This window comes from Phyllobates terribilis, unplaced genomic scaffold (assembly GCF_046119375.1).
Source record: "Phyllobates terribilis strain yellow unplaced genomic scaffold, ASM4611937v1 Scaffold_4__5_contigs__length_816908805, whole genome shotgun sequence".
Lineage (NCBI taxonomy): Eukaryota > Metazoa > Chordata > Amphibia > Anura > Dendrobatidae > Phyllobates > Phyllobates terribilis.
This window is the reverse complement of record NW_027362764.1, coordinates 77,109,393-77,397,750: the sequence shown is the minus strand read 5'-3', so window position 1 is coordinate 77,397,750 and position 288,358 is coordinate 77,109,393. Positions and strand designations below refer to the sequence as shown.

The window sequence follows — 288,358 nt, the reverse complement described above, 5'->3', positions numbered from 1 at the left end:
AGAAGGGTAGCTGTGTCTGTCAGCATAGTGTCCAGAGCATGGAACAGATACCAGGAGATGTGGAGGGAGCCATAGGAGGGCAACAACCCAGCAGCAGGACCGCCACCTGCAAGAAGGAACAGGAGGAGCACTGCCAGAGCCCTGCAAAATGACCTCCAGCAGACCACAAATGTGCATGTGTCTGCACAAACGGTTAGAAACCGACTCCATGAGGGTGGTATGAGGGCCCGACATCCACAGATGGGGGTTGTGCTCACAGCCCAACACCGTGCAGGACGCTTGGCATTTGCCACAGAACACCAGGATTGACAAAGTCGCCACTGGCGCCCTGTGCTCTTCACAGATGAAAGCAGGTTCACACTGAGCACTGGTGTGGGGTGGCATTTCTTTGGAGGGCTTCAAAGCCCTCCATGTTCTCGCCAGAGGTAGCCTGACTGCCATTAGGTACCGAGGTGAGATCCTCAGACCCCTTGTGAGACCATATGCTGGTGCGGTTGTCCCTGGGTTCCTCCTAATGCAGGACAATGCCAGACCTCATGTGGCTGGAGTGTGTCAGCAGTTCCTGCAAGATGAAGGCATTGAAGCTATGGACTGGCCCGCCCGTTCCCCACACCTGAATCCGATTGAGCACATCTGGGACATCATGTCTCGCTCCATCCACCAATGTCACACCACAGACTGTCCAGGAGTTGGCGGATGCTTTAGTCCCGGTCTGGGAGGAGATCCCACAGGAGACCATCCGCAACCTCATCAGGAGCATGCCCAGGCGTTGTAGGGAGGTCATACAGGCACGTGGAGGCCACACACAATACTGAACCTCATTTTGACTTGTTTTAAGGACATTACATGAAAGTTGGATCAGCCTGTAGTGTGTTTTTCCACTTTAATTTTGGGGGTGACTCCAAATCCAGGCCTCCAATGGTTAATAAATTTGATTTCCATTGATGATTTTTGTGTGATTTTGTTGTCAGCACATTCAACTTTGTACAAAACAAAGTATTCAATGAAAATATTTCATTCATTCAGATCTAGGATGTGTTATTTGAGTGTTCCCTTTATTTTTTTGAGCAGTGTAGTTTAACATTTTTATTTTACCAGTAAAATATAAAAACCCTGCAAGCCAAGTCATATTGACAGCACAATGAACTCCGAACTCCAAAGCCTAAAAATAATGGTGGTAGTGTTTTTTCACCATAATTCCACAGACCTCATTTTTTCCCCAGTTTTTCAGTAAATTATATGGTAAAATGAATGGTGTGATACAAAACTTCAACTTGTCCCACTAAAAAACAAGACCACATATGGCCAAGTCAATAAAAAAATAAAGAATTTATGGCTTTTGAAAAAAGGGGAGGAAACAACGAAAGTGCAAAAACAGAAGAGCGCCAAACCATGAAGGGATTTTATCAGACTTAAACTGGCTGTCTGGTTAAAAAAAGTTATTATTACCTATCGGCAGGATAAGCAACAACTTACTGATGGTGGGAATCCAAGGCTATTGGAAAAAGCTTAGCGCAGCGCTCGGCAGCCCCATAGAGAATGAATGGAGCAACGGTTCTGCTCCATTTTAACAGTGATAAAAGTTCCTTGTTCTGCCAATTGATACCAGTCCCAGCTGTTGGACTACCACTGATCAACAAGTTACCACCTATCCAGACAACCCCTTTATACATTGTCACCTATGCATAATATATCTGATTGGAGGGGGTCAAATCTCCGACACCCTCACAAATTGCCTGAACGAAGGGTCACATTGTTAATAAAGACACAGCGCTACACATACAGGTGTGGCTGTACGAGGTACTGCAGCTCAGTCTCATTCATTATTCATATCCTGAATATAGAGCAGTAATATGTAATTTCCCCATTAAGATATAAAAATGTACTTTATCTGGATAGCTTTCATATTCCAACATGGACTGTGTATTGCTGCCCGTTTTATACCCCGCAGGATTACACAAACATGTTTTTCTTGTGTTAGATAGATCGCATAAATATTTTGTTTTTATTTTTGTTATCTTGTCAGTAAAAACTCTGCAGATGCTTTTCAGCCAGAAAGGAAATCAGTCCCGGAGGAATGTCATTATTTCGCTTCCATAACATTCCAGTGTCTTGAAGCCAGACTATTGTCCTAGAATGTCAGACTGTAGCAAATGTGCTTGTCCTGGGTCCAAAAAACTTATGAAAGTGACTTACAAGAGGAGTCTGCAGCTCATACATCCACATCACGGATCACCGAATCCTTCCATTGTAGAAGAGGAATAAACCAAATATTCCAAAGTAACTTTTCCAAAGTTGTTATTTCCAATGCTGTATCAATCCTATAAGATTTGGCCCCGAAACAATTGTTTGGGCTCATGAATGTGGTTGTAATATGCAAAACCCAAGCTGTACAGAACTGTAATGAGACACCCATGGATTTCTATATTTTATATGGACTGTATGTTACAGGGTTTTACAAAATTAAAAACATCTGCCTATGCACAATGTACACAGGAAGCTGCCAATCAGTGGTGTGGGCGTGATTATACAAAGCTCAGCATTCAGAGAACTGCTAGGACTGCAGCAGAGAAAACTGAGATTGTATCAAAATGACTGCAAGCAGCCCAGTAAGTGACACATCGCTCTAATCAGGGTCTCTGCCTCTACATCATGCTGCAACTTAGATTACATAAAAAAAAAACTGGTGACAGGTACCATTTAATCTGCTGAGGAGCAACCGCACATCTGTTGAAAAAATTAGATTGTTTTCCTTGAATTTTTGCAGCTAGTAAAATACACATCAGATCTGCTGAAGCAAATCTGTGATGTGTGAACAGACCATTATATAGTATTTTGCTGTGAAGCTTGTAACCACAATCTATACAGTGTGTAACGGGTCTGGGAGGTGGAACCACAGAGCAACTATACAAAGGGGCAGTCCTTGTAAGGAAGCAGGTGACACCCAGGGAAGGCGGGCAGGCAGTCACGGCTAGTGACGGGGACAGTCTCTGGGAAAGAGGGCAGGAGATCACGGCCAGTGACGGGGACAGTCTCTGGGTAAGAGGGCAGGAGGTCACGGCAAGTGACGGGGGCAGTCTCTAGACAGGCGGGTGGTCACGGCAAGTGATGGCTAAGCCTCCAGGTAGGCTAGCAGGCAGGTAGCGGGTGGACGCTCCCAGGTGAGCGGGCGAGAGTCTCTGGACAAGCGGGTTGTCACAGCAAGTGACCGCTGAGCCTCCAGGTAGGCAAACAGGCAGGTAACAGGTGGACGCTCCCAGGTGAGCGGGCAAGAGTCTCTGGACGGGCAGGTGGTCACAGCACGTGACGGCAGAGCCTCCAGGTAGGCTAGCGGGCAGGTAGCAGGTGAGCGCTCCCAGGTGAGCGGGTAAGATTCTCTGGACAGGCAGGTGGTCACAGCACGTGATGGCAGAGCCTCCAGGTAGGCTAGCAGGCAGGTAGCAGATGAGCGCTCCCAGGAAAGCGGGCAGACGGATCCATAGACAGGCTGGCAGGGCTGGTAGGCAGACTGTCGGACCGCAGGAATAACAGCAGATAGACACGAGTCAGGCAGGTATCTGGCAGGAAACTGGCAGGTAACTGGTAACGGGACCTGAGGGCTGAAGCAGAGTGATGAACTATGCTACAACATTGCTCAGGCTCCTCCATTTTGGAGGAGGTGCCTTATATATGGTGAGATCCTCCGGCCATTGGCCGGGGACTCCTTAGGACAGCGCGCGCGGCCCCTTTAAGAGAGGGGGAGCGCACGCGCCCTAAGCACAGTGACCGGGAAGCAGCGCGCGCTGCCAGCAGAGCGGGAGGAGGACGCCGGGCACGGAGCAGAGAGGTGAGGGGAACAGCTTCCCTGCCTAGCAGGAGGCAGGGACGCCGACGCTGCACAGTGCGCATGCAATAAAAACAAATATCTCAATCTTAAACATACACTGTATAAACAATATCAAAGGAATCCAGCTAACTTACAGCAGAACTCCGGGCAGGTCAATTATTACAGAAGTTGTCAACTACTTGAACAACCCCTTCTCATACCTACATTTGGCCCCCATAAAATAAAAAAGCTTATACTCACCTCCCATGCCAGCGCTTTTCCAGTGGTGTCAGCACTCGTGTTCCCGGGGCCCCCATGTGGTTGTTATGACACGTGAGTCTGGCACCCAATCAGTGCAGTCGTCACTGTCTGCACCTTCGGACAAAATGAACATCAATAGTAAGTCGGCTGCAGCTGATCTCTCACTTCCTTTTGATGTTCGATTAAACATATCATCTGTAAAAAAGCTGAAGTTGAAAAGATGATCTCTTCTACAAATGGAAAATGATCCTAAACACACGTCAAAATCCACAATAGACGACCTCAAAAGGCGCAGGATGAAGGTTTTACAAGGGACCTCACAGTCCTTTAATCTGAACATCATTGAAAATTTGTGACTAGACCTCAAAATAACAGTGCATGCAAGATGACCCAGGAATCTCACAGAACTGGAAGAATTTTCCAAGGAGGAGTGGAAAATTCCTCAAACAAGAATTGAAAGACTCTTGGTGCAATAAAAAGCTTTTACAAGCTGTTATACTTTCAAAAGGGGTGCTACTAGATAAAATGCAGGGTGCCCAAACTTTTGCATCAGCTCATTTTCTTTTTTGCAATTTTTTTTGTCAATATTTTTTTTTGCCTAAAATACAAAGGAAATGTATCATCTTTATCCGCTTAGTAACGGAGCCAATTTTGACCTTAATGATCAAGCCAAATTTTATAATTCTGTCCAGTGTCACTTTATGAGGTAATAAATCTGGGATGCTTCAACGGATCCCACTGATTCTGAGATTGTTTTTCATGACATATTGTACTTCATGATAGTGGTAAAATTTCTTCGATATGACTTGCGTCTATTTGTGAAAAAAATGGAAATTCAGAGAAAATTTAAAAAATTTAGCAATTTTCAAACTTTAAATTCTAATGCCCTTAAATCAGAGAGTTATGTCACACAAAATAGTTAATAAATAAAATTTCCCACATGTCTACTTTACATCAGCACAATTTTTTAAACACATTTTTTTTTGTTAGGAAGTTTTAAGGGTTAAAAGTTGACCAGCAATTTCTCATTTTTCCAACAAAATTTACAAAATTATTTTTTTAGGGACCACATCACATTTGAAGTGATTTTGAGGGGTCTTTATGACAGAAAATACCCAAAAGTGACACCATTCTAAAAACTGCACCCCTCAAGGTGCTCAAAACCACATTCATGAAGTTTATTAAACCTTCAGGTGCTTCACAGGAACTGAAGCAACGTGGAAGGAAAAACTTAACATTTAACTTTTTTTCAAAATTGTTTTACTTCAGACCTAATTTTTTTTTATCTTCATCAGGGTAACAGGATAAAATGGACCACAAAATTTGTTGTGCAATTTCTCCTGAGCATGCTGATACCCCATGTGAGGGAAAACCACTTTTTACGTACATGGTAGGGCTCAGAAGTGAAGGAGCAATGTTTAACTTTTTGGCTGGTATCGAGAACAGGCGCCATGTCGGGTTTGGAGAACCCCTGATGTGCCTAAACAGTGGAAACCCCCCACAAGTGACACCATTTTGGAAACTAACCCCCTTGAGGATTTTATTCATGGGTATAGTGAGCCTTTTGAACCCACAGGTACGACACAGAATTTGATAAAATAAGGTCGTCATATTGAAAAAGTTCATTTTTTTCACAAAAATGTTGCTTTAGCCCCAAATTTCTCCCGTTTGCCAAAGGTAACACCAAAAAGTGGACCCCACAATTTCTTACCCACTTTCTTACAAGTGTGGCGATACCCCACATGTAGTCAAAAACTTCTGTTTGGACAAACAGCAGAGCTCGAAGCGGAAGGAGCAAAGCAGGGTGTACGCCTGCATCGTGCTAAATGTTCTGCAGGCTATTAGTATTTTCCACATGCTTGTCTAACAAAAAAGACTAAACCTAATCTAACACTATTATTATTCTTTTATATACTGTATATATATATATATATTTGTTTTACTTTTGAAAAAACAGTAAGGCTGTGTGCCCACTATGCGTTTTTTAAGCGTTTCCGCAGCAGCAATTCCGCTGCAGAAACGCTTAAAAAATGCTTGGTAGAAGGTCTGCCATGTTCCACAATGATAATCCCCATGTGCTGTGCACATGCTGTGGAAATTTCAGCTGTGAATTATCATTGCGGAAAAATCTGCAGCACTACCAATTATTTTGCGGAAGCGCAGCGTTTTCGCCGCCATTGACTTGCATTGGAACGCATGGAATCTGCATCACTGCATCTGCAGATGCGGAATCAATGCGTTTCAGTGTGCGGATGGTACCCGGGTGTGGAGGAGAGGAGACTCTCCTCCGGACCTGGGTACCATAGAACCTGTGAAAAAAACAATAAAATAAAAAATATACATTATACTTACGTTCTGATGGCCCCCGGTGTCCTTGTCTCTGCTTGCCGGCAGCTCGCGATGGTCTGAAAAGGACCTGCCATGACATCATTTAGTTATGTGACGGGTTACGCGAATGCTGACGTCGGCAGGTCCTTTAGTCTACCGCGAGCTGCCGGCAAGCCAGGACGCATCGGATAAAGACTCCGAGGGCCATCAGAAGGTAAGTATATATTTATTTTTTACCATTCTTTCGGTCACACTATATAAATCCATGCCGGCTGCATGGATTTATATAGTGTGACCAAGTTGTCAAGCACTTTCCAAGAGATCCTAAAATCGCTTGGAAAGAGCTTGTCAACCCGCATGCGGAAAGGCATGTGAAGAACGCTTCACTTCCGCTTGTCCCTGGCAAGAAAAACGCATGTACAATCCGCATGTACAATCCGCATGTACAATCCGCATGTACAATCCGCATTCGTTTTTTCTGCCAGGGAGATGCAGAAACGCTCAGGAAAAATCCGGAGCATTTCTGCATTGTGGGCACATAGCCTAAATCTAAACCTAACAAGCCTAACCCTAACCCTAATAAGCCTAACCCTAGTGTGACAATACAGCATACAATATTGATAAAATTTGTTAACCCAAGTGAAATACATTATTGTGTTTTATTAGAGATTGCTGGCTGTGTTTTACTAATGTTCTGCTTGCTTGTCACTTTATGTACAATAATTTAACTTGAAAAGTGTCCAGCATTCCACTAATCTCATTAGTATCTCAGGAGCCTCTAACCAGGGGCGGACCTACCGCCCGTGCAGCCGGTTCATTGAACGGGGGCCCCCAAGGGAGAGGGGGCCCCTCCAGCCTCCAGCAGGGCCGCCATCAGGGCATGACTGCCCTGACTCCAGCATGGGGCCCGGGCTGTCGGGGCCCCCTCGGAGCCCCGTTGGGGCCCCCCTCTTGTGCGTCTCCTCATGGGGCCCCCCCGCAGGACCCCCCACCGTCACATGACCGGAGATGTCCCTGCGCTCAGCATGGGCCCCCGGCCCCATGCTGCGCGCAGGGACATCTCCGGTCATGTGACGGCGCCGGCACAATACTTACCCCTCCCCGTGCCTCCGCAGCGTCTTCCGCGTCATCTGACTGTGACGTCTCAGGTCAGAGGGCGCGGTGATATGTTTACACCGCGCGCGATCTCTCCTGAGCTGTCACAGCGCGAAGACGCGGGCGATGCTGGAGTCCGGATCAGCATCAGGTGAGAAGTGAGGTGAGTATTTGATTTTTTTTTTTATGTATGGGGGCATGGGGCATTACATGCTGGGGAGAGAGTGGGCGTGACATCCTGCATGGGGCATTATATGGGGGGGGTGACATACCGCATGGGGCATTATATGGGGGGGTGACATACTGCATGGGGCATTATAAGTGGGGAAGGGGGGAAAGTGACGTCCTGCAATGGGCATTATAAGGGAGGGGGTGTGACATCCTGCATGGGGCATTATAAGGGAGGGGGTGTGACATCCTGCATGGGGCATTATATGCTGGGGGGAGAGTGGGCGTGACATCCTGCATGGGGCATTATATGCTGGGGGGAGAGTGGGCGTGACATCCTGCATGAGGCATTATATGGGGGTGGGTGACATACCGCATGGGGCATTATATGGGGGGGTGACATACTGCATGGGGCATTATAAGAGGGGAAGGGGGGAAAGTGACGTCCTGCATGGGTCATTATAAGGGAGGGGGTGTGACATCCTGCATGGGGCATTATAAGAGGGGGAGGGGGGAATTGACATCCTGCATGGGGCTTTATAAGGGGGAGGGGAGAATTGACATCCTGCATGGGGCATTATTTGGGGGTGGAGGGGGGTGACATCCTGCATGGGGCTTTATATGGGGGAGGGGGGAATTGACATCCTGCATGGGGCATTATTTGGGGGTGGGGGATGTGTGACATCCTGCATGGGGCTTATAAGAGGGAAAGTGGGGAAGTGACATCCTGCATGGGGCATTATAAGAGGGGAAGGGGGGAAGTGACATCCTGCATGGGGCATTATAAGAGGAGGAGGGGGGAATTGACATCCTGCATGGGGCATTATAAGGAGGGTGGGTGTGTGACATACTGCATGGGGCATTATAAGGAGGGGGTGTGTGACCTCCTGCATGGGGCATTATAAGGGAGGGGGTGGTCTGACATACTGCATGGGGCATTGAAAAGGGGGGAAGTGACATCCTGCAAGGGGCATTATATGGGGGGGAGAGGTGACATCCTGCATGGGGCATTTTATGGGGGGTAGAGGTGACATCCTGCATAGGGCATTAAAAGGGGGGTGTCATCCTGCATGGGGCATTATAAGGGGGGAACAGCCTGCATGGAGCGTTACATGGGGGCCAATATTCTGTATGGAGTCTTATATGGGGGACAGTATCCTGTATGGAGCGTTATATGGGAACCAGTATCCTGTATGGAGCATTATATGGGGACCAATATCCTGTATGGAGCATTATAAGGGGGTCAGTATCCTGTATGGAGCATTATATGGTGCCCATAATACTGTATGGAGGACTATACTGTCCGGTCTGCACTGTGCACTGTGAGGATTCGCCGGTTTCGGAGCTATTGTAGAATTTACAATAGATATCGCTCGTGTAATGGGGCATTATAAGGGGGGAACAGCCTGCATGGAGTGTTATATGGGGGCCAATATTCTGTATGGAGCGTTATATGGGGGTCAGTATTCTGTATGGAGCATTATATGGGGGACAGTATTCTGTATGGAGCTTTATATGGGGGCCAGTATTCTGTATGCAGTGTTATATGGGGACCAGTATCCTGTATGGAGCGTTATATGGGGACCAGTATCCTGTATGGAGCATTATATGGGGACCAGTATCCTGTATGGAACATTATAAGGGGGTCAGTATCCTGTATGGAGCATTATATGGTGCCCATAATACTGTATGGAGGACTATACTGTCCGGTCTGCACTGTGCGCTGTGAGGATTCGCCGGTTTCTGAGCTATTGTGGAATTTACAATAGATATTGCTCATGTAATGTAAGAAGTGAAATCTTTGCATTGTACTATATATATATATTTCTCTGTGGTATCTGTGCATCATGAATCATGGTATGTGTTAAAGGGGCCCACTGAAACTCTGTCGCCCAGGGCCCACAAAAACCTGGAGCCGGCCCTGGGGGTAAGTATAACAGGTTTTATTTTTTTTAAATACAATTAATTAACTAGGAGTGGGGGGAATCAGAGATGCACGGGGGGATGAGAGATGCATGGGGGGGGCCCTTCATGCCCCCTATGAAGGGCAGGGGGGGCCCCCAAAAAAATTCTTGCACAGGGGCCCACTACAGTCTGTGTCCGCCCCTGCCTCTAACCATTGTTCAAAAAATAGTCTAGGCCCATTGTGTAAGTGTTGAAAGAAGATCCGGTGGATCCTTCACCACAGGGAGTCTCACATGTAGACCCAGGTGATGAGGTCGACCTGAGAAAGAAACCTCCACTAATGCACAGTTAGCTTTGGGGGAGGGTGAGAGCGGTTCTGCCATTCAGGGGGCTGAGCCCAGCGAAGCAGAAAAGACATGTTTTTGACTTGGGACAGTCAGACTTGGGACAGAGAATCAAGGAGCATCAAAAAGACTTTACAAGGAGAATGAGAGACATCCTTCAGGAAAGTAGATGGATAGCATGGCACCCAAAGAGACACAGATTTGTATTCTATATGATTCTAGTCTAAGGGCATCGGCCCTGACTGGAAAGGTAAGGATCTGCTTCATTTGACCATCAGGGAGACATGGATACATTTTGGGTAGACCAGGGTTGGGACGAAGAAGTCACATGGCCCCATTAATGTGTTGTTTGGGGTTGCCAGGAGGGACCCACCGGTCACCTGCAACCCACGGAGACATTCGGAGAAGCAAGATTGGGTCATCTGGCTCCATGGAAATTCTCGGAGAGGCCAGGTTGGGAATCTCGGGTCTCCTGGCCTTACACCTTAATGGACTGCTAGCTTCCTAAGCTTGCCGCTACCTCCTCTCTGTGGGGGCCCGCCAGAAGCGTGGGGGCTACTGGTTGAAGTAGTCGGCCCTGGAAGTCTCCAAAGTCGCAGCTGTTCTATCCCAGGTGGGTGGAGAAGGAAGGGTGAGACTGTGTAATGTTGTACCCTCTTGGGTATTTTCTGGGACTGTTCTATGTGTTTATTGTCCACATTTCATTACAAAATTACATTTTGGTGACAGCGGTGGGATACTATTCAGCCCAGCAGAGCTGGGGGAGCTGCAGAGGACTGGTGTTAGCACACACCATTCAAAGGGTTCCACAACCAGAGAGGCATGTAGACAGACCCAGCCGACTGTAGGTGAGGCATACACAGCGGGTTTTGGATGCTACCATGTCCAACCCCACCAGCCCAGCCTTGGGAGGAAGACTGGAGAGGATATACAGCAGCAACAAGAAACAACAACTACAGGAGCTGTACCAGCTTCAACGCATTGAATACCAGGCCACCGACACTCATCGGATTTAATTCAGGAACCACAGGATGCAGAGGACGGGATGTGTGGACCCAATGGATACCAGTCTGTTTTCATCAATTACGTGTGGAGTTTATTTGCAAGGAAGACATGAAATATACTCTGAGGAAACTGGATGATACAAAGTTTTGCTCTCATGAAGGTGAAACTGACTCGCCCAGGGGGATATGGGGGACTCGGTACCTGGGCCTTGACGTTCTGTGGGGTGTCAAGGCAGTCGGCTCCCTGGCCCGTACCCTGGGGTCACTCTTTAAAAGGGGGTTTTGTTAACAATTTTGTCTCATGACGCCACCTGTGGCTCCTGGTAATGGGTACCAGCGCTGCTGCAGACCTCCGGGGGTGATGGGATGGCAGCTGGGATGTTTCTGCTCCCCACAGGCGGAGCGGGCCCCCGGGGCAGGTCAGGTTTGATGAAAGGGATGCAGGTGAGAGGTGGCCCGGTCGGGTCAGGGAGAATGACGGACACGCACACAGGGGGTTCGCTTCAGTACCTTTACTGGTGTAGATGGCAGATACGGTCCAGGGTACTTCATAGGAAGGGTGCACTTCTGGACTCTCCCCAGTGAGCGGGTATAAGGCCTCCTGATCCTTTCTTCCTCTCGCTCTGAAGCTTCTGACCAGCCTGAAACTAGGCCTAGCTTCTGCACTCTTTCACTCTCCTAACCTGTATGCTTGGTGGTAGAACCTTTCTCCGGCTACCACTATCCCTGGACACTGGGGCCTTCGTGGTTCCTAGTTCTGTAAAATGATGGTAGCTTCAGGTTGACCAGAGGTCTAGAATCCTCCTGGTATGCCGGTTGTCCCTACTAGGTGTGGAGGACCCTGTATGCGCGGACCCGGTGTCCGGCTTGTGTCCTGGGGTGAGCTTCAGATGCTCCTCTGCCCCCTTAACTCCTCTCTCCTCTCTCCTTGCCTCGGCCACACTCGGGGCCCCCAACACAGCAGCTCACGTGCAGCTTCTTCACTGGTCTCAGTGCCAGAACACTCTGCTTACCTAACCCCACCCTACTGTATATATATCCCTAACAGGGCTCCCTCTGGTGGTATGAGGTGGAAGGGTGGAGGTGTCTGTTATGTAATGAGGGCCTCTTGTGGAGAAGTCTGTCCATGCACCCTTTTGGGTCCTGTGGTACCTGTAATAGCAGGGTGCCACAAAACCTCTTACATTCGTGTCTGTGCTTAAAGACATGCTGATGGACTGTCTCCAATAAGTGGAGAAGGACTATTGGATCCTATCATGTCTGGCTAATTAAGATTGGGGGAGCAATGTGACGATACAGCGTACAAACTTAATTAGCCAGACGATTAGATAGATAGGGTCTATCACAGTAATCAAAAGCCATAAGTCAATAAGAAAAGTCTCAACGGTTGCCGGGTGCAGGGAGGCAGATCTTGGTGGGCGCACTGCACCATTTTCGGTAGATCACAGATCTGGTACCATGGGGGGCTCGGGGATCCCATTTCTTCTCTGATATGTTAGATTATATCAGAGGAGAGAGAAATTAATTTTAAATCAGACTTTTTTTTAATGTGATCGCTGTTATTCGGTGAATAACTGCGATCACATGAAAGGGGACTGTAAAAACAGGCCCTAATCAGGTTCTCCAGGGTCTCAGCTACCCCCAGTAGCTGAGACCCCAGAGATTTTCTGGGGGGGCGCTATACCCTTATTTCTCAGTGCCGTTAAAAGACGGCGCTCAGGAATAAGTACCCTTAACTGCCGCCGTTAAACGGCGTATCGGCGCTCGTTAAGGAGTTAACCTTAGGCCTTTTAGAGATCATTTCATCTTCAACTTGCTCAACTGTTCACAATATCAGTAATTTTGACCAGGGGTGCCCAAACTTTTACATGCCACTATAGATCAACAAGGAGTTTTCCCAGTAGCGGACAACCCCTTTAAGGTTGTGTGCCTACAATGCAGATTTAATGCATTTCCGCGTGGCGGCATTTTTGCTGCGGAAACGCATTAAAATCGCTTGTTAAGATGTCTGCCATGTTTCCCAATGATAACTCGCATGTGCTGTACACATGCTGCGGAAATTTCCGCTGCGTATTATCATTGTGGAAAAATCCACAGCACAACCAATTCGGGCGTGATTTTGAGGCAAAATCGCGCCCGTTGACTTGCATTGAACCGCATAACATCCGCATGTATACATGAGGATATTATGCGGTTCAATGCGCGGATGGTACCCGGGTCGGGAGAAGAGGAGCCTCTTATCCGACCCGGGTACCTCATACCTGCAAGTTAAAAAGGAATTATAAAGTAAAAAATAAAAAAAAATATTCATACTCACCTCTCCGACGGCCCCCGGTCTCCTCCTGGCGGCGATCCTCTCTCCTCGGCGGCCCGCGGTATACTGTCAGGACCTGCGGTGACGTCATTTAGTCAGCTGATGGTCAAAATCCCTTTTCTAAGTGATGCTCAAAATCGCTTGGAAAACCGCTTGAAAAAAACGCTGTAGCATCGGCGTCTCTGTCCCCTGCCAGGCAGAGACGCCGTCCCCCTTACCGCCACGGCCCTGCTCCGGCGTCTTCCGGCTTCCCTGCTGCTGCTGCGGCTGGTGCACGCAGCTTTCCTGGCACTGTGCTTAGGGCATGCGCGCGCGCTCCCTCCCTCTTAAAGGGGCCGCGCGCGCCATACTAAAAAGTCCCCGGCCAATGGCCGGAGGACTTTCTCTATAAAAGGCACCTCCTCCAATATGGAGGTGCCCATGCAAGGTTCTTGCTCTGTGATACTTACTTTGCTTCAGCCCTCAGGTCCTCTGCAAGTCAGTCCTGTCCACCAGTCTGATCTTCAGTCCAGTCCGCCTGTCTGACTACTTTCTAGCCCGACAGTCTACCTACAGTCCAGTCCGCCAGTCTGTCTATGGGCTCTGCCCGCCTGCTTACCTGGAAGCACCCGCCTGTTACCTGCTGTGCCCGCCAGTCTGCTTACCTGGAAGCACCTGCCTGTTACCTGCTGTGCCTGCTTGCCTGCTTACCTGGAAGCACCTGCCTGTTATCTGTTGTGTCCGCCAGCTTGCCTACCCGGAGTACCCATCTGGCTATCAGCCGAATCAGCTTGTCTGTCTACCTAGACCACCTGTCAGCCTGCCTGCCGTGCTCATCCGCTGTACCGGTCTGTTCCTGCCTTCTGACCCATGGGAGTCACCTGCTCTCATACAAGGTCGGTCCCAGAGTGGCACCTGGTCCCTCTGCTTGGTCCCTCCCTGGTTTACGGAGTCGACTGAGCCGCCGTGCGACCTTGGTCAGGCCGAGTAGATACTTAGTCACACCCCTCTGGTCCCTCCTTGCACCGCAGCACAGAGGTTCCAACACCCGGATCCGTAACAGTTTGCACGGGCCATGGAACCCGGTGGCCCCCAGGCTCCTTCGCTCTCTGACCTATACCAGGAGGTTTCTCGTCAGAGATCCCAACAGGAAACTATCGTGACCTACCTGCGGTCTGTCAACTCCCGCCTGGACACGCTGCCCACTCCATCTGTGTCCGTCTCGAGTCGATCATCACCCGCTCCGGTGGCGCCTCAGCCTACTAGTGCCATGGCAATCAGCTCTGGACCCAGGCTCTCTGCGCCTCCACGTTTTGTTGGTGACCCCGTCTTATGTCGGGGTTTTCTAAACCAATGCACGCTGCACTTTGAACTCTTGGCACATCAGTTTCCCTCTGACCAGGCCAAGGTGGCATTCATCATGTCTCACCTCTCCGGGGAAGCATTGGCATGGCTAAACCCTCTATGGGAGAGAGGGGATCCCCTGGTGTCTGATCTTCCGGCTTTCCTCACTGCCTTCTGGAAGGTCTTCGATGAGCCCGGACGAAAGACTCCTACTGCCTTCTCACTGCTCCATCTCTGCCAAGGGAGTCTTACCGTGGGCCAGTATGCCATACAGTTCCGTACCCTCGCATCTGAGCTTGCCTGGAACAACGAGGCCCGGGTGTCCACCTTCTGGGAGGGTCTTTCTCAGACGGATCAAGGATGAACTAGCCGGTCGTGACATCCCTTCCACCCTGGACGACCTGGTGTCACTAGCTACCCGGATTGACATCCATTTTTTGGAACGAGCTAAGGAGACTTCCCGGGAGAGAAGATTTCCGCGTCCCGCTCATGTATTTCAAAAGTCTGTCTCCCAACCAGCAATTCCCCGGGCACGCTGCCTGAACCCATGGAAATTGACTAAACCAAGATGGTCAAGTTTCGCCAGGAGACGCGCCAATCCGAAGGGAGTTGCTTCTACTGTGGCAGTAAGGAGCATCTGATCCGTTCCTGCGCGGTGAAGCCGGGAAACTCCCGTTTCTAGGATCGCTCGGAGAGGTCGTCCTAGGCAAGAGTAAAACCTCTCCGTCCTTGACTCTATCCGTTTCTATTTCCAGTGGTGAGACCCGCTTCTTTGAGACCGCCCACCTGTATTCTGTAGCCGCTGGGAATCTCATTTCTCAGGCCCTTGTGGAGCAGTTTCAGATTCCTACCAAACGTCTGGCTGAACCATTGGCAGTCGCTTCCGTGGATGGGAGACTTCTTCCGGAGACCATCTTGCTCGTCACAGAGCCTGTTACCCTACAGGTGGGAATGCTGCACTCAGAGAGGATCTCCTTTCATGTGCTATCCGGTCTCTCTCACTCCCTTTTGCAAGGTCTACCCTGGCTACAAAGACATGAACCAGTCCTGAATTGGCGATCTGGTGAGGTGCTCCATTGGGGGCAGGATTGCCTTGAGACCTGCCTGGTTCTGGTTCGTCCAGCTCGACCCCGTCTACTACGGCTAATCTACCTGGTCTGCCGGCACCCTACTGGTCCTATGCGGACGTCTTCGACAAGAAGGAGGCTGAAACACTACCACCTCTTAGGCCGTATGATTGCCCAATCGACCTGGTACCCGGTGCTTCTCCTCCCCGCGGGCGTATCTACCCCTTATCGCTGGCTGAGACCCGGGCTATGTCTGAGTACATTGAGGAGAATCTTACTAGGGGATTCATTCAGAAGTCTACTTCCCCGGCTGGAGCAGGATTCTTCTTCGTTAATAAGAAAGACGGCTCGCTACGGCCGTGTATCAATAACAGGGGTCTTAACCAGATTACCATCAAGAATAAGTACCCCCTGCCTCTCATCTCGGAGCTGTTCGACCGCCTTAAAGGCGTGAGGATCTTCACCAAGCTTGATCTTCTCGGGGCGTACAATTTGGTCCGCATCCGCCAGGGAGACAAGTGGAAGACGGCATTCAACACCCGGGACGGTCACTATGAATACCGCGTGATGCCCTTTGGTCTCTGTAATGCCCCAGCCGTCTTCCAGGAGCTGGTTAACGACATCTTTCGTGATCTCCTATATTCTTGCGTGGTGGTGTACCTGGACGATATCTTGGTCTTCTCTCCGGATCTGGCCACGCACCGGAGGAATGTTCGTCAGGTTCTGCTAAGGCTCCACAAAATTTGAGGAATGTCTCTTCGAGCAGACTTCCCTTCCATTTCTGGGATATATTATCTCCGAGACTGGTCTTCGGATGGACCCTGAGAAGGTTTCTGCCGTCTTAAAATGGCCCCGACCGGAGGGGTTGAAGGCGATTCAGCAATTCCTGGGCTACACAAATTATTACCGCCTCTTCATCCCTCATTTCTCCTCCCGGACCGCTCGCATCTCCGCGCTCACCCGTAAGGGAGCAAATCCCAAGGAATGGGCTTCCGAAGCGGAGGAGGCCTTTGTCTCCCTAAAACATGCTTTCTCCTCCGCCCCTGTGCTGCACCGTTCGAATTGCAACATGCAGTTCTTCCTGGAGGTTGATGCTTCCTCCTCCAGAGCCGGAGCGGTGCTCACCCAGAAATCCCCGTCCGGGAGAATGGTAACCTGCGGCTTCTTCTCCAAGCTCTTCTCCTCGTCCGAGCGCAACTACTCCATAGGAGATCGTGAGCTGCTTGCCATCAAATTGGCGCTGGAGGAGTGGCGCTACCTGCTGGAAGGGGCTCTGCACCCGGTTATCATCTACACAGACCACAAAAACCTGGCCTATTTACAAAATGCTCAAAGACTCAATCCACGTCAGGCCCAGTGGTCTCTGTCTTTGCCCAATTCTACATCACCGCCCTGCGGACAAGAACATTAAAGTCGACACTCTATCCCGCTCATTCCTGTCCTCCGACCAAGAGGAGCCTCTGCATATCATCGACCCCTCCAGAGTAATGACTGTGGCCCCGTTTGACCTGTCTCATCTTCCACCCGGTAAGACTTTTGTAGCAATTTAGGATCGTAAGAAGGTTCTTCTCTGGGGTCATTCGTCCAAACTAGCCGGCCATGCTGGCCAGAAGAAGACCTTCCTGCTCATCGCCCGGCATTACTGGTGGCCTTTTCTACGCAAGGATGTTGCGGATTTTGTTACGGCTTGTTCCTCCTGTGCCCATAGCAAAGTTCGCAGGCATCTTCCCGACGGCCGTCTCCTGCCTCTACTCCTACCTTCCGCCCCGTGGCAACACATTGCTATGGACTTTATTACGGATCTCCCTGTTTCTGCCGGTTGTACTGTCATTTGAGTGGTCACTGACCGCTTTTCTAAAATGGCCCACTTCATCCCTCTGCCTGGTCTCCCGTCTGCATCCGTGCTGGCTAAGGACTTCATCCATCACATCTTTCGTCTCCTCGGCCTACCTCTCCACATTGTGTCTGATCGCGGGGTCCAGTTCACTTCACGCTTCTGAAGAGCTACGTGTAAGCTGTTGGATGTCACCCTGGATTTCTCCTCTGCTTATCATCCTCAGTCCAATGGTCAAGTGGAACGTATCAACCAGGTCCTTACCAGCTTTCTCCGGCATTTTGTCACTGCTCACCATAACGATTGGGTTGAGCTTCTACCTTGGGCCCAGTTCTCCTATAACAACCATGAGAGTGAGTCTTCTTCCAAATTCCCGTTCTTTGTGGTCTACGGTCAACACCCCCGGATTCCGTTTCCCGTCTCCGCTTCTGTGGACAATCCTGCCGCAGAGTCTTTTGTCAGAGAATTTTCTACTGGGAAGACACTAGATCTGCACTTCTTCAGTCCTCTGAGCGGATGAAGAGACACGCCGATAAGAGACGTCTGGATCCGCCTCAATTCCGTCCGGGAGACAGGGTTTGGCTCTCCTCCAAACATGTTCGGCTCAAAATACCATCGTATAAGTTGGGTCCGCGGTTCATCAGCCCGTTTGAGGTTCTCAATCAAATCAATCCCGGGGCGTACAAGCTAAAACTCCCAGCCACCTTACGGATTCCCAACCCCTTCCATGTATCTCTCTTCAAACCAGTTGTTCTTAATTCTTTTTCTGACGATCCAGATACCACTCCAGCCCCAGTCTAGGCTGAGGACGTCTATGAGGTAGAGAACGTTTTGGCCACCAAAAGGGTAAGAGGAATAAACTTTTTTCTAGTGGATTGGAAGGGGTTTGGCCCAGAGGAGAGGTCTTGGGAAGCCAGGGAGAACATCCATGCCCCTGTTCTTCTTAAAGAATTTCTTGCAGGCCTAAAAAAGAGGGGGCGTAAAGGGGCGGGGTACCGTAGCATTGGCGTCTCTGCCCCCTGCCAGGCAGAGACGCCGTCCCCCTTACCGCCGCGGCCCTGCTCCGGCATCTTCCGGCCTCCCTGCTGCTGCTGGTGCACGCAGCTTCCCTGGCACTGTGCTTAGGGCGTGCGCGCTCCCTCCCTCTTAAAGGGGCCGCGCGCGCCGTCCTAAAAAGTCCCCGGCTAATGGCCAGAAGACTTTCTCTATAAAAGGCACCTCCTCCAATATGGAGTTGCCCTTGCAAGGTTGTTGCTCTCTGATACTTACTTTGCTTCAGCCCTCAGGTCCTCTGCAAGTCAGTCCTATCCGCCAGTCTGATCTTCAGTCCAGTCCGCCAGTCTGAATACTTTCCAGCCCGACAGTGTACCTACAGTCCAGTCCGCCAGTCTGTCTATGGGCTCTGCCCGTCTGCTTACCTGGAAGCACCCGCCTGTTACCTGCCGTGCCCGCCAGCCTGCTTACCTGGAAGCACCTGCCTGTTACCTGCCGTGCCCGCCAGTCTGCTTACCTGGAAGCACCTGCCTGTTACCAGCTGTCCCCGCTTGCCTGCTTACCTGGAAGCACCAGCCTGTTACCTGTTGTGTCCGCCAGCTTGCCTACCCGGAGCACCCGTCTGGCTATCAGCCGAATCAGTCTGTCTGTCTACCTAGACCACCCGTCAGCCTGCCTGCCGTGCTCATCCGCTGTACCGGTCTGTTCCTGCCTTCTGACCCGTGGGAGTCACCTGCTCTCATACAAGTTCGGTCCCAGAGTGGCACTTGGTCCCCCTGCTCGGTCCCTCCCTGGTTCACGGAGTCGACTGAGCCGCCGTGCGACCTTGGTCAGGCCGAGTAGATACTTAGTCACGCCCCTCTGGTCCCTCCTTGCACCGCAGCACAGAGGTTCCACCACCCGGATCCATAACAAACGCATGCTTAAACGCATGTAAAAACGCTTGAAAAACGCTGAAAAAACGCATGTAAAATCCACATGTGTTTTTTCTGCCAAGGAGATGCAGAAATGCTCAGGAAATTTCTGCTTCAAATCTGCATCGTGGGCACATACCATAAGTGTGTTTAGGACTATATATACTGGTCAATCTGTAGTACAGAGCACTGTAGAGAAATAGAATAGCATTTAGAGCTATTGGTCTGACTTAAGGGGTTTTAGACGACCCCAGATTACCTTTGCAGCTTAGGCTTTTATTGATATCTGCAGCACATAAGAGGCTCTGTTCAGATATTGCTGCTATTTTCCCCTTTAAAATTACAAATGCCGAAATGTAACTTAACAGAACCCATTGTAAGTCATTAGAGCCCATCAAGTGGTGCTGGTGTCCACCTTACGACAAATCCAGCACTGGAAGATAAGAAGAATTTTCTGTATATTCTTAGGATGCAAGTGTCAAACAGTTTTTAATTGTAATACATAGTTGATGCAAGAAGTTAGCAAGGCTCATATCTTAACTGACAATTAATGCAGTCAAGACGGCTCAACTCACCCGGGTCTTATTCAATATTGTCACTAAGTAGACAAGGAGAATGGTGGATAAAAGTAGAAGTAGTGCTGAACGCACTGTGAATAGAGGCTCAGACCAAAAACACAGTGAGTGCTCTCAGCGTTTCTGGCCTCTATGCATCACAATGAATGACCCACTGACACTTTGCATCTTAAAAGAGCAGTGAAGAGAAGCCACAATGCAAAGGTGAGCATACCCTTAAAATATTACACACTTAAAGGGGTTATCTATTACTTATATAGAGGCTGTTCACACTGCTGTTCACCTCGTCTATCTGATATAATACTGGAGGTACCAGGAGTGCAGAGGTAAGAAGAGGCTGCTCACACTTCTGTCCTCCCTGTCTATCTGTTCTAATACTGGAGATACCAGACGTGCTGAGGTAAGAAGAGGCTGCTCACAATTCTGTCTACCTTGTCTATCTGATCTAATACTGGAGATACAAGGAGTGCAGAGGAAATAATTGGCTGCTCTCACTTCTGTCCTCCTTGTCTATCTGATCTAATACTGGAGATACCAGGAGTGCTGAGGTAAGAGGAGGCTGCTCAAACTGCTATCCACTCAGTCTATCTGATCTAATATTGGAGATAGCTGGAGTGCTGAGGTAAGAGGAGGCTGCTCACACTGCTATCCATGCTGTCTATGTGATCTAATACTGGAGATACAAGGGTACTGAGTTATAAAAGGTTGCTTTTTCCACCCAAACAAAAGCATGAACACAGGTCTTAGGTATTCATAATACTGGAACCTGTATTAACCTTTGGATATAACAGATCTTCCATGACGAGGGAAACCCTTATCATTTCCTTTACTAATTTGATTTTAACTCAATCAATAATAGTTTCCTGTTTTATTACATGTTATATCTTGGGTTTACACTTGAATCAATATGACTGTAAATCAATTATACTTCTACAATAGACTGATCGTTTTATTGTATGGTTGTGAAAACATTGAGCTGTTTAGCTCCCATTCTAAACAGTATCTGTAAAGCTGGCCATATGTAAGGTGCCCCAGTGAGGTAGTCGTGGGCGAGCTGTAGCCTGTGCTCGCTTTGGCACCCTACAGACAGAGTTTGTCCTCCCTTGGTGCGCTGCGGTTTATGTGGTGCTTTCCACTTACTTCTGACCAGCCAGTCTTTTCTGACTCCAGGAATTTCTTTTCTGGAACCCCGGCTGCAATGAATTCAGAGGACACGAGGTTCGTAACAACAACTGGAACTTTACTTAGTAACTGGCAGTATTTACAGTTTTACAGGCAGGTATAAAGGATAAGGCCCAATGGATTGTCATCTTTCCTACAGGTACTTGATACAACTTCAGCCCTGGATCCCTATTTAGGAGAAGCATCTCTGTTGCTTTGTTCTCTAGCCCTAGAAAATCCTCCTCACCAAAGACAGTATATCCGGATACTAATTCTCCACACGTCCTAAACTTGAGTCCTAACTTCTTCTGCAGGCCCGCAGACAGAATGTGCCCCTAGGTCCTCGACGACTCTCTCGAGGTTCCAGGCCAGCTAAGGGGACTCTTGTGGAGGGATTCTTCCATCTGATGATCCACTGTCCGGGATACTATGCCCACGTCTAACCTAGCAGCCAGAATAGAGCCTGTCAGCTCTTTGAAGTACTGCACACAACTCACTGTGCTCACTTCCTGTACTAGACAATAGCACTGAGTTCCCCCTCCCTCAACTGGGCCAGCTGTCACAGTTAACCCCACCTGAACTAAACTGCAACCCCATAGGGTTCTAACTTTGGGAACATGCTTTTAACCCCTTTTCAGTGTCAGGGGGAACTACCTCCTTCACCACTACTACACATACACACATATTCATACTTTTCATTTCTCCAGGAACATTCAGAAGGGCTCCTGGGAAAAGAGGAGCTCTTCTGAACTTTCAGATGATCTTGCTGGCCCTGCAAAACCTCCCTTATTCCTCTAATTCCAGATAGCTTCTTGCTCACTGGTAAGGTACAAGAGGGGGTGGAAGCTAAGAGGCAAATGACCATGGAGGAAACGTGGCCTTGTAAACTGGGGATGGCACCATCAAAAATGCCAACTGAACATCCTAAAGGATCTTCTAAGTTGGGAAGTATGCATTAAACATAGACAAATGTGTATGGAGGTGTCCTGACTTTTCTTTAGCTGCAGAAGGCAGAGTAAAGAAGGATGGGGTATGTTGAAATTCAATATGCCCAATTCCCTGATCTTAGTAGTGTTATTGCATCATATTTAATGAGTAATATTGCAAAGTGTTCTTAAAAGCAAGCATCTCTGCAATTTATCTCTTCTGAAAAATTCTATCTATGCTCAAGAATGGAGGGATTTATAATTTTACAGTTTACTGCTCATTGCCTAGGCTACCAGCCACCGCTGCAGTCTATCAGATTTGATGAGTCTCCTAGGCAAGAAGTACAGCACTTACAAGCTCTTATTCTATACAAGCTTTTCAACTGCTGCCTCTGCTGGTAGCATGGGAAAGCACACATTGCGGCTCAGCCATGCCCATGGTCTGAACCTTCAGTCATCAGGATCACACTGACCACCAGCAAGCAGGAAGCCAGGATGCTAGGGAGCAGTGCGCTTCTGAAGATAGGAATGAGACAACCCCTTTAAGGAAATAAGCCTCTGTCAGGGGTCTTGGTTAATGGCATATCCTTTCTCAACATTGCAAACACATCCATGCTTAGTCCAACTGGATGTGCATGGGTATGGACAGGTTGAGGCAGGAACAAAAACAAAGTGGTCAACTGATCGGGTCACCTGATGACTATGTAAAGTTAAAGACCATTTTTAACTCCATTCTTGTGTTAGATATGAGATAGATAGGTATGAGATAGATAGATAGATAGATAGATAGATGATAGATAGATAGATAGATAGACAGATAGATTATAGATAGATAGATAGATAATAGATAGCTAGATAGATAGATAGATAGATAGATAGATAGATAGATAGATAGATAGATAGATAGATACGAAAATTAGAAAAAACAGGCAGCACTCCAAAACTTAAAGTGAAAAAACCGTGGCTATACTGATCCATTAGCAGGAACGTTTTGGCAGATTTCTCTGTCCTTCTTAAGCCTTTTCATTGATTAGATAGATAGATAGAACAGATATTAAATAATGATGTTGTAATGTGTTGGGAAAAGTTAATAAATAGAAGGACGTCATCACCAGTTCACTCTTTTCATACACTGGTGACCGTCTCACAATCTACTGATACAATGTGTGATGTACTGTATCTTACTGACCCCCTTTATTAATGTACTAAGAGCAGAATTATAAGCCATGAGGGCTTCATGTGGGTCACTATTTTTTCTTATCAGCTTTAGGATCCAAGACATTTACATGCATGTGCTTGACGGCTGGATAACAGATTTAGGGATGGTTATGGAAAGCCAGAATGGATGATTGAGATACTCCCTCCTTCTGCCACTCCTGAGTCTACATTCTTCCCTCATTCCTCATACTGGGGTGTAGAAAATGTGACAGCTGACTGTAAGGAGTTAAACGTATAAAAAATAATGAGCAATTTGCAGAAATGTGGGATTCATATGCTGGTAAAAACTAACTTTTAGGTTGAAAAGTTAAACTTTATGACTAAATGTGAAAATACTGTAAAATGAAGCTTTGCTTTGGAATAACTTTATCCCGTTAAACACTGGGTGATATTTGCTTTCTGCACTTTTGATTTTATCTCCCTTTCATGCAAGAGCCATAACTTTTTCCATCACATAGTCAAATGAGGGTTTGTTTCTTTTTGCAGGAAAGTTGGGGTGAGGTGAATTTGTTTTACATCTTTTAATGTTTCCTTAAGGGATTTGAACCTGTAATCTCTTGATCGCTTGCACAATACACTGTAATACTAAGGTATTGCAATGTATTGTAAAATTACAGGTCTCCTATGAAGCACAGCCATGGACCAGGCTTCATAGGAGTAATACCATAGCAGACACAGAGGCCTTCAGAAGGCTCCTGGCTGCCATGAAAATTCATTGGCACCTCACAATCGCCTTGCACAGGGGCCCGATGGGCTCCGGAGTGACAGCCACTATGTTGGATGCCTTTTAAATGCTGCTGTTAAGCTTGACAGCAGCATTTAAGGGGTTAAACTATTGCAATGGGAGCTAGCTCCAATGACAGCAATTATTCTCAGGAGCACGAGCATCTCCAAGTCCAGGGAGGTGAGAACAATAAAAAAAATTGATGCTTACCTCCTGCACTGGCACCCTACCTTCGTACTCAGTATTGGGCGAGGGGAAGTGCTGACTATGGAGAAGCAATGCCAGAAGTTTTACCCTAGAGACAATTAAAACAATGGTGCAAATTATTATTAGGGTTGTCGAGTATTGAAAAAAAAACCTTATTAATGGGCCCAAGGAGGTGAGAAAATAAAAGACAATTGATACTTAACTTCTGGAACGGCATTGCTCCTCCGAAGCCAGCGCTGGGTCCCCTGTCAATGCTGATTATAAAGGAGTGGTGGCATTCCGGGAGGTGGGTATAATTTTTTTTCAGTTTTCTCGCCCCCATTGGCCCAATAGTGGACAACCCTTTTAGTAAATCTGCACTTTTTTGGTCCCTAGGATAAAGCTTTTAGCTTTTGCTCTTCTGTTGTCAGCGCTGCTTTCCCCAACCAATCGTGACTATGGAGGAATGATGTTAATTCGAGAAAGGAGTACCAATTTTTTTCTAGTTTTCTCACCTCCCTGGGCCCATTAATAAGGGTCTGTGAAGTAGTGGACAACCCATTAAAAAAATTGCACCATTGTTCATTAATTGTCTTTAGGATAAAGTTTCCAGCAATGAAATATCACAGGTTCTGAAAATCTGCAACTTTTAAGGAAATTATAAAGGGGTTGTTATGTTAGCTACCTGGACAATTCCTTTATAAATTAAGTAGTCCCCCTTTTGAAATAAAAAAATATATATTCACCTCCTGTACAGCTGCCGTTCCAGCGATATCGGCACCAGGGTTTGCATTCCATGTGAACCCTGCGGCAAATCATCAGCCGCCACTGGGTTACTGCACTCTCACTTCCCTGCCCTGGGACAAATTTTGGACAAATGATAGAAATTGAAGGGCAGCAGCCCAATATTAGCTGCTGATTGGTTTCAGGGATCGCATGGCATAAAAATACCTAATGAGCTGCAGGAGATCTGACGCCAGCATCACTGGAAAGGCGCTGGTGTGGGAGGTGAGTATCTGTTATTTTTATTTCACAAGTGGGACTACTTCATTTAAAAATGGCTTGTACAAGTAGTGGACAACCCCTTTAATTTCCTTTTGCATGCATGTGTGGCACCCCAGAGGGTCTGGTTCCCACAGTGGTAGTAATACCATGTCTGGGAGCAAAACAGGAGTTTCCTGGTCAGGAACACATTACGTGCAACACCTCCTGCCCCAGACCAGAAAGGGGAGGATCCTGCCCTATATAACTGGATCTGGAGGCGGGGTTAGTCAGTCTGAGTCGGAGTCTAGAGCACAGTGTGTGGAGTCAAGTAGGACACGGAGGAGTAAAGAGCCAGGGACTGGAGCTGGAGTTAGCTCATCCTGGATAGTATCCACAGAGGACCGGACGCCGGAGTCCGAGGCTGTGGGGATTGCATACCCAGCAGCAGATACCGCAGGGCAGGAGATTGCAGGTCTCCTGGCCCAACAGAAGCCCGGAGGCTCAGCCACATGAAAGGACCCGTACCGCCACAGAGGAGCGAGGAATACACAAGGTCCGAGTCGCCAGCCATACGGGTGAGTGTAGCACGTTACACTCAGGGACGTGGGCTACAACACGACTATAAGCGGGATAGCCAAAGAGTATAGTCAGAACGGCAGGCCTACAACTTCACCTGGCCAGGAGGACTCTAGGATTGTTCCCAGACTGATCAGGCCCTCATCACTAGCCGGTACTCCCGATGGGGCCCATATAATTGCCAACAGTAAAGACCCTGGGACTGCACTGCAAAGACTCCGTGTTGTCATTACTGATACCTTGCATTACCACCACCATCATCTATACACGCTGCCCTGGAGCTACACTCTTCCTGTGGGGAGTTATATCACCTTGCTGCACATACCACCAGCTTCAGCGGACTGCTCCGCAGCAGCGGTTCCCAATAACCGCATTCCACAGGTGGCGTAGTCGGACTATACATAACAGATACACATAAACTACCCTTAGATTGACCACCTGGGTCACGGACCGGGTCACCGCCACGGTGACTACAACCCCCAGCATCTACAGGCCCGGCTCTGGGTACCCCACGGCCCAGGGGGCGCGTCAACTTTGGCGTAGTCGGCAGGATCTCGTGCCCGCTACCACCAGGTACTGCGCGCCTTAACAGACTGTGTCGCATACCGTGGCGAAGATTTCCCGCCATTTGTCGCCGTTTTCCTGCTGTTGTCTGCCATTTTCGAGTTGCCGCGCGAGAAGAAGAGGGGCGTGATCGCTGGAAACGCGCAAAGTCCAAAGCCCCGCCAGACGCACTGACGCAGCGCCAGGTCCTGGAAGGAGCCACAGCGAACGCTGACGTCAGACGCATGCGACGCCAGGTCCTCGACAGAGACTATCGCCTGCGGAACTGCGGCCTACGGAAGAAAAGAGAAGGAAGGTAGGCCACGGTTCACTAGGGGGGAGGAAGACGCCCGATATGGAGGGAACTTCAACCACCGGCACGGCTGCTGCCGCGGTAATGCCATTCTCCATGCCATATATACCGGGGGCGGCGTGGTTGCCCCAGTACTCAGGAGAGTCGCACACCCTGAGTGACTTCAAGGAGAGACTGAGCAGTTTATTTAAAGTATACCCCCTGTCCGAGGAGCAGAAAGTGAGCATCCTCGTAGGCCAGTTGATTGATGCAGCCCAGAGAGAAGTAAAATCCTGGTCAGCCAGAGAAAAAGGGACTGTAAAAGAGATACTGGCTGTAGCGTCGGCGTCCCTGCCTCCTGCTAGGCAGGGACGCTGTTCCCCTCACCTCTCCACTCCATGCCCGGCGTCCTCCTTCCGCTCTGCTGGCAGCGCGCGCTGCTTCCCAGCCACTGTGCTTAGGGCGCGCGCGCGCTCGCTCCCCCTCTCTTAAAGGGGCCGCGCGCGCCGTCCTAAGGAGTCCCTTGCCAGATTCCTGCCTGTTACCTGCCAGTCACCTGCCAGATTCCTGCTTGATACCTGCCTGATATCCGTTTACTTGCTTGCAAGCCTGCGGTCCGACGGTCTGCCTTCCGACACCTGTCAGTCTGTCTATGGACCAGCCTGCCTGCTCACCTGGGAGCGCTCACCTGCTACCTGCCTGCTAGCCTACCTGGAGGCTCCGCCGTCACTTGCCGTGACCACCTGCCTGTCCAGAGACTCTTGCCTGCTCACCTGGGAGCGCTCACCTGCTACCTGTCTGCTAGCCTACCTGGAGGCTCTGCCGTCACTTGCCGTGACCACCTGCCTGTCCAGAGACTCTTGCCCGCTCACCTGGGAGCGCTCACCTGCTACCTGCCTGCTAGCCTACCTGGAGGCTCTGCCGTCACTTGCCGTGACCACCTACCTGTCCAGATACTCTCGCTTGCTCACCTGGGAGCGCTCACCTGCTACCTGTCTGTTAGCCTACCTGGAGGCTCTGCCGTCACTTGCCGTGACCACCTGCCCGTCCAGAGACTCTTGCCCGCTCACCTGGGAGCGCCCACCAGCCACCTGCCTGCTGTCCTTCTACCCAGAGACTGTCCCTGTCACTTGCCGTGAGTACCCGTCCTTCTACTCAGAGACTGTCCCTGTCACTTGCCGTGACTACCTGCCCTTCTACCCAGAGACTGTCCCTGTCACTTGCCGTGACTACCTGCCCTTCTACCCAGAGACTGTCCCTGTCACTTGCCGTGACTACCTGCCCGTCTTCCCTGGGAGCCACCCGCTTCCTTACAAGGACCGCCCCCTTGTATAGTTGCTCAGAGGTTCTGCCTCCCAGACCCGTTACAGTTTGCTCGGGCCATGGAACCCGGTGGCACCCAAGCTCCCTCGCTCTCGGACCTATGTCATGAACTGTCCCGTCAGAGGTCCCAACAGGAGTCCATCCTGAGTCATCTGCGGAATGTGAACTCTCGCCTGGACACTCTGACTGCTCCACCAGCAACCACCGCTAGTGTCATGACTCGCAGCCCGGCAGTGCCGCTGCCCACCAATACCATGGCTTCCTGCCCCGGACCCCGGCTTTCTGCACCTCCACGCTTCGGAGGCGACCCCGCTCAAGCTCGGGGCTTCATAAACCAGTGCACCCTGCAGTTTGAACTCCTGTCCCACCAGTTTATCTCCGACCGGGCCAAAGTAGCCTTCATCATGTCCCATCTCACGGGGGAGGCACTGGCTTGGCTAAATCCTCTATGGGAGAGAGGAGACCCCCTGGTGTCCAACCTGCCAGCCTTTCTCACGGCTTTCCGGAAAGTCTTCAATGAACCCGGACGGAAGACCTCATCCACATCATCTCTGCTACGCCTCCATCAAGGAAATCTCACCGTGGGCCAATATGCCATACGGTTCCGTACCCTTACTTCGGAGCTGGCCTGGGATAACGACGCCCTGGTGTCTGTCTTTTGGGAGGGTCTGTCCGGCCGTATTAAAGATGAACTCGCCGGTCGGGACATACCTACCACTCTCGACGACTTAATAACTCTTGCCACCCGGATTGACATCCGGTTCCAGGAACGCGCCAAAGAGGTCACCCGTGAGAGGAGGTTTCCACGTCTAGCCTCTACCTTTCAGAAACCCGTCACTTCTCCCGCTACTCCCCAGGCGCACTCACCCGAGCCTATGCAGGTCGACCAGACCAAGATGGTCAAAACCCGTCAAGAGCTACGCCGTGCCGAGGGGAGCTGCTTCTACTGTGGCAGTAAGGAGCACCGGATCCGTTCCTGCCCGGAGAGGTCGGGAAACGCCTGTGTCTAGGATCGCTCAGAGAGGTCGTCCTAGACAAGAGTAAACCCTCTCCATCTCTGTTGCTGTCGGTCTCTATCATCTGTGGGGAGAACCGTTATTTTGAACTAGCCCAACTTGACTCTGGAGCTGCCGGAAATCTCATTTCTCAGTCTCTGGTAGAGAGATACCGCATTCCCACCAAACCTCTAGCTGTACCCTTATCTGTCGCTGCCGTGGATGGGGGCCTCTTACCACATCCCATCCAACTCATCACCGAATCCATAACCCTGCAGGTGGGAATGCTGCACTCTGAGAGCATCTTCTTTCATGTTCTGCCTGGACTCTCTCACGCTCTCTTACTAGGCCTACCTTGGCTTCAGAGACATGCACCCGTGCTTGATTGGCAGACCAGAGAAGTCCTTCGCTCGGGACAGGACTGCCATAAGACTTGTTTAGTTCCCGTCCATCCTGTCCGTCCTTCTCCTACTGCAGCCAATCTACCTGATCTTCCGTCTCCATGGCCTGCCCCTCCACATCGTGTCGGATCGTGGGGTTCAGTTCACCTCACGCTTCTGGAGAGCCACATGTAAGCTGCTAGGCGTCACCCTGGACTTCTCCTCCGCATAGCATCCACAGTCCAATGGTCAAGTGGAGCGGATCAATCAGATCCTGACCAGTTACCTCCGGCACTTCGCTAATGCCCACCATTCAGACTGGGTGGATCTCCTGCCATGGGCCGAATTCTCTTACAATAATCACGAGAGCGAATCTTCCTCCAAATCCCCGTTTTTTGTAGTCTTCGGTCAGCATCCTCGGATCCCATTTCCCGTCTCCACCTCGGTGGACAATCCGGCTGCGGAATCTCTCGTTAGCAAATTTTCCTCCATTTGGGAGAGTACCCGATCCGCACTCCTTCAGTCGTCCGAGCGGATGAAAAAACACGCTGACAAAAAACGCCTGGATCCTCCACAATTCCGTCCTGGAGATAAAGTCTGGCTCTCGTTCAAGTATGTCCGGCTCAAGATTCCTTCCTACAAGTTAGGGCCTCGGTTCATCGGCCCACTAGAAGTTATCAAACAAATCAACCCAGTGGCCTATAAATTGAAACTCCCGGCCAACTTGCGGATCCCTAACTCCTTCCATGTATCTCTCCTCACACCCGTGGAACTTAACTCTTTTTCCAAGTCTACAGGTACGCCTCCTGCTCCGGTTTCTGCTGAAAACGAGATTGAGGTAGAGAACATTCTGGCCACCAAAAGGGTAAGAGGAAAAACCTTTTTTCTGGTAGATTGGAAGGGCTTTGGTCCTGAGGAGAGAACGTGGGAGCCCCGGGAGAACATCCATGCCCCTCTCATCCTTGATAATTTTCTGTCTGGCCTAAAAAAGGGGGGGCCTAAAGGGGGGGGTACTGTAGCGTCGGCGTCCCTGCCTCCTGCTAGGCAGGGACGCTGTTCCCCTCACCACTCCACTCCGTGCCCGGCGTCCTCCTCCCGCTCTTCTGGCAGCGCGCGCTGCTTCCCGGCCACTGTGCTTAGGGCGCGCGCGCGCTCCCCCTCTCTTAAAGGGGCCGCGCGCGCCGTCCTAAGGAGTCCCCGGCCAATGGCCGGAGGACCTCACCATATATAAGGCACCTCCTCCAAAATGGAGGTGCTCGAGCAATGTTGTTGCAAAGCCTTCACTCTGCTTCAGCCCTCAGGTCCCGTTACCAGTTACCTGCCAGTCACCTGCCAGATTCCTGCCTGTTACCTGCCAGTCACCTGCCAGATTCCTGCTTGATACCTGCCTGATATCCGTTTACCTGCTTGCAAGCCTGCGGTCCGACGGTCTGCCTTCCGACACCTGTCAGTCTGTCTATGGACCAGCCTGCCCGCTCACCTGGGAGCGCTCACCTGCTACCTGCCTGCTAGCCTACCTGGAGGCTCCGCCGTCACTTGCCGTGACCACCTGCCTGTTCAGAGACTCTTGCCTGCTCACCTGGGAGCGCTCACCTGCTACCTGTCTGCTAGCCTACCTGGAGGCTCTGCCGTCACTTGCCGTGACCACCTGCCCGTCCAGAGACTCTTGCCCACTCACCTGGGAGCGCTCACCTGCTACCTGCCTGCTAGCCTACCTGGAGGCTCTGCCGTCACTTGCCGTGACCACCTGCCTGTCCAGAGACTCTCGCCTGCTCACCTGGGAGCGCTCACCTGCTACCTGTCTGTTAGCCTACCTGGAGGCTCTGCCGTCACTTGCCGTGACCACCTGCCCGTCCACAGACTCTTGCCCACTCACCTGGGAGCGCCCACCAGCCACCTGCCTGCTGTCCTTCTACCCAGAGACTGTCCCTGTCACTTGCCGTGAGTACCCGTCCTTCTACTCAGAGACTGTCCCTGTCACTTGCCGTGACTACCTGCCCTTCTACCCAGAGACTGTCCCTGTCACTTGCCGTGGCTACCTGCCCTTCTACCCAGAGACTGTCCCTGTCACTTGCCATGACTACCTGCCCGTCTTCCCTGGGAGCCACCCGCTTCCTTACAAGCAACTTGTATAGTTGCTCAGAGGTTCCGCCTCCCAGACCCGTTACACTGGCCCGCCTAAAGGACACCTTTGACACCCATACTACGGCAGAGATAAAGATGAAGTTTTATAGGTGCAAACAACGGGCACAGGACAGTGTACGGGACTATGCTTTAAACCTGCAGGAGGCGCTGAGGGCCATCAAACAGGTAGACCCTGACAGTGTGCGTGATGAAAACAGACTGTTAACTGAGCAATTTATTGAGGGTTTACTGTCCAGCACCCACCAAACCCAGCTGCGCATAATGGCTCTGCAAAACCCTGACTTGGACTTTGCTCAATTTAAGGACAGGGCCATCCGGGTGCTACGGGAACCAGCACCAGGTAGCGCTACAGCACACCGGCGCCTAGCTATCACCTACCAGCAGTAGGTGGCACCCTTTTCCCCGGAGCCTGTAGGAGCTGATGCACAGACTCTGGACAATGCCCCGTCTACAGACTTGCACCATCAGGTCCAAGAGTTAACTAAAAGTGTAGCTGCGCTAACCAAAACTGTCCAGTCCTTGCAGGTGTATCCCAAAGGAAAGATCCAGCTGGCTTCCAGTCCGGAGGATGTCCCGTAGTGCCGACAGAAGAGGATTCCACCATCCAGAGGGAGGAACAGCGACCGCTACGACCAGGACAGACAACACATCTGCTGCCGCTGCAACCAGCCAGGACATTATGCAAGGTACTGTCATTTAAACGAGCAAAACCTGGGGCAGAGGGCCAACCCCCAGGCGTAAGACCACCAGGCCCATCAAGCTGGCGAGACAAATATGTGGGAGGACGACCAGTCCTACCTATCGTGCTGGACGGCTTTCCAATGAGCGCGTTGCTGGACACTGGGTCCCAGGTGACCACCATCCCCTACATTCTTTTCAAACGGTACTGGACTGATTCGGACATTACCTGTCGTCCAGACGAACATTTGAGTATTTATGCTAGTAATGGTCAACCCGTACCTCAGGTGGGGTACAAAGAAGGTTGGCAAAGTTGAACTGCCAGCACAAGGACTGATTATTGTCGACATTGATCGCCGAGAAAGTCATCCCATGATAACCTTAGGCACTAATGTCATTGAAAATTGTCTTGCAGAAATAATTGTCTTGTTACAGCAGGTTGCGGAGACCGCCAGTTCCAGACAGCAGCGGGTTCTATAAAGAGAGATCAGAGCCCTGATGAAAAGACAACAGGTAGAACTGTCTGGTGGTGAAATTGGCAGTGTCAGGATGAGTGGCCCATTCCCTATTTCCATGCCCCCAAGAAGTGAAATGCTGATATGGTGCCGGGCAGCAATCGGTCTCCGGGGTAGAGATTACCAGGCCCTGGTAGAGCCCGGCTACTCTGACAGTAGGCCCACCATTTTGACAGCCAGGGGGGTGGTTGATGTCCGCCATGGGAGAGTGCTAGTCCGCATCCTGAACATTGGGGAAAAAGAAGTCCATTTGCCCCGGTATGCCACCCTAGCCAAGCTATTCACCGTCAATCAAAATGCTATAAAAACAGTGGAACCCTTACCTCCATCCAACCAGGCGGAGGATAATGGTTCCGAGGGACAGATGGAGGACTGGTGTCAGAAGCTGCATGTGGGCACTGACTCCACCCCTCAACACCAAAAACAAGGAGTATACCGGGTGGTCCAAGAGTATGAAAGGGTCTTCAGTAAACACCCACTTGACTTCGGGCAGGTAAAGGGAGTTCAACACCATATCCCCACTGGAGACCATCCACCCATTAAAGAAAGGTACCGGCCTGTACCGCCAGCACACTACCATATGTCAAAGGGATGTTGCGAGAGATGAAGGAGGCTGGGGTAATAAGAGACAGTTGTAGCCCCTGGGCAGCTCCATTAGTTCTTGTAAAGAAAAAGGATGGCACAATGAGAATGTGTGTAGACTACAGGCAAATTAACCGCATAACACATAAAGATGCATACCCGCTACCCAGGATAGAGGAGTCACTGGCTGCGTTAAAATCTGCTAATTATTTCTCTACTTTGGATCTTACTAGTGGGTATTGGCAGGTTCCTGTAACAGAGGCGGATAAGGAAAAGACCGCATTCACCACCCCGATGGGCCTCAGCGAGTTCAACTGCATGCCATTCGGGCTCTGCAACGCCCCAGGAACCTTCCAGTGGTTGATGGAGTGCTGTCTAGGCATAAGAATTTAGAGACAGTCCTGCTGTACCTGGATGATGTCATTGTACACTCCAAGACATATGAGGATCATCTGAAGCACCTGGCCGTCTAAGTGCCACCTGCTGAAGCCCAAAGAACAGTACTTAGGACATGTGGTGAGCGCTGACGGTGTAGCACCAGACCCCGACAAGATCACTGTAATCAAGGACTGGCCGAGACCTTCCACCATCAAAGAAGTGCGGCAGTTCCTCTGGTTGGTAGGCTACTACCGAAGGTTTATACCAGGCTTCACCAAGATGGCGGCACCCATGCAGGACCTCCTGATAGGCCAGTCCAGGAAGGCCAAGAACCAGAAACCACCATTCAAATGGGACAAGCTGGAAGATGAGTCCTTCACCAGGTTGAAGATGACCCTAACAGGAGACGAGGTCCTGGCCTACCCTGATTATGGCCAACCCTTCATCCTTCACACGGACGCGAGCAACGTGGGACTAGGAGCGGTGCTGTCCCAGATCCAGCAAGGCAGAGAAAGGGTGATAGCCTACGCCAGCAGGAAGCTCCGGCCCACAGAAAGAAACCCAGAAAATTACAGCTCCTTTAAGTTGGAGTTCCTTGCCATCGTCTGGGCTGTGACTGAACGCTTCAAACATTATCTCGCCTAGTCCAAATTCACTGTGTACACGGATAATAACCCGCTGACACACCTGGACACTGCAAAACTTGGTGCCCTGGAACAAAGATGGATGGCCCGACTGTCTAATTACGAATTCACCATCAAGTACCGGGCTGGGCACAAGAATGCAAATGCAGATGCGCTGTCCAGAATGCCTAACTTGCCAGATGGGGGAGAAGACCCAGAGGAGCTGGAAGAGATATAAATCCCTGCGTTACACCGCCATGGGATAAAGCAGTGCTCCCATTGTGTGAAGAACAGGTGCTCTGCCAACAGAGAAGTCACGTTCAATCCATTGCCCCATCATGGATGGGCAGAGACACAAGATAGTGACCCAGCTGTCCGCCTAGTCAAAGAGTTGCTGACACAAGCGGACTCATACCCTGATTCAGATGCTCCAGAAGAGACCAAACAGCTGTGGAAAGAAAAGAGCAAGCTGTTCATCTATGAAGGGAAGCTGTGTCGAAGAACTGTCAACTCCCGGACACATGAGCTGGTCTGGCAGGTGGTAGTCCCGAGGTGAGATGCGTCTATGGTCCTGGAAGCGTACCACGATGGAGCGGGACATTTTGGATGGAAGAAGCTGGAAGTCCTGCTACGTGAACGGTTCTATTGGGTTGGCATGAGGAAAGCAGTCGAGAGATGGAGTCGAGAATGCGGACCATGTAACCTGAGAAGAAAAGACCGTGACAGCCAGAGGGCTCGCCTGCAGCCCATCATCACCAAGCAGCCACTCTAACTGGTAGCCCTGGACCATGTGAAGCTATCCCCGAGCAGGTCAGGCTATGTCTATGCTCTCACCATCGTAGACCACTACTCCTGGTTCCTGGTAGTAGTGCCAGTCAAGGACCAAACGGCTCAGATAGCAGCCAGAGCTTTCCAACAGCACTTCTGCTGCCCGCATGGTTACCCAGAACGTGTGCTAACTGACCAAGGTCCGGCCTTCGAAGCAGAAGTATTCCAGGAATTCTGCAACCTGTACGGCTGCAAGAAGATCCGTACAACGCCTTATCATCCCCAGACCAACGAGATGTGTGAAAAGATGAATCAGGTGGTGATAGACCTACTGAAGACGTTGCCCCTGGAAGAACGCAGCCTGTGGCCAGAAAAGTTGCCGGACCTGGTGGATCTCTACATTCACATCCCAGTGAATTCCACTAACTGCACACCTGCTTACCTGATGAGAGCAAGACCTGGTAAGCTGCCCATCAATCTGAATATGGGAGTTCTGACACCAGAGGACGCCTCACTAGATGCGGATTGGGATACTGAGCGGCAACAGCAATACCGTAAGGTAAAGGAAAGTGTTGAAAGAAGTCTGTCCTAAGCAAGAGAAAGGCAAGAGAGGACTTACAATCAACATGCACCTGCTGCCCCCTTGTCACCTGGAGAGCAAGTCCTAAAGAGAAAAAGGCGGCTCCATAAATTGGATGACCAGTGGGAAAAAGAGCCGTACACCATTCTACCATCAAGGCATGATAACACCAAGGTGTACCTCATAAGTAAGGATGGAGGAGAAACGACAGCAACAGTTTCCAGAGACCACCTGAAGAAATGTCCCGAGCAGCTACAGCATGCTGAAGAAGGCCAAGATATCCCTCAACCCGCAGAGGAGGTGGAAGAAATGGTCAGCACAGTACTCGGAGAATTTCCCCGGTCGTGGACACAAGTGAATAATGCCATTGTTGTGTCAGTCCTTACATTTCTCCAACCAGCCCCTCAGGGAGCTGTAGAAGTCCCAGTAAAGTTGAAAGAACCATTGGCCCCAGAGACAGAAGATTCCTCATCAGCAGACCAGGAGAATCTACCCTCTGCTAGTAGTGAACCTGTCGTACCCACGGTAAGCCAAAGGATCCGTAGGAATCTGCCCAACCTGCCAGAGACACCTCCAAACACCTGTAGTGTGGTGAACATTGAACCCACCACACCAGGGGTAAATACAGGGGACCAAGGTAGAACATGGATGGACAGTGTGTTACGTAGATCTACCAGAAGCACCAGAGGTCAAATCCCTGCTCGCTGGAGGATTTAGGTGTAACCTATAACTGTAGTATTGCAAATGTTGAAATGTTTTATATGTGTGCACTAATTATGTTTTTCCAGTTACTCGACAGGGTTCAAAGACTTTCAGGTTATGGACAGTGAGTAACCAAAAACTTACCCTGTAAATAGTTGCACCTATAAAGTGCCCCCTTTGCAACAGACCACGGAACAAAAACCTGTCTGGCGTGGCCCCACTTGTGGTCCAATGGGACTGCCTAAGCCTTGCAGCCATGCCCAAGGCCAACTTTGGGGTTTGTTTTGGACAGGTCCCCCATTCTACAACTGCACCTTGTTGGGTGAAATGGACACCTGGTTGCGGATGATACCGTGACCTATAAGGACTGTAATGCCTGTAAATATGTTCATGTATTGTTATTGCTATTGTTTATTGTTATCTGTTATACTTTTGCAAAATATGCTCTGTCCCGGAGTACTGAAATTTACTAGGGGGGAATGTGGAACCCCAGAGGGTCTGGTTGCCACAGTGGTAGTAATACCATGTCTGAGAGCAAAACATGAGTTTCCTGGTCAGGAACACATTACATGCAACACCTCCTGCCCCAGACCAGAAAGGGGAGGATCCTGCCCTTTATAACTGGATCTGGAGGCGGGGTTAGTCAGTCTGAGTCGGAGTCTAGAGCACAGTGTGTGGAGTCAAGTAGGACACGGAGGAGTAAAGAGCCAGGGACTAGAGCTGGAGTTAGCTCGTCCTGGATAGTATCCACAGAGGACCGGAAGCCGGAGTCCGAGGCTGTGGGGATTACATACCCAGCAGCAGATACCGCAGGGCAGGAGATTGCTGGTCTCCTGGCCCAACAGAAGCCCGGAGGCTCAGCCACACCAAAGGACCTGTACCGCCACAGAGGAGCGAGGAATACACAAGGTCCGAGTCGCCAGCCATACGGGTGAGCGCAGCACGTTACACTCAGGAATGTGGGCTACAACACGACTATAAGCGGGATAGCCAAAGAGTATAGTCAGAACAGCAGGCCTACAACTTCACCTGGCCAGGAGGACTCTAGGATTGTTCCCAGACTGATCAGGCCCTCATCACTAGCCAGTACTCCCGTTGGGGCCCATATAATTGACAACAGTAAAGACCCTGGGACTGCACTGCAAAGACTCCGTGTTGTCATTACTGATACCTTGCACTACCACCACCATCACCTATACACGCTGCCCTGGAGCTACACTCTTCTTGTGGGGAGTTACATCACCTTGCTGCACATACCACTAGCTTCAGTGGACTGCTCCGCAGCGGCGGTTCCCAATAAGGTGGCGTAGTCGGACTATACATAACAGATATACATAAACTACCCTTAGATTGACCACCTGGGTCACGGACCGGGTCACCGCCACGGTGACTACAACCCCTGGCATCTACAGGCCTGGCTCCGGGTACCCCACGACCCAGGGGGCACGTCACATGATTTTACAGACAGGTAGATGTGATTAGGACAGCCTGTAGACCTGAGTACATTCACAAGACTACAGGCTCTCAACAGCAGCTGATAATCTGCAAAAAGTTAATAATAATAGAAAAGGAATTGCTATTTATCCAATCCCCCAATAAACTACGGTAGGTCCCCAAAAGGTAAATCTGCCAATAATTCTGTAATCTCAGAAATTCATCATCCATGTGTGGGAGCAGCAGTATGTGCCTGATTTATTGTATTTACCAACACTGACGGCAATGAAGGAAATTACAAACTTTATATGGTGAGTGTCGTCGTCTTCTAATATTTATATGATCAGTAAACACTAATTACTCTCCTGCCCAATCTTGTCTAACAATAAAATATATTGTCCTGGATTAGAACAGCCCGTAAAGAGAAAGGTACCATGGTGACAGCTAACATTTCCAAAAAGATATTGTGCAACAATAGAAATTCTGCAAGAGACGGGAATAAATGTTGACAATTACCGGTAGTTCTTCAGGAAACTGAACATTTGTGATTTCTTTCACAGGTATATGTTGTATGTAAGGATAATGCTCATCATTACAAAGCAGGAAATTAGGACATTTATATGATAATATGCTTTAATTCATTAAATGCAATTAAGAGCCTCTATGCCCAAAATGTTTTCTTTACGTTTGAGATTTATGGTCTGCAATCTGCAGAAATACTATTTACATTAGATACAATTATAGAGTTACATACTTACATTAACTTGGTTGTTTAAGCTGAGACCTCAACCAATCAGCTGAAGAGGCCACTCATACTGCTGTTAACATAGTCTGGCTGAATGAATATTGGAGATACCAGGAGTGCTGTGGTAAGAAGAGGCTGCTCACACTGCTGTCCACCCTGTTGAATATTGGAGATACCAGGAGTGCTGTGGTAAGAAGAGGCTGCTCACACTGCTGTCCACCCTGTCTAATACTGGAAATACCAGGGGTGTTGAGGAAAGAAGGGATGCTCACACTGTTGTCCACCCTGTTTCTTTTATTGAATACTAGAGATACCAGGGTTGCCGAGGTAAGAAAAGATCGCTCACACTGCTGTCCACCCTGTCTATCTTATAAAATACTGGAGATATCAGGGTTACTTACATAAGAAGAGGCTGCTAACACTTCCGTCCACCCTGTCTATTTCATTTGATCACAGGTGCTGAGGTAAGAAGAGGCTGCTCACACTGCTGTAGTCCTTGTCTATCTGATCTAATACTGGAGTTACCAGGGGTGCTGAGGTAAGAAGAGGCTGCTCACACTGCTGTAGCCCTTGTCTATGATCTAATACTGGAGATCCTGGGGTGTTGAGGTAAGAAGAGGCTGCTCACACTGCTGTCCACCCTGTCTATCTAATCTAATACTTGAGATACCAGGAGTGCTGAGGTAAGAAGAGGCTGCTCACACTGCTGTCTACCCTGTCTATCTAATCTAATACTTGAAATACCAGGGTTGCTGAGGTAAGAAGAGGCTGCTCACACTGCCGTACTCCTTGTCTATTTTATATAACACTGGAGATACCAGAGATGCTAAGGTAAAAAGAATCTGCTCACACGCTGTCCACCTGATAAAATACTGGAGGTACCAGGAGTGCTGAGTTAAGAAGAGGCTGCTAACACTGCTGTACACACTGTCTTTCTGAATGCTGAGCAATAGAGGTTCAATTGCACATGCTCAGACACCTGTCCTATTATTATTCTAGGGCAGATTTTTCTCAGTGTAAGTCGGCATACAACTTAGTACGCTATAGTAAATACCTTCCTAGACAAAACTAAAGTGATTTCCTAATTAAAGAGGCACTTACACTAAATCTTTTATTGCTTAAATGTAATGAAAGCCTTTGGAGCCACGTTCTGACGCTCTATAGACTGTAGTGAAGCGGTGTTCACACTGTGCAGTAATGAGGCAGTGACCCAAGGAAAGTTCAATGTAAATGGCTTTATTTGCAAAAACTCTAAATTTAAATGCAAATTCGGATCACAGCCGGGTGGTCCAAACAGTCCGTATAAACTGGTTGCCGTGGGCGACGGCAGCGCCGTTTTGCACAGAGATGCGCCAGTTACGTTGCCTTCACAGGCCTCTGTTATGGCTTCACACAGGCTTGCAGTGCACAGAGCCTCCTGCTCTGCAGCTAGCAACAAACCACTGACACACCAAAACCTTTGCTGAAGTTTAAATGTGAATCCCGGACATGAGCCAGTTGTAAGACCCGGGCTGGAGGGAGTGACCCGCCCCACTACCATCCTGTAGATCGCTCAAAAATAAAAGCCCAGGTCAAGTTTTCTTAAATCCGACTTGGTCAAATAGCTTGACCCAGTCCAAACACTTTTATTTTTTACTGCAAGCACAGCTGTGTCTGTGATAGCAACGCACTCAAGAGGGTTCAATTTGCCTCTATGCGCATCCTAGGAGATACATACCGTCCCTCGCATATATTAGCGACATCTGTCTTACACATACTGTACATTATACTTCAGTGTGATCCAATCAATAGGAATAAAAGTCACGTAACCTAGAAGTGGAACGGAGCAGCACTGGAAACAGGTTTAGGTAATAAAAAGCTTTGTAGAAGTGCTTCTTTAAAGGTATTTACTTATTCATAATGCTATTTTTTTCCATTCTCCTATAACTGCTTTAATGGGGTCCAGTTTTTTCACGAAAGTCTACAGTCACTCCATGTGACTGCAGACTTGTGAGTCCTCACAGTGTGGACAGCACTTCTACTTTCCTTGAGCCTCTACTTTGGTCTATTCATCTTTTCCCAATGTAGAAAGTACATGTTATAAACATTTCCAGACTGATATACACATTAAGGCCAGGGTCCCACTAGCATATGGCATCCTGCTGCGAGCGGGAGCCGAATGTCAGTGCTCCGTGCTGCGATCCTCTCGCACTGCACTCGGGTGTTATACAAGTGCAGTGCGATGTTTCACACGCACCCATAGATTATATGGATGCGTGCGATCCGAATGCAGCATGCTGTGATTTTTTTCCAGCCCAATCGCAATCCGATCGGCACTGGAAAAAAAATGCCACTGAGCACACACTCATGGGATTAAATTGGTCCGAATGCAATCCGATTTTTTATCGGATTGCATTCGTCCGATTTAATTCCAAGTTAGAGCGAGCCCTAAAGGTGGTGTTCCATCAGAAACAACTCCTTTAATCTGTGAGTCACCATCAATCAGTGGCCTCTGCTGGGGAAATGTGGTGTCACAGCATGTGGTAGCCATATACAGTGGGTACGGAAAGTATTCAGACCCCTTTAAATTTTTCACTCTTTTTCATTGCAGCCATTTGGTAAATTCTAAAAAGTTCATTTTTTTTCTCTTTAAAGTACACTCTGCACCCCATCTTGACTTAAAAAAACAGAAATGTAGAAATTTTTGCAAAGTTATTAAAAATGGAAAACTGAAATATCACATGGTCATAAGTATTCAGACCCTTTGCTCCGTATTCAGTAGAAGCACCCTTTTGAGCTAGTACAGCAATGAGTCTTCTTGGGAATGATGCAACAAGTTTTTCACACCTGGATTTGGGGATCCTCTGCCATTCTTCCTTGCAGATCCTCTCCAGTTCCGTCAGGTTTTATGGTGAACATTGGTGGACAGCCATTTTCAGGTCTCTCCAGAGATGCTCAATTGGGTTTAGGTCAGGGCTCTGGCTGGGCCAGTCAAGAATGGTCACAGAGTTGTTCTGAAGCCACTCCTTAGTCATTTTAGCTGTGTGCTTAGGGTAATTGTTTTGTTGGAAGGTGAACCTTTGGCCAAGTCTGAGGTCCAGAGCACTCTGGAAGAGGTTTTCATCCAGGATTTCTCTGTACTTGGCCGCATTCATGTTTCCTTCAATTGCAACCAGTCGTCCTGTCCCTGCAGCTGAAAAACACCCCCATAGCATGATGCTGCCACCACCATGTTTCACTGCTGGGATTGTATTGGACAAGTGATGAGCAGTGCCTGGTTTTCTCCACACATACCGCTTAGAATTATCACCAAAAAGTTCTATCTTCGTCTCATCAGACGAGAGAATCTTATTTCTCATAGTCTGGGAGTCCTTCATGTGTTTTTGAGCAAACTCTTTGTGGGCTTTCATATGTCTTGCACTGAGGAGAGGCTTCCGTCGGGCAACTCTGCCATAAAGGCCCGACTGGTGGAGGGCTGCAGTGATACTTGACTTTGTGGAACTTTCTCCCATCTCTCTACTGCATCTCTAGAGCTCAGCCACAGTGATCTTGGGGTTCTTCTTTACCTCTCTCACCAAGGCTCTTCTCCCTCGATTGCTCAGTTTGGCTGGACGGCCAAGATCTAGGAAGACTTCTGGTGGTCCCAAACTTCTTCCATTGAAGGATTATGGAGGCCACTGTGCTCTTAGGAACCTTGACTAATGCAGAAATTCTTTTGTAACCTTGGCCAGATCTGTGCCTTGCCACAATTCTGTCTCTGAGCTCCTTGGGCAGTTCCTTTGAGCTCATGATTCTCATTTGGTCTGACATGCACTGTGAGCTGTGAGGTCTTATATAGACAGGTGTGTGCCTTTCCAAATCAAGTCCTATCAGTTTAATTAAACACAGCTGGACTCCAATGAAGGAGTAGAACCATGTCAAGGAGGATCAAAGGAAATGGACAGCTTGTGACTGAAATATGAGAGTCTGAGCAAAGGGTCTGAATACTTATGACCATGTGATATTTCAGTTTTTCTTTTTTAATAAATTTGCAAAAATTTCTACATTTCTGTATTTTTTTCAGTCAAGATGGGGTGCAGAGTGTACTTTAATGAGAAAAAAATGAACTTTTTAGAATTTACCAAATGGCTGCAATGAAACAAAGAGTGAAAAATTTAAAGGAGTCTGAATACTTTCCGTACCCACTGTATATGAATGGCTTTGATTCTTGGTTGGATTGTCAGGCGAACCATAGTTGGGAACCACTGATACATATCTCTGGTTCAGGGGTGGACACAGACTGTAGTGGGCCCCTGTGCAAGAATTTTTTTGGGGGCCCCCTCCTGCCCTTCATAGGGGGCATGAAGGGCCCCCCCCCGTGCATCTCTCATCCCCCCGTGCATCTCTGATTCCCCCCACTCCTAGTTAATTAATTGTATTTAAAAAAAATAAAACCTGTTATACTTACCCCCAGGGCCGGCTCCAGGTTTTTGTGGGCCCTGGGCGACAGAGTTTCAGTGGGCCCCTTTAACACATACCATGATTCATGATGCACAGATACCACAGAGAAATATATATATATATAGTACAATGCAAAGATTTCACTTCTTACATTACATGAGCAATATCTAAATTCCACAATAGCTCAGAAACCGGCGAATCCTCACAGCGCACAGTGCAGACCGGACAGTATAGTCCTCCATACAGTATTATGGGCACCATATAATGCTCCATACAGGATACTGACCCCCTTATAATGTTCCATACAGGATACTGGTCCCCATATAATGCTCCATACAGGATACTGGTCCCCATATAACGCTACATACAGGATACTGGTCCCCATATAACACTGCATACAGAATACTGGCCCCCATATAAAGCTCCACAGAATACTGTCCCCCATATAATGCTCCATACAGAATACTGACCCCCATATAACGCTCCATACAGAATATTGGCCCCCATATAACACTCCATGCAGGCTGTTCCCCCCTTATAATGCCCCATTACACGAGCGATATCTATTGTAAATTCTACAATAGCTCCGAAACCGGCGAATCCTCACAGTGCACAGTGCAGACCGGACAGTATAGTCCTCCATACAGTATTATGGGCACCATATAATGCTCCATACAGGATACTGACCCCCTTATAATGCTCCATACAGGATATTGGTCCCCATATAATGCTCCATACAGGATACTGGTTCCCATATAACGCTCCATACAGGATACTGTCCCCCATATAAGACTCCATACAGAATATTGGCCCCCATGTAACGCTCCATGCAGGCTGTTCCCCCCTTATAATGCCCCATGCAGGATGACACCCCCCTTTTAATGCCCTATGCAGGATGTCACCTCTACCCCCCATAAAATGCCCCATGCAGGATGTCACCTCCCCCCCCCCATATAATGCCCCTTGCAGGATGTCACTTCCCCCCTTTTCAATGCCCCATGCAGTATGTCAGACCACCCCCTCCCTTATAATGCCCCATGCAGGAGGTCACACACCCCCTCCTTATAATGCCCCATGCAGTATGTCACACACCCACCCTCCTTATAATGCCCCATGCAGGATGTCAATTCCCCCCTCCTCCTCTTATAATGCCCCATGCAGGATGTCACTTCCCCCCTTCCCCTCTTATAATGCCCCATGCAGGATGTCACTTCCCCACTTTCCCTCTTATAAGCCCCATGCAGGATGTCACACATCCCCCACCCCCAAATAATGCCCCATGCAGGATGTCAATTCCCCCCTCCCCCATATAAAGCCCCATGCAGGATGTCACCGCCCTCCACCCCCAAATAATGCCCCATGCAGGATGTCAATTCTCCCCTCCCCCTTATAAAGCCCCATGCAGGATGTCAATTCCCCCCTCCCCCTCTTATAATGCCCCATGCAGGATGTCACACCCCCTCCCTTATAATGACCCATGCAGGACGTCACTTTCCCCCCTTCCCCTCTTATAATGCCCCATGCAGTATGTCACCCCCCCATATAATGCCCCATGCGGTATGTCACCCACCCCCATATAATGCCTCATGCAGGATGTCACGCCCACTCTCCCCCCAGCATATAATGCCCCATGCAGGATGTCACGCCCACTCTCCCCCCAGCATATAATGCCCCATGCAGGATGTCACACCCCCTCCCTTATAATGCCCCATGCAGGATGTCACACCCCCTCCCTTATAATGCCCCATGCAGGATGTCACACCCCCTCCCTTATAATGCCCATTGCAGGACGTCACTTTCCCCCCTTCCCCACTTATAATGCCCCATGCAGTATGTCACCCCCCCATATAATGCCCCATGCGGTATGTCACCCCCCCCCCATATAATGCCCCATGCAGGATGTCACGCCCACTCTCTCCCCAGCATGTAATGCCCCATGCCCCCATACATAAAAAAAAAAATCAAATACTCACCTCACTTCTCACCTGATGCTGATCCGGACTCCAGCATCGCGCTGTGACAGCTCAGGAGAGATCGCGCACGGTGTAAACATATCACCGCGCCCTCTGACCTGAGACGTCACAGTCAGATGACGCGGAAGACGCTGCGGAGGCACGGGGAGGGGTAAGTATTGTGCCGGCGCCGTCACATGACCGGAGATGTCCCTGCGCGCAGCATGGGGCCGGGGGCCCATGCTGAGCGCAGGGACATCTCCGGTCATGTGACGGCAGGGGGTCCTGCGGGGGGCCCCCATGAGGAGACGCACAAGAGGGGGGCCCCAACGGGGCTCCGAGGGGGCCCCGACAGCCCGGGCCCCATGCTGGAGTCAGGGCAGTCATGCCCTGATGGCGGCCCTGCTGGAGGCTGGAGGGGCCCCCTCTCCCTTGGGGGCCCCCGTTCAATGAACCGGCTGCACGGGCGGTAGGTCCGCCCCTGCTCTGGTTCACGGAGGTATTTCACAATTGTGAGACATCGCTTGTTTTTGCTGAGATTTTTGGTAGCAAAAATTCCGATTTGACTGCAATGTGTTTTATATCAATGTGATACATCTCTGATCGCTAAGAGTCCGAAGAGTCCCAGATCTACATTGTCAGAGGAATTTAACCTGTAAATCAGAACAGATGATGTTTTTTGATCTTTAAGATTTGCCAGAAATGTGCATCTACCTGGGGAAATGTGAAAAGTGTAGGCGCATCCTGACGGCTCCGTCTCATCAGCAGACACGGCGTCTTAAACTCTTCCAGTCGGCGGTTGATCTAAATAGCAGGATGACTCATTTTAACTAAAAATTAAATGATGTGAAATTCCATGTTCCCGTCTAATTAGCGAGCACCATTTCACCACATTTCTCTTCACTCCTTTCTGCCAACAGCTGAATATTTCCACTCATCAAAATAATGCGAGCAACAAAATATTCTAAATTCCACATGACACAATTATGGAGATACTGTGGATCAAGTAACCAGGTATGGAAGAAATGCCTTCAAGGTTTGATATCACAAGTATAGTGATAATTAGGAAGAATGTCAGAGTGATGTGGAGGAATATTCAGTAACTACTCCTTAGACTCTGGTCTTCAGAGAACTACAAACTATTGTGGTAGGTAATTTGCTTAGGATTTCGCTGCCATGAACTGTTCAGGCCCTAGTGCACACAGAGACATATGTGCAGAGCATGTCCCTAAAGTTTTGTATTACAGAGCCGCAGCCACTCTCTAAAGTTATCTCCCCGAAGGAACCAATAGAATATGGCACCTGTTTCGCCGCATTGCCTTCATCTGGGGTTTTGGCGCACTGCATGTTGGGCTGGCATCATTCCAGCAGAAGATTCTATATGGGTATGTTTCCCTTAGCTGATTGAGGCTTACATTATGTATTACCTGGTACTATATATTCTCAGATCTACATTGACATATTGCTTGTGTTGTCCTCCCCTGCTGTCTATGACGCTTTTAGTGTTGGACTCATATTTTATTTTCGTATATATTCCCCATAAGTTTAGATTTTTATATATATAGTTCTAAACGTGGACTTATGACCACCTTTTCTTCTTTGTTCTTTCTTTTATTTTTCCATTCCACGTTTTTTGACCACCTACAAGAGATGGGTTGTCCTAAGCTTCGTCAAAGGATGTCCTCCTGTCCTGTGACCTTCTAGTTGGGTTATGGTTTGGAAATATGTTGGGGTCTCTTTAAACATTCAGAGGGCTTTGCCATTGACTGCATCTGTTTGCATTTTCCATGCAGCATAGGGGACAGAAGATGATGTGATTCCAGACTGGATACAGCTCTCTGTAGCTCTGAGGAGCAGGAAAAAAATAACTGAGGGAGCAGAGTAAGATACCTCGATCAGGTGGACCTTGGAGGTCTTGGATGCCCATTTAAGCCTTGATTGAAAATGTACAAGTCATTATAGCAATGTAATCCACTAATAATCACAATGTCTTCACAGCCCCAGCATTACTGAAGACCTGTTATTCCACTGCTTCTTGTTAGTTATTCATTGATCGTCCAACTCCAGGTTCACTGAGGAGACTTGTAAGAAACTTTATAAATAAGAATCTAAGTTCCACGTTTACTTGCCTGGGAGGCAATTATATAACCAGCATTCCAGCCTCGTACTAAACGTCGAATACTTAAAGACAAACTATGCTTTTTTCTTACTATAAAGCCGGATTCACACATCAGATTTTTTTCTTTTATGCAACTTTTATCCATTTTTCGTTAACATGTCAGCTTTTACCATCCGTTTGTCATCCGTTTTTCTAATATGACAAAAAAAAGTGATGGAGGCTTCCCAAGTTTCTTTGAGCTAAGGTTATGGGCACAGGGAGTTTTTCCATGAGTTTTTGGGGCAGAAACTGAGCAGAAACTTTCCATATCTTCCTCTAAATGTCAAAACTCCTTAAAAACTTTCAGTTTCTGCTCCGAAAACTCAGTAAAAAGACTCCGTGTGCGCATAGCCTAACAGTCAGTGAAAAACGGACAACACAGATGACATCCATGTGCTGTCTGTAACGGGTCTGGGAGGCGGAACCTCTGAGCAACTATACAAGGGGGCGGTCCTTGTAAGGAAGCGGGTGGCTCCCAGGGAAGACGGGCAGGTAGACAAGGCAAGTGACAGGGACAGTCTCTGGGTAGAAGGGCAGGAAGTCACGGCAAGTGACAGGGACAGTCTGTGGGTAGAAGGGCAGGTAGTCACGGCAAGTGACAGGGACAGTCTCTGGGTAGAAGGGCAGGTAGTCACGGCAAGTGACAGGGACAGTCTCTGGGCAGACTAGCAGACAGGTAGCAGGTGGACGCTCCCAGGTGAGCGGGCAAGAGTCTCTGGACGGGCAGGTGGTCACGGCAAGTGACGGCAGAGCCTCCAGGTAGGCTAGCTGGCAGGTAGCAGGTGAGCGCTCCCAGGTGAGCGGGCAAGAGTCTCTGGACAGGCAGGGGGTCACGGCAGGTGACGGCAGAGCCTCCAGGTAGGCTAGCTGGCAGGTAGCAGGTGAGCGCTCCCAGGTGAGCGGGCAAGAGTCTCTGGACAGGCAGGTGGTCACGGCAAGTGACGGCAGAGCCTCCAGGTAGGCTAGAAGGCAGGTAGCAGGTGAGCGCTCCCAGGTGAGCGGGCAAGAGTCTCTGGACAGGCAGGTGGTCACGGCAAGTGACGGCAGAGCCTCCAGGTAGGCTAGCAGGCAGGTAGCAGGTGAGCGCTCCCAGGTGAGCGGGCAGGCTGGTCCATAGACAGACTGACAGGTGTCGGAAGGCAGACCGTCGGACCGCAGGCTTGCAAGCAGGTAAGCGGATATCAGGCAGGTATCCAGCAGGAATCTGGCAAGTGACTGGCAGGTAACAGGTAGGAATCTGGCAGGTGACTGGCAGGTAACAAGCAGGAATCTGACAGGTGACTGGCAGGTAACTGGAGGGCTGAAGCAGAGTGAAGGCTTGCAACAACATTGCTCGGGCACCTCGAATTTGGAGGAGGTGCCTTATATAAGGTGAGGTCCTCCGGCCATTGGCCGGGGACTCCTTAGGACGGCGCGCGCGGCCCCTTTAAGAGAGGGGGAGCGCGCGCGCCCTAAGCACAGTGGCCGGGAAGCAGCGCGCGCTGCCAGCAGAGCGGGAGGAGGACGCCGGGCACGGAGCGGAGAGGTGAGGGGAACAGCGTCCCTGCCTAGCAGGAGGCAGGGACGCCGACGCTACACTGTCCATCCACTTAAAATGTGCAAGTTTGATCCACATATTGGATTAAAATTTGGTATGACTCCATTTTTATTTAACGGACTGATGTTCCATAAAAAAAGATCATATAAAAGTGCCCATAGACTGTAAAGAGTACATGTCCTATAAAAAAGGAAAAAACATCTTTGTGAAAATCAGATGTGAGAATTGCACCTAACAAAAACACATAATAAAAAATTAGCAAGTACCATAATGACAAAAAAGAAGTTGCATATTAAAGAAGAATGGTGCATAGCAAATGTTTGCCAATAATCAAAAAAGGGGTCAAAATTGAGCTATAGGCTGGTAAGTTAACCTCAGTGTGGGCAAAATATTTGATGAGATGCTAATGTGGAGTTTGTTGAAAAATAACTTCATAGTTTAGCATCAATTTGAGTTTATGAGGAATTATTCATGTCAAACTATTCTGATTAGCTTCTATGAGGAGGTACAGTAACTTTCAGATTAGACTAGCGTAAGAATGTGAGTGTTGCCTATCTTGACTTTTTAAGGGCATTTGATATTGTGCCACGTAACAGTTGGATTAGCTATAAGAAACACATTTGTTATTAATGGCAAAAACATGGACAGTATTGGGCCCTCTTCTTTTTAATATATTTAATATTGAACTGGTTGAGGGCATTCTTAGTAGATAGTCAATACTTGAAGATGAAACTAAGCTCTGCAAAGTAACATAGTAACATAGTTTTTAAGGTTGAAGGAAGACAAAGTCCATCTAGTTCAACACATAGTCTAACATGTTGATCCAGAGGAAGGCTAAAAAAAAACCATGTGGCAACACTAAGCTTCACATTGGGGAAAAAAATTCCTTCCTGTCTCCATACGGCAATCAGACTAGTTCCCTGGCTCAACGCCCTATCAAGGAATCTAGTATATATAGCCTGTAATATTATACTTTTCAAGAAAGGCATCCATGCCCTTGTTAAATTTTAGTAGTGAATCGCTCATTACAACATCATGCGGCAGAGAGTTCCATAGTCTCACTGCTCTTACAGTAAAGAATCTGCGTCTGTGATTATGATTAAACCTTCTTTCCTCCAGACGTAGAAGATGCCCCCTTGTCCCTGTCTGAGGCCTCAGAGTAAAAAGATCAGTAGAAAGGTCTTTGTACTGTCCCCTCATATACTTGTACATAGTAATAAGATCACCCCTAAGCCTTAGTTTTTCCAAACTAAATAACCCCAAGTGTAATAACCTGTCTTGGTATTGCAGACCCTCCAGTCCTCCAATAACCTTGGTTGCTCTTCTCTGCACCCACTCTAGTTCAGATATGTCTTTCTTATACACCGGAGACCAGAACTGTACACAGTATTCTAAGTGTAGTCGCACTAGTGACTTGTATAGAGGTAAAATTATCTTCTCCTCATGAGCATCTATGCCTCTTTTAATGTATCCCATTATTTTATTTGCCTTTGCAGCAGCTGCTTGACACTGGCCACAATTAAGCATATAAGTATACATTTTACCCATTACCTTTCATTTATCTCCATTAAAGCTCATTTGCCATTTATTAGCCCAAGCTTCTAGTTTACATAGATCCTCCTGTAATATAAAATTGTCCACCTCTGTATTGATTACCCTGCAGAGTTTAGTGTCATCTGCAAATATTGAAATACTACTCTGTATGCCCCCTACAAGGTCATTAATAAATATGTTAAAAAGAAGCTGGCCCAATACTGACCCCTGTGGTACCCCACTGTTAACTGAGACCCAGTCTGAGTGTTTTCCATTAATAACCACCCTTTGTTTCCTATCACTGAGCCAGTTTTTAACCCACATACATATATTTTCCCTTAGCCCCATTGTTCTCATTTTATGTATCAACCTTTTGTGTGGAACCGTATCAAAAGCTTTTGAAAAGTCCATATACACAACATCCACTGCATTTCCTTGGTCCAGTCCGGAACTTACCTCTTCATAATAGCTGATCAGATTAGTTTGACAGGAACGGTCCCTCGTAAACCCATGTTGATATTGGGTCATGAGATTATTTTTCTTCAGATACTCTAGTATAGCATCTCTTAGGAAACCCTCCAGGATTTTACTCACAGTAGAGGTTAACCTTACTGGCCTATAATTTCCAAGTTCATTTTTGTTCCCTTTTTGAATATTGGCACCACATTTGCTATACGCCAGTCCTGTGGTACAGACCCTGTTATTATGGAATCTTAAAAGATTGTGTATCCCATCCGGGCCCGGGGATTTGTCAACTTTAGTGATCTTTAGACGCCGCTGTACTTCCTGCTGGGATAAGCAAGTGACATTTAGGCTATGTGCCCACATAGCAGATTTGATGTAGAGCGTTTTTGCCTCTCTCTAGCAGAAGAAAACGCATGAAGATTTACATGCGTTTTTTCTGCCAGAGAGAAGCGTTTTTTCAGTGTTTTTACCTGTGTTTTCGCATGCGTTTTTTCAAGCAGTTTTCCAAGCGATTTTGAGCATCACTTGGAAAAGTGCTTGACAAGTTGGCCACACACTATAAATCCATGCAACCGGCATGGATTTATAAAGTGTGAACAACTGATGCTTTAAATGCAGCATCTATGGTAAAAAAAAAGAGAATTAAAACGTTAAAAATAAAAAAAAACCTGTATACTCACCTCTCCGGTCTCCTCCAGTCTGCTCCCGGCGACGTCCTCTCTCATCGGCGTCCCGCAGTGTACTGTCAGGACCTGCGGTGACGTCATTTAGTCAGCTGATGGTCACGCGACCATCACCTGACCGCCGACGTCAGCGGTCGCGTGACCATCAGGTGACTAAATGACGTCACCGCAGGTCCTGACAGTACACCGCGGGACGCCAAGGAGAGAGGACGTGGCCGGGAGCAGACCGGGGGCCGCCGGAGAGGTGAGTATACAGGTTTTGTTTATTTTTAACTTTTTTATTTCTTTTTTTCACCGCGTGGTAGCCGGGATGAAGAGGAGTTGTAGTCTCCTCTTCATCCTGGGTACCACACGCTCCGCGATTACGCTGCAAATTCGCGGCCATAGAATTTAATTGAAACGCAGCAAATCCACATATACTTGCGGGTTTGCTCCATTTCAATGTTCCTCAATGGCCGCGAATTTGCAGCATAATCGTGGTAGAAATGGTCATGCTGCGTTTTGCAATGCAATGCGAATTCGGTGTGCAAATTAGCGCATCATGTTCACAGCACATCCGAATTCACATTGCTTTGCATGGCAGACAGTTTTACAAGCGTTTTCGCAGCCGTAAAAACGCTACGTGGGCACTTAACCTTAATGGAGAATTTTTGTCAGCACTAATCATGTTTTCTGTCATGCGATTTTCTTGTGTAAATACTGTTGAAAAAAAATCATTTAGCATATTGGCTTTTTCCTCATCCTCATCCACCATTTTACCCAGAATATTTTTAACCCCTTTACCCCCGAGGGTGGTTTGCACATTAATGACCAGGCCAATTTTTACAATTCTGACCACTGTCACTTTATGAGGTAATTACTCTGGAACGCTTCAACGGATCCCCCTGATTCTGAGATTGTTTTTTGTGACATATTGTACTTCATGATAGTGGTAAAAGTTCTTCGATATCACTTGCGTTTATTTGTGAAAAAATCGGAAATTTGGTGAAAATTTCGAAAATTTTGCAATTTTCCAAATTTAAATTTTTATGCCCTTAAATCATAGAGATATGTTACACAAAATAGTTAATAAATAACATTTCCCACATGTCTACTTTACATTAGCACAATTTTGGAACAAAAATTTTTTTTTAGTAGGGAGCTATAAGGGTTAAAAGTTGACCAGTGATTTCTCATTTTAACAACAAAATTTACAAAACCACTTTTTTTTAGAGACCACATCACATTTGACGGGATTTTGAGGGGCCTTTATGACAGAAATACCCAAAAGTGACACCATTCTAAAAACTGCACCCCTCAAGGTGCTCAAAACCACATTCAAGAAGTTTATTAACCCTTCAGGTGCTTCACAAGAATTTTTGGAATGTGGAAGAAAAAAATTAAAATTTAACTTTTTTCACAAAAATGTTACTTTAGACCCAAATTTTTTTATTTTCACAGGGGTAACAGGAAAAAAATGGACCCGAAAATTTGTTGTGAAATTTCCCCTGAGCACGCAGATACCCCATATGTGAGGAAAAACCACTGTTTGGGCACACGGCAGGGTTTGGAACGGAAGGAGCGCCATTTGACTTTTTGAATGTAAAATTTGCTTGCATAATTAGCGGACGCCATGTTGCGGTTGGGGAGCCCCTGATGTGCCTAAACAGTGGAAACCCCACACAAGTGACCCCATTTAGGAAACTAGACCCCTTAGGGAACTTATCTAGATGTGTGGTGAGCACCTTGAACCCCCGGGTGCTTCACAGAAGTTTATAAAATTGAGCCGTAAAAATAAAATTTTCACATTTTTCCAACAAAAAAGTTTTTCAGCCCCCAATTTTGCATTTTCATAAGGGTAACAGGAGAAATTGCACCATGCAATTTGTTGTGCAATTTCTCCTGAGTAAGCCGATACCCCATATGTGGGGGAAAACCACTGTTTGGGCGCACGGCAGGGTTCGGAAGGGAAGGAGCGCCATTTGACTTTTTGAATGTAAAATTTGCTTGAATAATTAGCGGACGCCATGTTGCGTTTGAGGAGCCCCTGATGTGCCTAAACAGTGGAAGCCCCCCACAAGTGACACCATTTTGGAAACTAGACCCCTTAGGGAACTTATCTAGATGTGTGGTGAGCACCCTGAACCCCCAGGTGCTTCACAGAAGTTTATAACATTGAACCGTAAAAATAACATTTTCACATTTTTCCAACAAAAATGTTTTTCAGCCCCCAATTTTGCATTTTCACAAGGGTAACAGGTTGCGTTTGGGGAGTCCCTGATGTGCCTAAATAGTGGAAACCACCCCACCCTCTCCCCAGTGACTCCATTTTGGAAGCTACACCCCTCCAGGATTTTATCAAGGGGTATAGTGAACATTTTGAACCCAGAGGTACGACACAGAATTTGATAACATTAGGTTATCATATTGAAGAATTTGTCATTAGTCTTGAGTGCAAGTGCTCGCTATTTGAGTTTGCATCAGGTACTAGGGTATGCACCAAGTATCGCGGGTGCTCAAGTGACATGCTTGAGTCCCTGCCTCACATGTTTTTTTTATTAGACACCCAAAAAAAAACATGCAGGGATCGCTCGAGCATGGCAGGCAATCCCCGCAAGTTTTTTTTTGCTGTATAACAGCTGCAAAACATTTGTGGAGGAGACTCGAGCATGTCACTCGAGCACCCGCCATACTCGGTGCATACCCAAGCACCCGATGCAAACTCAAGTAGCGAGTACTTGCGCTCACTAGTCGCCATATCGTCATTTTTTTTTTTTCTTTACTTCTGAAAAATCCCAACCCCAACCCGAACCTTAGCCTAACCCTAACCATAGCCAAAGCCTAGCCCAACCCTAACCCCAACCCTAGCCCAACCCTAACCCTAGCCCAACCCTAACCCTAACCCCAACCCTAGCCCAACGTTAACCCTAACCCTAGCACAACCCTAACCCTAAAGTTTATTTTTTACGCCATTCCTCGTGTGGTATAAGTGATTAGACGACATTATTCTTCGGGTCGGTGCAATTACAGCGATGCCAGATTCATATCGGGTTTTTATGATTGACAGATGTCACACACTAAAAGACAAATTTTTTTGCAGATTAGTTTTTACATCGCCATATTTTGAGAGCTATAATTTTTCCATATTTTGCCCGACAGAGTCATGTGATGGCTTGTTTTTTGCGGGACAAGTTGACGTTTTTATCTGTATCATTTTTGGGCAAATGATATTTTTTGATCGCTTTCTATTCCGATTTTTGGGAGGCAAAATAAACAAAAGCCAACAATTCAGGAATTGTTTTTTTTGTTTTTTTTTTATGCCGTTCTGCGTGTGGTAAAATTGATAAGGTAGCTTTATTCTTCGGGTCAGTACGTTTACAGCGGTACCGCATTTTTTTTTTATATATATATTTTGGCGCTTTTACACAATATAAACTATTTTATATAAAAAAGAATTGTTTTTGCATCGCTTTATTCTGAGAGCTATAACTTTTTTATTTTTCTGTTGTTGGAGCTGTATTGCAGCGGGACAAGATGACGTTTTCAGCGGTAACATTTTTATTTACACTCTTTTTGATCGCGTTGTATTCCATTTTTTGTTTGGCGGTATGATGATAAAACATCGTTTTATGTTTCTTTTTTTACCGTGTTCACTAAAGGGGTTAACTAGTGGGACAGTTTTATAGGTCAGGTCGTTCCGGACGCGGCGATACCAAATATGTGTACTTTTATTGGTTTATTTTATTTTTTTTCATACGATTATTTATTTATGCTTACAATATATATATTTTTTTATTATTATTTTTTTAAAAAATTTTAAAAATATTTTTACAATTTTTTTTTTTTTTTTTTTCACTTTCTGACATTTTTATTACTTGTTCACATTGTCCCACTATGGGACTTTCACTTTTTGCAGCCTGATCGCCTGCATAGCATAGAGAGCAGCAGCTCCCTATGCCATACAGCCTGTCAGCGCTGCACAGGGAGAAGTTACTTTACTTGTGCACTGCGCATGACCAAAGCAACTTCCTGCCTCCTGGTGACCCGGATGTTGTCATGATGACGTCGGGTCACCATGGCAACATCTGGGACAGGATTCAGACGCCGCTGGACGCCGTGCAGAGAAGGTAAGTATCACGCTTACCTCCTCTTGCCACCGGAATGCTGCGATTGATTTCGATCGCAGCATTTCGGGGGTTAATGTGCCGGGAGCGGTGCGGGACCGCACAGTGCACATAGCACCGGGTGTCAGCTGTAACAATCAGCTGACACCCGGCAGCGATCTCGTCCGCACCAATTGTGTGCGGGCAAAATCGCCAGGGCGTATTAATACGTATCAAGCCCATAAGGTCCATGGCACAGATACGTACTAATACGCCCTGGGTCAGAAAGAGGTTAAGGGGGCCAACACTATCATTTTTTAGTTTCTTACTATTTATGTAGTTAAAGAATACTCTGTCTGGCAATGACTCTCTGTGTCTCAATCTTTGATGCCTTGATTTGGGTTTTACAGAATTTATTTAATTTTCTGTATTTAGTTAATGCCTCATCACTACCTACTTGCTTTAGTTCTCTAAATGCTTTCTTTTTGTCACTTATTTCGCCCCTTACAGCTCTATTTAGTCACAGTGGTTTCCTCCTATTTCTAGCATGTTTATTCCCATAGGGTATATATTGTGCACAGGTCCTATTCAGGATGCTAATAAATGTCTCCCATTTGATTTGTGTAGTTTTATGTCTCAGGATATCGTTCTAGTTTATCTCAACCGTTTGAAATTTGCTTTCCTGAAGTTTAGTGTCCTTGTAATGACCGGAGGTCCGAGAGAGATCCAGTGAGTCACAAACTGAGACAGAGACAGAAATAAACAACACTTTCTTTACTAAAACAGGGATTAGACTAAAATTCAGTATTGCATGAATCAGTCTCAAATTCTACCTGGGACACTGTCTCTACTAAATACACACAATCAGCAAAAGCTGAAATCAATGTGCCAATCTCAAGGTTTCCAGTTTATGTGAATTATTCTAAAGATCTGGAACAATTTTACCTAAACACTGTGCCAATCTAGTGAGGGTGTTCTATAGGGACCCCTGAGATGGCACACTGAGTTAAATACTACCAGTATTAACAATAACAATGCATGAAACTATACCAATTGCTCTTATTCCCCTAGTATAGGGATACCCGGGTATCCTAAAGTTATGGTACTGTTAACCTCAGATGTAGTCTATCACAGGCCTGTGAATCGCGGTGGCTGCAGCTAGTCCAGGGAAAACTTTGGCGCCAAACAAAAGCAACGTTCACAAAAACAGCAAAGGTTCCTTGTCTTGTCGGCCGATGCCGAGCCCACACGCCGGGGACTTTAGTCCTGTAGCCTCAGGCTAAGATCTCATCACAAGGCTTGTCAGTATCCTCTCAATGTGAATGGCACCGGACCCCTTCTCTCCTATCGCAGTCACTCACTGTTTTCCGGACCACCGACCACGCGCTCCGTCACAGAGATGATATCCGCAGTCTCTTTCCCTTCTCACTCGACGGTTGGCTCCTTCAGCACAAAGTCTCTAGTCCACTCAGCATGGACTTCCACAAAACTCCAAAGAGCTGCACAGCTTTCCCCAGCTCAGCACTTGTTCTTAAGCAGGGACACAGCTTCACCAGGGCCAGGGGTTATCAACCCCCACAAGAAAGCTTGTAAAGAGAGAGTCTTATTGCAGTTCAGTCCTTGCAGTTCTCCTCAGACGCCCTGTCCAGCTTCTCACACAGCAGACACCCTCAGAACACACAGGGTTTCCTGCTCTGCCCCTGCTCTGAGCTCAGCCAGGCAAAACTCACAGGGTCCTAATGCTCTCCTGCTGCTATCACAGTTCACACTCTCACATCCTTGTAACCCCTCTACTACACATCTTATTAAACGATACATGAAAACTTATTATTTTGTGATCACTATTACCCAAGTGACCCCCAACTCATATATTTGATATGCGGTCTGGCATGTTGGTTAATATTAGGTCCAGCAGTGCCCCCCTTCTTGTTGGGTCCTGAACCAGTTGTGAAAGGTACTTGTCTCTCATAGTTGTCAAAAACCTATTACCTTTGCTGGAACTACAGGTTTCTGTCCCCCAATGTATTTCAGGGTAGTTGAAGTCTCCCATAATAATGACTTCTCCTTGAGTCGCTGCTTCATCTATTTGCTTTATGAGGATATTCTCTGCTGCTTCCATTATTTTTGGAGACTTATAACAAACCCCTATCAGTAATTTATTATTTTTCCCCCTCCCCTTATCTCCACCCACAGGGACTCACTAGATTCACATATATTCTCAAGCAAGATGGGTTTTAAGGATGATTTTACATATAAACACACTTCCCCCTCGCTTGTTTGTACGGTCATTCCTGAACAGACTATAGCCCTGTAAATTAACTGCCCAGTCATGGCTCTTGTCCAGCCATGTCTCAGATATCCCTACCATGTCATAATTATTTTTACTTTATTGACTGTTCTAACCCCAACCCCAATTTCTTTATTTGTGCCCAGGTCACTATCTGCACTATCTTCCCCACCTATAAAATGAATACCCTCCCCCCCAAACCCTATTTTAAACACTCCTCCAACCTTATAACCATTTTCTCCCCATTGAGGTGCAGTCCGTCCCTAGCGTAGAACCTGTAGCCAACTGAGAAGTCGGCCCAGTTCTCCAGGAACCCAAACCCCTCCTTCCTACACCAGTTCCTGAGCCACTTATTTATCTCCCTAATCTCCCGTTGCCTCTCTGGCGTGACACGTGGTACCGGTAGTATTTCAGAGAATATCACCTTGGAGGTTCTTGCTTTAAGCTTGCAGTCTAATTCCCTGAAATCATCTTTAAGGACCTTCCACCTACCTCTAACTTTGTCATTTGTGCCAATGTGCACCATGACCGCTGGGTCCTCACCAGCCCCTCCCAGTAATCTATCAACCCGATCAGCGATGTGCTGGACTCGAGCGCCAGGTAGGCAGCACACTGTTCGACGATCCCTGTCTTTGTGACAGATTGCCCTATCTGTTCCCCTAATAATTTAGTCCCCCACTACCAGCACCTGCCTGGCCTGCCCTGCTCTCCTATTTCCCCCCTTACTGGAGCTGAGACTCCTCCGGCTTTCAGAGGACATGCCTTACTGCAGCAGTGCTACCCCTGTACCGACACCCCCTCATCTGCCAACTTTGCAAACATATTGGGGTGTGCAAGATCAGGACTAGCCTCCTTGGCACTCTTCCCTCTACCCCCCCTTCTAACTGTCACCCAGCTAGATGCCTCACTGTCCTGCAACTCCATACTACCACCCTCCCCCACATCTACCCCAGTGAGCAGCTGCTCAGTGAGCAGCAGACTCCTTTCCATATTGTCAATGGATCTCAGTGTTGCCAGCTGCTCATTTAGATCCAGTATGAATACAACAGGAGAAACAGAGTTTATATAGGCATAAAACCAGTATAGCTTTATTAGATACAAGATAATAAAAAAGCCACAACAGTGGTGACACAAAGTAAATAACAGATTACAAAATACAGTACATGGTAACATATGTAGAGAGTATATGTGGGAAAAAACCCCTCCCCAAAATAAAGGGAGAGTGGTAAGCAGAGAACATATAGAATATACCATAAGTAAAGAGTATCCGCACAAGTGTGCAGGTATGCATCAAATGTCGAGGAGAATTCAAATACCGCTTACCAGTCACTAATAAGGGAGGGCCAGCAAAAGAAAGGTGACAGGTAGACCAGGAACAGGATAAACTCAAGGCACCAAGTGACCAAAAGGGAGGCTCGACGCGCGTTTCGCCCCGATGCTATGGGCTTTCTCAAGAGGCATAAGCTTCTAAAGGACAGGGACCTTTTTAAAGTCTTTTCACACGGTCACCTGACCGCGATACTAGTCACGTGACCGGAAGTGAATAAGTGACCGAAGCTCATCGGCGCATGCGCTAGGCGCCGGAAACTGTTGGTGCGGGCAGAATCCGTCACCTGGTAACACGCACGCCGGAAACACATGGTATGTGCACCGGAAGTGCGCGACCAGGAGAAAGACGGCCATGCCCGGGCCGAGAGCAGCGTGCCCAGAGCGCATGCGCACCGCATCGTGTGTCACCTAGCAACATAATAGCCAATAGCAGAGGCCGGCATCCAAAAAAGTAACAAAGGGTCAAGCAATCATTAGTCCTGCAATGCATTATATATATATAAGACTAAATGGACGATAATACAAGTCACGACAGTATAACATCAAATGTGTAGAGATGTCCATGTATATATTACGCGGGGCCGGTCTCATTAAATCCAGTGATGTTAATCAGCGCATAAAATAGGATGTGGTTCCGTTCTCATGCTATATATGGACCAAAGAAAAAAGGAGCCAAGAGGAAAAAGAAAGAAAAATATTGATTAAAAGGTAAGAAGCAAATATTGAAAATACCAGATAAATATTAAAAACAAAAATAACCAAAAGGGCTAAAATTGGTTATATAACATCTAAGGCGGAGAACGATATAACAGGCGAGGCCCATGTCACAGGAAGGGGGCAAAGCTAAGTGCCTCATTAAGGCCCCGAGGAGACATGGTATTCAGACATACGATCCATTTTACTTCCTTTTGACCAAGAGCCTTAGTCCAGTCACCTCCACGGGAGCCAAGGTGTAAAATATCAATTCCACGCACCTTCAAAGATTTTGGATCGCAGTTATGTTAGCGTTGAAAGTGACGTGGGATAGTTTTTAGCTCCCGTGGGTCGGCCACCGTTCTGGCTGCGCTAATGTCGCGCACATGCTCCCGTATCCTCACTCTTAGCTCTCTCGTGGTCAAACTGATGTAAATTAAATCACAGGCACAGGTTGCGCAATAAATCACATGGGTTGAACTACAGGATATATAATTACGAATTTGGTATTCACGAGAGCCGTCGGATGAGGAAAAGGAGACAGAGCGCACGGCATTGGCGCATGCCAGACAGTGGCCGCAAGGAAAAAAGCCAATCCTTGGTCCTCGGGACCCAAAAGGGTTGGTAAGTGGGGGAACATAGTGACTCCGTGTCAACATGTCACCCAGGTTATTGGCTTTCCTGGGTGTCATGAGTGGATAGTCCCCCACATATTCTCGTAGGGAGGGCTCCACACCAAGAACACCCCAATGCTTGGAGAGGATCCGCCGCATCTCCCCCCACTCATGATTAAAGGTGGAGATGTAGCGGATCCTTCCCGTGTCTTTCTTCCCATCGGAAGCTGTTGAATATAACAATTGATTGCGGGGAGTACCCCTTGCCCTTCTATAGCCACGGCGGATGCACCTGTTGCTGTATCCCCGGTCCTGGAAGTGTCGGATGAGATCCGCCGACTGAATCTCAAATTGAGACTCAGATGAACATATACGTCTCATCCTCAGGAATTGTCCGACCGGGATGGCACCAATGGTAGAAGTAGAATGAGCAGAGGAAGCATGAATGAGGGAATTTGTAGCTGTAGATTTACGAAAAATATTTGTCTGTATACAGCCCCCTTCATCAATTTCCAAATTAATGTCCAAAAAGGACATTTTGGACTGATGATAGGTATATGTAAGCTTGATCCCCCATTCATTCTGGTTCAGTGTGCTCATAAATGCCTCGAGCTCCCGCACTGAGCCCTGCCACATCAAAAAGATGTCGTCTATATATTTCAGCCACGTCACGGCCAGGTTACTACCCTGGACGCCCCCATCGCCAAAGATCTCTCTCTCCCAGGCACCCAGGAAGAGGTTGGCGTATGAGGGCGCACAGGCCGCACCCATGGCCGTGCCGCGCTTCTGCAGATAAACTGCATCCTTAAAAAGAAAATAATTGTGATGCAGGACAAAGTGCAGGAGCTCGAGCAAAAAATCACCAGAGGGGCAGTCCAGGTCGGACCCCCGGAGGAAGAGGCGTACAGCCTCCAGGCCGAGTTGGTGTTGGATGCAGGTATATAGGCTTTCTACATCCGCCGTGACTAGGAGGGTCTGCTTGTCCACAAGGACCCCATCGACCCGTCTTAGGACCTCCGATGTGTCTTTGATATAGGAGGGTAAAGTTTCTACTAGTGGGCGAAGATGGTTGTCAATGTAAGTACAGATAGGGCCCACCAGACCACCAATACCAGACACGATCGGACGTCCCGGGGGGCAGAGGGGGTCCTTGTGGATCTTGGGAAGAAGATAAAATGTAGCAGTACGGGGGCAACGCACAGTCAGTGCCTCCACCGTTTTTTTGTCAATGATATTTTTCTCACAGGCCCGGGCTAGAACGCCCTGGAGAATGGAGGAGAAGGAGGCAGTAGGAATAGATGGTAACTTAGAGTAGGTGTTACAGTCCCGTAATTGTCTCAAAGCTTCTTTTTCGTATTTGGGGCAGGGCCAGATTACAATGTTCCCACCCTTGTCAGCTGGTTTAATTACAACGTCCGTCAATGTTTGGAGTTGACGGATCGCGTGCCGCTGTGAATGTGTCAAATTGTCAAATCTTTTGCGGGTGGACAGACATTGTAGATCTTCTGTCACTAGCCGCACAAAGATATCGACGGCTTGGCTTATTGACAAGGGGGGGAACCTTGCAGATCTGGGCATCACTCTCTCTAATGACCCACCTCTTTGTGAGTTCTCCTGCTCCAATAGTAATTCCTCGAGGACCTATACTGCCTCCCTCTCCGCCACCGTCACAGGGTCTCCATCACCACCGGGCCTGGAATGTAATTTTTTCAAGATTAATTTACGGGCAAAGAGGTGGAGGTCCTTGAGTGCAGTAAAGAAATTAAACGAATTCGTGGGTGCAAATGATAAACCCAACTCTAGGACCTCCACCTGTGCCCTAGTTAGAACGTGTGTGGATAAATTTTTTTTATTATCTTGTATCTAATAAAGCTATACTGGTTTTATGCCTATATAAACTCTGTTTCTCCTGTTATATTCATATTTAATATTGAGTAGGCTTGTGGCCATTAGAAGCTATGTATTTTCTAGTTGTCTTTCCGCCATGACTTTAAGGCTATGTGCCCACGATGCAGAAATGAAGCAGAAAATTTCTGCAGCATTTCTGCATCTCCCTGGCAGAAAAAAACGCATGCAGATTGTGCATGCGTTTTTCCAGCAGAATACATGCGGATCCACATGCGGATTCACATGCGTTTCCGCATGCAGATTGACAAGCGCTTTCCATGCGATAGCATCACTTGGAAAGTGCTTGACAACTAGGTTACACTGTATAAATCCATGCAAACGGCATGGATTTATACAGTGTGAACCGTAAAAATTAAAACAAATAAAGCTATACTCACCCCCGAGGCCCCGGCGTGGCTGCAGCGCTGCTTCCTGGCTGGTTCCCGGCTGCCGGCATATCGTGAGACAGAGCGGTGAAGGGCCTGCGGTCACATGACTGTGACGTCACCGCAGGTCCTCAAGCGATGCCGGCATTCAGAGAGAAGACGCCGGACAGGTGAATATAACTTTATTTGTTATTTTATTCTTTTTTTACAGGTACAATGGTACCCAGGTCTGGATGAGAGTCTCCTCTCCTCCAGAACTGGGTACCATCCGCACATAGAGACGCATAGAAGCCGCTTGTAAAAATGTACAGTCGCGGTTTCTATGCGTCTCAATGCAAGTCAATGGCGGGAGTTCCGCTGTGCTTCCGCAAAATTAAATGACATGCTGCGGATTTTTGTACGCAGCATAAACGCTGCGGAAAAATCCGCAGCATGTGCATAGAACATGCGGAATCCCCTTGGGGACCATGGGGTGCGGATTACCTAGCGTTTCACAAGCGTTTATGCTGCGGAAATTCCGCAGCATAAACGCTTGAAAAATGCTACGTGGGCACTCAGCCTAAAAGATGAAGGCCGTTCTGTGTATATTCATTTAGATCCAGTACCTGGGCTTCCAAACGCACAACGTGCACACATCTCGCACAGCAGTATGCACCCACGACCGGATGTTCAAGGATTGCATACATGTGGCAAGATGTACACTGGATAGCATTGTCAATAATGGAGCTCATTTCCTAATGCGGATTGCACTAGACAGAAATGTTAAGTAAAAAGAAATGTAAAGAATTAATACAGTAATTCAGTCCAAATTCCTCCCTTCCAAACTCCCTGAATCCAAAGTCACTGAATCACAAGTCACACACTTACTTCCGTTCGCACTTACGCTCCAGTCACACTCAGCTCGTTCACACTCGCTAAGGAAGAAGATTTAAAGAGTTTTTTTTTCCCTTTAGCAGCAATCCAACCTACAGCTCAATGCACTTCCAAAGAAAGGAGGCAAAGGAGGCAAATTTAATAACAGTGTTTTAGGAAATCTGAAGGCAGGGCCGGCGTCAGTACCCGGCGCACCCGGGCAAGTGCTGGGGCCTTGAGCAAGCGGGGGGCCCACTAGCGGTCGGGCACCCCACCGGGCTATGGGCAGAGGAGAGCGGTGCCAGCGCCCGCCCTTCTCCCCCGCTTGCTCAGGGCCCCGGCAGCCGGATACTTACCTCTCCCCGTGCCTCCGCAGATCCCCTGTCTTCCTGCTGTGCGCTCCCTGTGACGTCTCAGGTCAGAGGGTGCAGTGACATCTTTCCACCGCGCCCTCTCCTGAGCCATCACAGGCAGCCCAGAGCAAGAAGACGCCGGCGACGCTGGAGTCCGGACCTGAGCAGCGGCATCAGGTGAGGAGGAGTGAGGTGAGTATTTGATTATTATTTTTTTTTAATGTATGGAGGCCTGCGGCATTATATGGGGGGGGTTACATCCTGCATGGGGCATTATATGGGGGGGTGACATCCTGCATGGGGCATTATAAAGAGGGGGGGTGACATCCTGCATGGGGCATTATCTGGAGGGGGGAGGGACATCCTGCATGAGGCATTATATGGGGGGGAAAGGGACATCCTGCATGGGGTATTATACTGGGGGGAACAAGTGACATCCTGCATGGGGCATTATATGGAGGGGAACAAGTGACATCCTGCATGGGGCATTATATGGGGGGGACATCATTCATGGGGCATTATATGGGGGGGAGAAGTGTCATCCTGCATGGGGCATTATATGGGGGGTGACATCCTGCATGGGGCATGATAGGGGGGGTGACATCCTGCATGGGGCATTATAAGAGGGGGGAGCCTGCATGGGGCATTATAAGGGGGGAACAGCCTGCATGAGGCATTATGGGGGGGAACAGCCTGCATGGAGCATTATGTGGGGGCCAGTATCCTGTATGGAGCGTTATAAGGGGGCCAGTATCCTGTACGGAGAGTTATTTGGGGGCCAGTATCCTGTATGGAGCGTTATATGGGGGCCAGTATTCTGTATGGAGCGTTATATGGGGGCCAGTATTCCATATGGAGCATTATATGGGGGCCAGTATTCCGTATGGAGCGTTATATGGGGGCCAGTATTCCGTATGGAGTATTTTATGCGGGCCAGTATACTGTGTGGAGCGATTCGCCGGTTTCTGAGCTATTGTGGAATTTACAATAGAAATCACTTATGTAATGTAAGAAATAAGTGAAATCTTTGACCTTGTACTATATCTATATTTCTCTGCGGTATCTGTGCATCATGAATCGTGGTATGTGTTAAAGGGGCCCACTGAGACTCTTTCGCCCGGGGCCCAGAAAAACCTGGAGCCGGCCCTGGCTGGAGGCTTGGGCCAAAAAATGGCAATTGAAGTTTTACATTAATAAATGTAAAGCCGTTCACTTGGGCAGAGGAAAAAAAATGTACAATTATGTAGGAACTTTAAAAATCTTGGGTAAAACTGTCACTGAAAAAGGCTCGGGCGTATGGGTGGACAGCAAACTCAAGTTTGGTGGCCCGTGCCAGGCAGCTGCTACCAAGGCAAAAAAAAAAATCACATTTAGAGTACTGTCAGTTTTCAGCTCCAGTATATAAGAAGGACATAGCTGAAATAAAACGGGTGTTGAGAAGAGCGACCAAAGTTATTATGGGAATGGGTGAACTGCAATACCAAGACAGGTTATCAAACTTGTGGTTATTTAGTTTGGTAAAACGGAGGCTTAGGGGCTATCTTATTACAATGTACAAATATATGGGGGGACAGTACTGAGATCTTTCTAATGATCTTTTTACACATATGATTGCAACTGAGACTAGAGGTCATCCTCTATGTCTAAAGCCCTCGTCTCACATAGCGAGATCGCTGCTGAGTCACGGTTTTGGTGACGCAACAGCGACCTCACCAGCGATGTCGCTATGTGTGACACTTTGCAGCGATCAGGCCCCTGCTGTGAGGTCGCTGATCGCTGCAAAATGTCCTGGACCATTTTTTGGTCTTTGCCCTCCCGCTGGTCAGCACACAGCACTGTGTGTGACCAGCGGGACCAGCGATCAGGCTGGTAACCATGATAAACAGCGGGTTACTAGGGGCACACGCGCACTTAGTAACCCGCTGTTTATCATGGTTACCACTCTGCTACAGTGAGCGGTAACCTCCCGCTCACCGTAGCAAAGTGGTAACCATGATAAACAGCGGGTTACTAGGTGCGCGTGTGCCCCTAGTAACCCGCTGTTTATCATGGTTACCAGCCTGCTCCTGCTTCAGCCGGCTGGTAACCAGAAGCAGGACATCGTGGAAAGATTCTTTCCACGATGTCGGTGCTCCCCTGATCGCTGGTGAGCCTGCCTGTTTGACAGCTCACCAGCGACCACATAGCGACGCAGCAACGATCCCTGACAGGTCGTATCGTTGTCGGGATCGCTGTAGCATCGCTAAGTGTGACGGGGCCTTAAAGGAAAGAAGTCTTAATCACAGAAAGTGATTCTTTACTGTAAGAGCAGTGAGACTATGGATTCTTTATTGTAAGAGCAGTGAGACTATGGATTCTTTACTGTACGAGCAGTGAGACTATGGATTCTTTACTGTAAGAGCAGTGAGACTATGAAGCTCTCTGACACATGATGTTGTGATGTTGTAATGCTCAATTCACTGCAAAAGTTCAAGGAGGGCATGGATGACTTTCTTGATATATATATATATTATTATTTATTACAGGTTATGGGCACTAGATTCTGCTATGGTGTATTGATCCAGAGAACTAGTCTGATTGCCGTATATGGGGTCAGGAAGGAATTTTTCCTCTAATATGGAGCAATTAGCGTCTTTCTCACGGGGTTTTTGTCTTCTACTAGATCAACATGTTAGGCTATAGGTTGAGCTTGATGGATTTATATCTACCCTCAACCTTAAAACTCTGAAACATAACATAGCATCTACCCGTCTATTCATATCATTGTGTATAGACAGTGTACAGCAATACAGAGAGTCCTTATGGTTCCATACTACCACGCTTTAATCATTTTGGCCCCAATTCATAAATTGCAGTTTCCCAAGTCATTTTTCTGTCGTATTTCTGTTTTTGCTTGTGGACTTTGCACTAAATTCATCAAAATGGTGCACAATTTCTGATAAATTTAGCATAACTTGAAAAATGTTTTCTGTGCTTTTTAGGCTATGTTCACACATCTTGTTTTTTTCAGCGTTTTTTGAATGCTTTTTTATGCAAATTTTCAGCTTCCTTTTACAGTACCAGCAAAGTGTATGAGATTCCAAAAAATCTCATGCACACAGATTGTTTTTTTTTTTTTGTTCAGGATTTTGTGCTTTGCATGGTTTTTTTTTTTGCAAAATAGAGCATGTCACTTCTTTCAGCGTTTTTACACCCATTGGAAGTAATGGATGGTGAAAAAAACGCTGAAAAAACGCAGGTGTCGGATTTTTCTGCGTTTTTTACGCCAATACCAGAATGAAATCATTTTTTTTCACTGACCTTTACGTACATGCATAAAGAGACAAAAGGACAGTGAAAAAAACGCAGCAAAAACCAAGAAAAAAAGCAAGAAAAATCCTGAACAAACCTCCTGGCAAGAGATCAGGTTTTGCTTCAGAAAAAAACCCGCAATGTGTGAACATAGCCTTAGAGTAAAATGTTGCATGCTGGTCTTCAACAAAATTGACAGACACAAAACATGAATTAGCCAAAAAAGAAAGGAAAATGAACATGGTGTCCAAATTGTCAAGCAAACCCAAAAATGACGACTGAATAAATGTGTAAAAATGGAGCAAAAAAGGTTAGAATACAAAAAAGCAAAAAGAATGGATCTTTTTGTGCCTCCGCATGATGCCTCTGTACCAAGATTGGACATATATTTGTAACCCATCTAGCTGCACATGGACCCTGATGGCCAAAGGGCCTAAGATCATAAGTTCCTAGTACTAGATTACATGTAATGGTACATTTGCCTGAACAAATTTTCCCATTCCCATTCTCAGATTGCCAAAGAAAATCCTGTGTATCTTTCACATGTGAACATGCCCTAAGGGCAGCCAGTGCCAATTATTCCCATGGAATAAATACATAAGCCAACATGGACAATGAACAATCTTTACTAATTGGCTGTAGGAGATCAGAGGGGCCACATTGAGTTCCGCAGAGCGTCCCACTGATTCCCCCTATATAAAGCAGTAATCTAAATGTAATTCTTAGAAAGAAAACCCCTGTAATACAGCATTTGATAAAGAAAACCATGTTTCTGCTGAGCTCTGTATAACTCTGACACAATATACCTCCATACGAAACCCCAGCCATACAGCAGGACATGACCATGTGCATGAGCACTTATTATTGTTGTCTATAGGGGGCAGTGTTGCAAAAAATAGTGGTTATTAGACCACGTTCACATGTTCAGTATTTGGTCAGTATTTTACATCAGTATTTGTAAGCCAAAACCAGGAGTGAGTGAAAAATACAGAAGTGATGACGTGTTTCTATTATACTTTTCCACTGATTGTTCCACTCATGGTTTTGGCTTACAAATGATGGAAAATACTGACCAAATACTGAATGTGTGAACGTGGCCTTACTCTGAGCAACTGCAACCTTAGTTTATCTAAACAAAATGCATTATTCAACCAGGAACAACCCTATCATAGATTTTTGGAGACACTGTTCCTACCTTTGACCTAAGTCCATCTTTGCTCATTTTTGATCAGATAAGTAGATTTTAGGAAGTAATTTTCTAGTTCCTATGTGCATTTTGGACCTACTGTAACTTGTGCATATTTTAACAATTGGATACCAGTGGCATAGCTAGAATCCGGTCCTGTCTTGTATCCAGAAGCCGCACTGTCTGCACCAGCACGAATATCCAGTCCTGCCTAGGACTCCGAACTTGAACCAGCATCCCTGACCCTTGGACTCAGCTGCTACTGCTCCAGACACTGCCCTGGAGTGGTACCTCACTATCAAAGGCTCCAGTGAAAACCAGGTAGCCACTTAGTTACGCCCCCCAGGGTAAGCCCAGCCCGTGAGTCCACGATTCCCCATCCTGGGTCCCTTCCCAGTATAATGTCCCCCATCCTGGGCCCCTTCTTGGTATAATGTCCCTCACCCTAGGCCACTTTCTGGTATAATGTCCCCCATCCTGGGCCCCTTCTTGGTATAATGTCCCTCACCCTAGGCCACTTTCTGGTATAATGTCCCCCATCCTGGGCCACTTCCTGGTATAATGTCCCCCATCCTGGGCCACTTCCTGGTATAATGTTCCTCATCCTGGGCCACTTCCTGGTATAATATCCCCCATCCTGGCCCACTTCCTGGTATAAAATCCTCCATCTTGGTTGCCCATCCTGGGTCCTTTCCAGTAATAATGTCCCCCTCCTGGCCCCCCATACTGAGCCCCATCCTATAGCAATCTTCCCCTTCCTGGCCTTTTCCTGTAATACTTCCCCCCGTCCATCCTTGGCCCTATCCTATAACTATGCCCCCCATCCTGGGCCCCTTCCTGGTATAATGTCCCCCCATCATAGACCCCTTCTAGTAATAATGTCCTTTTTTCTTAAAAAGAAACAAACGATTATTCTTATTTTCCCCCACTCCCATGTTGAGTGGTGTCCTCTTCTATAGCTGGCCCAGAATCTGGCAGCTGATTTAGCGTGCCAGCTTTATGGCGTGCCGGCGTGACTTCACTGTCATGGGCCGTCCGTGATGGGCAAGTTGACATCAGCTGCCGGCATCTGATTGGCAGGCTGAATATATTGAAGTGCAGGGAACCGGCCAGTCTCTGCGCCGCAATACATTTCAACTGAATGCCGGTCCGAGGATGAACATCCAGGTGAAATAGGAACTGGCGTCGGCTGACCCCCCTCCTGCACGGGCCCGGTAACAATCGCACCCTCTGCAACTGTTAAGCCCCCGTTGACTACACTTTATTAAGAATGTATTAATTCTGATGATTTTTGTTTTTATGTATTAATCCAAAAATAACATTATTATCTTTATATTATATTATTACAGGAGAGCAGAGTATCCCAGTGCTATGCCAGGTATGCTATAGATATGATATAGTCTCAGATGCACTTTAAAGGGATTGTCTGCAATAGATAACCCCTTATCCATATGTACTTTTATAGCATATAGAATGTAGTATATGGTGTCATAGTTATTACATTGGCTTCTGCAGGATGACAACTTTGGTTACACATTTTTGAGTATTTTCACACCACCTTTTGCTTGATTTAATTTTAGATTACCGTAATTTTTAGCACCGAAATTTTTGAAACATGTGTTCATTTCCAGCCAAATCCCTTTAATAAAAGTCACACTTTTTCTGTTAAGCCACACTTTTTATTGGAGGCATAGTGCAAAAAAGTGTCTAACATACATAATAAATAACACTACATTTCACAATTTGTGCCAAAAGATTAAAAATTTGGTGATTTTACTGCCAAAGAAGAGGCTCGCAATAAATTTACTCATTGTCAGATTGATACACTCAAATTGATACAGATACAGTTACAGATAGATTCAGATTGATACACATATCAAAATTGTTGGTACCCCTCGTTTATTGAAAGAAAAACCCAAACCCACAATGGTCACAGAAATAACTTGAATCTGACAAAAGTAATAATAAATTAAAAATCTATGAAAATGAACAAATGAAAGTCAGACATTGCTTTCCAACCCTGCTTCCACAGAATTAAAAAAAAATTAAACTCATGAAATAGGCCTGGACAGAAATGATGGTACCCCTGAAAATAATGTGACAAAAGGGACATGTTAAATCAAGTTGTGTCCACTAATTAGCATCACAGGTGTCTACAATCTTGTAATCAGTCAGTGGGCCTGTATATAGAGCTACAGATACTCACTGTGCTGTTTGGTGACATGGTGTGTACCACACTCAACATGGACCAGCGGAAGCAAAGGAAAGAGTTGTCTCAGGAGATTAGAAAAGAAATTATAGACAAGCATGTTAAAGGTAAAGGTTATAAGACCATCTTCAAGCAGCTTGATGTTCCTGTGACTACAGTTGCACATATTATTCAATAATTTAAGATCCATGTTACTGTAGCCAACCTCCCTGGAAATGGCCGCAGGAGGAAAACTGATGATAAATCAAAGAGACAGATAATACGAATGGTAACAAAAGAGCCCAGGATAACTTCTAAAGAGATTAAAGGTGAACTTCAAGCTCAAGGAACATCAGTGTCAGATCGCACCATCCGTCATTGTTTGATCCAAAGTGACCAAGGAGAACACCATTGTTGAAAAAAAAATCATAAAAAAGGCAGACTGGAATTTGCCAAACTACATGTTGACTGTTACGCTCGCGCCCGGACTGACTGGCGTGAGCGTGATTAGTGATCCCACTGTACCATGAACCGAGGAGTGCCAGGAGGGGCATAACTAAGTATCAACCCGATCCGACCAAGGTCGCACGGCGGCTCAGTTGACTCCGTGAACCAAGGAGGAACCGAGCAGAGGGACCAGGTGCTACTCCGGGTCAGACCCCGGTCACAGCTGTTGACCAACCCCGGGGAATGCAGGAACAGGCAGGTTAGACTGACATGTAGACTGGTGGGTACTGGCAAACACGGCTGGTATGCAGACAGGTGGATATTGACAGGCACAGCTGGTATACAGACAGGTGGGCACTGGCAGAAACGGCTTGTGTGCAGACAGGTGGGCACAGGCAGGCACGGCTGACATGCAGAGAGGCAGGTACTGGCAGGTAGAAACGCAGGCAGGATAGGGACCTGTACAGACTGGGACACAGGAACGGAGCCGCAGGTGCGGTAGACGAGCAGAGCAGAGCAAAACCCGCAGATGCGGTAGACAAGCTGAGCAGAGCAAAACCCGCAGATGCGGTAGACGAGCTGAGCAGAGCAAAACCCGCAGATGCGGTAGACAAGCAGAGCAGAGCAAAACTCGCAGATGCGGTAGACAAGCAGAGCAGAGCAAAACCCACAGATGCGGTAGACAAGCTGAGCAGAACAAAACCCGCAGATGCGGTAGACAAGCAGAGCCGAGCAAAACCCGCAGATGCGGTAGACAAGCAGAGCCGAGCAAAACCCGCAGATGTGGTAGACAAGCAGAGCAGAGCAAAACCCGCAGATGCGGTAGACAAGCTGAGCAGAGCAAAACCCGCAGATGCGGTAGACAAGCTGAGCAGAGCAAAACCCGCAGATGCAGTAGACAAGCAGAGCAGAGCAAAACCCGCAGATGCGGTAGACAAGCAGAGCAGAGCAAAACCTGCAGATACGGTAGACAAGCAGAGCAGAGCAAAACCCACAGATGCGGTAGACAAGCAGAGCAGAGCAAAACCCGCAGATGCGGTAGACAAGCAGAGCAGAGCAAAACCTGCAGATGCGGTAGAACAAGCAGAGCGGAGCAAAACCGCAGGTGCGGCAAACAAGCGAAGCAGAGCGGAATCGCCGGAGCGGTGAACAAGCAGAGCAGAAGGTGAAGGCAGACAGGACAGGGCTCTGTTCACATGGAACAGACTGGAAAATACAGGAAGATGGTTAAAACACAGGAGGTAGATACGGAGAAAGGGAAAGGGGACAAGCAGAACCAGATACACACAAGGTACTTACAATAAAGTAGCGAGCGGACACAAAACTCACAAACAGAAGTACAGAAACAACGAGTTGGAGTTAGGTGCAAGTTCAGACACTGCAGGCAAAGGGAAGGTACGGACATAGAGAGAAACAAGTAACGGGCTAGGACACTGTTCAGACAGGAATTGAACCGGGAATAAGATACAGGAACGAGCCTGGGAACTCAGCCCCCAGGGTGGCAGAAGCAGACTAGAAGTCAGAGATACAGGTAGCGGCCCTGGGTACTCGGCCCCCAGGGTGGCGGAAACAGACTAGAAGTCACAGGTACAGGAAAAGGCCCTGGGTACTCAGCCCCCAGGGTGGCGGACAGACTAGAGTCAGGACAGGACCTGGCACCTCAGTTGAAAAAGACAAACTGAGTGAAAGTGTTTCTCAGGCACCTCCTACTGGGTGGAGGGGGTTTAAGTATCCAGTGACTCACAGCAATAGGCTGGGGACGCATTAGGACAGTGCACACGGTAGCTATAAGAAACAAGCAGAAAGCCGCGCCGACGCCCTAAGCAATCAGACAAGAGACATAGACACAGCAGGAACTGAAACAAAGAGTGCAGCATGGAGTGACAGGTAAGATTGCGGTCTTGCATGGTGGGAGGTGGTGCACCATGCAAGCACGCCGCCAGGAATGTTACATTGACAAGCCACAAAACTTCTGGGAGAATGTCCCATGGACAGATGAGACAAAAATGGAAGTTTTTGGCAAGGCACATCAGCTCTATGTTCACAGACATAAAAATGAAGCATATCAAGAGAAGAACACTGTCCCTAGTGTGAAACATGGAGGAGGTTCTGTTATGTTCTGGGGCAGCTTTGCTGCATCTGGCACAGGGTGTCTTGAATCTGGGCAGGGTACAATGAAATCTCAAGACTATCAAGGGATTCTAGAGAGAAATGTGCTGCCCAGTGTCAGAAAGCTTGGTCTCAGTCACAGGTCATGGGTCTTGCAACAGGATAATGACCCAAAACACACAGCTAAAAACACCCAAGAATGGCTAAGAGGAAAACATTGGACTATTCTGAAGTGGCCTTCTATGAGTCCTGACCTAAATCCTATTGAGCATCTTTGGAAAGAGCTGAAACATGCCGTCTGGAAAAGGCAACCTTCAACCACGAGACAACTGGAGCAGTTTGCTCATGAGGAGTGGGCCAAAATACCTGTTGAGAGGCACAGGAGTCTCATTGACAGTTACAGGAATCGTTTGATTGCAGTGATTGCCTCAAAAGGTTGTTAAAAAATATGTTAAGTTACGAGAACCATAATTTCTGTCCAGGCCTATTTCATGAGTTTAATTTTTTTTTAATTCTGTGGAAGCAGAAAAGCAATGTCTGACTTTCATTTGTTCATAGATTTTTAATTTATTATTACTTTTGTCAAATTCAAGTTATTTCTGTGACAATTGGGGTTTTTTCTTTCATTAAACGAGGGGTACCAACAATTTTGACCACATATGTATATTCTTACCCCTTATACAAGACTTACAGGCTGGGTATCTAAAAACAACAACTTAATTTCCAAAGATAAAAATTAACTTTTAAATCCAGAAGAACTCCTAACTCCAACCATCAGGGCACAATATTTCCAATTGGATAATAAAATCAGTCACATATCTAATCATCTGATAAACAATATTTCAGATGAATTGAACAGAACTTCTGGCCTTTAGATATCAAAAATGTAGTCAGTTGCCAAAAAAATTTACATTGCAAATATATTTACATTTTTCAGACTGATGAAAATCAAATAAACATAAAATAAAACTGTCATAGATTTAGCATAAATAATGCTGCTATCATGTGAATTTTTTTTTATCCCCCCTATAGACTAGTTTTCTCCTATAACATACTGCGAGGTCGAATGACTTCTCACAAAATTACCACTCAAGTCTGTAATAATTAGCTTAGGGGGTCTCATTGTCAAGACAAATAGAAAAATAGAAGTAAGTCAGTACAATGTGTGTGCAGCACTACGAAATCAGGTGGCACCACATACGGTAATAATAAAAAAAAGTGTTAATGCCATAATATATATATGGTCGGCTTTTTATTGAGACTTTTTTTTAATAATTGGTAAAGCAACACAATGCATCAATTCTGTTGCCTTGAACCCTGGTCATGTCCAATGTCCTAAAAGCCAGACGAGTAACTGGAGGGAAAGCCGTGCTATACAATCTTCCAGCCATGTTCATAGACTCTATTCAGTGGCAGAGCAGCATTTGGTGGGGTATTGTTCTTATGCCCCCCTTAGTGCTGGAGGGTCTTGTATGAGGCACTCTGTTAATCCGCTCTGTGTTATGGGAGGCTGCGGTGCATTGATATGTTAATGCAGAATTTCTAATTCAGTCGTACATGCACTTATGATGAATTGACCGGTTAGCAGCACCGTCTTGTCTCATCTGGTCTGTTCCAGGAGTTGTTCTGCTCTGGTTTTATTGCTACATTTTTTTTTCTTATCTCCTAAGATTCTTCTTTTTTTTTTTTTGCTGAAATTTTTTTTTTTTCATTTATTTATTATTTTTTATTTATTTATTATTAATTTTTTGTAGCCTTTTATAGATATATGACAGTCACAAAAATGATTCAATGTACTAAGTAATAATCAAAATACAAAGTTTATTAGAAAAATCAGATGTGAGGGGAAAGGGGAGGGTACATGCACAGATAACAAGATGGGCGCACATCACATTCAGGTATGTGGCAATTGATTATATATATCTTTCTCATATATCCCAGCAGGGGGTATGTAGGACTCAATAAAAGAACTGCCCAACCCCGATCTACCTAAAGTGCAGTGTTCAAATACATGTCCCAGGTTATCAGTATAGTAGTATCCATAATTATAAGACATATTATAACTCAGAACATTGACTTAATATACACAATTACCTGGGGACAAGTGACACGTATGTCCGGCACTTGAACGGACATGTGTCCACCCTGACGCGCGATTCGGCAGATATATAGACATAAAAATAGGGCTCATATTTTTCAATGTTTTCTGCTAAACAGCACCTTAAAATTTACAGCATGTACCTAATTTAAAGAGTTAGTCCCCCAAAAAACAAGTTATCTTTTACCTATAAGGTAGGGAATAACTTGTTGATCACAAGGGGGTCCAAGTGCTGGGTTCACCAGCAATTCTGAGATCGGGGGTTCTGGAACCCTAAGAACCGGACTCTGTAGTCCTGTCTTGAATGGAGTGTATGGGCGCATGTACGACCTGCACTCCATTCACTGCCTATAGGACTGCTGAGCACAAAGAAGGATATTTCTGGAAATCCTATAGTCAGTGAATGGAGTGGAGATTGAGCATGCACATTTCCGCTTTACTCAAGACAAGTCTGCAGAGCACCAATCTTAGGGTTCCAGCGCTCCAATCTCAGGATTGCTGGTGGTCCCAGCAGATGGACCCCCAGCAATCAGTACGTTATCCCCCTATATTATCGGGAGAGGATAATTTATTTTTTTTGGGGGGATAACCCCTTGCGTGAGATAGTTTAAGCATTTACATTCCCCAGACAGCCCTCAAATTGCAAATTGGGGGGCTAAATTTTAGAAGGTGATACATGTAATTAATATGGGGCACATTTATTTAAGATTGACATTTCATATGGCAAGTCCCAATCCCTAACTTGTTAAAATGCAGCAAATTTATTGAGGTGCACACCTTTGAAAGTGTACCTGTCACCTGAAAAAAACGCTATTAACCTGCAGATATGGGGTTAATGTGCCGGTTAATAGCTTCCTGAACCTGCCCAGCGCCGGCACATAGAGCCCCACTGCTTGGAGGAAATTAACTTTATTTCTCCCGGCAGAGTTCGGTTCCAGTCAAAGGAGGCGACACCGGCACGGGATCAGTCACTGCTCTGTGTATAGAGAGCGGAAGCAGTAATCGCACCCCCCACAGTGACTGACAGCCAGCAATGAGCCGGCTGTCAATCAGTGACAGGGGCGCAGTTACAGACGCCGATTTTTCTATACACTTATTGGTGACTGAACCCGGGCCGGCGTCGCCTCCTATGACTGGAACCCAAACTCAGCAGTGAAGAATAAAGTTAATTTCCTTATGGCAGTGGTGGTCTAAGTGTCGGCGCCAGGCATGTCCCTATTTGTAAAAAGTACAAGAAACTTTCCCCCATTTTGAGCTAGGCATTTCATCTATGTAGCTTCCCGTGGGCAAGTGTCTGAATAGTCGAGCTTGGATCCTGCTCTGCCCTAATTTACATTGAGGTCGTCTGACACAATGTGAGGTTTTAATACTAGAGAAAGGATAGGACTGTCTTGATTGGGTTCACCTTGTCGTGGTGGGATGGCTTTTATTCTTTTTTTTAATCAAAACCGTGTTAACTAAGTACCTTATTTTTATAGCCCCCTTATCCTCAATGAGTATATATTTTTTTTATTCCTGTGAACATAATGTGGTAATTTGCTCATTCTGTAGTTACGAAGACAAATGCCATACAGAAGAAAGTGTGGCAGCGCCTTCTGGCACAAAATGATAACTCAGATCAGGGAAGAATCGTTCGGAAATGTGCTGTGAAAATCATTATCAGGTGACAGTGAATGACACGGTTTTATTTTTAAACTAACCACACACAAATTTCAGGAAAAGTGCTAAAAAGATCTATTTTTGGGACTAACTTGACTTCCTTGGCAGCTTCTTACTGAGTCAGGGACAGGGACAGCTCCAGGAGCACAGTCTGTAGAGCATGACCCAGCGGGGGGGATCTGTCGGGCTGAAAAGTGAAAGTTATTTGTTCTCATTAATCCACAGACAATTTCTGATTTTCAAAGAAAGGAAAGAAAGATCAGTCCTGGGAAACAGAAAGGTGGAGTAAAAGCCATAGCTTCTTTATTCCTGAATCTGACTTTGTTAATGCAAATTTATAACATTACAAGTTCACAGCTTAGGTTCTTTTTGATTTTTTTTTCGCCAGAAATGTAAAAAAAAGAAGAAATAATTAATAAATGTTATTAAAAAAAAATTGAAAAAAGAATAATACAATAGTATTTAATGCAATTATATATTGTATTTCTTTTTTTTAAATACAAAGCATTTTGTTCAGTGCAGAAGTTAATAAAGTTGTCCCTGTAGTACCCCATGATAGACAGATAGATAGATAGATAGATAGATAGATAGATAGATGGATATGGGACAGATAGAGATAGATAGATAGATAGATAGATAGATAGATAGATAGATAGATAGATAGATAGATAGATAGATAGATAGATACAGTTGTGCTCAAAAGGCTTACATACCCCGGCAGAATTTTTCCTTTCTTGGCCTTGTTTCAGAGAATATGAATGATAACAAAAAGATGTTTTCTCCACTCATGGTTATTGGTTGAGTGAAGCCATTTATTGTCAAACTACTGTGTTTTTTCTTTTTAAATCCTAATGACAACCAAAAACATCCAAATGATCCTGATCAAAAGTTAACATACCCTGGTGATTTTGGCCTGATTACATGCACAGAATTTGACACAAATGGGTTTGAATGGCTCTTAAAGGTAACATACTCACCTGTGACCTGTTTGTTGTAATCAGTGTGTGTGCATAAAAGCTGAGTGAGTTTCTGGGATCCAGACAGACTCTTGCATCTTTCATCCAGCCACTGACGTTTCTGGATTGTGAGTCATGGGGAAAGCAAAAGAATTGTCAGTGGATCTACGGGAAAAGGTAGTTGAACTGTATAACACAGGAAAGGGATACAAAAAAATATCCAAGGAATTGATAGTGGCAGTCAGCAGCGTTCAAACTGTGATTAACAAATGGAAAATCAGGGGCTCTGTAAAAACCAAACCACGGTCAGGTAGACCAACAAAGATTTCAGCCACAACTGCCAGGAAAATTGTTTGGGATGCAAAGAAAAACCCAGAAATAACATCAACTGAAATTCAGGACTCTCTGAAAACTAGTGGTGTGGCTGTTTCAAGCTGCACAATAAGGAGGCACTTGAAGGAAAATGGGCTGCATGGTCGAGTCGACAGAAGAAAGCCATTACTGCGCAAATGCCACAAAGTATCTCACCTACAGTATGCCAAACAGCACAGAGACAAGACTCAAAACTTCTGTAACAAGGTAATTTGGAGTGATGAGACAAAAATTGAACTTTTTGGCCACAACCATAAACGTTACATTTGGAGAAAGGTCAACAAGGCCTATGATGAAAAGAACACCATTCCTATAGTAAAGCACGTGGGTGGATCGCTGATGTTTTGGGGATGTGTGAGCTACAAAAGGAACACAGGAAACTTGGTAGAAGTTGAAGGAAAGATGAATGCAGCACATTATCAGCAAATATCGGAGACAAATTTGCACTCATCAGCCCGGAAGCTGCGCATAGGACGTACTTGGACGTTCCAACATGACAACGATCCAAAACACAAGGCCAAATCGACCTGTCATTGGCTACAGCAGAACAAAGTGAAGGTTCTGGAGTGGCCATCTCAGTCTCCTCACCTTAATATCATTGAGCCACTCTGGGGAGATCTCAAGCACACAGTTCATGCTAGACAGCCCAGGAATTTACAGGAACTGGAGGCTTTTTGCCAAAAAGAATGGGCAGCTTTACCATCTGAGAAAATAAAGAACCTCATCCACAACTATCACAAAAGACTTCAAGCTGTCATTGATGTTAAAGGGGGAAATACCCTGTTATTAAGAACTGGGGTATGTGAACTTTTGATCAGGGTCATTTGGATGTTTTTGGTTGTCATTAAGATTTAAAAAGAGAAAACACAGTAGTTTGACAATAAATGGCTTCACCCAACCAATAACCATAAGTGGAGAAAAAGTTTTTTTATTACCATTCATATTCTCTGAAACAAGGCCAAGAAAGCAAAAATTCGGCCGGGGTATGTAAACTTTTGAGCACAACTGTAGATGGATACAGTGATGAGCAAAAGGGTAACAATGTTTTGAACTTTTGACTTTCAGGCTCCATATCTCACCATCCACTACTGCTTTGAACGTGATACTACCATCATTTTATAGACAATCATCTTGGCTATCTCATACATAAATTTGACTTGCAACTATTTAGAATATGATTAGTTATGCAGATTGTTACTGTTTTGCTCCTGGTGGTGGAAAAATCTTTTTATTCTTGCATACTACAAATTACAACCTGTTCTCACATTCCCTAATAGCTCAGTGTGTTATTATGTTGGTCCCCAAGCGAAAGGTCACTGGTTTGAATCGAGGAGCAGCCATGAAGATTTCCCCAGAAAAGAGAAATAGCATCATCCAGCTCATCGATAGCGGTCTCTCGGTCAAGAAAATTGCCAAACTGCATCATGTGAGTGCCATGACAGTGGGAAGAATACGAAATGAAGTCCGTCCATCAATTCAAAAGCGAAAAGGTGGACATTCAGGCAAAATATCGGAGAAAACAAGTTGGCTCATCACATTGTCTATCAGTTCCGGCGCAACAAGATGGTGACTTGTGTGCTTTGTAATAGTGAGATCACAGATGTCCATACAAGAACTGTGCATTGCACGTTACACAAGTCTGGAATGGTGGCCCGAAGAAAGGTGAAGAAGCCTCAACGTCAATATCGTCATAAGAAGCTTCAGATCGAGTTTGCAAAAATGTACGAAAAATGGACAGCAGTAGATTGGAAAAGGGTGATTTGGCGCGATGAGACCAAAGTCAATAGACTAAGTTCTGATGGGTACAAATGGGTCTGGAAGAAACAAGGGAAAAAGGACTAACGGATTAAGAAATTGAAGGAACTGTCAAGTTCGGTGGAGCAAGCCTGATGACATGAGGTTGTTTCACAGCCAAAGACGTTGGATACTTGACCAGGATCGATGGTGGTCTCAATGCTAAGCTATATTTGAGTATCTTACAAGATGATTTATTTCGTACACTCAAGCACTATAGGTATGAAAAGGACGATCTAGAATTCCAGCAGGACAACGACCAGAAGCATACGTCGAGATTGGTGAAGAAATGGTTCAATGTCAATGAAGTAGAGGTGCTGGATTGGCCCCAACAGTCCCCAGACCTCAACCCAATCAAACACTTGTGGGTAGAGTTGAAGAAAAAACTGTATACATACCAAAGCTAGTGACCAGTATGCAACAACTTTGGGAACGTGTAGAAGAGACCTGGGATCAGATTTCAGTCAAGACATGCTTGAATCTGATGGAGAGCATGCCCAGAAGGATTCAGGCAGTGTTGAAAGCCAAAGGTGGATTTACGAAATACTAACAAAATAATAAAAATTTAAATTTAGATGTTTAGGAGCAAAACAGTAACAATGCAGTGACATGATGAGAATCTGCATAAATAATCATATGCTAAATAGATGCAAGTTGAATTTATGTATGAGATCGCCAAGATGCTTGTCTATCAAATGATGGTATCTCACGTTCTAAGCAGAATTGGATGGTGAGATATGGAGCCTGAAAGTAAAAAGTTCAAAACATTGTTACCCTTTTGCTCGTCAATGTAGATATATATGGAATAGATAGATATGGAATAGACAGACAGATAGACATATCTGAATGAAAGATGATGTAACATATGTTGGAATTAGCATATTATTTAGATTCACAAATGTTTTGAGATTTGAACCCTGCTTTATTCATGTATGCAATGACTAAGGACGTAACAGTCTGAAACGCGTATGCGATTACTCAATGTCTGGAGTTTTTATGGATTTGCAATAAAGAAGAATTTTTTTACGAGGACCCAGTGCTGGATGTACTTTTCTCTGCTTTATTCTTCTCCACAGCTTTATCCCTGACATGTCTGGTGTGTTCCTTGGTTTTCATGATGGTATTTGATCCCTAATGTTCTTAAACAAACCTCTGAGGCCTTCACAGAACAGCTGTAGTTATACTGAGAATAAATTACACACAGGTGGACTCAATGTACTAATTATGTGACTTCTGTAGGCAATTGGTCACTAAGGATTTTATTTAGATGTAACAGACTACAGGAGGCCGAATACAAATGCACGCCACAATTTTCAGCTTTATATTTTTAAAGTAATTAGAAAACCATGTATCATTTCCTTTACACTTCACAAGCACTTGCTACTTAGTGTTGGTAAATCACATAAAATCCAAACAAAATTCATTTAAGTTTGTCGGTGTAATGTGAAAAAATGTGGAAAAGTTCAAGGGGTATGAATACATTTTCAAGGCACTGTATGAATAGCTAGATATGAGATAGAAAAATAAAAGCAGCACTTTTCATGCAAAGTTTGCTGCAAAGCCCCCAAAGGTTATATCACCAAAACGTCTTGTTTATAAATCTAAAAAAATGGGGGCAGCATGCCAACATCAGATGATGAGAAAACGGATTTTAAGCAGCCCATGATGATGATCAGAATAGGCTAATTGAAATCTGTTTTTTTATCATCTGATGTTGCAGTGCCGCCCCCATTTTTTGGAGTTTTTAGATAGATAGATGATAGATAGATAGACAAATAGATAGATAGATAGATAGATAATAGATGGATAGATAGATAGATAGATAAATATGGGATAGATAGAGAGATAGATAGACAGATAGATAGATAATAGATAGATAGATATGGGATAGATAGATGGATAGATAGATATTAGATAGATAGATAGATAGATAGGAGAGATAGATAGAGGGATAGATAGATATTAGATAGATAGATAGATAGGAGAGATTCTTATTATCGGGCACACAACATCATGCACTGGAAATATACTGTAAGAAGAGTCCCATAAAACGTTAATATTTAATGAGCAGACAGATGCGGCGCTCGCCCATGTCCCAGCAGGGGGTGCAGCATTAGCCGCCATGTGCTCACTTTACATGAGCTTCTCTGCTTACAAAGTTCCAGACTGGATTCAGGGAGTGAGGAGAAAGTGGCCGGATAGAAGTAACGGACATATAGCATCACTGGCACAGAGAAGCTGCCATGACTTGTGAGATGAATGATGGCGCAGATTACAGGCAGACTTGTCCCGGCCACATGTGCTCAGGCTCGGGGTGAGCGGAGGGGGAATAAACACTCGGGGGAGACGCCTCTCGTGCACCTGCTCCAGCCACAGCTGAGACAGAAATGGTCCCGGCACAGCGGGCATCCCAGACACACATTACATCAGAACGTGATACGGGGGCAGCCATTGTCTGCGAGGACAGGACCGAGAAAACTGCAATGTCGGATCACTCGGCTGCACAGGGAGGTGGCAGCACTTTGTAAGGGAAATTTAGACGTACACAAAAAAGTATCGTATATGGATTTTCCAGAAAAATATGGCCATATAACTGCAAAGCTCTCCGTACACAGCACTATTATTTATACCTGTAATATTTACTGGACCACAGTGTTTTATATACAGAAGTCATTATGACAAATGTCGCCAAAAAGTAAAAGTTCCCTTTATATATCCATCATACAATCCGGATATACATCTATATGGGATATATAGGTAATCCTGCAAGGTGATATGCCGCTCAGTGGTTAAGATGGATTCATCTAAGGCTTTGTTCACATGTCCGTTCTTCAGACATTCATTTTGTCCATAGACAAACAGAATACAGTGGCTTGCGTAAGTATTCACCTATTTACCTATTTTGCTACATTAGCTGCACACTCCATATAGGTGGCCTTTATGGAAGAGTGGTCAGAAAAAAGCCTTTACTTACAAAAATTGTAAGGCTCATTTTGAGTTTGTCAGAAGACATGTGGGAGACTCCCCAAATGTATGGAGGAAGGTGCTGTGGTCAGATGAGGCAAAAATTGAACTTTTTGGCCACCAAGGTAAACGCTGTGTCTGGTGCCAAACCAACACAGCTCATCATCACTCCAAGAACACCATCCCCACAGTGAAACATAATGGTGGCAGTACCATACTGTGGGGATGTTTTTCGGCACAATGACAGGGAAAATGGTCCGAGTCGAGGGGAAGATGGATGGGGCCAAATAAAGGGATATTCTTGAGCAAAACCTGTTTCAGTCTGTCAGTGATTTGAGACTGGGATGGAGGTTCACCTTCCAATAAGACAATGATCCAAAGCATACTGCTAAAGCAACACTTGAGTTGTTTAAGTGGAAACGTGTAAATGTTTTGGAGTGACCTATTCAAAGCCCAGAACTTAATCCAATTGAGAATCTGTGGTCAGAATTGAAGATTGCTCTTCACCAGAGGAAACCTTATAACTTGTAGGAGCTGGAGCAGTTTTGCCTTGAGGAATGGACAAAAATCCCAGTGGAAAGATGTGGAAAGCTCATAGAGGCTTAGCCAAAGTGACTTGCAGCTGTAATTGCCGCAAAAGGAGGCTCTACAAAGTACTGACTTTAGGGGGGTGAATAGTTATGCACATTGAAGTTTTCAGTTATTTTGTCCTATTTGTTGTTTGTTTCATAATAAAAAGAAAACCGAATGTTCACAGTTGTAGACATGTTCTTTACACGAACTGATGCAAACCCTCAAAAAAAAACCTGTGAAATTCCAGGCTGTGAAGGAGCAAAACAACAAAAATGCCAAGGGGGTGAATACTTTCACAAGTCACTGTATGTGATCTGCATCAGTAATGCAAATGGTAGCAGAGGGGAGCCATAGATTATAACAAGGTCTGTCTGAGTTTCTTTATTTTAACAATGGCAGAAAAAGTGCCACACACAGGACTTTTTTCCATTGTAAAAATTGGACATCAAAAAGGCGCCATAATAATCGATGGGGACCTTCTGTTTGTGTTTGCAGAGTCCTGTTGCATTTAGTTTATTAAATATCCCCCAAATTCCAAAACAATGGGATGAAAGGTGCCATCAGTGACTATGACAACCCTTCATCAACTTTTGATAAGTACCCATTGACTATGTTCACATGTTGCGTTTTTTCCATAGGCAGGTTTTGCTGCGTTTTTACTTCTTTTTTGCTGCTGTTTTTGGTGCGGATTATATGTGTCATTTGTCTAAAGTACATGTTTAATAAACTTAGGTTTTTTTTCATCAGAAAAAAAAGAGCAAAAATGCATGGTTGTGTTTTTTGCAGTGGTTTTGCACTTACTCATGGCTTTCTATAGTTTAAAAACAAGCTGCAAAAACGCTGAAAGAATTGTAGTTTTCAAGAAAGCAGCAGCTTTCCATTTTTGCCTCCTATTTTACATAATGCATCTAGTAGTGCGGGGCTAGGTAAAATAGGAGGCAGGTCAGTGAAGGCATAGTGAGCTGTCATAAGAGCATACAGATGAATGTGTAAGCAAAGCACCAGATAGAGCGCCCCCCACAGGCCACCCCAGTGTACGAGCATGTCATTACCTCCAAAATGAAAGTAAAGATTACACAAGAACCACATGATGGATTTCATGAGCCAAGTTATCATATTAATCAGTGTACTGTCGCCCACCTGACAGTGTATGTGGTTTACGGAGCACAATCCCGCTGCCAGGTGCGCTTTAAATTGCATTTTATTGCATGAAATAATTATTTGATCACCTACCAACCAGCAAGAATTCTGGCTCTCACAGACCTGTTAGTTTCTCTTTAAGAAGCCCTCCTACTCTGCACTCATTACCTGTATTAATTGCACCTGTTTGAACTTGTTACCTGTATAAAAGACACCTGTCCACACAATCAATCACATGCCAACCTCTCCACCAAGGCCAAGACCAAATAGCTGTCTAAGGACACCAGGGACAAAATTGTAGACCTGCAAAAGGCTAGGATGGGCTACAGGACAATAGGCAAGCAACTTGGTGAGAAGGCAACAACTGTTGGCACAATTATTAAAAAATGGAAGAAATACAAGATGACTGTCAATCTTCCTTGGTCTGAGGCTCCATGCAAGATCTTGTCTCATGGGGTAAGGATAATTCTGAGAAAGGTCAGGAATCAGCCCAGTACTACACGGGAGGACCTGGTCAATGACCTGAAGAGAGCTGGGACCACAGTCTCAAACATTACCGTTAGTAACACACTACGCCATCATGGATTAAAATCCTGCAGGGCTTGCAAGGTCCTCCTGCTCACGCCAGCACATGTCCAGGCCCATTCAAAATTTACCAATAACTATCTGAATGATCCAGAGGAGGCATGGGAAAACGTCATGTGGTCAGATGAGACCAAAACAGAACTTTATGGTATCAGCTCCACTCACCAAGTTTGGAGGAAGAAGAAGGATGAGTACAACCCCAAGAATACCGTCCCAACTGTGAAGCATGGTGGGGGAAAAATCATACTTTGGGGGTGCTTTTCTGCAAAGGGGACAGGACGACTGCACCGTATTGAAGGGAGGATGGATGGGGTCATGTATCGCGTGATTTTAGCCAACAACCTCCTTCCCTCAGTAAGAGCATTGAAGATGTGTCCTGGCTGGGTCTTCCAGCATGACAATGACCTTAAACACACAGGGCAACTAAAGCGTGGCTCTGTAAGAAGCATTTCAAGGTCCTGGAGTGGCCTAGCCAGTCTCCAGACCTGAACCCAATAGAAAATCTTTGGAGGAAGCTGAAACTCAATGTTGCTCCATTACAGCCCCGAAACCGGAAAGATCTGGAAAAGATCTGTATGGAGGAGTGGGCCAAAATCCCTGCTGCAGTATGTTCAAACTTGGTCAAGAGCTACAGGAAACGTCTGACCTGTGTAATTTCAAACAAAGTTTCTGTACCAAATATTAAGTTCTGTTTTTCTATTGTATCAAATACTTATTTCCTGCAATAAAATGCAAATTAATTATGTAAAAATCATACAATGTGATTTTCTGGATTTTTTTAGATTCTATCTCTCACAGGTAAAGTGTACCTACAATAAAAATTACAGCCCTCTCCATTCTTTGTAGGTGGGAAAACTTGCAAAATCAGCAGTGTATCAAATACTTATTTTTCCCACTGTACAGGTGCTTCTCACAAAATTACAATATCATCAAAAAGTTAATTTATTTCAGTTCTTCAATACAAAAAGTGAAACTCATATATTATATAGAGTCATTGTAGCGTCGGCGTCCCTGCCTTCTGCTAGGCAGGGACGCTGTTCCCCTCACCTCTCTGCTCCGAGCCCGGCGTCCCCCTCCCGCTCTGATGGCAGCGCGCGCTCCTTCCCGGCCACTGTGCTTAGGGCGCGCGTGCGCTCGCTCCCTCCCTCTTAAAGGGGCCGCGCGCGCCGTCCTAAGGAGTCCCCGGCCAATGGCCGGAGGACTTCACCATATATAAGGCACCTCCTCCAAAATGGAGGTGCCCGAGCAATGTTGTTGCACTGTTCACTACTCTGCTTCAGCCCTCAGGTCCCGTTGCCAGTTACCTGCCAGTTACCTGCCTGATTCCTGCCAGAGTCCTGCCAGTTTGCTGTCTGTTTCCTGCCTGATATTCCTGCTACCTGCTTGCTAGCCTGAGGTCCGACGGTCTGCCTTCCTACTCCTGTCAGTCTGTCTATGGACCAGCTTGCCCGCTCACCTGGGAGCGCTCCTCTGCTACCTGCCTGCTAGCCTGCCTGGAGGCTCCGCCGTCACGTGCTGTGACCACCTGCTATTCCAGAGACTCTTGCCCGCTCACCTGGGAGCGCTCCTCTGCTACCTGCCTGCTAGCCTACCTGGAGGCTCCGCCGTCACGTGCTGTGACCACCTGCTATTCCAGAGACTCTTGCCCGCTCACCTGGGAGCGCTCCTCCGCTACCTGCCTGCTTGCCTACCTGGAGGCTCCGCCGTCACGTGCTGTGACCACCTGCTATTCCAGAGACTCCTGCCCGCTCACCTGGGAGCGCTCCTCCGCTACCTGCCTGCCTGCCTACCTGGAGGCTCTGCCGTCACGTGCTGTGACCACCTGCTTTTCCAGAGACTCTCGCATGCTCACCTGGGAGCACTCATCTGTCATCCGCCTGCTAGCCTACCTGGAGGCTCAGCCGTCACAGGTCGTACCTACCCTATACTCAGAGACTGTCCCGGTCACTTGCTGTGACCTCCTGCCCGTTCACCCAGAGACTGCCCCGGTCACTTGCTGTGACCTCCAGCCCGTTCACCCAGAGACTGCCCCGGTCACTTGCCGTGACCTCCTGCCCGTTCACCCAGAGACTGTCCCGGTCACCTGCTGTGACTGCCTACCCGTCTTCCCTGGTCGCCACCCGCTCCCTTACAAGGACCGCCCCCTTGTATAGTAGCTCAGAGGTTCCGCCTACCAGACCCGTTACAGTTTGCTCGGGCCATGGAACCCGGTGGCACCCAAGCTCCCTCGCTCTCGGACCTCTGTCATGAACTGTCCCGTCAGAGGTCCCAACAGGAGTCCATCCTGGGTCACCTGCGGAATGTCAATTCTCGCCTGGACACTCTGACTGCTCCACCAGCAACCACCGCCAGTGCCATGACTCGCAACCCGGCAGCTCCGCTGCCCACCAATACCATGGTATCCTACCCCGGACCCCGGCTTTCTGCACCTCCTCGCTTCGGAGGCGACTCCGCCCAGGCTCGGGGCTTCATAAATCAGTGCACCCTGCACTTTGAACTCCTGTCCCACCAGTTTAACTCCGACCGGGCCAAAATTGCCTTCATCATGTCCCATCTCACCGGGGAGGCCCTGGCCTGGCTAAATCCTCTATGGGAGAGAGGAGACCCCCTGGTGTCCGACTTGCCTGCCTTTCTCATGGCTTTCCGGAAAGTCTTCGACGAACCCGGACGGAAGACCTCATCCGCATCATCTCTGCTACGCCTCCGTCAGGGAAGTCTCACCGTGGGCCAATATGCCATACGGTTCCGTACCCTTGCCTCGGAGCTGGCCTGGGATAACGACGCTCTGGTATCCGTCTTCTGGGAGGGTCTGTCCGGCCGTATTAAAGATGAACTTGCCGGTCGGGACATTCCTACCACTCTCGATGACCTAATAACTCTTGCCACCCGGATTGACCTACGGTTCCAGGAGCGTGCCAAAGAGGTCACCCGTGAGAGGAGGTTTCCACGTCTAGCTCCTACTTTTCAGAAATCCGTCTCTCCCCAGGTACACTCTCCTGAGCCTATGCAGGTCGACCAGACCAAGATGGTCAAAACCCGTCAGGACTTACGCCGTGCCGAAGGGAGCTGCTTCTACTGTGGCAGTAAGGAGCACCAGATCCGTACCTGCCCGGAGAGGTCGGGAAACGCCTGTGTCTAGGTTCGCTCAGAGAGGTCAACCTAGACAAGAATAAATCCTCTCCATCTCTGCTACTGTCAGTCTCTATTATCTGCGGGGAGAATCGTTATTTCGAACTAGCCCAACTTGACTCTGGAGCGGTCGGGAATCTTATCTCACAGTCCCTGGTAGAAAAATACCGCATTCCCACCAAACCTCTGGCTGTACCATTATCTGTCGCTGCTGTGGATGGGGGCCTCTTACCACGTCCCATCCAACTCATCACCGAATCCGTAACTCTGCAGGTGGGAATGCTGCATTCTGAGAGCATCTCTTTTCATGTTCTGCCTGGACTCTCTCACGCCCTCTTACTAGGTCTACCTTGGCTCCAGAGACATGCACCCGTGCTTGACTGGCAGACCGGAGAAGTCCTTCGCTGGGAACAGGACTGTCATAAGACTTGTTTGGTTCCTGTTCATCCCGTCCGTCCTTCTCCTACCCCAACTAATCTACCTGGACTTCCGATTCCCTATTGGTCATTTGCTGATGTCTTTAATAAAAAGGAGGCAGAGACATTACCCCCTCATAGACCATACGACTGTCCTATCGACCTGTTACCCGGTACTACTCCTCCCCGTGGGCGTATTTACCCATTGTCCGCTGCTGAGACCCGGTCGATGTCCGAATATATTGAGGAGAATTTGGCCAGGGGATTCATCCGGAAATCTACCTCCCCGGCGGGAGCAGGCTTCTTCTTCGTAAAAAAGAAGGACGGCTCTCTCCGTCCCTGTATAGACTATAGAGGCCTTAACCAGATCACGGTGAAGAATAAGTACCCCCTTCCGCTCATTCCAGAATTATTTGATCGCCTGAGGGGGGCTAGAGTCTTCACCAAACTGGACCTCCGTGGGGCGTACAACCTGGTCCGTATCCGTCAAGGGGATGAATGGAAGACTGCATTCAACACCCGGGACGGCCACTATGAATATCTGGTAATGCCCTTTGGTCTCTGTAACGCTCCTGCCGTCTTTCAAGAGTTGGTCAATGACATCTTCCGGGACCTTCTCTACTCCTGCGTTGTGGTGTACCTGGACAACATCTTGGTCTTCTCTCCGGATCTCCAGACTCACCGGAGGGACGTTCGTCAGGTCCTGCTCAGGCTCAGGCAGAACTACCTCTTCGCTAAATATGAGAAGTGCCTCTTTGAGCAGACCTCGCTTCCGTTTTTGGGCTACATTATTTCTCAGACCGGCCTACGAATGGATCCAGAGAAACTGTCTGCCATCGAGAAATGGCCCCGACCGGAGGGGTTGAAGGCCATTCAGCGGTTCCTGGGCTTCGCCAACTACTACCGCCTCTTCATACCGCACTTCTCTTCCCGGACTGCCCCAATTTCCGCGCTCACCCGTAAGGGTACTAATCCCAAAGAGTGGCCGCCCGAAGCAGAGGAGGCTTTTCTTTCCTTAAAACAGGCCTTCTCTTCCGCCCCGGTGCTGCATCGTCCGGACGGCAACAAGCAGTTCTTTCTGGAGGTTGACGCCTCCTCCTCTGGAGCCGGAGCTGTACTTACTCAAAAATCTTCTTCCGGGAGGATGGTAACTTGCGGCTTCTTCTCCAAACTCTTCTCCTCTTCTGAACGCAATTATTCCATAGGAGACCGAGAGTTATTGGCCATCAAGCTGGCATTGGAGGAGTGGCGTTACCTACTCGAGGGGGCTCTTCATCCGGTAATAATTTACACTGACCACAAGAACTTGGCTTATCTCCAGCATGCCCAGAGACTTAATCCGCGCCAAGCCCGGTGGTCCTTGTTTTTTGCTCGCTTTGATTTTGTTCTACATTTTCGCCCGGCTGACAAGAACATCAAAGCAGACGCCTTGTCCCGATCCTTTCTGGTATCTGATCTCGAGGAAGAACCTAAACATATCATCGATCCCGCCAGAGTAATGCAGGTGGCTCCCGTGAGTCTAAATCGTCTCCCTCCCGGTAAGACGTTCGTATCGGTACCTGATCGGGAGAAGATCCTACACTGGGGTCATTCGTCTAAACTAGCTGGCCACGCCGGTCAGAAAAAGACCCTCCAGCTTATTTCCCGGCACTACTGGTGGCCTAACCTGCGCAAGGATGTAATAGACTTTGTTTCTGCCTGTGTGTGCTGTGCCCGCAACAAAGTTCCGAGACACCTGCCAGCCGGTCGCCTCCTTCCTCTGCCAGTACCTGCTGCCCCCTGGCATCATATAGCGATGGACTTCATAACTGATCTTCCCGTCTCTGCCGGTTGTACGGTCATTTGGGTGGTCGCTGACCGCTTTTCCAAGATGGCTCACTTCATTCCCCTGCCAGGCCTCCCGTCTGCACCCGAGCTGGCTAAAGACTTTATCCGCCACATCTTCCGTCTTCATGGCCTGCCCCGTCACATCGTGTCGGATCGTGGGGTACAGTTCACTTCTCGTTTCTGGAGAGCCACTTGTAAATTGCTAGACGTCACCCTGGACTTCTCCTCCGCTTACCACCCACAGTCTAATGGTCAAGTGGAGCGGATCAATCAGATCCTGACCAGTTACCTCCGGCACTTCGTTAATGCCCACCATTCTGACTGGGTGGATCTCCTGCCATGGGCCGAATTCTCGTACAACAATCACGAGAGCGAATCTTCCTCCAAATCCCCGTTTTTTGTAGTCTTCGGTCAGCATCCTCGGATCCCGTTTCCCGTCTCCACCTCGGTGGACAATCCGGCTGCGGAATCTCTTGTTAACAAATTTTCCTCCACATGGGAGAGTACCCGGTCCGCACTCCTTCTGTCATCCGAGCGTATGAAAAGACATGCTGACAAAAAACGCCTGGATCCTCCTCAATTCCGTCCAGGGGATAAGGTCTGGCTCTCGTCCAAGTATGTCCGGCTCAAGATTCCTTCCTATAAGTTAGGGCCTCGGTTCATCGGTCCTCTGGAGGTCATCAGTCAGATCAACCCGGTGGCCTATAAATTGAAACTCCCGGCCAACTTGCGGATCCCTAACTCCTTCCATGTATCTCTCCTCAAACCCGTGGTACTTAACTCTTTTTCCAAGTCTACAGGCACGCCTCCTGCTCCGGTTTCCGCTGAAAACGAATTTGAGGTAGAGAACATTCTGGCCACCAAAAGGGTAAGAGGGAAGACCTTTTTTCTAGTAGATTGGAAGGGGTTTGGTCCTGAAGAGAGAACGTGGGAGCCCCGGGAGAACATCCATGCCCCTCGCATCCTTGCTAAATTTCTGTCTGGCCTAAAAAAGGGGGGGCCTAAAGGGGGGGGTACTGTAGCGTCGGCGTCCCTGCCTTCTGCTAGGCAGGGACGCTGTTCCCCTCACCTCTCTGCTCCGAGCCCGGCGTCCCCCTCCCGCTCTGCTGGCAGCGCGCGCTCCTTCCCGGCCACTGTGCTTAGGGCGCGCGCGCTCCCTCCCTCTTAAAGGGGCCGCGCGCGCCGTCCTAAGGAGTCCCCGGCCAATGGCCGGAGGACTTCACCATATATAAGGCACGTCCTCCAAAATGGAGGTGCCCGAGCAATGTTGTTGCACTGTTCACTACTCTGCTTCAGCCCTCAGGTCCCGTTGCCAGTTACCTGCCAGTTACCTGCCTGATTCCTGCCAGTTTGCTGTCTGTTTCCTGCCTGATATTCCTGCTACCTGCTTGCTAGCCTGAGGTCCGACGGTCTGCCTTCCTACTCCTGTCAGTCTGTCTATGGACCAGCTTGCCCGCTCACCTGGGAGCGCTCCTCTGCTACCTGCCTGCTAGCCTGCCTGGAGGCTCCGCCGTCACGTGCTGTGACCACCTGCTATTCCAGAGACTCTTGCCCGCTCACCTGGGAGCGCTCCTCTGCTACCTGCCTGCTAGCCTACCTGGAGGCTCCGCCGTCATGTGCTGTGACCACCTGCTATTCCAGAGACTCTTGCCCTCTCACCTGGGAGCGCTCCTCCGCTACCTGCCTGCTTGCCTACCTGGAGGCTCCGCCGTCACGTGCTGTGACCACCTGCTATTCCAGAGACTCCTGCCCGCTCACCTGGGAGCGCTCCTCCGCTACCTGCCTGCCTGCCTACCTGGAGGCTCTGCCGTCACGTGCTGTGACCACCTGCTTTTCCAGAGACTCTCGCCTGCTCACCTGGGAGCACTCATCTGTCATCCGCCTGCTAGCCTACCTGGAGGCTCAGCCGTCACAGGTCGTACCTACCCTATACTCAGAGACTGTCCCGGTCACTTGCTGTGACCTCCTGCCCGTTCACCCAGAGACTGCCCCGGTCACTTGCTGTGACCTCCAGCCCGTTCACCCAGAGACTGCCCCAGTCACTTGCTGTGACCTCCTGCCCGTTTACCCAGAGACTGTCCCGGTCACTTGCCGTGACCTCCTGCCCGTTCACCCAGAGACTGTCCCGGTCACCTGCTGTGACTGCCTACCCGTCTTCCCTGGTCGCCACCCGCTCCCTTACAAGGACCGCCCCCTTGTATAGTAGCTCAGAGGTTCCGCCTACCAGACCCGTTACAGTCATTACAAACAGAGTGATCTATTTCAAGTCTTTGATGATTATGGCTTACAGCCAATGAAAACACAACAATCATTATCTCAGTAAATTAGAATAATTAACAACAGACACTTGCAAAGGCTTCCTAAGCGAAGTTTCCACAATCAGTGATGGTTTGAGGAGCCATGTCATCTGCTGGTGTAGGTCCACTGTGTTTTATCAAGACCAAAGTCAGCGCAGCCGTCTACCAGGACATTTTAGAGCACTTCATGCTTCCCTCTGCCGACAAGCTTTTTGGAGATGGAAATTTCATTCTCCAGCAGGACTTGGCACCTGTCCACACTGCCAAAAGTACCAATACCTGGTTTACAAACAACAGCATCACTGTGCTTGATCGGCAGCAAACTCGCCTGACCTTAACTCCATAGAGGATCTATTATAGAGAATCTATGGGGTATTATCAAGAGGAAGATGAGAGACACCAGACCCAACAATGCAGACGAGCTGAAGGCTGCTATCAAAGCCACCTGGGCTTCCATTAGGGTATGTGCACACGATGCAGAAATGCTCAGGATTTTTTCCTGAGCGTTTCTGCATCTCTCTGGCAGGAAAAAACGCATGCGGATTGTACATGCGGTTTCCTGCCAGGGACATGCGGAAATGAAGCGGTCTTCACTTTCATTTCCGCATGCGGGTTGACAAGCGCTTCCCAAGCGATTTTAGCATCACTTGGAAAGTGCTTGTCAACTTTACACTATATAAATCCATGCAACCGGCATGGATTTATATAGTGTGTATGTCAAAAAATAAAAAATAAATCTATACTTTACCCTCCGATGGCCCCCGGTGTCCGGCTTCATCGGTCCCGGCTGCCGGCAGTGAAGACTTTAGGACCTTCCGACGTCAGCGTCACGTGACCCGTCACATGACTCTGACGTCAGCGAAGGTCCTTCATTCAACCGTGAAGTGCCCGGGAAGCCAGCAGGACACAGCGCGGGCCGTCAGAAGGTGAGAATATATATATTTTTTATTTTATTCTTTTTTTTTTAATGGTACCTGGGTCTGGATGAGAGTCCTCTCCTCCACACCCGGGTACCATCCGCACATTAGACCGCATGAAAAGCGCATCAACATATACAGTGATGCGTAATCCATGCGGTCTAATGCAAGTCAATGGCGGCAAAAGAGCAGCGTTTCCGCAAAATTAATTGACATGCTGCGGATTTTTGACCGCAGCGTTTACGCTGCGGAAAAATCCGCATCATGGGCACAGCACATGCGGATTTCCATTGGGGAACATTGCTGCCCTTCTACCATGCGTTTTTCATGCGTTTCCGCAACTGCAAAAACGCCGCGGAAACGCATGAAAAACGCATCGTGTGAACTCAGCCTAACACCTCAGCAGTGCCACAGGCTGATCGCCTCCATGCCACACCACATTGATGCAGTAATTGATGCAAAAGGAGCCCCGACCAAGTACTGAGTGCATTTACTGAACATACATATCAGTAGGCCAACATTTCAGATTTTAATAACATTTTTAAAGCTGTTGTTATAAAGTATTCTAATTTACTGAGATAATGACGTTTGTGTTTTCATTGGCTATAAGCCATAATGATCAACATTAATAGAAATAAACACTTGAAATAGATCACTCTGTTTGTAATGACTCTATATAATATAGGAGTTTCACTTTTTGTATTGAAGAACTGAAATAAATTAACTTTTTGCTGATATTCTAATTTAGTGAGATGCACCTGTATGTCACTTCTTTGATGCAGATTCCTTCTGGAATCCGTTCCAAGCCTGACACTGTCAAGTCAGAAGGCTGCAAAAAAAAGTGTGGAAAAATAAACTTTTACAAAAACCTGTACAAGGCTGTGTGTATACTGAGTTTTTCAGGGAATATTTGGAGCAGAAGCTTTCCAAATCTCAAAACTCCTCAAAAACTTTGGGCCCCGATTCATCAACACTGGCATTGTCCATGGCGGAGCAGGGAGAAACTGGCATGAAGTCACCAAAAGTCGTAAAATTTTGTCACGATGTTAAGTTGTGCCTAAATATTGTAACTTTTTAAAGCTTTTATGCCAGAATTCTGGAGTGAAAGCTTTGATGTATCGGGCCCTTTGAGTTTCTGCTCCAAAAACTTAGCAAAAAGACTCCATACCCTTGCAGTATGTTAGAATGATTTTTTTTTTTTTTTTGGCATGGATTTTACTTCAGAATCATCAAATAATAGATTACTTATTTAATAGGAATATGTTATCAGGTTTTTGATATATAATCTAAGAGCAGCATTATGTAGGGGCAGAGACCCTAATTGTAGTGAAATGTCACCTCCTGGGTGAAGCAGTTGTGATAGAATCACAGTTTTTCTCTGTTGCAGATTTAGCAGAGCTCGGAATGGTGAGCCCTGTATAACCCCACCCCCACCACTGATTGGCTGCTGTGTACCCTGTGCATAGGCAGAAAGCTGCTAATTAGTTAGTGGGGGCGTGGTTGGACCAGGAGGCACAAGACACCTAGTCCTGAAGTGATAATCTCCTGCTGATAAAACACTGATTTTACAGAAATATCAAAAAAGGCGGGTAAGTGACACATCACTGGAATCAGGGTCTCTGCCCCTACATCATGCTGCTCTCAGATTCCCTTTAATGTATATTTGTAAGTTGCATCTATTTTTACTTTGAACAGAATTTATGAGAAAGGACTGATGTAATAGTGCGGTATACATCATGAGTGGGCTCCGGAGCTGAACTCGCTCCACAAACAGGTAACATCTGCCACCAATAGTGGAGACTGGATCACTGCAGCTTAACCCCTTAAACGCCATTGTTAATCTCTGCGGTCAGCATTTGAGTGGCGCGATCCCTCTCTGGGAGATCATTTCAGGCACCAAGAGACAGTCACACAAGGCCAAGGAGGAAAACTAAGCATAAGAGTCTGCAAAAATAGGAGAGGAATGCGATAAGTTACTTTACTATTTTAGTAAAGTAACTTAACTTAAAATATTAAAAATGGAAAAAAAAAATAGTAAAGACTAAATTAAACTTTTTTTTATTTTAACAAGATTCTAAATTTTAAGGCAGAAAAAAAAATAGAGGAGGAAGCTCAAAATAACCTGAGGGATCAGATCACAGGGTCGTTTTTACTAAACGAAGAACATAAAAAAAAAAAAAATATATATATATATATATATATATATATATATATATATATATATATATATATATATATATATATATATATTATATTTTTTTTTTTTTTTACTGCAAATTGGAATCTTTCCCAATTGGAAAAATAAAAGTTCTGTCTCTTGGAAGAAGAGAAGGAAAAAAAAAAAACACGGCGAAAATTGGCTTCGTCCAACTTCAAGGACAAGTGTACAGCCACCTGCCTGCTGCAGAGGACGATCCAGGCAGCACGGACCACTCCCGTCCTCAGCTCCTTCTATAACTGCCCTCAACAGCCCCCGACCCACTTTTTATGCATTCAGGTGGGTGACGTCACTGACACTGCCCCCTTTCCCTTAACCTCTTTACTGCTGGCGCCGACCATAGAGACATTTACTTGTGAAGCCGCTTTTTAAAACGATCACTCACGTCCCCGAAAAGGTTAACAGAGTAGGCGGGGCAGGTGACACCGATGTCGCCTCCTGATTGGTGTTAGTGCTGCAGACCCCGCCCACCCCCGCCGCTCTCAGCGCCTCTCGCTCACACACACTCTGTACACGGGGAGCGGGTGACACGATGTCCGCTCCGCTCCTCCGGACGCACGACCTGCCGCGGCTGCTTGTGTCCCGGTGACCGCTCCGCTTTGTCCATGTCACTGCGCTCCTTCCTTCCCTCCAATGTGGACTCCTTCGCTTCTCCTTTGTAATTCGCACGGGGAATCATGGCGAGCCGCCGGACTGCTCCACCTGAGGGAGACGGCGAGAAGCAGCAGCAGCAGGCGCTCATTAGTCCGGGCACTGAGGAGGTGAGAAGCTGTGGTGCATGCTGGGAGTTGTAGTTCTCCAGCAGTCCCCCATCTATGGTGTCCTGGAGGGATCATCCCCAGTGTGGCCTCCCTGCCAGCAGCCAGAATACCCCACATTGTCTCTGCCCCCCCCCCCACCCAGGACTCTGCTCCACCCAGGACTCTGCTCCACCCCTTTAATTCTCTTTTTATTCCTGCTTAGTAGCCGGTGCACTCAGACAAGTGTGTGACCCAGGAGCCTCCGCCATCAGTGGACTGGCTGCTGCAGAACCTCTTGGAGAGGTGGTCCGCTCAGGCTGCTGGGTCGTATCTGATGGTTTTTTGTGTGTGGCCACAGGTAGCCAGAAATCCAGACTCTCTGGTTGTCTTTACAGATCGCAGTTTAAATCGCCGGTGAACAGCGAGGTTTTTATTTTTTTGGGCACAAATTTGAGCGGCCGAGAGACCGAGCTAATATTTTGGTGGCCCCTAAGTCGCCGAGAAGTCTTTGTTTAGGTCACCCCATTTTTTTTCAGTGCAAAAATAAGATATAAATATGGGGCCTCTATTATGGGAATTGGTCCCGAGCCCCAGACAGGTCTGGACTGTGGTCGGACGTCCTGCGGTTTTATGGAGTCACCACCGCAATGTGTGAACACAGCCTAGCACGTATTTATAGGCCTGTGCTTATTTTCGCGTTGCAGAGGATATGGATAAACCTGGAGATCTGTGCGGCCCGACCCGGTGACCGGATGTGGTACACGGTGGTGTCACCCAACCAGTGACTGGTGGTGACCAATCCCTAACCCAATGATGGATCTGTTATGGTGGGCAGATCGTGAGCGCTAGTAAATATGGTGACCGCTGTGTCATTACAGGTGATTTGGTTCTTAGAGGGGTTGTACACTTATAGGGTATTTTCCCCCTATAAACAGCGCCACTCTTGTACATAGGCTGTGTCTGATATTGCAGCTTTTCCATATTCATCTTTTTGGAGCTGTAATGCAATACCAGACACAGCCTGTGTACAAGAGTGGCGCTGTTTGTGGGTGGATTTTATTTTCTGGCTGGATGAGAGGGTCTTTAGATACTGTGCTGTAACTGATTATTGGGTTAGATATTCTTTATCACTGCACTGTATATATGCTCTTTCCTGATGGTCTAATGTAAGTTTTATTATTGGGTTATATTATCCCTTTAAGGAATGTTCAGATCTGCACACATGGTGACTGGCTGCTGCAGAACCTCTTGGAAGGATTTGGTCACTGTGTGGTTTCCTGCCTTGTGGTTACCATGGAGCCGTCTTCCTTGGGGTTCTCCTCCCTGTAATCATGGCCCCTGGGGGACATGATGTGTGAGATCTTGTGGAGACAGGTTGTTACTTGGTGTCTGGATGTTGCCAGCTGCTGCAGAGCGGTTTACATGGGATCCTGAGCTCTCGCCATATGTTACATTGTGGCGGCGCAGCCCTCTCTGCTGGGAACTGGGCAGAGTGTACAGAACAGAGCCTTGTAGGAAAGTCCTGGGCACCGTACCCATGTGTCACTACAGGCTGCCACCACCCTGAATCTTAGTAGTCAGCAGCGGCGGTGTGGTGCTGGGCACTCTCTGGTGCACAACAATGCAGATCAGAGGTGGCAAAGCAAGTCTGCCATATAAATAAAAGGGTTAGATCGCTCTGGAGGGATGTGTGAGCTGAGATCACCCGACTGCATCACCTGGTTTGGGGGATTGACCTTTCCTCTAGGTAAATTGTGGAGGGGTCGTGCGTTTTCAGTAACTGTCAGATGAGTGCTGGTTTGGCCGCCAGCTATTCTTCCTGACCACTTATTCTACGCTTGCCCTTACTACAGCTCACAGCTATTCTTCCCAGGACCCCCGTACACGTGCACACTAGGTTCAGCTAGCCACTTTTTGTCCAACTCTCTTCACCGTACATGCGCACTCAGATTGACTGGCAGCTATTCCCTCTGACCCCTCCATACATGCACACACTTGGTTTGCTGGATAGCTATTCCTTCTGACCCCCAATACACATGCAGGCTCAGTTCAGCTATTCTTCCTGATCCCATCCACAAGACACATGCACGCTCAGTTTGGCTATTCTTCCTGACCCCGTCCTCCTTTCCTTTCCACCATACACATGCATTCTCAGTTGGGCTATTCTTCCTGATCGCCTCCCTTTTCCACCATACACTTGCACTCTCAGTTCAGCTATTCTTCCTGACCCCATCCTCACCCATCCACAAGACACATGCATGCTCAGTTTGGCTATTCTTCCTGACCCCCGTCCTCCTTTCCTTTCCACCATACACATGCATTCTCAGTTGGGCTATTCTTCCTGATCGCCTCCCTTTTCCACCATACACTTGCACTCTCAGTTCAGCTATACTTCCTGACCCCATCCTCACCCATCCACAAGACACATGCACGCTCAGTTTGGCTAGTCTTCCTGACCCCGTCCTCCTTTCCCTTCCACCATACACATGCATGCTCAGTTGGGCTATTCTTCCTGACCCCCGTCCTCCTTTCCCTTCCACCATACACATGCATTCTCAGTTGGGCTATTCTTCCTGATCGCCTCCCTTTTCCACCATACACTTGCACTCTCAGTTCAGCTATTCTTCCTGACCCCATCCTCACCCATCCACAAGACACATGCACGCTCAGTTTGGCTATTCTTCCTGACCCCGTCCTCCTTTCCACCATACACATGCATTCTCAGTTGGGCTATTCTTCCTGGTCGCCTCCCTTTTCCACCATACACTTGCACTCTCAGTTCAGCTATTCTTCCTGACCCCATCCTCACCCATCCACAAGACACATGCATGCTCAGTTTGGCTATTCTTCCTGACCCCTGTCCTCCTTTCCTTTCCACCATACACATGCATTCTCAGTTGGGCTATTCTTCCTGATCGCCTCCCTTTTCCACCATACACTTGCACTCTCAGTTCAGCTATTCTTCTTGACCCGCATCCTCCTCCTTGCCCTTCCACCATACATATGCACTCTCAGTTCAGCTATTCTTCTTGACCCCCATCCTCCTCCTTCCACCATGCACGCTCAGTTCAGCTATTCTTCTTGACCCCCATCCTCCTCCTTACTCCTCCACAATACACATGCACGCTCAGCTATTCTTCCTGACCCTGTCCTCCTCCTTACCCTTCCACCATGCATATACACGCTCAGTTCAGCTATTCTTCCTGACCCCCCCCCTCCCCTATACATATGACACTCCATTTGAGTTTTCTCCTGAACCCAACATATACTGACCTATTTCTTAACCCCCCCATCCCAGTATACATTGACGCACAGTCCAGCTCTCAACTATTTTTTGTTCCCCTCCCCCTCCCCATACCTGTGCATTCTCAGCTTGACTGACAGCTATTCTTCCTGACCTCTCCATACACATGCATTGGAGCAGCTGATATTTACTTCCCACCTGTGCACGCTTAGTTCGACTGGCGGTTACACCTTTCAATACCCCATACACTAGCACAATCAGTTTAGCCTAGCGCCCATGTTTTTTTCAATGGGAGAGAACAGACACTTGAAAAATAAGTTCCATCACATTAGAACAAGGAATAGGGCCTGTTAAAATTCAACATGCCCCATCCCTCCCATATGCCCTTCTGCTGCCAAAATCGATATGGTGGATGTAATTTTTCATGTATGTGGCAATCTTGATTGTTCCCACTATGGTTTTGGGTATCGTGGCTAGAAATTGCTGCTCTTATGCCAAGGTCAGACATGGATTTCAGAAACCCAGGTCTGCCGGAACAAGAACTGTTTTTCTGCTGTAGTTAATAGAAGGGCACCCCAGGTGGGGGAGCAGCCTGTGTCACATGCATATGCCCCAGTAAGCCATGTAGAGCAGTTGTATTGATGTCAGTGCCAGTATTTGTAGAAGTATGTGCCCTCTTCCTGTGCTACGAGGATGTGCACTGATGGCTGTCAGGAGTGATTTGTGGAGGCATCAGTGAATTTACACACCTATCACTCGGTGGCGGCAGCTGCGCATCGTACAGCAGGTGAGGACTGCCTGCAGCGCTGCTGTCACTCGCTTGGCCCCTATCCCCTTCTTATCACTCTGCTCTACCGCATATCATTTGTGATCATCACGTCCCCGGGCGGCTGCAGCAGCGTTGGGAATGGAGCAGGTTAAATGCTTTACGCTTGACATAATAATCTGCCTCGCATTTCTGGTGAACTCCCTTCTGCAGCATTAACGCCAGTTTACGGATAAACCTTTTCTTTCATTAAGAAATTCAGCAAGTGCACGACTCTGCTTCCTGCAGCTCGGGCTGAACCCCGCAAAGGAAAATCCCTATATGAATATATAATATATCCTGTGATTTATTTTATTTTTCCTTCATTCTTTCCAGCATCGGCGTAGGGTGTGTCATTTTGGCGTATTTAACACCTCCAGTAGGAAGCTATGAGGAACGCTGAAATATAAGATCACACTGAAGTGAGAGGCGGCCTGATCTCTGTTCTGGTTATGTAAGAAGTGGCCGCTCTGTCATCACCGGCTTCTGGATATCTTATATCTGGTGGACTGTATATAGAAGTTTGTGTGAGATTAGGAAACTGTTTCTCTTATCCCCAGAAACAGCGCCACTCTTGTGTGTAGGTTCGGTCTGGTATTGCGGATGTTTGTTTGATGCCTATTGGCGGCAGAAATAATACCAAGTTGTTACTTAAAGGGTCATTTCCAAAATAAAATACCCATAGGATAGTGGGATGACTTGCTTATCCCAAGAACAGAACTCCTCAGGCCCTGTCTTGAATGGAGCTGTGGTGCCCTTTTTCGGACCCCATTTTATTCATGGTCCATTGGACTGTTGGACTAAGCCAATTGCTGCGCTAGGCCTTTTCCTTTAGTAGCTTTGAGTGAATGTAGCAGATACAGAGTAGATGTACCTCCTGCGTTCAGGACTGGCTGCAGCGCCCATCGCGGTTCCTGAGTTCCGATCTCACTAATGGTTCCTGAAGTCCAGACCCCAGCGATTAGCGCTTTTCCCCTTATTTTCTGGATAGGGAATAACCTGTATCTCTGGGGGAAAACCCCTTTAACAGGGCTTCTATTGGATTTATGGGGTCCCAACTTAGGTGCATTCTACCACCTTTTGGGGATGGCTGAGTTTGAGGATAGACCGAGGGGCCCTGTGTTCCTATATGAAAGTCAATGTTGAGAGATTTGTAAGTCTAAAGCTATGTTCACACTTGTTGGGTTTTTCAGCGTTTTTTTGCTGCAGATTTTTATGTAAATTTTCAGCTGCATTTTGCAGTACCAGCAAAGTCTGAGAAACCAGAATTCTCTGTTCACACATCTTGTGGTTTTATTTTTTTTTTTTGCATATTTTGTGCCTTGGTTGGGTTTATGGAAAATAGAGCATGTCACTTCTTTCAGCATTTTTTCACCCATAGGAATTAATGGGTGGTGAAAAAACGCATAAAAGCACCAAAAAACGCTGCAGCGTTTTTTCAGCGTTTTTGATGGCAAAATAGAATGGTGTTCTTTTTTTCACACAACTTTTATGTACATGCATAAATAGAGACAGACGGACAGTGAAAAAACGCATCAAAAAACGCAGCAAAACCTGCGTTAGTGACGCAGCTGATTTCCTGCCAGAGATGAGTTTTCTGCAGATTTGTGACGTAAAAAACCCCTAACATGTGTGAACATAGCCTTAGGGCGCAGGTAGGCGGATGTAGAAATCAAACTGCAGTGGGAACAAATTGCAAGCTTACGAGACTGCTCAGCTCTCTTCATCAGGCTTAGAATACATTACATGCCTGATGAAGAGACCGGAGTAGTCTCAAAAGCTTGCAATTTGTTCCCATCTTTACATGTTACAAAGATAGATAGATATATATATATTTTTTTTATTTATTTTTTTCCCTCAAGAAAGAAGAAACTCTAACTCTGCTATTAGGCAAGCGGACCTTTGTAGCAGGCAGCAGTGAGGGTCTCCAGCAGTGAGGGGGGGGGGAGGGGGGTCTCCACAGGTCCATTCTCCAAAATGCCAAAAGGGTTGAAATGTACTTTTGTAGAAAGGGAGAGGTTGGCACGAGTGGCTGGCAGGAGCGTCCAAAGGTTGGCTGTCTGCGGAAGAAGCCGCTGGAGGTAGGACTAGGCTGAGTCAGATAAGAATTTGTATTTGCGGTCAGTCCGCAGCGGTCAGGCCCATGTTCACATTTCTAATAACAACCAGACCTCAGCCAAATCCAGACCTGGAAGTCGTCTGCATCATGGAGAATCTGGTTTGGGCCTTTTCCCAGTTGACTATAAAGTACCTCGTGCCCATGGACTGGCGTCCGGCTCCCGTCTAAATGTCACATTGCAGTAGTAAAAGTATTAATTATGGTCCCGCAGAATAGGTGATAATGGGCACGTGTGGTGTCCATGAAAAAGGGTGCAACATGGATGTGTGAATTTGGCCTTGCTCTGTTAAACGGGTTCTCCAGTTTAGTAAATGCTTTTTTTATATAATCTATTAGGTGATTCTAGTTGGACCTCATTCACACGTCTGTTTAAACACTTATGTGAAAAATGCTACCAGGGCAATCAGTGTTTTCCATTCATGTTTCTGTTTTTACCATCAGTCATCAGTGTTTTTTACAGATGGATAAAATAAATGACAAGTTTTCTCCTTGGACGGGCAGTGTAATGCTCACTTACTCCTGTGGTGGCGCTGTAGAGAAAGAGAACACTTGTTCGGTCTAATGTGTATAGCCAGCATAACGCTTCAGCCGATCATTCAGCCGACAGCCGTCTCATCCTCTTCTCCATGCACAGGATCATCTGCTCGGCCGAGCGAGTCACCGACTGACACATTAGCGGGTGGATCATCTCTGGGAGAGCATTGTGATCAGCAGTCCGATCACACGTGGGGTCAACCTCTCTCCCAGCCATAAGTCGGCCTGTGGATTTGTAGTGCCCATAAATTGGCTTTGGGAGTGCGTGCCATCCACGTGCCTAGAAAGGTGTATGATGGCATGTGGGAGTTTTGTAGGAACTCTGTTGTATGGCTGCCCACTCTTCTGGCTTCCTGCGCCGGCCCCCCGCTTCCTGCGCCGGCCCCCCGCTTCCTGCGCCTGACTGGAGCAAAACAGTGTTTGTCGTGGATTAAGAAAAACCAAAACTGCTTTCTAAAACAGTGCCACTCCTGTATATAGGCTGGGTGTGGTGTTGCAGCAGGGCTCCATTTTTTGTTGGTGCTTTTTCTAGAAAGCAGACATGTTTTTCTAGTGCTGTTTAACCCTTTCTATGATGTGGTTGGTAATGGTGACCAGTTTGCTGGCCCTCGCCCTCTGATTGCTGCGCTTTCACTAGAAATCTGCCCACAGACGGCAGCTTATTATTTTACTGGCCGGTACAGGGCGTGCCGCCTTATCCAGTGGTGATCAGATGTGCGGCTCGCCGGTGCTGGATGTGTCAGGGTGAGGTGAGGAGGGTTGAGGTTACTGTAACAGATCTGGATTATTATCCTGGCTGATCCTTGTGGCGGTGATTCCCTGCGGATTTACAGCTACTGGAACCTGCAGCCGTTCCTGAAACGTCATCCTGCTGTTTTCTGGGGAGGAACCCCCCCCATCTGTACATTGATCTCATTAGACACAGGCTGATGCTAGGAGTTGTAGTCATTGACCCACATGCCTGTCCTGAAATTAAAATGGCCTTAATTACATTATCGTCTTTTGCAATTACTGCTCCCCCCTGGGCTGTTACTCTGCTTTCCTGGAGTCCTGAATGGCAGCCCCTTACCATCGGCATCTGTGGGTGGGTTTATTTTTTTTCTTTACCATGACATTGTCTGGATCTGGGAGCTGCGGTCTTCTGGAGAAATTGGTGATACTGGCAGAGAAATGCAGTCTCAGGGCTGTCCAGTTGCCTGGGCTGCCGCACGGCGTCCTGAGATGCCCCTGCAGAGTTACTGTCTGACACCGGCCAGGGCAGCCGTCTCGTGCTCCATCTCATCGCCGGCTGCGTCATTTGGGGGAATGCAGCAACTGATTTTTGCCCTTATTGGGTCAAAAAAGGTTGGACATATTGAAATTGGACTGAGGACCCTTTTGATCTTGGGTGGGGGGGTATAATCTGCTGGCAAAATTGTCTGAAGGCCGCTCTCCCCATCAGAAACACATGAGCACTTAGTATACCGGGGACTCTGGAGAATGTGCGGGATTATTGCACTGCTGCCCGATGTCGCTCTTCAGGCTCCATGTGTGAGGTCCATAAAGCATTTCTCTGTCTTGGTTGTTTCTTCCTCCTTGCGGCTCGTGCCGGCTTTCTTGCCTTTGGTTCCTGGGGCTGCGTCCTCCCAGTCCAGAGGTCAGCGGTGATTCAGTACTTCTGTCATCTTGTCCTTTGTTGCTTTGCTGTCTGTTTAGTTATTGGAAATGTTTAATGGAAAAAGACGTCTGTCTCTAGGCCGGTGACGGCACCCGTATAACCGTCAGATCTGAGATGTTTTGTAGCGTAAGGCTTCATTCAGACTTCAGTCATTTTTCTGGTGCGGAAAAAAAATGGTCCAATTTTCATCAGTGTCTGGTCAGTTTTTACCATCAGAGTTTCATCAGTGACTTTCTTGTATAAAGCAATAAAGTTACAAAGTTTCTCCTATATAGTCATTGTTAATGACTGACTGTACACTGATGCCAACCGTGTGCGCTTTGTGACTTCCATGGACCCGTAGACTTGGATGGGTAATCTGCATCCATGACTGGTCCACATACAGACAAGTTTCTGTGATTTATTTATTTTGTTTGCAGACATGGTCCACAACAAATACATGGACATGTGAACAGCACCATAGATTTTATTTGTGAAAAGACGGGTAGAACACATGTGAGAAATGGACGTCTCAATGAGGCCTTAAAGGGGTTGTCTGGTCTTAAGCTACAAGTCTGCAGGCACTCTGTTACTGTGCGCTCTGAAGATTCTCCAGTGCTGGCGTGGAGAGCGGGTGGTCATGTGACTGCAAGTATGTGATTTGTATACTTCCGGCCACATTCATACTAGACTGTATCCAGCCTCACTTAATAAATTTGCATTGAGTGAAGTGGTGCCCTTCTAGTCGGCACATGACCTCATGTATGCAAATCACATACTTGCTGTCACTCACCCGATGCCGGCAACGGAGAACTCTCGCAGTGCGCGATATGAGGATTCACAAGTCTGCAGTTACATAGTGACTGCAGACTTGCAGCTCAAAGGGTACCTGTCATTAGAAAAAATGATGTTTAATAGCATTACTACCCTGCCCAGTGCCTGTGGGGAGAAAATTAACTTTATTCTCCCCCCAGCGTTCAGCTAAGTGCTGGCTCCAAGTGGGTTAGTAACACTATTGACCTGTAGATTTACCCCAAATCTGCAGGTTAACGGCATTTTTTCTGGTGACAGGTTCCCTTTAAGACCGGAAAATCCCTTTTTAAGGGTCAGTTTACGCGAACTGATCAGCGACACGATACGAATGCCAATCTGTAAACTTACCGATCGGTGGTCCTTTGCCTGTTTTTCCATAGAGAGAAAAAAGCAAACTATGCTCTGAGCGATCTTTACTAGACTGCTCAGTGCACATAGGCTTCCATAGTTCTCGGCTGTGAGTCCTGATTTTTTTTTTAATTTTTTTTTTATGCCGCATAAAAGATCGTTTTGCACGTTCGTTGTGTCATCGTCGGCCTCTGTACATGGCAAGATAATCGTGAAACAAGCTTTTTTTTTTTTTTAACCAGGCTTTTTCATGGTTATCTTGCAGTGTAAATGCCTCTTAAGGATTATTCCTAAATCACAATATAGTCTTATAATGTGTGTATTTATTTTTAAGTCTGACCCCGTAATGCACATATCACCCCTTTAGGGATGCTGTTCCAGGCTCTAATTAACCTCCAGTTGGCATTGGACGCTCTACTTCCAGCATAGCTCTTCTGTGCCTCCAGCATGCATGACTGAGTGTATGATACTTTTAGAATACACTGGTCCTGTACACTATTCCGCCAGTGCAACTTTATCTTCTGCCATGTAGGACAATATACCTGCATGTGCGTCTTGAACATCGTTGATCTGTTAGCTGTTTTTCAGCAGAAATCAACAGAGCAGAGCAGTACTCTACTCTGCCTGCACAATGTTATTGTGAAAGTACAGCAGGGCTGAGCTGTGTATGATGCTTCTTATTGAGATTTTCCGGAGAGCCCATTTCACTGTGATCTGTGTGTAGGTGAGTTGGACAATCATTTAGTTTGGGGGGGAGCAGGCAGAGAGTCGGCTCAAGTGTTAAACTTTAATTATTGATGTTTCTGACAATGAGAAGTGAAACTGTCTAATCTCATTTACATTGGAATCTCATGATTGACCTGTGATATCCCAAACTGGAGACCCCTCCTCCAACAAACCTGCTTATAAAGTGACTACTGATCAGCCAAGGGCTCACAATGGAGATGGGGAAGCTAGGCATCCTTCTGCAAAGCCCAAGCACAGGTATTATCTATTGCTGCCTCAATTCTAGTTTTTTAAAAGAAGCCCCATTGTGGTGATTGGGGATTTTTACATCGGAAAGTGGATTCGAGACCCCCTGTTCCAATGATAGGTGGTTGCTCGATTGGTTGGACTGCCAACGATTTCTTGGGTACTTTATCGGCAATCCTCTGCATAGCTCTTAATTCTAGGTTTAAGTAAATGCTTTTATTTCTCATTTCCTAAAATGGAGCATATTTTCTTAAAACTATGTTCTGTTCCTCTTTTATTCCTCTTGGAAACTTGCAAATTAACAACTAGCCATAACCATTTTTTTTTTTGTTAGTGTTGTGTTTCTACAGTGTGACTGCCATTATATATTGATACACCTCATAGAAAAGGAAAAATGGTAACTCAATTGTTCATTCATTTGTACTTTTCCAGGAGGATTTGTAAAGGAATCGATGCCACAGTGCAAAGTTTTAAATAAAGATGCTCCAGGATTATTTCATGGGGATTGAAGGGGTAACGTTTCTCCTTGTGGAGAATGGGAGATTGCAATTTTATCGTAAAACAGATGTGTCTGGAGACCACAGAGGCCATCTTTAAAGCTACCCATTGGATTTTTGCATAGTATTGTAGTTTTTATATTTTGTGGACAGTGTTTTTCTAGCAGTTAAGTTGTGGCGGTGAGACATCGATGCAGGAGGCACACATTTTGGATATGGAGTTTGCTTGGCGACCAGAGACAGATTGTGAGGAGCTGGAGAAGGCGTCTGAGCAAACAATTGCAGAGTTGCCGTCTGTGTGTGATCTAGACAGAGAGGGCTCCTCATACACTCACACCCCATTGTTCTGGGGGCTACCTGCTGGGAATGTTTAGACAAATGTGCTCACTGTTTATCTGCGCTGTTTGCTCTTTGGCGGTCTGGCCTTCTGGTAACCAAGTATGGAGGACATTCCAGGTCTGGCGGAGTGCAGAGGATCCTTGCAAAAAGCTCAGAAGTGGAAAGTTGTTTATAAAGGGGGAAAAAGTTTCTGAAAGTGAAGATGAAACTTTCAACAACCTTGTGGCATCTCTTTCCCTGGACGTCCTTCATAGTTTCCATACTGACTACATACATTTTGTTGCGAGGCTGCTGCTCCCATACACGTGGGCTATGATGGGAACTTGTGAGCTGGTTGTTATAATACACAGAGGTCTTTCCCACTTGCATCATGCTCTGCCCCAATTTATTTTGAAATATTTGCTTCTGTATTAGAGGATTACTTTTTTGCTACATTCTTCTTACCTGTGAATGCTGCAGAATCCAGCACAGTTTTTCTTTTATGTTCTTGCCTCTGTTTCTGATTCCTTGCAAGTAAATCTAGTCTCTTCTGGCCATTACGTAGGACCCTCATAGAAAGCAGAGGACTATGCCCACTTGGCTAAAAAGTACTACATTTACATATAGGAAAGGTGGGCAGGGCTATATCTCAGGAACAAGAGAAAAAGTTCAGATTCGGGAAAATACTAGGTATTCACACTAGGCATAAAAATACAGATGTATGTACGATAAACCTATGTGCAGGGGATTAGAAAAAATGGCAATTTTTAAAATCTAAAAATGGAGCAGTCTGAGTACGAGCACGTGTGACCGCTGCTCCACTCACGGTCTATAGTAGTGGTCGCACATGCTCATTATCTCTTCACTCACTGTCTATGTGGTGGTCGCACATGCTCAATGGTCGCACATGCTCAATGGTCACACATGCTCAATTACCGCTCCACTCGCTGTCTATAGGAGGGGTGGTCACACATGCTCAACTACCGCTCCACTCGCTGTCTATAGGAGGGGTGGTCGCACATGCTCAACTACCGCTCCACTCGCTGTCTATAGGAGGGGTGGTCGCACATGCTCAACTACCGCTCCACTCGCTGTCTATAGGAGGGGTGGTCGCACATGCTCAATTACCGCTCCACTCACTGTCTATAGGAGGGGTGGTCTCACATGCTCAATTACCGCTCCACTCGCTGTCTATAGGAGGGGTGGTCGCACATGCTCAACTACCGCTCCACTCGCTGTCTATAGGAGGGGTGGTCGCACATGCTCAACTACCGCTCCACTCGCTGTCTATAGGAGGGGTGGTCGCACATGCTCAATTACCGCTCCACTCACTGTCTATAGGAGGGGTGGTCTCACATGCTCAATTACCGCTCCACTCGCTGTCTATAGGAGGGGTGGTCTCACATGCTCAATTACCGCTCCACTCGCTGTCTATAGGAGGGGTGGTCTCACATGCTCAACTGCCGCTCCACTCGCTGTCTATAGGAGGGGTGGTCTCACATGCTCAACTACTGCTCCATTCGCGGTCTATAGGAAGGGTGGTCGCACATGCTCACTACCGCTCCAAGCTCACAAGGGACTTTGGCCCCCGATTCTCAGAATTAGTAGGGGACACGAAGAATATCAGCAATGGGTGATGAGTGTTTATGCGGCGATCTGTTTAAGTAAATTGCAATTAGTTTTGACGCTTCCACTTACTACATAGAGTGGTAATATATATCCTGAGGGTTTTGCTCCCGTACTTGGTCTTTATTTTTCTCCGTCCATGACTCTTGTGATCATTGTTCTTCGTGGCCGCGTTCTTCTTACCTCACCAAGTAGAAGCTTCCTTGAATTGTGCCACATCTTGATGCACGACCTCACCTGCTTCCTTACAGATGACATGAATAGGAAACTGCTCCATGAGAGATGTGAATATCATAATCTCCCTGCCAGTGATTAAAGGCATATCCCTATTCAGCCGAGCGGTCGCTATAGTATGACGGAAGCGGCCATCTTGATCAGCGTTTCCTGTTGGAACCGGCTAAGAATTTTGTTGAAGTCCGAGCAGAAATTTGCTTTATAGAACCAGGTGTATATTTACGTGCTACTCCGCATGATTTGGGGCCATCGGGCCAACCTATGAAGGTTTGTTGGCCAAACCTTCCAATCATCTTGGGTGAAGGAGTCGCTTCCCATTCTTCATTTTGTTGGTGGTTCATCCCTCTGGTCAGACGACCACCATTCACACATTGATGGTCTGTCAGCACACAATGACTGTTCAAACCAAGCACAAGCACTCGGTGCACCCTTGGGGTGGCTGATCAGTTTAGCCACCTTTTCCACCTACGTGACTGCCATCATTATCTGTCCCCCTCTGACTTGTATAAAGTCATCTGTCATGGAAAAGAAGATGGAGATGGATGCAAACGAAGTAGATGGGAAGGTATATTTAACTGCACTGAGTGTTGGTGATTGGTTTGAACAGTCATTTTGTGCTGATTTCCTCAATGGATAGGTCATCAGTGTATTCCTGGAAACCTCAATCTACTTCATAGCGGAATGTTACCCCTATGATGGCAGCAAGAAGGTATAATCTATGGTGACCCTTCTTGAGTAGACGTCCCCTTAGCATCAGTTGGGGCAGATTTTCCATGGTCACCTTGGCCGATCGGCTGTGGACTTTCTGCAGCCTGTATTCATGAGCTCCTCAGTGACTTCTGTAGATATTTAGGCCTTTTTATAGGGCTGTGTATTGAGGTAAGGGGCTTCTGAAATCCCTGAAATTTTATGTCCATTGAAGTTGTTGGAAGACCATCTAATATGTGGTTGCATGAAGCTGGACAATGTACGAGTGGTCTTTACAGTGGCTTCTGCCTTGGAGGACAACTATTAAATATTGAACCTCATGGCGATGTCCACCTGCCCTCGTCTACCCATGTGCTGTGAGTACGAGGGTCCATTTATGTATCCTGTATGGGGGAAACTGATGAAGTTTTGGTCAGCGCTCCATGTGTCAGTCAGGGATGAGATTCCTGGTTTCATCCATCTTTATGACCATACTTGGTGATCTCTCGGTGCTCCTTTAGTCATCTTCTAGGTGTGCTCCGACCTTACAGGTGGAGTCTCTGGTTCTGGGCAGGTTTCTGTTTATGCAGATCTGTAATGAGTCTTGCACAAGCATTAAATATAATGTATGTAGCAGTCACGAGGGGAAAAAAAGCAAAAAATAGGAGGCAGTAAATAAAAAGGAGTGGTTTAATTTTTGGCAATTATCAGCTTTAGATTTTAACACTTGTGTAAAGTTTCTGTTCCTGTGTGGGAAGAACATTACTCATTAGTCAGATGCAGAGAGCAGTCAGTCATACCGTCAGTGTCACCGTACGGACACGCTGGCTCTACCCGGTGCCGCCTCGCCATAGACGACGTATAGACCTGGCCTTTGGCAATGCTTGTTCGCTCTGAACCTTGGCACACGTTTGGTTGGCAGGTGAGTCACTCTCACTCTTCGGTTATATTTATTAGGCATCTGAAGTCATAGGGCAGGACACGGGACGCCAGGTAGATTTTATATGATCACTGCTGACATCCAACTTTTCTGCTGGGGTCAAGATAAATCCGATCTATTAAATAAGTGATGAGTGGTGATACCTCCATGTCACTCACTTTCTACTAAATTCTGGGTGGTTTTGTCTCATGTTCCCTAATTTTTGCATTCTGCTATTTTTGTCAGGAACATCTCATGAACGTTTGGGTCTTCGATTCTTCCAGACATCTTGCATGTTGTTTTGACAAAGGGTTGGTGATGAGCCACTTCTGGAACTGCTATCTTTTTAGGGAAACCTATCCTGTGCTAGTTTGTGACCGGAGATCCCAGGGAACCATAAAATAGTCTCCATAGATGGAAAATTGTCCAAGGATCTCATAGAAAATTTAGAGAATTGAGGAGGGGAAAACTCAACCAAACTTGCTGATTTCAGTGGTACCTGGAAACTAATGTGTGTGGGGGGTGTTATGGATCTTCCCACCCATTAGAAGATGTTGGAGGTGAGAATGATAAAGTATGTTGGGTTTTAACAGATCCTAAATCTGTGGGGGTAAGCCGCCAACAAAGGTGCCTGCTAGTGGCTTATTCCCCATGCATGCCCACTTGACCGAGTATCTTTATAATGGGGGGGTGAGTGTTAGTGTGATCCTCTTACAGTTTCAAAGCTTTTTAGAAATGGTACCAAAGAGTTACTGCCAGTTGGGCAAATTATCGGCCACCTACCCTGTAGGTCCAACTGTTAAGCCCCCCCACTTATCCATAGAATGGAGCTGTAAAATGCCCCTTTAGAGTGTACCAGTGGCCGCACTTTACTTCCAGACGTCCCATAGACAACAGGAATTTAGGACCTAGTCCTCGGGATAGGTGAAGCTGCCATTTGGCGGACCCCCAGCGATCAACAAATTTTCACCTATGCTGTGTCTAAATAACTTTTGAAGTTGGGACACTCCATTTTAAACTCTAGTTATTTCTTCTTTTTCCCTATTAGCAGATCGTAATCTCAACCATAAGGTCGGTAAACTGGGAACGTTCTGGGGATGCTTTATATGCATAATGTAAGTAACATAACCTTGTATTTTTACACTCCGGTTTCCCTAACGCTGTGACTGACCTACATATCACTTACAGAAATAATAGTCTAATTGTAATCAGGTGACATTATGCTCCACGGCGGAGGGTAGCGCTTTATGTGAGCGATATTCATGACCTGCTGGAGAAGTCTACCTCTGTCCAAAGTACATTGGAATCAACTCCTTGGAACCAGCTGCTAAATTTTTTTTATGGATTTTCCAGAAATGTAGTCTTTTGTAGAGAGGGATGTGAGGCCGTTAGATGGAAATGTGCGTCACTGGATTATGGCTTTGTTTCACCTCTTGAATTAAAGCTCCAATTTTGTGCTTTTTATGTAGTTTCTGGACTCAGAAGAGTTTTAGGCCAAACTTAACCATAGGGACTAAATCAGTATAGGCATGTCTGAGGTTGGCGGGAACACCTTCATATTTGAGAAGGACTTGAGACCACATGGAGGTGGAGATGTTATGAATGTGACCAATCCACAGGCTAGGTGATAATGTGTTGATCGTGAGGGTCCTGCCCCATGTAGCCCACCGATCCTGAGAGCGAGGCTCTGGAGTCTCCCATTTGAGTGGCATAAAGGTCGAACATTTGCACCATTCATGGTCTCTCGGACCACAGGAGTGCAGCACCAGTACACCTTTGATCTGTCCAGCTCCTGACCCCCTCTTCCCCATACATATGCATGCTCAGTTTCACTGAGCGTGCATGTGTTATCTGTGCAGGGTGGGGGTTGAGTAAGCTGTAGTCGACTTCTGATGCCAGCATACCTCCACGGAGATCAAAAAGATCAGTATTGAAATTCAACATGTCTGGTCCTTCTCTCCACCGACATCCTTTGTGTGGAGGCCCCCTCCCCGGGGTCTGGTTCAGCCATCTTTTCTTCTAAGAATGGGATCACTATAGAATAGAATAGTGTCACTGATTTCCATGGGGTTTGTTCATCCCTGAGGATATAATCCATGAAATGACTATACTTGCATCACTTTTCTTGTAGGTTTGATGATTTGTCTCCTGGTTTTACTATTCAGCTTTTACTATAAAGTTCTGTTCCTCAACACTTTACAGATATCTATTTTTTTTTCTCCCTTTTCAGTGAACCATTTTGGTGTGTTTAGCTATGTGTCTATGGAATTAGGATTAATACTGAATGATACGAGGGTGCAGGAATGTTCCCCTCATGCCGGAGAGACAATGGGACAATAGTGTTTCCAGACAGGACGATTATTCATACCCACCTAGTAATTCTTAGATAATTTATGTCCGTGCTGGAGATTGTTGTGGGGTTGTGCCATTATTGTCCTGTGTAACTGAGTTCTCAAGGTGCGCTAATCACAGGAAAAGGGGTTAGACAAGCAAGCGTTGGATTCTGGGAAACGTGGTGGCCTAGTTGTTGGCAGTGCTGGAGTCAAATCCCACCAAGGAGTTTGTTCTCCCCATTTTTGCTTATATTTCCGTGTCACATTCTCGCTTTCATTCCATACACTGTCTATAGTAGTGGTTGCACATACTCACTATGCAGCACGGTGGCTCAGTGGTTAGCACTGTTGCTTTGCAGCGCTGGGGTCCTGGGTTCAAATCCCACCAAGGACAACATCTGCAAGGAGTTTGTATGTTCTCCCCGTATTTGCGTGGGTTTCCCACGGGTTCTCAGGTTTCCTCCCACACCCCAAAGACAAACTGATAGGGAATCTAGATTCCACCTTCATCCGCAAACCTTGGCACCTATAGAAGGTCGTATACATTCTGAAAATCGGTGCATTTGTATGGTTGTCACTGTTGTGATTTTTAGGAGCTGGTTGCCATCCTGTGTCTTTAGGGTGGTGGTCACATTTACAAAAGCATGGTCAGTGCCGCGCCGGACTACGGCTTGTACGTTTCATTGCAATTCAGAACTATTGAAGCTAATTTGTGTGGTGGACCAGAGGTGGTGGCGATTTAGGACGACGGCCGCTCTGCATTTACTAATGTTTTTAATTAGCCGTGTAACCTGGGCGTCAGAATTTCAGGACTGGCCTGTGCTCTTCTATAAGGCGTAGACATGGCTGTGAAGAACGCCGGACGCCTCCCATCAGTACACGACTCGTCTCTCAATGGCTTTAATGTTTTTATTGAGTCTCCAGTCCTAATAAACCATCATCTACTCATCTGCAGATGTAATTGCAAATGTCGCCTTCTGATCTTTTCTGTTAATTAAATTGACTCTATTAAAAATGACATTTGTTAACTCCACTCCATACATAAGACCTATGATTGACAGGCGAACCCTTTACGGAAAGCACGTGGCTTAAATTATGAGGGCAGCACCGTATGTTGGTGTTACTTTTATGATTTTTTTCTTTTTTATGTAATTTATCATTTTTTGCCACCGATATCTGCAGACTGTAGAGAACACTGTCTGTAATGGGACCTGCTTGCTTATTTGTAGGTGGTAGATGATCCTTTACCTCTTGAGCTCCTGTTCGGATTCACAGATTGCACCAATGATCTGTCCGCTCCTGAGACTAATGATCTATTCCCCCGCTACAGATTTTCTGCAGACATTTCCAGTACAAGTGAATGGGGTTGTTTTTGCAGCGTGTGCTTGGATTTCTGCAAGTTGCATTCAGATGAATGGGATAGTGGCAGAAATGTCTGCAGCAAGTCTGCATGGTAACATCATCTAATGTATTGTGGAGTAAGGATATGTTCACACGGTGCATTTTTTTTTCTCACGAAAACGCAGCATTTTAATGTTCTAGCAGAGTGAATGAGATTCCTGAAATCTCATGCCCATGTTGCTTTTTTTTTTTTTTTTTTCCCCCCTCTGCAGATTTTGTGACTTGGGCATGTCAATTCTTCCAGCACTTTTCACCCATTCTAGTAAATGGGGAACAACATATCACAACCATGGCAAACTCTTGTTTTTTATGCCGCGTTTTTGATGCAGAAATGTCTGCAGGAAATGCTTAACGCGTGCATAGCTGATGGGCTGCAGCCTTCACAGTTGCATTCAATGGAAGTGTGAACGCTGCGGCTAATCAGCGGCTGGAAGACAGCAGCGGCGCTGGTCAGGGAGGTGAGTATATATCATTTTTGGAGAAATTTACCTGTTAAGAAGAATGGACATTCCCTTTAATATCAGCCGAGGTCCTAAGGAGCGGGGACCCCCTCTGACATATTCCCTAATAGGGCTTGTGCACAGTGGGGGTCTTGTTGACTCTAACCCCCTCCCCAGTTCTAGGACCACCATGTCCTTCCGAATTCTCCAGCACATGCCTTTCATGTAGACACTTGTTTTAGGCTTGGTTCATGGTACGTCCGTCCGGGATGATGGCTTCTCCTGGTGCTTGAGCGCGAGTCCTTACATCTGAATAACGATGACCAGGACCCAACCAATCCTCTTGGATTTCCCATATGGGGTTTCTAAATCCATCCCGATGATTCTTCCGGGAATCCTACAGGAGGTGGAAGTGTTTTGTCAGCCATAACTACAGAGATGCACTCGAGAGCATTGTTCTCGGGACGTCTCACAGTTCACCAAGTCTCCTGTTCAGAAGGTCTAACCAGAATATGTAAATTGTGGTCGACCTTGAAAGGAAACATCTGGTTTTACAAAACCACCAAGTGCTCAGAATAAGCCCTTTTGTTAGTTTCATCACTTACGAACTTCCGCTCTCCAGCCTGTGTGGTGGACAGATGAACTGTTTTATGGTGCAGTCAATTCTTATAACCATTGTCCTAGCGGAAAAAGTGACCATGTCCAACAGTCCTGTATATTAAGGACGGGCCCAGTTCATGCACACTGTCTATCGACATGTACAGACCCTCACTGTGAGGACTCTACAGTAGCCGTTTCCAGTGCTCGAAAGGTTACATAGGTTGTCCATTAGCACCTACTCACGGGATTGATGGTAAATGAAGGTGGCCAAAAGTTGCCTATGTGAATGGAGCTTGAATGAGCATTGTTGAATGGAGAAAAAAATACCCCACAAGAAAACCGCAGTAGAAAAGACTATCCAAATACGCTAGAAAAATGGCATGTAGCCTAAAACATTGAACGAGCACCCCGAAAACAACCAAAAAAGGTACTTCAGGACAAAAACCACCAACCTGTCCTGGAGCCTCTTGCTCACAGGAGAACCTGCTGCGTTTCCCGAGAGAAAGATGTTGTGTGCACATACCGAAGATCCGACATGCTGGAGATTTAAAAAATCCGCACCACACCTCTATTTCTACCGACATTTTCAGCAACATGTAGATAAGGTTTTGTTGGATCTCCTCTACGTTGCAGTTACTGTTATGTTGTGGATTTTCTGTATGTAAATCCATGTGAGAAAAACATGTTAAGTTCTTTTGTGACCAAAAGTGCAGTGTTGTCCTGAATATCTGTGTGAACATGAATTTAGTTAAAGAGCCCAATAATGTTGTGTTGGTTTATAGTCCAATAACCAGTTGACTGGTTCCCTTTAACAGAATGTGCCAGAGGGTTACAATTCCCCTGCAGCACCCATACATGCACTGCTTCTCTGCCTGGTCTGAACACGGGGCATTTACAGTTTTATTTTTTTTTTATTTATTTTTTTAATATTCTCCATTGAATGTTCAGAAGTTTCCCAAACCCAGAGGTTCGTGGAAAGTAAAAGCCATCTCCACATCGTGACACTGCCTGGTTCACATTACATGTGTCTGTACAAATACATAGTTTGCACGGCTGAGATTTTTGCCGTGACATCAGCTGGAGACCACGTTGGTGAATGAGCTTAGAGGTCGCTTTGGGTGATGCCAAAAAAAAAACAACTCGACACGGTCACATACTCATCTGCCCTGTGAGGGTGCCACGTTGAGCCGGTGAAGCCCATTTGCTTGTGTATTGCCATGTTTTCTAGAAGCAGGTGCTTTGGGCACAACATGTTGGACACCATTGATTCCTGGCATTGCACCCTGTACCCGCTGCCAACTGGCCGAGAGCGGGCACGGACCTGATGTTCCTGAGTCACTGGGGGATTGTGCCGGACTTGGAGGGGTCCGAGCATCTTTCTTTCCTGCAGCGCATTCATTGAGAATCTGACAGCAGTTCACAAATAAATGTTCTTGGCAGCGGAGGGTGGAATATGCTAAAATAGAGATCTATTGAGTTTATTACTATTCTCACCATCTGCTCCTTTTTTTTTTTTTTTCCTTTCCCAAACTTGTGACTGTCTGTAGCGGCGCTTATTCTGCCGCCTCGGGAAGCCGCCCGCTGGGGTTAAAGCGGTAGGACATCAGTATGGGAATTGGAGGGGTGGGGGGCAATTTGCAAGTCTGAGCTGTGGGATAAGAATCCACATTCAGAGGTGACGGCACATTGTGAGCTGCAGCTCTGAAGCTCCAGGGGGCGACTGCTTGGGAGAAGGTGCTATGCAAAATGGGCTCCAAGTAATCCAGCTTCTGTCATCCCCTGTGAAGTGCGAGGGGCAGAAGAGGCCGATACCCCCCCAGTCCTTATACAAGAGGGGACACCACCGGTATGATGCTCCAGGGACAAGGGAGACCCTCTAAAACATTCAGGCCAGACATTATTCTTTTTTTCTGCAGGTCTCTCCACTAAAATATGCAAAAGCCGTCTGCTCTGAATATTGCGGTTTTTGCTGCCTTTTTTTTTTTTTTACATTTTTTTTTTTAATACGGGCTCCCTATAGAACCCTATAGGGAAATAACGGACAAAAAAACCTGCATCACCTTTAAATTCACAGTGGGTGTGAGATTTCATAAAATAACATCCACTTTGCTTGAACTGTTAAATGCAGATTTTCCACACACAAAGGTTGTTTTTTTTCTACCCTTTCTGAAAGCAGCATGATGTAGAGACCCTGATTCCAGCAATGTGTCACTTACTGAGCTGCTTCCTGTCATTTTTGATAAATTTCTGCTTTTCTCTGCTGCAGATCCAGCAGTTCTCTGAGCGCTGTATAACCGCGCCCATAGCACAGACAGCTTTCTGTGTACACTGCATAGGCAGAAAGCTGCCAATCAGTGGTGGGGGCGGAGCTCATGAATATTCTGCAGAAAAATGCAATACAAAGTGATCAAAACATATGTATCCTAAAAAAGTTTATATAATGTCAGGTCATCTTAGAAAAATCGTGCCCTTTATAGTTCAGAAGAAAGGGGTCTCACCATAGCGATTAAAAAAAAAAATATATTTAATATAAATATATATTTATTTTATATTTTTTAACTATTAAATAAACCATATATATTTGGTGTTTTTCTTGTTCTTTCAGTGTTGGAGTTGCCCCCCCCTCCTCATTTCAAGCTCCTGGAATTTTCTTGAACCTGAAGATTCTGCAGCGGGGAGAGGCTGTGCTAGAATTGTGCGCTGAGCAATAAAAGACCGGTGTACTATTTAGCAGTGGTCTGGTGTTTTGCAGAGTTACAGCTCCCAGCATGCTGGGAGTTGTAGTTTTGGGGCTTTGCGGTTGAAAATATCAAAAAAGATTAAGGTGAATGTTACATGTAGGGATTGCGGAGGCGGCGATGTTTCCATAATACGCCCGCTGGCCGCCTTCCTCCGGAGCTTTTGTGCTTTTTCGGGATTGTTTGTGTACTGAAGTCATAAATTAACTAATTTGAGCCCTGGAAATGAATAGCTTGTAATTGAGGAACCATTTGCTCTACCGTGTTATTAAAATGCAGATTTTCTTTCTTCTGCCTCGGTGATTTGTAGATTCTTCTGGAGCAGGAATTCTTCCCGGGCTTCTCTGATCGGTCCTGGCCGCCTTCTGCCATCATTATTCGCAGGCGGGTTATACATGTATGATCTGTGCACACATCACTCTCCAGCTCTGGATAAATCTGTCACTTGTTTTGATTTGGATGGGAACGGCCAACCATTTAATGTGTGTATGGGTGGGGGGGGGCACATGCACGCTCGGCCGATCATAGTATTTAAGGGGGTTAATAGAGAGCAGTCAGCCGATCAAGGGGTCCGCCAACCTTATGTATGAGACCCTTAAATGGCACCAGGAGGAACTTGCAACCACTTTGTTCATCTTCCTTGTAGACATGGCTGGGGAGCAGGGAATCTGGTTTGAGCCCCCTCAGAAGCATCGAATATCTATGGTGAAGCCCCCACAATGACCCAAAGGCCAATATTTGCCAGTCATTTTAATCTGGGCAGAGCTGCATTATAAGAAGTTGTTACATTTCACCAAACTACAGTTAAGTTTTACTAAACTTTTGTAAGAATTAACAAAACAAACTGCACTTTCTTGCCCTCCCCTGCCCCATTGTTCTCTGTCTGTTTAGCTGCAGTGGTTATGTCACATGGACAGCACTGCAGCCAATCGCAGAGCTCTGCTAATGCACATGTGATGAGCCGCTGAGCTCGCTGATTGGTTGCAGCGGTAACGTTTGTCACTTGTGCAGTGGTGGACATCCTGGGAGGGTTGTAAAGCTCCGGGATTTTTTCTTGCCTGTTGGGTGAAGACTGATGAAAGGAGAAAACCCTCAAAGCCCGGCTATTGTGGACTATGGCCAGGACCATGTTGTAGAGGGGGCGGATTTATGAGAAGCCTCACAACTTCTTGCTAATGTGATGTAAGACTCCAAACATTAGTGACTTGTGGAATTAGGGTTAATACTTGGGTGTGAAGCTGCAAAATGCCCCGGAGGCTTGGACCTTAGATGTCACATACCGCACTATGCATGCAATAGGCCAGGACTAGAGGCACGGCATGGGTCGGAGCAATCAAAGGGGTGATGGGCTTTAAAAAAAAAAAAAAAAAAAAAAAAAGTGCAAAAAATCCAAAGATTGCAAGCCCACTCAGAATGACCCCCAATAAACCTTAACCCTTATACCAAGCATCGCTCTTACAGATGTTTCTTCCCAGCACCCGCTCTTGGAGAACATTATATATCAATGTGCAGTGATCGGCCGGCGTTTCGGTGTCCTTTTCCTTTGATGCCGTGGCCGCTGTTGGCACAGGAGCGCCAGTCATTTATAACCGCCCCAAGTGAGGAAAGCCAAGATCTGCTGGCTGCACCCTTGTTTGCCCGGGTGAAGGTAAATCATCACTCAGGATTGGCTCGCCTATTAACAGTTTATATTTTGCACTGAAATTTGCAGGTCAAATCTATAGAGTATTTATGGGGTATTCCATCTCTGCTTGTTTCCATATCAGAAGGGGGGTGCAGATATCTTGTCTTTAATACCTGTTGCATGATAGGCACTGGTCAGTAGACCTGACGTAACTGATGCAGAAGTGAACGGGGCCGGTATACACGGTGATCTGGGGCTTTATATAATTTCACTTTATACCTAGGATAACATCTAAGGTGACCATTCTTGGACTTTGAATATTGAATGGAGGGGCTGACTTTTCAGCCCCCTTGTTACATATAGGAGATTGTTTTGTAGATGGTGCCACATTGATGGAATGGTCTCAACGTCTGTCAGATCATTTTTGGACCCCCATCGCCTGTGTAAATGGAGCACATGTCTGACCAATGCTCTAGGGAGTAATCAGTCCCCATAGAAGTGAGTGGAGCAGAGGTCTTGGAAGCTTTACAGAACAGATTTTACACAAGGGACTTTTGGTAATGTAGCTTTTGGGTCAATTTGAACGGTCTCCTTAAGAGGCCTTGTAATTGGGGTTCTTTTAAGATTCTTCTCTGACTTAACCTTTTGCAGAGATCCCTGGGACTGTGGTTGTACGGGGGCTTTATGTGTATCTGTCCGGAGTCTCTACTGCTCATGCCCATAGAGCTTGACGGTGTTGTCCAGGACTTGTATATTGTTGGGGTCTTCCAATATTCTCCTGGTGGGGGTGACCCCAGCCATCACCTTTTTGCACCTCCCGCAGCTGCCGGATATACATGGTGTATAGGGCTGGATTCCGGCTCCATTCACTGTGCGGTTGTCGTTCTCTACTACTGTTCCTATTGGAGAGAATGGAAGCTGAGCCGCGGCATCAGAGATAGGGGGGAGCTGTATAAAGCTGATCAGTGGGGCTGCCGGGTGTTGACCCCCCCCCCCCCCCACTGATCCTGGACAACCCCTTTAATACCTGTATTTAACCCACATAAGTATTTGCTGCCCCACAAGACTGCAGATCCTACGGACATGATGGCTGCTGTGTCATATTTTTTGTTAAGATCTGCTTTTCCTTTAAATTAAGCTGAACGACAAACCCAGCTCTGCTACCTCCGCGGTATCCTGGCTGTGAGTGATCCGAATAGTTGTGACTCAGCTGCACCATCCCGCAGCACAGACTTCTCTCTGTGTTTGTAGGATCCTGCGCTCTCTGATTGGTAAAGTGTTTGGCTTTTGCTGCTGCAATCTTCTCGCTGAGTGGCCAGAGTTGGGGAAGAGGAAGGTCTCTGCATCGCTCTCTTGTCTGATGTTCCAGAGTCAGAGATGCTCGCTGCGTGGTAGGGGAAGCATGGCCCAGTTCGGGATACTCGACTGTATGCTCAACCCCAACTGGAAGCTGCTCTGCAACCTGTACTGTGCTTGGGGCAACCAGGTCAGTGTGCGGCGGGTCGGACGGGCATATCCCCCGGCATCGATGACCTTCACGACTGTGTAGGACTGCTGCAGATAGTCATAGTGCTGAATCAGACGAGATGACGGCAGCGCTGTTTACCTGGCCGGGATGGCGGGGACTATGACAATACTTAATGTCACGCATTATTGCTCTTGCATTAGAGCTGCGGTGTAGCCTGCCGTTCTTTTCATCCTTACATTGTAAGGAGTTTCCTATGCAGAGCGCTCGGCGTCCTGCAGTGCTCGCAGTCGATGATTACATGGGGCTCCTCCGAGGTCCATGTTCGGCTGGCGACAGTAGGTGCTCTTCTAGTTTCGGCTAAGCTTGTGTCTCGTGTACGTGGGAAATACTGCAGTCACTAGGAAAATGGATTGTAAGGGGATTTCTAGACAAGGTTTATTGAAAAGTTCAACTTCTATGCTATTTTTTTGTTTCCATTCCTTATTTTCAGAATCTCAACCGAGAAGCTTCTCTTTTATGGAGATTGAGAATGAGGAACGGAAACAAAAAAATATAAAGTTGAACTTTTCAGTAAACCTTGTCTGTGCCTTATCCAGTAGAGCGAGCGAGACTAATGTCCGAGAGGTGGATACAAGTGTATACAACCCAGGTATCCACGCAGGTCACACTGATACAGTGTATACAACCCAGGTATCCACGCAGGTCACACTGATGCAGTGTATACAACCCAGGTATCCACGCAGGTCACACTGATGCAGTGTATACAACCCAGGTATCCACGCAGGTCACACTGATGCAGTGTATACAACCCAGGTATCCACGCAGGTCACACTGATGCAGTGTATACAACCCAGGTATCCATGCAGGTCACACTGATGCAGTGTATACAACCCAGGTATCCACGCAGGTCACACTGATGCAGTGTATACAACCCAGGTATCCACGCAGGTCACACTGATGCAGTGTATACAACCCAGGTATCCACGCAGGTCACACTGATGCAGTGTATACAACCCAGGTATCCACGCAGGTCACACTGATGCAGTGTATACAACCCAGGTATCCATGCAGGTCACACTGATGCAGTGTATACAACCCAGGTATCCACGCAGGTCACACTGATGCAGTGTATACAACCCAGGTATCCACGCAGGTCACACTGATGCAGTGTATACAACCCAGGTATCCACGCAGGTCACACTGATGCAGTGTATACAACCCAGGTATCCACGCAGGTCACACTGATGCAGTGTATACAACCCAGGTATCCACGCAGGTCACATTGATACAGTGTATACAACCCAGGTATCCACGCAGGTCACACTGATGCAGTGTATACAACCCAGGTATCCACGCAGGTCACACTGATGCAGTGTATACAACCCAGGTATCCACGCAGGTCACACTGATGCAGTGTATACAACCCAGGTATCCACGCAGGTCACACTGATGCAGTGTATACAACCCAGGTATCCACGCAGGTCACACTGATGCAGTGTATACAACCCAGGTATCCACGCAGGTCACACTGATGCAGTGTATACAACCCAGGTATCCACGCAGGTCACACTGATGCAGTGTATACAGCCTCCGCTGTTGTGGAGTCCGGACTGGATACACTTGTATCTGTCAGAGTATCAGGTGTACAGGGAGGCGTTTAGTCACCGACCTCAAACCGAGATCTTGGAAAGCAAATTATATTAGGAAGTTACCTGGCTGTTAATTATACAGTAATTACGATTTATTTACATAAAGCTAGAAATCCTGGTAACACTCGGATAATGGGATTACCTTTTATAAGGCTATTTGGATGGGTTTTTTTTTTAACTCTTCATCTGTTCTCATGTCTGTAGGTTACTCATGTTCTTCCATTGATCTGATCAGTGGAAATGAGTTCGCTCATGTAGCCAAAAGTATACACCGAGGGCTTTTGGCTTTTCTCTGGGTATTCTCTAATGTTGCCATAGGACCCCATTCACATGGCGGAGGTTAGAAGTGTTATTTTGGCTGTTCTGCCTCTGTAGTTAGTTTTATCCGAGCAAATTTCACTTTTCTATACAGAAGGTCACTGCAAACTCACTTATACTGTTCGCTATAATTTTTTATTTTTTTTGCAGTAAACTTATGGTGGATGACGGTCTAGGTTTCCTTCCAGACTGTGGCCATTATAAGGGGTATAGCCCCAACAGTGGCCACAACTATGGCCACCATTGTTATATTGCTTCATATACTTGCTTTATAACTTCGATCTCTCTTTCATGGAAAACACTTAAAGGCCATCCATACATTAGATAATTCATCCGCACCTGTCAATTTTCTCTGCGGGTCCCCTAGATGTGCGTGGCCCAGGCGGCGGCCCCCCACCCCCCCCAGATGTGCATGGCGCAGGCGGCGACGGGCCCCCCCTAGATGTGCATGGCGCAGGCGGCGGTGGGCCCCCCCTAGATGTGCGTGGCGCAGGCGGCGGCGGGCCCCCCCTAGATGTGCGTGGCGCAGGCGGCGGCGGGCCCCCCCTAGATGTGCGTGGCGCAGGCGGCGGCGGGCCCCCCCTAGATGTGCGTGGCGCAGGCGGCGGCGGGCCCCCCCTAGATGTGCGTGGCGCAGGCGGCGGCGGGCCCCCCCTAGATGTGCGTGGCGCAGGCGGCGGCGGGCCCCCCCTAGATGTGCGTGGCGCAGGCGGCGGCGGGCCCCCCCTAGATGTGCGTGGCGCAGGCGGCGGCGGGCCCCTCTCTCTAGATGTGCGTGGCCCAGGCGGCGGCGGGGCCCCCCCCCCTAGATGTGCGTGGCCCAGGCGGCGGCGGGGCCCCCCCCTAGATGTGCGTGGCCCAGGCGGCGGCGGGGCCCCCCCCTAGATGTGCGTGGCCCAGGCGGCGGCGGCCCCCCCCTAGATGTGCGTGGCCCAGGCGGCGGCGGGCCCCCCTCTAGATGTGCGTGGCCCAGGCGGCGGCGGCGGCCCCCCCCCTAGATGTGCGTGGCCCAGGCGGCGGCGGGCCCCCCTCTAGATGTGCGTGGCCCAGGCGGCGGCGGGTCCCCCCCCCTCTAGATGTGCGTGGCCCAGGCGGCGGGTCCCCCCCCCCCCCTAGATGTGCTTGGCCCAGGCGGCGGCGGGCCCCGTGACACACTCAGCTGAGTATGCCTGTTTATATGGCCAGGAGAAATGGCTGTCCGAACAGCTATGAATGTGGCATTTTTCTCTACACTTTACGTCTGTTTTATAGGCTTTAGCAATGTCATGATTCGGTGCTTGTGTGAACATGGCAATGGCAGAGTTGAGTCTTGAAGGTCCACAGGACGACATGTAAAAAGCAATAATGGTTCATTGCAGGTGGGGAGCACCCTCCTAAGGGCATGTGCACACATCGGCTTTTTCAACTCTGAAAAGTGCTAACTAAAACTAGAAAGAATGAACATCTGCATTTTTATGTAAAAATCACTTGCAGTTCATATATTGTGACTTTTTTAACAGCTGCTGATTTCCAAAGACACCAAGCTGCTAAAAGAAGAGAGCACCCCTATACTTTGTATAAAAAGTCAATGGGAAAGCTCAAGACGCCCAGAAGACACCAAGAAAAACACTAAAAAAAAGTGCGGAGGAAAAAACAAAAAAATGTAAAACGCTAGAATAAATGAAGTGGTCATCAATATCAGTCTAGTGGGACGATCACCTGCGCCCCACACTAATCAGCTATTTGCACTTCCGGCACTGAGTATACAGAACCGGAACAGCACAGATCTGTACACTAGTGGTTGTTCTTAAGTACTGCAGGTACTCTCCCACTGAAGTGAATAGGAGCACTGCTGCAGTACCAGAAAGCAGCCACTGCTCTGAAGGCGCTGTGATGATTTGGCTTTGTACATCTGGCTGCAGTGAGTGCTATAACCCACTGATCGGTAGGGGTGCTGGATTTTGTACCCCAACCTATCCAATAGTCATCTGTCCTTTTTTAAATGGGTTGTCAGCTTGATTGCCGATCCTTAAAAGTTCTCCACTTTGAACTACCTGACCTGTTGGTTTCTTGCATAAATAATCACATAATGCCCAGTTAACTAGGTCCCTATGAGCTGTAAACTTTGGGGAAATTGAGCATTGTGTTCAGTTTCCATGCAGCGCCACCACAGGTGAAATTAAGCATTACAGTGTCCATTAAAATCAATGGATTGCCAGTGTCTGAGAGGACAGGTCCTCCAGAGAGGAACATGCTCCTTATAGCCTTTTTCTACAAGATAAAACCCCTGTTTTCAGTTCTAGTAGGTTTTATGAAAAATGTTTTTCAGATTTTAAATCTGGGGACCAATTTACCCATTGCTCAGTGAATGGGCATTTAAAGGTGATGACCGGAAGCCATTTTTTTCTAGATGACGCTTAAAGGGTATTCCCATCTCATAGATCCTATCCCAATATGTAGTGGGTGTAATAATATTAGCAATTACCTCCAGTTAGCGCATCAGTAGAACTAGACTGCATTTCTATGTTGCTTACCCCATGTGCAGGGCATTGCAGTACATTAGGTATCCATGGTTATGACCATTCATATAGTAAGTTAGTCTTTAGTGGTCATCACCACGGATGCCTAAACAACTGCAATGCCCTTCACATGGGGTAAGCGACATAGCGAATCAGAAGAACTATTCGACATTTCAAATTTTAGGTATTTGTGAATTTTATTTTACACCTACTACATGTTGGGATAGGGTCTTGGAGATGGGAATACCCCTTTAAGTTTTGTGGTTGGCCATATAAGTGCAGGGAGAAGTAAAGTGTTTGCCTCTGTCGGCGGTATTGATCGTGGCGGTCTGTAGACGCCCTCTTATGCTTCTATATACTGTGGCCTCTTGCCATGGGTTATATTTGTGTTAAAGCCATTATGTTCACAATCTGCTTGCTCATCCCATCCCATTCCTGCAGGTCCGTTCCATCGCTGCAGCCAGGAAGTAATTAGGCAGCATTAAGTCAGCCCAGGCTTTTTACGGTGAATGCAGCAATTAACGGGCAGAGTATTCGGCCGGGTATTACTCTGGTATCCGCCAGTGATACCTGCGGCTTCTCAAAATGCTTTTCTTCCTAGGACTAATTTGCAGAGTAAAAACACAACTACTCGGTAAAGCTTGTTACAATGGAATATTAATGTGCTGTGCGCCGCTCGTTTATAGGATTGTTCACCTCCCTACAGGCATTACATTAAAGGGGCTCTCCAGCTGCGGAAAGATGTTGACTAATATTCCTTTATTATCCCAATATGGTGGCGTCTCAAAGGCTCACCTCAGCGCTTTACTGTAGGAGTGTTTCCTTTGTTGGCATATCGTCGGGGCTGTGTTTAAAGGGGCTGACTAGCTATTTTCTATAGCTAAACCCAACCCCCTTTATAGATACAGGAGGGGGCTGGCTTAACTATTGAAATGAGCCCCTTCATACATGGCGCTGGTCATGAGCAGAGATGAGCAGATCGATTTGCGGGACGTTGGTCCAGGTCAGTGGTACCTGGCAGCTGGACGGGAGGTCCAGGAGGCTGCATCGGGGATGCCAAAAGGTGTGTCAGGGCTGGTGCCACGTCATCTGTGTGATGTGACAAACACGTGACATGGCACCAGCCCTGGCTAATCCAAGGGTAAGAGATTCCTGGACCTCCCGTCTAGCCGCCATTTACCACTGACCTGGACCAGAGTCCTGTGAGTTGATCCGCTCATCTCGAGTCATGCACCAATACAAGAACCTCCTATGTTCAACCCAATATGGAAATAAAGCCGCTCTGCTCCTGGACCGGTGCGGACAGCAGGAAATCAATGAAACTTTGATAGTAATAAAAGTATATGTGACTATATTACATACTTTAAATTCTGAGCTGAATAATCTTTATTCGCCATGTATAAATATGCACAGCCTATATCCTACATAAATGTGCACGCACATGCAAGCTTACATACCCACGCTCACATACATACATGCACATACATATCCGCGCGCACACACACTTATACCCACACACTGGATGCAGGGAGCGCTCCCAGCCGTTACTGCCTGGATGATTCACACACTCTTCAGGGAGGTGGTGCAGAATCTGCTGCAATGCAGAACCAACCAGCACATTTGGACTTGCTCCTACTGAGCCCGGCTGGTTCACACATATATGTCACATGCATAGGGAAATGCCTGTCATCCAGAAAGTCTGATAATCCGGTGCAGGCCTGTAATATAAAGTGTAATGTTGCCCGGCTAGAAGCTGAAGACTTGGGACATTTTTCTAGTTAAAACAAGTTGTCACTTATTTTGAAGTCTCATTTATCCATGGTGCCTTTTTTTTTAACATGCTAGTTTTACGGAAATTCTGTAAAACCCAGAGCTAGTCGGGTTGTAATTGGATGTTTTTCGATTTTTAACATGTTGGGAGTAATAATCCTGTTAGAACTGGAGGCCGATCTGATTGCTGTCCTATGAGTAAATGTGTGATTCTCCTCCCATACCACATGTCAGTGCGTCCAAATCTGTAGTCGTGGGTGAATTTTGTGCTTAATTATCTTTTCACTGAAGCCTTTCTAATAATCTTCTCAGTAAACAAGTCATCTGGCCCTAATCTGCCAAGTATTCGCTTCCAATCAGATCCCCGCGCTGGTGCCCACCTCCAGTGCTTCTAGTGAGTCCTCGACATTACAGTGCTTGCACATTTATAAGGACACCATTTTTTTTTTCTTAAATGTGTTTTTGGGGATAATAACACTACCCTCCCCTACTGTATCCTCACCCATCCCTTGTAGATTGAGCCCTCACAGGCAGGGTCCGCTCTCCTCCTCTACCAGTCAGCGACTTCTATTGTCTAAGCTTATTGTACATATTGTTTGCTATGTATACCCCTTTTCACATGTAAAGTGCATGGAATAAATGGCGCTATAGTAAATTGCAATTGGATGTTATTAAAACGTTTGCGCCATTTGGCTTTTACAGGCTCTTTGCTTCCCAGCACAATCAACTTTGATGTAGTCATAAATCATCTTAGAGGAGCTCAGAAAAAGACAGATAAGAGAGTTACTCTTACTTAACTCACTTTGCAGCCAGCAGCACAATACAACGCAGCTGCTGTACAAGGCAAACTGTGCAACATTTTTAATTAAAAACCCAATTGCAAAAATTATTTTGGCCGCAATTGCATGTATTCAAGAAAAAAAAAACAATTGTCCTCAAAGATCGACAACCCCTTCTATCATTAGGGAAAAAGTGAATTGTATATTTCTGATCGTCTTATTATTTTTATGGTATTTATTTTTGGCGTGAAGCATGTAGAAAACTTCAGGACACTGTTGGTGAGGAATCTGTAGAGTATGGAAAGTCGTACTTCAGGAGGATGTATATTCAGAGGCGCCCACTTTGAAAGATTTACCTGTGCGATGACCCCAGTGCCGCCAGCAGACAGCGGGTGCCTGGAGATGCCATGACTTTGCTATTTCCGCTGCAGCCGACGCTTTTGGGGAAACGTATTACATGACAGACGCTCAGATGATCCGATCTTGTATTATAAAAGTGTGAACCTCTCCATTCTGGCTCCATAACGGGTGATCTCTAGCAAGGGACCCCCTCGGATATTCATAAACAGGGTTTTTTTTAAGGAGTAAATCAACTGTCTGATGATGCTATTAATGATAATTTAAAGGGTATTCCCATCTCGAAGATCCTATGCCAATATGTAGTAGGTGTAATAATGGCAAATACCTCCAATTAGAAATTTAGTATAGTTCTTCTGATTTGCCATGTTGCTTACCCCATGTTCAGGGCATTGGAGTAACTTGGGTATCCATGGTTACACTCAATGACAGTTATGACCACTAAGAGCAGTCTAACTATAGATGCTTAAGCCACTGCAATGAACTGCACATGGGGTAAGTGACATAGCTAATCAAAAGAACTATACTACATTTCTGACGCTTACCCCATGTGCAGGGCATTGCAGTGGCTTGGGTATCTATGGTTAGACAGTTCTTAGTGGTCATAACTGTCACTGAGTGTAACCATGGATACCTAAGTTACCGCAATTTCCTGAACATGGGGTAAGCAACATGGCAAATCAGAAGAACTATTCTACATTACTAATTTTAGGTATTTGCTAATATTATTATTACTATTACATATTGGGATGGGAATACCCCTTGAATGCAGGTACAGTAAGATTCTAATAATTCGGCTTGGTTACTGCAGTCACCCAAACATGTAGCAGTTGTGCCGCAGTCACAGCAGAGCGAACACTGTATAGCAAAACTGCACAAGGCGATCCGGAATATTCCACAAACTAGCACCTGTCTTATCCTGCGGATGTCGAAATTTCAAAAGTTAAATGTAAAGGCTCCGTCACCGGCTGCAGTGGATTATTGATGTGGGGGAATGCTCTGGGGTGTTGTGCGGAGTCGGTGCCGCTTCTGCACATGTCACATCCCTTCACACCATACACGTGACATTAGCGCTCGGGGTTGTCGGCCGACGCTTTGTGCGCCTCCTAGTTACATACCTGGAAGAAGCAGACATTGTTTCCCCAGTTATTCATTAAGCCCAGACACATCCATCGTCTGACAACTGTGTGATGTCAGATATCGGCCGTGTTATCGCTCTTTGTTTTCTTCCTTGGAGACGGTTACAGATGAGTCACCTTATTTCTATGGAGGTGTCAGATTTATGACGTGGTCAGACACTTTTTGGATATTTTTTTTCTTCTGTACTTGGACCATGATTGTCGGACATTCTAATTGAACATTTTTGCTCTCGTTCGGTTCCTCTTTTCTATAAACTAAATTTAACTTTTTTTTAATGTAAATTCTTTTGTTCCTTTAATTGGATACATAAAACCGCTGGAAACCTGCTGGTTGCTCAATCCTGGGCTGTTCTTGTTTTCCTCCATCCTTGCAGTCTGTCCATCTGTGGTGGGCCGCTCTTGCTCAGCAGCGGGGTCGCTTTGCTGTGAATTCTGCTGACTGGACAGTAACTTTTTTTTTTTTTTTTTAAGCAATAAAAAGGAATGTACCTTGGAGCAATCAAATAGGCCGGATTTCAAAGGCTCCCGCAGATGATGGCATGAACTGCGGCACGTTACCCAGACACATGACTGGTCAGGCGGGGAGCTGCGGTGTCCTGCCAGGAATGGTATTTTATAGCCACAGACTGCAGTGTGTAAACGTCACTGGACTGGTAGCCGGGATGTCGGTGGCCTCCGCTGCTTATCTGTAGCCCGCAGTTGCCTTTTGCTTGTTTACTGTAGTAGGACAATATAGAAAGCGAGAATAGTGTTTTGCAAACCTTCAAAAGTTCTCACTAGGAGGAGATCTGGAGACTGCATTGCATTACTCCTGTAGACTATTAAAGGGGTCTCGATTAAATTTACCCTTTTAGATATGTCATCTGTCCCCCAGACCCATTCATGTTGTTAAAATTGAGCTACTGGACTGGCCCACAGCAGAACAGGAGAATCCTCTGGTGGGCCACCACCCTCTTATATGAGCAGTACTTGGCACTATATACTTGAGTCACTATGTACAGACAAAGGCGGCATTTTATTAATTTAACAATCTACACGGTTTATTGCTATAGAAATTTGAGTGAGGATAATGTCTCATTTGCATGTAGCTAAAAAGTGGGGCCCTGGAGTTGGTTACTGGTGGCACCCCAGTCTGACACTATGGCTACCTGTACAGATGAGCCAAGTGTGTGTAGTCAATGGAGAAGATTGCAGTCCCTTGATTTGGGGGTGTTCATGAGGTTGTCTTAAGTCCCGGAATTTAGGTTCCCGGCCACCCCTATAACTCTGAATACATACATATACAGTGTATATATGTATTTATGAAAATAGGTCATTTATCCAAGTCATCCATGTATGGGCAGGAATGGCTGTATAATGGGGCAGGACTGCTCTGAGGAAATCCTTACAATGCAGCAGTGGTGTATATAGAAGAGGGGGCTCAATGGCCAAGACTAGAGGTGGGCTCTACCATGTGATGCCATCTCCTTCCCACAATTGTGAGTATGCAGTTCCTCTGGATAGTAGATTCTTTCACATGTGATCACCAAATGGCAAAGGGAATGGGACAAACAAGGCCTGAGCACCTATGTCCTAGTCCCCCATAGGAATCTTTATGCTGTGTAGGCCCCTGTAATTCCGTAATATTAGTATGTACAAGAACTGCTGTGCTCCTACAGGATGTCCTATAGGAGGGAATTGCTGTAGACAGAGCTATAATCATTTACAGTTATTGCACCAAAAGTGTTGGCACTCTTGAAATTTTTCCAGAAAATGATTTATTTCTCCCAGAAAATTATTGCAACCGCACACGTTTTGTTGCGCACACGTTTATTTCCTTTGTGTATATTGAGTAACCGAAAAAAGAGAATAAAAATCTAATTGGACACAAGTTTACACACAACCTAAAAAATGGGCCGGACAAAAATTGTTGGCACCTTTCCAAAATTGTGGGTAAACACTTTTGTTTCAAGCATGTGATGCTCTTTCAAACTCGCCTGTGGCAAGGAACAGGTGTGGGCAATATGAAAATCACACTTGAAACCAGATAAGGGGAGAAGTTGACTCAATCTTTGTGACGCGCCCCCTGGGCCATGTTGTTAGGGATACCCGGAGCCGGATCAGATGGGGGTTGTAGTCTCCGAGTGGCTGTGACCCGGTCCGTGCCCAGGGTGTCAAACTCAGTGTGCGGCAGTCCTTGCAGATGTTCTTAGTGTCGACTACGCCACCCGTTGATTTGCGGTCAAAAGGCCGCCGCTGCAGGATGGTCCGCTGAGGCTGGTGGTGTGTGTGCAGCTGTGGTAGTATAACCCCCAACGGGAGGGGTATAGCCTCAGGGGGTCAGACGTGGAGGATGGTGGTTGTGAAGGTGCAGCAAGGAGACTCAGAGTCAGGAGGTGCAGTTCAGGGTTTTTACTTACTGATGTTCTTTTGGTCACTCTGGCCTTGAGTGACCACCCGAGCCGTGCTGCGTCCACCAGGTCCTGGACTCGGCCAACCCCCAGGCAATTCTGGAGCGTGGTCCTGAGCTCCTTTCTGACTCTCCCTTCCTCTGGCCTTTCCCACCAGGGATCCAGTTATGTCCGGCTCCCTCGGGTCTCTTGTTGGTCAAGCCTCCTCTGGGCTCCCTGACCCTATGCTCGGTGTGCCTTTCTAGTGGATTTGGTGAGGGTCGTGGCAGATCCTGCCCACGACCTCCGGTTCCTGGCTAAGGTTTGCTTTGGCCTCCGCCAGCTTGGGTTCCGGTACCCTTGTTCGCCAACCCCTCACCCTTCTGTCCTTATTCTGGGATCTTGGGGTTCCTTCTTGTTTCCTCTCTGGGTCCTTCTCACTCCTCTCTCTCTCTCTCTCTCAGCAGGCTCTGTTCTGGAGCTGGGCCCAGCCGGAGCCACAGCTCCCTGTCAGCCCTCCTGGCTGAGCTCCTCTGCTCTGCTCCTCAGGCTAAAGACTCACTGACTGACTGACCCTGTTCTAAGATGGTGCCCACCTTATATACTCCCTCTATGTGTGAGCTCAGGTGACCAGCACCCAATGAGCTCCTATCTTTACCCAGACTACTCCCCCTATCTGCCCCTACACTACTGGGATGTTCCACCCCCCCTCCCACTCCAGCCAGGGACAGACGCTGTCGTACCTGCACATAAACTGGTGGGAGTACCGTCGTTCTGTCCCCCGGAAATGGGATGTATGTAGTGCATGCAGCCTACTAGCTCAGTTCCACACTCCATCCTTACCCGGGAGTGGAATACCACACCTCTGGCATGAGGTGTAATACCCCTGTAGCAGCCGAATCCTCAGTGTTCTACATTCCCCCCTGGTAAATCACAGCACGTCCTCGGGCTGTAAAAGAATAAAAACATCCACAAACATACAAATTTTCTTTCAAAAACATCATAAACATATAAAACATTATATATATCATAAAACTTTTCATATAAAACTTTTCATAGTAAACATTCTTGTTCCTCCGGCCACGGTGCAACTTGTGACCGGGTAAAGTGCAACAGTCTCTTGTAGTAAAAACAACAGTTTCCTATAAAACCGGTAGGGGGCGCCTTAGAAAGCGCAACTATATACAAGGGAAGGTATGGCCGCTCTCAGTCCTCGGCCAGTGGGATTAGAGATGGCTGCTCACAGTCCTCAGCCTGTGGGGAGATGGGACACACTGGAACAGTTCACTGGTCCCAACGGGGACTATAATGGTAACAGTTATTGTACCTTCACGGGTAACTATTTACAGTGCTCCTACTGTACTTTAGTAGCGACGTCCTCCAGCTCCTTCCTCCGTGTATTCTTCAGACCCGTCCGGGTCCTCTTGCTCCTCCTGACACCTCAGCTCTTTCTCTGTCAGTCGGTGCACATGAAGGGCATAGGGTCCTTTGGCACATTGGTTCCGGGTGAAGGTGACCTCATCACCCAGGTAAAGATCACGACCTCTGTGTCCCTCCGGTAGGTGGGACTCGACATCTCTTCTGGTCACGAAGACGTCGCCGGGGGTGTGATGATCTCGAATGAAGCCCCAACCGTGCTGCAACTGGAATTTAATTACAGTCCCGGTGGCACGGGGACCGTGGGCTGCACGGGGGTTCCTCCTGGTCCGGCTCTTCTGTTCTGCACTTTTTATTTGCAGCCGCTGCTCGCGGACCCGCCTCTCTCTTCTTTCTCGGTCAAAGGCTTCCAACTGCTGGCGGCAGCACTCTGCACGCTCCGCTGCAGCCGCCCGGGTTTCTTGAGTGAACCCGATGAGGTCTCCTCCTGCGGGGTCCCACTCAAACTGCGCTTCCTCCAGCGAGAGCGGGGTCATCTTGAAGGGCGCCGGAACCGGGATTAGGGGCTCATCCAGGGGTCTTTCTTTCCGGAGTCGGGGATGGTGGAACTCCGGTGGCCACACAAAGGGCTGCCCATCCGGGCATGTGTGCTGGGCAAATAGGTCTTCACCCAGGTGTGGCGCTGTGGACGTTGAGGGCGCTGTTTTGGTGGCGGCGCCCGGGTTCACCAGGCCTTGCGACCAGGCTTGGGGCACCCTGAATGTAAAGGGCACCGTGAAGACGGCGGCGCCCGGGGTCACTTGGCCCAGCGACCAGGCCGGTGGCTCAGTGGAGGTAGAGGGCGCTGTTGGTACTGCGGCGCCCGGGGGTACTCGGCCTTGCGACCAGGCCGATGGCGCTTCCTGTTTGGTCGCACTCTGATTTGAGGCGCGTGACGTCACGGGGAGCGCGGCCGCGGCTTCTGCTTGGGGCCTAGTCTGGAGCGGTAGCGGTGCGGCAACGGGCACGATCAGTGGGACTTCGGGCTCTGCGACGGGGAGCGGGGGTAGGCTTACGGTGGCTGGGCTTGGGGTAGTGACGTCCCCTTTACTTGCCTCCGTCTCTTCAGCTCCCTCTGCGGCGTCGTCTCTGGCCTCCGTCCCTTCTGCATCCTCTTCAGGGGCAGGCGTGCTCCTCGTTGCAGGTGGTGTGCTCCGCTGGCGGGTTCCAGCCTGCTGGGCCATCTCTCTGCTCCATGCGGCCAGTACGTCCCGCTGCACTCGGGCCATCCTCTGAGCCAAGCCCTCCAGTGCGGTCCGTGCATGCTCCCGATCTCTGGGGAGCTGCGCCAGGATCTCCACCAGGCCTTCTGGGGTTGTCGCTTGCAACAGGCTCCTGACCACTGGGTCGGTGCTGCCTGCCTCTCCCTCCATCTCCGGGTACGGCTCCTCCAGGCTGCTCCCATCTTCTCTCTTTTGTTCTGTCTCCGCCCACATTGAGGGCGGTCCTGGGGCAACTTGGTGATTGTCAGTTCCAGGGGCAGACCCCTCACGCTGATGGACATCTCTAACATCACAGTCTCTGCTGGTGGGGGCGGTTTCCGCTTTTGGCGCCATTCCTTGACCTGGCCCACGATGGGAGGTGGCCTCTTGCCACCCTCCGACACGCCCATAATGGCGTCCGCTCTGCCAGGGCGGGAAATCTTCTGAAATGGCGGGAACCGCTTCCCAGTGGCGGGAAACTCCGTGGATGGCGGGAAAAGACTGCAGATGACGGGCAAATGGCGGGAAACGATCCGAGATGGCGTCCGATGGCGGGGACCCTCCGGAATTGGCGAGAGACTTCTTTTTGAGGTAAATGTGAACTTTTCTTCAGGCACGCAGTACCCGGTGGTTGCGGGCACGTTATCCTGCCGACTACGCCAAAGTTGACGCGCCCCCTGGGCCAGTGCTGTAGGGGATACCCGGAGCCGGATCTCGATGGGGGTAGTAGTCCTTGTGGCGGTGACCCGGTCCGTGCCCAGGGTGTCAAACTAAGTGGCAGTCTATGGCAACAGATGTTAACTTGATTGTCGACTACGCCACCCGTTGATTTGCGGTCAAAAGGCCGCCGCTGCAGGATGGTCCGCTGAGGCTGGTGGTGTGTGTGCAGCTGTGGTAGTATAACCCCCAACGGGAGGGGTATAGCCTCAGGGGGTCAGACGTGGAGGATGGTGGTTGTGAAGGTGCAGCAAGGAGACTCAGAGTCAGGAGGTGCAGTTCAGGGTTTTTACTTACTGATGTTCTTTTGGTCACTCTGGCCTTGAGTGACCACCCGAGCCGTGCTGCGTCCACCAGGTCCTGGACTCGGCCAACCCCCAGGCAATTCTGGAGCGTGGTCCTGAGCTCCTTTCTGACTCTCCCTTCCTCTGGCCGTTCCCACCAGGGATCCACTTATGTCCGGCTCCCTCGGGTCTCTTGTTGGTCAAGCCTCCTCTGGGCTCCCTGACCCTATGCTCGGTGTGCCTTTCTAGTGGATTTGGTGAGGGTCGTGGCAGATCCTGCCCACGACCTCCGGTTCCTGGCTAAGGTTTGCTTTGGCCTCCGCCAGCTTGGGTTCCGGTACCCTTGTTCGCCAACCCCTCACCCTTCTGTCCTTATTCTGGGATCTTGGGGTTCCTTCTTGTTTCCTCTCTGGGTCCTTCTCACTCCTCTCTCTCTCTCTCAGCAGGCTCTGTTCTGGAGCTGGGCCCAGCCGGAGCCACAGCTCCCTGTCAGCCCTCCTGGCTGAGCTCCTCTGCTCTGCTCCTCAGGCTAAAGACTCACTGACTGACTGACCCTGTTCTAAGATGGTGCCCACCTTATATACTCCCTCTATGTGTGAGCTCAGGTGACCAGCACCCAATGAGCTCCTATCTTTACCCAGACTACTCCCCCTATCTGCCCCTACACTACTGGGATGTTCCACCCCCCCCTCCCACTCCAGCCAGGGACAGACGCTGTCGTACCTGCACATAAACTGGTGGGAGTACCGTCGTTCTGTCCCCCGGAAATGGGATGTATGTAGTGCATGCAGCCTACTAGCTCAGTTCCACACTCCATCCTTACCTGGGAGTGGAATACCACACCTCTGGCATGAGGTGTAATACCCCTGTAGCAGCCGAATCCTCAGGGTGCTACATTTGCATTGTGTGTCTGTGTGCCACACTAAGCATGGAGAACAGAAAGAGGAGAAGAGAACTGTATGAGGACTTGAGGAAAATAAAAAAAAATTTCAAGGATGCCAACACTTTCAGCCATGACTGTGTATACCGTGCTTCCCTTTGTGTCTATTGGGGGAAACCTCCAGTTTGATTCAATAGTTTTCTGGGTTGGCCAGAGAAATGTTGCATTTAATGTTTGAGGAAGGTATAGTTTGTAGATGTTTTATTTGCTCCTTTCTCGCGCTTTACTTTTTGTGCACCTTGTGAATATGCAGAATTAAAATTATAACTTTTTATATTATGCCTCTAGTACTGATCCTGAGTAACTGGCTGTGTTAAACTCCAGAGCTGCATTCATGATTCTGCAGCAGTCTGAATCAGTGCTAGCACAGTGTCAGCACGGAGTGTGTCTTGAGGACTTACATTTTGGGGGGCAGTTTCTTACCTGCGTCCTCTTACTGTTTGCTCTTTTCTCCTTGTGAAATGTTCTGCAGGAATTCTGGGTAAATTCTCCCTGTGGCCATTCTGCTGCCAAACTCTGCGAAATCTGCATAGTTCCTGCAGGTCCTGTGCATGTGTGAACCTGTGAGCGGCTGCGCTCACTGCCTGCGTCTCTGGATGCCTCCTTCTGTTTTTGCTCCCAGGGAGGGAGTCAAAAATGATGCGATATACAGTGATGGCCGATCAATTGTCGGGGTCATACCCAGTAACTGTAATCACGGGTACAGCTTGTATCGGGTCTAGAGTGATTACTTCCAGAATATCAACACCCTCCTGGTCATGCAATCACATACTTGAGCTCTGATCACTGCAAATATAAGGCCTTGTTCCCACATGGTGAAAACACTGCCTTTTTTTTTTTTTGCAAAAATTCTGCCATGTTGAATAGTTCAAGCAACATGGATATGATTTAATGGAAACTCAGATTCATTGTGTGTTTTAAAGACTGTTGAACTGTGCATCTTTCACTCTATAGGCCTCCTTAGGAGCCTGAAAAATGCACCGTAAGCCATGCAAATACATTTTCAAGTGCAGAGTCCCAGTTTTTCTTTACTAAAAATCATTAATAATACTGCATCAAAAGTGCATTTAAAAAAAAAAGTTAAAGAAAATTCAGCCAAAAAAATGCAGTCATCGAAGGAGATTGCGTATTTGTGTCTAAAACTGCATTGTGCGATCTGTGCAATTTTTGTCTACTATATTTTGATATGTACCTATCCTTTTAAGCTTTTTACGAACTGGTGAAGTTTTATATCCAAATGGCATCTTAAGTCAAGGTTTCTCCCAGAGGCGCTGCCTAATGCGGCGGTCCGATGTCTTCCCCCCCCCCCCCAGAGCTTCACAGCTAGTCTAGGAGCTGGGGAACTTAGTGCTTATCCAATTTTTGACTAGATCTATTTTACCCCCAATTTTTTTTTTCTTTTGTCTAAATAGTCTGTGGGGTCAACAGATTTGCTGTCATTTACACTAAAAAAAAATTCGGGAAACCTTAATCTGCAGCAGATTTGTTGTGGCACCAGGGCAGCTGAAGATGTGCAAAATTGTATTGAGTCACAGCAAGTTTTTGCTATGGAATCTGTGTAGGGGCAGAGACCCTGAATCCAGAGATGTATCACTTGGCTGATTTGATGCAGTTTTGATAGAATCCATGTTTTCTCTGCTGTGAATGTAGCAGAGCTATGAATGCTGAGCTGTGTATAACCCCGCCCCCCACCACTGATTGGCAGCTTCCTGTTGTACGTTGTCAGCGAGCTGCTAATCAGTGCTGGGTGTGTCATTACACAGATTAGCTGGACCAAAAACACTGAAAAAAAGCACAAAAACTGCAAGAAAAATCCTGTACAAAATGAAGATCAGGTTTTGCTGCAGAAAATTGACACAAAAAAAAACATGTGTGAACATAGCCTTAATCATGGACAAAGCCTTCAGCATCTCCCCCTGACCACTCGCTCTGTGCCGTCATATAGTGCTCATTATCTTTGCTGCTATGCTGCAACAAAATGGCAGATTTTCCATGATATTGCAATATAGTTGCAAGCTGCTCCAATTTTATGGCAATCGCTGCAAAATTGCAAATGAATTTCCCGGGTGTCCATATGCCACAATGTTGCAATCCACTTTTCGGCTTTGCTTCTTGCACAGAGGAAGCGCATGGTTTCACTTGTAACCGGCCAACAACAATATTGCAATACTGTACAATGTGCGGACGAGCTCCACGCCTGTGACCATCACACGTCCCGGGTGTAACCAATGGCTGCAAGCAGAAATCATGAACCTGGGAGGAGGAATGGGTGCGCAAAATAAATTGTTGACCTTTTCTATACAAAAGATGCGTTCTCATGCTGAAGACTTGGTGTCCGCACAATGCCGTCCACAGCTTTCAGCATGCTAGGAGTTGTAGTGCTTTCCGTTCCTTGATTGCTGGGCACGTTCATGCCCCCCGCTCTGTGCAGATGTCACCCGATCTCCAGGCCATTCCCAGGTCTTACATTGCAGTCAGTCCCGAGAGGTGGTATTGATTCACCAGCCTGAATGTAATATAATTCTGACCGACCTCGGCACCATATGTCCCCACAAATATTCCATTTATGCCGCTCTTTCATTGTGATCAAGAATATAGGGACAAACCCCGTCTAATTTTAGAGTCTTTTAATTAACTCTTTCTATTTCTGGTGCCGGGGGGCGCTCCGTGCTCAGTCTTTTGGCACCTGGATGGGCAAATGTGTATTAAGTAAGGAGAATATGTTGGGTATGGCTGACAAAGATCCTTGTAATGTTCTTATCTATTATAACAGGGGGAAAGACATAGAAGCTGAAATAGATTTACACCCACTTGCTGTATTTAGAAGGACATCTGCACAGTTTTCAGTCGCCATCTTTTTTCCTGGGAAGCCGGGGGCCGTGTGCTGGAGTGAGGAGCAGATGATCCGCTGGTTAATCCCCCTTTGTTGGCTGCTTTAAGCACTTTGCATGCCTTCACTTTACTCCTACACTTATTTAGCGGGATCCTTAATCACATGATGGCTTTCTCCAGACTTATCCTCCAGTCCCAGGGTCAGCGACCTGCTGCAATCCGACTATTGTGGAACTACAACTCCCAGCAAGCTCTAGTTATTCTCCAGTAGGATACATTGCTTCAATGGTCACTTGTACTACTTGTCCACCAGGGTAATAAATTAGATTCCTGATCAAATTATTGCTGTAGCCAAATAATGTAAAAAGACCAAAAATGTTGCATAAGGTGCAGGTTTGTAGATGCACCCACACGTGGCTCTAAGAATATGTCCAGGTGTGGAGGAGCTGCCAATGCTAAACGCCTGCCTCCATGATGTAGGGGCAGAGACCCTGTTTCCAATGATGTATCACTTACTGGGCTGCTTGCTGCAGTTCTGATAAAACAAGGATTTTATCTGCTGCAGATCTATCCATTTCCTGTATAACCCTGCCCACACCACTGATTGGCTGCTTTCTGTGTGCACTGTGCATAGGCAGAAAACTGCTGCTCAATGCAGTGGTGGAGTTTGGAGTTACACAGATTAGCCTGACTGGCATGTGCATGAGACCTAATTCTCTAGCGATAATCTCCTGCTGATAAAACAAAACAATTTTTATGAAAACTGTAGCAAGCAGCCCAGCAAGTGAAACATCTCTGGAATCTGTCTCTAGACATCTTGCTGCTCTTAGATTAAGTGGCAAAATCCCTGTGACCGCTTACCTTTTAAAGCTGGTGTATAATTACTTGTCGCACCTCTAAAATCTTAATCTGTCAACACTTTACGCTGCCTCCTTTTGAAAACCCTTCTGACGTAGAGCTCCAAAGCCTCCGCAAGAACAGCCATCACATTAAAAAATTCTGACTGTCAAAGCCACCACTAGAGGGAGCTTAGGAGCCATACTGTTTGTACACTAAGCTCCCTCTAGTGGCGGCTGCCAGTATTGTTGGTCACCTCTCTACATGGATCTGGATTACAAAAGTGCAACTTTGAAAAATTATACAATACAATTAATTCATACAGCATTTTTAGACCTACAAACTACACGGTAAGGGAAGATGAATATTTATCTTAAGGGTCATATGCACATAACTGAGGTTTTGCACAATCTTACTGGTACACCCACAGTGGTCCATGTGAGTGGTAGATATAGTTGTGACGTTTCTCAGGTTTAGGTGCACTCCCCAGTCTCTTGGTAGAAAAAAGAAGCTGGTCTTACTGGTATGAGATACCCAAAACTGTATATTTAATTGATGGGGGGAGGGTGTTTTTGGTGGTCCTGGTTTTCATCACTGCAGATATAACCGTATACTTAACCATTTACCGTACAGTCTATAGGGACTTTATATTGCTAGATGATAAATCCTCTCTACTTTCTCTTCCGGGCGAGATCTGATCAGGCCTCAGTGTAGTAGTGTGCTGTTCACACAGCAGAGCTGCATCGATCGGGAGCCCCATAGCGTGAGCTGTAATATCATATGAGCTGGATATGCCCCATCTAGTCCCTGCATAATCTTCTCCCCTCCCGGGGGATTCCTCAGGACGGTGCAGCTGCAGCCCAGATTTAATCACAATAATTTATCTCTTCGCTGACTGTGGGTTAAGAGAAATGGGAAAAACACGGCGATAAATGTTTCTTTATTCGACTCCGATAAATGAGAGCATTATAATGTTATAGATGCATTTGTCAAGGAGGATCAGGACATCTGTGCTTCCCGACTTTACAGCAGAGAGCATGGAGGCCTCTGTCGTCCTTTACGGGCAGAGAGCATGGAGGCCTCTGTCGTCCTTTACGGGCAGAGAGCATGGAGGCCTCTGTCGTCCTTTACGGGCAGAGAGCATGGAGGCCTCTGTCGTCCTTTACGGGCAGAGAGCATGGAGGCCTCTGTCGTCCTTTACGGGCAGAGAGGATGGAGGCCTCTGTCGTCCTTTACGGGCAGAGAGGATGGAGGCCTCTGTCGTCCTTTACGGGCAGAGAGGATGGAGGCCTCTGTCGTCCTTTACGGGCAGAGAGGATGGAGGCCTCTGTCGTCCTTTACGGGCAGAGAGGATGGAGGCCTCTGTCGTCCTTTACGGGCAGAGAGGATGGAGGCCTCTGTCGTCCTTACGGGCAGAGAGGATGGAGGCCTCTGTCGTCCTTTACGGGCAGAGAGGATGGAGGCCTCTGTCGTCCTTTACGGGCAGAGAGGATGGAGGCCTCTGTCGTCCTTTACGGGCAGAGAGGATGGAGGCCTCTGTCGTCCTTTACGGGCAGAGAGGATGGAGGCCTCTGTCGTCCTTTACGGGCAGAGAGGATGGAGGCCTCTGTCGTCCTTTACGGGCAGAGAGGATGGAGGCCTCTGTCGTCCTTTACGGGCAGAGAGGATGGAGGCCTCTGTCGTCCTTTACGGGCAGAGAGGATGGAGGCCTCTGTCGTCCTTTACGGGCAGAGAGGATGGAGGCCTCTGTCGTCCTTTACGGGCAGAGAGGATGGAGGCCTCTGTCGTCCTTTACGGGCAGAGAGGATGGAGGCCTCTGTCGTCCTTTACGGCTTTACTGCATATTGCTTGTTACTGCAGACAGCAATATATGCACTGGTTACCCATATACCGTAATACCTAGAAGCGGAGAGACCCTATTAGCACAATGGGGGACATTAACATATCGTTTTGGAGTTGGCCTTTTAGCATGGTGCACAAAGACCTAGTAGAAGTGGAGAAGCTTCTTTGGCTTTGTTCACGTTTACATGGAAAACAAACTGGTTTGGCATAAAAGTGCAAATTATTTCTTGGGTAAAATATACACCATGGTAAAGGACGTCATGACAGAATGGATCCCATTATAATTCAATAGTTAGTCACAAAAATCACGTTGGATAGGGGATAACTTGCTGATAATTGGGAGTCTGGTCTGACTGGTGGAAACCCCCGCGATCCCAAGATTGGGGCTTTGGAAGCCTAAGTACCGCGCTCTGCAGCTCCGTCTTGAATAGAGCAGAGCTGTACACGCTCAACCACCGCTCCATCCTTTGTCCACGGGACTGCCGAGTACAGCCCTATTTATTTATTTCACTCACATAGCGTCTGTAAAGCGCTATGGCATTATGGTCACTGTCCCCATTGGGGCTCACAATCTAGATTCCCTATCATGTCTTTGGAGTGTGGGAGGAAACCGGAGAACCAGGAGGAAACCCACACATACACGGGGAGAACATACAAACTCCTTGCAGATGTTGTCCTTGGTGGGATTTGAACCCAGGACCCCAGCGTTGCAAGGCTGCATTTCTAACCACTGCGCCACCGTACTGCCCCACAGCAATGAATGGAGCGGAGGCTGTGCACGTGTACCTCCACTTTATTCAGCCTCAATGTCTGGGGTTCCAAAGCCCTAAGCTTGAGATCGTTCAGTTCCCAATGGTCTGACCCCTAGCGATCCCCTATGGATTGTGTTTTTTGGCGTGAAATACCCCTTAAATGACATGCTGCAAGGAAATTGGTAGTTCTGGCTATACCAGAAGCCGCATGACTTAAAGGGGTATTCACATCTCCAAGATCCTATCCTAATACGTAGTAGTAATAATAGCAAATGCCTCCAATTAGAAATGTAGTATAGTTCTTCTGATTAGCTATATGTTACCCCATATGCAGGGCGTTGCAGTAGCTAAGGTAGCCATGGTTACAACCACTCAAAGTGACAGTTAGTGGCTAGTGGTCGTAACCATGGATACTGAACCTACTGCAATGCCCTGCACATGGGGTAAGAGACATAGCTAATTAAAACTATACTACATTTCGAATTGCAGGTATTTGCTAATATTATTAATAATAGTACATACTGGGATAGGATCTTGGAGATGGGAATACCCCTTTGTTGTGTAGCTTCTGGTATAACCAGAACTACTAATTTCCTTGCACCACGTCATGGCTGCCATACTTGTGTGCACCAATCATTACTCCCCCAAAACATTTCTGGCATCTCAAATATTAATTGGAGGTGTGAAAAACGAGCTTTGTGGTGGCGGTTTTATAGATAGTTAATGCCGCCACCTTCTGTCTCTTATTGATGCAATGCACAAGGTGCGTGTATATATGCGTGTGTATGTATATACCCTTCTTTTTTTTTTTTTTTTTTTAGTGGTGCAATTTGAGGGTATAAGGACTTGTGTGGCTGCTTTATCTCTGCTCCCATCCTGATTGTTCTGCGGCCCCTGCCCTCTGGTCTCCTCCATGTCAGGCTTTGTAAGTGATCTGGCGGCTCCTGGGCCGTCTCAGGTGCTGTTCTGCTATGGAGGCCTACTCGCCAGAGACTGCAAGTGTTCTTCCCCCAGATCTGGCAGGCAGGCCCTCTCCTCCTCCCACAATCGCTGGCTCGGGCCCTTGTTGCCATAGAGACACAATGCAATGTGATCAGCCCATCAGGGAGCTGCTGTTTGTGCTCTGTTCACAGGCTGCGCTGCTGCCAATGGATCCGGCCTCGCTACACAACATGGCATTCTGTCACCTGCAGCTGAAAACACCCCGCACACAAGAAAAGCCAAAGCTCCTCAGGTTCTAGTATCCCCCCTCCCCCATGTATAAAATCCCTACACTACTCATATAGGCACCGCCATGCTGAATCGCCTCTTAGTTGTTGCTTTGGCGATGTTTACACGTCCTTTTTAAGGTAATAATGATGAAGACTGCAAATAAAAAAAACGCTCTGAAGAAAACTCAGGCCCTTCTAATGTGTCGTATTGCAGGGAATAAAGTAAAAAGATGTTTATAAAAGCTGCCATGTTGTCTCTGGAGTCTTAAAGAAATGCAGACAGACCCCCCCCCCCCACTCTCCCCACTATAAGGCCTAGTATAGACAGCTAATATTTCAGTATCCATATTATGGCCACAGTCCTGACCTGACATCCGAGTTTTATGACTTAAAGGGGTATTCCCATCTCCAAGATCCTTTCCCAATATGTAGAGGGTGTAATACTAACATTAGCAAATACCTCCAATTAGAATTGTAATATAGTTCTCCTGATAATTTGTCGCTTACCCCATGTGCAGGGCATTGTAGTAGATTGGATATCCATGGTTACAACCACTCAGTTAATGGTCATAGTCACAGATACCTAAGCTATTGCAATGCCCTGCACATGAGGTAAGCAACACACACACACACACACACACACACACACACACACACACACACACACACACACACACACACACACACACACGGACCAAAAGTTTGGACACACCTACTCATTTAAAGATTTTTCTGTATTTTCATGACTATGAAAATTGTACATTCACACTGAAGGCATCAAAACTATGAATTAACACATGTGGAATTAAATACTTAACAAAAAAGTGTGAAACAACTGAAAATATGTCTTATATTCTAGGTTCTTCAAAGTAGCCACCTTTTGCTTTGATGACTGCTTTGCACACTCTTGGCATTCTCTTGATGAGCTTCAAGAGGTAGTCACCGGAAATGGTCTTCCAACAATCTTGAAGGAGTTCCCAGAGATGCTTAGCACTTGTTGGCCCTTTTGCCTTCACTCTGCGGTCCAGCTCACCCCAAACCATCTCGATTGGGTTCAGGTCTGGTGACTGTGGAGGCCAGGTCATCTGGCATAGCACCCCATCACTCTCCCTCTTGGTCAAATAGCCCTTACACAGCCTGGAGGTGTGTTTGGGGTCATTGTCCTGTTGAAAAATAAATGATGGTCCAACTAAACGCAAACCAGATGGAATAGCATGCCGCTGCAAGATGCTGTGGTAGTCATGCTGGTTCAGTATGCCTTCAACTTGAATAAATCCCCAACAGTGTCACCAGCAAAGCACCCCCACACCATCACACCTCCTCCTCCCATGCTTCACGGTGGGAACCAGGCATGTAGAGTCCATCCGTTCACCTTTTCTGCGTCGCACAAAGACACGGTGGTTGGAACCAAAGATCTCAAATTTGGACTCAGAAGACCAAAGCACAGATTTCCACTGGTCTAATGTCCATTCCTTGTGTTCTTTAGCCCAAACAAGTCTCTTCTGCTTGTTGCCTGTCCTTAGCAGAGGTTTCCTAGCAGCTATTTTACCATGAAGGCCTGCTGCACAAAGTCTCCTCTTAACAGTTGTTGAAGAGATGTGTCTGCTGCTAGAACTCTGTGTGGCATTGACCTGGTCTATAATCTGAGCTGCTGTTAACCTGCGATTTCTGAGGCTGGTGACTCAGATAAACTTATCCTCAGAAGCAGAGGTGACTCTTGGTCTTCCTTTCCTGGGACGGTCCTCATGTGAGCCAGTTTCTTTGTAGCGCTTGACGGTTTTTGCAACTGCACTTGGGGACACTTTCAAAGTTTGCCCAATTTTTCGGACTGACTGACCTTCATTTCTTAAAGTAATGATGGCCACTTGTTTTTCTTTACTTAGCTGCTTTTTTCTTGCCATAATACAAATTCTAACAGTGTATTCAGTAGGACTATCAGCTGTGTATCCACCAGACTTCTGCACAACACAACTGATGGTCCCAACCCCATTTATAAGGCAAGAAATCCCACTTATTAAACCTGACAGGGCACACCTGTGAAGTGAAAACCATTTCCGGTGACTACCTCTTGAAGCTCATAAAGAGAATGCCAAGAGTGTGCAAAGCAGTCATCAAAGCAAAAGGTGGCTACTTTGAAGAACCTAGAATATAAGACATATTTTCAGTTGTTTCACACTTTTTTGTTAAGTATATAATTCCACATGTGTTAATTGATAGTTTTGATGCCTTCAGTGTGAATGTACAATTTCCATAGTCATGAAAATACAGAAAAATCTTTAAATGAGAAGGTGTGTCCAAAAGAAGGTGGACAGAAAGTGTAATAAGGTTATGAAGGGGGAGATTTATCAAACATGGTGTAAAGTGAAACTGGCTCAGTTGTCCTTAGCAACCAATCAGATTCCACTTTTCATTCCTCACAGACTCTTTGGAAAATGAAATGTGGAATCTGATTGGTTGCTAAGGGCAACTGAGCCAGTTTCACAGATCTAGTTTTCACAGATAGATCTCCCCCCAAGTCTGTTTTCTTTTCAGATAGCACATAATGGCAAATAATTTAAATACAGATCAAAGAAAATAGATTTTAACCGAGTATTGGAAATCTCAAAATGCTGAAACCGTTGGAGCAAATTGGGTTGAAACATTTGGTACTCAAGCCCCAAAGAGACAAACCATTTACTGGCTCAATCCTTAATGCTCCAAAATCTGGTCGACCCAAAACAGTCTGTACAGAAGATAATAAACAACTTGTTGCTGAAACATTTGTTCAGAGTCCAAAAAAGTCCACAGAAGAGCCTCTTTGGAATTGGGGATTTCACGAGCTTCTATGATGCGAATCCTGAAATCTATTGGGTGGAAAGCTGATCGTCCACGTCTAATTCATGGTTTATTGGAGGATGATCCAGACAGGCGGCTGCAATTTAGTGTTTGATAAATCTCCCCCTTCGTAACCTTATTACACTTTCTGTCCACCTACTTTTGGACCACCCTGTATAAATAAAATGTGTAGAAAAAAATTATCGGAGAAAATGTCAGATGTCGGCCATAATGAGTGATTATCGGTTGCTATAATGAAATGATTGTTACAGGCATGCAAATTCCAGCATGCCTGACTAGTGTTTGGAAAGATAAAGAACGTTCGTCCATCAGTCAAAACAATCATTTCATTATAGCAACCGATAATCCCTCATTATTGGCGACATCTGCCATTTTGTCCGATAATTTTTTCTATATCGACAACTTATTCTGCAGAACTTTACAATAGAGACATTACTGAGTAACCCATAATTCACCAGTTACAGGAGGAGTGACGGTCCGTCTTGCAAGCTTACAATCTATAAGGAAATGGTGAGGCAATAGCCAAGACGTGCTTGTCATATAAGGTCCACCCATTATAATAAGGTATTTCGAGTAATGATCCGGTCATCAGCCAGGATCTAAGTACAGTTACCGTGTACTATTGGGTGCATGGAGGATGTGGAGAGACAGATGAGTAGGAAGGGGAAGATTCTGAGGAAACTTTAGAAAGGGGGAGTCGGGAAGAGTCCTGTTGGTGAAGTGAGGTGATGGACCGGTCTAAACAAATGTGTTTTTTAAAGGATGATTAAAGGGGTTGTCCAGTACTTTTAAAAATATGCCAATGTGTTTTAATGATAAATTAGAAGCTTCTTTCTAATTACCTCCTGGTGCTGTTTCTGCCTGTGAGTGGCGCTATCACTGGCTGCTCACAGGCAGCACGTGACCCTCGGCTGCAGCCGGCTCTGACATCCACTGACGTCACGACAAGTCCAGGCTGCAGCCGAGGGTCCCTCTTCCGCTTTCCACTGGTGGCTGCTGGGTTGTGGGCGGAATTATCCCTGCGCATCACACCCGGCATACACTGCGCGCTCTCCCTGTACCCATTCATTGGGAAAGCGCGGGGGGGGGATGCTGGGTGTGACGCGGTGACCCCAGCGCTGAGTCACACCTCACTTGACGTGACGTCAACGGGGGTCACGTGCTGCCTGTGAGCGGCCACCGATGGCGCCGCTCACAGGCAGAAACAGCACCAGGAGGTAACTAGAAAGAAGCTTCTATTTTATCATTAAAACACATTGGCATATTATTATAAGTACTGGGCAACCCTGTTAAATATTTGGTGCTAGGTATTAATCTGTCTGTTTGTCTCTCTGGGGAATTGCATTCCAGAAATCTGTCGCAGCACAAGAGAAGACTTGGAGATGGAAGTTGGTGGTTTGAATTATGAAAGATGTTAGTGTTTGGTTACAGTGTAGGGTGATAGAGATGACAGAGGAGATGTTGGCGGTGCAGAATTGTGGAGAACTTTGTGGGTGAGATCAGTTTGTATTGTATTCTGTAGTGGATGGGTAACCAGTTCAACTACTGGCACAATGTGGAGGCATCTGTGTAGTGGCTGGGCAGAAATCCGATCATACAGGAAGTATTGGATAGGAGAAAGTTTAATTAGACGGAGACTGATCTGTAGAGAGTTGAAGTAGTCCAGACGAGAGTGAATGAGAGACAGGAAGACTTTTACCTAACGTGTATGCGTTCCTTTAGCATACATTATCAGTCACGATAAAACCTTCTAAAAATGAAGCCCAAGTAAGGTCTCAACCACTATGGCTGTCGTTCCATCTATCCTCCAGGCTCCTGTATTCTATTTTGCAATCCCTTTTGGAGGAAGCCATGTTTATTGCCATACAGTTTTTTCCACAGCCCTTGGCTGCTTGTCGTATAATTGGGTATTTTTGTGAGGGAATTGTGTGCAGGACTCTACATTTTACACTCCACTCACACAATAGAAAACAATGTAGTGTGATTGCCTATCTGGTATACCACAGGCTGATGGGAGACGGCTGGAGTTGTATTTGTATGTGATAAGGGAGCACAGTTGGATGCATAAGATAACATTATGTAGTTTGCTCGCCTGCTATGTGACCACTGTGTATGGAGCGACGGATCACTGATCTGTCTGGTATTTTACCTCCGTACAAGTTTTCTGTATTACTATACACTTACGGATTATGGTTTGTTTATATTGCTGCCGATCCACCGACCCCACAGTTTTATCCATGGAGGCTCATTGGGAGTGGGGCATAAATAATCCATTTATTCTATGGTATTTTACATGTGAAAAGGGGGTATACATAATAATAAAAAGTCCAATAGTCTTAAACAAAACAAGTCAGCAACTGGTACAGGAGGAGAGAGGACCCTGCCCGCGTGGGCTCACTATCTACAAGGGATGGGTGAGGATACAGTAGGTGAGGGTAGAGCTGGTCGTGCAACGGTATGGTGGAGCGAGGGTTGCTGCAGGTTGTAGGCTTGTCGGAAGAGGTGGGTCTTCAGGTTCCTTTTTGAAGGTTTCCATGATAGGTGAGAGTCTGATATGTTGGGGTACAGAGTTCCAGAGTAGGGGGGATGCACGGGAGAAATCTTGTATGCGATTGTGGGAAGAGGAGATAAGAGGGGAGTATAGAAGGAGATCTTGTGACAATCGGAGGTTGCGTGCAGGTAAGTACCGGGAGACGAGGTCACAGATGTATGGAGGAGACAGGTTTTGGATGGCTTTGTATGTCATGGTTAGGCCTTTCAACTGGAGTCTGTGGAGCTAGTGAAGGAAGGAGAGGCCGGTTAATAGTGGGGGGACAGGTGGATTAGTCGGGCAGCAGAGTTTAGGATAGATTGTGTGGGTGCAAGAGTGTTAGAAGGGAGACCACAGTGCAAGAGGTTGCAGTAGTCGAGGTGGGAGATGATGAGGGCAGGCACTTGTGTTTTTGTGGATTCTTGGTTAAGAATATGGAATGGTTTGTCATTGTAGAGTTTGTTTCACCAGGGAGAATTATTTGCATTGATCAGTGACCAATGAGTGGAACAGGCGGCCTCGAGAGGTGGTGAGTTCTCCTTCAATGGAAGTCTTCAAACAGAGGCTGGACAGACATCTGTCTGAGATGGTTTAGTGAATCCTGCACTGAGCAGGGGGTTGGACATGATGATCCTTGTGGTCCCCTCCAACTCTACCTTTCTATGTTCCTAGGGAAAACAAAAACAGTAGGAGCGCCAATGGTGAAGAGCCTGAGGTTTGGGGGGGGGGGGGGATGAAGGGGGAGATGTTGTGACCACTCACCTGGTCCTGTTGTGTAAAGGAGCCCCGCACAACAAGGGAAAACGCTTCCAGGTGGGAGTCTGTAAGATGATCACAACTTAGCAGGAACTGTTGTAGGGAGCTTCTGTCTGCTTCAGCGGTCACATAACCAGGACCGTGTGACCGAAGTGGGCATTCCACAATGACATCACGGCAGGTCCTGTAGTAGGCTAGTTGTAAACAGAGCAGCTTCCACCACTCTCCACAAGGGAGATTAGCAATCAAGAAAGAAGGAATTCTGCGGTGTTAGTGAAGCGCTAGAACAACTTGAGGAAGATAGCGTCTGCTATCGAAACGCGTCGTGGCGTTAGAGAGCGTACTAAACAATAAAAGGTTTGTGTGTTATAACCTAATCCACTGTCTAGTTGTTCTAGCGCTTCACTAACACCGCAGAATTCCTTCTTTCTTGATTTCTATGTTCCTATGCATCATGGCGAGTGTTGTGTTCCATTGCCTTCAATATACTCTGCTCAAAAAAATAAAGGGAACACTCAAATAACACATCCTAGATCTGAATGAAAGAAATATTCTCATTGAATACTTTGTTCTGTACAAAGTTGAATGTGCTGACAACAAAATCACACAAAAATCATCAATGGAAATCAAATTTATTAACCAATGGAGGACTGGATTTGGAGTCACCCCCAAAATTAAAGTGGAAAAGCACACTACAGGCTGATCCAACTTTGATGTAATGTCCTTAAAACAAGTCAAAATGAGGTTCAGTATTGTGTGTGGCCTCCACGTGCCTGTATGACCTCCCTACAACGCCTGGGCATGCTCCTGATGAGGTTGCGGGTGGTCTCCTGTGGGATCTTCTCCCAGACCTGGACTAAAGCTCCTGCCAACTCCTGGACAGTCTGTGGTGCAACGTAACGTTGGTGGATGGAGCGAGACATGATGTCCCAGATGTTCTCAATCGGATTCAGGTCTGGGGAACGGGCGGGCCAGTCCATAGCTTCAATGCCTTCATCTTGCAGGAACTGCTGACACACTCCAGCCACATGAGGTCTGGCATTGTCCTGCATTAGGAGGAACCCAGGGCCAACCACACCAGCATATGGTCTCACAAGGGGTCTGAGGATCTCATCTCGGTACCTAATGGCAGTCAAGCTACATCTGGCGAGCATATGGAGGGCTGTGCGGCCCTCCAAAGAAATGCCACCCCACACCATTACTGACCCACTGCCAAACCGGTCATGCTGAAGGATGTTGCAGGCAGCAGATCGCTCTCCACGGCGTCTCCAGACTCTGTCATATCTGTCACATGTGCTCAGTGTGAACCTGCTTTCATCTGTGAAGAGCACAGGGCGCCAGTGGCGACTTTGCCAATCCTGGCAAAGCGTCCTGCACGGTGTTGGGCTTTGAGCACAACCCCCATCTGTGGACGTCTGGCCCTCATACCACCCTCATGGAGTCGGTTTCTAACAGTTTGTGCAGACACATGCACATTTGTGGCCTGCTGGAGGTCATTTTGCAGGGCTCGGGCCGTGCTCCTCCTGTTCCTCCTTGCACAAAGGCAGAGGTAGCGGTCCTGCTGCTGGGTTGTTACCCTCCTACGACCCCCTCCACGTCTCCTGGTGAACTGGCCTGTCTCCTGGTAGCGCCTCCAGCCTCTGAACACTACGCTGACAGACACCGCAAACCTTCTTGCCACAGCTCGCATTTATGTGCCATCCTGGATGAGCTGCACTACCTGAGCAACTTCTGTGGGTTGTAGAGTGCGTCTCAGGCTACCACGAGTGTGAAAGCACAACCAGCATTCAAAAGTGACCAAAACATCAGCCAGAAAGCATTGGTACTGAGATGTGGTCTGTGGTCCCCACCTGCAGAACCACTCCTTTATTGAGGGTGTCTTGATAATTGCCAATAATTTCCATCTATTGTCTATTCCATTTGCACAACAGCATGTGAACGTGATTGTCAATCAGTGTTGCTTCCTAAGTGGACAGTTTGATTTCACAGAAGTTTGATTTACTTGGAGTTATATTCTGTTTGTGTTCCCTTTATTTTTGAGCAGTGTATATTCAAAGTATTTTTAGAATGGTAGAATTTTCTATGTTGGCTGTGATCCAATGAACTTTCCTAATGTCAGAGGTGCTCAATGTAGTAACATAGTGCCAGGGTGTCATTACCAATCGGAGGTGTAGATAGTCTTCAGATACCTGGGGCATTATGTTGAGAAACATGTCCCCGCCAAGACAAAAGGGGCAGCAGACAAAGACTGATGCCCTATAAGGAAATTATGCCAGTTATGATCAGACGCTTATTTTCTAGAGGATCCACTGACTACAATCTGAGCCTGGCCCTACCCATTCCCATGGTGGATTTTTTTTTTCTGGTACACAGCCAAAAATCCATGGTCAGTAAGTCAAAGTTTTTAATTTTTTCTTTTTCCACACTTAGACTCTTTAAAATCATTATTATCCACTTTTTGTTGACTACTTTTTTCTGCATAAATGTATTTGGGGCTTAAAAACCTCTTAGTGTTAAAAAAAATAATAAAAAAAAATAAAAATAAACCCTCATATGAACACTTGGAAAACTTTAAGGCAAAAATTGTAGCTGAGCTCCATAAAAACATAAACCTTCAAGTGAACAGAATTGTTATTTCAGGCATATGACCAGCTTTGGTCCAGTCCATGCATTGCTGTCCAATATCTGTCTGATTTGTACGGAAGTCTGAATGCACTCTTGAACTTGGGTTCTGATTGCTGTTGTACTGACCCTAATGATGATGCCTATAAAGCCATAATTGCTTTCCTTATATCATTTTTATAACTATAGCTTTGTGCACACGGTGCTTTTTTTTTTTTTTTGTATGCGTTTTTGCTGCGGCAAATCTGCACGGACTTGGCCCCAAAAACGCATTGCAAACCTTATCCCAGCAGTTTTTATGGGATTTTGGAAGATCTGTGCACATCATCAGGAATTTTCCTAAGAGGATTTCATGTGCGGAAAAAGAAGCAGCATGTCCATTCATGGTGCGGATTTGCCTGCGTTTTTCCAATACAGTGCATTGGAAAAAACACATGTCAAAAACGCATGTAAATGCAAAAAAACGCATCAAAAACACGTGGAATTTCCGCAGCGTTTTTGATGCCAAGTGGTGCAGAATCTTGCCGAAACTTCTGCAAGCAATTCCTGATCTTGCGCGCACAGCCTTAATGTGAAGGATTTTTTTTTCCTCTGTTGTGCTGTATTGTCTCTGCCATAGAAACAATTACTGTCCTCTTACACCATTTTTAGCAAAATCCCAAACTGATCTGTTTTCTGTAGTTCTCAAATGGCAAATAAACATTTATTCTGGAGAACACATCTGCTTGGAATAACAATGTGATCAGTCATTGACATTTATTGTGATGTCATTTTACTTAATCCATATCCGATGGAGGCGATTTGTGTGTATATATAGTCTTTTTGCATCAGATCTGTTACTTGCTGGCTGAGTAGTCTGCTGGTGTGGGAGGTACACCTGATCCTTTACTTGCCTGCTGAGCGGTGTGCTGGCTTGGGGGGTGCACTAGATCCGTTACTTGCCTGCTGAGCGGTGTGCTGGCTTGGGGGGTGCACTAGATCCGTTACTTGCCTGCTGAGCGGTGTGCTGGCTTGGGGGGTGCACTAGATCCGTTACTTGCCTGCTGAGCGGTGTGCTGGCTTTGGGGGGTGCACTAGATCCGTTACTTGCCTGCTGAGCGGTGTGCTGGCTTTGGGGGGTGCACTAGATCCGTTACTTGCCTGCTGAGCTGTGTGCTGGCTTTGGGGGGTGCACTAGATTCTTTGCTTGCTGATCTGTGTGCTGGTGTGGGAGGTACACTAGATCTGTTACTTGCCTGCTGAGCGGTGTGCTGGAATGGCGGGTGCACTAGATCTGTTACTTGCCTGCTGAGCAGTATGCTTGTATGGGAAGAACACCAGATCCTTTACTTGCCTGCTGAGCGGTGTGCTGGTATGGCAGGTGCACTAGAGCCATTACTTGCCTGCTGAGCGGTGTGCTGGAATGGCGGGTGCACTAGATCTGTTACTTGCCTGCTGAGCAGTATGCTGGTATGGGAAGAACACCAGATCCTTTAACACCAGATCCTTTACTTGCCTGCTGAGCGGTGTGCTGGTATGGCAGGTGCACTAGAGCCATTACTTGCCTGCTGAGCGGTGTGCTGGAATGGCGCGTGCACTAGATCTGTTACTTGCCTACTGACCTGTGTGGTGGGTGCACTAGATCTGTTACTTGCCTGCTGACCTGTGTGGTGGGTGCACTAGATCCGTTACTTGCCTGCTGAGCGGTGTGCTGGTATGAAAAGTACACCAGATCCGTTACCTGCCTGCTGAGCAGTGTGCTGGTATGGCAGGTGCACTAGAGCCGTTACTTGCCTGCTGAGCGGTGTGCTGGTATGGTGGGTGCACCAGATCCGTTACTTGCCTGCTGAGTAATGTGATGGTGTTGTAGGGTGCATGATGGCCATAACATGATTGGAAGAAGAGTTTTAATTATCACTTGTTGGGACCCTCTTGGCCGCTTACAATAGGAGCCTCTATTGTGACATGTGCTATGGTCAAACTTAATGCAGGAAAAATTGACCCTGAAATGCTGAGGTTCGGTAATGTGTTTAGATGGAAATACAATGTAGCACGTGAGATCAGACTTCATTATCAGATGATGAAAGCTCTTGGCCAATAATGGAAATGGCCTTTGCCCATTAAATGTGCTCCTCGTCACTTAAGAGGGTTCTCCAGTTTAGAAAGCACTGTTAGCAACCCCTTCATTAACCCAGAGTTCCCTATCTCGGGGTCCTCATGCTTTTTAAGGCTCCCATACACATTAGATGAAAGACTGAGACCGGCCAACCATCTGATGTGTACGGGAGCTTCCTGACTCTCCGGTCGGATGACTGTCGGGAAGAGAGAAAGATCGGCCATTGGAATTTCACTGCCCGATCCTCTTTGTTTTCAGGGGTGATGAGCTGCTGCCAGAGTAGTCTGGCAGCGACTTTCTTCTCTCTCCCCATTGAAAACTCATTAGCACTCGGCTGAGTTTAGTGCCCCTGGGCATAAGGGAGTCGGAGAAATGTCAGACTTGTGAATGAACTTTTAGTGCTCAGTCATCTGTGTATAGCCAGATTGGAGAATGGCCACTACCGGTGACTCTCGCTCTGGAAGACTGGTACGATTATACCTAAAACCTATTGATTTTAATGGGTACTGTGTAATGCCTAGTTCCCCCTGGAGGGAAGCTCAACACTTGAAGTACCCTTGCACTGTGCAGGGTTAAATATTGGCGGTCTTATAATAACCTGTTTACACTGGCAAACTTCACGTCAGATGTGCACCGAATGATCTGTAAAAGATCTTAATGTGCACATAGGACTTGAGCTGCCGAGAGCAATGGCAGCCTATTTTATGTAGGATGATGTGCTGCCGAAAAATTGTTTTAAGATTTTTTCACTTGACGAACGAGCGTTTTGCTTTTTCATCGGCAGCCTGTTTGGACTGCAGGATTATTGAGATGATCGTTCCTAGGAACACTCATTCACGATAATCGTAAAGTGCTGCAGAATATGTTGGCACTATATAAATGATATAACTGGACCTTTCACTGACAGGGTTCCCTACTGATACGGCTGATTGTTGATGGTCCCAGACTCCAGGTGGAAGAATCCAACGTGGAAAACCTTTTTAAGTTTGTGGAAGCGGAGCAGTGATCTTGTTGCGGTGGGAGATGGAGAGAGGGTTAGATGAAGATTTTTGTTGTATGCCCCATCAAGGACGTTCACTCCAATAAAGAATAAGGGAATTAAGTCCTATTTCCATACCAGTGTATGCCAAAGAAAAACGTCCATGTTCTGAACCTCCTCTTCCCGCTCTTCATCAGGCCGGTATCGTACGTCCAACATTATGGACCTTGAAGGTCAGAATGGCCGCTGGTCTCCTCACCCAAGCTCTACAGCCTCATATCTGTCCGAGACTGCAGAGTTTGGGTCGGGAGTCCAGTGGGTGGTCCATACCTGGAACATGAATGTTGGCCCTAATTGGCCATGGCTATATGGCTGTGTGAATCAGTCCTGAAAGATGTAAGAACTGAGGACGGACTTTGATAGATGGTGTAGTTCTCCTTTCAGAAAGACAATATTTTATTGCTAAAGTAGTAAGTCAGCGGTGATGATGGATTTCCTAATTTCCAGATCTCAGATGTCTTGTATATTAAAATGATCACCGTTCTGAATCCCTCCGAGAGACGTCGCCCCGTGTGTCTGGCTGCTTGGGGGGCTATGCACTTTCTGTGGTTAGCCAGTGCCAGTTAATGACTTGTTCAACATACAGATTGTTATCTCCGGTGACAGAATTTGCAGAATGTGGGCTTGTTTTCAAGGGGGAGGGCCGCAGGGCAAAAGGTCAGAACTGAGCCGGAGCAGCAGCTGCGTCTCAATGTAGTACTATGTGTATGGCTGATGCCTCCCCTGCCCCTGCCATGGAACAAAGGCGATGCCTGCTGCAAAGGTTCACTGCGTCCTCCGCTTTTCTCATTACAGACGTAACAGGGATACAATTTATTATGCCACTGTATTTTATTTTATTTTTTTGTGATGCAATGAGAATGTATGTGTATATAAATTATGTTCTAGTTTTTAATCACTTTATCCCTTTCACCCTTTTCCTTTTTTTAGGTGTCGAAAAACAAAGATGGACGAGAACATAGTGAGATGGTATCGCCGACGGAGGAGGAAGTCTTCTGCTGGCCCGGTCCAAAGAACGTGATGTTGCGGAGGGCCTCGGAGGGCTTTGGTTTTACATTAAGGCACTTCATTGTTTACCCGCCAGAGTCTGCGGTCCAGACCTCCATAAAGGTGAGAGTGATCGTCTGCAATCTGCGGCCCCCCATCTCACTTGATCTTTGTTTTGTTGCTCGCAGACTTTCTTTGTGAAATTCCATCAGTTAATGAGTAATTTGTAGCCGTTTTGTTTTTATCAATGTGTCGGCTCATTGCTCACATTCTGGAGTTTTAGGCGGCATCAAGGCAGGTCCACTCCTTGCCATACTTGCCATATACCGGCTGTCTGTCCAGCCTGAGAATCAGACTCCCATCGCAGAATACAGGCGCTGTTTATGGCAGACTGTAGCAGATCAGGATTGCTTTCAAAGGATACGGACGCCTTCTGGGGGCATCTGAGTTACTTGGTGTAACCGTCATTTTATAAAAGATTTTACATATTATAAGTTCTGCATAATTTATGATGGTCCAAGTCTTGAGACCCCCACCAATTTGATCAAAATGGTTCTGAAGATCGTATGTCCTGCATGAGCGGAATACAAGTTCAGTAGTAAATCCATGGGGTCCGCATATGGCTCTTAGAGTGAATGTACAATCCCGTAGACTTACTAATGAACCCATATGTTGCTCTGTGCCCATAGTTACTCACTTCTGACCGGTGTTTTGACCGATCGCTGGGGGCTAAGGACCCAGACCCGACTGATCAGAAACACTGTGCAGCACCTATTATCCATAAAACGCCTTATGAAAGGAGTTTTCTTTTAACTGGCTATATTTTTAGGGTTAAGTAATTTTTGCACTTGAATTTTATTAAAGATGTTGCACCGTTTACCTTCTATAGTTTCTTTTGGGGCATGTGCACACGTTAAGTATTTGCAGCAGAAATTTCTGCATCTCTTGGCATGAAAAATGCTGCCTAAAATACTCATGCGTTTTGCTGTTTGTTTGTTTTTCCCATGCGTTACTGATGCAGATTTTCCCAGTTTATTGGTGAAATCTGCATCGAAAAACGCTGAAGAATTGACGAGGCAAATTTAAATCTGCAAGGAAAAAATAAGCGATATGTGCATGAGACTTGAGGAATCTCATTAGCTTTGCTTGTGCTATGAAATCCTTCAGGTTTTGTGACAACCGCGCAGAAAAAAACATGAGAAAAATGCAACATGTGCACAGACTGTTTTATTTTTGGCAACAGATTGAGTTAAAGAATTAGTTAGTGAGCTCCTTTTGACCATGCTTATCTTGGCTCCTATGTGCTGACTTTATGACCAGAAAAGAGTTAAAGCCCCTGTCTCACATAGCGAGATCGCTGCTGAGTCACGGTTTTGGTGACGCAACAGCGACCTCACCAGCGATGTCGCTATGTGTGACACTTTGCAGCGATCAGGCCCCTGCTGTGAGGTCGCTGCAAAATGTCCTGGACCATTTTCTGGTCTTTGCCCTCCCGCTGGTCAGCACACATCGCTGTGTGTGACCAGCGGGACCAACGATCGGGCTGGTAACCATGATAAACAGCAGGTTACTAAGTGCGCGTGTGCCCCTAGTAACCCGCTGTTTATCATGGTTACCAGCCTGCTCCTGCTTCAGCAGGCTGGTAATCAGGACATCGTGGAAAGATACTTTCCACGATGTCGCTGCTCCCCTGATCGTTGGTGAGCCTGCCTGTTTGACAGCTCACCAGCGACCACATAGCGACGCAGCAACGATTCCTGACAGGTCGTATGGCTGTCTGGATCGCTGTAGCGTCCCTAAGTGTGACGGGGCCTTAACAAGCATCCTCACAAGTTTACTTGATGGATTATCATTTAACTCCTTCAGCCAGCAGAGAAAGCGTAAAAAAACAAATTGTGCAATAAAATGGTTTTCCAACCAAAATACAAAAGTCCCAAAGGTGTCTGGGGGAGAGGTCCAACTTCTGGGATTGCCACCGGTCATCCTTGATAATTTTTCCCTCCTGCTGTTAAAGAGGTGGGGGGGTACGAGGCTGGTTTGCTGTGGGCTGGAATGGAGTTCTCTTTTCCCTTCAACCCCTCTTCCAAACAAGATTTTGAGTGGAGTGTGTTGTGGAGTTCTTTTTTTTTTTTTTACATTTACTTCGGGAGTCCTTGTTACCTCCCCCCGTCCATGGGACCGGTTCCGGCTGCAGACAAGATCTTGGGTCCGGTTTAACAGGTTCGGCTTTACTGAGCAATTCGGTTACACACTACTGCAGCTTACAGATTAAGACAGTCTATTTTTAGTGATGACCCCTTTGTTCTGTGTCCTATCAGCCCTCACCTTCGTTCTGCCCGACCCATTCCTAGCCGAACTCCTTCTGCTGAACCAAGGGACTTTTTGCACTGGATCTGCTGCGACTTGGTCAGCATCTTCCTCACAGGGGAGACAGAAATGACTCTCAATACCTCTTCCGGATCTTAGGCCCAAGACTGTCCCGGCGTCCAGACGAACCTTCAGATATGTCCTCAAACTGTTAGGAGACTTACAGAATCCTTTCAGCTCTGCTGCATCTACTTTTTTAGAACTTGTTAACACTAATGTCTAGCCCTGCACTGAACTCCACTATCCTTCACTGACTGCACTCAACTCCTTGACTCTGAACTTGACTTACTAATCCAGAAAAACCTTTTCTATAAAGACTGGTCTAACCCCTCCCAACTATTGGGCTAAGCCCAACTGTTAACGATGTTCTAGTGGACGGACCTCCCGCATTCCCACGGACGGCCGTGATGTATAACCTCTCAGGAGAACCGAAAACTCAATGGATATAGGAATAAAATATAACACTTATCACACACACAAATACATAAAACGGCAAACAACGTCATGTGACTCCCGTCTTGCCACAACGTCGTCTTCATCCCTTCCATCCCCTACACTGTAGGGCTGAGACTAGGAGTTTAGCGTTGCCTCTCCATTCCAAGTCTACAGCACTGATTGTAACAGCCGAGTGCTCTTTCAGCTATTTCCAATAATTCGGATAATTTTTTTTTTCTACATTAGTTACCCTTTCGTAAAGCATTGGCTGTCTCGAGGAACCGGTTTGTATGACTTGCTAATAGTCTGTCCCTTATGGTCTAGCGATCCCATACATCATGTCACCATGCACTGTCGTGGTGTACCAGTATGGCTGCCGGGGGCAGCTCCTGGCGAGGGCATGATGGCTGTTGTAGATTTGCAACCATCAGTTGGAGGCCGCAGCTGTAGGCACAAATCTGAGAGGCTGCCATATTGAGGCAGAACTGCTCATTATTTTTCGGCAATGACCTCACCTTAATGAATATTCTTCATATTTCTGCTTTCCGTGCAGTCAGTAGGAAGCTGGCTCATTATGTACCATTTAATTTTCTGCCACCTAAGTTCCCCCAGGCTCTTATCCGCCCTTTGATCAACTGCAGTGACCAGGACTTCTGGACTTCTGTCCCATGTCAACCAGTCGTCGGCCCTCGGATTAACCCTTTATTTGCACTGCCATCTTTTTTTTTTTTTTTTTGTTAGAACTAACAGAGTGCATAGAGGATTACTCTTTTATTAAGTCTTTGATGGTCTATAAGCTAACATAAGTTTGGTTTCCGATTTTTGATTTGACCACATGTAGACTGTTAGTTAACCCCTTAGTGATCGAGCCAATTTTTAACCTTTACGACGAGGTCAGATTTTTGACATCTGATCAGCGTCACTTTGAGGTTATAACTCTGGAGCGCTTCAACGTATCCCAGTGATTCTGAGAGAGTTTTTCCGTGACACAATGAACTTTGTGTTCGTAGTTCATGCAGGTCAATATGTTTTGCGTTTGGTTGTTTAAGGATATAAAGATTGAAAGTATGAAAATTGTTTTTTTTTTTTTTTAATTTTTGTCAAAATTCCAACATTTTCACAAATGGTTACTCTTGCTGTACAAAATCGCTAATAAATAACATTTCTTACATGTTTTTAGTAGCCATTTCTCTTTGTAAATTTCTTGAAAGGAAAAAAAATCTGTTTCTTTAAGGAGCTATTCAGATTTAAATAACTATTGAGGGGCCTATGTATTGGAAACTCCCCAAAAGTGAGACCATTTTATAAACCACACCCCTCAAATACTTTAAAACTGTGAGAAATGTTTTTAACTCTTCAGGTGCTACACCGGAGTTGATGCAAAATCGAATGAAAAACAAAATTGTAATTTTTACTCTAAAATGTTTCTTTAGCCCCAATTGTTTCCCTGTTACAAGGTATAGCACAACAAAATGGACCCAACAATTTGTTACCTAGTTTCTTCTGAGCTCGCTGAGACCCCACATGTGGCCAGAAACCTCTGTTTGGGCACACGGCCAGGCTCGGAAGGGAAGGAGCACCATTTGAATTTTGGAACACAAATTTGGCTGAAATACATTGCGGGCGCCATGTCGCATTTTCAGGGCCCCTAAGGCACCCAGACAGCAGTAAACCCCCATAAGTGACCCCATTTTGGAAATTACACTCTTCAAGGATTTTATCCAGGGGTATAGTCAGCATTTTGAACCCACAGGTACTACAGAATTTGATAACATTAGGTCATCATAATGAAAAAATTTTCAATTTTTTTCACAAATGTTACTTTAGCCCCAAATTTTTCACTTTTGCAAGAGGCAACATGAAAAAGTTGACTGCAAAGTTTGTTACCCACTTTCTTCTGAGTATGGTGATACCCCACATGTAGTCAAAAAGTCCTGTTTGGACACACGGCAGAGCTCTGAAGGGAAGAAGCGACATTGGGTATTTGGAATGTACATTTGTCTGGAATAGATTGCAGACATGTTCTAATTTGCAGGGTCCTGAGTTACCAAAACAGCAGAAACCCCCACTAGTGACCCCATTTTTTTCAAACTACAGGAATTCATATCATCTGGGGTGGGGGGGGGTGTTGAGCTTATTGAACCCGTACGTGCTTCACAGAACTTTTTAAGATGTGGATGTGAAAACAAATTTCACTTATTCCCGACTGCCGTTTTATTGCGTATTGGCTGTCGTTAAGAGGTTAAAGGAGTTGTCTAAGATTCGGAAAACATGACTGCTTTCCACTCAGCAACAGTGCCTCCCTTGGCCATGGGTTGTGTGTGGTGTTGCATCTCAGCTCCATTCACTTTTCACCGTTTTGCGACCACATAGTGTAAAATTGCATTATGCGGTAGTTTGGAGCACGCTCCAGAACTGAGCCTCTACCATACCCGCAGATGCTGGCTGTGTTACACATCCAACATCTGCATGCAACAGCAGCAACCAGAACTGCTCCGATGGCTGCTATTTATTTATTTATTTAAATGCTGCTGTTATTTACCTGCTTCAGCTTCCCCCCCCTCCCCCAACAACGCAATCACGGGGAACCACTGAGCCACAATCGTATCCCGTGGCCTGCTGACATTCCCCCGTAACTGCCATCTTCGTAATAATTAATAAAAATATAGACTATGTGCTCAAAAAAGACTCCACACATCCCCATCGATTGAAAAATAAGTATTACAGGACTTTGTTTGGTTTATGTCACCATTGGGTTAAAAAAATAAATACATTCTTCATTGTTAATGCTATTGATGAGACTGCCTGGACATTTTTACTACAAAATGCCATAAAAACAATAACTGAGCCTGAATTTTTTTTTTTCTTTTGACCATTTTGAGGTTAAAAGAACGGAGTTGCAATATTGCAGCCCATAGTCTGGGGTGATGTGAAATTGGAACGAAAGCCTCCATGTTTTATCTAATCCTGGACAGTCTGTGTAGGGTCAAATCCTAAATCGAAAACAATCATTCTAAGATAACCCATCCTTGCTGTCTTGATTGGAATAAGATCTTGTTTCAGGTGTGATTTTCATATCTCCCACATCTGTTACTTGCCACAGGTAAGTTTGAACGAGCATCACATGCTTGAAACAAGGCTGTTTACCCACAATTTTGGAAAGTTGCCAGCAATTTTGTTTCAGACCATTATTGGGGTTTTGTGTCAAATTGTCCAAATTGCCTTATTTTTTCAGTTTTTTTTTTTTTTTCTGGTGTTCAAATATATATTCGCAGGAATAAACATGTGTAATTGCAATAATTTTCTGGGAGAAATACTTCATTTTCTGGAACAATTTCAAAGATGTCAACACTTTAGGCCATGAATGTACAGTACAGACCAAAAGTTTGGACACACCTTCTCATTTAAAGATTTTTCTGTATTTTCATGACTTTGAAAATTGTACATTCACACTGAAGGCATCAAAACTATGAATTAACACATGTGGAATTATATACTTAACAAAAAAGTGTGAAACAACTGAAAATATGTCTTATATTCTAGGTTCTTCAAAGTAGCCACCTTTTGCTTTGATGACTGCTTTGCACACTCTTGGCATTCTCTTTATGAGCTTCAAGAGGTAGTCACCGGAAATGGTTTTCACTTCACAGGTGTGCCCTGTCAGGTTTAATAAGTGGGATTTCTTGCCTTATAAATGGGGTTGGGACCATCAGTTGTGTTGTGCAGAAGTCTGGTGGATACACAGCTGATAGTCCTACTGAATAGACTGTTAGCTGTTTTTTTCTTGCCATAATACAAATTCTAAGTAAAGAAAAACGAGTGGCCATCATTACTTTAAGAAATGAAGGTCAGTCAGTGTGAAAAATTGGGCAAACTTTGAAAGTGTACCCAAGTGCAGTTGCAAAAACCATCAAGCGCTACAAAGAAATTGGCTCACATGAGGACCCCCCCAGGAAAGGAAGACCAAGAGTCTCCTTTGCTTCTGAGGATAAGTTTATCCGAGTCACCAGCCTCAGAAATTGCAGGTTAACAGCAGCTCAGATTAGAGACCAGGTCAATGCCACACAGAGTTCTAGCAGCAGACACATCTCTACAACAACTGTTAAGGGGAGACTTTGTGCAGCAGGCCTTCATGGTAAAATAGCTGCTAGGAAACCACTGCTAAGGACAGGCAACAAGCAGAAGAGACTTGTTTGGGCTAAAGAACACAAGGAATGGATATTAGACCAGTGGAAATCTGTGCTTTGGTCTTCTGAGTCCAAATTTGAGATCTTTGGTTCCAACCATCGTGTCTTTGTGCGACGCAGAAAAGGTGAACGGATGGACTCTACATGCCTGGTTCCCACCGTGAAGCATGGAGGAGGAGGTGTGATGGTGTGGGGGTGCTTTGCTGGTGACACTGTTGGGGATTTATTCAAAATTGAAGGCATACTGAACCAGCATGGCTACCACAGCATCTTGCAGCGGCATGCTATTCCATCCGGTTTGCGTTTAGTTGGACCATCATTTATTTTTCAACAGGACAATGACCCCAAACACACCTCCAGGCTGTGTAAGGGCTATTTGACCAAGAAGGAGAGTGATGGGGTGCTACGCCAGATGACCTGGCCTCCACAGTCACCAGACCTGAACCCAATCGAGATGGTTTGGGGTGAGCTGGACCGCAGAGTGAAGGCAAAAGGGCCAACAAGTGCTAAGCATCTCTGGGAACTCCTTCAAGATTGTTGGAAGACCATTTCCGGTGACTACCTCTTGAAGCTCATCAAGAGAATGCCAAGAGTGTGCAAAGCAGTCATCAAAGCAAAAGGTGGCTACTTTGAAGAACCTAGAATATAAGACATCTTTTCAGTTGTTTCACACTTTTTTGTTAAGTATATAATTCCTCATGTGTCAATTCGTAGTTTTGATGCCTTCAGTGTAAATGTACAATTTTCATAGTCATGAAAATACTGAAAAATCTTTACATGAGGTGTGTCCAAACTTTTGGTCTGTACTGTATGTGTATATATTACATGAGAATTACTGATTTCGGTAACCTTTCTATGTAACCCGCAGAAGCAGAGGTTACATTACAGAAGGGCAGTATTAGCAGGTACCTGATAATATAGTCCGCTATTTGCATTGTCAGGAAGGTCTCACACTGTGCACTGTGTGACCCGGCGGTCGGTGCAGAATGCACCAGCCTCACACATAGCCACCCAGTCCAGTGGAATTTCGTTGTTTGCTCATTGTCCTGTTATTGTCATTGTCCTGTCCTGTCATTGAGTGCTGCTATTTAAAGAGACGTAACTATTTTGAATAATAATTTGGAGGGGTTGTCCCCAGGGGCTTAAATCAATTAAAAGCTGTAATCACCCCTGCACTTCGTTCCAACTCTGCCGGACCTGAAGCAATGGCATCAGTGACCACTAGTAGCCTGACAGCTGCAGGGATTGGAAGTCTTTATTCTATAGGCAGTCGGGTCGCTTGCAGTAGGGGACATCACTAGTGTCGCGGAGTGGCGAAGCTGATAGGAGTGCAAGGGGGTGTATAGTATCTCATTGTCCTCCCCCACCCCCCACCACTTATCTCTTTCCACTGGTAGGTTCCCTTTGAAAAGTAAATTTATCACCAGAAAGAACGCTGTTAACCTGCAGATATGCGGTTAATCTGCAGGTTAACAGTTATTATGCTGCCCGGCGCCTGAACACAGCCGAATGCAGAGGGAAGAAAATGAACATTGTCCTCCCCTCTGCATTCGGCTGTGTGCAGGCGCCGGGCAGCATAACACTGTTAACCTGCAGATTAACTGCATAACTGCGGGTTAGCAGCCTTATTTTTGGTGACAGGTTCCCTTTAAGAGAAAATGCATTTATACTGCCCAATGTTGTTGGCATGCCAGGGCTGGTGTGTCATTCTCCATAAGGAGAAACATTACCCTTTAAACCTCAGTCCAGAGCTTCTCGCCTAGCCAGATCAGATCTCATACTTTGCACCGACGAGGGGCAACACCCCAAAACACTGGGTCTGCAAATTGAGATTCTGATTTGGCTATTATCCTGTCATATTGCAAGACTCATTAAAGGGTTCAATGGTGAGTTATAGGATTGCTTCCAACAGGTGGCGCTATAGAGTTCAAGTCCTCTTCCTCTCTGAAGTGGCAATTTGCATATTAAATTTCCCAGAGGAGCATTGCATGGCGAATAAGCCTCCTTACCTTGGCATGCCAGAGGTGATATTTCACTCTCTATAAGGAAAAACGTTACCCCTTAGACCTTAGCATAAAAGCCAAATCATAATCTCAATTTGCAGACGCTGTTTCGGGCTGTTGGTCCTTCGTCAGTGCAAAGTATGAGAACTGATTTGGCTAGGTGAGATGCTCTGGACAGAGAGGTCTAAGGGTTAACGTCTCTCACCTAGCCAAATCCGTTCTCATACTTTGCACTGATGAAGGGCAATAGCCCGAAACAGTGTTTGCAAATTGAGATTATGATTTGGCTTTTATCCTGAGGTATAAGAGGTAACATTTTTCCTAACGAAGTCTGGTTTAAAGTATCAGATTGGTGGGGATTTGACTTTTAGCCTCTCCCCTGGCCATTTTTAGTAAGATAAGCTGCAACGGCACAGCGCCATACACCATGTAGTGGCCGTTCCTGGCTACTGCAGCTCAGATCACATTCTCTTAAAAGTTAGCTGAGCTGCAGTCCCCGAGGACGGCGACCACACAACGTATGGCGCTTTGCTTATCTGGATTATACCAGTGTCTTCCATTAGGAGTAGCTTTTCCAAAAAGGAGAATCCCTCAGTTAATTGGCTTGTCACCGAAAAAAGGGATTTCTTTTTTTCAGAAACTGTCTATAGACTGCACTACCAGACCCCACCTGTAAATAAGAGTGGCACTGTTTCTGGGGAGGAAGAAAGCGCAATGTATTTCTACTCCCAAATCAGAAGCGCTAACTAAAGCTTTTTAAGACTTCTCTGTGTGATCTTTTTAAAACCTGGTCTGGTACAGATCCATGGGGGGCTTGTGTGTTTTCGCGTGACACCGGGGAATGCCTCCTCGGTTCTGCTTGCCAAACGGTGACTGAACTCTTGACTATACCACTTCCCTGGCTTGTTTTCTCTGTGAGCCATAGACTTATGCTCAGGACCACATCCTGCGGCAGGAAAGCCTGGTATTGTACTGTAGATGGAGATTTATCGGAGATGCGCGCCCGTACAGTAGTGTCAGCTTCCACCCTGACATCCCGCGGATCCCTCTCTACTCTGTGTATACACCCGTCTTACAAGTGATAATCTCTTCCTGTTTGGTGCTTGACCGCGCTGCCAAGGATTTTTATTTTTCCTTTGCCTTCTGCGGATTCCTTCGTCAGCTGCTGCTTTTTGTTGTCATTTCTTAAGAACTCTGAAAGGCTCCTTGTTTTTACTGCTGAGGTCTCCGGTCATCTGAGAAATAAACATAAGTATCTGCCAGGCACAGGTCCTCCTCCGGGCCACTGTGCAGGCGGCTGCCATGCGCGGGTCCTCCTCCGGGCCACTGTGCAGGCGGCTGCCATGCGCGGGTCCTCCTCCGGGCCACTGTGCAGGCGGCTGCCATGCGCGGGTCCTCCTCCGGGCCACTGTGCAGGCGGCTGCCATGCGCGGGTCCTCCTCCGGGCCACTGTGCAGGCGGCTGCCATGCGCGGGTCCTCCTCCGGGCCACTGTGCAGGCGGCTGCCATGCGCGGGTCCTCCTCCGGGCCACTGTGCAGGCGGCTGCCATGCGCGGGTCCTCCTCCGGGCCACTGTGCAGGCGGCTGCCATGCGCGGGTCCTCCTCCGGGCCACTGTGCAGGCGGCTGCCATGCGCGGGTCCTCCTCCGGGCCACTGTGCAGGCGGCTGCCATGCGCGGGTCCTCCTCCGGGCCACTGTGCAGGCGGCTGCCATGCGCGGGTCCTCCTCCGGGCCACTGTGCAGGCGGCTGCCATGCGCGGGTCCTCCTCCGGGCCACTGTGCAGGCGGCTGCCATGCGCGGGTCCTCCTCCGGGCCACTGTGCAGGCGGCTGCCATGCGCGGGTCCTCCTCCGGGCCACGCTGCAGGCGGCTGCCATGCGCGGGTCCTCCTCCGGGCCACGCTGCAGGCGGCTGCCATGCGCGGGTCCTCCTCCGGGCCACGCTGCAGGCGGCTGCCATGCGCGGGTCCTCCTCCGGGCCACGCTGCAGGCGGCTGCCATGCGCGGGTCCTCCTCCGGGCCACGCTGCAGGCGGCTGCCATGCGCGGGTCCTCCTCCGGGCCACGCTGCCATGCGCGGGTCCTCCTCCGGGCCACGCTGCCATGCGCGGGTCCTCCTCCGGCCCACGCTGCAGGCACGGGTCCTCCTCCGGCCCACGCTGCAGGCACGGGTCCTCCTCCGGCCCACGCTGCAGGCACGGGTCCTCCTCCGGCCCACGCTGCAGGCACGGGTCCTCCTCCGGCCCACGCTGCAGGCACGGGTCCTCCTCCGGCCCACGCTGCAGGCACGGGTCCTCCTCCGGCCCACGCTGCAGGCACGGGTCCTCCTCCGGCCCACGCTGCAGGCACGGGTCCTCCTCCGGGCCACGCTGCAGGCACGGGTCCTCCTCCGGGCCACGCTGCAGGCACGGGTCCTCCTCCGGGCCACGCTGCAGGCACTGGTCCTCCTCCGGGCCACGCTGCAGGCACGGGTCCTCCTCCGGGCCACGCTGCAGGCACGGGTCCTCCTCCGGGCCACGCTGCAGGCACGGGTCCTCCTCCGGGCCACGCTGCAGGCACGGGTCCTCCTCCGGGCCACGCTGCAGGCACGGGTCCTCCTCCGGGCCACGCTGCAGGCACGGGTCCTCCTCCGGGCCACGCTGCAGGCACGGGTCCTCCTCCGGGCCACGCTGCAGGCACGGGTCCTCCTCCGGGCCACGCTGCAGGCACGGGTCCTCCTCCGGGCCACGCTGCAGGCACGGGTCCTCCTCCGGGCCACGCTGCAGGCACGGGTCCTCCTCCGGGCCACGCTGCAGGCACGGGTCCTCCTCCGGGCCACGCTGCAGGCACGGGTCCTCCTCCGGGCCACGCTGCAGGCACGGGTCCTCCTCCGGGCCACGCTGCAGGCACGGGTCCTCCTCCGGGCCACGCTGCAGGCGGCTGCCAGGCACGGGTCCTCCTCCGGGCCACGCTGCAGGCGGCTGCCAGGCACGGGTCCTCCTCCGGGCCACGCTGCAGGCGGCTGCCAGGCACGGGTCCTCTTCCGGGCCACGCTGCAGGCGGCTGCCAGGCACGGGTCCTCTTCCGGGCCACGCTGCAGGCGGCTGCCAGGCACGGGTCCTCCTCCGGGCCACGCTGCAGGCGGCTGCCAGGCACGGGTCCTCCTCCGGGCCACGCTGCAGGCGGCTGCCAGGCACGGGTCCTCCTCCGGGCCACGCTGCAGGCGGCTGCCAGGCACGGGTCCTCCTCCGGGCCACGCTGCAGGCGGCTGCCAGGCACGGGTCCTCCAGAAAGTGATCTATTGTTTAAGGCTTTAATGCAAATCGCTGTTTGTTTTTTTTAATAATTTTCCATATAACAATGAAAAAAAAAAAATCAGAGACTTCTTCAGATTTTCACGCTGACTACTAGGCCTGATATTGGGCTCGTTCTTCCTGTTCTTCTCTGCAGCCACATAAGCAGCAATAGACTGGCTTGGACATTTGTTTGATCTGGACAGAGGTTATTGTGAAGGGTGGTGGAGGGGGAGGAGGTGAGCTGTAACATCTTTTGAAATGGTGGCTCCTGTGTTATCTACTATTAGCTGTCAATGAGACTGCTGAAAAGTCTTCTGTAAAGATCAGGAAGTATTGGTCTAGTTTAAAGGAAGCCTGAGACTGTCTACCTACAGATATAGTTATGATCTTGTGTTATTGCTTCATTATTTGCCTCAAAAATATATATACATGGATAGAAAGAGATATCTTTATGTATGTATAAGTTTGTTTTTGTCAAATGTAAATTTTTTTTATTAAAATGTATCAATTTTCTGATCTGCTCCCTTTATGAATTGCCGACCAGAAAAAGTGATTACTTCACAATATTTGCTGAAAGGATAAAAAAAAAGTAAAATGGTTGAGAAAACCAAAACGGCGCCACCCCTTTCCATAGGCTGTATCTGGTATTACAACTGATTCCCATTAACCTGAATGAGAATAAGATGCATTACAGGACACAACCTATGTAAGTGAGGCGCTGTTCTTAGTAAAAAAACAAAAAAAAAACTTTTCTATGTTCACACGGCTGACATTCAGACCAGGTCTCCTGACCCGAACACAACAGCCTCCTGTAGATAGCTGTGTATCTCTGTACTCCAGTGTCCCAAAATGAATCCCTTAAATGACTGAGGAAAAAAATAAAACCCTGTATGAAGAGATGAAAAACAGACAAATTATTTTCTCTAAGATCAAAGAGTAAAATACAAATCAAATTTGTCCAATGCAAAAGATGGGTGAATGACCCAGAAACCCCATAGTGCCCCCTGCGGGACCGCCTCCTGCGCTGCCCCAGATGTAACTGTATTACTTATTACAGACTGGAGATGCATGTCCATTTCTCATAAATGCTTATTTGTCTTCTAATCTTATGTCTTACAGGATGAAGAAAATGGAAACCGTGGAGGTGAGTTAATAATCCATTTGCCTGTCTGTATTCCTACATTCGTGACTTGAAACCTCCCTTGACTGCTTGCGGATTTGGATTGTCAGGGAGGTCTGCGTATGGAACCGGCAATCTCTCCATAGAGAAGGCAGAGATAGTTGGTTACCATCTTTGCCTTCCTGATTACTGTACACAAAGTGCTAAGGGATCACTGTGTGTACAGATTAACAAGCACTGGCAAAGTGTCTTCCTCTGGTCCCAGGAATCATCTGATCGGCAGGTGATGTGAGGGAGCCGATGCCGGCCCAGATCAGCTTTGTAGTGGACACAGGAACCTGAGATTGTCCTGTAACTGGAGCAAATTTATCAGCCCTGGTTACAGGGGAAATCTGCAGTAATAATGTATTTATATGTTAAAATGCCCCCTAAAGATCCTTTCTGACCTTATGGGGGGGGGGCGAACATGGTGTATGAAATAAGAAAAAAAAAGAAAAAACCTGGTTATATGCTACCAATCAAAATTTGCATTAGGATTCAGCAGGGAAGAAGTACTAAAACATAATATAGCAGGATAAATAGCCGCAGGTTAATCAATAATTGTTAGTGCAACCCGCTTGATCACTTTTCATGAGGTCAATTGTGTGATTATGTATTTTGTCTAATAACCTGTGGCTATTTTGTCCTAATATAGTAAGTTGTTTTGGTTTTTATCCCCATGCTGAATACTAATTTGAAAAAAAAAAAAAACGCACAAAAAAAAAAAGCCACCACCAGTCCAAATCGCAGTCTTTAGTCTCCCTCCGACTGAAAAAAAGAAAAAAACCTCTGAATATCTGATATTTTGGAAATAATTATGTAAAGGGAAACACGAGTTAAAATCTATTTCAGTAGTCCTTTTGTGGTCGTAAAAAAATAAATACATTTTTTCACTTTTCTCTATGAAAATTAAAGTACCGTAGGCCAGTTGAGGAAAAAATATACAATTGTGGACTTAGCAAGGCCATTTACTAAGACTAAAAGGGAGAATCCGAGCCTTGAACCTGCGGATCGTAGTCGTGTTTGCTGTACCTCCAGCGTTCTTCTATTTGCTGTGCTGATGGGGAATGCGCAGACGGCCATGACGGCTCTGCGAGGACGCTGACAGCTCCTGTTTGTGGAGGATATTCACTGAAGAGGCTTTTGGCTCGGGACACCTCTTCCAGTGTCCCCATCTTTTGTTCTTTCCTGTCCTCTTTGGGGAGGTTATGTTTATATAAGGAAAATCCCACTTAAAGGTCTGAAAGCGTCTGCCATTTATGTGAATTCCTCAAAGCGCGTCGGGTCCTTGACGACGACGTGTTTGTTTTTTCTTCAAATACGGTCTTGTAAGTGCATAACAATAGATGGCAGCCGCATTCTGCTATGCAGGGAGGATGCTTTACTTTTGTGTGTCCTAGAGGTCTGATTGTAGAGCAGGCGCTGCGTAGGTGGAGGAGGGTATAGTTCAGTGTGAGGCGGAGCTGGACCCATCTCGGGACCCTATTCCGCTCTCACCACTAGGATTGTGGTCGAGTTGAATAGGGAATCCCTTGTCATAAAGTGAACATTCATGGTCCGTGATTGTGGGAGCACCACGAAGAAGATCCTTTAAAGGGTTTGTCTAGCATCACTGACTTCTGTATCGGGAGGTGAGTGGCATCAGATGCTGGGAAGTGTGCCCAATCGACAAGGATTTTGCACCTGTCCTGTTAGGACTACTGTCTACAAATTCAGAAATGAGTGGTGCTGGACAAGCCCTTTAAAGGATTTTCTGCTTTCCTGACCAATCATTTTATGATTGGTCAGAGGTCTGAACTCCAATCTCAGATTCCTTATTTATAGAATGGGGGATAACTTCCTCATCACTGGCACCCCACCACCACCATACTATCCTGAAAATAGGGATCTGGAACACCGAAAAGCAAGCTCTGCAGCCCAGTCCTGATCGGAGCAGTGGTCACATGCGCAGCTTGCACTTTTTTCAGGGACTATTGGGCTGCTGAGCGCTGTGCATGGCTCTGTCTCCCATACACAATGAATGGAGCAGCAGTGACCTCTCCACCTCAAGTGCACAGGATCAGACAATAATTCACCTGTGCTGTGCATTAGTAATTAACGTCTTTCCTAGGAAACTCCTTTAATTCCAATCGAGGCAGGGGGTATGGCGCTGTGTTCTAGAAAAATGGAGCATGGAACGTTATACACTAAAATTATTCAGCTCAGTATTTGCTCACTAATAACACTGTTAAAACAGGGGTCGGAACCTTTTTCTTTTCTGCCAAGGGCTATTTATACCATCCTTTGGGGGCCATACAGAATCTCCTTAAAAATTATCCTGCTATATTTGGTCAATCATTTAATTAACTCACCCCTAATGTGATGGCTGGAGCTGCTTCTCTTTGGTGTGGCTGTGGTATTCATAATATTGCTACTCTTATCTGTCACATCGGAGACTTCGAGACTGCTGTATATATATCACATTACACACCGAGACTGCTTTATATACACGTCACACAGGAGACACCGAGACTGGTGTGTATACGTCACATAGGAGACACCGAGACTGGCGTGTATACGTCACATAGGAGACACCGAGACTGGCGGGTATACGTCGCACAGGAGACGCCGAGACTGGCGTGTATACGTCACATAGACGCCGAGACTGGCGTGTATACGTCGCACAGGAGACGCCGAGACTGGCGTGTATACGTCACATAGGAGACACCGAGACTGGCGTGTATACGTCACATAGGAGACACCGAGACTGGCGTGTATACGTCGCACAGGAGACGCCGAGACTGGCGTGTATACGTCACATAGGAGACACCGAGACTGGCGTGTATACGTCACATAGGAGACACCGAGACTGGCGTGTATACGTCACATAGGAGACACCGAGACTGGCGTGTATACGTCACATAGGAGACACCGAGACTGGCGTGTATACGTCGCACAGGAGACTCCGAGACTTTTTTTTTTTTTTTCATTTTGCAAGTTCTGCCATTTTTGGTAAATGTGCACTAAGTGTCCTAATATCACTAGTGTAATCTTCTGTTCAACTTTTTAAAGCCATCAGCGGCCATTGAGATTGCGGCTGTAGTCTTGGGGATCTATATGGGCCACCTGTGACTCTTCCTGTGCTTTTTCAGGCGAGCCTTTTGTATTCCCTAAATAGGATTAATATAAGGTGATTACTGATGGTAATGCTTTCATGCTGATGACCCTCATTTTCTCCTCTGATTGGGATGACTCCCGTGATTGTCACTCGGGGTTTGGTTTGGGAGAGACATTTCCTGTCATCTCCTTGTCTGTACTTTGTATTGATGCGTGTGTCATGGCGCTCGAGCTTTCCTTCACCCGCGTGGATCTGCTTGTTTATTAGCAGCATGTCATTTCATTGCTTTCAAGGCCAATCTAATGTAACTTAAATCCCCCTGAGACCATGATAAAGATCCTTAGAGGGTCCATCCTTGGACAACCCCTGCATAATCATTTGAGGGAACCATAGAAAATTAAAACAATCGATATTCACCCTCCATATTGGCTCTGTTCCAGTAATGTTGATGCTGCCATTTCTGGTGGGTCCTGTGACATTTCTGGAGTCAGGGGCTGCAGCCTTTACTATTTTATCAGCACCAACATTGCTGTAACAGCGCCGCTATGGTAGTCGAGTATTGATTTTGTCTTTATTTTTTGTGGAAGTGAATAAGTGGGATCTGTCCAGTAGTACTGTCCCTTTAAATTAATTAGTATGTGTGCAGTGGTATGGCTGTAAAGCCACTTGGACTAACTTTAAAATGTAACTTTTTTTTTTTTTTTTTGGAAAGATCATTCTTAAGAAATCAAGTGTAGAAGTCATATGCAAATCAGGCAGGAAGTGTGTAGGGGGCCGGGGAGAAGCAGTCTAAGTGTATTGGCACACCCCCAGTGCTCTTTTAGTCTGATTTGCATATAACGTCTAGACTACATTTCTCATGACTGGCACATCAGACCTCCATAAAAAATGTGTCATTTTAATGGGGGGACAAGGGCCCACACAGCTATACCCGGACTTCCATATGTAAATGTTCTGATAGCTTCTCCTTTAATACATTTCTAGGGTGAGCTGCAGTCAAGCGAAAAAAAACCAACCATGTAAAGGTCCATAAGAACCTGGCTGCACATTCTGGCGGCTCTGCATTATATTGGGGGGTCCTGAACCAGGAACCCCTGACATTGCTATGGCCCACAGTCTCAGTAATCCCTAACCTGTGTCAAAGGGTCCAGCGTGCTAAGATACCGGGGGTCACATTTAACATTGTGGTGGTCACTGCTGAGATGTGAGTTTCTCTAGTGGATTATATTGTACAGAAGCTTTAGCAGAATTCGGATCTACTCTGCGGGAACTAAATCTGTGATTTCTGATATATTGCATCTAAGCCTTTTTTAACTTTTGAACCACTTTCTTTAGTCTTTATTATTGGGATTGAAGCGCCATCTAGTGGACGTTCAGGCACATGCTGCTGAATCTTTCTAATCACTTGTGCAAAAACACATTGATTTTTTTTTTGTTTTGTACCATGTATATGTTCCCAAATATGAAATATTAAAATTTTCTAAAATGACAAAATCCACAGCTATCTAGAAAACAACAAAGTGGGGGAAGTGCCTGTGACATTAAATGAGACCCCCACCCTCCCAACTGATATAGACCTTCTCCCATGAAACTTATCGGGGTCTGTGTGGTATACCTTGTCTGGCATCAAAAAAATATATTTTTTTTCATAAATGACATTACACTACTGAGAAATGATCTCCATGGCCTAAAAATTTAATCTGTTTAGTATTTGCCCCCCCTCTTCCAAAAATGGAAGGGTAAAGCCGTACAATGGCCCGATGTGCTCTGCCAATATTAATTGGTCATAGCAATATCCGCTTAAATGGTTGAGGTGATTTATTTTTACTGACCACTGTCTTTAACGAAAATGACCAATAAACTGCATAAAATTATAAAAATATTGGTCAGAATATTCACCATTTTTTGGGGGGGTTGGGAGCATTTAAAGGGGGTGTTCAAGCCATCTACTGTCTACTTGTGACAGTCGATTTAATTATGGCCTAGTTGATACACTTTTCTTCGTGTCTGGAAACTTTGAGGTTGTGGTAATGCCATATTTTACCGTGACTCGCCGACATCTCTATGGAGCCTGGTTGTATCCAACTTTTTCATGTAGCTTTTAATTGGGAGAATAATTAAATACCCAATACAGCCGGGCCCTGTGCCCATTAGTATTTCCACGTGTCTCGGTTTTCATACATTCCCTGGCATGCTGTACTAGGAAAGTATTCTCCTTTAAAGCGAAAAGGACACCAGGTTGCACATTAAAAGCTACATATATTTAATAGATGTCTTAAACCCAATGAGGCTGGTGTACGTACTTTGGTAATCCATTTCACAATTGCTGTATAATCCGGACCTTAAAATGAGCATTTTAGACGTCCAGCTATAGAGTGAGAGCTCATTTTCCGAGTGTATTAAGTCTCGGCCCACCCTGACTAACAGCTTTTACCGAGTAGGGTGAGATCTCAGCAGGGAGGCGGACACTGAGGAATAGTCAGCCAGGCTATTTTGGGGTAAAAATTGTATTGAACTTTTATAAAAAGAGATTTATACAGCCATTATGACATGGATTAACAAATCAAGGACACCAGCCTCATCAGGTCTCAGGGCAGATTTACACTTCAATGTTTCGCTGTCTGAGTACGAACAGCGAACCATAGGTCGGCCATGTGTCTACTGATCCAAACTTGATAGGCATATATATTAAGCGATTAAAATTTTGGTCAGGAGACCATGCATCGTAGTTCGCATACAGACTGCAAAAAAAAAAAAACAGATGTGTGAATCTGGCCTTGGACCTGATGAGGCTGGTGTTCGTGTGAATCCGGTGTTTGTGGTCTATTTAGTAATGTATGCAGTTTTGTATTGTGACAGATCCACTTTGAGTCACCATACGGCGGCACCTCCGGGCCCGTGGCCACTCATGGGCCACTAGGTCTGCACTGTTGGTATTGGCGCCCACTTTTCGGCCACCTGGAGACGACTTGTCAATGTATTTGTGGCTCTGGCTGTAATAGGATATTATTTACCAGGAGATGGCAGCGGGGACGCGGAGGGTCCGTCATGTTACCTATGTCAGAAATGCAGCAGTTAAGAATAGTCCGGCATCTCGGGAATGTGGTGCGGCCGGAGACTTGTTGCCTTTCAGATCATTGTGATATTTTGGAGTTAAGTTTAAGTGGATTTACCAGTGTGACATTACAACCACCAAGACCTTTCATCCAGGGGTTAGTCGGGGGGTCTGCACACACCATACATATGCATACACATGGGCTGTAGATGGGCACATATCAGTTTGCAATTACCACTGACCTGTATGCTTTCCATGTGGCTAGGCCTTCAGCTCATGAAAGGTGGGCGACCAACGCCACCATTTATCCGATGAACCGTCCCTCCCCTTGTTTATCCAGGTGTAGTGCTGCTCTGGTGGTTGCGGCTGTATTCACTTTACATCAGACTGCGCTGCTGTAATCTGCAGTACCAGGCACAGCCATAATTGTGTGTGTGGCGCTGTGTCTGGGTAAATAAAAGGCACCCTTAAAACTTCTGGTGGTGCTGGAAGTTGAGCCCCGTCCATTAAAGGGGCGATTCACTACAATATTGATGACCTCTTTAGAGTGGATCATTAATGTTTGATCATGGGGGTATGACACTCCAAACCCCACTGTATTCGGCTGTTTTCAGCTTCGGTGGTCAAATTTTAACAGTTGTGTATCTGTAAAGCACAGCTTCACATGCTGGTAATTGGCCGCTGACAGCGCCACCTTCATTGCAATATTTGCAGAACCCCAGCAGTGGCCACTAAGCAGATGGAGTTGCATTGTTTTTCCGTCTTACCAGAGCCGAACTCAGCTGGTCAGAGGGGCTGCAGTGTCGGACCACCACCGGGGATAGGTCATAAATGGTCATGGTAGTGAAATATCCCTTTATATTCTAAAGATCTTAGAGTGGCGGCATAACACTAGGATAAGTCATCACATTATGGTTGGTGTAGGTCTGACCTCTGCGATTCCCACCTATTCGGAGAATGAAAGGTCTGCAGGACTGTATCCCCGTTCCTGTTTTTTCCTGCAGCACTACTCCATTTACGTGACTAGAGCTGTTCTGTATTTCCATGGAAAACAAAGTAGCTCTGAGCGCCGCTGTTTAGGGAAAGCTTAGACCTAACGGAGTCCTGGCTGAGCTAACCCAGGACTTTCATTTTTGGGGACAGTGAAGGTCCCCAGAAGTCAGATACCCATGGATTGTGCATTGGTGGCGTATTTGCCATCACTTTATAATATGAAAATAGGTTCCAGAATTCCCTTCATCAAACACCATGACAAATGCCCTATTTGGGGCCTCATGTCTCGTCCTCTTCCAGAGGGTCTACAGAATTCCCTGTACCAGCTAATGTTGGGGAAAAACACTTTTTAATGTCCTGATTAAAAAAAGGGGTCTTCCCATCACGTAGTGTATGATCAGATCAGATCTTCTGAGCCACTCAAGGACGCTGACGTCAATTTTACATGTAGATATTGTTTGTCATTGGTAGGGTTCATAACCATTTGGGCCTGTAATCATTTTTTTTTTACTTTTTTGTAGTCCATTTGCAGAGCAAACTTTCCTAATTAAGTGAAGAGAATGGGTCATCCGAGAGTTCACTCATTTTTATGGTGTACCTTTTTTCTTTTTTTCTTTTTTCCATTTTCTTCTTCATTTGAGAAAAACAGATGCCACACTGGTGGTAAAATGATAGAAATCGGGGCATTTTTAGGAAAAAAGGCAGAATAGGGCCTAATTGGGAGCATGAATAAGGGCTCTCCATGGCAATACAAGAGGAAAGCTCTGGACGCCACTGCCGTCTGACACAGAGGAGCCACAGATGAAAGAGGCAGCCATACTAATTATCTAGAGATGGGTTCTTTTAGTGTGACCTCCGAATCGGTATAAATAATGACATCCCATTAGTGCTGAGTAATTAGCCGAGCACAGGTGCACCTTCAAAGGAGACCTTCTAGACCTGAGGTTGGAGACACTTTCCTGGACCCTTACTACATCTCCATACTTCACAATCTCATGTCTTCTCCAATGTTCAGTAGCCTCCGTAGCCTGGTGTCTTTTGGACGATGCATCAATGTAAATGACTAAGGAATTTATTGAAATCTGATCCGGTGTATCCAGAGTTTGCCGAGCATACGATCACAATTACAGATGAGAACAAGGGAATGGCTAAAGGACAGCGTTTTATTAAATAATTGACCCATGAGCGAGGGTTAATTGACTCTTGATAAAGTAGATAACCCAAAATGATTCCACTTTACAGTTAAGTATTTGTTTAGTACCTGCCAACACTCTACACGGACCCCGGGAAAGACATTGAAGGGTGGGGAGTGGAAATTTTTGAGATGCTGAGATCGATCATTGACAGTAGGTGATATGGGGGCTCTCTGCGAGGTCATTGACAGTAGGTGATATTGGGGCTCTCTGTGCGGTCATTGACAGTAGGTGATATTGGGGGCTCTCTGCACGGTCATTGGGAGTAGGTGATATTGGGGGCTCTCTGTGTGGTCATTGACAGTAGGTGATATTGGGGGCTCTCTGCGCGGTCATTGACAGTAGGTGATATTGGGGCTCTCTGTGTGGTCATTGACAGTAGGTGATATTGGGGGCTCTCTGTGTGGTCATTGACAGTAGGTGATATTGGGGGCTCTCTGCGCGGTCATTGACAGTAGGTGATATTGGGGCTCTCTGTGTGGTCATTGACAGTAGGTGATATTGGGGGCTCTCTGCGCGGTCATTGACAGTAGGTGATATTGGGGCTCTCTGCGCGGTCATTGACAGTAGGTGATATTGGGGCTCTCTGCGCGGTCATTGACAGTAGGTGATATTGGGGCTCTCTGTGTGGTCATTGACAGTAGGTGATATTAGGGTCTCTGCGCGGTCATTGACAGTAGGTGATATTAGGGTCTCTCTGCGCGGTCATTGACAGTAGGTGATATTGGGGGCTCTGCGCGGTCATTGACAGTAGGTGATATTGGGGGCTCTCTGCGCGGTCATTGACAGTAAGTGATATTGGGGCTCTCTCTGCAGTCATTGACAGTAGGTGATATTGGGTCTCTCTCTGCGCGGTCATTGACAGTAGGTGATATTGGGGCTCTCTGTGATGTCATTGACAGTAGGTGATATTAGGGGCTCTCTGCGTGGTTATTGACAGTGGGTGATATTGGGGCTCTCTCTGCGCGGTCATTGACAGTAAGTGATATTGGGGCTCTCTGTGCGGTCATGGACGGTGGGTGATATTGGGGCTCTCTGCGCGGTCATGGACGGTGGGTGATATTGGGGCTCTCTGCGCAGTCATTGGCAGTAGGTGATATTTGGGCTCTGCGCGGTCATTGACAGTAGGTGATATTTGGGCTCTGCGCGGTCATTGACAGTAGGTGATATTGGGGCTCTCTGCGCAGTCATTGGCAGTAGGTGATATTTGGGCTCTGCGCGGTCATTGACAGTAGGTGATATTGGGTCTTTCTCTGCGCGGTCATTGACAGTAGGTGATATTGGGGCTCTCTGCGCGGTCATTGACAGTAGGTGATATTGGGGGCTCTGCGCGGTCATTGACAGTAGGTGATATTGGGGGCTCTCTGCGCGGTCATTGACAGGTGATATTGGGGGCTCTGCGTGGTCATTGACGGTAGATGGTATTGGGTCGCTCTCTGCGCTTTCATTGACAGTGATATTGGGGGCTCTCTGCGCGGTCATTGACAGTAGGTGATATTGGGGGCTCTCTGTGTGGTCATTGACAGTGGGTGATATTGGGTCTCTCTCTGTTCGGTCATTGACAGTAGGTGATATTGGGTCTCTCTCTGTTCGGTCATTGACAGTAGGTGATATTGGGTCTCTCTCTGTTCGGTCATTGACAGTGGGTGATATTGGGGCTCTCTGCACGGTCATTGACAGTAGGTGATATTGGGGCTCTGTGCGGTCATTAGGAGTAGGTGATATTGTTCTTTGACAGTAGGTGATATTGGGGGCTCTGCGCGGTCATTGACAGTAGGTGATATTGGGGCTCTCTGCGCGGTCATTGACAGGTGATATTAGGGTCTCTCTGCGCGGTCATTGACAGTAGGTGATATTGGGGGCTCTGCGCGGTCATTGACAGTAGGTGATATTGGGGCTCTCTGCGCGGTCATTGACAGTAGGTAATATTAGGGTCTCTCTGCGCGGTCATTGACAGTAAGTGATATTGGGGACTCTCAGCGCGGTCATTAACAGTAGGTGATATTAGGGTCTCTCTGCGCGGTCATTGACAGTAGGTGATATTGGGGGCTCTCTGCGCGGTCATTGACAGTAGGTGATATTAGGGGCTCTCTGCACGGTCATTGACAGTGATATTGGGGGCTCTCTGCGCGGTCATTGACAGTAGGTGATATTGGGGCTCTCTGCACGGTCATTGACAGTAGGTGATATTGGGGCTCTCTGCACGGTCATTGACAGTAGGTGATATTGGGGGCTCTGCGCGGTCATTGACAGTAGGTGATATTGAGGGCTCTGCGCGGTCATTGACAGTAGGTGATATTGGGGGCTCTGCGCGGTCATTGATAGTAGGTGATATTGGGAGCTCTCTGCGCGGTCATTGACAGTAGGTGATATTGGGGGCTCTGCGCGGTCATTGACAGTAGGTGATATTGGGTCTCTCTCTGCGCGGTCATTGACAGTAGGTGATATTTGGGCTCTGTGCGGTCATTGACAGTAGGTGATATTGGGGGCTCTCTGCGCGGTCATTGACAGTAGGTGATATTTGGGCTCTGTGCGGTTGACAGTAGGTGATATTGGGGGCTCTCTGCGCGGTCATTGACAGTAGGTGATATTTGGGCTCTGTGCGGTCATTTACAGTAGGTGATATTGGGGGCTCTCTGCGCGGTTATTGACAGTAGGTGATATTTGGGCTCTCTTCGCGGTCATTGACAGTAGGTGATATTGGGGGCTCTCTGTGTGGTCATTGACAGTAGGTGATATTGGGGGCTCTCTGTGTGGTCATTGACAGTAGGTGATATTTGGGCTCTGTGCGGTTGACAGTAGGTGATATTGGGGGCTCTCTGCGCGGTCATTGACAGTAGGTGATATTTGGGCTCTCTTCGCGGTCATTGACAGTAGGTGATATTGGGGGCTCTCTGCGCGGTTATTGACAGTAGGTGATATTTGGGCTCTCTTCGCGGTCATTGACAGTAGGTGATATTTGGGGCTCTCTGCGCGGTCATTGACAGTAGGTGATATTTGGGCTCTGTGCGGTTGACAGTAGGTGATATTGGGGGCTCTCTGCGCGGTCATTGACAGTAGGTGATATTTGGGCTCTGTGCGGTTGACAGTAGGTGATATTGGGGCTCTCTGTGTGGTCATTGACAGTAGGTGATATTGGGGCTCTCTGTGCGGTCATTGACAGTAGGTGATATTTGGGGCTCTCTGCGCGGTCATTGACAGTAGGTGATATTGGGTCTCTCTCTGCGCGGTCATTGACAGTAGGTGATATTGGGGCTCTTTGTGTGGTCATTGACTGTAGGTGATATTTGGGGCTCTCTGCGCGGTCATTGACAGTAGGTGATATTGGGGGCTCTCTGTGTGGTCATTGACAGTAGGTGATATTGGGGCTCTCTGTGCGGTCATTGACAGTAGGTGATATTTGGGGCTCTCTGCGCGTCATTGACAGTAGGTGATATTGGGTCTCTCTCTGCGTGGTCATTGACAGTAGGTGATATTGGGGGCTCTCTGTGTGGTCATTGACAGTAGGTGATATTTGGGGCTCTGTGCGGTTGACAGTAGGTGATATTGGGGCTCTCTGTGTGGTCATTGACTGTAGGTGATATTTGGGGCTCTCTGCGCGGTCATTGACAGTAGGTGATATTGGGGGCTCTCTGCGCGGTCATTGACAGTAGGTGATATTTGGGCTCTGTGCGGTTGACAGTAGGTGATATTGGGGCTCTCTGTGTGGTCATTGACAGTAGGTGATATTGGGGCTGTCTGTGTGGTCATTGACAGTAGGTGATATTGGGTCTCTCTCTGCGCGGTCATTGACAGTAGGTGATATTTGGGGCTCTCTGCGCGTCATTGACAGTAGGTGATATTGGGTCTCTCTCTGCGTGGTCATTGACAGTAGGTGATATTGGGGCTCTCTGCGCGGTCATTGACAGTAGGTGATATTGGGGCTGTCTGTGTGGTCATTGACAGTAGGTAATATTGGGTCTCTCTCTGCGCGGTCATTGACAGGTGTTACAGGGGCTCTCTACGCGCTCTCTGCGCATTCCTATATATATTAGGTGATATTGGGGCTCTCTGTGTGGTCATTGACAGTAGGTGATATTTGGGCTCTGTGCTGTTGACAGTAGGTGATATTGGGGCTCTCTGTGTGGTCATTGACAGTAGGTGATATTGGGGCTCTCTGTGTGGTCATTGACTGTAGGTGATATTTGGGGCTCTCTGCGTGGTCATTGACAGTAGGTGATATTGGGGGCTCTCTGTGTGGTCATTGACAGTAGGTGATATTGGGTCTCTCTGCGCAGTCATTGACAGTAGGTGATATTGGGGCTCTCTGTGTGGTCATTGACTGTAGGTGATATTTGGGGCTCTGTGTGGTCATTGACAGTAGGTGATATTGGGGGCTCTGTGTGGTCATTGACAGTAGGTGATATTGGGGCTCTCTGTGTGGTCATTGACAGTAGGTGATATTGGGTCTCTCTCTGCGCGGTCATTGACAGTAGGTGATATTGGGGCTCTCTGCGTGGTCATTGACAGTAGGTGATATTGGGTCTCTCTCTGTGCGGTCATTGACAGGTGTTACAGGGGCTCTCTACGCGCTCTCTGCGCATTCCTATATATATTAGGTGATATTTGGGCTCTGTGCGGTTGACAGTAGGTGATATTGGGGCTCTCTGTGTGGTCATTGACTGTAGGTCAGGGCTCGACAAACCCAGGCGCCTGGTCGCCAGAGGCGCCTAGAAAATGTTGTCTGGCGCCTAGCCCACACACCCGCCCGCCCACTCACTGTCGGGGCCGGGCCCACACACCCGCCCGCCCACTCACTGTCGGGGCCGGGCCCACACACCCGCCCGCCCACTCACTGTCGGGGCCGGGCCCACACACCCGCCCGCCCACTCACTGTCGGGGCCGGGCCCACACACCCGCCCGCCCACTCACTGTCGGGGCCGGGCCCACACACCCGCCCGCCCACTCACTGTCGGGGCCCTGGCCGCTTCCTTGGCACCTGTTCAGGGACGCAGGCGCTGCTTGATTGGCGGCACTCCCCCCAGACATGGCCGCGCGCTGTCAGGCTGTGTCTGCTAGTAATGACACGGCAGGGTCGACGGCACTGCACCTTTAATTTTGCTTGTGTGTCGCTCCTGCCGCGTCATTACTAGCAGACACAGCCGCACAGCGCGCGGCCATGTCTGGGGGAGTGCCGGCAATCAAACACCGTCGGAGCGGAGGTCCTGCACAGATGGGCGGGAGGGGCCCGGACCCGACCGCAAGTGGGCCCCTCTGATGTTCCAGGGCCATGAAGTCTGTGACACGCCGGGGGCCCTGCACTGCCCCATACCCGAGGAGCTGCTGGACAGGACACTGGACCGGGGACAGGTGAGTGAGGCTTCCCCAATCCCCATATTAAAAATATTAGTAATGGGTCTGTGTGAGTGCATGTATGTGAATGTCAGTGTATATGACTGTGTATATATATTTGTCTGTTTTATCTATGTGTATGTCTGTATGTGTACATATGTCTGCGTACCGTGTGTGCGCACGCATATGTCTGCGTACCGTGTGTGCGCGCGCATATGTCTGCGTACCGTGTGTGCGCGCGCATATGTCTGCGTATGTGAAGGATGAGGGGGCAGGCTGGGCCATGTGTAATATATATATATATATATATATATTTCTCCGCCGTATCTGTGCATCATGAATCGTGTATGTGTTAAAAGGGCCCACTGAGACTCTTTCGCCCGGGGCCCAGAAAAACCTGGAGCCGGCCCTGGGGGGAAGGATCGCTGTGGCCGGGGGCCCGTTCTCATCTCCCGCTACCTGTGTAAGTACATACAAAGGCCGTGCTCCCCGGGGAGACGCCGTGTGTGAGGGGGTCTATATGTACAGTTTGTCAACAAAAAAAATTCTGGCTCCTAGATTCTGAACAACTTTGTCGACCCCTGCTGTAGGTGATATTGGGGGCTCTCTGCGCGGTCATTGACAGTAGGTGATATTGGGGCTCTCTGTGTGGTCATTGACAGTAGGTGATATTGGGTCTCTCTCTGCGCGGTCATTGACAGTAGGTGATATTGGGGCTCTCTGTGTGGTCATTGACAGTAGGTGATATTTGGGGCTCTCTGCGCGGTCATTGACAGTAGGTAATATTGGGTCTCTCTCTGCGCGGTCATTGACAGGTGTTACAGGGGCTCTCTATGCGCTCTGTGCGCATTCCTATATATATATTAGGTGATATTTGGGCTCTGTGCGGTTGACAGTAGGTGATATTGGGGCTCTCTGTGTGGTCATTGACTGTAGGTGATATTTGGGGCTCTCTGCGCGGTCATTGACAGTAGGTGATATTGGGGCTCTCTGTGTGGTCATTGACAGTAGGTGATATTGGGTCTCTCTGCGCGGTCATTGACAGTAGGTGATATTGGGGCTCTCTGTGTGGTCATTGACAGTAGGTGATATTTGGGGCTCTCTGCGCGGTCATTGACAGTAGGTAATATTGGGTCTCTCTCTGCGCGGTCATTGACAGGTGTTACAGGGGCTCTCTATGCGCTCTGTGCGCATTCCTATATATATATTAGGTGATATTTGGGCTCTGTGCGGTTGACAGTAGGTGATATTGGGGCTCTCTGTGTGGTCATTGACTGTAGGTGATATTTGGGGCTCTCTGCGCGGTCATTGACAGTAGGTGATATTGGGGCTCTCTGTGTGGTCATTGACAGTAGGTGATATTGGGTCTCTCTGCGCGGTCATTGACAGTAGGTGATATTGGGGCTCTCTGCGCGGTCATTGACAGTAGGTGATATTGGGGCTCTCTGTGTGGTCATTGACTGTAGGTGATATTTGGGGCTCTCTGCGCGGTCATTGACAGTAGGTGATATTGGGGCTCTCTGTGTGGTCATTGACTGTAGGTGATATTTGGGGCTCTCTGCGCGGTCATTGACAGTAGGTGATATTGGGGGCTCTCTGTGTGGTCATTGACAGTAGGTGATATTGGGGCTCTCTGTGTGGTCATTGACAGTAGGTGATATTGGGGCTCTCTGTGTGGTCATTGACAGTAGGTGATATTGGGTCTCTCTGCGCGGTCATTGACAGTAGGTGATATTGGGGCTCTCTGTGTGGTCATTGACTGTAGGTGATATTTGGGGCTCTCTGCGCGGTCATTGACAGTAGGTGATATTGGGGGCTCTCTGCGCGGTCATTGACAGTAGGTGATATTGGGGGCTCTCTGTGTGGTCATTGACAGTAGGTGATATTGGGGCTCTCTGTGGTCATTGACAGTAGGTGATATTGGGGCTCTCTGTGTGGTCATTGACAGTAGGTGATATTGGGGCTCTCTGTGTGGTCATTGACAGTAGGTGATATTGGGGCTCTCTGTGTGGTCATTGACAGTAGGTGATATTGGGGCTCTCTGTGTGGTCATTGACAGTAGGTGATATTGGGGCTCTCTGTGTGGTCATTGACAGTAGGTGATATTGGGTCTCTCTGCGCGGTCATTGACAGTAGGTGATATTGGGGCTCTCTGTGTGGTCATTGACAGTAGGTGATATTGGGGCTCTCTGTGTGGTCATTGACAGTAGGTGATATTGGGTCTCTCTGCGCGGTCATTGACAGTAGGTGATATTGGGGCTCTCTGTGTGGTCATTGACTGTAGGTGATATTTGGGGCTCTCTGCGCGGTCATTGACAGTAGGTGATATTGGGGGCTCTCTGTGTGGTCATTGACAGTAGGTGATATTGGGGCTCTCTGTGTGGTCATTGACAGTAGGTGATATTGGGGCTCTCTGTGTGGTCATTGACAGTAGGTGATATTGGGGCTCTCTGTGTGGTCATTGACAGTAGGTGATATTGGGGCTCTCTGTGTGGTCATTGACAGTAGGTGATATTGGGGCTCTCTGTGTGGTCATTGACAGTAGGTGATATTGGGGCTCTCTGTGTGGTCATTGACAGTAGGTGATATTGGGTCTCTCTCTGCGCGGTCATTGACAGTAGGTGATATTGGGGCTCTCTGTGTGGTCATTGACAGTAGGTGATATTTGGGGCTCTCTGCGCGGTCATTGACAGTAGGTAATATTGGGTCTCTCTCTGCGCGGTCATTGACAGGTGTTACAGGGGCTCTCTATGCGCTCTGTGCGCATTCCTATATATATATTAGGTGATATTTGGGCTCTGTGCGGTTGACAGTAGGTGATATTGGGGCTCTCTGTGTGGTCATTGACTGTAGGTGATATTTGGGGCTCTCTGCGCGGTCATTGACAGTAGGTGATATTGGGGGCTCTCTGTGTGGTCATTGACAGTAGGTGATATTGGGGCTCTCTGTGTGGTCATTGACAGTAGGTGATATTGGGGCTCTCTGTGTGGTCATTGACAGTAGGTGATATTGGGTCTCTCTGCGCGGTCATTGACAGTAGGTGATATTGGGGCTCTCTGTGTGGTCATTGACTGTAGGTGATATTTGGGGCTCTCTGCGCGGTCATTGACAGTAGGTGATATTGGGGGCTCTCTGTGTGGTCATTGACAGTAGGTGATATTGGGGCTCTCTGTGTGGTCATTGACAGTAGGTGATATTGGGGCTCTCTGTGTGGTCATTGACAGTAGGTGATATTGGGGCTCTCTGTGTGGTCATTGACAGTAGGTGAGATTGGGGCTCTCTGTGTGGTCATTGACAGTAGGTGATATTGGGGCTCTCTGTGTGGTCATTGACAGTAGGTGATATTGGGGCTCTCTGTGTGGTCATTGACAGTAGGTGATATTGGGGCTCTCTGTGTGGTCATTGACAGTAGGTGATATTGGGGGCTCTCTGCGCGGTCATTGACAGTAGGTGATATTGGGGCTCTCTGCGCGGTCATTGACCGTAGGTGATATTTGGGGCTCTCTGCGCGGTCATTGACAGTAGGTGATATTGGGTCTCTCTCTGCGCGGTCATTGACAGGTGTTACAGGGGCTCTCTACGCGCTCTCTGCGCATTCCTATGTATATTAGGTGATATTGGGGGCTCTCTGCGTGGTCATTGACAGTAGGTGATATTGGGGCTCTCTGTGCGGTCATTGACAGTAGGTGATATTTGGGGCTCTCTGCGCATCATTGACAGTAGGTGATATTGGGTCTCTCTCTGCGCGGTCATTGACAGTAGGTGATATTGGGGCTCTCTGCGCGGTCATTGACAGTAGGTGATATTGGGGCTGTCTGTGTGGTCATTGACAGTAGGTGATATTGGGTCTCTCTCTGCGCGGTCATTGGCAGGTGTTACAGGGGCTCTCTACGCGCTCTCTGCGCATTCCTATATATATTAGGTGATATTGGGGCTCTCTGTGTGGTCATTGACAGTAGGTGATATTTGGGCTCTGTGCGGTTGACAGTAGGTGATATTGGGGCTCTCTGTGTGGTCATTGACAGTAGGTGATATTGGGGCTCTCTGCGGTCATTGACAGTAGGTGATATTTGGGGCTCTCTGCGCGGTCATTGACAGTAGGTGATATTGGGTCTCTCTCTGCACGGTCATTGACAGTAGGTGATATTGGGGCTCTCTGTGGTCATTGACTGTAGGTGATATTTGGGGCTCTCTGCGCGGTCATTGACAGTAGGTGATATTGGGGGCTCTCTGTGTGGTCATTGACAGTAGGTGATATTGGGTCTCTCTGCGCGGTCATTGACAGTAGGTGATATTGGGGCTCTCTGTGTGGTCATTGACTGTAGGTGATATTTGGGGCTCTCTGTGTGGTCATTGACAGTAGGTGATATTGGGGGCTCTCTGTGTGGTCATTGACAGTAGGTGATATTGGGGCTCTCTGTGGTCATTGACAGTAGGTGATATTGGGGCTCTCTGCGTGGTCATTGACAGTAGGTGATATTTGGGGCTCTCTGCGCGGTCATTGACAGTAGGTGATATTGGGTCTCTCTCTGCGCGGTCATTGACAGGTGTTACAGGGGCTCTCTACGCGCTCTCTGCGCATTCCTATATATATTAGGTGATATTTGGGCTCTGTGCGGTTGACAGTAGGTGATATTGGGGCTCTCTGTGTGGTCATTGACTGTAGGTCAGGGCTCGACAAACCCAGGCGCCTGGTCGCCAGAGGCGCCTAGAAAATGTTGTCTGGCGCCTAGCCCACACACCCACCCGCCCACTCACTGTCGGGGCCGGGCCCACACACCCGCCCGCCCACTCACTGTCGGGGCCGGGCCCACACACCCGCCCGCCCACTCACTGTCGGGGCCGGGCCCACACACCCACCCGCCCACTCACTGTCGGGGCCCTGGCTGCTTCCTTGGCACCTGTTCAGGGACGCAGGCGCTGCTTGATTGGCGGCACTCCCCCCAGACATGGCCGCGCGCTGTCAGGCTGTGTCTGCTAGTAATGACACGGCAGGGTCGACGGCACTGCACCTTTAATTTTGCTTGTGTGTCGCTCCTGCCGCGTCATTACTAGCAGACACAGCCGCACAGCGCGCGGCCATGTCTGGGGGAGTGCCGGCAATCAAACACCGTCGGAGCGGAGGTCCTTCACAGATGGGCGGGAGGGGCCCGGACCCGACCGCAAGTGGGCCCCTCTGATGTTCCAGGGCCATGAAGTCTGTGACACGCCGGGGGCCCTGCACTGCCCCATACCCGAGGAGCTGCTGGACAGGACACTGGACCGGGGACAGGTGAGTGAGGCTTCCCCAATCCCCATATTAAAAATATTAGTAATGGGTCTGTGTGAGTGCATGTATGTGAATGTCAGTGTATATGACTGTGTATATATATTTGTCTGTTTTATCTATGTGTATGTCTGTATGTGTACATATGTCTGCGTACCGTGTGTGCGCACGCATATGTCTGCGTACCGTGTGTGCGCACGCATATGTCTGCGTACCGTGTGTGCGCACGCATATGTCTGCGTACCGTGTGTGCGCACGCATATGTCTGCGTACCGTGTGTGCGCGCGCATATGTCTGCGTACCGTGTGTGCGCGCGCATATGTCTGCGTACCGTGTGCGCGCGCGCATATGTCTGCGTACCGTGTGTGCGCGCGCATATGTCTGCGTATGTGAAGGATGAGGGGGCAGGCTGGGCCATGTGTAATGTATATATATATATTTCTCCGCCGTATCTATGCATCATGAATCGTGTATGTGTTAAAAGGGCCCACTGAGACTCTTTCGCCCGGGGCCCAGAAAAACCTGGAGCCGGCCCTGGGGGGAAGGATCGCTGTGGCCGGGGGCCCGTTCTCATCTCCCGCTACCTGTGTAAGTACATACAAAGGCCGTGCTCCCCGGGGAGACGCCGTGTGTGAGGGGGTCTATATGTACAGTTTGTCAACAAAAAGAATTCTGGCTCCTAGATTCTGAACAACTTTGTCGACCCCTGCTGTAGGTGATATTTGGGGCTCTCTGCACGGTCATTGACAGTAGGTGATATTTGGGGCTCTCTGCGTGGTCATTGACAGTAGGTGATATTGGGGGCTCTCTGTGTGGTCATTGACAGTAGGTGATTTGGGGGCTCTCTGTGTGGTCATTGACAGTAGGTGATATTGGGGCTCTGTGTGGTCATTGACAGTAGGTGATATTGGGGCTCTCTGTGTGGTCATTGACAGTAGGTGATATTGGGGGCTCTCTGTGTGGTCATTGACAGTAGGTGATATTGGGGCTCTCTGTGGTCATTGACAGTAGGTGATATTGGGGCTCTCTGTGTGGTCATTGACAGTAGGTGATATTGGGGCTCTCTGTGTAGTCATTGACAGTAGGTGATATTTGGGGCTCTCTGCGCGGTCATTGACAGTAGGTGATATTGGGTCTCTCTCTGCGCGGTCATTGACAGGTGTTACAGGGGCTCTCTACGCGCTCTCTGCGCATTCCTATGTATATTAGGTGATATTGGGGGCTCTCTGCGCGGTCATTGACAGTAGGTGATATTGGGGCTCTCTGTGTGGTCATTGACAGTAGGTGATATTGGGGCTCTCTGTGTGGTCATTGACAGTAGGTGATATTGGGGCTCTCTGTGTGGTCATTGACAGTAGGTGATATTGGGGCTCTCTGTGTGGTCATTGACAGTAGGTGATATTGGGGCTCTCTGTGTGGTCATTGACAGTAGGTGATATTACGGTCTCTCTGTGTGGTCATTGACAGTAGGTGATATTGGGGCTCTCTGCGTGGTCATTGACAGTAGGTGATATTGGGGGCTCTCTGTGTGGTCATTGACAGTAGGTGATATTGGGGGCTCTCTGTGTGGTCATTGACAGTAGGTGATATTATGTCTCTCTCTGCGCGGTCATTGACAGGTGTTACAGGGGCTCTCTACGCGCTCTCTGCGCATTCCTATGTATGTATGTATGTGTGTGTGTGTATGTATGACCTTTTCTAATTTTGTATCCACAGCTCCTATGCGCACAATTGTGTTTCTATATTAGCAGTAGGGGGCGCTCTGGGTCCAGAATTAGACCACACTTGGTTGATCTCCTCTAACATGGGCCCGGTATATTCACAGCTGATTATTCCTAAGCACAGAGGCCACGATTAATGGGGAATAATGATTTGTAGTTGGCCGACGGTGAATATAACGCCACATTGAGTAGCGACTGTTCTAGGTGAGGGAACTTTACTGTAAAGACCTATTTTTCTTCTATAGGAAGACCCAGAAACCGGTTGGAACCAATGGACACCATATTTGTGAAGCAAGTTAAAGAAGGCGGTCCAGCACACGAAGCCGGGTTGTGCACAGGTGATTACTTTCCTAGTAAAGGGAACGTTTCATCAGAAAATTACCTAGATTGGGTTTTTGTTTAAAATGAAAGAAAAAAAATTAAAGGGGTGTTCCACTTTGAGGAAAGTGGACCCCAAACATGTATAATACCCTTTATATAATAAAAATAAATAAAAATTCTTGCAATTTTCACACTGGCCACTAGGGCTTATACTAAACCCCAAGGTTATTTTCACATGTCCAGTAGTGATCAGTTAGGATGGATCCAGCAGCGATCCATTTGCAAAGTTGTGCAGGCACAACTTTTTAGTCCATTTATAAATAACTGATCTCTGCTGGATCCATTTATTTATTTTTTTTAACATTGAAGTCTATGGAAAACAGATCCTTTAATTAGCTATCCGTATTTCTTTATTCGTAACGGATCCGTTTTTTTGCTTATTGGATCCAGTAAGCAAAAAAATGATCCGTTACTAATGAAAGAAATACGGATGGCTAATTAACGGATCTGTTTTCCATAACAGATCCAGAGAGGAAACTTAAAGCGCAGTAGGGTCTTATCCAGGTTATACAGGATGGAAACACTTTGCTATTTTTTTTTTATTATTTAAAAATCCGGATCCAAGATTGGAGAAAACCACTTTTTTCCAATCTTGGTCCCTAATTTTTTTAGAAATCCAGCAGCGCAGAATGTAATACTTCCCTTGGTATCCAAAAAAACGGAACCAGTGGAGATCAGTTATTTAAAAACGGACTTAAAAATTGTGTCTGCGCAACTTTTTTGCCAACAGATTGCTGCTGGATCCATTTTAACGGATCCCAACTGGACGTGATCATAGCCTTGCTATACTATGCTGAAGACTGTTCAGCAGTCTCATTATCAGACAAGATTACAATGGCTGGTAACAAATCTATATGCAGCAGATAACACAGGATCCACCACTCACAGTAGGTGATGTCACAGCTCACCTCCTCCCCCACCCTTCACAATGACTGATAACACTTTTCTATACAACAGATAAAGCAGGATCCTCCATTCATGGTAGGTGATGAGCACAGATCACCTCCTCCTGTACAATGACTGATAACTTTTTATATAGCATATAACACCAGATCCACTCACAATAGGTGATGTCACAGCTCCCCTCCTCCCCCTGCCTTTACAATACCCTTTGCCCAGATTAGAGCATGCCCAGTTTATACTTCTATACAAACTGCATCTGAGTCAGTCTATGGCTGCTAATGTCCATGTGAAGGACCGGAAGTAGAAGCCTAATAGGTCTAGTGGTCAGTGTAAAAACTGCAAGACTATTATTATAAACTAGTGTTTTGAAAAATAAAAAATAATCAAACATTTAACATAAAAAAAAAAACAGATTTATTAACATTGGGTAATTTTCTGACATTTTTTTTTCTAAGGGGTAAATTCTCCCGCAGAATAGAAAATCAGCAGAAATTTACAGTACCACATAAATGGATGGAGTTTTAAAATCCAGATCCACATATAAAGGAAAAGGTCCATGTGGAATTAAAGGGAACCTGTCATCAAGATGTAGTATGTTAAAATAAAGTTATGGCCATAATGGCGCTACTATACTGATTTAATAGATACTGAAGGTATCTATTAAATCAGTATAACAGCGCCATTATGGCCATACCTTTTATTTTAGCCTACTAAATCGTGATGACGGGCTCCCTTTAATTCCACATAGACCATTTCCATTACATGTGGATCTGGATTCTGTTGCAGATTTCAGATTTTTGAATTCACATCAATTTCCAAAATTGTGGCAAATTTGTTTCAATACCTGCAGTAAAAATAGCTGAAATCTTACCATCGCTATGTGATTTTTTTAGACATTCTCCTCTTGTGATTGTCATTGTATTAACCATCATCTGTATTTAATTCTTTCCTTTTGTGCTTTTAGGGGATAGAATCATCAAGGTGAATGGGGAGAGCGTCATCGGGAAGACGTATTCACAAGTCATTGCTTTAATCCAGAACAGGTATATACTGTATAGTGTCTGCATGTGCAGGGGGTTTATACCTTCTGGTTTATGATCTACCGACAACTGTTTTATAATAATAATTTTTATTTCTAGAGCGCCAACTTATTCCACAGCACGTTACAACTAAGCGGAGACGTCAGTCTTATAAGTGATTTGCGCTGGAGTAAAATGCACAATAATGAACGCTGCACATGTTTCGCTGTCGATCTGCGTCTTCTGAACTGGTGCAAAATTGCACTGTAATTTTACAGCAATTTCTGGTGTAAAATCTACTAATTCTGCTGGAGTTTGGTGGGGCCAGCACTCTGCATAGTTGTTCCCGCTATTATTGCCACTTCTTAAAGTTGTCCACTACTTGGACAACTCCGTCATACCCCAAACTTGATAAAATAATAGCTTATACTCGCATCCCGTGCTTGTGTCGGCACTCGTGGTACCCAGGCTCTCGTGCGTTTGTTGTGCCACGTGACCTCAACGCCCAATCAGCGCTGGCGTCGCTGTTGCCGCCTTCTGTCGAATTGGGCAGCAAGAGGAAGTCAGATATCAGCCGCAGCCCGGACTTCCTGTTCATATTCCATTTGCCCGAAGGTGGGGACAGTGATGCCGAGGCTGATTGGGCGCGCTTCACAACCGCACGGCGAGTGCCGATACCGCGAGTGCCGATACCGCGAGTGCCGATACCGCGGGAACGGCGCCAGCACGGGAGGAGAGTATAGGCTTTATTTTATCGGGGCCAAACATTTAGATCAAGAAGGGGTTGTCCTAGTAGTGGACAACCCCTTTAAATGTGGGGAAAGGAGTCAAAAGTTGATAATTTTATCCTGTATATGAAAAGTGGTGCAGAACATTAAATAATTTCCCATCCCCCTTATGTATTTTATCCAATAGAAAGTTTTCGATGTGTCCAGTTTTGTAAAATTATCAGAACCTGAAATACTTGTGATGTCTGATATGGCTGATAACAGAGAGAGAGGTTTATAAATAGTCATCACATGGGTATAATTTAAAGGTCATCCACATTTACTGAGTGAGATTTTTCCATATTCCTGTAGCCTGTGGAAGTTCCCGCCATCTTTCCTATGGGCTCCCGTATATTCATGGCTGCTTCTGTTTTCGCGTCGGCCTAGTTTATCATCGCATGCCGATGAGGTTTCCAAAGAGGAAGAAATGTCGTCTTTTTCAGATCAGTGATTGGTTAGGAATTTTGAGAATGTCGTCTTTGGGGCATAAATGGCTCCTGCTAAATGTTCAGTAATATGAAATGGAAACATTCAAATGCCAATGAAGATCAAACTAACCGCGACTTAAAATATCATTTTTTTTTGCAGTGATTCCACCTTAGAACTTAGCGTGATGCCAAAAGATGAAGACATTCTCCAGCTGGTAAGTGCCTACCTGTATGGTAATGCAAGATGTTGTCTTTGTTTGGGGGGGGGAGTTGTGGGGGTCCTTAGACTTTAACTCTCGCTACAACATTCCAAGGCTACTTTCACACTGAAAACACCCGTGGAGGTATGTCATATATCCATAGGTGCCAATTTACTCTAAGGTCAAAAGTGGCCAAAAGCTGCCAGAAAGAGGGCAGCGCAGGGCATCAAACGACATTGATAAAGAAAGATGCTGCCCCTGTTACTGAGCTGATGGGAAGACTGTAGTTTTGATGACCAATTTGAATGTGCATGTTCAAATTGTAATCTTTTTTTTTTTTTTTTTTTTTTTTTTTAACCCCTTCATCTCCTGGCCATTTTCCATTTTTGCACTTTTGTTTTTTGCTCCCCTTCTTCCCAGAGCCATAACTTTTTTTTATTTTTTGGTCAATATGGCCATGTGAAGGCTTATTTTTTGCAGGACAAGTTGTACTTTTCAACGACACCATTGGTTTTACCATATCATGTACTGGAAAACGGGGGGAAAAAAACTCAGTGCGGTGAAATTGCAAAAAAATAAATAAAAAATGCAATGCCACGGTTTTTTTTTTCTTTTTTTAAATCATTTTCACTAAATGCTAAGACTGACCTGCCATTATGATTCAACAGGTAATTACGAGCTCGTAGACACCAAACATGTAGAGGTTTTTTTTTTGTTTTTTTTTTTTCATTTAAGTGATGTAAAAAAATCCAAAGTTTGTTAAAAAAAAAGTCCCCATTTTCCAAGACCCATAGCATCTCCATTTTTTGGGGCTCTGGAGCCGGATGAGGACGCCGAGCTGACGTTTTTGATATCATTTTGGGGTAGAGATGATGTTTTGATCTCCCAGTTTTCATTTTATTCTGGTGTTTCGGCGACCAAAAAAAATATGTAATTCTGGTGGGTTTTTTCATATCGAATATATATTTGATTTTTTTTATTTGGTTTTGAATGGGGCGAAAAGGGGGTGATCTAAACTTTTTTTTTATATATTTTTTTAATATTTTTAAACTTTTTTTTTTTTTTTTTTTTTTTTTTTACTTTTTACATGCTTCAATAGTCTCTGTGGGAGACTAGAAGCTGCGATGATCAGATCGCCTGTGTGTAGCAGAAATGCTGACTTGCTATGAGCACCGACTGCTGGGCGGCACTCATAGCATCCTGGCAATGACAACCACAGGGGTCTCCTGCAAGTCGTGCCCACCCATCGGCGACCCACAGTCATGTGACACGTGCGCCAATGGAAGCAGGACTAGTGACGTCTTTCCTCCGTGGTCATGTTAAATGCCGCTGTCAGAGATAGACAGCGGCATTTAACATGTTAATAGCCGCGGGTGGATCTCGCTTCCACCTGCGGCTGTTAAGGGCACATGACAGCTGATCAGATCACTTATATCCTCAGAAAGGTGCGGGCTCATCGCCGGAGCCCGCGTCAAAGGGAGAGACACGCACGGCACATGTCGTTAAGAGGTTAATTATACCTCAAGCTTTGCGAAGTAATGATTTTTTGTAATGTACTTAATTGCCTTCCCCAAAGTGCGGTTTCACATGGCCGGTTTGGTTTGTGCTTCTTTAGAAGCTGTTTTCAGCTGCTGCTCAGCAAAATATGTATACTATATTCAAACAATCGTGTACAGGAGTTGCCCTGCCTGTGCAGGAGACTTTTTGTCTGAGCCTCTGCTACCAACCTCGTACTCAGACAGACAACTTCCGTACTCTTGATTCTTATTAATATAGCATAGGAATTTTTTCGGTGCAGCAGTTAAAAGCCATTTTTAAAGGAGCATGTGCTGGTCGCTGAAGCAGCACTGCAGCATTTTGTTTGGGATTAAAGAAAGCAAAATAAGGTAATGAAATATTTTACAGAAATTCTTCATAGCATTGCAAAGCCTGGAGGATAATTTAAGAAAAAATACTCTTTAAGGCTGTGTTCACACGATGCGTATTTCATGCGTTTCCGCGGCGTTTTTGCAGTTGCGTAAACGCCGCGGAAACGCATGAAAAACGCATGGTAGAAGGGCAGCAATGTTCCCCAATGGAAATCCGCATGTGCTGTGCCCATGATGCGGATTTTTCCGCAGCGTTAACGCTGCGGTCAAAAATCCGCAGCATGTCAATTAATTTTGCGGAAACGCGGCGATTTCGCCGCCATTGACTTGCATTAGAACGCGCCAATTCCGCAAGACTGCATCTGTACTTGCGTAATTGGTGCGTTCTAATGTGCGGATGGTACCCGGGTGTGGAGGAGAGGAGAGTCTCATCCACACCCAGGTACCATTAAAAAAGCTGTAAAAAGAAGAATAAAATAAAAAATAATGTATTCTTACCTTCTGTCGGCCCGCGCAGCGCTCCCGCTTGGTTCCCGGCACTTGCAGTGAGTTGTAGGACCTGCGGTGACGTCAGAGTCATGTGACGGGTCACGTGACGCTGACGTCGGCAGGTCTTTCAATTCAAAGTTGCCGGCAGCCGGGAGAACGGAGTGAGCAGGACAGCGCGGGCCATCGGAGGTAAGTATATACACTCTCTCGGTTCACACTGTATAAATCCATGCTGTTTGCATGGATTTATATAGTGTGACCTAGTTATCAAGCACTTTCCAGGTGATGCTAACATCGCCTGGAAAGCGCTTGTCAATCTGCATGCGGAAACGCATGTGAATCTGCATGTGGATCCGCATGTATTCTGCAGGAAAAACGCATGCACAATCTGCATGCGTTTTTTCTGCCAGGGAGATGCAGAAATGATGCAGAAATTTTCTGCTTCATTTCTGCATCGTGTGCACATACCCTAAGAGTATGATAACCTGCAATTCTACGATCGTGAATTTGCGGTGTCACGGTTTATTTAGAAATGACTCCTTTGCTCCTTTTGAAACTTCTTTCAACTGCTGCTCCGCAAAATTTTCTATGCTATATTCAAAGAAAGCAGCCATGTTTTTTTTATAATACTGGGAAACTGCTCTTTACTTGCCAATGTAAAATGTAGGAGAATAAAAAATATAACTCTTGGCATGTGTGTTTATAACCATCATAGTAATTAGGGCACAGGTCAGATCAGATCGCAGATTGATGTTTTGTGTAAACCCTACCTAGAAATTGCAGCAGCGGTGTGCATGCCAACAAATTGAAGTCATGTGGAGAACATGTTGAAATAAGTTTTAATTGTTGTTTTTCACTTTTGCCGTTGTCTCATCATTGAATTGAGCAATGTATGATGAGTCAAGGAGGTGTTTTTGATGGCAAAATCAAATTTCTCAGCTAATCATTTTTTTTTCCTCCATATTTTTCTTTTTTTTTAAAAAAAAAACTCCCTGTTGTATTTAAAAATGACCTATCACTTGCTTACAAAATACCTGGTTTAAATACCTAAGCTCTACTGATTCTGCTGCACTTTTCCGTTTTGTGCTACGTCGCTCCATTAGAGATATTCAAATTTGTTTCTCCTGGAGCGCACAATGTGAAAACTCTGCTTTTCAGCCCAACTGGGCGTTTCTTCAGTCTTTTTTGAGGGCGTGCACTTTCACACATCTTTCAGATCCTGCCAATCACAGCTCAGCAGTATCTGAGACTTAGACTGCAACATCAGCTGCTGAGCTGTGATAGGCTGTATCAGGCAGAGAGGGGTGAAAGTCCACACCCCCACTGAGGAAATGCCCTGTTGGGCTGCAAGCTGAGATTTATCATACTCCGCTCCAGAAAAATAGCAAATGTGAATGTCTCAGCAATATAGCAACGCAACGAAAAAACTAAAAGAGCTGCAGAATCAGTGGAGCTCAGGGAATCTTTTAAAGTATTTTACTCAATTTTTTTTGAGCAAGTGACCAGTCCTCTTTAATTGTCACTAATGTTACATTGGTAGAATGTAAATCAGTTTAGTTTTATTGACTGTGGACAACCCCTTTAAATAAATAAAGGTTAACCTTTTTTTTACACACTTTTTATTTTTTTGAAGGGTGACATTTTTCTGAAATACAACTGATGCTCAGGAGCAGGGCATTTCAGTATATAGTACGGTTGGGCTGCCCAGAAATCTGCCGCCCCTCCCCCACCCTGTATATTCCGCTGTGATGAATAGTCAGCGATAATCAATGATTTGTGATTATGATGACGCTGGGATCATCACGTTGTAGAAGGTGAAGCCTTTGGGAATGATCAATTTTCTTTTCTGTGAGCGCCCAACTCTCCGGTAAGAGCTTGTGCCTGCACGGCGGAGCATGATCCTTAGCGTGTTCTCTGTCAATCAGCCGACTCGTTGCCATGGTTACTCGCAGCCTCTCTCGTTACTTAATTACAGACTTGTGCTATATGTTTTGTGCATCAACCTATACAACATGAATCCTGGCGCTGGCTTCTGCTTTTGTCGTTAACTACTAGTTCTCCAGCTGAGCCGTCACTACTCCGTGATCAAAACCTCCATCCTATTTATAGCATTACACTATAGTTTCATTTTTCGCTGCAATTTTTGTAGACTTACTTTTTTTTTTTTTTTTTTTGCAAGGGTGCCAATTTATTTTTGGGGAATTACCATACATATTTCCATATTTATATAGTAAGGGCTAATGGCCAGCAGATGCTACTGTATGTCTATATAGTAGAGGGCGAGCCTATGGTTACCATATAGGCATACAGTGGCATCTGTTGGCCATAGGCTCGCTCTCTACTATATAGGCATACAGTGGCATCTGTTGGCCATAGGCTCGCTCTACTATATAGGCATACAGTGGCATCTGTTGGCCATAGGCTCGCTCTCTACCATATAGGCATACAGTGGCATCTGTTGGCCATAGGCTCGCTCTCTACTATATAGGCATACAGTGGCATCTGTTGGCCATAGGCTCGCTCTACTATATAGGCATACAGTGGCATCTGTTAGCCACAGGCTCGCTCTACTATATAGGCATACAGTGGCATCTGTTGGCCACAGGCTCACTCTATGATATAGGCATACAGTGGCATCTGTTGGCCATAGGCTCGCTCTACTATATAGGCATACAGTGGCATCTGTTGGCCACAGGCTCGCTCTACGATATAGGCATACAGTGGCATCTGTTGGCCATAGGCTCGCTCTCTACTATATAGGCATACAGTGGCATCTGTTGGCCATAGGCTCGCTCTAGTATATAGGCATACAGTGGCATCTGTTGGCCACAGGATCGCTCTACGATATAGGCATACAGTGGCATCTGTTGGCCATAGGCTCGCTCTACTATATAGGCATACAGTGGCATCTGTTAGCCATAGGCTCGCTCTACTATATAGGCATACAGTGGCATCTGTTGGCCACAGGCTCGCTCTACTATATAGGCATACAGTGGCATCTGTTGGCCATAGGCTCGCTCTAGTATATAGGCATACAGTGGCATCTGTTGGCCACAGGCTCGCTCTACGATATAGGCATACAGTGGCATCTGTTGGCCATAGGCTCGCTCTACTATATAGGCATACAGTGGCATCTGTTAGCCATAGGCTCGCTCTACTATATAGGCATACAGTGGCATCTGTTGGCCACAGGCTCGCTCTACTATATAGGCATACAGTGGCATCTGTTGGCCATAGGCTCGCTCTACTATATAGGCATACAGTGGCATCTGTTAGCCATAGGCTCGCTCTACTATATAGGCATACAGTGGCATCTGTTGGCCACAGGCTCGCTCTACTATATAGGCATACAGTGGCATCTGTTGGCCATAGGCTCGCTCTACTATATAGGCATACAGTGGCATCTGTTAGCCATAGGCTCGCTCTACTATATAGGCATACAGTGGCATCTGTTAGCCATAGGCTCGCTCTACTATATAGGCATACAGTGGCATCTGTTGGCCACAGGCTCGCTCTACTATATAGGCATACAGTGGCATCTGTTGGCCATAGGCTCGCTCTACTATATAGGCATACAGTGGCATCTGTTAGCCATAGGCTCGCTCTACTATATAGGCATACAGTGGCATCTGTTGGCCACAGGCTCGCTCTATGATATAGGCATACAGTGGCATCTGTTGGCCATAGGCTCGCTCTACTATATAGGCATACAGTGGCATCTGTTGGCCACAGGCTCGCTCTACGATATAGGCATACAGTGGCATCTGTTGGCCATAGGCTCGCTCTCTACTATATAGGCATACAGTGGCATCTGTTGGCCACAGGCTCGCTCTACGATATAGGCATACAGTGGCATCTGTTGGCCATAGGCTCGCTCTACTATATAGGCATACAGTGGCATCTGTTAGCCATAGGCTCGCTCTACTATATAGGCATACAGTGGCATCTGTTGGCCACAGGCTCGCTCTACTATATAGGCATACAGTGGCATCTGTTGGCCATAGGCTCGCTCTACTATATAGGCATACAGTGGCATCTGTTAGCCATAGGCTCGCTCTACTATATAGGCATACAGTGGCATCTGTTAGCCATAGGCTCGCTCTACTATATAGGCATACAGTGGCATCTGTTGGCCATAGGCTCGCTCTCTACTATAGAGGCATACAGTGGCATCTGTTGGCCATAGGCTCGCTCTACTATATAGGCATACAGTGGCATCTGTTGGCCATAGGCTCGCTCTCTACCATATAGGCATACAGTGGCATCTGTTGGCCATAGGCTCGCTCTCTACTATATAGGCATACAGTGGCATCTGTTGGCCATAGGCTCGCTCTACTATATAGGCATACAGTGGCATCTGTTAGCCATAGGCTCGCTCTACTATATAGGCATACAGTGGCATCTGTTGGCCACAGGCTCGCTCTATGATATAGGCATACAGTGGCATCTGTTGGCCATAGGCTCGCTCTACTATATAGGCATACAGTGGCATCTGTTGGCCACAGGCTCGCTCTACGATATAGGCATACAGTGGCATCTGTTGGCCATAGGCTTGCTCTCTACTATATAGGCATACAGTGGCATCTGTTGGCCACAGGCTCGCTCTACGATATAGGCATACAGTGGCATCTGTTGGCCATAGGCTCGCTCTACTATATAGGCATACAGTGGCATCTGTTAGCCATAGGCTCGCTCTACTATATAGGCATACAGTGGCATCTGTTGGCCATAGGCTCGCTCTCTACCATATAGGCATACAGTGGCATCTGTTGGCCATAGGCTCGCTCTCTACTATATAGGCATACAGTGGCATCTGTTGGCCATAGGCTCGCTCTACTATATAGGCATACAGTGGCATCTGTTAGCCACAGGCTCGCTCTACTATATAGGCATACAGTGGCATCTGTTGGCCACAGGCTCGCTCTATGATATAGGCATACAGTGGCATCTGTTGGCCATAGGCTCGCTCTACTATATAGGCATACAGTGGCATCTGTTGGCCACAGGCTCGCTCTACGATATAGGCATACAGTGGCATCTGTTGGCCATAGGCTCGCTCTCTACTATATAGGCATACAGTGGCATCTGTTGGCCATAGGCTCGCTCTACTATATAGGCATACAGTGGCATCTGTTGGCCACAGGCTCGCTCTACGATATAGGCATACAGTGGCATCTGTTGGCCATAGGCTCGCTCTACTATATAGGCATACAGTGGCATCTGTTGGCCACAGGCTCGCTCTACTATATAGGCATACAGTGGCATCTGTTGGCCATAGGCTCGCTCTACTATATAGGCATACAGTGGCATCTGTTAGCCATAGGCTCGCTCTACTATATAGGCATACAGTGGCATCTGTTGGCCACAGGCTCGCTCTACTATATAGGCATACAGTGGCATCTGTTGGCCATAGGCTCGCTCTACTATATAGGCATACAGTGGCATCTGTTGGCCATAGGCTCGCTCTACTATATAGGCATACAGTGGCATCTGTTAGCCATAGGCTCGCTCTACTATATAGGCATACAGTGGCATCTGTTGGCCACAGGCTCGCTCTATGATATAGGCATACAGTGGCATCTGTTGGCCATAGGCTCGCTCTACTATATAGGCATACAGTGGCATCTGTTGGCCACAGGCTCGCTCTACGATATAGGCATACAGTGGCATCTGTTGGCCATAGGCTCGCTCTCTACTATATAGGCATACAGTGGCATCTGTTGGCCACAGGCTCGCTCTACGATATAGGCATACAGTGGCATCTGTTGGCCATAGGCTCGCTCTACTATATAGGCATACAGTGGCATCTGTTAGCCATAGGCTCGCTCTACTATATAGGCATACAGTGGCATCTGTTGGCCACAGGCTCGCTCTACTATATAGGCATACAGTGGCATCTGTTGGCCACAGGCTCGCTCTACGATATAGGCATACAGTGGCATCTGTTGGCCATAGGCTCGCTCTACTATATAGGCATACAGTGGCATCTGTTAGCCATAGGCTCGCTCTACTATATAGGCATACAGTGGCATCTGTTGGCCACAGGCTCGCTCTATGATATAGGCATACAGTGGCATCTGTTGGCCATAGGCTCGCTCTACTATATAGGCATACAGTGGCATCTGTTGGCCACAGGCTCGCTCTACGATATAGGCATACAGTGGCATCTGTTGGCCATAGGCTCGCTCTCTACTATATAGGCATACAGTGGCATCTGTTGGCCATAGGCTCGCTCTACTATATAGGCATACAGTGGCATCTGTTGGCCACAGGCTCGCTCTACGATATAGGCATACAGTGGCATCTGTTGGCCATAGGCTCGCTCTCTACTATATAGGCATACAGTGACATCTGTTGGCCATAGGCTCGCTCTACTATATAGGCATACAGTGGCATCTGTTGGCCACAGGCTCGCTCTACGATATAGGCATACAGTGGCATCTGTTGGCCATAGGCTCGCTCTACTATATAGGCATACAGTGGCATCTGTTAGCCATAGGCTCGCTCTACTATATAGGCATACAGTGGCATCTGTTGGCCACAGGCTCGCTCTATGATATAGGCATACAGTGGCATCTGTTGGCCATAGGCTCGCTCTACTATATAGGCATACAGTGGCATCTGTTGGCCACAGGCTCGCTCTACGATATAGGCATACAGTGGCATCTGTTGGCCATAGGCTCGCTCTCTACTATATAGGCATACAGTGGCATCTGTTGGCCACAGGCTCGCTCTACGATATAGGCATACAGTGGCATCTGTTGGCCATAGGCTCGCTCTACTATATAGGCATACAGTGGCATCTGTTAGCCATAGGCTCGCTCTACTATATAGGCATACAGTGGCATCTGTTGGCCACAGGCTCGCTCTACTATATAGGCATACAGTGGCATCTGTTAGCCATAGGCTCGCTCTACTATATAGGCATACAGTGGCATCTGTTGGCCATAGGCTCGCTCTACTATATAGGCATACAGTGGCATCTGTTGGCCACAGGCTCGCTCTACGATATAGGCATACAGTGGCATCTGTTGGCCATAGGCTCGCTCTACTATATAGGCATACAGTGGCATCTGTTGGCCATAGGCTCGCTCTACTATATAGGCATACAGTGGCATCTGTTGGCCACAGGCTCGCTCTACGATATAGGCATACAGTGGCATCTGTTGGCCATAGGCTCGCTCTACTATATAGGCATACAGTGGCATCTGTTGGCCATAGGCTCGCTCTCTACTATATAGGCATACACTGGCATCTGTTGGCCATAGGCTCGCTGTCTACTATATAGGCATACACTGGCATCTGTTGGCCATAGGCTCGCTCTCTACTACAGTTATATGAAAAAGTTTGGGCACCCCAATTAATCTTAAGCTTAATGTTTTATAAAAATTGGTGTTTTTGCAACAGCTATTTCAGTTTGATATATGTAATAACTGTTGGACACCGTAATGTTTCTGCCTTGAAATGAGGTTTATTGTACTAACAGAAAATGTGCAATCTGCATTCAAACAAAATTTGACAGGTGCATAAGTATGGGCACCTCACCAGAAAAGTGACATTAATATTTAGTAGATCCTCCTTTTGCAAAAATTACAGCCTCTAGTCGCTTCCTGTAGATTTTAATGATTTCCTGGATGAAGGTATTTTTGACTATTCCTCTTTACAAAACAATTCCAGTTCAATTAAGTTTGATGGTCGCCGAGCATGGGCAGCCCTCTTCAAATGATCCCACAGATGTTCAATGATATTCAGGTCTGGGGACTGGGATGGCCATTCCAGAACATTGTAATTGTTCCTCTGCATGAATGCCTGAGTAGATTTGGAGCGGTGTTTTGGATCATTGTCTTGCTGAAAGATCCATCCCCTGCGTAACTTCAACTTTATCACTGATTCTTGAACATTATTGTCAAGAATCTGCTGATACTGAGTGGAATCCATGCGTCCCTCAACTTTAACAAGATTCCCGGTGCCAGCATTGGCCACACAGCCCCAAAGCATGATGGAACCTCCACCAAATTTTACTGTGGGTAGCAAATGTTTTTCTTGGAATGCTGTGTTTTTTTGCCGCCATGCATAACGCCTTTTTGTATGACCAAACAACTCAATCTTGGTTTCATCAGTCCACAGGACCTTCTTCCAAAAAGAAATTGGCTTCTCCAAATGTGCTTTTGCTTACCTCAGCCGACTGTTTGTGGCGTGCTTGCAGAAAAGGCTTCTTTCGCATCACTCTCACATACAGGTTTTCCTTGTGCAAAGTGCGTTGTATAGTTGACCGATGCACAGTGACACCATCTGCAGCAAGTTGATGCTGCAGCTCTCTGGAGGTGGTCTGAGGATGGTCCTTGACTGATCTCACCATTCTTCTTCTCTGCCTTTCTGATGTTTTTCTTGGCCTGCCACTTCTGGCCTTAACAAGAACTGTCCCTGTGTTCTTCCATTTCCTTACTATGTTCCTCACAGTGGAAACTGACAGGTTAAATCTCTGAGACAGATTTTTGTATCCTTCCCCTGAACAACTTTGTTGAATAATCTTTGTTTTCAGATCATTTGACAGTTGTTTTGAGGAGCCCATGATGCCACTCTTCAGAGGAGATTCAAACAGGAGACCAACTTGCAAGTGGCCACTTTAAGTAGCTTTTCTCATGATTGCATACACCTGGCTATGAAGTTCAAAGCTCAATGAGGTTACAAAACCAAAAAAAGTGCTTTAGTAAGTCAGTAAAAAGTACGTAGGAGTATTTAAAACAAGAAAATGATAAGGGTGCCCATACTTATGCACCTGTCAAATTTTGTTTGAATGCAGATTGCACATTTTCTGTTAGTACAATAAACCTCATTTCAAGGCAGAAACATTACTGTGTCCAACAGTTATTACATATATCAAACTGAAATAGCTGTTGCAAAAACACCAATTTTTATAAAACATTAAGCTTAAGATTAATAGGGGTGCCCAAACTTTTTCATATAACTGTATATAGGCATACAGTGGCATCTGTTGGCTATAGGCTCGCTCTACTATATAGGCATACAGTGGCATCTGTTGGCCATAGGCTCGCTCTACTATATAGGCATACAGTGGCATCTGCTGGTCATAGGCTCGCTCTACTATTTAGGCATACAGTGGCATCGGTTAGCCATAGGCTCTCTACTATATAGGCATACAGTGGCATCTGTTGGCCATAGGCTCTCTACTATATAGGCATACAGTGGCATCTGTTGGCCATAGGCTCTCTCTACTATATAGGCATACAGTGGCATCTGTTGGCCATAGGCTCGCTCTACTATATAGGTATACAGTGGCATCTGTTGGCCATAGGCTCTCTCTACTATATAGGCATACAGTGGCATCTGTTGGCCATAGGCTCGCTCTACTATATAGGCATACAGTGGCATCTGTTGGCCATAGGCTCGCTCTACTATATAGGCATACAGTGGCATCTGTTAGCTATAGGCTCACTACCATTTAGGCATACAGTGGCATCTGTTGGCCATAGGCTCACTACTATGTATGGCCAACAGATGCCACTGTATGCCTATATAGTAGAGAGCCTATGGCCAACAGATGCCACTGTATGCCCATATAGTAGAGCGACCCTCATTTGTTGATCTTTAGGGGTCCTAGCGGTCGGACTCCCACCGACCTTTAGCCTATCGTCCCTCTCGACTTGCCTATGCCCAGGAAGCTTTGCTGGTATTTGCCATCACCACCACCCGTACATTTGTGCCAACCGTGTTTAGCCTCTTGCACAATTCTATTACAAGTTGTATGGCAGAGCTGAATATAACTAATCAGCCATGAGACACGTGCGGTGAAAGTCCAACATTCACTTATTCCACTATAATGACATGTGCGCACACCCCGCATACCGCACCATTCACACACTGATACAGATCAGTAACCAGGCTGGAGGCATGCATTCTCCTCACATTCCTGTCCCACTACCTGTATTATTTTCATTTTTTAAAAGGTGACTTCGTTTGTTGGTTTTTATAGCTTTTAAACGTTTTTCCTATTTTCTTAAGTACGCCACCACGTACCAATTAGTGGGGGTCTCCTTGCCCTCCTCAATTTCCCTGCTTTATGATGCTCTCAACCACTTTCCTGGGTTGTACTACTGAGTTCCCTTAAAGAGTAGCCCTTTTATAATATATATATTTTTTTCTGCCCCTAAAATTGCAAAAATATCACTGGTTTTCCAGGTCCTGAGATGCGCACCTGAGAAGTGCACAGGTCAGGCTCGCGGCCCGTGCTTTCTATTGAATCCGTGCTCGGTGTGCACTCAGGAGCTTTGTGCATCGGGGCGAGGTTGTGCGATCTCAGGGTGTCTTGGGACCTGGACTAACACAAATCTGCTTACAATTAAAAGGGCAGTAAAAGACATAAAAAAAGTAATAAAAAGGTTTACTTTTTTTTCAACTTTTACAAAAGTAACGCCAGGATCCGCAGCGCTAGTGGTTGTAAAATCTTAGATGCTAATTTCCTAGCAGAGAATAAAAAAAACAGTGCACTTCTATTGATAGATTTTGACCCACATTTGTAGATATAATGGGGATTTTTCTGTAAATCTGTGGGTAATCCTAAATTAAATACACGACTCAGCAAAATGCGTCGGCTGAAGTAGCCGCGTAACTTAATGACTTGCGATAAGAGCAGTAACATCGGCATTAGTAAGGAATGACTCCATTATTTTTGGCTTGAGACACAAGTCCAGGTACTTAATGCATTGCATATGTTTGTTTTTCTTCTAAGGAACAGCAAAGAAATTTGTCATCTCATTCAATAATAATCCGCTTGTGGGTTGTTGTTTTTTTATCACATTGTTATAGACGAGGAACGCGTCGTAGGTTCCAGACCATTAGATTGTGTTTTCTTAAAAATGTATTGATCTATCCTTTCATATTATAACTTAATCCTATGAATACCTGAGCTGTAGAGCTTCTAGTTCTGTTCAGCTCATTATTAAAATGTCAGAACTGATGAGAAAACCAAACATTAAAGGTTTTATCCACCACTCCCTTTCTGGACCAGTAGTGTCCTGTACTGGTTCAGAGAGCACTAGAAGACCTCACATGTCCATGCTTTACATTGATAACCCTTTAATTGAAATGACATCTCTGTAATACATAATTTCCCCTGTGGAGGCGCTGTAAGGAAAGTGTACACTTATTGCTGTCTTCCCATACATATTACTGCTGATCAGTAGAGGGAAAAATGGTGGAAAATCACGTACTTAGTTTTATCATTGGCGAACCAAGTGTTTTTGCAAAGTAGTCATAACGTTTGATAAAATTTTAAGATTTTCAGTTTTTTTTTTTAAAAGGGGACCTATCGGGACCCCTAGTGGACCGCAAACTGCCACCAGAGAGACAGCCGACTCTGCACTGATGCACTGCTCAGCTGGCTGTCAGTCAGTCAGTGCGGGGCGTGCTCACAGCCACCGCTCTGTTTGCGCTGACCTGGACTGGGGTTGCACAAAGCGACCCGCTCATCACTAGTTTATAGTGATTTCGGACATGACAGATTTCCTTTAAAGGGAGTCTCATCAGCCTAAACTGCCAGTATAGACGAAGCACCTAACTCTGTAGGAGATATGGATCCTATTAAAATCGCACCTTCAGGAATCTACCGTAATTGCTGCCTTTAGTTTGTAAAACTGAAGTTTAATTAAATGTCCTGATTAGGATACTCTGTGCCCCCTGAGTGTAGCAAAGAGGCTCGGTGCACTGCTTTGCCCACCAGTTCTGCGTGCCCCTGCCTCCCTTACTGGTGATGGACACTGCTTACTTGCCTTAGTATTTTCTGCAGAGCATGATCTCTCCCAGGCAGGCCAACGCTATCCATTACCAGTGAGGGAGGCAGGGAAATGAAAAGTGAATGGGTAGCACGGTGAACTGAGTGTCTTGGCCACACACAGGGGGCGCTGAGTGTCTTGGCCGCACACAGGGGGCGCTGAGTGTCTTGGCCGCACACAGGGGGCGCTGAGTGTCTTGGCCGCACACAGGGGGCGCTGAGTGTCTTGGCCGCACACAGGGGGCGCTGAGTGTCTTGGCCGCACACAGGGGGCGCTGAGTGTCTTGGCCGCACACAGGGGGCGCTGAGTGTCTTGGCCGCACACAGGGGGCGCTGAGTGTCTTGGCCGCACACAGGGGGCGCTGAGTGTCTTGGCCGCACACAGGGGGCGCTGAGTGTCTTGGCCGCACACAGGGGGCGCTGAGTGTCTTGGCCGCACACAGGGGGCGCTGAGTGTCTTGGCCGCACACAGGGGGCGCTGAGTGTCTTGGCCGCACACAGGGGGCGCTGAGTGTCTTGGCCGCACACAGGGGTTCACCGGTGGTTCATGAATTCAAATAACATGAAAATATTTTGTCTTTTAATCTTTTTTTTTTTTTTCCTGACTTTTGAGCGCAAAATGGTGCAAAGGTTGTTCCAAGGTGTCTGGTGTACATATAATCATTCCAGAGTAGGACTGCTGTACTTTTTCAACAGATTATTCATTTTTTCATTAATGTAAATTGCATTAGCAATAAAAAAAACCCTGAAATTAACAAACACTTGAGACAAATTCAACAATCAGGCCCAATGTACTTAGTATCTAATGTCAGATTGGGCAGAGAGTAAAAATGCTACAAGCATAGAGAACCCCTTGAAGGTGACTTGAGTGTAATTTATGGGAGTAGCACTTATTCCCTTGTTATACTGCAGCATATAATTATAAGGATAAAGAACCTTTACAGTAAACTTATGATACAAGAGACGTCAGGTTCTGTAAAGTTGATATTTATCCGGCAGATTTTCTCTGAAATGTAGAATTTCTTTATTTAGCAGCTCCCGCATTATCCTACTTTTACTATAGATTTATTCTTAGCAGCAAACACCTTTTAAATGTCACTTCCTTTAATGAGGACGTCTCCGATCTCCTCTTATATATAGAGCGACAGGTTGATGTTGGAAATGTCATGTCTGTGGAATATAGGAGCTCAGTAATGTGGAGGAGCGGCATTACTGGCCATCACTATCCTGTGTGACGTTTGCTGCTCTTCAGGCTCTTCACCTCCTCGGCTATTTCCGCTTGTTCGTGCAGGTAGATTCGCTTCCTGTTCAGTTCTTGCTTTATAATGAAGTTCTGCCCTATTCCAGGGAATTTCCATGTACTCGCTACACTCAAGTTTTTCCTCATCAGATGAGTCACTATTAGTATTTAAGACTCCAAAATTCTTCCGTTTTAATATGCCGGCATTTCACATGTGGCACCTGGACCTTCTGTGGTTTTGCAGGATTACAAAAAAATCTGCTGCCCTATTCCAAAAAAACAGCACCACTCTTTTTTTCTATAGGCTGTGTCTGGTATTGCAGCTCAGCTCTTTTTGAAGTTAATGGTGCATAACTGCAATACCAGACACAACCTGTAGACAGGGATGTCGCTGTTTGCTATTTTTTATTTAAAGAAAAAAAAATTGATATGGGGCATGTGGTATTAAATAGCACCCATTAGAATAAATGGATGACCTTGTGTTGAATGAGATCTGCCTGAAAGAGACCAGTCCTGGCTCAGAAATAAGGGGCCCATATGCCGTAATAACTTATGGACGGGAATTGTCCTAAAAATAAAAAAAAATCCAGTTTAATTGTCTGATTTTAAAGGTGACACTAGTCCTAAAAGTCAGTGATCCCAGCAATAAGTCAGTAAGTGATGATAAACCTCAATATCCATACTTCTGAGGTCACTTTCACGCGCAGGTTGAATGATCCTTGACCTTTTTTAGCTTCTCACAAGAAGGTCCTTTCCATGGATTAGATGGATTTATAGTGGTTTATAACTGGAAATGTCACACTGAGTAAAGAGATCAGTGTGTAAACTGCGGCTGCTGTGAGGAGTTATATATTTTTTTTTTTTTGTTTTAATTGGATGGATAAAGGTATGATATGATCACTTGTTTAGAGGGGCTGTCTAATAAAGACCACCACAGTTCGCATGCTTCGGTGCCGTCTGTGAATCTGGTCTTCCCATGTACAAACATATATAACGCCTATGACAGCTGCTGACAACACTGATGTGAATCCCTGACCTCAAAGGTTGAGACTCTGCCTCTATATTATCTAGGCACAGATGGGACTGCCTCCCTGACTCTGCCTCTATATTATCTAGGCACAGATGGGACCGCCTCCCTGACTCTGCCTCTATATTATCTAGGCACAGATGGGACCGCCTCCCTGACTCTGCCTCTATATTATCTAGGCACAGATGGGACCGCCTCCCTGACTCTGCCTCTATATTATCTAGGCACAGATGGGACTGCCTCCCTGACTCTGCCTCTATATTCTCTAGGCACAGATGGGACTGCCTCCCTGACTCTGCCTCTATATTATCTAGGCACAGATGGGACTGCCTCCCTGACTCTGCCTCTATATTATCTAGGCACAGATGGGACCGCCTCCCTGACTCTGCCTCTATATTCTCTAGGCACAGATGGGACTGCCTCCCTGACTTTCTAGATTATCTAGGCATAGGTGGGGACTGCCTCCCTGACTCTGCCTCTATATTATCTAGGCACAGATGGGACTGCCTCCCTGACTCTGCCTCTATATTATCTAGTCAAAGATGGGACTGCCTCCCTGACTCTGCCTCTATATTATCTAGGCACAGATGGGACTGCCTCCCTGACTCTGCCTCTATATTATCTAGTCAAAGATGGGACTGCCTCCCTGACTCTGCCTCTATATTATCTAGGCACAGATGGGACTGCCTCCCTGACTCTGCCTCTATATTATCTAGGCACAGATGGGACCGCCTCCCTGATTCTGCCTCTATATTATCTAGGCACAGATGGGACCGCCTCCCTGACTCTGCCTCTATATTATCTAGGCACAGATGGGACTGCCTCCCTGACTCTGCCTCTATATTATCTAGGCACAGATGGGACTGCCTCCCTGACTCTGCCTCTATATTATCTAGGCACAGATGGGACTGCCTCCCTGACTCTGCCTCTATATTATCTAGGCACAGATGGGACTGCCTCCCTGACTCTGCCTCTATATTATCTAGGCACAGATGGGACTGCCTCCCTGACTCTCTCTATATTATCTAGGCACAGATGTTACTGCCTCCCTGACTCTGCCTCTATATTCTCTAGGCACAGATGGGACTGCCTCCCTGACTCTGCCTCTATATTCTCTAGGCACAGATGGGACTGCCTCCCTGACTCTGCCTCTATATTATCTAGGCACAGATGGGACTGCCTCCCTGACTCTGCCTCTATATTATCTAGGCACAGATGGGACTGCCTCCCTGACTCTGCCTCTATATTATCTAGGCACAGATGGGACTGCCTCCCTGACTCTGCCTCTATATTATCTAGGCACAGATGGGACCGCCTCCCTGACTCTGCCTCTATATTATCTAGGCACAGATGGGACCGCCTCCCTGACTCTGCCTCTATATTATCTAGGCACAGATGGGACTGCCTCCCTGACTCTGCCTCTATATTCTCTAGGCACAGATGGGACTGCCTCCCTGACTCTGCCTCTATATTATCTAGGCACAGATGGGACTGCCTCCCTGACTCTGCCTCTATATTATCTAGGCACAGATGGGACCGCCTCCCTGACTCTGCCTCTATATTCTCTAGGCACAGATGGGACTGCCTCCCTGACTTTCTAGATTATCTAGGCATAGGTGGGGACTGCCTCCCTGACTCTGCCTCTATATTATCTAGGCACAGATGGGACTGCCTCCCTAACTCTGCCTCTATATTATCTAGTCAAAGATGGGACTGCCTCCCTGACTCTGCCTCTATATTATCTAGGCACAGATGGGACTGCCTCCCTGACTCTGCCTCTATATTATCTAGGCACAGATGGGACCGCCTCCCTGATTCTGCCTCTATATTATCTAGGCACAGATGGGACCGCCTCCCTGACTCTGCCTCTATATTATCTAGGCACAGATGGGACTGCCTCCCTGACTCTGCCTCTATATTATCTAGGCACAGATGGGACTGCCTCCCTGACTCTGCCTCTATATTATCTAGGCACAGATGGGACTGCCTCCCTGACTCTGCCTCTATATTATCTAGGCACAGATGGGACTGCCTCCCTGACTCTCTCTATATTATCTAGGCACAGATGTTACTGCCTCCCTGACTCTGCCTCTATATTCTCTAGGCACAGATGGGACTGCCTCCCTGACTCTGCCTCTATATTCTCTAGGCACAGATGGGACTGCCTCCCTGACTCTGCCTCTATATTATCTAGGCACAGATGGGACTGCCTCCCTGACTCTGCCTCTATATTATCTAGGCACAGATGGGACTGCCTCCCTGACTCTGCCTCTATATTATCTAGGCACAGATGGGACTGCCTCCCTGACTCTGCCTCTATATTATCTAGGCACAGATGGGACCGCCTCCCTGACTCTGCCTCTATATTATCTAGGCACAGATGGGACCGCCTCCCTGACTCTGCCTCTATATTATCTAGGCACAGATGGGACCGCCTCCCTGACTCTGCCTCTATATTATCTAGGCACAGATGGGACTGCCTCCCTGACTCTGCCTCTATATTCTCTAGGCACAGATGGGACTGCCTCCCTGACTCTGCCTCTATATTATCTAGGCACAGATGGGACTGCCTCCCTGACTCTGCCTCTATATTATCTAGGCACAGATGGGACCGCCTCCCTGACTCTGCCTCTATATTCTCTAGGCACAGATGGGACTGCCTCCCTGACTTTCTAGATTATCTAGGCATAGGTGGGGACTGCCTCCCTGACTCTGCCTCTATATTATCTAGTCAAAGATGGGACTGCCTCCCTGACTCTGCCTCTATATTATCTAGGCACAGATGGGACTGCCTCCCTGACTCTGCCTCTATATTATCTAGGCACAGATGGGACCGCCTCCCTGATTCTGCCTCTATATTATCTAGGCACAGATGGGACCGCCTCCCTGACTCTGCCTCTATATTATCTAGGCACAGATGGGACTGCCTCCCTGACTCTGCCTCTATATTATCTAGGCACAGATGGGACTGCCTCCCTGACTCTGCCTCTATATTATCTAGGCACAGATGGGACTGCCTCCCTGACTCTGCCTCTATATTATCTAGGCACAGATGGGACTGCCTCCCTGACTCTCTCTATATTATCTAGGCACAGATGTTACTGCCTCCCTGACTCTGCCTCTATATTCTCTAGGCACAGATGGGACTGCCTCCCTGACTCTGCCTCTATATTCTCTAGGCACAGATGGGACTGCCTCCCTGACTCTGCCTCTATATTATCTAGGCACAGATGGGACTGCCTCCCTGACTCTGCCTCTATATTATCTAGGCACAGATGGGACTGCCTCCCTGACTCTGAATCTAGATTATCTAGGCACAGATGGGACTGCCTCCCTGACTCTGCCTCTAGATTATCTAGGCACAGATGGGACTGCCTCCCTGACTCTGCCTCTAGATTATCTAGGCACAGATGGGACTGCCTCCCTGACTCTGAATCTAGATTATCTAGGCACAGATGGGACTGCCTCCCTGACTCTGCCTCTAGATTATCTAGGCACAGATGGGACTGCCTCCCTGACTCTAAATCTAGATTATCTAGGCACAGATGGGACTGCCTCCCTGACTCTGCCTCTATATTATCTAGGCACAGATGGGACTGCCTCCCTGACTCTGCCTCTATATTATCTAGGCACAGATGGGACTGCCTCCCTGACTCTGAATCTAGATTATCTAGGCACAGATGGGACTGCCTCCCTGACTTTCTAGATTATCTAGGCACAGATGGGACTGCCTTTCTGACTTTCTAGATTATCTAGGCACAGATGGGACTGCCTCTCTGACTTTCTAGATTATCTAGGCATAGGTGGGGACCGCCTCCCTGACTCTGCCTCTATATTATCTAGGCACAGATGGGACCGCCTCCCTGACTCTCCCTGTATATGGTCTTGGCACAGATGGGACCGCCTCCCTGACTCTCCCTGTATATTGTCTTGGCACAGATGGGACCGCCTCCCTGACTCTCCCTGTATATGGTCTTGGCACAGATGGGACCGCCTCCCTGACTCTCCCTGTATATGGTCTTGGCACAGATGGGACCGCCTCCCTGACTCTCCCTGTATATGGTCTTGGCACAGATGGGACCGCCTCCCTGACTCTCCCTGTATATGGTCTTGGCACAGATGGGACCGCCTCCCTGACTCTCCCTGTATATGGTCTTGGCACAGATGGGACCGCCTCCCTGACTCTCCCTGTATATTGTCTTGACACAGATGGGACCGCCTCCCTGACTCTCCCTGTATATTGTCTTGACACAGATGGGACCGCCTCCCTGACTCTCCCTGTATATTGTCTTGGCACAGATGGGACCGCCTCCCTGACTCTCCCTGTATATTGTCTTGACACAGATGGGACCGCCTCCCTGACTTTCCCTCTTTTGTCCTGGCACAGATGGTACAACCTTTATGTTCAGACCTTCATTCATTCAATAATTTATTCCTTCACGAACCACAGGTCCGTGGTGGCTGGAGCTACTGACATTGAACAGAGTTCTAGGTGATAACTAAGTGAGGCGTTATGGAGGCCTCTGATGCTCCAAGGTTGAGGAATCTGACATAATTTTACATTGAATTAAATAGCTGATTACTCTTCTCCGGATGGCGTTGGACACAATCATGTTTTTCTTGTCGGGAGGGGAGGATTTCTTCATGATCTGGGTTTTCGGCTGCTCTTACAGTCTGATACTTGTACAGTCCGCACTGTCCATTGCTGTATGGATGAATGAGAACAGTAGCCTTGTGTTTAACACAATGGGGCATATTTATCAAACCGCAGCTCCGCAGCCTAAAATAAAATGGCAGAAAATTTGCTTTTTGACCGCCGTCTGATGGCTGCAGTTTAATGGCTGATCTGTAGAAAACTGCTTTTATCTTTTTTGTTTTCATCTTTTTTAATATGTAGGGGGGACCTTGAAGAGGGGGGGGGGTGTCCTGGACTTTCGGTGATTTGCCTTAAAGCCACATTTACCCCATATGCTCTTTCTCCTCTTGTGGCTGGGGTTTATTACAGTGAGAATGTATTAGATGGAACTGTAGTGATAGGGATAGAGCTAATATGTCATCTTATTTTATGTGAAAGGTGGAATTACCAGTGAGACATACAGATCAGAAGAGCCGACTGTCAGTCATTACATGTCTCACACTGGTAACTCCTCATTTCATATAAACTAAGCTCTAGAGGCAGATTCTCAGAGAGATCTATGTCCGGCCCATAGATCTTAACAGCTCATTTACATATTGAGAAAAATGTGGATTTCTCTGGAATAAAACATCAGATCGCAGATATGAAGGTGTCATTTTATTCCACTTTCTATGACGTACATGCCTGTATAAACGGCTTAGGAGGGGTGAGCCTACTGACAGATTCCCTTTACGTAAAACACCAATTTTTTGGGTAGGGCTTAAATCATCCCTGTCCCTTTTGGCCCAGGAGTCCTGCGGAATACAGGACAATTAGACAATGTTGTAATCAGGAACAGCAGATTTTATTTTTTTATTTATTTATTTTTTCCCTATATAAATATTCCAACGGATAATCAAATTATTGGGATTATTGAATGATTGGAAGTCTTTCTGTCACCGAGATGTAATCTCCCGTGTATTGTTACATTGTAATATGATGTATCATCTATAAAGGATAAGAATTAGGGTTGAGAGAGTATGTTCTGTCCGAGTATGCTCGGGCCGAGCTCCGAGTATTTATAGCTGCTCGGTGATATGGTTGAATCGCGCCCGTGTGCATGATTTGCAACTGTGACCGTTTTGTTACATGGGAGGAATGTCTATTTCTTACACATTCCTCACATGTAATAAAGCTGCCAAACAGTCGCAAATCATACACACGGGAGCGATTCAACCAGATCACCGAGCAGCTATAAATACTCAGAGCTCGCCCGAGCATACTCGGAACAGATCATACTCGCTCAACACTAATAAGGATACATTTTTCTTCCCGAGACCAAAGGGATAAGTCATCCAGGTGCAGTATATGCTGCCCCTTACTGATCTCTGGAGGAGAAGTTATTGTACGATCACTGCCCCTTCATTCTTGGCTTCGGGTGGTCTCAGGTCTCTGACCCTGTGATTAGCAAGGTCTAGACTAGGCTCAAGAAGTGTATAATCACTGATGGGGAATACTGCAAATTCTGTTACTCTTGTGATTTCGGAGGAAAAGCCTGAAGGAGTTTCTAGTTTCCTCTATGTACATCTGTTTGGCGGCATACCACAATAATGAACAATTTACTATGAATTTGGAAAGTAATTAGTACGTGTTGGTTCTCTTTTTCCCTAATATTACATATTGGTCTTAATACTGAACTAGAAGTACCAGTGTGTCGTGTCGCTGAGGCATGCTGGAAGTCTTCAGTCGCTTACCTTCATATTAGACTGTTTTCTAAGCAATGGCTTGTATTGCTATAGCATGATAATTAGATAAAGTCTAATAATCATTTCCTTTCAGTAAGTAATTCTCTGCCTGGCACCAACTTGACCCACACATTGTGCGAGTGGCCTGCAGATTGCTACATGGATGCATGTCATTAAGTTGCAGTTACATAGAGCGGTTTGTCACACAGGCTCAATACTTTGAAGGCAGGACTGAAAGCTATAGACTAAATTATACATTAAAGGGAATCTGGCAGCAGTTTTTTGCTATGTATTCAGACAGCAGAGTGGTGTAGGGACAGAGACCCTGATTCCGATGATGTATCACTTAGTTTACTGTGTGCAGCAGTTGTGATACAATCCCAGTTTTCTCTACAGCAGAGCTCTGAATGCTGAGCTGTGTGTGACCCCCGCCCCCTCTACTGATTAGCAGCTTTTTGTCAATTCGGTGTACACGGAGAGCAGCCAATCAGTGATGGGGGGGGGGGCATGATTGGACCAGGAGGCACCAGACACCTAGTCCTGTAGTGATCTACTTATTTTATTAAAACAGTGAATCACAGCCTATTAAGTGACACATCTCTAGAATCAGGGTCTCTGGCCCTACAACATGCAGCTCTCAGGTTACATGGAAAAGAACTGCTGATAGTTTCCCTTTTAATATCAGGTGTGACTGCAGGAAGCCCCAGTTAATATCCAATGTAAGAAGCTGAGATGGTTTTTTTTTTGTCCTGATTTTCTCACTGGAGTACTTAGTAAATGCACATCACTGTTACACAGGTTTACAAGAAAATCTATGGCCAAAATCTCCTTGGAATGGATCTTGAAGGCCTCATTCCCTTTTTCATGTATGTGTTTTATCCGTATTTTTCACGACTAGAGCATGTACCCATTATAGTCCATGGGGCTGTTCACATGTCCTTGTATGTTTGTGGACAGAGTAGTCCACGTGAAAACGCCAGTCACGCATCAAACTCACCAATGAAAGTTTATTTGTCTTTGAAAAATATCGGACTGCCATTCTGGTTGCATTTTGTGTCTTTGATTTTCATGGGTGTTTGATGGAGGCTTGGGAAAACTTCTCGTACACAAAAAAAGTGAAAACCTGATGAAACTGTGATGGTAAAAAGTGACAGAAGAACCAAACACTGAACATCCAGCCATGCAAATCAATGAGTCTGTGGAAACCATCGGACTGCACTCTGATGACTTCTGAGTTCAGTCCAATTTCCACGGATTAACAGAATGGAGAGACAAAAAATGTTTTTCTTCATCTGGGAGAATCTGATCTCATTATGGTCAGCCTCTGATCAGGGTGTCGTTTGCATAATCTCAGATGAGAGAATCTACAGTCGTCTGCACCTGCCCTAACACTGATTTGCAGTTTGCCCTGCTGCCAATCTGCACACAGATGACCCCTGGGGAATGGTAGAGGTCAATGACACAAGGTGTTGTCAAATAACTGTATTAAAGAACGATTCCTACTCTGGAGGACTCAGCACTACCATGTCTTATTCAAATGAATGGACAACTTGCAATACCACACTTCTCCTGTAGAGGCCACTGCAGTGGAAATGCTCAGCTTCCCACAGTGATGATATTTGATCGCTAGCGATTCTAATGATCAGATATTTTTTTGTAAACCGATTCCACTACTTATCTTGTCCAGATCAGTAGTTGCTGCCCGTGTAATAATTTAGTAATTCTCATGTGATGCTAAAGGCGGCTCCCATCAACAATATTCTCATTATTCCCTACAACAGCTCTGGGTGATTTTCGGACCATGTATTAGGTTAAAGTAACTTATTTTTCACGGTTTCTGTAACCTCACACGCTCCTGTTTTTCCCATATCACACAGATAAACATGATATTGTTAGAGGTTTTCCCATTAATGCTGCACCAGTGCCTGACTGTGCTACTCCTTCTTATTCAAGGAAGCTGTGACATCAATGTGAACACAGCCTTAAAGTGGTTCTCCGCTTATCTCGATTTTGATGTGACGATCGCTGGAACCAACGAGCAGAGACTAATCCTAGTGGGCTTCCTGAAAATTTCTTCAGGGATGAACAAACCCCTCTTAAAGCTTGAATGAGCTTTCCAAAAGAAAAATGTAAAAATGTCTAAAGTTCATGGGGAGCGCACCACTCCGCTGCCTCTCTGCTTCCTGCCTGCCGGGGGCGATGCGCTGCTGAAAATTGATTGTTCGGACCAGCTGCATGGTCGTGCCGCGCTGGGCTTGCTGTTCTTTTAGATGGTGCAAGCAGAGGCAGCTTGGAATCTGCAGCATCGGAGGAGCACAGAAGCCTGTCTGGTCAGCTTCCTATTCAAAGCTTGCAGGTTCTATGTCTAGGAAATAAAAAATCTGCAGAGGTGGCCGGTTACCAAGGCAATGAGCAGTACACTATAAAGCTAAAAACAATCCTCCGGGCTTCCCCTGTGCCTCCGGGTCAAACCCCCAACGGTCTCCTATGTGCCTGTGAGGCTGTTGAGGCGCCATAACAACCTGGAAGGGTCCGTTTAAATTTCCCGGCACTGTATTGCGTCCGGTTGCTGCACACGCAGTGGCATGGAGCTCTCGCGTAGCTATGTACTGATGTACGGGCGAAACACAGAATGGAGTCTGAACGACACAACATTCTGGTGAAGACATTTTTCATTGAGTATAAGCCGGTGCGTCAGTGATTTGTCGGCATATGTCTGCGTCCTCCTCTCCGTGACTCTCGGCAGATGAGTAGTTTTACTGTTATGAGTATTCATGTGATCAGCGCACAATTTATTGTGAGATTAGAGTCCATTTAATCCTCCTCATCCACCGATTTAATGTCTGTCTTCTCTGACGCCGCTATGCCTCTTTTTCTAGAATATCAAAGCTCTAATATTTTGCCCCATTCGAAGAAAAAAAAGTAATTTACTTTACACATTTAATGTGTCATTTGCTTTATTTCCCAATCTTTATATAAAAAGCGGCGGTCCAACTGCACAAACTATTCTTTCATTGCTTCTGTGCCTTTTTTTTTTTTTTTAATGAAAAATTAAGTCGCTTTGACGATGGCCTTAACGGGAATATCTCCGCAGGTTTTGTCACCTAATGAGAGCAGCATAATGTAGAGGCGGAGACCCTGGTTCCAGCGATGTCACTTATTGGGCTGCTTGCTGCAGTTTGGATAAAATCACAGTTTTCTCTGCTGCAGATCTAGCAGTGCTCTGAATGCTGAGCTGTGTATAACCCCGCCCCACCACTGATTGGCAGCTTTCTGCCTATGCACAGTTTATGTACACAGAAAGCTGCCAATCAGTGGTGTGGGTGGGGTTATAAACAGCTCGGCATTTAGAGAACTACTAGATCTGCAGCAGAGAAAACTGTGATTATTTCAAAATTACATCAAGCCGCTCAGTAAGTGACACATTGCTGGAATCAGGGTCTCTGCCCCTACATCATGCTGCTGTCAAAAACCTGGTGGTAACCAGGGTGGTATGTACACTATCTTTTTTTTAGTTTTTCCTGATATTCTAGTTTTTATCCCAAAGCCCAAAATTTTTTTATAAAAGTGGTCAAACGTTTTCTGCTGCCCCCATTTGAACGCAACATGAAGAAAGGGCAGAAGCCATGATTCTACTTCATTTACTGGGCTTCTTGCTGTAGTTTTTATTAAACGGTTTAATCGTCTGCTGCTCTGCTAGTCCTCTCGGTGATTAGCTTCTGCTTTGTAGTCCTCCATGTTCACAAGCTCTGTTTCTTCTGCAGTTATTTCTGCCTATGCACAGTGTACATAGAAAACTGTCAATCAATGGTGTGGGCCGGGGTTATACAGAACTCTGCATTGAAAGGACTAGCAGATTTGCAGCTGGTGAAACTGCAAGGAGCCCAGTAAATGGCAGCACTGGTATCAGGATCGGTGTCCTCAAATTTCTGAGCATAAACCTGGGGACAAATTCCCATTAAACCCTGTCTTTCTGGACCCATGTTCATATGCACTACATGGATATAATAGAATATTTTTGTTTTGTTTTTTAGTTCTGGAGGACACCACAGACCCATGCTTCATTGTTTTTCAGTAGTCGCTATGTAATACCTCATTTCCCCTGCGGGAGTGCTGTAGGGAATTTGAACACTTGCTGCTTATTCCACCAATGTTGTGGCAATTGAATACCTTTTAATCATTGGCTTTTATTGGGTGCCCCTTTTTAAACAATGTATACTTGAGAAAAAAAGTCTCATTCATCCTGCTGGGAAGAATAACGGAGTGTGTGTACAGCGCTGCAGAGCACGTTGGAGCTATGTATGGGAGAAATGATTTAGAAATAGCTGTTCTCCATTTCATTGTAAGATGTGTGTGCTGGGACTTGTAGTCCCAGGCCACAGCCTGTAAAGCAGACTTTGTATGCATGTGCCATCCACCCAGATAAATGCTTCCCTGTGGATGTGTGCATTGAAGAAATCTCCACGGCGTTTTTCTAATTTTAGCAGGAATGTGGAGACGGGGCAGCTCGCAGTCAGCTGAGCCGATGCTCATGATTGTATGGGAAGCCACATTATTTGGGATGCAGACTAGAGCATTGGTTTCGTCATCTATAAGCTTCGCAGAGAGGGGAGCGAGCGTTAATAGCTGTAGTGCAGGGAAGGAAGGATCTGTCTCCTGCCAGCCGGGCTACCTACATGTTGCAGAAGACATGTCCATAAGCCGCACACAGGCTCTGCCATCCTCCTCCTCCTCCGTCCATGCAGTGACATATGCGTGCGCGAGACCCTGCAGCCCTAGGAGGAAATGGGAATGAATCTGCTCCACCGCCTCGTCCATTCTCTTTGGTACCTTCCACAGAATTCAGTGTATTTTTAGCTCGGCATCAATACGACGACATAATTCGGTCTTTTACACCACTAAGCAGCTTTTTTCCTTTTTTTTTTTTTTCTTCTTCTTACTATGCTTTATTTCCTGCCCAGCTGCAGTTTCCAAAGGAGATCACAGCTCTGGTAAGATGCACAGAAGCCATGTCTCTGTACGGAATGTTTAATTTTCATTTAATATGTCTGACATCCTCGCTCGTTAACACCGGAACTGGTTACGTTCTAGCAGTGCTTCACGTCTGTGTCTTGTAAATGTGGATTTGCATGTGATGCCTTTTATAGAATTATTGCATTTATTTTTGTATTTCAATTTTTTTTGCTTTTTTTTTTTTTTTTTTGCATTTTTGTGCAACGTTGTAAATGCTGCAGGGTGGTTAAGCCTCGCCCTGGGATCACTAGTTTGTGTTTTCTGGGTGCACACGTTGGCTTTGGCAGGAGCAAGCAGGCTGGGCTCCCCTGCAGGAGGCATGTCACCGGCTGAGCTGGAACTGCTGTAACCTGATACCACACCTGTGCGATATAAATACCTACGGACACCAATCCAGGTTTCTTCCTGTCTGCATCGGCAGCCTCTGCAATCAGCTTATTTTTGCTCCGTACACGAATCTTTTTATTTAGAATAATTTTTCTTCTGCACTCGCCGATGCTCGCCATACTTTACTATCACCATACTTTACTAACCTGTTAATCCCCTGCCCCCCCCCCCCCTAATCTGTCCCCTTGAATGCCGGACTTGTTTTTTTCTGCCATGATCTCCGAAGTGCGTTATGATACGCAAGGGAGATGGGTAAACCGTGCCAAATTTAGTTTAACACTTTTTCGGAGAAGTCGGACCCTGAGGCGCTACAAGGTAAGGTCCCCGTCGTTGTGTTAGGAGGATTTGTGTGTTTTGTAAGCTCATTCACAAACCGGACTAATCTGTTGTAATAATTGGGTTAATAAGAAATTTTATTTATTTTTTCTGTGCATGTAGCTTTGTTGATCTGGCCTTTTTTTTATTTTTTTTTATATTTTTGTATTGTTCCCCGTTATGGCCATTTGCTTTATGTAACACATTTTCGATTTCAGGTGGAGCCAAGGATCTGTTTTGCAATAATTTTTTAATTTTTTTGCTTTTTTTTTTTTTTTTTTTTTTTTTTTTTTATAATTATATTTTTCTAATTGTCACTTGTCTTCATCTAGGCATATTCCCAAGATGCTTACCTGAAGGGAAATGAATCGTACAGTGGCATCGCCCACCATATACCCGAACCCCCACCTATATGTTACCCCCGTGTAAAATCTGCACCCTCGGTGATGGCCCAACTGGCCGAAGTTACACCTCAAGGCACATCTTTGGCTAAGCAACCTGTTCGGCCGGTAAGAACGTCAGCACAACCAGACAGAAACCACCGAGTGGAAATCCAAGTGCCTCCATCGCCAACCGATCTTGTGAAAACGAACACTGCTGTTTGCGTCTGCAACGAAGCTGTAAGAACTGTTATAGTGCCTTCTGGGAAGGTGGTAGAGCTTTCATCAAGTAGACCCAACAGTGCTGGACCTTCACATCGGGTCGATCCTTGCGCACTCATAAAACCAAGGACCATATCTCCCCCCTCTGCAGCTGTCCCGGTCATGTCGATGGTAACCAGACCAGTTGATAGTGGACTTAAAAGTAAACCTCCAAGCTATGGAGGCCATGTTGACTCTCTTTGTAGTGGAAGGGCAATTATCCCAGGCGAGGAATCGCCATCTCCAACTAATCATTATTCTTCAACTTCTCCCCAGCACATAGACTGGAGAAATTACAAGACCTACAGAGAGTACATAGATAACCGACGCATGCAGATGTATGGCCACCGAACCATACAAGAGAGACTGGACAGCCTAAGAGCAGCATCGCAAAACACGGAGTACAGCCAAGTTTCCCCCGTCCGCTCATCATTTGAGATCCGTCGCCGTAGTACATCTCACGATAGGGTTCCTCATCCTGCCCAAATCAGGCAACGGAGCGTTTCTCAGGAAAGGCTTGAAGACCCAGTCATTGTGAAAGGTTATAAAGAATGGCCCCGTAGTGCTTCCCAAGACACTCTTACATCACCAGCTGTCGTTCCCAGGAGCAATAGATCGGGGTCATGCGATTACCTTACTAAAAAAACAGATCACTATACCGGTGATCCTCGTGATGCAAATGGTGAAATAAAGCACAACTATAAATGGACTGGATTTACTGAACAAGATGACCGACGGGGTATTTATGATCGCTCTAGACAGCATTCAATTCACATGTCCCTTCGAGCCCCAAACTTCCCCGTCGGACCCATTGTATATAGTTCAGACAACAGACGTCGCGTTTTGGGCTCAGCGCATCCTTTACAGAAGGTTCCAGCTGAGCAAAGAAGCTCACAGATTACGAGGAACTTCCAGAGTTCCTCCTGCAGATACTCACATTCTCGTCCACTTGTATCCGAAAGAACTAACTTTCCACTTGCAAAGGCGAATTCTGTAAAAGGTTCTTCTTACGGACCTAAACCGTTTCCCCCAAATATAAACTTCGATGACGCAATCATCAAAGACCAAAAAGCAGTGAACCACATCAGCAGAATTGGGACATTAAACTCGCAGAAAGCATCCCCGGCAGATGCCGCTCATAATCTACATCTGGATGCAGTCATCAAATCTCCCATCTCCACTTCTTCACCGATTCCCACCAGACCTGTGCAACAACAGGTGACAAATAGCTCAGCTACCTCCGATAGCATGGACGTTCAAAACGGGCAAAGCCCTACAGCCAAGGTCCATGGGTCTAGTGCAGAATTTAATTCTGTGGATCCCGTGATCTTAAGAGATAAATCTCCGTCTGGTGGCCAGGCTCTCCAGCCTCTACGTCAACAGTCTTACATTTTTGCTGTCAACGAGCAGGAATCTGTGTCCGACACGACCTGCTGGTTACCCAACGACGCCCGGAGAGAAGTCAAGATAAAAAGTATAGAACAGAAGAAGGTATCTGGAGCCAACTCGCCAGGAGATTCTCTGGCATCCATACCCTTCATAGGTAAGAGCTACATTATTAAAGCTTGCTGATATATTTTTTTTTTTTTTGCCTCTTGGACTTTTTAATCTTATGTTGTGTTGGCTGCTCATTTAGTATTTTTTGGGGGGCATAGTTTGTGAAACCAGTTGGTGACCGCCTGAATAATTACCGATTTTATATTGTGAAATTGTATAACTATAGACTTAATGTGGTAGAATAATTTGACAGTGCCTGTCTATTTTGGTGGTGACCGGCTGGTTGGCGGCAGCAGAGAATTGGGATTTTCATCTCATTGGACTGCTCCTTACCTATTTTATTCAATTACTAAATATAATCCTAAAAGGTGCATCTCCCCTCCAGAAAACAAGTTGCACCCCCCCATTTTGTAATACCGGTTCACATTCAAGAAATCTGATATTCTCCTTTCCCCTTGAAATGACGACATTTGCTGTCTAGGTATTTTTTTTTTCTCACTTTTCTTTGAATTGCAGATAAGCATCCACGTACTGGAGGAGATCCGGTGTAGATTGCAAAAATCGTCAAGATATTGAAAAAAAAAATGTTGTTTGTGCCCAGATGTATGGAAGGAAAGCTTGTACGGCAGGGTGTTGTGTAATCGGCTTCATTTACATGATCCATAGTGTGTATGACGGGCCCTGCCCTTTCTCTTCTCTGCTTAGATGCTTATCTGCCATATGCTTGCATCATAAATTACTATGTGACTCCTGATTAATTATTGAGCCTGAGTCAGTCACATATATTCCCACTAATAACACTGCTGTCACTGGAGCGATGGCGCCATACAGTACTGGCCATCATTGGTATATTACCGCTATACATTGTCTGACCCTGCACAGATGTTTTCAGGAATCCTATTGTCACGGTCTTTCTGACGCAGAGTCTTGGTCACCCATGCTAGGACTGTGTAGGTATATGGGCTTTCCCAGGGGGAGGAGTAGATGAATGCGGGCTGTGTAGCACATTCAGCTCTATAGTAGGACGTTGTGGCTCATTTACTACGATAGATGAAGTGAAGAATTCCCGACACTCTGAGATATTGTGAATCTTGATTCTTGTCATAACCTGAACTTTTCAGCTCCTCTCGAGCTCTCTACAGCAAAAACGTTCAGATTTAAACAAATAAAAGAATCAAGATTCATGATATCTCCGAGTGTCGGGAATTCTTCACTTCATTTAACTTCCACGTGCACCACAAAGAGTGGAGTGCCGATCGCCATTTGGATTTACTATGGTAGAAACGTTTTGGGGCAATGTTGCCCTGTAAATCATTTTGGGACAAGTTGCATAATTCTGCATGGGTGCCCTGCATGGCCCTGGGTCTGTATATTGGTCCCCTTGCATGGCTCTAGCCCTGGGTCGGTATGGGCCCCTTCCCCAGCATGACTGTAGGTCGGTATGGGCGCCCCCCTTCCACCCCAGCATGGCTCTAGGTCAGTATGGTCGCGTCCCCAGCATGGCTCTGGGATGATATGGGTGCTACCCCCCCCTCCCCCTTACCCCTCCAGCATGGCTCTGGGTCGGCATGGGCGCCCCCCCAGCATGGCTCTGGGTCGGCATGGGCGCCCCCCTTCCCCCAGCATGGCTCTGGGTCGGCATGGGCGCCCCCCTTCCCCCAGCATGGCTCTGGGTCGGCATGGGCGCCCCCCTTCCCCCAGCATGGCTCTGGGTCGGCATGGGCGCCCCCCTTCCCCCAGCATGGCTCTGGGTCGGCATGGGCGCCCCCCTTCCCCCAGCATGGCTCTGGGTCGGCATGGGCGCCCCCCTTCCCCCAGCATGGCTCTGGGTCGGCATGGGCGCCCCCCTTCCCCCAGCATGGCTCTGGGTCGGCATGGGCGCCCCCCTTCCCCCAGCATGGCTCTGGGTCGGCATGGGCGCCCCCCTTCCCCCAGCATGGCTCTGGGTCGGCATGGGCGCCCCCCTTCCCCCAGCATGGCTCTGGGTCGGCATGGGCGCCCCCCTTCCCCCAGCATGGCTCTGGGTCGGCATGGGCGCCCCCCTTCCCCCAGCATGGCTCTGGGTCGGCATGGGCGCCCCCCTTCCCCCAGCATGGCTCTGGGTCGGCATGGGCGCCCCCCTTCCCCCAGCATGGCTCTGGGTCGGCATGGGCGCCCCCCTTCCCCCAGCATGGCTCTGGGTCGGCATGGGCGCCCCCCTTCCCCCAGCATGGCTCTGGGTCGGCATGGGCGCCCCCCTTCCCCCAGCATGGCTCTGGGTCGGCATGGGCGCCCCCCTTCCCCCAGCATGGCTCTGGGTCGGCATGGGCGCCCCCCTTCCCCCAGCATGGCTCTGGGTCGGCATGGGCGCCCCCCTTCCCCCAGCATGGCTCTGGGTCGGCATGGGCGCCCCCCTTCCCCCAGCATGGCTCTGGGTCGGCATGGGCGCCCCCCTTCCCCCAGCATGGCTCTGGGTCGGCATGGGCGCCCCCCTTCCCCCAGCATGGCTCTGGGTCGGCATGGGCGCCCCCCTTCCCCCAGCATGGCTCTGGGTCGGCATGGGCGCCCCCCTTCCCCCAGCATGGCTCTGGGTCGGCATGGGCGCCCCCCTTCCCCCAGCATGGCTCTGGGTCGGCATGGGCGCCCCCCTTCCCCCAGCATGGCTCTGGGTCGGCATGGGCGCCCCCCTTCCCCCAGCATGGCTCTGGGTCGGCATGGGCGCCCCCCTTCCCCCAGCATGGCTCTGGGTCGGCATGGGCGCCCCCCTTCCCCCAGCATGGCTCTGGGTCGGCATGGGCGCCCCCCTTCCCCCAGCATGGCTCTGGGTCGGCATGGGCGCCCCCCTTCCCCCAGCATAGCCCTGGCCCAATGTCATCCCACTTTCTACAAAATGAACAAACGTTACTGTTCTTGTATTTTCATGTAGACATCAGAATCAATGGTTTGGTTTATGCAAGAGCATATCTAGGGGGCACCATTTGGGCTCATGATTGGTGCTATAGTGTGTGATTTTTGCACCCGCACGTTCAGGTGTCCTAACTTAATTGGAAGTGATGAGAACAAGGGAGGGGAGTCCTTCATTTTCACAAAATGCCAGACCTCAGTTATGTTACCATGTCAGGACGACAGTCTATGGTGCCCAATACACATTAGACTAAACCCAGCGATATCTGTGAGATCGGCCAAGACTCTGCGTGTTGGGGCTTTTTGACAGATGTTGGGGTAGGGATGAATCGGGCACGTTGGATTTCGAGCAGCCAATCCTTTTGTTCTCCATTGAACCTGGCAGCGGCTCTAATGGAGAACACCGAGCGTTCAGCGGAGTGGTCCTGTGTATGGGGGCCGCCGGCCAGACAATCATTGGGCTGACGGTCTTGTGGTTGTGTTGCTCGATCGTGTTCCTCTAGGTGAGGATGTTTATGTAGGACCGCTGCGGCCCACGCCGTGCATTATTTACCTGTGTTACAAGTCGTGAGCTCGGATTATTGTGAGTGTCTCGTAGGATTAGTTTGTCACCACGTCAGCCTCAATTGTTCAACCTACACATCCCCTGCACCTCCTATATGTGTCAGAGCAGTGCGCGGTGAAGCAATCACTGGAAACGTGTTCTGTGCACCATGTAGCAGAGGGGAATGTGCTGTTTAACTCTTTGTGGCTGCAGAGAGTCAGTCATTTACTACATCGCATTATTCCAGCCCCCTCCCTCCTTTTAGGGATATTTGGGTTATGTTTTCTCCAGTACTTGCCTAGTAAAGCAGGTTGTGCACAGATATGGTTGCCATTACCTCTTTAAGAGGAGGCACTGGGCATCACAATTGAGCATATTGTGGTCTCTACCCTACTTGGTTAATTTTGGGATAATTCAATATGGAAAGGAACATATTACTCATTCCTTTTTTGGGGGAGGGGGGTATACTGTTCCTTTAAAATGAAAGATTAGCTATAATCTGCTGCAGTCATTAATTTTCCCTGCAGCACTCCCGAAGGCGAAAGAAGGCATTACAGTCCGCTCATTAAAATCACAGCCATACTTGGTCCTCCAAAGGGTGCCGTTCCTTTTTAGCCACTTTCTGCTCTGGCTTTACCGAATATAACCTAGAACACTTTGAATACTCAAAAAAAAATAGCCCAGAGTTGAAAAATGTACACCTCAGCTAGACTTAACTTTTTTATTTTTTGTAGCACTACTGGGTGACTCCAAGGGGATCCGTTGAGTTGTATGCAATTATGGACATCCACCGTCAATCAATAGTGCAACAGAGGGTTTCTGTGTGGCCCAATAATTTTACATATTTTGTTTCCTGTCCCTTTAAATATCTTTAAACCTATTGGATTGGTTTAGCTCTGCCACCTGTACATGAAGAACAGGTCAAAGTTAAGATCAAAGCCTTCCCTTGCAGGACACCCAGACGAGTGCTTCCGATCACATGGCCACGGTGCACATCTGTTACCATTTCAACTCGAAATTCCTCCATATTGCACCACTTGATGAGCCGCAACAGGCTTGTAAGGTTACAGACAGATAAAACGTTGCGTTAGAAAAAAAAAGTGGGTTTGGCTTTGTTTAAAGGGAAATATTTCATGCTTGTGACTGGCTGGGGATGCGGTCCGGGTGTGTTCCACAGAAGCAGCGCTCTGCACCTTGGTGTCTTGGCATCGGGCCACACCGGAGAAAGGTGGATTCACTCTCACTGCTGCTCTACCAGTACAAACAGCGAGGTTCATTAAGGGATGACTGGTTTACGCCGCCGGCAGGTTAACACTTTCCGTTCCCAAGGAGATTGCATTGGTTACGTTACCTTGATAAAGCATAAGTGAAAGTGTCAAGCTTCTGTTTGATGAGCTGCGCTCCCCAGGGTTGGGTCACCTTGATGTATTTTCGACCATTGTCATTCAATGGTACCGCGCAGTTGAATTTTATTTTTTTTTTTTCCCGCAGCGTAAACTAATTTATTCCACATGTCTGATGACTCTCCCATTCAAGTCTATGGGGGCCAAAAAAAAAAAAAATTCCATACAGAGCCACCCTATAGTATCCGATTTTTACAGATACATTGCAATTCTTAAACTGTACTTGGTCTTGTAAGTTTTTAATAGTTGCCGATCTATAAAAATGGATGACAAATGAGAAAGACTATTCTTTTATTATACGCCCGTGAACTTTTTTTTTTTTTTTGAGTAATCGGAGGGGGCCTCAAAACCTATGCCCCCACCCACCCCAATTGATCGTCAGCATATGTAAAAGAGAGAGGTAGTCATTCTGCCTTGAGATGGATGTGCGTTCCTTTAATCCACTATTTCTCCGTATTCTCTAATTACAAATTGAAAACTGCAAAGAAAAACTGGAATTGTTTGCCTGTAACAAGGAAGCCGGAGTAGAAAAACTGGTTTTAGTTTTGTCATCTGAAAATTTGCATAATTTCAGGAAGATTTATTTTTCCACTGAATTTTGTGTCTGATTCGTTTTATTTACATTTTGTGTAATGTCTCAACATGTTCACCTATAGATGATCCGAATACCCCCCAGATGAAAAAATAAAGTGAATAGAAAATATATATTTTGGATGTGTCAGGCTGGAGAATCTGTGAAGCCAGAGCTTCTCACGACCTTAAAGTGCTCCATCTCGCCCTTAGATGTGACTCTCCAAACCTCTCGTGAACATCTGCAGCCTACTGTAGGACACTTGCTCATCCCTTGGCCGCAAGAAACTCATATGACCTTTGTGTTCTCAAAAAGCCCTGAATGACAGATGTCTACATTATGACAGTTCCTTTTAAGCGTTTCTAATTTTTTTCACATCTGCAAAATATTAAGCATTTTTCCCCAAAATTCTACAAAAATAATTCACGATTCAAGCCCTTCAAATCTTTGGACGCCTTTTGAAATGTGGGAAAAATATACATATATTTAGTAGCTGCCTGCAATCTTTACTCCTTCATTCATTTTCAGACCCTTAATATATAGTTTACAGTTTAAACAAATTGCAGATTTTTCTCTTGGAGTGTCTCTCCCAGTAATATAGGCTGGATGTGGTGCTGTTGTCTTCATTAGCTTCTATATCAGCACAGCTTCTATGCTGCATTTATTTCCTCTTGTCCGCTCCTATATAGCCTGTTTTCTCTGACCTACAAGACTGTTGCTGCATTGTCTTCTCTCCACTTTTTGGAGATCTTTGTACAACCTCCAACCTGTTATCTCTAACACTGAAAGAAGGGAAGGGAGAGCAGTCAGGGGCAGAAGCTCTGCTGGATTTGTAACATTTTTGCCGATCATTCAGGACCTGCAGGAACCAAACATTTTTAATGAAGAATATTTAGAAAGCTTCTTAATTTTGCATTTGGGGATAAACTGAAGAAAATTCTGTCCGAAGGTGTACATAGCATTTAAATGAACAAATGTCCCCCCAAAACTCCCACATAGTGTGTGTATGTGAACATAACATGAAATTTAGAAAAGGGTATTGGCGGGCTCCTCTGTACATGGGTGACAAGACAGATTTTTTTCACTCAGGAGCCTGAGAAGCTTTGTTAAAGATCAACGTAAGAAGAAGTAATGGCGGACCTCATTTTTTTTTCATCCTTGTAGCATGTCCATGAGAGAAGTGTCAGCACTCGCAAAGCGTTAAAATGCTTAATTTGAGTTTTTATTGAGACATTAGTAAAGTATCCAGGCTTTAACAAGCAGAAGCAAGATGCATTAGTATGGCCACTTAGTGCTGTTGTACCGCACTACTAGCTAAGTGGCTATACTAATGCATCTTGCTTCTGACTGTCTAAGCAGAGATACCTCCCTAATGTCTCCATAAAACACCAGTTTTGGATGTTGACGGCCGTGCAGGTCCTGTACCCTTGTACTTGAATATACAAGATCACGTTGGTGAATCTGACTTCGGACCGTTACGAACCAGGACAGGAGTTACTTTGGCTCAGCTCGAAGATTTGTTAATGGCAATCTGACACCTTACAAGGCGACTGACAATGTAAGATAGATGGTTCTTATTGACTTTCAGCCTAGTCACAAGATCATTTTGACTGGAACTCCCCTTTAATTCCTCCCTATGAGCAATTTCATTGGTTCAGTACAAGCGAGACCGCCAAGTCTGTGTCGGGGTCTTCAGAGCTTCGACTTCTTCTACCTCACCTAGGTCAGTTTACGCTGAGTAAACAGTAGGCAGGAGGTTTCTATAAATCCCATCCACTTTTACTGGAACTATAAGATGCTGCTTTTTTAACGAAAATACTCAGTGTCAAAATCTCATCATGTGCACACCGCCTTAGAGCTCGGTTTTGTATAGAGCCATAATGGATAATGTTACCGCTATGGTGACATAGATTGGAATCGGACAAAAAAAAAATGCTTCATGCCACAAACATTGCTTCTTCAGGAGGTGTCCTCACATATGGCATCTGAGTAAGTCTATATGACTTGGAGCAGTGCAACCTCTGTCAGCTGCTGTAAAGGCTTCAACGGCCATCTGATGTGTATGGCCAGCTTAAGGCCGCATTCACACGTTCAGTATTTTACATCACTATTTGTAAGCCAAAACCAGGAGTGGAACAATAAGAGGAAAAGTATAATGGAAACACGTCACCACTTCTGTATTTATCACTCGCTCCTGGTTTTGGCTTACAAATACTGATGTAAAAAACTGATCAAATACTGGACGTGTGAACGTGGCCTAAGACACAGCCACTTAATGGAAGGAAAGGATGAGCACCATCAATCTTCAGGTTATTTTGGAAATTTCTGTGTGCACTAACCAGCCTTTGGGAATCTCTCAATCTCTCCATCCTGATTTGCTAGATGCTTCCTCGTGGGCCACAATTGAGACTATTATCGTTGCTCAGCCTAGGAAAAGTCAAGTTCTGCACATCTCTACGCAGGGGATGTATGTGCAGGGGATGTATGTTGCTGCTAACCATCTGCTCTGCTAGTGAGCAAAGTCCTAGTGTATCAGGATAGAAACCACCCACTGGCATGAATCTGCTGTGGGGTGGGAGATAAAGATCATCCGTATGTTGCAGGACATCTTTTAGATTAGTTATTACAGAAACTGCACCACTCTTGTTTATGGGCTGAATCTGATATTTCAGCTCCGCTTGTATCAAAGCGCCCAGCTGCAGTACCCCACTTTGCCTACAGACCAGAGTGGCGCTATTTATAGGGAAATGGTCTTAAAATAATGTGAAATGCCAATAAAACTTTCTTTCCATTGCAGACAGGCCATTCCCAAAGTAACATCTACAATGTAATTCTCAAAGCATAGCATCACTCTTTTTAGGTACTTACTATTTAAGTAATTCTCAAACTTTTTAAGGGTGAATATTTCTGAGGGTATGTTCACATATGGTGTTTTTGCCAGTTTTTCATCCTTTGCGGGGTTTTTTGTCTTATCCATTTTACAGTACCAGCAAAGTGAATGAGTGTTCAAAAATTTCATGCACACCCTTTATTTTTTTTTTCCTGTGTTTTTTGGTTTTGTTTTGAGGGTTTTTTTTGCATTTTTGCAGCGTTATTCACCTGTTCAAATTAATAAAAAAAAAAAAAACCCGCTGTTGTTGAACGAAGCACTTTTCTTGCCAACACTCTGGTTTTGGTGCTGGGAAATAAAAAACCTCCTGCATGTGAACATACCCATAGACCTGGCAGTGAGATTTATCAGTCACACGAGCCTGGCCGTGTGTGACAAGGTTCATCTCCCTCCACACCTTGTTTGTCTGCTGCACGTTGACTCACTTTCCTGCAGCCAGGTTTTGCACGTCATCGGGTAGACGGTGACACCGCAGCGCGGTTAATCATAACCCTATTTTTGTTCACATTTACAACTTTAAAAAAATAAATAAAATTGATGGACAGAAGAGAAGGAGCCTGTAAAGTTCTTTGTGGTCATGGATGAGTCTCTATATTCACAGCCATTTCCGCCTTTCATAAAATTGTAACACCGCATTCCTGAATTTGCAACCACTCTGGTAAAATATTGTAGTAATTTCTGCCTCGAATTCAGGCTGTCCTTCACGTAACATGCTATTTTATGGGGGGCATTGTGTTGTCTTCGCAGTTCATGAGTCTAGAGCAGGTATGTCAAACTTAGACGCAGAGGGCCAAAATGAAAAACTTGGACAAAGTCGTGGGCCAACCAGTATACAGTATATTGAGCCCAACATAGTCCTCCATACACAATAATGGGCCCCATATAGTCCTCCATACAGAATGAGCACCACATAGTCCTCCATACAGAATAATGGGCCCCACATAGTCCTTCATACAGAATAATGGGCCCCACATAGTCCTCCATACAGAATAATGGGCTCCACATAGTCCTCCATACAGAGTAAGGCCCCCCCCCCCACCCGCATAGTCCTCCATACAGAGTAAGGCCCCCCCCCCCCGCATAGTCCTCCATACAGAGTAAGGCCCCCCCCTGCATAGTCCTCCATACAGAGTAAGGGCCCCCCCCCGCATAGTCCTCCATACAGAGTAAGGCCCCCCCCTGCATAGTCCTCCATACAGAGTAAGGCCCCCCCCTGCATAGTCCTCCATACAGAGTAAGGCCCCCCCCCTGCATAGTCCTCCATACAGAGTAAGCCCCCCCCCCCCTGCATAGTCCTCCATACAGAGTAAGGGCCCCCCCCCGCATATTCCTCCATACAGAGTAAGGGCCCCCCCCCCCGCATAGTCCTCCATACAGAGTGAGGGCCCCCTCGCATAGTCCTCCATACAGAGTGAGGGCCCCCCCCCCCCGCATAGTCCTCCATACAGAGTAAGGGCCCCCCCCCCGCATAGTCCTCCATACAGAGTAAGGGCCCCCCCCGCATAGTCCTCCATACAGAGTAAGGGCCCCCCCCCCCCGCATAGTCCTCCATACAGAGTAGGGGCCCCCCCCCCCCGCATAGTCCACCATACAGAGTAAGGGGCCCCCCCGCATAGTCCTCCATACAGAGTAAGGGGCCCCCCCGCATAGTCCTCCATACAGAGTAAGGGGCCCCCCCGCATAGTCCTCCATACAGAGTAAGGGGCCCCCCCGCATAGTCCTCCATACAGAGTAAGGGGCCCCCCCCCCGCATAGTCCTCCATACAGAGTAAGGCCCCCCCCCCCGCATAGTCCTCCATACAGAGTAAGGGCCCCCCCCCCCGCATAGTCCTCCATACAGAGTAAGGGCCCCCCCCCCGCATAGTCCTCCATACAGAGTAAGGGGCCCCCCCACCTGCATAGTCCTCCATACAGAGGAAGGGCCCCCCCCCCCCCCGCATAGTCCTCCATACAGAGTAAGGGCCCCCCCCCGCATAGTCCTCCATACAGAGTAAGGGCCCCCCCCCCGCATAGTCCTCCATACAGAGTAAGGGCCCCCCCCCGCATAGTCCTCCATACAGAGTAAGGGCCCCCCCCCGCATAGTCCTCCATACAGAGTAAGGGCCCCCCCCGCATAGTCCACCATACAGAGTAAGGGCCCCCCCCCCGCATAGTCCTCCATACAGAGTAAGGGCCCCCCCCCGCATAGTCCTCCATACAGAGTAAGGGCCCCCCCCCCGCATAGTCCTCCATACAGAGTAAGGGCCCCCCCCCCGCATAGTCCTCCATACAGAGTAAGGGCCCCCCCCCCCCGCATAGTCCTCCATACAGAGTAAGGGCCCCCCCCCCCCCCGCATAGTCCTCCATACAGAGTAAGGGCCCCCCCCCCCCCGCATAGTCCTCCATACAGAGTAAGGGCCCCCCCCCCCCCCCCCCGCATAGTCCTCCATACAGAGTAAGGGCTCCCCCGCATAGTCCACCATACAGAGTAAGGGCCCCCCCCGCATAGTCCACCATACAGAGTAAGGGCCCCCCCCGCATAGTCCACCATACAGAGTAAGGGCCCCCCCCCCGCATAGTCCACCATACAGAGTAAGGGCCCCCCCCCCCGCATAGTCCTCCATACAGAGTAAGGGCCCCCCCGCATAGTCCTCCATACAGAGTAAGGGCCCCCCCCCGCATAGTCCACCATACAGAGTAAGGACCCCCCCCCCCGCATAGTCCTCCATACAGAGTAAGGGCCCCCCCCCCGCATAGTCCACCATACAGAGTAAGGACCCCCCCAGCATAGTCCTCCATACAGAGTAAGGGCCCCCCCCCCCCGCATAGTCCACCATACAGAGTAAGGGCCCCCCCCCCCGCATAGTCCTCCATACAGAGTAAGGGCCCCCCCCGCATAGTCCTCCATACAGAGTAAGGGCCCCCCCCGCATAGTCCACCATACAGAGTAAGGGCCCCCCCCGCATAGTCCACCATACAGAGTAAGGGCCCCCCCCGCATAGTCCACCATACAGAGTAAGGGCCCCCCCCGCATAGTCCACCATACAGAGTAAGGGCCACCCCCGCATAGTCCACCATACAGAGTAAGGGCCCCCCCCGCATAGTCCACCATGCACAGTAAGGGCCCCCCCCCGCATAGTCCACCATACAGAGTAAGGGCCCCCCCCCCTGCATAGTCCTCCATACAGAGTAAGGGCCCCCCCCCCCCGCATAGTCCTCCATACAGAGTAAGGGCCCCCCCCCCCGCATAGTCCTCCATACAGAGTAAGGGGCCCCCCCCGCATAGTCCACCATACAGAGTAAGGACCCCCCCAGCATAGTCCTCCATACAGAGTAAGGGCCCCCCCCCCCCGCATAGTCCACCATACAGAGTAAGGGCCCCCCCCCCCCCCGCATAGTCCTCCATACAGAGTAAGGGCCCCCCCCCGCATAGTCCTCCATACAGAGTAAGGGCCCCCCCCGCATAGTCCTCCATACAGAGTAAGGGCCCCCCCCCGCATAGTCCACCATACAGAGTAAGGGCCACCCCCGCATAGTCCACCATACAGAGTAAGGGCCCCCCCCCGCATAGTCCACCATGCAGAGTAAGGGCCCACCCCCCCGCATAGTCCTCCATACAGAGTAAGGGCCCCCCGCATAGTCCTCCATACAGAGTAAGGGCCCCCCCGCATAGTCCACCATACAGAGTAAGGGCCCCCCCCGCATAGTCCACCATACAGAGTAAGGGCCCCCCCCCCCCCCGCATAGTCCACCATACAGAGTAAGGGCCACCCCCGCATAGTCCACCATACAGAGTAAGGGCCCCCCCCGCATAGTCCACCATGCAGAGTAAGGGCCCCCCCCCCCGCATAGTCCACCATACAGAGTAAGGGCCCCCCCCCCGCATAGTCCACCATACAGAGTAAGGGCCCCCCCCCCCCCGCATAGTCCACCATACAGAGTAAGGGCCCCCCCCCCGCATAGTCCTCCATACAGAGTAAGGGCCCCCCCCCGCATAGTCCTCCATACAGAGTAAGGGCCCCCCCCCCGCATAGTCCTCCATACAGAGTAAGGGCCCCCCCCGCATAGTCCACCATACAGAGTAAGGAACCCCCCCCCCCCGCATAGTCCTCCATACAGAGTAAGGGCCCCCCCCCCCGCATAGTCCTCCATACAGAGTAAGGGCCCCCCCCGCATAGTCCTCCATACAGAGTAAGGGCCCCCCCCCCCCCGCATAGTCCTCCATACAGAGTAAGGGCCCCCCCCCCCCGCATAGTCCACCATACAGAGTAAGGGCCCCCCCCCGCATAGTCCACCATACAGAGTAAGGGTCCCCCCCCGCATAGTCCTCCATACAGAGTAAGGGCCCCCCCCCGCATAGTCCTCCATACAGAGTAAGGGCCCCCCCCCCCGCATAGTCCTCCATACAGAGTAAGGGCCCCCCCCCCCGCATAGTCCTCCATACAGAGTAAGGGCCCCCCGCATAGTCCTCCATACAGAGTAAGGGCTCCTCCGCATAGTCCACCATACAGAGTAAGGGCCCCCCCCGCATAGTCCACCATACAAAGTAAGGGCCCCCCCCCCCCGCATATTCCACCATACAGAGTAAGGGCCCCCCCCCCGCATAGTCCTCCATACAGAGTAAGGGCCCCCCCCCCGCATAGTCCACCATACAGAGTAAGGACCCCCCCCCCTGCATAGTCCTCCATACAGAGTAAGGGTCCCCCCCCCCGCATAGTCCTCCATACAGAGTAAGGACCCCCCCAGCATAGTCCTCCATACAGAGTAAGGGCCCCCCCCCCGCATAGTCCACCATACAGAGTAAGGGCCCCCCCCCCGCATAGTTCTTCATACAGAGTAAGGGCCCCCCCCCCGCATAGTCCTCCATACAGAGTAAGGGCCCCCCCCCCCCGCATAGTCCTCCATACAGAGTAAGGGCCCCCCCCCCCGCATAGTCCACCATACAGAGTAAGGGCCCCCCCGCATAGTTCTCCATACAGAGTAAGGGCCCCCCCGCATAGTTCTCCATACAGAGTAAGGGCCCCCCCCCCGCATAGTCCTTCATACAGAGTAAGGGCCCACCCCCCCGCATAGTTCTCCATACAGAGTAAGGGCCCCCCCCCGCATAGTTCTCCATACAGAGTAAGGGCCCCCCCCCGCATAGTTCTCCATACAGAGTAAGGGCCCCCCCCCGCATAGTTCTCCATACAGAGTAAGGCCCCCCCCCCCCGCATAGTTCTCCATACAGAGTAAGGGCCCCCCCGCATAGTTCTCCATACAGAGTAAGGGCCGCCCCCGCATAGTCCTCCATACAGAGTAAGGGCCCACCCCCCCGCATAGTTCTCCATACAGAGTAAGGGCCCCCCCCCGCATAGTTCTCCATACAGAGTAAGGGCCCCCCCCCCGCATAGTTCTCCATACAGAGTAAGGCCCCCCCCCCCCGCATAGTTCTCCATACAGAGTAAGGGCCCCCCCGCATAGTTCTCCATACAGAGTAAGGGCCGCCCCCGCATAGTCCTCCATACAGAGTAAGGGCCCACCCCCCCGCATAGTTCTCCATACAGAGTAAGGGCCCACCCCCCCGCATAGTTCTCCATACAGAGTAAGGGCCCCCCCCCGCATAGTTCTCCATACAGAGTAAGGGCCCCCCCCCCGCATAGTTCTCCATACAGAGTAAGGGCCCCCCCCCGCATAGTTCTCCATACAGAGTAAGGGCCCCCCCCCCCGCATAGTCCTCCATACAGAGTAAGGGCCCCCCCCCGCATAGTTCTCCATACAGAGTAAGGGCCCCCCCCCCCGCATAGTTCTCCATACAGAGTAAGGGCCCCCCTCCGCATAGTTCTCCATTCAGAGTAAGGCCCCCCCCCCCCGCATAGTTCTCCGTACAGAGTAAGGGCCCCCCCGCATAGTCCTCCATACAGTGTAAGGGCCCCCCCCCCCGCATAGTTCTCCATACAGAGTAAGGGCCCCCCCCCGCATAGTTCTCCATACAGAGTAAGGGCCCCACCCCGCATATAACTTACCCATGGAGGATCCCGTGAGGAAGCTACATGCGAAACCTTCCCATTAATTCCATATTTATTGATGTGTATTGATACTTATCCACATCATTTGTTGCTCACTTTGGGGTTGTTTTGCAGCTCATGGTTTGTATTTACGTTTGCGTCCTCTTTTCTATGCCTACTGACTGTTCGGTATAAATTTTGGGCGTTTTTACACTGCCTGCTTTTTGCTTGGTTTTAGATCATACTACCCTTCTATATAATACCTGTCAGTGTAGATTTGTTTACTATGTATTACTACTTATCTATATAGTTTACAGCTCATGTTTGTGTGGATGTGCCCTCCATATTATTGTATATTTTTTTTTGTTAATGCTTTTTTTAATGTTTTATATTATTTTTTTACATTTGTTATTGTATGTTGACAACGAGAGGGTGTGTCTTCATCTTGCTGCACCTCCTCTCCTGCCCAACAGCACACACGCAAACCAAAGAGGCGGATTTTTAGATCTTTTTGTAATGTCAGAAGCCATCTACGCTAGGAAGTGAGAAGAAAGTTCCAGCACCTATAGTGATGGCAGAATGCCGATTAAGTTCCTTCTTTTTATCAAAAAGCATGGTTAACAAGAGCATGAACATTTTGATAATTCCTGAACATATTGGACTGGCTTTGTGCACCAAAGCAGTTTTATCTGGTCAGGGATGAGGGTAGTAAGAACTTGCTTTTCTGCAGCTGTTGTCAGCGCAGCTTAGAGCAATGTTAGGATTTTGTGGGCACTTCAAGCTGTTTTTTTTTTTAGAGTGCTAAAAGATAGGAGTTTTAGTTTTGCAGCAGCTAACGTGTATTAGTAGCGGCCATCAACTCCTTTGAGAAAAATCTTTGTTGTACGTTTTTGTTAAAAGGCCCTTCCAAAAATTAACAGATTCTTTTGTATTATTTTTTTTTATTGGTGTGGGGGTGTTTAGAGCTCACAGCAGGGAGGGGTTAAACATAGATTTCTTTACCGTGGAAATGGAGGGGAAAGTATCTACAGTCTCATGGAGGGCAGAGAAAATAATCTATATAAAGGGAGGAAAGCACATCAAGTGCAGTATCGAATTTGAGCTGATGAAGATAGCTGCACCTGGGTAACATCCAGACCTCACATTCAGCCTATATTACTGGGAGAGACACTCCCACAAGAAAAAAACCTGACATTTAGTTCAGGATGCAAACTGTTATGAAAATGAATGAAGGAATGAAGATTGCAGGATGAAACGAATATCTTCCTCCTCAGAACATTGATCATTCACTGGATAAGTGTCACATTTGTGCATACAGTACGGTCTTTTCTAAACTCGCCAAACCGGTTCCCAGCAATTAATTCATGAACTTAAGCAACAGTGTGGGTTTACGCTCAATGATATATCGGTGGAAACTTTTTGGAAATACATGTGATACATTCATTCCTCTTGTACCAACTTGTGCTGCAGTCTGCAGTGCCGGCTTTGTGTAGTGCACCATTATATCGCTGCTTTTTACAGAGCGACTTGTGATTTGTTAAGGGAAAGGGGGAAAAAAAAAAAGCACAATGCATCTCTAGCAGAAGCCAGAACAAAAGTGTGCTTGTTAATATTCCCGGGACTGGTTGCGGAGCCTCGCACATCAAGATGAAATCACCTCGGATGGGCTGGGAAGCTAGCATCGATCTCTTCATTCTCTTTATTACCTCTTTTTGTACTTTTACATTGGTGCGCTGACAGCGCTTTATGTGAAACGGATCCATGGCTCTTTACTTTATGGATATCTCTGTTTGGCGAAGGATAACTCTTTGGTGACACCATGGCACTTCTGGCTGTCGAGACCGGCGTTTGCTGGACTTGCTTGGACTGTCAGGACTTCTATGAAGTATTAATAGAAGATGGCAGTGGTATGTTACCCAGCACTTGTCTCTGGGCTTTTAGCTTTTTATTGTAGGATAATTCAAAGTTGTTCTTGGGTCATAAGGTTATTACAAGTTTGATTTGGGTTGTGTAGAGGTTGTTCAAAATCATTGGGTGCCTAGAAAGATGGCCATTGAGTAGCATTTAAAGGGGTTTCTTACATAGACAATCCCTTTAATCAATAGAGCGGAAAGGGATCCCCCATTGCAGTGTTGGCCAGCTCTCAATCTGGAGCATCTGGGTCTTATACAGAAGACCTATGCCCCATTCTTGATCACCCATAGTTTGCCCTCCTCATTACCACCAGTTACCATCTTCTCTTCGGTATTCTCTGCTTATTATGGAAGGGGTCATCTGGGTGTTTGAATAATGCAAAACAAAAGTTGTCTTAAACCGGATGACCCATTTAAAGGTGAATTAAGGAATCTGAGATGGTCAAGTGCCCCTGTCAGCCCCAACAGCCACTTACATTCCATTTTCATAAAATATTGCACGCTAAGGGCCCCCATACACACGAGATAGCTGACGTCCATTTGATGGTTCGGTCGGCCACCATCTCTCCCAACTCCTTCATGCCCAGAGTGCTCACATCGCTTTTGTTCTCTGAGACCGCCTCTGCCAGACATCTCTGGTGGCTTATCTTCTTGAGAATGAAAGGATCTGGACTCCTAAATCGAATATGCTGATTCGTTATCTTCACAACGTCATCTGTTGGGAAAGACCAAGAAGGCCCCCATACATGTTGGCTAAGCCCACTGATATCTGTGGGTTTGATCAACATTGGGGTCTTAAAAGGGTTGTCCACTACTCGGACAACCCCTTCTCAATCATTTTTACACCTAAGAAAAATAAACCCCCAAACTCACCTCCGGTGCCTGCCCCATTCCAACGGTGTTGCTACTGGCTCTCCTGGGGCTTGCGTGACATGTCAAGTGATCCCTGCGGCCACTTCACTGTCTGATTGGCTGCAGGGATCGCGTCTGCAGAGGGGAGTATTTTTACTTGGGGCATACTTGGTGATCGAGAAGGGGCTGTTTCAAGTAATAGATATAAAACATCACTGTGACCTGTATCTTGTAGATATGGTGACCTGTTTAGAGAAATTGTGAAGGATGAGAAAAGCCTAGCTGCTTCCTTCCAGAACGCCCTCCACACTGTAGGTTGTTTCTGGTATTGCAGCTCAACCCCATCAAAGGGGATATGTCCTCAGAAAAAGTCATTTGTAAAAATAAGTTTTAATTACATTTTTAATAGTAATAAAAATATATATATTTTAAAAACTTGCAACCTTCAGTGACTACAAGGCCTATTAGACGCCCTTCTCATGAAGCCATAGGACTGACTCACCCTATTTGTTTGGAGGAATTATCTGAGCATGCTCTAACCTCACAAACATTGTGAAGGGAAGGGGGAATAGGTGAGCTGTGACATCACCTGTTGTGAATATTGGATCCTGAATTTATATAGAGGCGTTGTCTTTCATTATGTGCCTGTCTGTGATGATAGTGAGACTGCTGAAAAGTCATTTGTACAGAAATGGAAGCATCCGTCTAGTATTAGGCCTAGTGGGAAATGTGAAGTCTGCATGATTTCTGATCTCATTTTATATAGGTAGAGAGATGAAAATGGTAAAAAAAACTCAATTAATTTTCTGGTGCTGCTTTTGTAGAAGGCAGCCATGACAAATATATAGGCTTTTCAGGGACTTGGAAGTATTTGGGTGCTCTGACTGTACCCAGTATCTGTTCCCAGATTTTAAATGCTAAAATATATATATATATATATATATATATATATATATATATATATATATATATATATATATATATATATATATATATATATATATATATATATAATAAAAATTTCCCCCCCTGTAAAAAAATAAATACATTTTTGGGGATGTGTTGGAGACATTGTGCAATTGAACACTTGAGGATTTTCTGTGTGGGTGTACTTGGAGGTTTTTCAGCAGCTGGAGAGCCACAATATGAAGTTGCTGATTATTACTTTTATTCGCTTTTTGCCTTTTATACTTGTTTTTGCAATATTTTTTTTTTCTCATTTTTATTGTATTTTGTATATGCCTAATATTTCACAAGTTATGCTGAAAGCTGTTTGATATGTTAATAGTAATTCTGTGGAATGTTTTCCTTTCTCCCCCTTGCAGATGAGCCGACCAGTCCCAGTTTAGACCAGGAGATAGCAAACATTCCTGCCTCTGCTGTGATCTCCACATCTGTGCAGCAGCCGCTTCCCACCATCACTACTGTTCCTCCCAGCCCCACGTCTTCTGAGCCTTCATTACGTCGTCTCCATTCTCATGATAACGGTAATTTTTCACTGATCTTTTAGTTGTTTGATTTTAAAGGGAATCTGTGATCAGGATTACACCCTCTAAACTATTTTATATGGTCTTCTCCTCCATTACTGAGAAATCAGCGATTGAATTGATATGCAAATGAGGCTGAAGAGCTATGGTAGATCTGAAGCTTCTGTCACTCCAGCTCTATTCTCAGAGTGTCGTATCCTCTTGCTTGACTGATTGCTCCTTTGTCTGAAGTCACACAGAATTCCCCACAGGAGGTGGGGAATAGAGCTGGAGTGATAGAGGCTTCAGATCTACCATAGCACTAAAGCCTAATTTGCATATCAATTCAAACGCTGAATTCCCAGTAACAGAGGAACGGACTGGCCATGTAAAGGTGTTGGTGGGTAAAATTCTGCTGAATGAATCCCTTTAAGTGTAGCAATGGCTGCCTAGTTCTTGGAGTATACGAGTCAGTGTTACTGCAGTGAAGCTACATGGCACTGATTTAAAATCAAAAATATTTCGCCCAAGTAGCAGATCATTGGCGGTAATACCAAATGGACAACTCTGTAAATACGTTGCCACCTAGTGGTAAAAACTCAAAGCAAAAAAAAAAAAAACTCTTTTTTTTTAGAAATATTAGTGAACCTGTCAGCTGATTCTTGCTGCCTGAACAACAGGCAGCATTATCAGTCGCTATGTAACTTCAGCCCTTTGTTTTATTCTCAAAGGCTGCTTGAAAGCCGGCCTGGGACTATAGCGGACTAGTGTCTAGTCCAAGGGGTTGGTCCCCGGCAGCTTCTCCCGCCCTCCTCCCCTCGAGTGACAAGTGAGGAATGAATCCGGTATTGATGATTTAAAAGCATTGTGCAACCCGCAGTAACTTCTCTGCACAGCTGCTTTATACGTGCAATAAATATATTTCTGCCGGCCCGTGCCAAGTGGCGAAGGTAGAATGAGTCAACACGGGATATAATTTCTCAAGAATTGAATTTGCTTTTACTGTTTGCATACGGTTAATAAATTACTAAAGCCAGTGTATACACGCCTGGGCTTAATTTGGATAAAGCAATGATGGTTGCATCGTTTCCCTAGTAGGCGAAGCAATTGATTTTTTTTTTTTATCCCTCTTGTTCTTTTATTGGGTTGCTCAAAGGGGTATTCCCATCTCCAAGATCCCATCCCAATATGTAGTAGGTGTAATAATAATAATATTAGCAAATACCTCCAATTGCATATGTAGTATAGTTTTTCTGATTTGCTAGGTCTTTCCCCATGTGTAGGACCTTAGTTGCTAGTGGTCGTAACCATGGATACCTAACTGTCACTATATCAGTGGTCGTAACCATGGATACCTAAGGTCCTGCAATCCCTGCACATGGGGAAAGAGACAGCGAATCAGAAAAACTATAATACATTTCTAATTCAAGGTATTTGCTAATATTATTTTTACACCTACTACATATTGGGATAGGATCTCAGAGATGAGAATACCCTCTTAACCTTAGTTCTGTGTTTGTATTTTTTGTTTTTTTAAATTATGATTGGTCCCAGCTTAGAATTATCAAATGAAGTCTAAATCCCCATCCCTAAAGTTAAAGGGTTAAAAAAAATAATAATGTAAAATACAAAACTAAAAAAATTACTCCTTAATGCCCCTGTGCCTATATGTCTTTGGTCCCCTGCTGGTCTCTGTTAATGCGGCTCCAGTGATAATGTGTCGACAGCACATAAACAGAGACCGGTGGGGTTCCAGGGAAGCATTGGAGCATTATTGACTATGAAAATTGTACATTCACACTGAAGGCATCAAAACTATGAATTAACACATGTGGAATTATATACTTAACAAAAAACTGTGAAACAACTGAAAATATGTCTTATATTCTAGGTTCTTCAAAGTAGCCACCTTTTGCTTTGATGACTGCTTTGCACACTCTTGGCATTCTCTTGATGAGCTTCAAGAGGTAGTCACCGGAAATGGTCTTCCAACAATCTTGAAGGAGTTCCCAGAGATGCTTAGCACTTGTTGGCCCTTTTGCCTTCACTCTGCGGTCCAGCTCACCCCAAACCATCTCGATTGGGTTCAGGTCTGGTGACTGTGGAGGCCAGGTCATCTGACGTAGCACCCCATCACTAACCATCTTGGTCAAATAGCCCTTACACAGCCTGGAGGTGTGTTTGGGGTCATTGTCCTGTTGAAAGATAAATGATGGTCCAACTAAACGCAAACCGGATGGAATAGCATGCCGCTGCAAGATGCTGTTTTAGCCATGCTGGTTCAGTATGCCTTCAATTTTGAATAAATCCCCAACAGTGTCACCAGCAAAGCACCCCCACACCATCACACCTCCTCCTCCATGCTTCACGGTGGGAACCAGGCATGTAGAGTCCATCCGTTCACCTTTTCTGCGTTGCACAAAGACACGGTGGTTGGAACCAAAGTTCTCAAATTTGGACTTATCAGACCAAAGCACAGATTTCCACTGGTGTAATGTCCATTCCTTGTGTTTTTTAGCCCAAACAAGTCTCTTCTGCTTGTTGCCTGTCCTTAGCAGTGGTTTCCTAGCAGCTATTTTACCATGAAGGCCTGCTGCACAAAGTCTCCTGTTAACAGTTGTTGAAGAGATGTGTCTGCTGCTAGAACTCTGTGTGGCATTGACCTGGTCTCTAATCTGAGCTGCTGTTAACCTGCGATTTCTGAGGCTGGTGACTCGGATAAACTTATCCTCAGAAGCAGAGGTGACTCTTGGTCTTCCTTTCCTGGGGCGGTCCTCATGTGAGCCAGTTTCTTTGTAGCGCTTGATGGTTTTTGCAACTGCACTTGGGGACACTTTCAAAGTTTGCCCAATTTTTTAGACGGACTGACCTTCATTTCTTAAAGTAATGATGGCCACTCGTTTTTCTTTACTTAGCTGCTTTTTTCTTGCCATAATACAAATTCTAACAGTCTATTCAGTAGGACTATCAGCTGTGTATCCACCAGACTTCTGCACAACACAACTGATGGTCCCAACCCCATTTATAAGGCAAGAAATCCCACTTATTAAACCTGACAGGGCACACCTGTGAAGTGAAAACCATTTCTGGTGACTACCTCTTGAAAATCATCAAGAGAATGCCAAGAGTGTGCAAAGCAGTCATCAAAGCAAAAGGTGGCTACTTTGAAGAACCTAGAATATAAGACATATTTTCAGTTGTTTCACTCTTTTTTGCTAAGTATATAATTCCACATGTGTTAATTCATAGTTTTGATGCCTTCAGTGTGAATGTACAATTTTCATAGTCATGAAAATACAGAAAAATCTTTAAATGAGAAGGTGTGTCCAAACTTTTGGTCTGTACTGTATATATATAAATTTCTCCTACGCAGCTCCCTTGCCAATGCTTCCCTATATATATATATAATTTTAACTTCTTTTACAACCTTGTAAGTGGTTATATTAAAATGTCCCTTTTTTAGGCTTCATTCAGAAGCTGCTGAAAACCCATCAGCCCTGTCTTTTCACACATTCCGCAGAAGGTCACTTAATTTTGTAGGGAAATAAATGCCCCCCACCATGTGCATGGGAGCAGTGAAAATACTATAGCATCATAGGACTGCTGTGGTTTTCCACTGCAGCATGGCCGCTGAGTGTGAACACAGCTTTGAAATCTTAGGGAGGCGGGGGATGCCTTGCAGTTTTAATAATGACTTTAAAGGGAATCTGTCACCAGGTTTTTGCCACCTAATCAGAGAGCAGCTTAATGTAGGGACTAAAAGCCCTGATTCCAGAGAGATGTTACTTACTGGGCTGTTTTGCTGTAGTTTTGCTAAAATCAGCAGGAGATTATCACTAGAGGACTAGTAAACCTGCTGTCATGTATACCTCCATATTCATGAACTCTGTATAACCCCGCCCCCACCACTGATTGCTGTCTGTGTACACTGTGCATAGGCAGAAAGCTGCAAATCAGTGGTGTGGGTGGGGTTATTCAGCTCAGCAGAGAGAGAAAATCCACTGTGCGTGAGGTCAGGGGATGTAATCCACTGTGCGTGAGGTCGGGGGGGGGGGGTGGAACCCACGGTGCGTGAGGTCGGGGGGTGGAACCCGCGGTGCGTGAGGTCGGGGGGGGGGGTGGGACCGACGGTGCGTGAGGTCGGGGGGGGGTGGAACCCACGGTGCGTGAGGTCGGAGGGGGGGGTGGAACCCACGGTGCGTGAGGTCGGGGGGGGGGGGGTGGAACCCACGGTGCGTGAGGTCGGGGGGGGGGGGTGGAACCCACGGTGCGTGAGGTCAGGGGGGGGGTGGAACCCACGGTGCGTGAGATCGGGGGGGGGATGGAACCCACGGTGCGTGAGATCGGGGGGGGGGTGGAACCCACGGTGCGTGAGATCGGGGGGGGGGGTGGAACCCACGGTGCGTGAGATTGGGGGGGTGGAATCCACGGTGCGTAAGGTCGGGGGGGGGTGGAATCCACGGTGCGTGAGGTCGGGGGGGGGGTGGAACCCACGGTGCGTGAGGTCGGGGGGGGTGGAACCCACGGTGCGTCAGGTCGGGGGGATGGAACCCACGGTGCGTGAGGTCGGGGGGGGTGGAACCCACGGTGCGTGAGGTCGGGGGGGATGGAACCCACGGTGCGTGAGGTCGGGGCGATCAAACAGGATGAATGTTTTCCACTCTTAGGACTTGGTATTCTTCGTTACTTAGATTTATTTTTATGCATCTTACTAATTGTACTCGGCTACATCTATTCCGCATATTATATAACTGGTCTGCTAACCCGCAACCTAATTGTATTATCTCATTAGAGCCCACCAGGCCCAGCGCTCTCGAAGTCCATTCCACTTCAAAAACTGAAAGGTCCAAATCCTGCGATGAAGGACTGGATGAATATAAGGAGGCAAAAGCGTAAGTTGCGGTAAACCTTACTTCATTCCTTGGACAGATTTCATCATGTAACAAATCATCTGATCATTTTCTTCCCAATTTCTTTTTCTTTTTTTTTATGCGGCAGCAGCGCTCTGAAGCATGTATCCAGCTTGAAACCCATAAAGGTTTGTTCTGCTCGACTTGCTGTATGCAAATGATTTGTGTATTTATCACTGTTCCCGGTGTGCTGCGAGGAACGAGTCTGCCCTCCTGATGTGTTCTGGCGGCCATTGTGTAATGGGTTTAGACTGATCTTGTAAAGATAGTGATAGTGAGAAGTCTTTACTCCTTTAACTTAGAATTATAATTATGGAGATCCTGGTATTTTTTATAGGTTCTGTTATTTGCACAGTATTCCATTCATACAAAAGCCCCAAAAAACAACAAAATGAGCATGTACCCTACAGCAATTAAATAGTAATAGTACATGTGAATAGGATAGTTTACTTAAAGATATATTGATCCAAAAGGATAAAAGCCATCTCACAGCGACAAGGTGTACCCAAAGCGACAAGGTGTACCCACCACGACAAGGTGTACCCGTTGGGACAGTCATAACCTGTGTAGTATTAAGTATTTCTACAGAATTGAGATTGTTGTATATGACTTACATTATACAAGAACAGAAAAGCTATATACCTCAAATTCTATAAAGGCATGTTAATACACGCGCTGTACATTTATCTGATCATTCCATTAAATTATCCCCATTTTTTGCTGACACCACACGCCGTGCTTCATAGGAAGGCATGGACAGGAGAATTGCTGCATTATGGAAGCTATTGATTTTTCTATTAAAAAGAAAAAGTCCTTAGTAATGGGATATGGCCAGAACGCCAATCAAATTCATCCAAGACTGCAGTCAGTACAGCATAACCTGTATTTAACAATTCGTATTCTGGACATTGCACCAAAAATTGCCAAAACGTGAATATTCACAGTAAAGCATGCACACAATGGCCAGTCAGTAATTAAAGAGGTTGTCCACTACTTTTACATTGATGGCCTATCCTAAGGATAGGTCATCAATGTCTGATCAGTCGGGGTCCGACACTCGGCACCCCCACCGAACAGCTGTTATTTGTGGCCGGAAGTACTCATTTGCTGGCTGTCTTCTTGTAGTGGCCACCGCAGGGTACTGCACATCCGCCTCTTATTGATTTGAGTAGGAGACGTGTAGTACCAAGCCTCGGCCACTACCAGAAGACGGAGCAGCTCCTCAAGTGAGCACTTCCGGCCACCCATTTAGGTGAGCCAATAATCAAGGAGAGGGCGTTGGTAGGAAATGGGCCAGCAATCACCCAAAAAATGAGCTTAAAATTCATGTTATCAGCAGAGAAAACATGTATTGTATGTGATCGGCTTGTATAAAGGGGCCATAACTCTGATGGGTTGGGTTGTACTATATATGTTTTTTCTTTCAGGGCCCACAGAGCTTGCAGTCTTCCGAGGACTCTGAGTCCAGAAAGGATTCTTCCTCTGATGTCTTCATTGACTCGAACAAGGAAGGCTATTTATACTTCCGGCAACTGATCACCGATAAAGGAAAGGTAAGCAAGGATGAGCGTTCAGCCTGAGTAGGGGTAGGTTTATCACAATAGACCATCTCTCGCTTTGGGTCGAGGGCATAGAAATATCAGAGAGCAGAATAAAAGGGTCAAACATGCACCTTCTGCCGATCAGAACGGTCACCATGAGACCTTCTCCCTGGCTTTATATTGTAGGTTCTCTAGTGCCAAGCTAGAAGAGCGAATCTTATGAAATTCAAATTCGTCCGTTCAAATTCTACCACTAAATTGGATTCGCAACAAATCGAAAGTACTCCAGAGCCTCCAATTGTCCTGAAAAGATGTGGTTGTTCGTTTTAACACCACTGATAAAGCAAGCGGCAGCTGCCAGTTATGTTTCCCTCTTTCATGGACAGTGCCTCTCCTGACTTCAGACAGTGACTCTCCTATCTCTCTCCTTTTCAATTAAATCTGTAGTTTTCCCTGTACTCACACACTATCTGTATTGCTTCTTCAGTGTTTTATGACTCTCTCTCCCTATCTCTATGGCTAAACAGTGATCTGTGACGTCCTCTCACTATCCAGATTTACCAGAAAATGGCTGCTGCATTTCCTGCCATAGCTTTTATATAGTCTTTGATAGACCTTTCTGATTGGCTATGCTAAACCATGCAATGTGGTAGTTGCCAGGCATTAAGGGTACTCTGAGAATTCCCTAAAAAAATTCAATGTAAATTTGATTGAAATCGATTTGATCATCTCGACGAGCTCTTACTTCATTTAGAGTTAATCCAATATATGATATTAAGTAATATGGCTTTTATACCATGTTTATTACCAGAGAGTTGGTGGCAGTATGAGGCCTTGGAAACAAGTATATGTTGTCTTGCGCAACAGTTCCCTATATCTACACAAGGACAAGAAGGATCAGATTGGACACTTATCCGCTCAGTCTGAAGAAGAGCAGCCGATAAATATTACCGGCTGTTTAGCCGATATATCCTACAGCGAAACCAAGAGGAAGAACGTGTTTCGGATTACAACCTCCAACCAGGAGTATCTCTTCCAAGCTAAAGACAGGGATGAAATGTTGGCATGGATCAATGTCATTCGAGAAAATGGCAACCAGAACGATGAGGTATGGCTTGCTTAAAGACCTGTATGTGTTGGGTTAAGAAAGGACGTTACAAGAGCTCATCAGGCGTCCCACAAAACCTTGCTCCTATGTATAATCATGAAGCCCAAACTTTTCTAACTTTGAAGTCCCATTCAAGTATAACCTACATGTTAAGTCACGTATGGATCCTGGGCACGTCATGTCAGAACCCTACATTTGGTGGTGGTAATGGTTCCTGACGTATAAACCAATCTTATCTGTGGAGCTTCACTCAACCAGTAGTACATTTTTGTACCTCATTTTACCCCCGATGTGTGCAAGTCTCCTGGGAAATTCAATTTTGTTCTATGATTTTAGTCCTTATATATAAAGTACAACCTTTTTTTTTTTTTTTACCCCTCTCCATTTAGGAAACAAACCAGGCAAGCAGGGACCTCATAGAAGAGCAGCGGAAGCGCAAAGACTACAATGCAGCTATGAAGTAAGTGATTTTGAAGTTTTTCTTTTTTTCTTTATTTATAACGCAATGTTGTCTCTCTTTTTTTTTTTTAATGAGAAAAGTAATTTTTTTCTTCCTTTTTATTTCTTTCAGATCCTCCAACAACAAAACCGAACCGTCCCCCAAAGCTGGCCGACCACCCCTCAGTATACCAAATATCCTCAGTACTAAAGCAGATTCCAGGCTGCAGAGTCCGCACTCCCCGAAGCAGGATTCTGAGCGCAAGCTCCTCAACAAAGGTTCAGATTTACCATTATTTCTACATTGTTGCTTTTTTTTTTATTATTTTTTTTTTTAGATTAACTTCTTTATCTTTACTGTATTGTTTTGAGTATAAAGCAAGCTCTGGATCCCACTCCATAGATGACAGGTGCTGGCTGTGTTATACAGTTGGTATCTGCTTCTGACAGCTTGAAACAGTATCAAATAATTGTAAATTAAAGTCCCGTAGGCAAATTTATACTCATAACACTGTTGCTTGCAGCACTGGGGTCCAGGGTTCAAATCCCACCAATGACCAAATCTGCAAGGAGTTTTTATGTTCTCCCCGTATTTGCGTGGGTTTCCTCCGGGTTCTCTGGTTTCCTCCCACACTCCAATGACATACTGATAGGGAATGTAGATTGTGAGCCCCAATGGGGACAGTGATGATGATGACCATAAAGTGCTGCACAATGTGACTGCATTTATATAAGCAAGTAAAGTGAAAACACAAAAGTTTTGAAAACGCTCTCCCACCCTCTCCCCCATTTCCCTGTCTAGAAATACAGAAATGTTAAAAGTAAGAATATTTGGCATTGCTGTGTTCATAAAACATCAATCTTTCGAAATATAAAATTTTAATCCATATGGGAAGTGCTGTGAATAGGAAAAAAAACACCAGAATTGCTTTTTTTTTTCATCTTGCCTCCTCCAAAAAATGTAAGAAGCAATCAAAAGTTGGTATGCAACCCCAAAAAAGGAAACCCCAAAAAAATGCAATTCCCACAGCTGCATGGAGTGAAGAAAAAAAAAAAAAGAAATTGAGTTATAAAATTACGATACAAACCAATTTCTTTTGCAAACATCATTTTTTAAAAGCAGCAAAGTCTAAAAAAGTTTGTTTAATTTAAAAAGTGTTTGACAACCTCTTTAAAGTAGACCACCCCACTTCCCACCTGCCCTCCCACTTTATTAACTCAGAGTTCGCTACTCAGTATTTACGAATGTGTCTTTGTAACCAGGCGACTCCCATTGTCTCCGATGAGTATTATTTACCGTGTGCGATGTAAAATAAATAAATCCCGCAGCTCCTAAGTTAGCGATGAGCCTTCCTCTCTCCCATGACATTGCAGGCTGCTGACTCACGAATACTTCTGTTAATCACTTGACTCATTCACAGGCCGGTCAGTTTACAGGGTTGTTGAGTTCACGGAGGCTTACTACTATATGTATTTATTTATTTTTAAATCCAAGATGAGACCAGTCCGCCTAAAGACAAAGGAACGTGGAGGCGCGGCATTAATAATATCATGATGAGGGGTAAGAAGCGGAGCAGCGGTGGTACCTTTGGCGTCCGCCTCGATGACTGCCCCCCTGCCCAGACCAATAAAGTAAGGCTCGTTTCGCCTGCCCTTAGTGTCCCTCTACAGTAGTATCTCAGCCTTACCCGGTTTTTGCTATTTCAGTTTGTCCCATTGATCGTGGATATATGCTGTAAGTTAGTAGAAGAGCGAGGGCTGGAGAATACTGGGATATACCGAGTTCCCGGGAATAACGCCGCCATTGCCAGCATGCAAGAAGAGCTCAACAAAGGATTTACAGACATCGACCTGGAGGACGACGTATGTTGCTTCAAACCCTATTTTTGACTTTATGGAAGAAGCGCAATGTCGTATTTTTAACTTGGCTTTCTGTTTGTTCCCTAGAAATGGCGGGATTTGAATGTCATAAGCAGTCTGCTCAAGTCTTTTTTCCGTAAACTTCCAGAGCCCCTGTTTACTAATGGTAAGAAACATTACATTAATGAATGTGCGGGCTGCGTCTCATATACAAAGCCTCTTCATTTGCCCATCTTAGTGTCATAGAGGGGATTGTGACCATCCTCCTTCACTATGAGCCAATATGCAATCCTTGTCATAAAGAGTGGCCTTGGAGGACTCAAACCATTCATGTAATTTGATTTGATGCATGCAATACTACATTTCACCAGTAGTGACTGCTACAGGGAAAATGTGTAGCCTGGAACTATCTCGCCAAGCGATCAACTGATCGTCTGATTTGAAGAAGCCGGGGATGGTTTGTCACAACCCCTTTATTAAGGTTTCCCCCTTCACGCTCCATTAGGAGCTGTGTTCACTCTACATAAGGCAGGAGCTAGCTGTGTTATGCAGCCAGCGCTGCCTCTATCGACGCTAGCTATTACCGATCGATGCAATTAAACAGTTTATCTGCCGAAGTCTGTCTCTGACATCGACATTTAAATGGGTCCTTCCCAATGAGGCGTCTGTTCTGCTGTCCATCCACACCCTCCCACTTTGCAATAGCGGAGTGCTGATGTTTTTCCATTGGCACTCCACTATTGCAATTGGCTCTTGCATGAAGGGAAGGAAAAAAAATCAAAATCGCAAAAATGAAAAATGTCTGCGTCCGTAAGGGGTTAAAGTAGGAATGTCCTGTTGGTGTCTGGTTCTTTGTATGGAAGGGTTTTCTTTTTTGTTACATAAGCACTCTTGTGTTCCACAATGCAAACCAATACGTGGCGTTATAGAGACCATGCATTAATGTGATGCCACGACTAAGGAAAAAAAAGCGCTGCTCGATGTGATTGCATCACTAGCAGAGGATGAAATGGGAAGAGCGCAGGGTGTTTGGCTCTGGATGACGTCCAAGGGGTTCTGCAGCGATTCAGCTCTTGACCTCCTTAAGCAGCAGTTAATGCTAACACTTAAGTGCACTTCTGTTACAATGTGTTGACTATAACTACATTAAGTCACGCTATGCAAGCTCAGGTAACAGGAGCCGAAGTCCCAAAAAAATGCAATATTTCTTAATTCATTGCTCGCAGGCATGTACACACAAGCATTGACCAACTCTGGAAAGCCCGCGGCCTAACGTGAACTTCACTTTTCTTTCCTCTTGTGCGGGGTTTTGGAGCCAAGTGCCAGTCTCGTCGAGTTGCAATGCCAGATACAGCCCCATACACAAGTGTCGTTCTGCAAAATTGTAGCCATTTTGTTCTAATCTTGCAAAACTTAAATCATGCAGAAGATCAGTTTCACCCAATCATTGCGAAATGCAATTTGAGTGTCCTTTTTGACTCAGTCAGCGGTATGTTGGCGTACTTTTTTTTTTTTTTTTGTCTGCTATATAACGGACAAATATAACAGCCGCTATCCTTTATACTTCTCTCTTTAGGATTTTCCAAAACAATAAAAGCTATATTGTCCAAATTTGGTTTAAGTATGTAGTATGTAGTATCACCTGCGCTCCCTCTGGTGTAGCCTGCAGACAGCAGATTGTATCATGTCACCCTGTTTGTGACAAGGCCTCCATTCACTTTAGACCAAAGTCGGCCAAACCCGCAAATATTAGGATTGGCCAATAGTCTTAATATTTATAGGTGTAAGGGGGGGTTCCAGATTCTTCCCTAATTGATGACATTGAATTTGTTATTGAATTTCCATGACCGATAATTTTTCTTTTTTTTTTCCTAGTGGTGACAGGAACAATAGCCGGAGCACTCAGGCTGCTCCTCTCTATCTTATGGTGCAGTCAGGCGGCCATATAACACGGGCGACAATCCCATAACAATACTTGGACTGGCTGGTGGCTCTCCTGACCCGAGCGTGATAGCCGGTATTTCTATTCAACTCTCACACTCGGGTCGGGAGAGCCGCCAGCCAGTCTGTCCACTGCGATGCCGTCATCGTCCATGTTATATAGCAGTCTGATTGCGCCCTTAGGAGTCCTCAGCCGAGCGTTCCTATGTATGGGGCAGTCGGTGGAGTTAGCGGTCAGCCTAACCATGTGCTATCTAATGTGTATGGGGGGAGGGTGGGGTTAGAGTCAAAAATGAAGTTCAGGCCCAGACGAAGCCTGTAAGGACTTATTTGATCTGTGTGTATGTATTTTGTTTCCAGATAAATACAATGACTTCATTGAAGCAAACCGGAAAGAAGACCCCAAGGAAAGGCTCATAACACTAAAAAGACTGGTAAGCGTCAGCTCCTCTCCCGCCATAGTAGCCATTAGTCCTTATTGGTTCACTTTCCCAAGATTAGGTCTAAATGATATTTTTAGAAAGAATTCTTTTACAAAACGTTTGCATTCCTAATTCTGGGCCTTTTGTAGGATACAAGTCGTTCTGATTCCTTTTCAGAATTGATTCCCTTTGTCTTTGCACATGGATGTAAATTTGTTCATCTTTTTTGTGAGGAGACCATGCGGCCATATGTAGTCCCATACTAGGCGCCTTTTTTACAACCAAGCAACCACTGACTATAAACAGAATTGAATTAGGACTTTTAGTTGCCTATGTTTATTTTCGCACTTTCAGATTTAATTTAAAGGGGTAGTTCATGACTGTGATAGTCAGGATAGCTCACCATTATCAGACAAGTGGGGCCAAACACCTAGCACTCCCACCGATCGGCTGTAGTCAGCTCTGTTGGCGACTGGATGAAAATGGTGTATGGAGTCCAAACAGCACCACGTAGTGGTCATTCTGGGTACTGCAGCTCAGATCCTAGTCACTTCAATGTATGGCTGAACTGCGGTACCGAGGGACAGCCACTATGCGGTGTATGGATCAGCGCTATAACAGCTGATTTGAGGGGGCGGTCGAGTGTCGTACGACCATTAATCATGATTTTTATGAGCTATCTTCAGTATAGCTTGACGAGCCTGGACAACCATTAATGGTGACCTGGTGTCACAACGTTTTGTGATGCCCATAAATGCTGCTTCTCTCATTCCTTAGATAATGTTTTTGTTTTTTAATTTTGCAGATCCATGAGTTACCTGACCATCACTTTGAAACTCTCAAATTCCTTTGCACTCATCTGAAAACGGTGGCAGAAAATTCAGAGAAAAATAAGGTGACTAGTCGGAAACTTTGTCCTGTTGTCCTAAAACATTGTTCTGCTAAATTGCTTAGATCTAGGGCAGCAGGGTGGCTCAGTGGTTAGCACTGCAGTCCTGTGTGCGGTCCTGTGTTCAAATCCCACCAAGGATGACATCTGCAAGGAGTTTGTATGTTCTCCCCGTGTTTGTGTGGGTTTCCTCCGGGTTCTCCGGTTTCCTCCCACACTCCAAAGACATACTGATAGGGAGTGTAGATTGTGAGCCCCAATGGGGACAGTGATCATGTCTGTAAAGTGCTGTGTGGAATACAATGGCGCTATATAAGCATAATTTAAAATAAAAAAAATCAATGCACAATTTGAAGACTTTGAGGAAGAAGTATGATTGCCACTGAGTACTTTTATTAAGGTGAGATGGTCTTCTAGGGACAGTCCCACCTTGTATGTACTGATCCAGCCTTTGTAGTTAATAGGGAAACCCCACAAAGGCCTGTCCTCCCCCACCAATAGATTTATAGTCTTGCTGCCCTCGTTAAAACTGCACGTACCAGTATAATCCATCCATGAACTGTCTGTCCGGTAACTTGCCACCTGCTCCTTTTGTCAGTAGTCCTTCTTCATCATTGGCCATTGCTGTACATGCTTTAATGCATTTTGACTTTTCTTTACTAGATGGAGCCCAGAAATCTGGCTATTGTGTTTGGCCCAACTTTGGTCAGAACATCCGAAGACAACATGACGCACATGGTCACGCACATGCCTGACCAGTACAAAATAGTAGAAACCCTCATTCAATGTGTAAGTGACGCAATCCATATATATATATATATATATATATATATATATATATATATATATATATATATATATATATATATATATATATATATATATATATATATATATATATATATATATATATATATATATATATATATATATATATATATTTACTCAATCCAGAAAAAAGTAAATAAAAAAAATATATATATATATTTGTTTGCTAAATTAAAGGTCTCACTTCTATTATGTTCATTTTGTATTTTTAGCACGATTGGTTTTTCAGTGACGAAAGTGCAGACGAACTAATTGTAAGTATTTTCCAGTTTTTTGGGGGTTTTTTTGTTTTATTTTGTAAGGAGGTAACTGGAAGACGGAATAATAGTGCAGCGCTGGCAACGCTGACTTACAAGACCATACTGATATGAATAAAAGGGAAAATCCTTAAAGTCCAAAATAGTTGGAAAACTAGAGACCATTCATCTATGTTGTAAAAATGTAGGTGTAGCAGAGCTGACGGTGTTATTTTGGTCTGCCGTATGATTATGGTATACAAAAATACCTAGAACATTTGCTATGATGTCCTTGTATTTCTGCCTTCATAATTTACGGTCTGTTCCAGTATTAAATACAGTTAGTAATGTACTGACAAAAATATGACTGATATTTGAGGTTTGGTGAAAAAAATCAATAAGTAAAGGATACTCTAAGGGCATTATTTCTATAAATTCATGTATTTTTTGGTTAAAGCATTTTTACAATAAGGTTTCATAAAAAATGTTGAAGCTAAATAGTTCTACAGCCTCTAGGTATCAAAGTACATGGCAGAATGCGGTAACCGCTCTGATGGCAGGGTTTGTAAGCCTTATCGACCATTCCTAGGTGCATTTACAATGTACAATTATTGCAAATGAGCGTTTTTTAGGGGCTATTTGCTGGCGGTTTAAACCGGATTTGTGACCTATTTAAGTTCTGTAAATGTACTGTGATACATAGAGGCTGCAGAAAAAACTAATTTGTACAGAGGCTGTAGAAGCTAAACGGTCCAACATTTTTAATGAGACTCAATTGTGAAAATTATTTTTATCCAAAAAATAGTTGAGCGAGTGTCGTTTAGGGAACCTCCTATACAGTGTGAGAATAAAGGTAGTGAGAGATAAGCTCTGCAACACTATGGTACATCACACAGCGATGATTTTCAGTCCACACATTGTATAGCCACGGTTAGGGTGTAATTTCACTTTTAAAGGGCCATCATCTGTCCTCTTACTATGACTGCTCACATCACCTGCCTGATTTTTGGAGTACCGCTAATCACTGTAAAGTGGCTTATAGACCCCCAAAAAATGTAAAAGCTGGTTATTTTCAGGATTGTTCACGATTTAGTTTATATTCATTTGCAGGCTTGGAGTACACACATTTGGCTGCTTGCTTATTCATGCTAATCTTCACTTTACAATAATATTTTTTTTCCCACCATTCCAACATAGGTTGTGCAATGTCTGATGGCCTTTAAATTACTTCCTTCGAGTTTCCTTGGAGCTGTGCATTGTGCTGTTCCTCTATAATTCCGCCTGGACGTGTATAAATAAACTGGGTGTTGCGGTTTCCTTTGCCAAATAGGATTGCGTCTTACATACTCATACAATCGGTGCTGAGAATGTAAGACCGGTTTCACACGTCCATATATCGTAGAACACCTGACCACTCAACAGGAGATCCTCAGCTGGTCCGCACACCACAGTCCATACTTGGACCGCAAAATAAAAACCTGTGGATCCGGCATAAGGACTCACTGAAACTCGAACGAGAAAATCTGTCCGGGTTAGTGTTTTTTGTTTTTTTTTTCTAAAAGAGTTTGGTCAGTGTCCGAGTTTAATCAGTTTCTCAAACTTTTTTTTATTTTGCACGGAATATTCGTTTTGGGATAAAAATCATAGATATATAAACTATTATAGCTATACAAAAGGCCAAAAGCGTAAAAAGGAAACGCAGAAGGACTGACCACAAACAATTTATTTCGGAACTTGTGTAATAAATGCCAACTCATGCAATTATGAGAAACAAGAGACTCAAGAGTTAAACTGGCATCATTTATAACATTTTATTAACAATATTCAATGACATATAATATCAGTCATAGCTAAGAACATAGAAAAAACAGCAAAGTGCCAGCAAAATGACGGGAAACAAGATCTTACCAAAGAGTCAGGTGCCGTCAAACTGAAAGGTGGGGGTGATGGGAAGGAACGCCTCGACGCGCGTTTCGCCGGGAAAGTACAAGCATTCTCAAAAGGCTGGAGAGTGTGGCTCTGCAGGATCTTAAATGCCCAAATATGGCGGTCATGTGACCACCACATGACCTTTGTCAAGAATCAGGTTTTCAGTTTGATAGCGCCTGACTATTTGGTAAGATCTTGGGGGGCCCCCAAATCACTGAATTACATTTCACTACTCTTTTGGCCATTCTCTTTGGCTAGAGGTCTGTTATAATATATGGTCCTCATAGATGAATACCTGCCCACATTGTATTTTATTATCAATATGATGGCAGACCGTCTGTTTCCCTGCATTTTGCTGGCACTTTGCACTTTTGTCGTTTTTTCTATGTTCTTAGCTATGACTTTGATATTATGTCATTGGATATTGTTAATAAAATGTTATCAATTATGCCAGTTGAACTCTGAGTCTCTTGTTTCTCATGAACTATTATAGGTACGGGTGCGATCTGTGAAAAACACGTATAGCACTTGTATGCAAAGAACGGACTTGTGAATAAGTCCTAAGAGTTTGTATCGTGGAATGGAAACTCTTTTGCATATTACATTTCCAGGAGAAATAAGAGGAACGGCACAACAGAGTTCTAAAGAAGTGATGCTCCAAAATTGTTTTTCCATGCAAGTAATTACTCCAATGAGTCAGGAGAGGGGACGGGTCCCCATTGCTGAAAAAAAGCTATGCAGAATGTAATGGTGGTAGATTTCTAGAATAGTCGTCTTTTTCTGTGTGATGATGTTGAAGATCTCTGTTTGTTAACTGTAGACAGCTGTACAGGAGGAAAGCACAGTAGAATCTCAGCCAGTGCCAAACATAGATCATTTACTCAGCAACATTGGAAGGACCGGCTTGTCCCCTGGAGACGTATCAGGTAACTCTTGCCTGTGCAGACAGCGTTAACCCGCAGGCTACACAGACACACACCAGCCTCTTCTCTTATCAAGAGGTTCTCAGGTTCTAAGAAATGCTTCTTCTATCTTATACTCCTGCTTTATGTCCCTTCAATCCTTACAAATCTCCTTATTTTGTGTAAAGGATAATTTCACCCAAAGCTGAAAAAAATGTTTTTCTATTGAATATCTGCTACTTTGAACCCTTCCATTCACACTTCGGAGGATCGTCCATTTCATTTAGCATTCTTACGGAGGGGGAAGTCCCATCTAAAAGCTCTACTTTGTTCACAAGTTTTAGGTGGAATTATCTTATTGGCCACAACTGGTTAATATTCGTTTTTTAGTTGATCTGATGTAGAGTACAGGTTTTGTATTACTAATAACCCTACGATGAACTATTGTCGATGCAAGCTAATATTATATGTAAATGCTCTGGAGTGTAATCTACTGCATGGTCCTGAAAACAGATTTCGGTTTTAAAGCAGGGTTGCACGCTTGACAAATTAAATGTCACCCAGAAAGAACTGAGGCTATGTTCACACGTTGCAGAAATGTTCCATATAGATTTTGAAAAATATTGTGTAAAACTTTAATTCACGTGACTTAAAAAGAGACAATTAAAAGATGTCTAGGTTGAAGAGCAAATTTAGAGTTTGAGACTTCAGTCATGTTTGGAAAGGTCTAATTTTGCATCGCATTCCCAACTTAATCTTCCTAAGATGAAGATTTTTGAGATCCAATAAGGCAGATTTTGATAACTTGTTGCCAACCATTGCCTCTTTTTTTTTGTGATGTGTTAGAACATGGCAGATGCTGACCATTTACCAATATCTATCTGGTTGATCTGTCATGTTGTTTTCTCTTGGTCACTGTGCTTTAGTTGAAAAGTTGTTCATGCCGATTTACAAATCTGCATCCCATGTGAGTTTAGACCAGGCCACTGAAACACAGCAGTGACTGAGCGGTCGTTTTATCTAAACTGTCATTTCGGTTTACATCATTGTTGTCCAAGGCAACTGCTTTCACTTGACGGCATTGTTGTCCAAGGCAACTGCTTTCACTTGACGGCATTGTTGTCCAAGGCAACTGCTTTCACTTGACGGCATTGTTGTTCAAGGTGACTGCTTTCACTTGACGGCATTGTTGTTCAAGGTGACTGCTTTCACTTTACAGCATTGTTGTCTGAAGCAATAGCTTTCACTTGACTGTATTGTTGTCCAAGACGACAGCTTTCTTTTTACATCAATGTTGTTCAAGGAAACGGCTTTCAATTCACGGCACAGTTGTCCAAGGTGACTGTTTTCTGAGACTAACCGGAAATGATTAGGCATTTATAAAATGACCGTCTGAAATCCCTACTGCATGGCCAGCCTTGGCGTTTCTATCCCAAATTAAAAAAAATGTTCCACTATTGGTGAATTAGTAAGTCTTGTTGAAGCCACCAATATATCCATGATTCCAGTATATCCTGGCAATGCAGTGCACTGTCTCCCTGGTCATAGCACTCTTTTACCACTGCTAAATTGGATGGAAATGTGCAACCCTGCTTTAAAACCTGATATTTTAATTTCGATATGCCTCCTAAGCAGAGCCGGCCATTATGTAGACTCAAGCAACATTTGGCTCACGACTGTTCTCCTGTCCAGCAATAACACTGAGGCACGGAAATGGTGATGGGCTGCAGCATCAGGAATATTGTTTCAGTCTACAAAATGCTGGTTTCCTCTAAAAATATGAAGGATAACGATAAGTGTAATTTCAGCTATGACGTGTACTAAAGTTACTCTCCCTTCTGTCTTTCCACTTGCAACCTGTTCCTTGGCTAAGTACTAGTATCACAGGCGCTCTCGGCAAATTTCCCCTACCTGCTATCGCACTAACCAAGCATGTTGTACTGCACAATAATATCCCTTTATAATACACAAGTGATATTACTTTACTCATAAACTCCCGTAATTAGTATCTGTATACATAAGCTATGACCTCACAACTTTCAATGGATGGAGTTGTGATGTCATAGCTTAGGGAAGTTGTGATGTCATCACTTCACATATCGAAAACTTGTGTATTATAAGGACTACTGCACTCCCTATTGTAAACTTTCTCAGACGTCACCGGGGATCCGTATAAAAGCATGTGGGTCACCACCTCTTGCTTTTATTCGCTTGCGGAATCCCTTGATGACTACATATACTCACAATTTTTACAGTAGAGCGTGTGCTAACTCATATCTCTACATAAATCTTGGTTCTGAGGGCATTTTTTGCTTTTGTTTGTTTTTTTCCTTTTCTTATCTTTTTACTGTACCAACCAATCTATACTGATGTGTAAACAGGCGAAATGGGAGGAGTCTATCACACAGTGATGTCACTAGTGGATTCTATGATGTCACTTATGGACAGCTGGAACTGTAGGAAGAAGGAGGATTGCTGCCCACATTGTAGCTGCCTTGTCTGCAGAAATCCCCGATTTTTCTGAATGGACTTTGATATTTTCCAACTTTATTTTTTTTTTCCCTAATTTATTTTCATTTTATTTTTTATTTTTTTATTGGAAATCTGATATTTCATTTTAAGAAAACCTGCACTGTACAATTTTTTTATTTTTCCTGCTCAGCTTAATTTAAACAGATCAATGCTACTTTCTTAAAGTCTTTCTGCCGTTTCTTGTTATTTCTGAAGCAGACCCTGAGGAGAGATAGCATGGTATGGTGGTCTACTAGTCTTTTTAGTCACAAGCATTAGCCATGTGTCTATAAGGGGTGTGGCATGGGGCTCAGCTCTCGCATTATTTACCTATGTAGAAAATTTACCATTCCAATTGACATTGTAGAACGGCCAGCTAGCCCCCTCCTACTCTCTTTATTCTTGTCTAGCCTCAGTTTTCTTTCCCTATAATTGATTATTTGGTGTTCATTCCTCATTTCATAACAGCGGTAGCCCAGTCTAGTTACATACCCCCCCCCTCTATAATACCAGATGCTGAATTTCTGCTACTCTTCAGCTTTGATTGCTCATTGGCTCTGCAATCAAAATACGTAAAAAATAAATAAATAAAAATCTGATTTTTTAATTTTTAGTTCCCCTATGTATTCAGTATTAAAGGGATCCAGATGTAGAGTAGCCTGGTTAAGTTTGGGAGCCTCTCGCTCTAGATCAGCGTGCTTAGACAGGTCTTTTTAAACATCAGTGTTTTTTATTTATTTTTTTTGTTACTTTGAAGTACAGGGGGTTCCTTGCCATTCCTCTCATTGAGCTGGTTCTGCCTACAATTCACAGCATCCTTTCATGGCGGTGGCTTTCTGTGGTGAAGCTTGCATCTTCTGTGAGCTATGACTATCCCCTTTGTTTTCTTTTGCTTTGACACATTTTGTTCTGTGCTTGTCCTTTCCATGAAGCCTAGCATTATTTGTCGCCACCGTGTATCTTGGCAAACGCCACTGACACGTTGCTTTCTGTTATGATTTCTTTCAACAGATTCCACTACTAGTGATTCGGCAAGATCTAAGGTATGTGTCCGTTATTCCCCTTACATGTGTGTCCTTCACCTATCCTCCTCTCATTTGTGTAGCAGTCCTTCTGCAAAAGTTGTAAGTAATTGGATTTTCTAAGAGTGCATTGATGGCTTATGATTAGGCTAGGGTCATATCACCTTATTTTCTCTTATCCGAGCGAATAGTGTGGTGGTTGGGAGGAGTGTGGTGGTTGGGAGGAGTGTGGTGGTTGGGAGGAGTGTCATAGCGCCATCACATTCCACAGTGCTTTAGACCTAGTTATCACTGTCCCCATTGGGGCTCGCAATCTAAATTCCCTGTCAGTATGTCATTGGAGTGTGGGAAGAAAACCAGAGGAAACCCACACAATAATACTGGGAGAATATACAAACTACTCACAGATGTCCGTGGTGGGATATGAACCCAGGACCCCAGCGCTGCTAAGATACAGGGCTTAATTTAAAATTAGACTTTTTTTGCACGAAAAAACAATCACAGTTCAAATTTTTTTATTTTTTTTTTTTAGTTTGCTCTGGTATATTTAAGATACACTGTCATGGTTTATGGGTTTCAAGTTCAGTCCTACAGTTAGATTTAAAGGGAATCTGTCAGCAAGTTTTAATGTGAGATGAGCATGATTTAGGGGCAGAGAGCCTAATTCCAGCGATGTGGACCTTTTATGAGGCTTCTGCTTGTTTCAATCAAAAAAATCTGAGTTTTATTAGTAGAGGACTAGTTGTCTCCTGCCACAGTCGTCCTGCTCTGTATGTCCCCTCCCCCACCCTGATTAGCGGCTATTTGTGTACACTCTGCATAGACAGAAAGCTGACAATCAGTGGTGTGGGTGGGGTTACACAGAGCTCAGCATTGAGAAAACAGTGATTTTATCAAAATTGCACCAAGCAGCCCAGTAAGTGACACATCACAGCACTCCGATAACATAGCAAAAATTTAATAACATTCCCTTTACTAAAGTAGTCTCCAAGTATTTTTTTTTTTTTATTGCAAATGGTCCTTTATTGGACTTCCATGTTTGTTACAATTTTAGAGAAGAATAGGATTGCAATAATGTTTTTTTTTTTTTTTGAATGAATGAAAACTTGTGTTTCTTTTGTGAAGAACACTTATAGATTACATGTAAACCCTGGTTTTCCAATTTTTTTTTCCAGGGTTCTTGGGGATCTGGAAAAGATCAGTATAGCAGAGAGCTGCTAGTGTCCTCTATTTTTGCTGCAGCCAGTCGAAAGCGTAAGAAGCAAAAAGACAAAGTTCAGCCAAGCAGTTCCGAGGATGAGCTGGACAACGTATTTTCTCCTCAAGAAACACAAATATCAGAGAGTAGCAAATGTGAAACTCCAAAAAATAACAACGTGCCTCTAAAACCCAAAGCACTGATGCTGAAAATAAATACAGAGAATCTAAGCATAAGTGATTCGAATGCATGCATGGATGTAAAACCCAGGAATGACAGTACCCCTTCTGATGAGCCAACTACTCCCTTAAAACCCTCTAGTTCTCCAGACATTAGACAGAAATTGACTGTCCGGCCTGATGACAAAAAGATATTCCCTTCCCAGGAGAGCATGTCTGATTCAGGGACTGTCCTCAGCACTTCATCCCAGGCCTCCATCCATCGACCAAAACCTAAGATCATCATTAGCCCCGATGTAAGGAGCAGTGACTTTCTCACCGCCGAGGTGAGCTCCATCACTTCGGACTACTCTACAACATCATCAACTTTATACACGGTTGGGCTGGAACCAAACCTAATAAATCATGAGGTTCAGTCTGTAGCAGAAAGCAAAGGTGATGAGGCCGATGATGAAAGGAGTGAATTAATAAGTGAGGGCAGGCCGGTGGAAACTGACAGCGAAAACGACTTTCCAGTTTACGCTTCAAGCAATGCATTTTATAGGCAAAATCGGTTGAAGGTGGAAGAGTTCTCCCATGGTAGTCGAAAGAACTCTGAAGGAAGTGCTAGCTGCACCGAGGGGAGCTCAACCCCACGGATGGATAGCCGACGTTTTAGTTCTCATAAACTTATTGAATGTGATACTTTATCAAGGAAAAAGTCTACACGACAAAAAACGGACAGTGAATGTTCAACTGAAGGCAAAAATGACGAAATCCCAGCATCTTCTAATGTTACAGAGGTATTCGACAAAGGAAGTCTTTCTGGCAACGTAGACTTGTCAATAAAAAATGACCCGGAAAAGCATGAACTTGGGTGGAGGCTTAAAATAACGGACAGGCTTAAACTGCGCCTTAAAGCCTCTGCCGATGATATGTTTGGAATAGGAAGTCAAAAAGCACACGCCAGCGAGAATAGAAAGAAGAAGAATATTCGTAGGAGGCACACCCTCGGAGGGCAGCGAGACTTTGCTGAAATAAGTGTTTTAAATTCTTGGAAAATCCACGAACCATCTCGCGGTACTGAGTATGAACTTTCTGCTGTTGATCGATTGAAACCAAAGTGTCCATCGCAAGACCTCTCAATCTCCGAGTGGCTCGCACGAGAGCGTTTACGCACTAGCTCATCGGAACTGAGTACGGGAAATCAAGAGGAGTCCTCTTTACAGAACTTAAAGGAATCATCAACGCTAAATCCACAGACATCATCTTCATCCCAAGTCAACTCTGCCACCTCCAAAGATGGAACTGAAAATCTCTCCGACTTGACTTCTCCACAGTCAACTGATCAATTAAATGGGGAGAGCTACCAGAGCAAGAACAAAAGTAACTTTAGCCCTGCTGTCGACGCTCACCCCCATAAGCTGTCTGGTACTCAAGTCGCGAGATCTACTTTCTACCAGTACCTTTAAAGAACTTCCGATGGGACTTGTATTGTAGTATGACAAGTCGGTGAGCTTAAAGCTTGCCTATATCTTGAGTAAAAATTCCAATCTATATTGTTCTGTGCCTGAATTAGTTTTTATTTTTACTCGTCTGCAGCCTATATAAGGGCTGAATTCACTCTTAGGCCCTGTGGAAAGTCTTCAGAGCGGCCGCAACAACACAAACACTCAAATGGAAGTACTTCAAAAATTTGAACAAATTTGTTTTTTGCTTTTCGATTGCGCATCATGGATTCTGTAACCCAGGGTTTTCTTGTTAGCAGACATTCGCTATGTAACAGTCTCCCTATTTCTTTTTTTATTTTTTTTGTTTAGTCACCAAGAAAAGTGCCTCATTAAAAAATTAATCTGGTGTGCTAGGGTGCCATATTGTTACATGCTAATTGGAGAAACCTGTTGTGAGCAGAACATTTTAGCAATTTCCAGATTTCATTAAATTTTACCGATTTTTAACAGGTGGACTCAGCGCTTCCATTCGTTGTGCATTCCGGTAGATTCAAGTTTTTTTTTTTTTTTTATATGGCAACTTTTTAATACAGTTTTATGTGACTTGAATTTTTAATCTTTCTGTAAGATACAGTAATAACTTAATGTGTATAGAAATATATAAATATATATATTACATTGTGTATCTTTTCTTCAGATACCGGATTTGATATAAATATTGTAAGATAGGCATGTAGATAGTAACTCCTGGGTGAAACTGGTTCTTTCATTGAAAAGAGTATAATTCTGCATGACGATCTAATACCATCCTGTACATGCCTGTGTGCATACCCACTTAAACACTGGAAATAAAATTGTTTTGTTGATTTTTTTTTTTTTTTTTAATTTCTAAAAAAAAAAAATTAAATGACACAAATCTTTTCAAAGTAGCAAATTAAAATTGTAAAATTTTTAAACTCCAATTTAAAATAAGTGTGTATATATTGCATTTATATATGGATTATGATGCCCTCTAGTGTTCTGTGGGTTCCGTATTTAGAACGTCCAGTGCTGGCGAGAAGCCGCCTCTAGTGCACGGATTCTTATTGGCTGGCCTGTACTATGTCAGTAATTGCTCAGTTGCCCATGTACCAGGTTATAGCACTGAGCAATTGAGCATCTGAGACCACCAGCATTGAACATGAGATCAAATATGATTCTGCAATAGACCCCAAAGCTTGCTTTTTTTTCTTTTCTTATAAAATTATTCCAATTGTCGGCTTGGTATGTTGGCAGGATTTCCCACAAAGAAGTATTATTTCATGTCCGAATCCCCGCTGTATAAATCACAATGAACGGACTGGCCGTCTGTTCTTCTGCCTCGAGCGTGACCGCTTCATGTATTTCTATGCAGCTGTCGCGCTCAGCACTGTCGAGCTGCCGGCCAGTCTGAGCATTGTGTTTTGATCTGTCTGATTTTTATACAGCCATCTGACTGCGTCCTTAGGATATGTTCACAAATTTCACCTGATTCTGCCAGATCTGCAGCTGCAAATCGGCACAAAATTGTACTCATTTTGGTTCCAATTTTGGTTTACTTAGTACTAAAAGGGCAAAATAAAGAAAAAATACCTATACTCTCATCCCAGTGCAGGAATATGGCTGACCTGCTTAGTTCCCTGCTGTTTTTGTATAACCCCGCCTCCTGCAATGACATCACTTCCCTTGTGACCCCACCGAGGTCTCTGATTGGCTTCAGCAGTCACATTGGATAAGATGTTTTACAAAGACCGGCAAGGGAGTCAGGGAACAGATGTTAAGATTAATTGTAAACTTTGCAAAAATAATTTATTTATTTTTTTCCAGATTCATGGGCATTCTGCAACAAATGTGGATTACCTTCACAATTCAACTCTATGGGAAAAATCCACAACATAATCAAAATCTGCCATACAAGTCAGTTTCTATGCAGATTTCGCCTGGATTTTTTATTTTTTAGGCAGCGTGTAGATGAGATTTGGTAAAATCTCATACAATTTTTCGACTACCGGAAAACCGCGCTCTATGTGTACATACCCTTAAAGTTTTGTATAAGCTGTTAGTGATGGTCTTTAGTGTCTCTTTACATGCTCCAATAGTTAGTCTGGATCACAAAGATGTAGAATTGAAAGTTCCCAATGTTTCTTAATATTTGGATCTATTTCTGGTTTTAGCCTAAAAAAAACACAAAAAAGCAGAATGTGTTTGATCTGGGCCTGACATTGGCTGACAAGGAGGAAAATTGCCCACTTGGATGAGTCCACATGGAAAAACGTTTCAATGGTCCTGAAACTATAGAATACGGACTATATCAGCAATGTGTGAATAAGGCCTAAAGGGTAAATGTAAAGCCGGGTCTTAGAAAACCATATACTCGACCTGACTGTCCTGTATCAGGACGTCTGCTCATGCTTCTGTAGGGTTAGCTGATGAAACACAAGTGGGGAAGTCCTGGATGTCACACGCTTGGTTTACGGAGGATGGACGGTGTCAGTCTTATGGCTGCTGCTCATTTAAACATTTTAGTTCAAAGTGTAACCATCATTTTGTAAAAGTTTTTATGTTAAAGGAGCTCGTTAAAGCAGCGCCTATAATATATAAACACTTTTAGTAAATGATACTTTAATTGCTTCTTAAATGTAAAGTTAAGTAATTTTCTAAATTAGCCATTTCTGACCATGTTGCTGTTGCAGAGTAAGTGTCGGTCCTTCACCTATCTGGCAAGTCTGTAAAATCTGACATCCGAGTCTGGAGCAGAGATCTGATGGAAGGGAAAAGAAAAATCCATTACTTTACCCCTTCTGCAGACTTCAGTAATTTTTCTCATGCAAAATAAAATGGAGTTTGGTCAGTGGGTCCTTTATTATCATCAGTTACCAGTTTTTCTCAGATTAATAAAAAACATGTTGGTTTATCAAGCTTCTATCAAATCGTTTGTGAAAAACAGACTGCACACGGATGGCATCCAAGTGCTGTCTAATTTTATTTATTTTTTTTTTTCATGGACCCATATCTGATGAATTTAGGACAAGTGATTTATATATATATATATATATATATATATATATATAATATTTTTTTTTACCTTGGACGCAGTGGTCCGTGCATAAGCAGGCATGTGCACAGCCCCATAGACTGTGATATTCACAAGTGCTGTCAAAAATTGACGTGTGAAGGTGCCCTATGGCTGGGTTCAGACTATCCTATTTTTTGGTCAGTGTGCCAATTTGATTTTCACAGGTGGACTTGGCGCTTTTATTTTACTCACTTGTATAGCGCCATTAATTCCACACCGCTTTATAGACATCATCATCATCGCTGTCCTCATTGGGGTCACAATCTACATTCCCTATCACTATGTCTTTGGAGTGTGGGAGGAACCCAGGGGAAACCCACGCAAACACGGGGAGAACATGCAAACTTCTTGCGAATGATGTATTTGATGGGATTCATTGTATATTTCGGTAGAATAAAGATTTTCTTTTTGTATGCTGACTTTTAAAGGAGGCCTTACACTTAAAGCGCCACTCCAGCGCTGAAAAAAAAATGCTGGAGTGGTGCTTGAATATATATTTAAGTGACTTGAATTTTTAATCTTTTTTTCAGCAGCAGAAGGGAAGGAAGGGAGACACAGATTCTCTACTTCGTGGGTAGGCGGAGCCCCATAGGATAGTCACCTCAGATTGGAAAATGACGACCGGCCCCTCCAGTATATAGGCTCCTCCTACTCCCATGTTCATCAGTCTTTTTATCTGAGGTCTCAGAGGATAGTCGCTGCTTCGGCAGCTCCTCAGAAGAGTTTGTTATTTTATATCCAGCGAGTCCTGGACCCCCCGTGGTCTAGAGGTCTCTGGGGGTCTGAGACCCCTGACCCTCCCCTGGCAGCTCTGTGTACCCCTTGAGGAGGTTCCCACTTATGCCTGCCGGCCCCGGGGGATACAGGGCGCTCCCTGGCGGAGGCGCACACCACACATCTGAGAGGGTCCCTGCGTGCTCCGCCATAGGGTGGAGCAAAGGGCCATGGCGCCACACATCCCTGAGGATCCCTGTGGCGTTCAGCCGGGTAAGTGCTCTTTGGTCTAAAGAGTATCTTTGACGGCTACGGCAAGTGTACTGCCTGTGTGTTTCTTGTCTATTTCAGACGCTGCCTTGACTGGGGAGCAGAGACTGAGGCCAGTAATTTTGATTTTTTATTTGCGCATGCTTTTTCGTTTTTGCTTCCTGCCTTCATTGAGGCAGGAAGCTCCCTGTATTTGCGTGCTTTTCCTTGCTTTTATTGACTTGCTTCCTGCCTTCATAGAGGTAGGAAGTTTTCTGCCCTCGTTTTTTGAATAAGTGTGGGCTTTGGTGGGGGCGTGGCCTAGTGGGGGCGTGGCTTAGCGTCTCCTGGCTTCCTGCCGTCATTACTTAGACAGGAAGTGCTTGGTTGAGCACGCGCTGGCAGTCCCTGCTTCTCCCTCCGGCGTCCAGCGGCATCTCCTGCTCTCTGCTCCCCGTCCGTCCGTCCACACACTCAGGAGGAGCGGTCGCCGCAGTACCGGTGAGTCCCCTCTGCCTCTGGCAGAGGTTCGTTGTCAGTGCTGTCACTTCGGCTACCTATTAGGAGTCCTCGTGAGCACTGCCGCTTTCCCTCCTAAAGCTATTTACTTCACTGACCTCTTTAGGCAGCGTAGTATTATAGTTGCTGTGATGTTAACCCCTTCTGAACAAGTGGAGCTTTAGGGGAAACACATGGTGTTTAAGGGAATTTCTCCCTTTGATTTTTTGCTCGGCATTTCTGGGGTAGCTCTTTTCTAAGGGTGAGCTTTAACCCCTCAGAGCCAGACGCATATATAAAAAAAAAAAAAAAAAAAAAAAAAGTGAGTTTTGAAAACAGGCTGTGCAGCTTTTACACTTTTTTTGCCATCCTTGTTGTACATCCTGGCATCTGGTGTGGGTGGCATGTCGGATCAGGGGCCTGGGAGTGCGGATCGGTCTCCTGATCCGTTTCAGGTTCAGTCGCACGCCTCTGATACACTCAGGCCTTCTACTACATCAAGTTCAACGCTCAGTGATGTTAAAGTGGAGGCGCTCACTCGCTCCATTGATAGTCTCTCTAGTCTCCTGGGACAGTGGGTGTCAGCTAGATAACAACCAATGCCACGAGGTAAAAAGCGCCACAAGACTATGGTGGCGTTGTCTCCCTCGCAGAGCGCATCAGAGGCTTCGGATTCACCAACAGATTCGGTTGATGAAATTTCTGAGTCCGAAGAGGAGGATCAACAGGATCGCTCTGTTTCTCTTTCAGGTCGTGTAGATGGGCTTATTAAGGACATGCGGGAAGTATTAGAGCTGTCTGAAGAGCCGACAAGACCGTCTAGGTCGACCCGTCTGTATCAGAAGACGCGCCGTGTTCGTTCTACATTACCTGCGCATGAGGAACTTAACGAAGCGGTGGAGAAGGAGCGTCAGTGTCCGGATAAACGCTTCCGAGCAACGCGTTTTTTTTTTTGATGCCCTATATCCCTGTGCCAAGGAGATGGTTATTAATTGGGTTCCCTCTCCTGAGGTGGATATATCTCTGTCTCAGCTGACCAAGTCTTCCCTGCTTCCTGTTAAAGGGAGAGCCAATCTTCAGGATCCTTTGGACAGAAGATCGGAGTCAGCGGCGAAATCCATCTATGAAGCCGCAGGTCATGGTTTCCAAGCGGCCTTGGGGGCCATGTGGGCCGGTGAGGCTTCTCTGCGGTGGTTGGATCAGCTGCGTGCGGCGTGGCAGGATGGGACTTCGCGTTCAGAAGTGGAAAAGCTTTTTCAGCGAATGGAAGAAGCTATGTGTTATGGCAGAGATGCAGTACTGGACACTGCTTCAATTCTATCCAGGGCTCAGGCTTCGGCAGTCACGATTAGAAGAGCTCTGTGGCTTAAACAGTGAACCCGAGATGCGGTATCTAAACAGGGATTGCTTAGTCTGGCATATAAGGGCGGTCAGCTCTTTGGTTCAGATCTTTCGGAACGAATTGCCAAAGCTAAAGCTAAGGATGTTACTCTGCCTGGGAAAAAGGCAGTGGCATCCACAGCCAGCAGGACAGGGCCCGGCAGAGGTCTTCGGTCCTTTCGGGCCAGGGGACGATTCAGTCAGCCTTCTTGGAGATTGGGTCGTCATCCATCCTCCGGCAGATCCGCCCAGAAATCTCGTACTCCCTGGAAGCAACGGTCCCGTCAGGACAGACGGGAGGTTGATAAAAAGTCCGCTAAGGCTGACTGACGCCAGGGATCCCCCCGAGGGCTCTCGGGTGGGAGGTCGTCTGCTACAATTCGGGTCGATCTGGGCATCCCACATAGCAGATGCCTGGGTGACACGGGTTATGTCGGCAGGCTATTTCATAGAGTTTCATTCTCTACCTCCAGACAGGTTTCGTCTGACGGGCATTCCGTCCGTGCCAAGACTGGCTGCCGCACTGTTTCAGGAGGTCGACTCTCTCCTACAGCAGGGTGTGGTGGTTCAGGTTCCTCCGGAAGACCAGGGAAAGGGTTTTTATTCCAACCTTTTTGTGGTCCCCAAAAAGGAGGACAAGTTTCGTCCGGTGCTGGATCTCAGGGATTTGAATATTTACGTCCAGACACGGAAGTTCCGCATGGAGTCTCTCCGATCGGTGATAGCGACCCTGTCGCAGTACGATTTCTTGGTGTCGATAGACATCCGCGACGCCTATTTGCATATCCCTATCGGCAGGGCTCACCAGCGTTTCTTGCGTTGCGCTATAGGTCAAGCCCATTACCAGTTTGTGGCCCTACCCTTCGGGTTGGCCTCAGCTCCCAGGGTTTTTACAAAAATTCTGGCTCCTCTCATGGCGCTTCTTCGAAGACAGGGGGTTACGATCCTCCCCTACCTGGACGACCTGTTCATGGTGTCAACCACAGCAGAGGAGGCAATAACGGCTCGCGATCTCTCCCTTCAGTACCTGATGGACTTCGGGTGGCTGATCAATTGGAAGAAATCGTCATTGGAGCCAGCACAGTCCATTCTTTTCCTGGGGATGCCGTTCGATACAGTTCGGGCAGTTGTGTCCCTGCCTCCTGTCAAACAGACGAACCTTCGTCTTCTGGTCCAGGCTATGAGGTCGGCGCTGTCAATGTCCCTTCGGGAATGCATGCGCCTTCTGGGTCAAATGGTGGCAACTATGGAAGCAGTACCGTTTGCACAATTTCATTCCCGGGATCTCCAAAACCTTATTCTGACCCATTGGGATCGATCGCTAACTTCTCTGGATCGCTCGGTCATTATCTCCCGCAGGGTGCGAGAGTCTCTTGGATGGTGGTTACGTCTGGAGTCTCTATCCGTGGGGAAATCCTTCCTTCCCCCGAGATGGTCGGTGGTGACAACCGATGCCAGCCGGACAGGCTGGGGGGGAGTTTGGAACGACCTCTGGATTCAGGGGGTCTGGTCGCCAAAGGAGTCGTCTCTCCCGATCAACATTTTGGAGTTGAGAGCAATATTTCTCTGCCTCCAACATTGGACGGTCTTATTAAGCGGTCTACCGGTCCGGATCCAGTCGGACAACGCTACGGCTGTCGCGTACATCAACCACCAAGGCGGGACGAGGAGTTCCAGTCTCATGTCGGAGGTCTCTCGGATCCTGGTCTGGGCCGAGTCCAAAGTTCCAGCAATTTCTGCAATTCACATTCCAGGGGTGTTGAATATCTCGGCGGACTTCCTCAGTCGCGAGCAAGTGGACCCTGGGGAATGGAGTCTCCATCCAGAAGTGTTTTCTCTGCTGTGTTCCCGTTGGGGGGACTCCTCAGGTGGACTTGATGGCATCCAGGCTGAACGCCAGGGTTCCGACGTTCATGTCCAGGTACAGGGACCCGGTGGCGGTGGATGCTTTAGTGGCCCCGTGGGGTCAGTTCAAACTGATCTATGCGTTTCCGCCGATATCCTTACTGCCTCTGGTGATCCGACGGATCAAACTCGAAGGGGTATCAATAATTCTGATAGCACCAGACTGGCCGCGGAGGACATGGTATTCGACGCTGGTGTCTCTTCAGGCGGCACCTCCGTTTCCGCTGCCCCTTCGCCCGGACTTGCTCACTCAGGGGCCCATTCGTCATCCGGACCTGAGGTCCCTTCGTTTGACGGCGTGGCTCTTGAGACCGAGATCTTGTCCCGTCGCGGTTTTTCGCCCGAGGTCATTGCTACCTTGCGGGCGGCCCGGAGTCCAGCTACGTCCAGGATTTATCACAGAACTTGGGAGTCTTTCTATTCATGGTGTTCTGGATCCTCAAGAAACCCGAGGGTTTTTTCCATCCCCAACTTCTTGGCCTTTCTGCAATCTAGTCTGGCCAGGGGTTTGGCAGTAAGTATGGTGCGGGGACAGGCTTCTGCTCTTTCCGCACTTTTTAGGAAGGCGATTGCCTCTCGCAGGGATGTTCGTTCTTTTTTTCGCGGAGTCGCACGTCAGTTTCCGCCACGGAGGGCAGTTGTGGCTCCATGGCGGCTTAATCTAGTCCTGGAAGCCCTTCAGCATAGGCCTTTTGAGCCTATGGATTCTGCTAAACTTTTACTACTTTCTTGGAAGGTGGCCTTCTTGGTGGCAGTCACCTCTTTGAGAAGGGTATCGGAATTGGCAGCACTTTCTTGCTTACCTCCTTTCCTGGAATTTTTTCCGGATCGCGTGGTGCTTCGTACTCGTGAAGATTTTTTGCCTAAGGTAGTGTCACAATGCCACATTAATCAGGACATTGTGTTGCCTTCGCTTTGTCCAGGACCTAAGAATCCAAGGGAGCGGGCCTTGCACTCGTTGGACTTAGTGCGGGCATTGAAGTTCTATCTTACGATCACTCAAGGTTTTCGGAGGTCGGACTCTCTTTTTGTAATTCCGGCAGGTCATCGGCGTGGTCAACGTGCTTCCACAGACACGATAGCTCGGTGGATCCGTTCAGCTATCCTGGAAGCGTACCGGCTCAAGGGCGAGCCTTGTCCGGTTAAAGTTAAAGCTCATTCCACGAGAGCCATTGGCTCATCGTGGGCTTTTCATCAGGGGGCCTCGGCAGCGCAGCTCTGCCGGGCGGCCACCTGGCGCTCCGTTCACACCTTTACTAAGTTTTATAAGGTGGACGTAAGTGCTTCAGCCGATGCGGCCCTGGGACGCAGGGTCCTGCAGGCGGCAGTAATTTAAGTTATCCCTTTATTTAGTTTTCCATTATTTAGCGCGGTTTGCGCTCTTGCCTAAGTTTTGGGGTATGGAAGCTTCTGCCTCTATTTCCCACCCTTAAGTAGGTACTGCTTTAGGACGTCCCACGAAGTAGAGAATCTGTGTCTCCCTTCCTTCCCTTCTGCTGCTGAAAGACGGATTTTGGTAAGAACTTACCTGTAAAATCCTTTTCAGCGAAGGAAGGAAGGGAGACACAGCACCCTCCCAGGGCAGAAGTGTGTTGTTGTGTTTCTAGATGCAGCGCGTCTCCTTCCTGATGTCTATATTCTGGACTGGGTTTAGCGCTCTACGGCTCTCCTTCCAGTTTCGCCAGCTCTACACAGTTGTCAGGTCCAATGGGGTATGCCTAAGACTGTGTGTTTCTATTACATAACCTGTTTTCTCTCATTTCTGAAATTTCAGAAGGGGATATGTTGTTCTGCTGGTGTTGTCTGCTCTTCCTTAGCTTGTGTACGGACTGATGAACATGGGAGTAAGAGGAGCCTATATACTGGAGGGGCCGGTCGTCATTTTCCAATCTGAGGTGACTATCCTATGGGGCTCCGCCTACCCACGAAGTAGAGAATCTGTGTCTCCCTTCCTTCCTTCGCTGAAAAGGATTTTACAGGTAAGTTCTTACCAAAATCCGTCTTTTTGCAAGATACACTAATAACATAATATATAGATTAACTATATTGCACATTATGTTCTGTATATGCAGATAACGGATTTAATATAGGTATGTAGAGAACTCCCCGTAACACTGGTTCTTTTATTGAAGAGTCTCATTTTGCATGATTATCTGATAGCATCCTGTACATGGACACTTAAACATTGGAAATTGTCCGTTTTGTTCTCATATATTGAATGCAAATGCATGGAGCTGCACTAAGATCCTGCCATGCCTGTGTCTGAACCTGGCCCCAGGCCTCATTCACACATCAGTATTTGGTCAGTGTGTTGCACCATTTTTTTTTGGTGCGCTAAAACCCAGGAGTTGAACTTACACAGAAAAATTCTGATTGAAAGATTGACACCGGTTCTGTTTTTGGAGACTCCTGGTTTTGGTGTATAAATACTGATCAGAAACACTGGGCTGAAAATATATGGTGGAATTAAGACTGTAACCTGTAACAAAGTGCTAGTTTTTATTTTTGTCATCTTACTACTGATATGTATTTGTTTTTTTCACGTCCGTGATGTCCATAGCCCTTAAAAGAGTTTTCCCATGAACAAAAGTTGATTTTAATCAATAGATCTTGGAATAATAATTTCCACCATTGGATGTGTTTAAATAAAATGTCCCTGTCCTGAGATAATCTTATAAATGTGCCCCTGCTGTGTACTGTGTAATGGCTGTGTCTGACCGTACAGGAACATAGTCTGATCATACCACATCTCCTGGGCAGGGGAGGAAGCAAAAGAGTATACTGACAGGACAGCAGAGGATCACAGCTGATTCTTTGTCTTTTGAGGTAAAATATTGTTTAAAAAAAATGCAGGGAAATGTTTTACCTCACCAAAAAAAAAAAAAAATCAGCTGTGATCCCGTGCTGTCCTGTCTGTATACTTTTTTTTTTTTTTTTGCCTCCTTTCCAGCCCAGGAGCTGTTGTATGATCAGACCATGTTTCTGTACGGTCAGATACTGCCATTACATTAGTGCCCCTGCTGTGTACTAAAATTAAATAAAATGTTCCTGTGCTGAGATAAACACATCCAATTGTAGAAGTTATTTATTATTCCAAGATCTATTGATTAACATGAACTTTTGTTTGTGGGAAAACCCCTTTATTTCTTTTTGTGAGCCCTTCGGATGCACGATGTAGAATTCTAAGTGCTGTTATACTTTTCCAGTCTATAAAAAGACAGTTACTTAGTGAGGTGTAGAGACATCGCCCATCATATTACCCCAGGTAAAAAACATTAACTTTAATCTCAGGAGTATACAACCATTCTGATGTGGGTTTTCAAAGTAAATACACCAGCCTCACCCAGTTTATTAAAACTAATAAAATATGTAGCTTGCATTGTGAAATCTGGGGACAGATCTATTTTAAATGAGGCAGGTGAATAAAATAATGCGGCCATCAGGCGCTGACCGTATGACTGCCTCCTTTGTTGGTCTCTGACCTTATGATTGTAAATAAGGGATTCTTAAACTTTTTCAGCAGAAAGTCCTCACCATCGGCAGGAAAAATCCATGCTCAAATTACTAATATTTCAGTTTTCCACTTTGTTCCTGAACCCAGTATGCTAGTAAAAATTGAATTTTTCAAATTTTTTTTTTCTTAAATCTTACTTAAAAAAAAAAAAAAGAGTAATGGAGGTAAATACATCCAAAGAAGAAAAATATATAAATATCTAAGGCTGTGCCTTTTGGCACTGAACCATTGCTTTCCTTTTTAGGCTGCGTGCCCACTATGCGTTTTTATAGTGTTTTTGACGCGGAATTTCTGCAGCGAAAAAGCTTAAACACTTGGTTTAACGTGCCCCATGTTCCCCAATGATGATCCGTATGTGCTGTGCACATGCTGCGGAAATTTCCGCTGCGGATTATCATTGCGGAAAAATCCGCAGCATGTCCCATTAATTTTGCGGACACGCAGCGTAATTGCCGCCATTGACTTGCATTGAATGACTTAATATCCGCATGACTACATGTGCACATGCAGATATTAAGCGATTCAATGTGCAAATGATACCCGGGTCTGGAGAAGAGGAGACTCTCCTCCAGACCCAGGTGCCATAGTACCTGTAGTTAAAGAATTAAAGTAAAAAAAAAACATTATACTTACCTTCTGATGGCCCCCGGTCTCCTTAGCGATGCGTCCTGACTTCTCGGTGGTGTAAAAGGACCTTCTATTACATAATTTAGTCATGTGACAGGTCACGTTACGGCTGACGTCGACGGTCGCATGACCTGTCACATGACTAAATGACGTCATGAAAGGTCCTTTTACGCCACCGGGGGAGCTAGGACACACCGTAGAAGGAGACCGGGGGACATCAGAAGGCGAGTATAATTTTTTATTTTTTACCATTTTTATTCTTTTTTTTTTTTTTGAACTATTAACTTGGTCACACTTTATAAATCCATGCCGGTTGCATGGATTTATATAGTGTGACCAAGTTGTCAAGCACTTTCCAAGTGATGATAAAATCACTTGGAAAAGCGCTTGTTAACCCGCATCCAGAAATGCATGCAAAAACGCTTGACAAACGCTTCTACCTGGCAGGAAAAACGCATGTAAAGTCCGCATTAGTTTTTCCTGCCAGGGAGATGCAGAAAAAATCCGGAGCATTTTCCCCTCACCCATGACAGCACACCTTGAGAGAGGGATCCGCCCCACCAAGAACAGGAAACCGCCTGAAATAAAAGGGCGGTACCTCTCCCTCGCTTCAGTTGGTTTCCTGTCCTTGATGGGAACCTGTCTGAAGAAGATGTCCATACTTACCTAGGCCTGTTCCGGTGCGGAAGAGCGTGCACAAGCATGTGCACCGGGTTCCAGAAGCGATGTCCGCGGTTCCCTGGAGCCGTGTCCAAGCGTGCGCAGGCGGTGAGAAGGGCTCCGGCTCTCCGCAGACCGCTGCGCTGTCCTCTCCCTGCTGCAGGCTCCTGGCTGGCCGCAGGGTGTGACATGCCTGACATCACGGCGTGGTGCACGCTGGGAGAGGCGTGCCCAATGACGTCATGGGGCGGCACCCGGATCCAAAATGGCAGCGCCCTGTAAGAGTTTGCCGGCCGGCTTTTCAAACCTCGGCTGGCGGGCGTCAGGAGGGGGGAGGACACAAGAACCGGAGGAGGTTCCGGATGTGCCCTATTTAAGGTGGAGGGGTTGTCCTGGTCAAACGTTGCCTATACTCATGCTTGTGGTATAGCAGCTATGGCAGACCAGGACAGGCAGGAGCAGCAGCTGACCCCTCCATCTCAACAACGCCAGCGGAGGAAGCAGTCGGACGCCTCTCACACGGACGGCCACTCCAGCAACCGTAGCGGCAGCAGGAGAAGTAAAGTGTTGAACGCTTCAGGGCCATCCAGAAGGGATTCATCTTATGTCTCGCCACAGCCTCCAAATCCAGTACCCTTTTGTGACTTCAGGGGTGAGTGATCTTCGTGAATGTCACTTAATAGTAATGGAAAGTTATTATGTGCTTCATCCTTTAGGAACCTAAAAAGAGTAGCTCCAAACAGAAGCACAGGGTTTGCGCCTTATGCCAAGTCCCCCTTTCCATAGATTGGTAGAAACAGCTTTGTACTAGCTGTATTAAAGGCTTACTTAAGGGGAAAAAGAGATCCCATAAGGATATCTCCTCCGACTATGATTCATCCTCCCAGTCAGAGGATCTATGCCTCTGTGATTCATCCTCCTCTTCATCTGACAGTGATAGGCCCTGTTTCCCTATTGAGGGTACTGACAAGTTGGTTAGAGCAGTCAGATCTACCATGGGGTTGAGGGAGGAGAAGGCAGCCAGGTCCCTGGAAGACATTATGTTCGCAGGCCTGGAGGAAAAAGACGCTCCTTTCCAGTGAATCCTAAAATTCAGACCCTTATAGACCGGGAATGGAGGAAGCCTGAGAAATCGGGAGTGTTGCCCTCCTCCTCTAAAAGAAGGTACCCCTTCGAGGATAGTGCCTCTGGGTCCTGGGATAAAATTCCTAAAGTTGACGGGTCTGTTGCCCAATCATCCAAAAAATCGTCCCTACCCCTGGAAGATTCGGGCAGTCTAAAGGATGCTCTAGATAAGAAGGCAGATTCCTTCCTGCGTCACACCTGGGAAGCGGCGGCAGGGGGCCTGAAACCAGCAGTAGCAGGCACTTATGTCGCTAGGTCACTCATGGTGTGGCTTCAACATTTAAGGCCCCGTCACACTTAGCGATGCTACAGCGATCCCGACAACTATACGACCTGTCAGGGATCGTTGCTGCGTCGCTATGTGATCGCTGGTGAGCTGTCAAACAGGCAGGCTCACCAGCGATCAGTGGAGCAGCGACATCGTGGAAAGAATCTTTCCACGATGTCCTGCTCCTGGTTACCAGCCTGCTGAAGCAGGAGCAGGCTGGTAACCTTGATAAACAGCGGTTTACTAGGGGCACACGCGCACCTAGTAACCCCCTGTTTATCATGGTTACCACTCTGCTACGGTGAGCGGGAGGTTACCGCTCACCATAGCAGAGTGGTAACCATGATAAACAGCGGGTAACTAAGTGCGCGTGTGCCCCTAGTAACCCGCTGTTTATCATGGTTACCAGCCTGATCGCTGGTCCCGCTGGTCACACACAGCGATGTGTGCTGACCAGCGGGAGGGCAAAGACCAAAAAATGGTCCAGGACATTTTGCAGCGATCAGCGACCTCACAGCAGGGGCCTGATCGCTGCAAAGTGTCACACATAGCGACATCACTGGTGAGGTCGCTGTTGCGTCACCAAAACCGTGACTCAGCAGCGATCTCGCTAGCGATCTCGCTATGTGAGACGGGGGGCTTTAGAAGACCAGCTCAAGGATAAAAAGATATCCAGAGATAAAATCCTCTCCAATCTACCTTTACTACAAGCAGCGTCTGCTTTCCTTGCCGACGACTCAGCGGATTCGGTTAAACTCGCTGCTAGCTCTGCTAACTTATCTAATGCTGCCAGATGAGCCCTGTGGCTCAAGAGTTGCCCAGGAGACCTGCAGTCAAAACATAAATTATGTTCCCTTCCTTGTGATGGTAAACTCTTGTTTGGCCAAAAACTGGACGAGCTTTTGGAGAAGGCTGGTGACAGGAAGAGAGGTTTCCCAGGATCACGGGGGACACAAAAAGGTCCTACTTTCGGAGGAAAAGATTTAACCGGGGTCGCCCTCTGGGAGAAATGAAAAGATGGGAGCCCAGATCTAAAAAAAGACTCTGGTTACATGTTTGGGGGACCATCCTCCAGTACCAAAAAATCTCCCCAATGATGCAGGGCTAGAGGTCGGGGGAAGACTTTCCCATTTTATCCCAGCTTGGGAAGCCATTACTTCAAATCCCTGGGTGTTGAGAATCATAAAGAATGGCCTAAAGATACGCTTCAGTCAAGTCCCTCACCGAACCTTCATGATCACCTCCAGGAGGAAGTCCAGGGAGGAGCAGATAGCCCTAGAGTCGGAGGAGCTAGATTTAGTCAACAAGCAGGTCCTTCACGAAGTTCCAAATTCACAATGGGGAAGGGGATTTTATTCCCCCCTATTTCTGATAAAAAAAACAAATGGGTCCTTAAGGACCATTATCAACCTCAAAAATCTAAATCAGCTGATAGAGAACCAGACTTTCAAGATGGAATCAGTGAACTCAGCAGTAAACTCCTACACCACAATTTGTTTCATAACAGTTATCGACCTAAAAGATGCCTATTATCACGTCCCATCCATCCAGACTACCAGACGTACCTAAGGGTAGCCCTATTCATCCAAGGGGAATTGAGGCATTTCCAATTTACTGCCCTACCTTTTGGACTCTCGATAGCACTGAGAGTGTTTACAAAGGTTATAGCGAAGGTGACAGCTTTTCTCCGAAACAAAAACTTGGTGATTGTTCCCTACTTGGACGACTTTCTGATAATAGGGAAATCGGAGGACCACTGTTCCTCTCAACTGTTAGAGGTCAGGACAGCCTTCATCAGCTAGGATGGTTGATAAATATTCAAAAATCAAAACTATCCCCCTCAAGGACTCAGATCTTTCTAGGCTTGACCCTAAATTCCCAACTCCAATCCTGCTTCCTCCCGGAAGACAAGGTTTGCAAAATAATCAGCTTGGTCTCAAGGGCCATAAAGTCTCCAGTGATGTCCCTGAGAGGAGCAATTTCCCTACTGGGCTCCATGACTTCCTGTCTCCCGGCAGTCAAATGGGCCCAAAGTCATATGAGGCTTCTTCAGTGGGAGGTCCTGTCAGTGCAAAAATCCTTCAATGGACATTTAGAAAAAAGACTATCTCTTTCCTTGGAGACAGACTCCCTCTCCTGGTGGACAAACAGGGAGAATCTGACCTCAGGCTTGCAGTGGTCCAGACCAGTCGACCATACAATTACAACAGATGCAAGTGGCTCCGGCTGGGGGGGGTCATCTAGCAGATCTCTTGGTTCAGGGGCTCTGGCTACGTCACGAAATAGAGACATCATCAAACCTAAAAGAGCTTTTGGCAGTGGAGAAATCCCTGATAGGCTTCCTTCTCCACATACAGGGTCGCCATGTCCAGATCAGATCCGACAATAGGACAACAGTAGCTTATATAAATCACCAGGGAGGAACAAGATCATGCTCCCTTATGGTAGTGGCAAACAGAATCCTGCAACTAGCAGAACAGCATCTCCCATCCCTTAGTGCTCTTTACATCCGGGGGGTAGAAAATTCAAGGGCAGATTTCCTCAGTCGCCACACTTTAAGACAATGAGAGTGGGCTCTAAACCCGATAGTCTTCCAACAGATTATGCATCTATGGGGGTCTCCGGACATAGATTTGTTCATCACCAGGGCGAACAGGAAGGTGGAGAGATTCTGTTCACTAGATCCAACAGAGAATCCCTATGCTGTAGACGTTCTCCAGATACCCTGGAAGTTCAGGAAGACCTACGCTTTTCCACCGATAGTAATGATCCCGGCAGTTGTGAGAGAAATTCAGGAGGCGGGGGCAAGGAAAATTCTGATAGCCCCCTTTTGGCCAAAAAGACCCTGGTTCTCCCTGCTTCGCCGAATGTCAATCTCGGATCCCTGGGTCCTGCCAGGCAGGCCGGACCTTCACAGCCAGGGGCCGATGTTCCATGCACAAGCCAAAGGTTTCCATCTGGCGGCTTGGAATTTGAGAGGTTGTTACTGAGCAATAGGGGGTTTTCACCAGGCCTAGTTTCCACCCTATTGGGTAGTAGGAGGCCCATAACCACGAAAATTTATACCAGAATCTGGGGAAAATTCCTGAATTTTATAGACTCCCCGTTGTCGGATAAACCTTCAATTAAAGATGTCCTAGAATTTTTACAGAAGGGACCTGACCTGGGGTTAGCTACGGGAACACTTAAAGTTCAGGTGTCCGCCCTAGGGGCGCTCTATAATTGCAACCTTGGGGGGAACATGTGGGTCTCTAGATTCATTAAATTCTGTTCCAGAGCTAAGCCAGTTCGGGTTCTCAGAGTTCCTCCCTGGGACCTGAATTTGGTTTTAAACGCTCTCCTGCGACCCATTTGAACCCCTGCAGGTTCTCTCTCCAAAGTTCCTCACCCTCAAAACCATTTTTCTAGTGGCCCTAACATCGGCCTGTAGGGTGAGTGACCTGCAGGCCCTTTCTGTTGATCCCCCATACACCCAAATTCATGATGACCGGGTCGTCATACGTACAGATCCAGCATACCTTCCGTAAGTAGTTTCCAGATTCCACTGTAATCAAGAGATTGTGCTTCCCTCATTCTGCAGTAACCCAAAAAACCCCGGGAAGGTTAGATTCCACAATCTAGATGTTAGAAGGGCGTTACTACAGTACATAGACATGACTAGTCAGTGGAGGAAGGACAACTCCTTGTTTCTGGCCTTTCAGGGTAGTAGGAAAGGTCACGGGGTGTCAAAGGGAACTATTTCTAGGTGGCTTAGGGAGGCCATTTGTCTAGCTTACATATCTACAGGTGTTCCGGCACTGGACGGTATTAAAGTTCATTCCACCAGAGCTGTAGCGACCTCCTGGGCAGACAGAGCAGACGTCTCAATTGACGAGATATGTAAAGCTGCTACTTGGTCTGCACCATCCACCTTCTACAAGCACTATCTGTTGGAACTATCCTCCTCTGACCTTACCTTTGGGAGAAGGGTACTTCAGGTGGTGGCCCCTCCCTAGAGTGCTCATATTCTCCAAAATTCTCTCAAGGTGTGCTGTCATGGGTTCTGGAAAAACCTGCTACCGGTAAGTAACATTGGTGTTTTCCCCTCACCCATGACAGCACCCATAGTCCGTCTCCCCCCCCTCCTGTCTCTTTCTCACACCCTGGTGAGCACTTAACGTTTTGGGTGAGTGTGAGTGTGTGGACCAAAAGTTTGGACACACCTCATTTACAGATTTTTCTGTATTTTCTTGACTATGAAAAGTGTACATTCACACTAAAGGCATCAAAACTATGAATTAACACATGTGGAATTATATACTTAACAAAAAAGTGTTAAAGCAACTGAAAATATGTCTTATATTCTAGGTTCTTCAAAGTAGCCACCTTTTGCTTTGATGACTGCTTTGCACACTCTTGGCATTCTCTTGATGGGCTTCAAGAGGTAGTCAACGGAAATGGTCTTCCAACAATCTTGAAGGAGTTCCCAGAGATGCTTAGCACTTGTTGGCCCTTTTGCCTTCACTCTGCGGTCCAGCTCACCCCAAACCATCTTGATTGGGTTCAGGTCTGGTGACTGTGGAGGCCAGATTATCTGGCGTAGCACCCCATCACTCTCCTTCTTGGTGAAATAGCCCTTACACAGCCTGGAGGTGTGTTTTGGGTCATTGTCCTGTTAAAAAATAAATGATGGTCCAAGTAAACGCAAACCGGATGGAATAGCATGCCACTGCAAGATGCTGTGGTAGCCATGCTGGTTCAGTATGCCTTCAATTTTGAATAAATCCCCAACAGTGTCACCAGCAAAGCACCCCCACACCATCACACCACCTCCACCATGCTTCACGGTGGGAACCAGGCATGTAGAGTCCATCCGTTCACCTTTTCTGTGTCGCACAAAGACACGGTGGTTGGAATCAAAGATCTCAAATTTGGACTCATCTGACCAAGGCACAGATTTCCACTGGTCTAATGTCCATTCCTTGTGTTCTTTAGCCCAAACAAGTCTCTTCTGCTTGTTGCCTGTCCTTTAGCAGTGGTTTCCGAGCAGCTATTTTACCATGAAGGCTTGCTGCACAAAGTCTCCTCTTAACAGTTGTTGTAGAGATGTGTCTGCTGCTAGAACTGTGTGTGGCATTGACCTGGTCTCTAATCTGAGCTGCTATTAACCTGCAATTTCTGAGGCTGATGACTCGGATAAACTTATCCTCAGAAGCAGAGGTGACTCTTGGTCTTCCTTTCCTGGGGCGGTCCTCATGTGAGCCAGTTTCTTTGTAGCGCTTGATGGTTTTTGCAACTGCACTTGGGGACACTTTCAAAGTTTGCCCAATTTTTCGGACTGACTGACCTTCATTTCTTAAAGTAATGATGGGCACTCTTTTTTCTTTACTTAGCTGCTTTTTTCTTGCCATAATACAAATTCTAACAGTCTATACAGTAGGACTATCAGCTGTGTATCCACCAGACTTCTGCACAATACAACTGATGGTCCCAACCCCATTTAAAAGGCAAGAAATCCCACTTCTTAAACCTGACAGGGCACACCTGTGAAGTGAAAACCATTTCCGGTGACTACCTCTTGAAACTCATCAAGAGAATGCCAAGAGTGTGCAAAGCAGTCATCAAAGCAAAAGGTGGCTACTTTGAAGAACCTAGAATATAAGACATATTTTCAGTTGTTTCACACTTTTTTGTTAAGTATCTAATTCCACATGTGTTAATTCATAGTTTTGATGCCTTCAGTGTGAATGTACAATTTTCATAGTCAGGAAAATACAGAAAAATCTTTAAATGAGGTGTGTCCAAACTTTTGGTGTGTGTGTGCGTGCGTGCACTTCCGGGTTACTCGGGCGGGAGCTCGGGTCTCCGCCCCGCACGTTTGGCGCTCTTTACAGAGCCAATGAACAGGCAGAGATTGCCAGCCCGTCACTGTAATGCTGCAGCCATTGTGTTTGTGGGCCATCTTGGACACAGTCGCTCCGGATCAGACAGTGTAGGGTCAGTGCTGCTGAGCTAGGGAACGATTTATACTCCGAAATAGTTAGTGTAGGGTCTCTAAAGCCTGCCAAATCAAACAAACAGTCCTCAGGACTAATATCCATCCCAGATATCAGGCAGGCAGGCTGTATAGGAGACACAGTGGTTATACCAGCAAACGCTGCATTACAGTCCTGTGTGCTCCTGTTGGTCAAATTGCTAGACTTATCACCCCGGTCTCAGGGGCCAGAAAAAAAAAAAATTTCATCTAAATCCTGTATTTTTTTTTTTCCTCAGTCAAACTGTCCAAATACGCGTCTTATTAACCTTTTGGTCTCCCACCCCCCCCCCCCTCAAAAAAAAAAAAAAAAAATTGAGTGTGTCTGTGACTGTTCAGACACCAATATCTGTTTAACCGCTTCCAGACCGCCCACTGTACATAAACGTCAGCGCTGCCTGGGCTCTGTGCAGCGCCGA

The 288,358-nt window shown here is 46.7% G+C and overlaps 1 protein-coding gene across 7 annotated transcripts; it reads left to right on the top strand.

Annotated features, from left to right (window-relative positions):
• Nucleotides 1-96,260: 96,260 nt before the first annotated feature.
• On the top strand, nt 96,261-268,568 carry ARHGAP21 (Rho GTPase activating protein 21). 7 transcript variants are annotated; one of them, XM_073677523.1, is made up of 25 exons: nt 96,261-96,545; nt 157,600-157,779; nt 171,042-171,066; nt 191,983-192,075; nt 193,986-194,064; nt 195,396-195,450; nt 223,172-223,201; nt 224,258-226,109; nt 244,408-244,569; nt 249,341-249,440; nt 249,547-249,586; nt 250,886-251,011; nt 251,811-252,107; nt 252,497-252,567; nt 252,679-252,824; nt 254,041-254,177; nt 254,253-254,408; nt 254,493-254,571; nt 256,707-256,780; nt 257,574-257,663; nt 258,321-258,446; nt 258,698-258,739; nt 261,471-261,576; nt 265,075-265,106; nt 266,261-268,568. In XM_073677523.1, exons 1-25 carry the CDS (start codon nt 96,462-96,464, stop codon nt 267,911-267,913), a joined length of 5,835 nt encoding a protein of 1,944 aa, XP_073533624.1. In that variant the 5' UTR covers nt 96,261-96,461; the 3' UTR covers nt 267,914-268,568. The 7 variants fall into 7 exon arrangements, with proteins under 7 accessions (XP_073533624.1, XP_073533625.1, XP_073533620.1 ...); XM_073677524.1 differs by lacking the exon at nt 96,261-96,545 and adding an exon at nt 96,862-96,882; XM_073677519.1 differs by lacking the exon at nt 96,261-96,545 and adding an exon at nt 121,756-121,898 and having other exon boundaries at nt 249,550-249,586.
• Nucleotides 268,569-288,358: the final 19,790 nt, after the last annotated feature.

Coding starts and splice junctions, on each gene's coding strand:
- ARHGAP21 (XM_073677518.1), top strand. CDS start 121,773: ATGTTCCAGAGTCAGAGATGCTCGCTGCGTGGTAGGGGAAGCATGGCC. Junction 257,664..258,320: donor AAAATTCAGAGAAAAATAAG/GTGACTAGTCGG, acceptor TTTCTTTACTAG/ATGGAGCCCAGAAATCTGGC. Junction 261,577..265,074: donor GTCCCCTGGAGACGTATCAG/GTAACTCTTGCC, acceptor TTCTTTCAACAG/ATTCCACTACTAGTGATTCG.